At 40.9% G+C, this 243,793-nt stretch overlaps 10 protein-coding genes and 4 non-coding genes across 24 annotated transcripts; 6 read left to right on the forward strand and 8 right to left on the reverse strand.

The window, feature by feature from the left end:
- Window positions 1–10,230: 10,230 nt before the first annotated feature.
- On the forward strand, window positions 10,231–75,686 carry gli2a (GLI family zinc finger 2a). The gene is made up of 14 exons (XM_026376992.1): window positions 10,231–10,718; window positions 24,024–24,163; window positions 47,621–47,726; window positions 55,186–55,391; window positions 56,613–56,822; window positions 62,900–63,101; window positions 63,229–63,427; window positions 64,699–64,809; window positions 65,833–65,973; window positions 67,842–67,991; window positions 69,469–69,633; window positions 70,081–70,362; window positions 71,354–71,720; window positions 71,866–75,686. The coding sequence occupies exons 2-14, from the start codon at window positions 24,049–24,051 to the stop codon at window positions 74,172–74,174; spliced, it is 4,563 nt and encodes a 1,520-aa protein (XP_026232777.1). The 5' UTR covers window positions 10,231–10,718; window positions 24,024–24,048; the 3' UTR covers window positions 74,175–75,686.
- On the forward strand, window positions 29,664–29,737 carry trnan-guu. Its single transcript has one exon. It is a non-coding gene; the product is annotated as a tRNA-Asn (tRNA).
- Window positions 75,687–85,728: 10,042 nt separating the features above from the next.
- LOC113173190 (sterile alpha motif domain-containing protein 9-like) lies at window positions 85,729–94,150 on the reverse strand. The gene is made up of 4 exons (XM_026376570.1): window positions 94,002–94,150; window positions 91,310–91,370; window positions 91,151–91,215; window positions 85,729–90,877 (listed from the first exon to the last, which is right to left on the reverse strand). Exons 3-4 carry the CDS (start codon window positions 91,181–91,183, stop codon window positions 86,378–86,380), a joined length of 4,533 nt encoding a protein of 1,510 aa, XP_026232355.1. The 5' UTR covers window positions 91,184–91,215; window positions 91,310–91,370; window positions 94,002–94,150; the 3' UTR covers window positions 85,729–86,377.
- A 2,912-nt stretch (window positions 94,151–97,062) lies between these two features.
- On the reverse strand, window positions 97,063–103,748 carry LOC113173144 (sterile alpha motif domain-containing protein 9-like). Its single transcript, XM_026376485.1, has 3 exons — window positions 103,615–103,748; window positions 102,164–102,202; window positions 97,063–101,275 (listed from the first exon to the last, which is right to left on the reverse strand). The coding sequence occupies exons 2-3, from the start codon at window positions 102,185–102,187 to the stop codon at window positions 98,474–98,476; spliced, it is 2,826 nt and encodes a 941-aa protein (XP_026232270.1). The 5' UTR covers window positions 102,188–102,202; window positions 103,615–103,748; the 3' UTR covers window positions 97,063–98,473.
- Window positions 103,749–113,457: 9,709 nt separating this feature from the next.
- On the reverse strand, window positions 113,458–173,283 carry clasp1a (cytoplasmic linker associated protein 1a). Of its 8 annotated transcripts, XM_026375636.1 has the most exons (41): window positions 173,148–173,283; window positions 171,733–171,813; window positions 170,770–171,456; window positions 154,085–154,163; window positions 152,329–152,432; window positions 151,988–152,079; window positions 151,631–151,706; window positions 151,218–151,315; window positions 149,978–150,048; window positions 139,746–139,886; window positions 139,470–139,543; window positions 138,721–138,813; window positions 138,454–138,599; window positions 137,441–137,576; window positions 137,265–137,335; window positions 137,012–137,071; window positions 136,429–136,506; window positions 136,149–136,316; window positions 135,648–135,694; window positions 135,062–135,232; window positions 132,752–132,859; window positions 130,182–130,346; window positions 128,657–128,815; window positions 126,840–126,943; window positions 126,242–126,265; window positions 125,386–125,630; window positions 125,105–125,168; window positions 124,917–124,919; window positions 124,634–124,797; window positions 124,394–124,472; window positions 124,152–124,295; window positions 122,114–122,263; window positions 121,849–121,955; window positions 119,515–119,662; window positions 119,151–119,397; window positions 118,605–118,661; window positions 117,984–118,174; window positions 117,634–117,762; window positions 117,105–117,311; window positions 116,737–116,853; window positions 113,458–115,719 (listed from the first exon to the last, which is right to left on the reverse strand). In XM_026375636.1, the coding sequence occupies exons 3-41, from the start codon at window positions 170,965–170,967 to the stop codon at window positions 115,633–115,635; spliced, it is 4,602 nt and encodes a 1,533-aa protein (XP_026231421.1). In that variant the 5' UTR covers window positions 170,968–171,456; window positions 171,733–171,813; window positions 173,148–173,283; the 3' UTR covers window positions 113,458–115,632. The 8 variants fall into 8 exon arrangements, with proteins under 8 accessions (XP_026231421.1, XP_026231424.1, XP_026231420.1 ...); XM_026375639.1 differs by lacking the exon at window positions 171,733–171,813 and having other exon boundaries at window positions 128,657–128,761; XM_026375635.1 differs by lacking the exon at window positions 171,733–171,813.
- On the forward strand, window positions 154,564–154,690 carry LOC113173870. The gene has a single exon (XR_003299852.1). It is a non-coding gene; the product is annotated as a U4atac minor spliceosomal RNA (small nuclear RNA).
- Window positions 173,284–175,568: 2,285 nt separating the features above from the next.
- On the reverse strand, window positions 175,569–179,441 carry nifk (nucleolar protein interacting with the FHA domain of MKI67). The gene is made up of 6 exons (XM_026377384.1): window positions 179,227–179,441; window positions 178,715–178,843; window positions 177,360–177,468; window positions 176,917–177,128; window positions 176,397–176,459; window positions 175,569–176,145 (listed from the first exon to the last, which is right to left on the reverse strand). Exons 1-6 carry the CDS (start codon window positions 179,347–179,349, stop codon window positions 175,963–175,965), a joined length of 819 nt encoding a protein of 272 aa, XP_026233169.1. The 5' UTR covers window positions 179,350–179,441; the 3' UTR covers window positions 175,569–175,962.
- On the reverse strand, window positions 176,231–176,361 carry LOC113173871. The gene has a single exon (XR_003299853.1). It is a non-coding gene; the product is annotated as a small nucleolar RNA ACA64 (small nucleolar RNA).
- Window positions 177,561–177,691, reverse strand: LOC113173867. Its single transcript, XR_003299849.1, has one exon. It is a non-coding gene; the product is annotated as a small nucleolar RNA ACA64 (small nucleolar RNA).
- A 1,967-nt stretch (window positions 179,442–181,408) lies between the features above and the next one.
- LOC113172848 (high affinity cGMP-specific 3',5'-cyclic phosphodiesterase 9A) lies at window positions 181,409–188,273 on the forward strand. The gene is made up of 14 exons (XM_026375877.1): window positions 181,409–181,496; window positions 182,400–182,561; window positions 182,647–182,698; window positions 182,870–182,972; window positions 183,080–183,222; window positions 183,341–183,400; window positions 184,129–184,306; window positions 186,469–186,591; window positions 186,803–186,895; window positions 187,030–187,097; window positions 187,192–187,294; window positions 187,527–187,631; window positions 187,812–187,958; window positions 188,079–188,273. Exons 1-14 carry the CDS (start codon window positions 181,409–181,411, stop codon window positions 188,271–188,273), a joined length of 1,620 nt encoding a protein of 539 aa, XP_026231662.1.
- Window positions 188,274–191,781: 3,508 nt separating this feature from the next.
- On the forward strand, window positions 191,782–206,513 carry LOC113172943 (glycerol kinase-like). 4 transcript variants are annotated; one of them, XM_026376052.1, is made up of 20 exons: window positions 191,782–191,986; window positions 194,592–194,665; window positions 195,508–195,614; window positions 195,806–195,883; window positions 196,733–196,812; window positions 197,568–197,705; window positions 197,790–197,899; window positions 198,212–198,278; window positions 199,894–199,929; window positions 200,622–200,689; window positions 201,759–201,801; window positions 201,890–201,970; window positions 202,098–202,176; window positions 202,379–202,475; window positions 202,695–202,779; window positions 202,918–203,038; window positions 203,490–203,633; window positions 203,803–203,889; window positions 204,023–204,097; window positions 205,515–206,513. In XM_026376052.1, the coding sequence occupies exons 1-19, from the start codon at window positions 191,933–191,935 to the stop codon at window positions 204,094–204,096; spliced, it is 1,623 nt and encodes a 540-aa protein (XP_026231837.1). In that variant the 5' UTR covers window positions 191,782–191,932; the 3' UTR covers window position 204,097; window positions 205,515–206,513. The 4 variants fall into 4 exon arrangements, with proteins under 4 accessions (XP_026231837.1, XP_026231839.1, XP_026231834.1 ...); XM_026376049.1 differs by having other exon boundaries at window positions 191,783–191,986; window positions 204,023–206,513; XM_026376053.1 differs by lacking the exon at window positions 204,023–204,097 and having other exon boundaries at window positions 191,783–191,986.
- Window positions 206,236–211,867, reverse strand: ddx18 (DEAD (Asp-Glu-Ala-Asp) box polypeptide 18). Its single transcript, XM_026376055.1, has 14 exons — window positions 211,705–211,867; window positions 211,127–211,306; window positions 210,843–210,914; window positions 210,495–210,630; window positions 210,270–210,370; window positions 209,938–210,137; window positions 209,120–209,234; window positions 208,735–208,874; window positions 208,483–208,644; window positions 208,236–208,388; window positions 208,004–208,117; window positions 207,811–207,867; window positions 207,478–207,655; window positions 206,236–207,157 (listed from the first exon to the last, which is right to left on the reverse strand). The coding sequence occupies exons 1-14, from the start codon at window positions 211,817–211,819 to the stop codon at window positions 207,012–207,014; spliced, it is 1,869 nt and encodes a 622-aa protein (XP_026231840.1). The 5' UTR covers window positions 211,820–211,867; the 3' UTR covers window positions 206,236–207,011.
- Window positions 211,868–212,360: 493 nt separating this feature from the next.
- LOC113173009 lies at window positions 212,361–217,741 on the reverse strand. Its single transcript, XM_026376223.1, has 4 exons — window positions 216,417–217,741; window positions 214,264–214,594; window positions 213,890–214,047; window positions 212,361–213,811 (listed from the first exon to the last, which is right to left on the reverse strand). Exons 2-4 carry the CDS (start codon window positions 214,439–214,441, stop codon window positions 213,089–213,091), a joined length of 1,059 nt encoding a protein of 352 aa, XP_026232008.1. The 5' UTR covers window positions 214,442–214,594; window positions 216,417–217,741; the 3' UTR covers window positions 212,361–213,088.
- Window positions 215,185–227,501, forward strand: LOC113173008 (actin-related protein 3-like). Its single transcript, XM_026376222.1, has 12 exons — window positions 215,185–215,379; window positions 219,485–219,540; window positions 219,802–219,926; window positions 220,433–220,543; window positions 220,683–220,778; window positions 221,022–221,129; window positions 222,497–222,640; window positions 224,307–224,480; window positions 224,950–225,042; window positions 225,573–225,698; window positions 226,243–226,326; window positions 226,439–227,501. The coding sequence occupies exons 1-12, from the start codon at window positions 215,336–215,338 to the stop codon at window positions 226,532–226,534; spliced, it is 1,257 nt and encodes a 418-aa protein (XP_026232007.1). The 5' UTR covers window positions 215,185–215,335; the 3' UTR covers window positions 226,535–227,501.
- Window positions 227,502–243,793: the final 16,292 nt, after the last annotated feature.

Raw genomic sequence — 243,793 nt, forward strand, 5'->3', positions numbered from 1 at the left:
ATCAAAGCATTTCTACTGAGGCATACTTTAGACATTTTTAGGATAACTCCTGACACTTTTTTGGCCTCAGGTCAAAAAGTAATGATTTTCACCTGCTGTGTACTTAAAGTGAACAGGATACATAGACAACTAACAAGGTCATTAGCAGGAGCCCACAGCTCATTTAAGCCCTGGACCTCTGCGCAGGTGCATCCAGCTCAGGTAGTTGACACACCTTTCATTAGCAAAGCATTGGACGAAGAGTAGTTCTTGTTCTTGTGTCATATTACACAGTTTGTACTGTTAAACTATGCTCCTACATGAGTACTGTATTACATGGCCTGCGCTCCAATATGAAACTGAACACCAATATTGCTGGTTTGAACCCACCTAGGGCTGTTACATGTCATATCTTTTTTCTAACTGAAGGAATGTTGTAAATTTGAGATGTCTTTTCCTGTATTGGCGTGAAAAAAAAAATAATAATGAGAATATCAAATCAAAAATTCCCACAAAGAGTTTCAGTGAAAAGCTGTGATGCAGAAGCACTAGTAAAAACAGGTTACTGGTACCTTCTAGTGTTCACTCCAAGTATTGCACCTGACACTTGCACTCAAACCTCAGTGAGAAACTGCAGTGAGCACACGCAGAGAAAGCATATTTATTACTTCTATAAAAAAACACTGGCTCCAGCTGTAAACCTTTCTCTAATGTGTGACTGTGTTGCTCCTCTTTACCGTAACAGCAGTGAAACTTTTTACTGGATCATTTGCCAACATCACAGAGGTCTCTTGCTGATTCCTTCCCTTGAGAGAGACTGTTAGCGTGTCATTAGCGGTCGGGGTGTGTGTTGACGTCTGATGGTCTTCCACTGGCTTCTGCGCCGCACGCTACCGTGACTCCGAGAGCCAGACTGATCCATGAGTCAGAGGAGGCCGTGGGCAACTTGTGGCCTGCTGTACTGCCAGCTCACTCAGCCAGCTTTTGACTGCTGTGGTGACAGCTCCTGTATCTGCTGCAATCTGCGGTCACCGTTGTGGACTTCAAGTGACCAGAGGTACATTCTCATGGTCCTGAGAGGGTAGAGGGAGGAAAGTCCCAGACAAAGTCACATCCGAGGGGAGCAGCTTCTCGGATGTGATAACTAAGTTGGGGATGTGACGTCTAGAAACTTGAAATGAGCTGTTCCCACCTGCCTAAAGCCTCAACAAGGACTTCTTGACTACTTGATAGTTAAGCAAACAAAATGCCTGTACTGGATGTTATAGGCTGGATCCTTTGAGGTTGACCGTGAGTCGCAGAAAGGGTACAAAAACCTCCCTGCCCCCCTATTTCGGCCCGCTCCCAAAGCTTTGAAGTGGTGGCAGATTGTGCACAAACAACATAAACCTCCCTGTGACAAACACTGTGATTTACCACCCAAGGCAAGGAAATTGCCACTAAGAGAGTTCTATTGAGTTTATAGGGCTGTTTTGTACCTTTCGTACCTCCGGACGGACGCTCTTTTGTGATGGCCACTTTGAGAATGCTGAAAATGAGGATTCCCAAAGTGGAGCCAGAACAAATGCCTGAACTGAGGCTAACAGACAGGTTTGTCACTGCTGTGGTGAGGATTTTCAGTGGCCAAATGTTGCTGAATTCAACTGTAAAACTGTATGATTTGTAGGTTTGTAGACATATATTGAACATTTTGTCATTATAGTCCACTAGAGCTAGGAACTGATTTATCCCAGTCCAGCTGAGACAACAAATAATTATACTGTTGTTTAAAAACTAACTATTAAATGTAATGTCTTACGTCATTAAAAAGCTAATATAGTGCTGGCCAAAGGATAAAATAAAGACTGAATCTGTATCATTTTTCTATCCCTGCCTCAACTTTAAAAGAGCATCAGGTCTTTGACTCACATTTCTCCCACTTAGTCAGGGACTAGACTGGGAGCTGGTTTCAGCAACTCACACTGTAATTAGTTCATTAGTTAATAAATTAACAGACAAAATCAAAAGATCATAGGTTAAATAAGAACATTTGCCTGTCAAGTGGAATGTCATGAAGAACTTCAAGTAGAATTATGTGGTGTGTGAAATTCACTTGAGTACTTCTATTGCTACTGCATTCCAGAGGGAGTACTTTGTACAGTACATTATAATTGCAAGCAAAATGTATGTGATCAAAAAACACTGATAACATGTTTATAATGTAACCCTCATAGCAAGGGTAGATCTACAGGGTGGGAAGCAGGGGCAGCTGCTGTCAGCCCCACCACTGACAAACAGCAGACGGCTGAAGTGTTTCATTATAAATTACTTCTAAAACAATACTGCCTCTTAAAATTCATTTCCTATGCAACTAAACAGCAAACATAATTACGTATTTTCCAGTAAACATAATCAGGTTATAATTATGTTGTAATGTTATGTATTTGTTGTATGAATGAAGGGTTACATCTATCCATCTAAGTATGTGGTTGGCTCCAGAGTCCTGTGTCAGGTAGAGTTTGGGCAAGAAAAGCACTGTGAGCAGGGTCAGAGAAAGATCACAGTTTTGAGTCATTTACTAAAGACATTGAGTATGAAGCGAACTTATCCTCATCGTGTTTATCGAAAATGGAATCTGGTTGAAATTATGCTCCTCACAATAAAGTATTTGTTTATTTGTATGTGTTATTCCAAAATAATTCATGCCAAAAATGAAGCACATTTTATTCAGTTCATATGTGAACAGATGACATGTGTTTTCTTTGTAGGTTTTTTTTTATGTATCAGTATATACAGAGGCCAATGCACAGTGTCACGTATGTTGTATTGTTGTATTAGGGTGTCTTATTTGATACTTACCTGCTGAGGATTTTTGTTGTTGTTTTTTTTTTTTAAGTTATGAAGACAAACGTGTAGCTGTTATTTAAGGCAACAGGTATGAAAATAGATATTTGTATAAAAATGTGCATCAGTTACGGTCCCTTTGGTATTGTGCAATACAGGCAGGTCATCATTCAAACATTGACTACAAATTACAAATAACCGTGTATATATACATACACACACACAATCTACCTGTCTATTCCTTCCTCAACAGAGGAATAGATCTGTTGGTTGTTGTTTATGTGCTTATATTTACAACTGCATTGAAAACGCATTGTGCACATGGATGGTTGCCTTTGATTTGTCTCTTCCAAATTTGAACCAAATGGCTGCCTCAGCTTCAAAAGTAAATTTCCCATCAAATTTAAACTGACAGACATGTCTTTAGTATTACTATCACTGTAAGGTCCAATATACTAATGCTTAGAGTGTGGGAGAAAACCAAATGAATGTTGGAGTCCACGTTCATGCCAATCAAGCTGCAATACTTAAAATGATCATTAGAGGGAAGCATTTTCTAAGAAATACGTGACACAGTTTCCTTCAGACTGACTGAACGCTTCAATTTCCCCAGCTGAGAAAGAATTCATGCAAAGTTAAGAAGAAAACTGAGCTTTTCTCTCCAATTTGAGCGTTTTGTGAAAAAAATCTGTAAAAATTTTTACGTCTCCAATAAGGCCATAATCTTCTGTGTGAGGGCTCATATCTTGACTTTAAGAGGTTAAATACCAGAAAGAATGGAGCAATGAAATCTCAAGACTTTTAAGGTATTCTGGAGTAAAACGTGCTGCCCCGTGTCAGAAAACTTGTCTTAGTCACAGGTAATAATCCTCCAACAGGAACACAACTAAAAACACCCAAGAATGGCTAGGAACAAATAACTGGACTATTCTGAAGTGGCCTTCTATGAGTCCTGATGTAAATCATGATGAACATCTGTGGAAAGAGCTATAGCATGCAGTCTGGAGTAGACACCCTTCAAACCTGAGACAGCTGGAGAAGTTTGCTCATGAGGAATGGGTCAAAATACCTTTTGACAGGTACAGAAGTCTCATTGAGAGTTAAAGAAATCGTTTCATTGCAGTGATTGGTTCAAAAGGTTGTGCAGCCAAATATTAAGTTAAGGGTACCATCATTTCTGTCCAGGCCTGTGTCATTAGTTTGTTTTTTAAAATGATTCTGCTGAGCCACAACTCAAAAGCAATGTCTGATTTTCATGAGGTAATTTTTATTTATCATTACTTTAGTTGGTTTCAAGTTATATCTATCTATCTATAGATAGATTGTTTGTTTGTTTGTTTGTTTGTTTGTTTGTTTGTTTTCTACATGGTCATTTTGCTCTTTTTTTCCCCCACTTGAAACTCATGTCCTGACACTAGCATATAAATGTTTTTACAACCTGCACCTATTTTTTCTGAATCTGTGAGGCAAAGGTGAAGCTTGACCGGGCTGCTGAGAAAACGCTGCAGAGCTGTCAAGAACCCAGACAGCGTGGTTGAATGGACTGTCAGGAGCTCAGCGATGGCAAGATAAGCGAACAAAGTGACTACTGTACTCCAGCAGAGGGACGCCTCGCTTACCTCATCCACTCTACGGGTATCTCATTGAAGTGAATCTAATGTTACTGAGGGTCTGATGACAGAGGGAGGCTGTATGTTATGTACATACATACCTTCTGAGGCAAGTTTAGGGCTATTAAAAAAAATCTAACTTGACTCTGGACAATGCACAATCAACACTCCAATATGATGCTGAGTGTCCTCTCAGTAAGGAAGAAGCCTATGGCCAAAACATATGAACACGTGTATTTAACCACTGAATGCTTTTATATTGTTACCGCTCATTTAGCTGATAGATGATATGTTCTGTATTTGTTCAGTAAGAGGAAAAAAAAATCACTTACCAAATGCTGCACGTGATTTTTTTTTTATGGGAGCTTGATCATAAACCCTAATGACGTGTTGTTTTATTTTGTATTTAGATCATATTTAAACACAGTCGCTCAAAATGCAGGTAAAAAAGTAATTTACCAAAATGAAACAATTAAATATAATTAAATTAATTTGCAGATACATTATTATCATATTAACTCAATTATATGTTTTACAATGATCATTACTGCACCAACAAATCAGTGCAAAGAGGACATTAATCTTGAGGAGATCTTGACCACAGTTTCACTTTTGAATTCGTTTTTGATTGCCCACTAGATGATGAGGTCATTCAAACAACACAACATGAAGCCCATAAACACATGAGTTGTGCTATCACAGGCTGACGTCCTGCAGATGTAATCACAAAAGAATGCATGAGGCAATCAAAGTATTATCTTATGATCTTCATATCAAACTTCAAATAACTGCGCCTCTCCTCCCACCTCTTCACCTTTATTCCTTTTCCTCCTCGCTCCCTCTTTGATTCTCCGTCCAGCAGCTTTACTGTCCGCGTTTAGCAGTTACATTCTTGCTTTCTGATCAAAAAAAGCCCAATGAGCTCATTAAAATTCCTGCTTGGGAGACTCTAGCAGCATGGGAGAGAAGGCCTGTGAGCCTGACACTGGCATTCAGCCTCTTTTGAGGCTGCGAGCAGGCACAGAGGCGCAGCGAGCTGCAGAGGCCACTCACGTGCACAGGAGTGTAGAGAGCAGCCTCACTGAGAGAGACAATGGGTGGAAGCACCTCAATCTCTGAAAGCAACCAGACCTGGCAACCTCTCTGTGACTCTATCTCCATCTTCTCCTTCGGTGCAGCTCTTTATGGCTCATCTCTAAAGTTTGAAATGCTCCTTCGACAACAAATGACCAGTGCCTGTGGAGTGCGCAAATACAAATGCCAGAGAACTCTGGGTTGTCAAAGAAAAAATGCAGCTGGGAAAGTGAGTTTTTACTAATTCCCTACCTGAAACAGGTTTCGCATGTACATCACGGTCAGCTTAGTCTGGGATAACAGCTGTAGCTGAGTTACTGTGCACTTGAACGCAGTTTCTTTTTAGCTCTATTTCCTATTTGTGGTAAGTAAATAAACTGTTTACTCAATTACTTACACTTCACTTTACTTCATGGTATTTCCCTTTATGCTGCTGTCTCACAACATTTTATAAGGACATATTGTAGTTTCTATTACTTTCTATTACATTCACCAAACTAAAGTACAACTTTAAATAAGATGGTCTTTTCCAGTTGCCCATAAATTATATGAAATGCACTCAATCGTTTTCTATTAGATCTTTCTTTAGAAAGAAAACTAATTTAATGAAGAGATACTAAAGCATGTTCTACACATTCACTCTGGTTACTCACTCAGGTACGTCTTGTCCTTTATTGTTATGTATCGTGCTGTCGTGTGCAGCAGAGATTTGTCTGCAGTCTTTGCTGTTGGCATGGCCGGATTAAAGGTCTAAATTCACTGTGAAACCCCTTGTTATTAATGTTTCATGCTTGATTTTGCATATTACTGATCAGATCACTCAACAGCAAATCTTAGGTCAGGGAGTATTCCAGTGTAGAAATATGTCCACTATGCATAGAAAGTGCTAAGTGGCTCAGTTTGGACCCATCTGGTTGTGAGTATTTCATTTACTTTAGTAAAAGCGGCAATACCACATTGCTAGACTGTGTTAGTCTAGCATTCATTAGGATATATAAGTAAAAGTACAAAAGTATTACCTTAAAAAAAGGTTGAAGTACCAAAAGTAAAAGCACTCCTGATGAAGACTGGCTCATTTTACATTAATTAATATGTTTGTTTTTATTTTTAATTATAATTACTAAGGTACGACTGCAGAAACATTACTAATGTTGCAGGTAGTAGCTAAAGGTGGGACTAATATTATCCATGAGTATAGCATGGTGGGGGCGGCAGTGGCTTAGTTGATAAAGAGGTTGCCTATCAACTCATGGCCTCGGGGTTTGTCGCCCGACTTCTCCTGACTGTAAAGCGAAGTGAAGTTGTCCCTGAACAAGGCACTGAAACCTCACACATTCCAAAGACTCCAGCCACAGAGGCTGCACAAGCCCGGTGACAGTCTGTATGAAACCTAAATGTGCACACACTATGGTGATTACCCCCATGATAATAAGCAGAAAAAAGAAAATGTACAAATGTACAGTCAGCTGGCTTGTCCATTATAATCTCATCAATCTCAATCATTTACTAGCTGATTAGATTTGGCATTAAGATGCTGCATCTTCAAAAACTAAAACTAAAACCAAATTTTTGGAAGTAAAAAGTGCAAAATTTCCCTCTGAATTGTAGTGAAGTAAAAGTAACATATACAATACATAAAAAATTAATTATAATACTCAAGTAAGGTACAAGTAAACAACTAAAAAACTGTACTCGGGTACAGTACTTGAGTAAATGGAAGGAAGTGTGCTGCCTAACACCAGTTACACAGCTGGATGTGCACTTAGCTGCTGTCTAAGTGCACATGTTGAGGTGATTAATAATTCAAATAACAAACTGCACGGACACCACAGTGCAAACAAGCACTCGATTAAGTGACAGAGAACTCAGTGGTGCCACAATCCTGCAGTCCTCTACAGTCAGGAAGCATTCAGACATCAGTCTGTTGATCTTCACCTCTTTCATTTAAAATAACATAGGGAATAGTTGCTTTAGTAAAACAAATCTGTGTGAGATACGTCCCTGTTAATGCGTCAAAAAGCAGATTAAAGATGTTGTTAATGAGTCATATATGTAAAATATATAGCAACATAACATATAGCAAAGCCCTCAAATAGCTGCTCAGGTGAAAAGGTGGAACCTTAACTGGCTCCAACTGTTTGCTGAAAACCAGACTGAAGGCAGAGAGAACAATAAACAGGGGCTAACGCTGGACGCAGTGGAAGTCTGAGAGAGCCTCATCATGAGCAAAGAGTCACAACCCTAGGCAGGATGATTTTCCACAAATGGTTTTGTTTGACCTCATATAAATCCATCCAACCACCTCTGAACTCCTAAACGTTTGACACACTGTGTTAAAAGAGCGATGGCTCCTGCACAGCTCTTCATTCATTTATTTTACTTACTTTACATATTCCGTATATATATTGAGTTTTTTTGTATTGATGTTATTGGTTATGTGTTTTTATGTTAGTGTTGGATCTTTCCTGGTTGTGGTTCCCTTTCTTTCTATCTGTGTTGGGAACAACTGTAATGAGGCAAAACAATTTACCTCTGGGATTAATAAAGGTTTTTTGAATCTTGAATTCTCTACAGATATAAAGCTGCTCAAATGTATTTTCATATTTCAAAAAGTGTGTTTAAAGGGCGAGTTCACTGATTTGGGACTTGCTTCCTCTTGTTTGATTTGGGGGAAATACATGTGTATGAGTGGTATTAAATGTCTGTCTACCTCCCCTACATTAAGCAATTTCCCTGCTTCTGTGATGATGTCATCTGGGGGAGTTTTTCAATCCAGACTGGTTCACTGTGTTCCTGATACTACTGCAATTGTAGTATTGGGCAATTGTAGTGTTGGTTGAGCTGCTCCCAACAAATACAAAGAAAACACCATATATGTTCTGGCCATTACATAGATTTGTCAGTTGCATGTGCAAATTGTCCAAACATCTTGTTGCACCATATTTTCTTGTACAGTAGAACATCAGAAGTATTTGTTCCTTAATGGAGCATTCCCATTTTTAATTTCCATTTCCAATTTTATTGAACAGCAGGGTGTAAACAAGGTGCTAGCCTAAAAAAGTACTCCACTACAAGTACAAGTACCACTTCAAATGTTGCACTCAAGCAGAAGCATGCTTTAAAATGTACTGCAACTACAAGTACAAGAGGTACATTAAGAAAACAATGAATTGAAACAACACTGAATTTAAAGCTGTTGATAACACAAATACAAGTTTTATCCAGATTATTTAAAAAGCTCTCAAAATTAATAATTACAGCAAAGAAACTGTGTAGTAACTAATCAAAGATATAGCCCAAAGATATGTGTTACCTCGAGACTTAGTGTGAAACCAAAGTGGCACAGTGAGTGATGGTGCTGATTGTAATTACTTGTAATCCAGAGTAATACCTGATACTTTATGAGTTCATTTATTTTGTAAGAATCTGAAAAGTGTAACTACTAACTAAAGCTAAAGTAGAGCAGCCTGATAGTGTAATGGTAACATCACCCCCCTCCATGCAGGAGACCTACCTCCTGTAGGGGTCCTTATGCAAGACTTCCTTATGCTTACCCTGTCTTTTAAGTTGCCTGTTACCTTGTAAGTCGCTTTGAATAAAAGCATCTGCCAAATGACCAAATTGTAATTGAATGCAGCGGAGTAGAAGTGCAATATTTCTCTCTGAACTGAAATGCAGTAAAAGCACAAGAAACACTCAAGTAAAGTTCAAGTAATCAACAATCTAATTACTTAAGTCTTAAGTACTTAAGTACTTAGTTACCTACCACCTCTCTTGCACAGTTTGCTCCACTGCAAAAGGCCTGTAGTTAGTGGTTACTTTGCAGATTGGGCTTTTACATTCAAATTGTCCTTAACTACATGATATTAAAACAAACAGCACTTAAAGTTTTCAACGTGACCTGCAAGAGCACCCCTGTCCTGAGGCATCAACACCAATAATTAATATAATGACTAAAGATGTGACCTCAATAGAGGTTTGCATGACGAGAATTTCCACTTTTGATACTTTGAGTATATTTTGCTGATAATACTTCTAATGCAACTTATATTTTCATTTTTAACCCAGAATTCATTACATTGCTAATTTGACTTAATTTTGCGAAGCGTATGCATCCACCGCTTTCTTTCTTTTCTTTGTTCCCTCAAACATCACTGAATGGGCATTGAAATGCAAGGACAGGGTAGGTTTGCGTTATTTACATGAATCATGTAACTAATGTTACCTGCTGCAGTGCTGAATACAAGGTTGGAGCTAAGATCAAAAAGCCTGCATGGGAATAAACAAGCATGAAGGATGAAAACTGTTTGCTGTGTCCCTTTTTTTAAATCAACACTTTAACTACAGGGTTTGGTTTGGGTGTATTTGTTGGTGAATATGAGTTGGGTTTGTTCAAGATCAGAGAGAGCCTTGATGATCCTTCCACCCACTTCTCCTCAAGAGAGAAAATTCAATTAGAGCTCCAAAAACGCATTGATTTCTCGGACAATACATGTGTAACTGGTTTTTATTTGATCATTCCAACTGTGGTAACTGCTGTAAACTGTAAAGCTGTAGCTGCAAAGCCGGTGAAAAATCGAACAATAAATGAAACTTTATCTAACTTTTCCCCGTCTGCAACTGCTGGATTGAGTTAGCCCGGCCCATCTGGTGCAGCAAATGGCCCAACTCGCCAGGGAGCGAGGGGAGTGAGAAAGGAGGAGATGGTAAAGGGAAGGGGTGTGGGGCGGGGGGGTCGGATTGAAAACAGATCAGCAGCCTGGAGATCTCAACACCACCGCATGTCTCTGCAACTACTGCCGAGTGCAGCCAAACCCTCTCTGAGTCACAAGCCTATCCTAGGAGAAAGAAAAAAAAAAAAAAACAAGCTTTCACAAATCATGTTAGTTTTCTGAAGGAGCGCGCAAAGTACGCACACGAGAGCGCACCAGGAGGAGATGGATTGTAAGAAAAAGTTAGACGCTCCTCCGCTCTGAATCGCTGTCCGGGACAGAGGAGGAGGAGGAGGTGGAGGAGGAGAGCCTCGTAATGCCGAGCAAACTTCGCGTGTTTCCAAACTTTTCTTAACTCGGTTCATGGAAGTTTCGCGTCAAGTCCGGAGAGGCTTGTTTGCGCGTTTTGGCGTTCAGTGCCAGCGTAGTGCTGAGTTTACGGGAATCCGACTTCACATTTAAGTTTTCCTCGGACAAAAAAAAGAAGAGAGACTTCAACGGGAAGACAGACGCAGCGGGGGTAAGGAAGCTGTTGTATTAGTGAGTGTATGTGTGTGTGTTTGTTTTAAATCCACACTACAGTGATGTAAAAAAAAAACTGATTTACTGCCGAGTTTCTTCCCCTTTCGTCGCCTCTTTTTCTGTTCCCTTTGCGTGTCAGCGGCAGATGAGGCTTGTAGGGCAGCTTCACATCTCATTTGCACTTTGAACTTATCTGACAGAAGAATCCAAAAAATGTCTTTTTGTCCTGCAACTTGATCCATATGGGAAGAGATGTGATCAGAAAGCTCGGCGCCAAGCCCTCTCCATAGCTTTTAATAGTTGATCACAGGCTTTTTTTTTTTCTTTTTCTTTTTTGGTGGTGGTTGCCACTGCAGTCTCCAAACATTGTAGCTGATGGAAATGTTTTATGCTTAATTCAGAGATGAAATCAACTTAAAATACTTATGATCTATTTAAGAGAAATCCCACTTATTCTGCTTTGTGTGGTTAAAATAAAATGCATAAAAACAATCAGTTTAGAGTGTTGGACTAACGCAACCACTCAACTTTCCTTTTCTCACTTTTAGAGCACTTGTAGAATTAAGAGATTAAAAAATGCAAAAGGCACCAGACATCACGCACAAAGTGTGAGGAATGCAGTAGCAGCGTGGACATATTGCTGCCTATGACAGGCCTGTGGGAGATGTGTACTTATTGTTGAAAGATTCAAAGTTTACTGTTTGTTCTGCAGGCTGAGTAGTCAACAAACACTTGACGCCTTTGTGGGGCCCTTAAGCAGCTATATTTGCTCTTGGCTTTTACCCCTATCTAATAGGCGCTGCTAATGATCTCCAAACTCTCATGCGTGGATTCATAAGTCCCACTTTTTTTTTGTTGGTTGTTGTGGCCTACATATAAGTGTGTTTGTTTTTTTTCATAGAAGTCACATTTGAAAATCAAATGGGTGCTTGGATATTTTATTTTCCTGCATGCTGATGAGACACAAACCCAGAAAAAAGTTGGAAAAGAGGCTTTATGGAATAATGAGAGCAAAGGTAAAAGAAATAAAAAAAAAACACTCAAAATAAACGTGTAAAAGCATAAATGATATGATTTTTTGAGATCTTCTTGAGCCGAGTGCATGTGTGTGTTTTTGCCGCTTCACATGATGACAAACCTGTTCAGAGCTGAGGTGATTTGCATGAGAAAAAACTAAAAAAAAGTTTTAGTGCATTTGCCCATTGTGAAGAATGAAGAGTTCCAACAGTTAGGGCCTGCACACAGTGAAAGGAGTAAAGAATGGATGAGCCTATTCAGCTCATTCAGCTTCAGTTTGGGGGCACCGCTCTGCTGTGTTCAGAGACCCATAGTAGCCATGTCACTTTCATCTCCTCAGCCCCAGCCCCTGTGCGCTGGATTTTGCTCCCCCATTTTCACACATCGCCTCTGTGCACAGGCCCCACTTTATTGATCCAGTTTTTTTTTTTTTTCAGCTTTTTTTTGGAAGAAAATTTAATGAACCAAATACTGGAAAAGGAGTGACCGCATAGTGTGTGTCTGTGTTTGTGTGTTGGAGGGGTCCAGGCTAAGGAGGAGGAGGAGAAGGTGGAATAGGAGGAGGTGGAGGAGGGGGGTACAGCGTTTTTTGAAAGCAAATACCGATGAAGTCTAGCGTACAGCGACCGAGAGGAGGGTTGGAGGAGAGGGTGAAGTCTGAGTGACTCTGAGGAGGAGGGGGAGGAGCACCCCACCACCACCACCACCTCCTCCTCCTGCTAGACCACAGTCCTGCTGAGTAAACTCCTTCAACCCCAACTCATCCCACTGTGACCCTCATTTCACTGAGCTAAGGCACTGTACTGTGCCAATGAAGCCATTCAGCAGCCTGTCACCTCATGATGGCAGCAGTAAGAAAAGGAAGCCCACGCGGGGAGGTGTTAGGTGTGGTGGGCCGGAGGGAGGCTTTTGGGGCCTCGGTGGTTCGGCTGAAAAATGTTTGCACTGGAATTTAGTGGCTGGGGATGAAAGGTAGCTGCTGGTTTTTTCCCCTTAGCACTGTGTAAACGTCTGAGCTGCCGCAGAACACACTGTAGGTAGTAGAACATATAACTGATCATTTATATCAACTGTTTTATAAGATGAATTGGCCTAAGACAGCTCTCCGCATTCCTCATTCAAATTAGTTAGTGAAGTCCTACATTTCCTGTGATCCATTAACTTTACACAAGCACTACAGAATAAGGATGAGGCCTAATGCAAGTCTGAGAGTGTGGTTTCCAAACCCAATAGGAACCTAATGCAATTGAGTTTGTCATTTTGGTTGTAATATAATTTAACTTTAAATTAGACAAAAGAAGAAGCATGAAATAATATTGTGCATTACAAAAAATGTTAGAATACAAGTGCAACTACACCCAATTAGTTTAGTTTGACCTAGGAACCTGAACCCTACCCGAATCCCAACATGATGTCTAAACCCGATCTAAACTCTTAGGTACCGATGGGTCCAGGCACACATTGTTTCTGCTTAACAACTCTTCGTGGCCATGAATATGATCCTAACATCAGTGTTTCCAAATTGGACTTTTGTCCCTGCAGAGGCCCTGTGAGACCTGGAGCCTGCAGACGGGTGCGCCGTTGTGGATTCAAATGTCCTCATGCGCAGGCATGAATTGATGAGACTTTAATGGCCATTTAGGAGGCTGTAAGAGGTGATGCCATTGCGATCTTTCACAATCAGCCTGCACTTCAGATGGAGGGAAGAGTGGCAGAGCAACATAGAGAGAGAGATGGCTGCTCACATTGATGTGTAGAGCCCTTCACTGAGTTCCCTGGCTAGTGAGGATGGCACAGGACAATCCTCTCTTGTTTTAACGGCTGTTGTTTCGCTCCCCTCAAGGCATCCTGTTCATTCTCACTCAAGTGTGCGAGGTTAAATAGGCTAACATCATATCCGGATTTGATGGGGGGAAAAAGGGGTGGGTTGCACATTTCACTCCATCCCTTCCCCTCCCCCTCCTCCTGCTTCGCCCTCTTTATACTAGAGCAGCTACGAGTGGGCACTCCATTCCCAAGCACAGAGAGTAGGGTCATGCTGGATTGTAGCGCTGCTCTCAAAGGAACACATTCACAGCATATGGCACCTGAAAACACATGATGCTAAAAAACGGGGTGGAGGCTGATGTATGTTTAACAAGCCGTTTAAAGGGCTGTAGGGTAAAATAACCGACAAGCTCATTACAGGGTGATTGACCTCATCAATCACTGGAGGCACTCCTCTTCATCTAAAGTGGGAATGCACAATTGCAGCAGAACAAGAAAAAACTGATCTCTAAGTCATATGCCTAACGACTCGCTTCCTATTCCTGTGCCTGTGTGTTGTAAATGTTAAACTATAAAAAGATGAAGATAGCCAGCTTCATTATCTCCAAAAAGGGAGGAAAACCTGAATAGATTTAGTGCTGTATACAGTGATCCCTGTGTGGTGTATCTTGTGTCATCGCCAGCCCAGGCTAGAGATCTCCCCATCAGGTCTTGGCCAAACTCTTCACACACTCCTTAAATCACATGCTGAGTCATCGGAAACCCAATTTCCCAAACGCATTTTTAGCAGTAACATCATCATTGTCTATCAGCCTACAAAAGAACAATGGTGGTCCTAGCTCAGGGGTCTTCTGGGAAGCCCTGCCCAGGTCACAGGAGGTCACTTAATTTGTGGGGGGGGGGGGGGGGGGGGGATGGTGAGACTGATTTTATTATCTCAACACAAGATAAACTCACGGGACAATCAAAAGTGGCAAGACGCAATATCATTGTGTAATACAGAGGTCTAACAAACAGTCTGTTAACTAGAAAGAATGTATGAAATTAAAACACAAAAATACAACTCTGGTCCTGTTGCACCCATCTCAGGCTTTTGTGACTCCAACAATGTTACAGGCCTGCTGCATGCTTGTTGACACAAAAAAAGGCAGCAAAGAAGAAGAGGAGGTCACACATGAGCCTCCTCAGGAAGCATTATTTTTGCCTTATTAGTTCAATGCTAAACTGGTGAAAATCTGCTGCCAATCGGTGCTTCCACTGGTGGCCATTTTGATATGGCATAATGTCAGGTACCTAGGAAGATTTCCTGCCATGCTGTGAGTTCATACTGTCCACATCCTTCAAAAACTTTTTGACTGGCTATCTTTCAAATTCAAATTTAAGAAAAAGTAAATTTTGGATCCATGGGATTCATACTATAATCAGAACAAAGCATTGGTTGACCAAAACATGACATTTTATGACATCACATTGGACTGTTTAAATAATGATGGGAATTCATTTTAAGTAATTGTTTCCGTTCTCCTATTGTGGTTCATTTATTTCTTCCTGGTTCCTAAATAAACGAGAAGATGTAACTCCCATTAGGCCTGTGAATAGAAGAAGGGAAAGGATCCTGGTTTTCCTCTACATTTCTTTATCAAACACCCTGGAAGACTTTCTATGTGAAAGATGGCTATCAAGATGGTTTAGACAATGGTGTGTTGTCTGTGATGTTTGCCATGGCCCTAATCTGATGTAGAGGCGACAAAAAGCAGCCAGCACACAGAGCAAGAAAGAGGAGGGGGAGCGGAAAGTGTTTGTGCTCCTAACTCTGGTGTTTGTGTTGGAAGTTATGATTTACACCAGGCCCTCCCATAGCTACAAAGTCGACGCAGCCTCAAGGGCAGGGCGGTTGGCCTCCTTTTCTTACGTTTCCATATAACGGGAGATATTAGATTCCAAATCGCACTGATTGAGCGCCAAGCCACAGTCTCCTCACAGATAGAAGCCGGAGACAAGAGATGGAAAGACGGGGAGAGTCAAGAGTTGAGCGCGGATATAGAGACATGTGGTTGTCTTTAGCAACCAGCTCCGTAACCCCCTCCTCAAAAGCGCGTCTGTTGCTGCCATCATCTCCTCGCTCTGTCTCTCTCTCTCTTGTCTCTCGCTCGGGCTCTGGGCCAAACTGGGGTTTGCTCGTGTTTTGTAATCAGCTCATTAGAGAGAAAGTGGGATGAAAACCACATTGATTATGTGCGGGGTCGTCGTTGCGTTCGGCTCTTTCACATGCGAGGTTTCACAATGTCAGGCTGCTCTAAGGGTGAACTCGGCGGTGTCGGTGTGTAGCATAGCATTCCAGGGAAGAAGAAGGTGGTGAAACAGCAGAAAATCTACATATAGTGTCATTTTCTGTGTGGGAAATGTAGAATACAGTGTATTTGTCTTCTCTCAGCTTGTTTAACATACTTACTTTTCTTAAGCGTGCTACAGTTTTTCACCTTATAAATTACCTCTACACAAAATAAATGCAGGTTAAACAGAACGCATTGGTTCTTTACAACATTACTGCTTTATATCCCCTCCACCTGTCTGAGCAGGCTTATATGATGCATTTCATAAAAAGGTAATTTTTCCATGAAACATAATCCTTTCTAAAAGCTGGCCCAGGCCAAAAAAGTAGTTACACCTAACACTAAAAGGTCTCACCTGTTGACACGCTACTGACAGCTGCTACTGATGTGTCCGCAGCCCACGCAAAAGCACACGGTCACTAACATCCCCCAAACTTCAAGGGGAGTCCCCCATGCTGTCTGTCTGTGGAGCTGGACTGAGATCTGACTTGGAAGTAACAGCAGCTGCACACAAGGAATCTTTGGTGTACGGGCCAGGAAAGCACAACCACAAACACACTCAGACTGTAACACAGTATCACGATCCCTTCTACCGGAGAGACGAATTCACCGCAACAATGTCGAAGTTGCAACACAGTGAAACCTGAGTGTTGCAAATTGCTATTTTGATTTGGTTAACTCTCACACGCACGCACACACGAAGCCAGTTTTGCCGAGGTTATTGACAGCTGAAGCAGTCGAGAGTGAGTGCTAACAACACATTTAGGATGAATGACCGGGGCCAAATGCTTCAGAGAGGAAGCTGGCTCAACTCAGCGGTGTGTAACGTGGCACCGGTGACAGCTGTGACTTTTACACACAGACACACCTACTTCTATCGCCTGTTTACAGGGTCACTTAGTGTTCATTTAGCTGTGACATGTTGCAATAAAAATATTACAGACACCCATGAAGTCATGCTTATTTGTTATCAATGAATGTGACCGTGACAACATTTTGAGACAAGCAGCAAACCCTCACATTTGGTATTCTTAGCCACATCAGCAGCCTGAATCACAGAATGGTGATTCCAGGTGGCTGACTAAAGCTTGATTTATGCTTCTGCATCAAATGTATACCATACCTATGGCATAGGCATGGACCAGACGGTAATTGGTCCACTTCAGCATGGAGTTTCAGTCACCATTGTTTGTAGTCACCACCCTAGTGCCGAAAAAATTCATCTTTGCTCATCAGCTATCCTGCATTTTATCAGTTTGATGATGTCATACATGTGTAGTGCTACATTGGTGGGATACACCATAAGTTAATTTGGTACCCTTGCATGTTCATTTACTGTATTTACTTGATACTTTCTCAAGACAAAGACAAAAACACAAAGTGGATCCATGTAGATTCCTCCCTGCTGCGGAATCTATGTAAGGCCATGAGCTCCACATCTGTTTTTTGTTGGTTGAGGGAGTCGAGGAGATCATCCACAGGATATTGCTGTTACTAGAAGGAAAGGTCAGGTTCAGGGGTGGGGTAAGAACTCATCCATAGGGCTTTTCGCTGCTGTTTTAGATTCCTTTTATATTAGATCACTCGTTAGATACTGATTACTTCTGCAATCCACTGGATGGTTTTGGTAATGGATTTGAATCCTCCATGTGCAGTCCGGAGATAGTTTGTAATCAAAGATTAACAAAAACTGGAATGTGTTAGAGATTTTTTTTAAAGCCTCAATTTACATGAGTGCATAATTTAAAAAAATATCTTATAGATTGTACATGTAGCCATCTAGGTTAGCCCCCATCCCCCCCACAGAAAACCCTGTGCCCTGCTTTGAGAAAACATATTGTGGCAATACTCTCCTTCCTGCTTGAATGACCTGGATCTATACATGTGTGACAGCCTAATGATGATGTTTCAACCTCTGAATCAGACTCATGTGTTGCTGTCAGACCTTTCACAGTCTTCTTCATGGTCCTTCTTTCCTGCTCCTTCTTTTTGACTCATCTTTCTCCTAAGCAAGGTGATTCACCCGTGGAGAATGTGTCCGAGTCTAAACTTGTCTTCTCTCAGAGGTCTTAGAAGCTTGTCGTCCACTTAAGTGAATGATTTGTCAACGAAAAAACATTGTTTCAAAAAACTTGAAAAATTAATAGATTTTTAATAAATCCCATATGTCTTTGAAAGTAGGAACCACAAACCACAAAAGAAACGGTCAAACTTGACACAGAAATATTCAGTAAAATTATTATTTTAGATTTTAGTGTCACATATGGTTGGTGTGACCAGCAGTCTTTGGACAGAGGTGTTGTTGCTCTTAAGAGTTTAGTATTTGTTTCAGAAGTCTTGGAAGATGCAATAACATGTTTTTTGGCCCCGTAGGGGAAGCAGAAAACTTCTATGAGATATTGCTATTTTAAGTTGACATTGAAAACATATGGTTAGCATACAGTTAAGTCGCACATCCAGCAGGCACAGAGCAGGGGTGTAACGGTTATGAAACCAAGGACTTGACGTGTCATGGTATGGGAACCGCCCCACCACCGGCCGACCAAATGTTATCTGCATTGCAGTTCCTTTGTGTTAATAGTTGCTAACTAATTCAATTTACTAGCCTGGAAATCTGACATTTCTTGTTGTAAAAGTCCATGTGTGCAGAACTTATGTTAAGTAAAGTCACTGTGGATGAATAAAAGACTCTCTATGAGCTTCAGTTCTGGTCAGGCATTCAGTGTAGGTTGTCTGTATTTAACTGTAGACCAGTTCAATCCTACTGTAATGAAGTTTTAAAAATGCACAGATGATCAAGTGTAAGTTGGCAGTTTTGAATGTGAAAAACCATAGGTGAAAGTTTTAGAATGCGGTTTTAAAAATGAATACCTTGCGACTGTAAGGTGCTGCTGCAGCCAGGACTAAAAATGAGCTCTGTTGTCTCAGGAAGGAAGTATTTTGTAAGCGAAAAGAGCTCCCATGGAGGGAACATTTGGTAAGTTAAATTAAAGGCTTCTTGTGAAGAGTACCAGAGAAAGTCCGGCCAAGGTGGTTAGGGCTGGCCATGTGCGGTGAAAGGCAGCTGTTTTTGTCTGAATTATGTGACGAGCTCTGTAGATCCCGATATAGTGAAGGTACAACACAGTGTGCACAGTGAAAGAAGATGCCTGTGTGGACCCATTCGCCACTGCTTGTCATTATCCTTACACCTGTCTACCTGTAAATTAGGTCTGATAGTTGCAGCATTCTTTTGAGTATGGCGGATAGCTTTTAGCCCACTTCAATGTAACTGAAGAAAATGTTATGAGCAGCACCAGTGCATAAACAGAATGGTTTTTCGTATAAGAGCATAAGTGACAGGTTCTTATTATGATGGTGAAAAAGAAGTTATTTACTGCTAATCAGCTATGTTCTTCTTTAATGATTGTTCTAAACATTGCATCAGAGCTGAGAATATAAGATAGCACATTTAAAATCTGCATGGTTTAATGCAACTTGGCATTTTTTGTATTCCGTATTTGCTCTCCTGCTACTTCAAATTACTTTTTTATAGGAATTTCAATAGCAATCATTAACCTTGAAGCTGTTGTTTGCAAAATCAAAACAGTGTCCAGAGAGAAACCAAATGCTGGAGGCTGATAAATCATTTGGGTTTCAAGTTACACTTAGTCATTTGATCTAATATTAATATCAAAATCTTAATAATAGTAGCTTAAAACTCTAGACTCTCTTTGTTTTTTAAGAAAATAGTACATTACTAGACAATTATATCAATTAACTTCCATGCACTCAACACATACATACTATAGCAATGCATCACTTAGCAATGATCCAAACATTGTAGTCAGATGAACTTATATTAACTCTAAAATAAAGCACATCTCACCGCTGTTTACTAACCATCACTGGAAGTTCTGAAGCAAGAGGTGCAAAAGCTTAAATCTCAACAAGTTCTGAAAAACAATGATGTCGATGTCGAAAACATCTGAAATGAAGAGACAAAATTATGGAAAACTAAACTATATTGGTGGCTTCTGGTGGTTGTTATGTTAACCTGCATGAGTGTCACCGTCAGAAACCTGAGCACAGAGGTCTGCAGGTGGTATAGGGGCAGGGGACCACCTATCCATCTTTCTTGTGTTTGCCAAGTGAGCAGAGTGTGGGACAGCAGTTGGTGAGCCTCTCCTTGTGTACCCGCGCGCGCTCGCGCGTGTGTGTGTGTGTATGCAAATTCGCCATACACACTGGTGTGTATGTGTCGGTTTGTATGTCTCGCTGCCGGGGGAAAAAAAAAAACATACCAGGATACGGATCGCACTGACTGAAAGATAGGAAGGAAGAAAGTAAGAAGAGCAAAGCCTGGAAATCTTCAAACTGAGAGGGTCTCTTTTGATGTGTGTTTGCATTCCTTTCAGTGTTGGTGAAAGGGGAGCTGTTGAACGGTAGTGGAGGAGAGGAACACTTGAAACTGAACGAGGCGCTAAGAAAAACACACACATCGAGTCCCATAACAAAAAGTCCCTGCGAGTCAGGAGGTGGAGGGAGCAGAAGAAGAAAGAAGAAAAGATGAGGCGGGGAATGGACAAATGGAGCAACACATAGCACTTACTGACCTGGCTGTAAATAAATTATTCTGAACCTTACGTTGAGGTAGTTATTTGTTTGTTTGTTTTTCCAGAAACAAGTGCAGTTATCTGACCATAGCAAAAGAAAACATAAAAGCGACTCTCTCCATTTCCTTTCTGGATGCTCCATCAGATTGAGAGCTGGTGGAGGAAACACTGCTAAAAACTGTTCTCTTCTGCTATTAAACATAACAGTATGATATTCATCTAGGATGTATTCATAGTCTTCCCAGCGTAGGCGGCTCGACTGTGGAATTTGCTGAATTCATCAAATAGGCAAAATGTTTCTTTACATCGGTGTTCACTTCCAGAGCAGCTACACCAAAAAAAAAAAAAAAAGAAAGAAAAAACAAAAGAACACTAATGTGCAAATATAATTTCTTTACTAAAACATCACTTTGAATGCTGGTAAGATAATTCACAAAAAGCTAAGAGATTTCTCAGTTTTAAAAAAAACCTCCAGTTTTGTGGTTGTGTGGCAGGAAGGAACAAGAACAAAGCACCCGCGCTGTAAAACCTGGGGTTAAGGCTTCGGATATGGTTACTCCAGCCTTACCCATGAATAAAAGTATTTGAAATCAAACAAATAAATCATGTAGAGCTGTGATCTGCAAGATGCGTGTTTTTGGATTTTGCTGGTTTCCTGTTTTTGACTGTGGTGTTTTTTTTTTGTTTTTTTTTGCTCTGTGCTTCCCAGAAGTCACTTGGCAAAGCTGATACTGGAGCATCTTTTAGTGGAGGTGGTTGTTCAGCATCACTTCCTGTGATAGAACCAGAAGTAGATGTTTTTACTGACACTAAAGTAACTAAAGAGGTGCAACATACACTGGAGGATGCAGCCATGTCTGTGTTTTTCTGCCCCACTCTGTGAAGTCCCCTCTGAAGACTGGGTAGAGGAAGGGGGTCTGTTTGTGATCTGTTCGTGCAGCCAACCAGAAGATGAGAAAAGAAGTGCACCCTTGTTGTTTGTTCGCCTTTGGCCCCTGCCATCTGTCCCACGGTTCCTGACACCTGTACCAGCCCATCAGAGCTGGGCTTCCCTGTCATCTGGGGCAATGTAGGTCTGGCCTTTAGGGAGACTCCCAGTTAGGTAATGTAACAGCGCCACAGAGTGAAAGGAAAGAGGTCGGAGGGTGTCAGGGTTAAATCTGGGCACTATTTGACAAATAAATTCATATTCAGCAATTTGCACTTAGGTTTTTTTTCCGGATCTAACAGTCCTCTAAGCTGTTTTTTTATTTAAATTGAAGGTAACTGACTTTTACAGGTGCTTGTACCCCAAACATTGGCTTGACGTTCAGAGGTAATCGGAAAGCAAATAGTTGGCACGCTGTAAAAGCATGGAAATGGCTATTAATGCGGTGCCAGATGTTCATCAGACGGTCATGTTAGGAGAGAATTCACAGGCTTGAAAGGCAAACACTGTTGCTGTGAGTACTGGGCACAACTCATCCGAGCCAAGAGGGTTCACTCCCAGAAAAAAAAAAAAAGGACCAGCTTTCTGGCCAAATGTGAATACGATAAAGGCCCCGATGAAAGAGCACTTTAATTTCTATCACTAAGTTGATGTCAGAGCGACGGGAGTTCTCAGAGGCGAGACAGCTCGCTTGGCTATCTCTTGGTCTCTCTGGCAGCAGAAAAATAAAAGAAACAGATGCAGCCTAAACCTGTTAGTTGCCCACCTCTAATCGGCTTACGTTGGCTCGGTGACAGGCGACTGGCACTTCTGAGGGGTCACAGACATGGCTGCTAGCACACACACCTCACAATAAAGCATGACATGTTGGATATCCACGTGAAACCAAAAACCAGCACTTCACACATTTGCTTAACCAGATCACCAGAACAGGTACATTGTAATTTTAATGGCGATATCGTTCTCTGCCCTCATACCTACAGTATCTGTTAGCGTTTAGATTCTCCTATCACACTGTATCTTTTAATATGTTCCTTTGATCTTTTAGAAAAGTCTTTTTTGTGGTCTTTCTTGAAGCAAGAAATCACATTTGTTTCCTGACTGGAGTGAAATATTATATCCGGCGTTTCTGTTTCATGGTGTTGTTTGCATCCTTTGGGCACAAGTACTCGTAAACACTTTTGTTTTATAAGAAAATGCCAAATGATTTCTTTGAGTTCATTAGTACAAAGTCTTAATGAAGTGACAGCTGCCAACAGGTGCGAGGAGGGAACCTGAGTTTTCCTACATGGAAAGATTTCCCTTTCTCTTGCACTTGCGCCAGTTGAGTTACACGCACTTGCTTTGTCTTGCTACTATGTTGTCTCGGCATCATATCAAAGTGCACAGACATTTGTCCGCAAGCAGGTGGAATGGCAGTGACCATGAGCTACAGCCACAGAGTGTGGAATGACTTCTCCCTCCCAGGCTGGGAGCGGGTCGTGTTTGCTTTCAGCAGTGGATGATCTTGTAGCTCCCTCCAAGTCAAACAAGGGGCACGTTGCCGAGTCGTGGAGCCTTTAACACAGGCATGAGGAGGTTTTGACACAGTGTGTGTGGCTAAAACCTCAGGGCCACTTGTGTTTACAGTTGGTCATTACAGCAAACTGAGAAACCTGTGTGAGTGTGTGTTTAAAGACTGACTGGACATTAGTTGCGCTGACAGAGTAAATACATTATACACACACACTTGGAAAAATTCAAACATTAACACACACATCTATTTTCTTTTTCTTTTGGGGGGGGCGGGAGGAATTTAAAGGGAAATTAAATCGAGAAGGGAAATAAAATCTCTTGCTTTGCGGATGGCATTTTTGCAACAAAAACATAAGGGTTAAAAGTCAGATTTGGTCACTTACATGTCAGAAGAGCTCGATCAAAAGTCGGTAATACTGCAAAAGCCTGCATTTTAAAGTCTCACTACAAACCCCTGATGAGCATTTCTTTCAGTTAAAGTGAAAATGAAATCTAAATTAAAAGTTAAGAAGTATGGCTTCATGTAAATAGTTTACAAAACCTTATAGCATTTTTTTCTAAAAATAAATAAAGAAAAAAATATATATATATGCAGTGTCCTAAAAATAACTGAATAAAAAAATTTGAAATAAAAGTGGTGATAAAAAACATGACAAAGATCAAAGCTGTCTTTTATTTTAAATACACAAATATAATTTAAAGAATAAAATAAATAAGTAATCAATTTAAGCTGTCATAAAAGTACAGAAATAGAAATGTATAAATATACATAAAAAATGTCTGAAAATCTTACTAAAAATCAAAAGACACAAATAACGTCTCTAAAGCAATTGTTTAAAAAACAATATCACACTGATGAAAGTAATGCAATATCAGGACAAGACTGAGTAGCTAAATAACTTTCAAATGCAATTCAGTAATATGCATTATAACAAATCCTAGTGATTTTAAATTACCCTTATCCACTACAGAGTGTTCAGCCTTGTTGACTGCAGTACTCTTGCTGATAAATAAACTGCTGCTTTTGCTGCTTGAAATTGAAAATGAAGGACTTCATTTAAACCACTGGATTTTTTTTTTTTCCTGTTGTTTGGATCGTCGCATAAAACACATTCATCCTAACTGTAGCGTTTCTCTTGTCTCTGCAGATTGCGACAGAAATTGAAGAGCAGCATGGAGACTTCTGCTGCAACAGCCACAGAGAAGAAGGAGTGTAAGAGTTCTGGTCTGGATGGAAGCAGCTTCTCAGAGCTCCCAAAAAAGCCCTCACCCACCACTCTGACGAGAGGTACAGCTACTTTCCAATTCCCTTTACTCATATATCCTTTATACTAGATATTTCCCAGAGTGCACACATAGTTGGCCTTACACATTATACACCAATAGTTAACACACTCATTTGATAATTTGCAAAAAAACAGACAAATCTAGTTTAATACTATACTCTTGCAATGAGATATTTTTCTGTAGGGTCATGTGTTCAACAGTGAAACTGAACTGAAACATGCCTACTCACATAAGTAGCAGGGTGGCACATGAAAAGCGTTAGAGATCCAGGGATGGGGGATGCATGTTTCAGAGATGTCAGAGAATGGGTGATGAAAAAATGTTATAATGAGGTTGAAAGACCTTGTTCTCACCTCCTGAGTGTAAATTTCATGAATTACTAAAAATGGCTGGCATAGCAGTGGACGACACGGTGTAGCAGAGGCCTCCAATAAAGGCCGGGTGGAGGCAAGCACCTTTGAAATGCTAACAAGATGTCGTATGACATTGTGGTGGTATTTCTTTTCTTAATGATGGGCTTGGTGGCCTGCCACGAAGAGCAGCCATGAGCATTAATTGTTTAGAGATGCAGGGTGAGAAACTAGGACGTTTCAGTGCGCCCTCGCTGGCACCTCCACAAAGAGCCCACAAGTTTTTCAAACCAGCCAGAGGAGAAAAAAAAAAAGAAATACTGCACTTGCAACAGCATAAATAATTTAGTCACACTTATGACCATTGTGTCATGTAGGCTGTGGGGATTGAATTTTCATAACCTTGCACCAATCAAGGGTTATTTGCGCTTGTGCTGCAACATGCGTGTGTAAAGATTCTCTTTATAAAGGAGTCATAATTAAAATATGAGAGCTCATGTTTTCATTAGGGAATGTGTGATGAAAACTCCTCCTAACGAGGTTGGAGGAACTTCGGACTTCTGAGGTACCAGCGTTATAAATTACTAACGCCTGCTGGTGGACACTGAAACCCCTTAGGAAGACGCGCTGGCATCATCTGAGGGGGGCCACTGCATGAACATATGACTGGAGTAGTTTTACGGTTTAATGAAGGGCCTGGTGGCCTGCCATCACAAAGCTCACTTTGTCACACTGGGGGAACAGTAAAAAAATAGGACGTTTCTATACAGTTGGATAGTTTTAAAGGTTTGCATTTGTTTTCAATTTGATTGGCCCTTTTTCTTTATATTTGAACTGGTTCTCAGCTTGCATGTGCAACCAACAATATGGGGCAAATGTGAATAAATCAGGTAGTTTAAAAACATTCTTTGTAAGATGTCACTAACTGGCTTATTTAAATGTCCTCATTTATTCAGCGTATGTGTATTTGAAGCAGAACTGTAAAGTACTACAAACCATGCAGTCTACATTATAGCTCTTTGAGTATGAACATGAAACCACATTCTAAGGACGTTGTTCACTCTAATCCATTGTGTCAGCTGGCCAAGAATCTCATAACTTGTTTCATTGGATCTCAGTTTGCTTGTGTTTCATGGAGACAAGCCTTACCCTGTTGAACTTCACTGTGTCTCTGGCAGTGAAGAGATAAAAGAAGTGCATCCGACTGTGTGTGTCTGGGTTTTAAGGGAGTCTAGGGATGCTGGCACAAAGGTACAGGTCGTGTTCAGCCTATATGATTCTCATGGCCTTGTTAATGGTTTTAAATGGGCACCCACATTTGTGTGTGACAGCCTGCATATGTTTCGCAGATACAGGGCGTGCTTCCACAGGCTCGACCCTTGCAACCTGACTCCCTTGCTCCTGGGATTTATGAGTCTGTGCCGGCTTGTGCTTTACCATGTCAGAGTAACGTGTTCAGATTGGGTGCCCGCTTCCAAGACCGTTAAACATCTCACAGTTTCAAAGGAATACCTGTGATTGATGCGCCCCCCTCTCACCCTCTCTTACTCCGAGCATATAGATGCTGCTTTCCCCTGGCCCCATGCGAGAAAGAGTGACAGCTTCAAACATAGATCTGCCAACTTGTTGTTTTACGGCCCTTATTATATGTTGGGAAAGTTCGCCAAAGAGAATTTTTCCATCATCCTTCACTTTGGTGTTGACTGTACGAGGCCAGTGGAGCAGACCAGCTCAGTAGCACCCTGATTATTTCTGCCTAACCAAAGTGTTGCATTCATCTGTCTTGCTTGGCCACAGTCTGTTGGCCATTGCGTGTGAGCTCCTAGCAAGGATTGATGTTCTTTTGCATATAAAACACATTGTCCACAATTGTTTATTCACAGCTTTGATGTATCTAAGGAGGCTGCCAATGAGAGATGCCACAGATATGTCCTCACTTTTGTCAACACTTTGTCTCTAAATTAGAATACAGCATTAAATCACCTCTGGTGAAATCTTTACTGATGATAATGGATGAGCCATAAGTCTTACCAGTTTACCTCGGAGCAGACATTGTAGCATAGATGGATGAAGAAGAGTGTAGTATAATTAGTCTTGCTGGGAGTAGAACATGGCTTTGTGATAAGAAACTGGGTGCTGGCCATCATGGGTGAGTCTCAGGTGTAACTAGAGTGTGAAGGTGCTCCACTAGGGTATCCACACTGAAAGGTGCTCTGGGTCAAAACCTCCACCCCCACAGAATAGAGGAAAGCACTCCTCTTGTCACCCCCACCTCCCTCTCCGTCCACAAGCCTACTCCGAGGGGACAGACACTAATCTTCCTGAGAACGGGATTTCTGCCTTTCTTTCTATGCTCCTAAATGAGGCTCTTACGCTTCTGTGCTTCCACAGACTTGGAGGAGAGGTGGAGGAAGGGGGCAAAGGAAGGGAAGCTCAGTGGCCAGGGTTATGTAGGGGATGACCATATTCATGCCAGACCCCTATGCCCCTACTAGGTTTAACTCTTTGGCCCCTCCAACTTGAATCACAGATTGTATCTCCTGACTTTTGAAGCATTCTCCTCAGCTAAAAAAGAACAACGTAGCTCTTCTCACTGTCCTTGCGTCTCCATTTCATAACATAATATTTTTTCACCAATGCTTGAAACCTTGTGAGCCACAATGTTGCCTTTCTTGTAGAAATGGATGCTGTAGATCAAGTTATGTGGCTGTGCATCCAAGAAACACTTCCCCCAGCTCCTAAAGCCACCAAATATGTCATGGATTTCACTTTTAACACTACATATTTGTGTCCCCAGTGTTTAGAGAGAATGGGCTCTATCAGGTGTCATCTACAGTAAAATTTTGTAACTGCATATCAGTAATGCCTTTCCTGATATTTGAGAAGACCTACAAGCAACAAGCTTACAGGAAGACCTATTGACCAGTGATGTTTATTTTCCTGTCAGAGTCTATAGCCACACACTATCAGGAACTCACTGCTATCCTCCAAGAGTGATTTCAACACAGAGCGATACTGTTTCTGTCCCGGAATGACTTTCACTTTATGGCCTTCTATTTGCAAACTCTTCATCATTTGGAGTTTCAGTTTATTCTTTTTATACCTCATATGTTCCCTACATTAGGGCTGGACACATTTTGTTGCAGAGGTTGGTGCTTATATTAATTCATGTGGCTGTTGTAAACTGTTAACTTGGTTGCTTTCCAAGCCACCCCTAAACTCCCCTCTCAGCCTACATCCTTGCATTTCTTTCTCTGTCTTATCTAGTGTTTCACTTTTGGACACTGGCCAGCCAAGAGTGAATTTAGAGAGTAGATATGCTAAGTGAAAACATAAGAACATATCTTGTTTTTTTGGCCTTGCTGATTACTGTATTAAAAACCCAAAACACAGATTTTTGAGCCTTGAGTAGTTGCTGAAGTTGCTACTTTTATCATTGCTCATTGATAAAACGATGTGACAGTTCTTATCACGGAAGTTCTGGCCTGCATACTAAGAGAAGGAAACCAAATCAGGAGGCAGTGTGGTTCTCCCCCAGAGACTGAGAGCAATTGGTCACATTGCAGCTTAACATACTGTATATGCCTATACTGTAAATGTTACAAGATTTGATTTATAATTCTACTTGAAATAAATAAGCAAACAAACCCTAAGCTCAATCCATGACGGCTGACTTCCTATAATTCAAAAAGAAAGCAACTTTTATTTTAGTGACTCTAATCTTCTATTGGTTCTCTATTGCTAATATTAAGCAGCCGGGTCTTCAAATCATCTTTCCTGAACTAATTCCTATAGTATGTTGACTCGATGGCGGACTGACAGCCTTTGGCAGGTCTCTAATGTGGTTATGAAACATAAATCAGGCTCAAATGAGAGGACATTTCTGATATTGGTTTTTTCTTTGGAACGCTCTGCCTCTGCTTCAAAGCCTCCAGAGTTAAAAAAGCAACATGGTATGCTTTGGGCAATGTCTGTGAATATAAATCTCCCTGTACCAGAGGCGTTGACACACATGGGGGCCCAAAGACAACATGTTAAATTCCTCACTGTTTACAAGCAGTTGGAGAGGAGGTGGAGGCAATATATGGATGCTTTAGGGGATTAACCAACACCCCGTCCACCAGCTTTCTCTCCCTATCCCTTGAGTCTCTCCCTTCTCCCTGCCTTGTACTTCCTTTTCTCTTTTTGTGCTTCATCCTCTCTTAAACTGAAAGCTTTTTCCCCAGCATGCAGAGTGTAATCCATGCCCCTGCCTCTAAGACGCTTCCTGCCTGTTTTGTTTGTTGGACTGATGGGAATAAGCCCAATACGGTGCCTAGCTCTCTCCTCTTCTCGAAAGTGTCGCCCCAGGCAACCACTTTCTTTTGACAGGAAGACACCGCATGTTATTAAAGAACTTGTTGAAAGTCCATACCCGTTCACTTCTATGCTGTAACTCTCCACTGTATCGCCCAGATTCGAGCCACCAGTCTGCCAGTCCCAGCTACTTTCATCTGTTAATGTATCCCTAACACTCACAGTTCAAGTGAAGCAAAATAAACCGAGTTCAGACTCAGTAAAACAAAAATGTGTCCTAGCTGTAAACATGGGCAGGAGGCGCTTGTGTAAACAGGTCTGGTTCATATGGCTGTGTTGGTCTAGAGGCGGACAGCTTGTGGTCAGACTCTTCCGGATTGTAACCCCCCACCCTCCCACCCCACCCCCGCCTACACACACAGTTGTGGTCCACGCTCGTAAAAACGCTGCTGGAGGAAAGTAATCGCTCACAGCACCACACAGAGCAACAAAAGCCCACTCACCCATGATTGTGCTGCTACCAGTTACTCTCACATTAGAAATGAAGTTTGCATTAGTAGTTCTAGTTCATGTCTATGTTCCAATCTGCCGACTGGCTTGGACCTTCTGTGTAAAGTTGGCATTTTCTCTCTGTGTCTATGAAGATTTCTCTGAGTTCACAGTTTCTGAGGCTCGGGTCTTTCTCAGAGGGCAAAGACATTAACATTTTATTGATTAGTAGCTCTTAATTTCTCTATGCTGACTGGCTACCTGTCCTGGGTTTACTCCCATCTTTTTGCAAGTGTCAGCTGGACAACCCTGCAGCTAATAGATGGTTGGATGGAAAGACTGCATCATCACAGTAGCACAGGTGTAGTCTCTGTGGTGCAATCGGTTAGCACATTCGGCTGTTAACTGAAAGGTTGGTGGTTCGAGCCCACCCAAGGACGAAGTTTTATAGTGTCTCCCATGTGGGAGACTGGGGTTCGAATTCCAGCTGTAGCCTACCTCCAGTAGGGGTCCTTAGGCAAGACTTCAGCTTTTATCTGAAGTTGCTTCAGATAAAAGCATTTGCCAAATGACTGAATATATATATATTTATATAATGTAATATGTGTAAATTACATGTAATAAAATATAATGTATTTACATTTAGTGATCTCATCTTCATCTAAGTCAAAAGTATTAACACATATGTGCCTAAAATAATAACACAAAAGTGATCTTTCATGTGCCCATTCAGAAAAACCATAAAAACCCCATAGTGCTAGTGGAAAAAGTATGCTTTTTCTTACCACTGTACTTACAGCATGTCTCTATGGAAAATGTTAGTGAATTTAGAAAATGTTCCAGACTTCTACTCTGCTACTCTCAATAGTTGTGTCTCAGGAGTTTTTGAGTAAGCCAGTGAACTGTAGGACTATACAATTAATACCTGGCGTAAGTGTGTTACAGCCACCCCACAAAGCAGAGGAGGAAATTGATTTTTGCCATCTGTGAAATTCTTCCTGAGGGAAACGCCGGTTCTTGTAATTACAGATCTAAGGTTTCACTGCTAATGCTCTCCAGCCTCTGTTAGCATTTAGCAATTAGTCTAATCACTGAGAGCTCTGAGGCAGAGTCAAATAGAACCGGACTTGTTTGTACAGATTACCTGCCAGCCTGTGAGTGAACTAAGTGAAATGAGTTGGTTTCAAAGTTTTCTACAAAATGGTTCTGGCTTGAAACAATAATCCTGCCAAGTCAGCAGCTGGCTTTGTTGCAGATGTGGAGGAATTCCATTAACATTTCAGAAAAAATCCACTTTTACAATACATTTAATGGTCATCCTGGTTGACTCTTTCTCCAGACACAGCATTAAAGAGCACTAACACCTACTGGCCTTAATCCAAGGATAGGTCACAGACGAGTAAACTGTGCATTCAGCCAAATAAGCAGATGAGGTTGCCTGAGTAAATATAACAAACAAAAGCTTACACTTCACTGGCTCTCGGGTCGTGTCCTAAAAAGAGAATTGGAGAGGAAAGATTGAAAAGCCTCTCAAACAAATATTTAGGAATATTGTTATTGAAATAGCAGTTTTAGGTGTTTTTATCTCTAAAGGTAATGGTGTATTGGAAGTTTCAACTAGAGGGTGGATACCTGAATCAAAGCCAACATGACCCGCTGGTTCCTGATTTCGAAATCACATTTAGAGAGTATGGTTAAGGAAAATTGGCAATTAGGTCTTCCTCAGCGTCAAGAACGAGACATGTATGACCACACAAACAGAGCTGTGTCAGGCTTGGGCTGGGTTTGTACATGAAATACAATGTGCTTGTGAGGTTCAGGTCGGTTCAGCCACCATAGTCCATAGCTTTCCTGCACAGTTCTTCTTGTACAATTCTAGAAAAAAGCTGTAATTTGGAAAGACATTCTGCTAGTCATAAGCGTGCATGTGCTAGAGTGTCATATTGTTTGAAAGTGCTTTGGGACTGCACTACAATTAGTTACACTGCTTTGTAATCACAGCAAAGCCTATTATAAGGTCCCTGCTATGGTTTTCAAGGTCCTTGAGAAGAAAGCAAACAAAATGCTGCCATATGGAAAACTGATTTGTAATGTCATTTATCATACAGCTGCAGAAAAGATGCTGGAATAAATAAGGTCACTCTGTAACAGCTAGGTAGCAACAGATGATTGAGTGGTGTCCCTAGCGGTAGACAGGGTAGTTTATTTTATTTTAAGGAATCCTTTTCTAGAAATAGGATGTCTCATATTTAAAATTTAAATTCTGCTCAAACTCATCATTTAGTGATTAGATGCACAGAGTTCACTGCTTTGCTTTAGTTTCATTAACTAAGCTGAAGGTGCTGTCTAAGCACTGGAGCGTTTTTAAAAAGGGTTTGTGGAATGAAGGCAAGTGTAAGTGCAGTGTGTAAAGCCTGTTGTGTTTTGTTTGCCAGGTGATTTCCCCGACGGTGTTAGCTAAGCCTGAGAATTCCTGGCTCTGGCTTCAAAGAGCAGCAGGGTGACCCCCTGATAGCAGCAAATCCAGGCATGTCCATGGCAGACATGGTTCTGACACGTGCACACTACGAGCGGAACATTTATCAGCTAGATCGCTGTCATCGTTTAGTTTGTTAGTGGTATAGTTTCATTCACCGTAAGATGTATTACTAGTTGTGCCTTCCAGCCGCACCAGACTCCACTGAGAGCTCTGAGGCAGAGTCACACGTTGTATATCCATGTGTGCACAGTCTCACAATCATCTCTTGACCCTTACCTGCCTCCTGCCTGCCTTTTCAAGATTGGATGGCAGGTTGGCTTCAACCGTCATGGTAAAAGATTGGACCATGTGTTGTGTTCTGGCACGGCTCTTCCAGAAGTAGCTGATAAACTTTTCCCTGGGGTACTTTTTCCAAAACTTGTACACTTCAGAACAAGAAATGCAAAGGTAGTGGAGCTGCATCTGTTGCTCATGTAAAACCTGCAAAAGACAAATTTTGCCAGCATGTGGACTGGCAAGACTGTGTGTGTGTGTGTGTGTGTGTGTGTGTGTGTGTGTGTGTGTGTGTGTGTGTGTGTTCATTGTCTTTGCAATGAGTGTAGTGCAAATTCTCTGAGTGTTAGCTTTGGCAAAACAGGAGATGTTTAAGTGATAAAGGTGCCGTAAATCCTCTTTATTTTGCAGAGTTGTAGTCTTAAAGAGAATCTGGCCCATCTGAAATTCCCATGGAACAAAGAGGGAGGTGGTCGGAGGAGGGGGGGGGGGGGTGGAGTAGAAGAAGAGAGAGAGAGAGAGGCTAGTCAGCTAAAGAGCGGGTATTGTTTACATATCAAGACGCTTCCTCTAACTCCCAGGAAAAGCAGTAATTTGCCTTGCAAGCTTTTACAGTTTTAATTTCTCCATTGTGCGGGGGGATACCCCTTAATTATAGGAAAGGAAGTAGTCCTAAGCCCAGGACAGAGGGTGAGTGCTCACACAGAGCCTCGTGAGTTCTGGACTCCCTTTTCCTTCTCCCTCACTCTTTCTTTTCTGTGGCTGTTTTATCCATCCATCAGGACTCGCACAGTGTCAGGGCACTTACCAATTAGCACTTCTACTCCAGGTAATATATATTTCCTTCTTTGAGGCCCGACCAGCTCTACTGGTGGAGACCTGTAGGTGTCTGGGCCCGGAGGATGTGCTTCGAGGCAGGGTTGGTGATTGGCACAAGTAGCTGAAACCACTGGAAACTCTTACCCACTACAGACTGGCAATCACTTCATAAAATCGTCCAAACTTTTGGAACGTTGAATGCAAAAGCCATCTCATGACAAGTTCAGCAATTAACATCCAGAACGGCTACTTGCACAGTAAGCCATAATGACAGACATGAGCAAATATTGACCCAAGTTACTGTATAAATGTCCCAACAAGTATATAGGGTGAAATATATGGATACTGCAAAGCTATCAATCAACATGTCATTAAGTTGTGTGTTCAGTCTGGAGAAATGTGTCGAGGGTTTTGGTTTTTCACTTCTTTTAAAATGCAGTTTAACTTGAAGTGACAAGTGCCTCAATCCAAAAGTTCATTTGTCTCAAGGCAATTTCAAGAAAATTAAAGAGAAATAAGTTGAAAATAAGCTGTGTTTTAAGGCATCTCTAAAACATCTAATATCTCAAAGCCTTCAAGACACATTTTTGCTTTTATTTGCATGTGAAAAGGTAAAAAAAAGTTGCGTGTCGTGTAAATATTGTTACTGACTAAGTCATGCAGGTTAGGCAACTCAAAAGAGTTGTTTTTGCAGGTGTGCATTAACTTCACTTAATACCAGGCGGCTGGTGATTTTGTGAAAACAGGCCTTGTGTGACTGTTTGGGTACTTTATCTCTACCAGCTTGTCACAGCTGTAGAGACAGTGTAATTGCCTCAGAATGTGGCTGTGACTTAGTTGGAGTAACAACTGTAATGTAAGGTTTTCATTTTGGGCTCATGAAGCCATAACAGTTTACAAAACCTGCCTAGGTATGAATATTTATTCATTCTTTATTTCCATATGTTCTGTCTACCTATGTGGTAGAGGGTTTATGAAACGCTATGTTTGTGTTCGAGCCTGACTGTTGCCTTTGTTACACACTGGTAACTCTAAACTTTTTACACACTGGTAATTTGTGTTGCCCTTGCCGCTCTCAAGAGTGTGTGCTCAGAGGAGGAACAGGAGGGTTTCTGTAGGCTCGTGCTCACGGGAACGTCCTGAGAAATATTTTCCTTCATAAAATTATTGCTGAAGCAAACACTTCAGATTGCCAAGTTTTACTATTCCCTACCACAAGTTTAAGAATATAATTTAACCTCTGTCATTCAATCTTATTATTTGACTATTTTCATTCAAATAAAATATTCCAAAAGGTTTAATGCTAATAATTCAGCTACTAATGTAACACTGTGCCTCTCATGCCTAATATACAAAAATCTGATCTTTTACTCAGTACTGGGCAAATGACAGATTGTATTCACATGCACCTCCATCTTTCTCTTCTAGTCTCCCACTTTCTGTCTTCCCCTCCACTGCCCTTTCCACACAGTTACTAGCACAGTTACCATTCGACTGTCATAACACAGTCATACATGCAATATAACCTGAGGTGATCCCCAGACTGACTGAACCAGGCTTCCTCAGGGGCAAGGAGCTGCAGCAGCCACACAGGATTGCTACCTCCTCGTCTAGGGTGATGGGTACCACATGTAAGCGGAGGTGACCGCTGGCCCTAATAAGAGCTGACAAGTAGCGGTCTGACAGGGGAGATCGGATGACATGTGCTGGCCTATTGCTATAGAAACAGAGCTCTGTCTCTCTTGGCCCTATGGCTGCGTGGTTTGTTTTAAATAGAGTCTTTGTACAGAAGAAACAGTCAGCAGCTGTGTTAAATATGATAAACTGCCTCAAGTGATGTCACTTGAGTCAGTGTTGATTGAAACAGTTTAAAAATGAATATACGCAGGTGTGGGTTTAGAAAGGAGTCAGCTAACCAGGCGTCTGCAGGCCCTTCTGCATTTCCGCTTGAGGGTAGCGTATCAGTGCTGTGTTAGTTACTAAATCTCCAACTTGTCTGATGGCACTGGTAAGTGATGTGGTTTGATACAAAAGATGGATGTGTAGTATGAAAAAAGAGCAAATCTGCTGCATCGATTTTGTTTCTCTTTTTATTCTTACTTCCCATCATCTGCTGTTTGCTTCCTGGTATGTACAGTGTGATACTGCACTTACAGTATATGTCTATGGCATTATAAAGTGTGAAGATAGAGGAGTTCTGACCTTTATTCCTGTTTTGTGTGTTATTTCTAACAGGCTTGCCAAACTAAATAAATAATTACACATACAGTAAAACACTGATCTTGGTTAAAATGGTTTAATCGTGACCAGATCTCCACATTTCTGGGACAGATTCTAGTGCTATCGCCAATGCACAGACGAATGTGAGAGCTTTTCCAGAGTTTCCTCACACATCTCATGAATGTTGGCCTCAACACCACTGGTGTGTGGGTTTATGAATACATGTCATGTGGAGCTGGTGTGCTTCGCCCCCAAAGAAGTACAGTATAAACTACACTTTGCTGCTACATTCTTTGAATGACAGAAAAGATCTTAGGGACTGAGATCTTCAGTGTAGGGTGAACCACAGTATTGAGGTGTCGGTGGGTTGGAGGAGATGGGTGGAACTCGTGGGTGCATACTGGTAATTCCATGTCTCCACTGGAAAGACACTCTCTAATGCTAAAGCTGTCAAAACTATCTTTACAACCTTTGCTGGAGTCATTATTTATCCCTCCTCCCCTCTCTCTCAAACCACAGACTAGAGCGCAACTTCACACGATGTTCATAGCAAGCGCTTAAATGTGGTGCATTTAGAGAAGATTAAGAATAATACAGTGGCAGCATGTGGCACCCTTTCTCCACAGAAAGAAGAGTAGCGTTTGTGCATGAACATCAGAACAGTACCACATGTGGATCACTATCGAGAGCCAGACGGGAACTGTTAAAACTTCAATGCACTCTTAGGCTGGGGTTTTGAAGGAGGACAAAAAAGCAGTCTAATCAAGGCCCTGCAGAAACAAAAGCCACAATTCACAAACTCTAGAAAGACCAACTTCAACATCAGGAGCCAGATGGTTTTTGTTTGTTTGTTTCTGTTGAACTAAATAGTGAAAGAATTATATGATAAGTCAGACTGTAGTTATATGTTCGCTGAGCTAAAGCTCCCTTTGGGGATTCTTTAAGAGGTATAAAACGCCATTCTCTAGGTTTAATAAATGGAATTTTGCTCTGGAGGCAGACTGTAAAGCAAATTTACAGTGTTTTTTTTTTTTTTCTTACTACTTGGATGGAATCATGATAAGCGTACAAGACTTTACCCTGGATTTGGTCTGGAGCCTGGAGTTTGGCACAGGTCCACACTGTAATTGTTTCACCATGCTGCCGCTCAATTGTGTCGTCACTAAGACTGAGACAGCATGTGGAACTCTCTCCTACATTCGGGAAGTCTTTTTTTACTCTCCAAAACGTCAAGATTGGATGACACTACTGTTATCATTGCTGTTCTAATCCAACTAAGTAATACTGAACAGACAGACCATTCAATTTGTTCCCTACACTTTTCATTTTGCGTGTTGATGGAAGCTCTCTAGCAGAGGTTCAGTCTAAATGTGGACTCAGTGGCAGACTACACTTATACTGCGTTTCCTCTGCCCAGCTCTGTAGACATAAGTCTTATGAAATTACAGTCAGTTTGAATAAAGCCTTTCTGCCCACACATGCCTACTTTTTACACTATTTGCCCACACTTTGTTCTGCTCCCTTTCTTACATAATTCATTCAGTTTAATCACATCAAAGCCCGAGATGATCATGATGATTGCTATGACATCATTTGGGTTAGGTTTTCTCACTTGTCAAAGCTTCTAGAGACTCACAGAAAACATTGTCCAACACAGAATGAGCAGTTTTTACAGCTGCTAAGAAACTGACCCCGGTGTGTATCATCAGTGTAGTGGCCCTTTAAGAAAAGAAAAAAAAATCATTTCTTTGATCTTTTTACTGAAAATAAGACGTCTGTCACTATGAGATCAATTTTCCATGAATGACAACCCTGCTAAAATTGTGCTTCCAACCTTTTTTTTTTTTACAAACGAGGCCTTCATCTGTACAATCACTGACTTCTCCTGCAGTGTCAGGTTACACGGAGACCAGGTTACAGAGACTTCTGGCCTTAATCAGAACCTGCATGCTTTACCTACATTTTCAACTATGTGATTGTGCCCTTGTCATCACCATCCCCCCCTTGCTGCCACACAGCGAGGGGGCTCACGTACAACCAAAGACAGCCTTTCACTTTTTGATTATATAGCTCAAGGTGGATTTAGGATGTTTTGACATATTTGCTGTAAGAGTATACTGTATCAGTGTAGTTTAGACAATTTACAGACAATACAATCCAGATGCAATCCAGTGAATTAATATAAAAGTCGGTTCCTTTTTACTTGTTCCATATAAACACTAGAAAAAGTAAAGGCAGACATAATCCTTTTGTTTTACGTGCCCCATGACATATTCAGAGGAGTAATTTCACCTGTCTTTTTAAGTTAAAGTCTAAGGTATATGATAGATCTCCTGTAATCACAGTCCTTGCTTAGATTAGACAGATCTTACTGTGTCACGGACAGTCTATATTCTCTATACAATCTTCTTCCTCTTCACAAACTTTACATAAGCCATGCTTTGTCTACATTGTGTCAGTTGCACAATGAAACACTGGTGTGATTTATTTTTGGTTTCGTTATATACTTTTACAGAGAAACTCTGTGAGCGTTAATAATCTCATATACTGGATTTTATCCCAATTCTTTGTGTTTTGACAGCCAAATAACTTTCTATGGGCTGAGAAAGCTGGTTTCAGACTGGCACCTAGTCTTTGTTGGTTTAGAACCAACAAAGAAGCTCGTCAGGGTCCAGGGACGAGATTATAATGACCAACAAATATAACTTTGTTGTAAAGACAAAAGTAAATGTTTTATTTTTAGTTTAGGTAAAGACTAAGGCTAACAAAGATGTGTTAGGTAATGATATTTCTTGTTGAACGAAATCACTGTGCATAGCAATTATGATGGGTAGCACAAGAGCACTGAAGCAGTCAGGTTTGAATGCCAGTGTAGGCTCACAAAGCTGGGAGCAAACCAGTAAAGACACATTGTATGCTTCTGGTTGTGCTTTATTAGTGTCACTAGGAAAGCAGAGACCTGTACAAACCTATACAATCATGTAATGAAATGGCTCTATGGTGGTTCTCCAGCCTGTGGAAAAGCAAACTGGTTCTTGGAAGGTTTTCAAATGAACCCAACTCTGAAACAGCACTAGTGCCAGCCTTGAATTCAGTCAACTGAATTAGTCTTTTCAATCAGTGCAAATTGGTAAACTATAAACAGAGCATGTGTGAAAACAGGGTTGACGTACTCACAAACTGGACAAGGAACAAAACTGAAATGACGAGATTCACGTGTTAAACCGACATTCATACAGGAGTTTATTATATTTCACTATAGCTGTAGTTATATATTGAAGCAGGATCATTATTATCCAGCATGGAGCAAAACCTCAATGAATAAAAGTTACATTTCAAAACTGCGAAGCACTTCCATATGATTCAGAGCCCCCTCCTGAGCATTTCTATAAAAATGTTTGTCAAGTAGAAGAGATTCCCCCACAGGCTTACCCTGAGGTGACTCATCTCTCTCGGTGTCACACAGGGGAAGCAGTATGTTAGCTAATTTTATCGCACAATACACGCTGTTTGTCAGTGCGGCTCCAGTGACAAATGATTCCTTATCTTGAGGGCTGTTGTTTGTTGTTGCTGAGTAATGTCCTGGCCACTCACTCTCGTCTCTGGAGCCTTCGTGAGTTTCAGCTACTCTGCTGTCAATTGTCAGGAGCCGCGTTCACACTACAGTCATCTGTGTGGGTGTGTGTGTGTGTGTGTGCACATCTGGGTACTCACAAAGATACACACAATTTCCACCACAGCTGTGCAGAAAAAAAACGTACTTTCTATGATTTGTACACAAACTCAGATGTGATTTATACTTTGGGCTACCTGTTTCCTGTGTTTGCAATTTCCTCTTCAACTTAAGCCTTCAACCACTGTGCCTCAAAAAGCCCTTTCCTTTTACCTGCATATACGGTAATCTAATGAAGACAGGCATGTAGACTAACACATTGCAAGCTCTTTTTCTCATTCAGCATCACAAATCCCCCTCCCTTATATGAAAGTGACGTGTTACTCATAGGGCCCCTTGTTTATTTGACTTTCATAACTGCATTAAGCCCAGGGCCACAACTGCAAAATGTAACTCTTCATGTATGGAATAAAATACTTTTTCAGAAGTGATCCTGCAATGAAGAAACAATGCAAGGTTTAGGAGAATTCATTATGTTTCATGCAGGAACTACCTGAGATCACATTGTGTCTCTTTCCCAGGGTCTTTCACAAATATCAGCCATCCCAAGGTAGAGAAGCATTAATAGCACATGTTCTGTGACCTTGCAGATCCCAAAGGTTGCAGCCCTAATAATTCATGCCATTGTTGACTCAGTGCCCTCCACTTCTTCCTATTTCCTTTCCTGTTGGCTTATCTCTGCATCAAATACCACTTCTCACTTCTCTCATTCTAGCCTCAAGCTAGAGAGCCTTCTTTAGTGTTTGTAGTGATAACACTACATATGCCAGTCCCCAAGGAGAATGAAAAATGCTGTATTATTTGCTTCACTTTGTGGGGTCATTGTCACTGGAATTTGATATTTTCAGCGTTATACTGACCAGATGAGAGTTAAAATGTCTTCAGGAACAGAAAATCAGGCTTGAACACTGGTTGCAACCGAGCAGCACCTTTTGGAAATACATTTGCATTTTAAACAAAGAGGACTTATGGACTTATGACAGTAGTTTTAGATGCTGGTACAAGCATTGCCAGCCTTGGGTTGACTGTTTCTCCACAGCTGACCAACTCTATGAGTTATAGTCCTTACAGCAGCTGGATAGTGTAGTGGTAACATGGCTGTCCTCCATGGGCTGGTGTTCAAGTCCTGGCTGTAACTTACTTACTTGTATGTTGCTTTGGATAAAAAGCCTCTGTCAAATGAGTAAATGTGAATGGTACAAGCAGCAACTTTTTCTGTTAGCTGGGCAACAAGAATACGGGGTGAGCAGCAGTGGAACTGGTTGAGTAAATAACGTATTCAAGAAATGGATTGCAGGCTGGATCTGTGTTGACTTATTGTAGTCGTAGTTATCTGCTTTTGAATGCTCAGCCAACCCCAGAGGCTGCTTAAAAATGTAAGTAATCACATGACATCCACTATCAACTGCATCTTTTCACTGTAAAACATAGGCCTTAATTGAGAGTCATTTCACACAAAAAAAAGAGAAAGAGCAGGGCAATATTTTTGGACTGAACAGGGGAAAGAAATCACCTGAGAGCCAATCCAGTTGGTCAGAGGCCCCCTGACCTGCTTCACAGCTGTTTCTTGTTAGTGTTGTAAAACAAATTCCCAGAGTGAGATGGTTTCCAACGCTGAATCCTGCCCCGAAGAAAGAGGCCAGACAGGACGGGTGGGGGTGGGGGTTATAAGGCCGCGCTGCTGCTGTGTGTGTGTGTGTGTGTGTGTGTGTGTGTGTCTATATGCATGTATATAAACGGCACAGTCTTAACGTTTTATCTTATCGGGATAGATGACCTGAGAGCACGGGGGCCTGCACTTAAGATGCTCTGTCCTGTGTTACAAACGCCACTAACAGTCAGCTGAGTTGGTCTTGATTTCTTCAAGATCTTTGTGTAAAAGCATCAAGGTTTCAATAACAGACATTTTAGTGAGAGTCGACCTTTGATTCAACTGTTGCCAGGAATAAACAAGTGTAAGTAAGCCTTTATCTTAAATGGTACCGTGTGCTGATGCAGAGAGGCCGGTTTGGAAGAAAACTGAATAAAAAATGCACTCGCTCACTCATAGATTCATGTCTTAACACAAGAGTGTGGTAGACCAAATGGTTTTGACAGTTTATTCTCACCTGTCACAAGACTTTTAAAATAAGAATCTGTGAGTGTTGTAATGCAAACACAGATCAAGGGAGAGTAGAAGGATGTTGCAGTGTCCTACAGTTTAGTCTGAAACGGGCCACATGGATCTAGAGCTGTTGTAAACTTTGCTGCTATTAATGTCCCACTGAAACTATAAAGATATCAGTCGTTTATTTAATAAAAAACCCCGTGCTGATAGATGGGGATGTATAAACCTTTTAGTAACATAAATGATTTTAAATAGGATTCTGAAGGTCCTTCAAGAGGAGTTTACCTCCATGTGCAGATTGACTAAGATGTCTTCACTGTTCATTCTAAAACACCACAGACAGATCTAAGGGATTCAGAGTGGCAGTTTGATGGAGGCCATGGTCTGTCCAGGAGATACTCCCCAGCCTCCCTCTTGAGTCTGGAGAGCAGTCTTCCCGGGGGTGGTGCTTCACCTCATGGTGACCCCAGCTGAGACGGCTGTAGATTGATGTGCCTCCTTCTCCAGCACACTGAACGCTTTTTTTGGGGTATTTCCTCTGCCTTTCCCTTCTTTTCTTAAAACAAGCCCTGTTTACGGATTGATGGGGGAGGTGGGGGTTGGGAAGAGTGCTGAGCTTGTGCTGACGATGCCGTCATAGGGCTCTGAGGACACTCTTTGTGTGAACTGGCAGCTTCTCCGTCAGCTGTGTCTCGGAGGTTAAAGGGCTCACGGAAGGAGAGCTCTCAGTTCCCGCCATTTGAAGTGACTGCGCTTCATTGGTGCCTTTGCCTTTGCCAGACACTGGCAAGCAAATCCTGCTTGCACATAATAGATGAAGTCATACAGAAACTAAATTTATAATGTGTTGCTTTGAGAAATAGAAAAACATCCATAATAGAGAGAGACAAGTACAACTCAGTTTGACACCTTTACAACATGATGAAAACATGTCTACGTGGGACCAAACTTTTAATTCATTCTTTGCCTCCTCCTAAATTAGCCACCAGTTTATTTTGATCATCACTGCAACAATAACAAATTAATTATCTGCAAGCCTACACCTATTTCGTAAAGTAGCCAGCTGACTATGCAAGCTGACTATGCTGACATCTCATGAGTCTTCACAGAAAACCCCACTTCCTGCTGCAAGGAGAGCCTTTATAACCAAAGCTTACCTGTATGCTCATATCGCGCACGTTACACCCTTTTCTGCGCAACACTCTGGGCGATGCATGGCGGTCGTTAGACAATGATCCCAAGGTGCTACTGATGAACACCGGTGATTAAGTATATCGTCCCAGCAGGATGAAAACCTTTCGACTGATTTTTGCTTTGGACTCTCAGTGGATTGAGGTCATAGCATGTTGCTTAGAAACCTTTTGAAAAAACTATATAGCTTTTAAAATTTTAAGACACAATCTATAAGTAATACAGTATTGTTGACATATTTGGAAATCAAGCGTCTAGCAAAAGCAGCAGCCTCCTCAGGTCTTCATGTTTCCCTTGGTACCAATTTTACACTCAACAGTATCACTAGCTAATGGCAACCCAGGTGACATAAGGTCTTTGTAGTGAACAATTAAGTGAGGCATTCCAGCACCGTGTACCCCCAAGTAATGGATCATACTAGTACAGGGTTTGCCAAGGTTGACACTAAAAAGGAGTGATTGGCTGCGGCAGGTGTGCAAATTTGACAGAGACCGATCACAGAGGAGAGAATCCAGCTGGAACTGAGTGGGATCTGTAGACACGCTAGAACAGAACCGGAGACAGTGGAGGCAACAGAGGTGTAAGTAGTTACACAGCAGGCAAGACTGATCAGAAAGATGATACACATCTGGGGGTAGTGGAGCAGGAGGGATGAGGGCGTCATAGCAACAAACTATAAACATAGATTCAAGGCCCCAACTTCTTAGATTTTAATCACACACCTATTCATAGGCACATCAAAAACACAATAAAGACTAAAGTATAGCATTTGAAATATTTGTAGGGCTTAGTTAGTTAGTTTTACATTAACACATTTATTCAAATGAAATTGAAATAATCTGAAAATCGGGCCTGAATAATTACGTTTGTAGAGCTGCTGCAAAACCTTCTTGCTGCTACTGGGCGTACCTTGTAAGTCGTTTTGGATAAAAGTATCTGCCAAATGACTAAATGTAAATGCTTGCACAGATACAGCATTTTCAGTATTTGCAGTTTTTATATGATGCACATTTGTAAACAAGTGGTTAATCAAGAAATCAAGAAAAGTCGGTGTCAGCACGTTGGGCATGTTTTAGTACTGTATTCAGAAATCAGCCTAGCCCTGGCTACAATTACCGACTTGTGCACACAGTTATATTTGAAAAATAAACATCTGATTTCCTAATGCACTAACAACAAACACTAAAAAAAAAGGTACAGGCTTTAAGTACCATGCACTTCATACTGAAAACCTCTGGAAAACAACTGTGCTAGTTTTCCCAGGGAGTGATTGTTTGATGTGTTCACCATAACATACAGACTTTGCACGAGTTCAAATGGACTAATGAGTTTCCGCTCCAACCATCTCATGTCATTACGGAGAGCATCGGCCTAATCCACTTACCTTCTGCCAAAAATCCCACTATCAATAAAAAAGGTATCATTTTACCCTCCCAGAGGGCTGTTAAAAGTAAAGAGTCACCCTGTTAAGACTTCCTTTCATAGAAGGCAGTGGTTTCGTGCTCTCCTGTAAGCCGCTAATCCCCCTGTCGCCATCGCTCGCCCATGTACTGCCCTAGAGGAAGCAACGTCTTGCAAACTAAACCTGCAGGTTTTCATGTTGTATGTGTACAGCAGGATTCCCAGATTAAGCTAAATACACACTTTTTATTAACTTCGGGCATGACACTTGCTGTAGTGTGACTTTGTGAGCATCTTGAGGGCGAATTCATGTGTGTGTGTGTGTGCATGTGTGCTTGTGTGTGTGTGTGTGTTTAGGAAAATCATTTCTGTTCAGACTTAAAGTTTGTGTTAGTCTCAGTTACTGGAGAACTGGAGAACAAATCAATGTCTGTGTGTGTGTGTGTGTGTGAGTGTGTGTGTGTGTAATTTTGAGTGTGTATGCATGCACATTTGTGAGCATTTGTGTATAGCCGTTGGCACGGAGCTGTGTAGTTAGGACCCAGGCCAACTTTTTCTGCTGGAATTTCCTGTCTGAATCGAGCACCCCCACCTATCCTTCTCCTCTGCTCTTCACTTCTCGCTTTCTTTCTGCCCTCTCTCTCTCTCTCTCTCTCTCACACACACACACACACACACACACACACACACACACCGCCTATTTCTCTCAAAGCACAACAAAGGCTTTTTTTCTGAAAATTATTCCTGGCCTGGCCTCTTAGGGCATTATTATTATCGTTGAGTACTTCCTTGAAGACATGAGCCCACTCCACTCTCCACTTCAGCATGGTCCTGATCTGGGGCTTCATTTGGGCATAATGAGAGACTGCTTTTCCTTCTCTTTCTCTGAGTCATGAGACTCGAAGGGGCCTTTGTTAACATCGAACACCTGGCATTGTCTTTAGTGAGAGATCAAACTAAGGGCTTTAAGATGCTAGCTAAAAAGGAGAAGATGTGGGGATCCTCCTGCTGCTTGACAGGATGTTTGGCAGGTCTGGAGCCTCATTATGGGGGCTAGGGGCCAAAGATAGATTCAGTGTTAAAACAAACAACTAATAGGAAATCAGAATGAATATGGTGTCTAAAAACAACAGGCAGTCAAACATTGCTGTGGGCTGGATTGATTCATGCTATACACAAATCCTCCAGTGCACTATAAGAAACGAAAGCCAGACATCAAGCTTTCCCCCGTTAATTTGTCTGTGCAAGTTAAGCTTGTGTTCAGTTTGGAAATAGCAGTGTGCTAAAAATACCACCCTATTGGTGAAGGCATGTTGTTTCAGGTACCAGTGAGATAATAAAATAGGATTGAAATATGAAATATGGAACTCCAGTTTGAGTAACAGCTTACTAGATGCCAAAACACTTCCCAAACGTCCATAGTGCTATAAGACGAGATTTTATGACTCCTAGAAGGTTATCACAGTGACAATTTTATCTTTCGTCTCAATGTCACATTGTGTTGTTTCAAAACTGGAGACAAATTGTGCTAATGTTGAAGTCCTCTGTTCTGTTTTGGATGTATGAGGCACAGGGTGGAGCAACCCCACATGCCAAAGCACCCAAAGGGGACAGATAGGCAGTAAATCAAGAAACAGGAGCATGAATTGTTCCAAACATATACCTGTTGGTAGCTGTCCCTGCAGCCCAGGAAACAATGGAGCTGTCTGGGTGATTGAAGGGGCTGTTCAGGCTTTATCTCCACAACATCCAGGAGCCCTGAGCTGGGAGCAGATGAAGAGGAATCCTTCTCTTAGAGGATTCTTCTTAGCTATCTTTACACATAAACTAATTAGTATCTAGAATTAAAAACTGAATTAAAGAAGAATACAGTAGACCAGGGTCTTGCATTTTGACAGGTTAATGGCCAACTCTCTAATGCGAAAGAATAACTTCTAGCACTCCCTTGCTGTGTGTGTGTGTGTGTGTGTGTGTGTATGTGTCAACGTCTAGTCCTCATGTCCCATCCTCTCCACCAGAAATCTGCCAGACAGCAAAGCACAGGGCACCTCTCAGACAAAGCCCGAACTCCTGGCTCCACTTGTGAAACAAAGCTCAAACTCCTTTTCCCAGCTCGCTCCCTCTCACCCATTTACTGGGTGCCTCTTTTGGCTGCTCAACACACAAGTTGACTCGGAATTGGCCGCCTGTCTTGCACACAAAAGCGATGGAGGGTCACTGGCCGAGATCCAGAAGCATAGATCTTGATAAAAACACACAGCCCTTGGCCTTCTGAGCAACAACAAGGAACACAGGGCACCAGATGGATTTTTACAACTCGCTTTGGGTTCACAGACAAAGTTCTTCATTGTGGCTGTGTTTGCAGTGAAACGTTTTGACTTTGAGACTTACTTCACCTGGAGACATCCACTCATTTGTAAAACTTTTAGGGTAGTCATTTGTTTTATTGCAGTGAAAATGTGCTATGTCTGTAATTTCCTCTAAGTACAAATTCAAGTACAAAGTGATCCCAGTCTTTAAAGACATACTGTAGGTCCTTTGGCAATAATAATCATGTTTTGAGTTCAACTTCAAAAATCTGTGTTTTAAAGGCTGGGACCATTCAAACTGAGATTTCAAAGGGAAAACAATCACTGGCTGCTTCTTAAACACATTCCACACCAGTCAAACGTTTCACAGTTCCGAGCTGCCTTAAGGGGAACTCTCCACTTCTAGTCATGTGTAATCCCTTCAGAATTAACTAAGAACAAGATGGTACAACGTCACCATGATTGGCTCAGTCACAATAACAAAAGACTCAATCAGGCTTAAGAAGCAATAATGTCAGTCTTTGTAACTGGCATCACCCAAAAACAACATCCAGCATTCTGCTGTAGCCTACAGGCACAGAGTCCTGTTACACCTTGTTTTCACAGTGATGTTTAGAGCGAGGTAGGTGCCCTAAGGCACATCTCAAATAGGAAGGAGTTTCAAAAATGCAAACTTTGAAAGGAAAATCCATATAATTGCTTTTATTACAATGGCAAACGCTTCACTTAAAATGCACATTCTATCATTTTTAATGCAGTAAAACAGCAAGCATATGGAAAAATAACGTACCTTAATAACAGAGAATGAGGAATTCTAATTTCAAAATCAAATTTTGTTGCCTTGGTGAAGATAAAATGAGTATACTAAGTACAATAGAATTTGTGTTTTAATGACTATATTTTTTTTTTTTTTGTTTGTTTTACATTGCAGTTATATTGTTGTGTTTAAAAAAACTTGTATTTTTATGAGTTCTGTGCCAATATCAAAATACAGCAGCTTAAAAAGCTATCCTTTAGCATTCTGCCATTACAGTGGTGTGGAAATGCACTAATTTCCTTTTTTACTCAGACTCAGCACCAGATAGAGATAATGATGAGTGACCTTTAACCTCAGTGGTGTATGTTGCCACATTATCCCAGGTTTACTGGAACATGTACAGCCAAAAAATCCTAATAGCAACCCAGGGGGGCTGAATCACTTTATCACTACAATCACACACTTGCACATTTGCTCTCAAGATGCTTGCAAAGTCATTCTGAGTAGCTGCTTTTGGTTTATTTTCTACATAAAACATGTGACACTTCAACATATGTAGCAGGAGGAAATTAGTAGGACGTTGGTCTATGATTAGAGCTCCCCTCCTCCTTCAGTCAAGACAACAATGTGCCCTACTCAGCCATTGTAAAGACAGCAATTAATGAAGATCAGTGGTGCTGTTGGAATGAGACTTCCCTCAAGCGAGCAGACCATTTATGGCAGGAAATGGTGGATTCATGCATTCTTTGTCTGACACATAAAAACACATTCATTGTTGTGTAAAACCTGCTTTGGTCTTACTGGATAGAGAGAGCCATTAATGAACATACAGTTTTCAGAGCAAAAGAAGAGAAGGTTTCAATTACTGGTGGATTACGGGAACTGTAAAATGGTACAGTTGCATGTCATGCTGCGTCATTGGTGCTGCTCAAGAGCTGGGGTTTTCAGTCTAAACATTTGTCTGTTTTCTTCCACATTATATCAGTCCTTTAAGTCAGCTTTAAGAAATGTGCCATCATTATCGTTCATCGTAGTTGTTAGAGTTTTTCATTATGTTTAGTTCATGACCTTTGTTCTCTTTTCGGTACCCGCAGGTTCCCACCACCTCTTCCCTACGTTTCACACGCCCATCCCAATCGACATGAGGCACCACGAGGGCCGGTACCATTATGACCCACATCCACTCCACGCTATGCATGGGTAAGCATCACCACTCATTCTTAGATTAATTGCTTGTGGTGACTGAGAGTGAAATACTAGTGGCCTGGAAATTGCCCAAATAGAATAATAGACAAACACAACATGTTTGATTTGTATGATCGAGGCTAAGTAAAGCCAGTAAGTATAGATCTGAAAAGGGTAATGCAACATACTGTATAAATATGCTAAGTATAAAAAAAGAAGAAGAAGAACACATGGCATCTCTTTACTATTACCTTCCAATAAAAGTTAACACTTCTGCTGAAAGAAAACCCAAGTAAAAATGACAGCACTAATTGTAAAAGTACTATTATCAACCATTAAAGTGGAAATGTATAAAAATTATACCATCATTTCATATATTTCCCTTTTATAAATCATTCCATTTTAAAAGCAATAACTTATATTGGTTAGCATAAATAGGTTGACAGTCCAGTTGTGCGTATCCCATCCTGACCTAAAAAGAAACAATGATTTATTCTCTGACTTTATTAATGTGGCATTACCATAGAAGTGCAGCCTTCTTAACATTGCTGGGCCTGTGCTTATCTAACATATTCGAATCCAGAAAGGGAACCCAGGAGTAAGATCAATAGAGCTTTTTTGCGAGAACTGCGCTGTTACATTTAAATTCAGCAAGATCAGGTGATACACAGTGCAGGCAGAGCTATTCATCACCTGCAAAGCGAGGGGGAAGGAAGGTGAAAATGTGTGGCTGCGCACACAGTTTGTTTTGATTAATGTGATGTGGCTCTGACTAAGCACTCCCGCTAATTCATCAAGACCTTGATCTAGCTGTCTTTTCTCCAGCATGCGCCAAATTCACCTAATTACTGTGTGTCGTTCTGGTGAAGTGGGGCAAGATGTCAGTGCAGGGCGCTTGGCGGCAGCACTTCTTCAATGGCTGGTTGCTACATGTCAGAGTTGCACCTGTTTGAAAGATTGTGCCATGTTCGCGTGGAGCTCCCATCATCAGGTCGTTCTATCACAGTTTCATAATTCAGATCCTGCAGTACTCAATGCTTTGTTTCCTGCCGTACTCCCCTGGCTGACATTACACAGAGGGTTTGACTTTACAATATATAAATCACCAGTGGTTAGGAAATGAGAAGTAGCACTGTGAAGCTCTTTCCAACATGTAGTAAGTGCATGCATGTAGTGCATGCCTAAAGGATGGGGTGGCTGTGGGTCAGTAGGATGCTGGTGGTTCGATTCCCAGCTCCTTCTGTCACATGCAAGATACTGAACCCCAAGTTGCCCCGGTGAGTCAGATCAGCTGCATAGCAGCTCGGTCATCAGTGTGTGTGTGTGTGCGAATGGGTGAATGCAATGCAGTGTAAAAGTGCTTAGAGTACCAATTAGGTAGAAAAAAGCCCTACATAAGTGCAGACCATTTACCATAAAGAGTCACCTGACAATAATAATAATGTTTTTTTTTCTAAGACAGATGTGGTTTTCCACTGAGTTATACCAACAAAAAGCAACAGTGAACAATTAAAAAGAGAGCTCAGCGGATTTAAATATCCAGGCAAATGTGAATGTGATTTCTGGGTTCCAATTCCAGTAAGACTTGTCGTACACAGATCGATGCTGGAAAGAATGTAATACATGGTTTGATCATGATCATGAGTAAGGCGTTTTCAGATGCTGGTAGGTAATCTGACAAACACTTTTAAATGCATTAGTTAGAGTTGGAGTGTCAGAAGGTTCAGTCTTTTTGCATATCCATTATTCAGCACATTTGTAAATGTTCAAGCCAGAATTTAAAAGTAGCAACCTTCCGTCTGTGGTTTCCCATATTTTCATGGACTGCGCATTCCAGACACAGAAAACATGCCATAGCTGCACTGCCTCTGGAATACATTAGGAAGAGCCTCTCATGAGATGACAGAAGAACTTGGATTTAGACACAGTATTTATGCTCTGTTGGATGCATACTGTGGAGTCGGGCATCTTCTGTAGGAACCCACAAGCCAGAAAAGCCTGCCACAGTGCCAACATGTTTGACCGGGTAATTAGTATCCAAAATCCAGCCTTCCATTCCCAGAACCTCAACAACAATACAACAGATGAGAAAAACATATCCCTCGTTCATTCCACAGCTTGTATTTGTGCTTTTTGGGAAGCAGTTGGGGGGCAAATTGCAGCACTGAAAAGTTGAAATATACCCAAGGTTTTTGTGTGGCAGATCTGTGGCCTACACCACCCCTGTATACAAACAGATGTGGTCCCATCATCAGCCTGTTCAAGACCCACAGCCCCACATCACGGGATGTGTTGATTAAATGCAGTTTACAGATCAGTCGTTTAGATTGTTTTTTTCCTTTCATTGTTTTGGTTTGGTTAACATGGAAAGGAGAAGGGTGGGGAGAAGGGTGTTTGGTAATGGGAGAGGGCGAAGATTTTGGAGTCTGGCGATTGGTTGTCGGTGGTTTTGACAGACATGTTGTTGTCTTACGTTCCTGCTTGTTGGCTCCACCTCCAGCTCGTCGTCACGGTTAATATTTGAATGCGGATGCTCCCCTGAGTTACAGCCAGGAATGTTGTGCTGAAAAGACAAATGGACCCATCAATCAAAGGACTGTGAAGTTGCAAATCAATGGTCTAAGATTTTCACGGTTTATCGCACGGCCTCAACATAATTTTCCCGCACTCAGAAAAGACCAAATGGTATGTGACAGCAGTGGAGCCGAATAATAGATAATTACCCTGTATATAATCCCATCTCATTTAAGTGTATTATCCCTTCGCCTGACATAGTTCTACTGGGCCCCTCCTTTGTACACAGTACTAGCTTGACAGCGAATACAGTATCAAGTTGTGTTCCTCAGCATCCTGATCAGGCCTGAAAAACAACTGAGGCGGGATTTTAACATGTCCGCTGTGGGGCAGCATGGTGATTTATCTTGATCGCCTCAGCTGCCCAGAAGTACAGAAGGGAGTGTGTCACATCATAAGTCATCCCACCCTGAGCCAGTAGGGAAAATATCAGAGAGGCAAGTAACCAACTGTTTGGTCAGCTATGAGGGCAGAGAGGCAGGCAGACACATAGAAAGAGAACTTGAAGAGCGTGGCCATAGCTCCTTGTGTTACTTGGGCAAAATCTTGTATAGTAGTAATCACTAAAATGGATATAACAGTGCACAATTTCATTCAGACATTTTGCAGTCAAAGAAGAATCTCTTCATTTCTTACCTCTGGACTCCAGGTCAATCGGGGCAAAAGGTTTGTGGAAACTGTACACACTTCATTTGAATGGTGCAGACCTCATTCTCTTCTATACACCAGCTTATAAAGGTAATAATATTTGCAAATGTGCATTTGCAAGCTGAAAGTATAAGTCAAATAGCAAATAAAAACTGAAACTCTTTTCTAAAACACATACATTTTACTAATTTATGCTAAAACATGTGAAACACATTTAGAAAGACTGGAAAGAGTTTTACTGTGACATTTTAGCACTTATCATGCCGCAGTGTGCCTCTGCCAGCAGTCTAATGTACATGCACTGTGGTATGCTCTTACTCACAGGCTTACTCATATGCTCAACAAGCTGTACCATGTCCAAATCACTTTTTCTCACAGCAGAGTTTTAACAATGGAACAACAGACAGCATGTAATCACACAGTACAGAACACAGAGACAAACAGCAATTACCCTCGGGAGAGCATGTCTCACATTGGCTTCCTATCCCTGTATTTCTCCTCAGGGGAAGAATAATTCTGATTTGAAAGTACTGTTTCCCTATTCTTCATCTGTTTCCAACAGAGCAGCCACCCATAGTGTCCAGGTATGATGGAAGTGTTTTTAAAATGGCAGTTGCTGATTAAGAGACAAGGCTGTCCCAGGGATCTGAGGCCCTCACAGAGCTTCCCTTTCGACCTCTCTGACTGAAGCCTCTGGAAAACATACAGACTTCAAGTAATTTCTTGTCAGAGAAAGGGTGGATCGACACGGCTTCAAAAAGGGTACCTGCCAGACAGGACTATTATTTGCAGTCTCCTGACAGGCAAAGGCAGTAAATTTCAACTTATTATCAAAGGCTTCATATACACTTATGGTTGCTTGAGTGATATACTGCAGCTTGAGTGGTGTGTGCCAACATGCTGGTTAGCTATCAGCCAAGAAACAAATAACTGCTGTTGATGGATGAAGCTCTAAAGTAAAATGTTACAAAATGGTTTTGGGAGGTGGAGCACGTTGATTATAATGGAAATTAAATTTCTTAAATAGAAATTTCGCATTTTCACACATTTCGTATTTTATTTACTGTCATAAAATTATAATATTGTGTTATTAGTTATTAGTTATTATAATAACTGTGATTCTACATAACTCCATTGTCAAAAAAGAACAACTGAAACAAAATTAATGAGACACAGTCGCACTAGGTGATATGTTTCTCCATTATCACAAACACGCACAGTGTAATTTATTCAAATTCAATCCCACAAACTGCAGCCAGCTGTCAAAATACTCACTAGTAGTGTATCACTCCGCCACTAGAAATAGTCCATAATAAATCTGAATGAAGTTTGTTTGAGAGAATTTCGCCTTTTTTTAAAGGGTAAACCTCTATAAAATGTATGCTTGTGCCCAGTTAACATTAAGATGAAAATTATGCAATAAAAACATCACTTTTATAACTATAGTAAAAATGAGAACTGTGCGCATTTAAATGACATTTTGCATCAATTTTCCACTGATCCACTACACCAGGGATGTGCAACTAGCTTTCAAAGGAGTCCATAATTTGTGCCATCAATATGCACAAGGGTGAGCTGCACCTGCGGACAAACCATTGGTTTCGTAGCAAGCCTTAAAGAAACAGACCAGTTGGCATTCACTGCACTACGAGTTGAATCATCAGCATCAATCTGACATGGACATACACATGTTGACCACTTTTTCTGAAAGCAAATACGAACCATGCTAAATAGATTCCTCCTTACATTAAGACGGTTTTCTTAATGTTTGGTCCACTGAGGAGTTTTACTCTATACAAAATGATTTTCTATAATGGCTGAATGCTGGGAATCCCAGTATGCGATTACTTGGATGAGCTTTGAGTCACCCGGTTTGATAAGAAAGAGAAACAGCAGCAGTGCCAGTTTACCCAGGTAGTCCTTCAGTGAAGCATCCAAGCACTAATCTGAGGAGGCACTGCCAAGCTCCTTGTATGCTACTTAGAAGTGTACGGAGAGAAGCATGTTTTTGTGTATGGAGCGTCTGTTTCTTCTCACTTCTCCCCTCCCGCCCAGAACAGAGGGCTCTTTATGGTTGTTTGTAGGGGAAGAGTGGGCCTGACGGCAGAAAGTTGGCCCTCAGACAAGGCCGACAGTCTGCAGGCGCTTACTGGAAATGGAGCGAGGGCCGAGGCTCTGGGTTGGTTGGCCTGGTCTGAGCTGGGCAGGGCCGGGCTAGGTGCAGTTTGGCATCTGCACAGAAGCAGCGAAAGAGAGACTGAGTAAGCAAACTGAAGGAAGGATGGGGAGCAGAGGTCCTGCCAAGCATGCTCGCTAGGTCTTCAGCCCACCTTTCGTAGACACAGTCACTAGCTTCAACCTGATTTCTTTCACATGCACACTGAAAACATTGATTTTTAGTATTTCCAGATTCAATGTATCTATTTTCAGTATTATTCTTGATTTGCAGACAAATACAAACTTTAGATTTGAACCGGCAACTAGTATCGTGTTCCATTTCTTACACATACACACAGACACATACTCTATACCCAACTTGCAGTAAGTGCCGCCAAGAATCAAAACCACACATATAAACACTCATTTGTTCACAGCAGCCATCGAGCTGCTAAAGTGTCAGCCGAAACAGCATTTGTTCTCAGGGACTCGTAAAGACAGCTATGTATGCTTTTTTTATATTGCGTTGTTGTTTGCGAGTGTCACTGTGGTCGTGTTGTCTAAAAAAGATTGGCTACCACTAACTGAAGCGAAACAAACAGAGACAAAAGAAAAGGATGAGGCTCTTTTTTCCTAATTCACAACACGAAGTGTGGCCAGATATGGCATCAAAGTGAAAAACAATTAAACTGTTTTTTAATTAAATAAAACTGTTGTGTTTGAACTGACCTCAAACATGACTTCAGAAATAGAAAAAGGACATAATGTTCTATATTACAGTGAGTCATTCGTCTGATCATCTGTGTTAAGAGGACATGTTTGCCTTTATATCTGTGTCAAGGTTTATCACCCTCATCTGCCTCCTTTATCTCGCTTTCCTTTTTCTTTAGAGAGAGTGAATGATGACTTATGGCTGCTATACGTATGACCTGTCTTGTGTCTTTTAGCTCATTCCAACATCTAGTAATCCAGATTCATAAAGACCGGGCTTATGGGGTCTTTGTTAGTTCTTTGCAGCAACTAATATTTGCATTTATAAATCATTCCTTACTTGAAAGTGTCGCCCTGTGCTTTCCTTGCCTTGGGTCAAGTTGAAAGCCAGGTACACCTCTCTATCATACCTCTCTATTCAGCAGAGGTATGAAAAAAAAGCCACATATATCTGAATGATTGCAGCAGTCCTGATTTTGTGAGTTACTGTTAGAGTTGGGGTTAGGGGATCTAACCACACTCTCTCTTAGTCACCCTTTCTCCTGTGCCTCTCTGATGGCTGAATTTTCTACCAGGTGTTCTTACCACACACTGAGGGAACGACCGGCTGCTTATCAGAGCTAAAGTGCACTGGGTCGACGTAAATAGTGGTGCCCTTTCAAAGGGTTGTGGCACCGCTAGCGGACAAGAGACGTTTTTTATCTTAAGTTCAGCCCCTGAGGGCTGTCGAGAATTACAACACCCACATGTCTGTGTTTCTGCAAGCAGAGCTGCCTGTTACCTCCCAGAGATGACAAATTTATTGTATAGGCTGATATGACTGTCAGGCTGTCTGAGAGCTCCATATAACACGTCTTGCTAAAGGTGGCCACAGGCAGTGACTTTTGAGCATCCAGTTGCACTCTCTTATCAGACACCGTGTAATGACTAAAGTGAGACCCTGTAGTTTTCCCCTAACAAACAGGCAGAACGTAAGCTTTCCTGTAGCCTGGCAGTTCAAAGCCCTTGGTCTCGACATGTCTGTATAGCTGTAGGCCTCAATAGAAGAAGGCAAGGACAAAAAGGGATTATTATGTATTAGCTGTGGGACTGGGGAGGGGAAAGGGTGTAAGTAGATTGAAACAGCAGACAATTTTGTGAAGTAACAGAAGTTAAGGCTTGTCTGTGAACATACCAATGACGATCACTCATGATGATAATTAAATGCTGTACAGTTAATCAAATAAACACCGTCTTCACCTCCTGCATGGTCCTCTATCTGTTTTTCTCTTTGCATTGAGCTATGACCCTCACTTCTTCCTTTTTCTGTCTCTACAGACTCATTACCTCTCTACCTTCCTTTTTGGGATCACTTGTTTCAATTTGTCACTCCCTCTCTCCACAGACCTCCGGGACTTACAGGCAGCCCTGTCATCTCAGATATATCCCTGATCCGTCTATCCCCGCATGCAGCGGCCGGGACGGGTGAGTCACCGTTCAGCCCACCGCATCCTTACGTCAGTCCCCACATGGAGCACTACCTGCGAACAGTGCACGGCAGCCCCACCCTCTCCATGATCTCAGCTGCCCGAGGACTGAGCCCCGCTGAAGGTGAGTTTTATCCCAAACACCATCATCATAGATGCTGATTAAATTGCACACTTTTTATAAAACATATCGTGGTTTTCAGGCAACTTTCTGTGTATATTAATGTACAGTATGTTTGAGGCGGGGAGATTCCATGGAAATTAGCACAGAGGGAAAAAGACAGAGCCCAAGAAACACTGAGTTCACACACAGGCCTGTCCCCACTACCTCTGTTCGTACAACAGGTCTGAGATGCAAGGTGGCGCCACAAGCCCGCACGAGGACCAATAAATCACCAAGCACATGCTGCTGGCAAAGCAGTATCTTCCCGCCTTTCAAGGGAAGCATTGCAAAAGAGATGATGTCACTGATAAAGTGGCAGGGAAGTACAGTACAGGCACCAAATAGAGGGCACAACATAAATAAAGTCTGTGGAAGCATGGAGCTCAGTGAAGCATGTATAAACCTCTGATAGGGAAACCTGAGTGCCAGAAACATGTAACAGGTAGTCAGAACTCTGCACACTCTTGTACCCTCCAGTGTGTGGAGGGAGAAAGAGCAGGAAATGGAGAAAAGGGGGACACAGTGAAACGTAGGAGAGAGGAAAGCAATCCATCTCTCACTCTTATAGTTTCTGACACGTTTAAATGTGGCTTTACTGGGTGCAGGTGTTAACACGTTGTACGTCAATATTACCTTTGCACATGCAGCATTTAGGGCTTCCTCAGCATTATGAGTTTATGTGTGCGTGTGCACCTGCACTCTGCGTATGACTTTAGCCTGTCAGACGTAATGCACAACAGTGGAGAAGTGCAGGAATACGGTATTCCTTCACACTGTAACACCCCCATCCCCCTGCCTTGCTCCTTCTCTCCTTATGCTTCCTTTACTCCCTGGAGATATTTTCCCATAACCCAGCAAACCTCAAAGACATCAGACATCTTATATCAAAAGCCTCATACCCCGGGGCATGCACACAAGCAAAAATCTTCAAATCTGAAAAGCAGGGCACTCGTCCCCTCTGTTCAGCCCATCTCACAACCTTTCTGCACTTATCTTTGTTTTTGGCTTTCTGTCAAGGGCTGTACTGAATATATTACTTCATTACAGGAATAATACAAAGGCTCATTGATTTCATTTCTCTAGAATTTCATTATATGACATTTATTTTTATTTTTATTTATTTAGTTTTATTTTGCTTCAAATAAAAACTTTGTCTCTCTCTTCTCCTCTTTTCTGCTTCAGTGACCCATGAGCACTTAAAGGACCGTGCCCTGTTCAGTCTTCCCCCTCCTCCGCCGGGAGCCAACCCCACAGAGTACTACCACCTGATGGCCAATGCCAGCCAGCGTAGCCCCTACGGCGACCTGCTTATGCAGAGCGGTGCGGCAGCTGCGGCCGCTGCAGCAGCCGCGGCTGCAGCTCACCTACCTGATTACATCAGCCCTGTGGATGGTAAGGAGAAGAATTCTGTTAACAGGGTCACAAGTTCAACCCTATCCCTTTACTTCAAGCAGAAGCACAATCGTTTTCTGTCTGTCCATTTAAAGTGCTTTTGATTTCCCTTAATAAATGTATGTATCATTAATTCAATGCAAATATGTTGCATAAGTACATAATCATGAGATAATTATATACATAGAATTATATAATTATATTAATTACAATACATTTTCTACAAAAAACTAAATCAGATTTGCATTTCAGTTGCATGAGAAGATCATTTTTAGGAAACATGGTTTCTCATGTCACTGTAATATTTTAATGTCACAACATTTTTAAACACTAATGTGTAAATCCATGCACATGTACGTCTTTCATCCATGGTACAGAAGTAACAGCCGTCTTACTCTTTGTTCTCAACAGGAGACATGTTCACACTATCCCTCTAGTCTTTCTCTTGATGTTTTGTCATGGAAGAGTTCCTCACATCAAAGATAGTGGAGCTTTTTAGGTATACACAAGGCATGGGGGCCACAGTTAGCTGAGGGCTAAGGATGTGTAAACTCTAGAAGTCTTAGGCCAGGAGGTCATAAATACATGTGACCTTAGCAGTTCTTGTTCTGGTGGTGTGTTTGTACTGACATTATGAGTAATATCCTACAAAATAAATCCAGCGTGGAGAGAATATGACTGTATGAAGCACAGGAAGTGAACCCTGACTGTTAAGGTAGGGGTTAATGTGGTGCGCTGCTTGTACTGTCCATCTTCTGGCAGGGATGAGACAGCTTAATGCTAACACACATGCACACACACAAATGCACACAAAGCTCAAACAGCAAGGCAAATAGGCAGGCAAATGCCCACAAACTCGTACATGTGTTTGCACACTAACTCACAGAGACCCGCCTGTTCTTTCATGCCATTTCAAATCTCGGCCTTCTATCAAAATGACGGTCAGGCTCTAGAACAGACGTTTGATTTCAGCAGCGAAACACATCCAAGAAACCTTCAGTCCTCATGAATGGGGAATAGAAAGTGCACAGAGTGGAAAACTGTCCGTGAAAGTCTGCCCTTTTTGATGCCTGATAATCAAATACTCCCCTTGGCACTGAAGCCCACTCCGCTTCGCTCTGCTCCGGGAGCCTTCACACTTTTCTTTCATCCATCCGTACTTGGTGTCCAACCACCCACACAGAAAAAAAGACAAGAAAGAAACTGCCCCCTGCATGACACTAATGCAAGCATAATCAACAGAGATGGACAATCAGATACAGGTCTGTGTGGCAAATTATGTTTTAAAATACCTCAATCACTCAGTAAATCACTGGCAAGGCTAAGGTAGGCTGAGGGCGCCCTGCAGAAACTGTAGACCACCTTTCTCTCCTCCCTCCTCCTCTCCCTTTTCCTTAGTGACCGCCACTGTGATGCCTTACCCACACTTGTTTTGAGAAGTTGTTTGCTCAAATAGCCGCACACACACACACACACACACACACACACACACACACACTTGCTGCCACCATACCAGCAGCTTTTATTTCATGTTTTACCATGCTGGGAGTTATGTGGTCAGGTTTGAGCCACTCTGCCAGTCTGGACGCTCTTCCACTGTGGCCTCCAGACACAGGGCCCATATTGACCAAGTCGGCCAGCTAATGGCCATCGCGGGCAACCTCTGCCTGAATCAAAGACCTTATTTACTGCCACAGCTTGGGTGAGGAGTAGTGGCAGAGGTGGCAGAAATGTGCTTCATCTCTTAATGTTAGTTTTGGATGGCAGTGATGATAAAACCCATAATAAAAATCAATTTATGCACTAATATTCATAGGGCCAACTGCAAGAACTGGAAGCTTTCAGTGCGCCCATAGTATGGCTTCTCATCCACCTCCCTCTCCTGCTCCTGTTTTCCCCTCTGGGTAAGAGGGCTGCATGCTTTACAGTTGAACCGTGAAACACAGAGATCTGCTGTGAGAGGTTCACTGGTGGAAAAGTTGTGGACACATGCATCAGCAAAGGTCTCTTGACAGAGTTGTAGGTGTTACCGGTCCACTTAAGAATTTTAAGATATACTGTTGAGCAGACTTCACTTAAAAATTTAAAATGTACGGACATAGAAGGAAAACAAACCAATAGAGCTAAATGTAGGATTGAGATTCAAATGCTGTTTGCTGGGCTTTTCCTTCCACATTGCCATATGACCGTGTGACGGCCAGGACTGCTGGACAAGTGTGATGTCACTAGCAGCTGTGAAGACTTCGCTGAAACACATAGAGTACTGTTGCTTTAGGTTGTTGTGTTGGTATCTACATGTGTCCACAGTCTCATGAACCCCAACATACTGTCACCCTGTTGCTGACATCCCACCTCTCCTGGAAGATCAAGGAGTCTCCCACATATTAATATCATCTCTCTGATGCCCACGTATTAATTACAATATGCTGCACATGATAGTTCCTCTCTTCTGGTTGTGAGAGGATTTTCCTATCACTAGACTTTACATTATATCTATGCACATAGTTCTTTCAGTTGCAGGTGGTGGTGTGCTGCGTTCTATGCATTCAAGGACAGTACAGACTATATGTCATCGATGTTTCTAGTGAGCTCAGAGCCCAATAGCTTTCAGTGTTCCAAATTGTTGGTGGTATAATAACCAACGCCCACAAAGTCACATTGGTCAGTGGTTAAGCGTTATTTCAGTGTTCAAAAGATGGTTCAAGTCTTCTAGAAAGCCTCTGAAATTTCTGACTATCTCTATGTGAAGAACATAGAACATAAACAGACTTGCATAATTGTGTTGTCAGGACTAGCCATTTCCAGAAAGTCTTAGGATAATGAAGATCATCAGGATCACATGATGTTTTTCATTTCAATGTGCTCACTGTGTCAGATTAGGTAAATATTAGTTATTACAATCAGTTATTTCAAATGCCTTTTTAAGACCATTTGTCTCAGGGGAAAGCTCCAAATCTCCCACTACAAAAGCAGCCAAAGTAAATACCTGCCATCCCAAGGAAAAATAGATGTTAGTGATGATGCAGCAGAGGGAAAGACGGAGCTCAACTTGTTTACCAATGTGGTGGTGAGGAGAGACAGATTTGGGAGAGCAGGTTAGGTCCCCTCAGACAGCTTACACAAACACTTAACTATACGTTTGCGAGCATATGGGTGGAAGTGTGTGCATAAACACACTGACAAACACAACTGCAGCTTTGGGATGTACAGGGGGGGGGCTCAAAGAGGGTTCAGTACAAGCTCCCTCGCTAATAAAATTCACAGTGTTAGTATTAGCAGGGAAAATAAACATTTTCCCACTCTGGCTGGACCTGGGCACAAACACAAGTTGTGGTGTGTGGTGTTGGTGGGGTGACCATCATAGAGGAGCTCCCACTACACTCTACACAAGGTCAAGGTAGACAAGTCAAAGATTATACGCAGGCCAACAGAGGCCAACTGCTCAGGAGATGGAGTTTTTGCTGACTAAATTTGTTTCCCAAGTAAACAAACACAGTACACTAGAGTATAAGATTTTGAAAATCCTGGCGACCATTTTTTGGAAGGAGACTGAAAAAAGCCAGATAAAAGCTAGATTCAACTAAACTCTAATTTCTCTTATGAAATCTGGATTTTTCCTGGCAGCTGGTGCCATTTTGAAACAGTAGCTCCGCTGCTTGGAAGACGGCACTACTCTTAAAGTCTCATGCACGGTGCTGAAGCTGGCTGGAGCTTTTCTCTGCAAGATGAACAATGACAACACATAAAAGTCAGGCATACACTACACATTTGCATAGTATTGCCATTGAAATATGTGATGGGGTTTGCATTTTTGACTACAGGTTGGAGAAGGTATTGGCACAGATTGAAGGTGATTTAACGCTATCTGGATTTAATTCATTGGATTCAACTCTCCAAATCAGGCTGCTCCTTCAACTGTTGGTGGTGTACCTCTACTGTCTTTTGTCATATAAGCTCTCATCAATACGTATTTCAAAAAAGAATTAATAAGAAGAAACCATTTTATACTTAAAAAAAATATATATGGCATCTTAAGAATCCTCTAACTAAAACCACAAAGCCCATGCTAAACAACCATATAAGAACCATCATTTTTCTGAGAGTACATTCATATATGTACTGTATATGATTTGTTTTGTCTTTTTACAGGATAAGTGTGCACTGATGTGCCTGTAATTATGATTCTTATGAATATCCACAGTTCCAAACAGCCCACGATGCAGTCCCACAGGGCAATGGCACACACACACACATTTACTGTACAACTACCCAAACTTTAGCTAGCTTTAGAAACTCGAAGGTTCTGGATGTTCAAGCCTTGTTGCTGGAGGCAGAATTCTCATGAGCTGAGGTAGATGTACGGATTGAAAGGTTGTGTTAAAGACAGAGGTAGGGAGCAGTATTATGGGCACAGTGCCCAGAAGAGCAAAGCAGGCGCCAGGCTACCAGGCCACCAGGTTGCGAGGCCTGTTTCCTGCTTTATAAAGGGGGATATTAATACACTTATCTGCCATTAAATCTGCTGGCAAGGCAGCAAGCTTACCTCACTGCAAAAATAACAAATCCTAGCAGCTGCACAAGCGTCAAGAAGCAATACACAGCTTATCAGAATGAAGTCCTCGTTAGTGGCGATCCATGTTTCCAAGAAGTGGGTTGCTTGCCTCTGTATTTTCCTGACTCTTCCTTCTTTACTCTATTCGCAGTCCTGTTTGTGGATAAGGAAAGATGCACATTTATGCACATTTATTATTTAGCCCTGTAGAAGCACATTCCTGAGGACCATTTGTTTTTTGTTTTTTTTGCCAGCTCTTTCATATATGTTTCTCTCATCTCTACCACTGTTTTTTTCCCTTCAGGCCCCCAACTACTGTTGTCTGTCGTCTGAAGGGGGCCTTTTAACTAAGTGCATATGTCTGTGCTTTACGACTCGCCACCTCCAAGCATAATAGTTTTGGAAGTTAAGACCCTGCTTTATGGTTGTAGGTCTGGCATAGACATTATGGCAGTGCCCGGATTCATTTGGAGTGAGAGGTTGTGAGTTCTACCAGCATAGACTCCACGATTGCCAACATATTGGCAGCAGTGAAGCTGACATGCAGCGTGTGAGTGTGTGTGTTAGGTTAATGTGCATGTGCTTAGGTGAGTTGTGATGGGCCTATTATGAGTTTCCGGTCTCTCGCACCTCTGATGATGTCTGCTGTTAGACCTAATTACATGTGTGAACAAACACACACCAGCTCTGCTCTTTGTCCGTTCACACAGCAAAGCACCTGTTCATCCCATCTAGTGGTCTGTCTCTGTCTCTGTGGGAGTTGGAGCTACATGCCTGTTAAAGCTTAAAGGGAATAAATAGACATTGAAGATGGACTGGGCCATCAGTACATAAGGAAAAATAAATAGCTTTCTTTTTAAGTTCATGGGAAAGTAGTCTCCTGCGTGATTTTCTTTTCTCCAAATAAAGTAAATAGTGCAACAACCAGGTCTAGCAGGAGGCCATGAACCCTACCTTTGTGAGTCAGCCTTGTTCTTTTTTAATGGTATTCTGAGATCAATTTGTTTAAATTGCCTCCATTTAACTTGCCGAAGTACGGCAGTCTGAAAGAGATTGGTATCAGAGTAATTACTGAGAATGATTGGGGGTAATTCATTATGCATAAAAGGATACGAATGTTAAATAGAGGAGCTGTGTGTGTGTGTGTGACTGTGTGTGTGTGTGTGTGCGTGTGTGTTTGTGTGTGAGAGAGAGAAAGATGCAGGAGATAGTGTGTAGCTAAGCATGGCTATGACCTCCACTAGAATGCTTGAGGCTGAATGTTGGTTCTAACATGGTCCAGGATAAATGCTGGTTTCTGTTGAGACCATATAGAGATTTAATGGAAATACAAGGAATTTGCACATTGGCTCTCCAGTCTAGTTGATATAAGGTACGAGAGAAGTGTCTCGGACAAATATACATCTGTTTAAAAGCAGCCGGTTTCTTTTGAAATTGTTTTTCAGAAGAAACCGGCTGCTCCCTTGTTTTTTCAGGTAGCAATGCCAAAATTAATGATGTTGCTATTGTGTGTCTCTGTGTCCAGTTTCACGTTTTTCCAGCCCGCGTTTGACACCCCGACTGAGCAGGAAGAGGGCACTGTCCATCTCGCCACTGTCAGATGCTAGCATTGACTTGCAGACCATGATCCGCACCTCACCCAACTCCCTAGTGGCTTACATCAACAACTCCCGCTCCAGCTCAGCTGCTAGCAGCTCCTACGGGCATCTTTCCGTCGGAGGGATCAGGTATATAGTCATAACTCGAGCACACATCTAGCAAAAGTTTGCACACAAACATTCACACATTTATAGAATGCACATCTCCATTCACATTTTCCCACAAGGTAACTGTTTCCTTTTCCCTGTTGTCCAGCCCCTCGTTCAGCTTCCCACATCCCATCAATCCAGTGGCGTACCAGCAGCTGTTGTCCCAGCAGAGGGGTCTCAATGCTTTCGGCCACACGCCTCCTCTTGTTCAGCCATCGCCGTCCTCTTTTTCCGCTCGCCAACACCCCCTCACTGCCTCATCTATGTCCACCTCCCACAACAGCTCCAACTCTGAGGCAAATCAGGTACAGTGGAGGATTTCAGTACTTTAAAACTGCATTTGTACACTACAGTTAAAACACTTTGGGTTGTAGATTCTATTGTAATGACCAACTAATTGTTTTAGCACTATTTCAGACCTGAGGCTGAAGCAGTAAATGTAGCCTAAATAAAGATATCACGAATTGGGTATTTATTGTAAATTGTGTCTCAGGTCAGAAATATGCAGGAGGCCGCCCGACCAGTTCCATCTGTCTTACTTCCTTCTGTCTTCTCTGTCTCTATGTATCAGCCCAGTATATACAGTCTGTCGTAATGTAAACTTCCCAGTCAGTGAATCACTCCAGTTCACACAGCAATCAGCTGCATTTAGTTTAGTTTCAGCACAACTTCATGCAGAATTCTACTGTATATTTCTATCTTACACATCCAGAATCCAAAATCATTCCACTTCACACATGCACACATTCCACTTAGTTTCATCAGTGATCTGAACCATATTTCCATTTTGGTTTCCATCCACCGAATGAATCACCAAGGCCCCCCCACAAATTCTACAACACTGTAGCGTCTGGATGGGATTAGGAGACCCCCCTCCAATGTTGGACCAGTTCCAGTTAACTTTGGCATAAACACACACGAGCTCTTTCCTTTCTTTTCATCTCCATTAGAGTTTTAACAGGCATTCAGAGTCTTTGTCTTTATGTCGCATTCAGAATCTGTTGGTACATGAAAGCCCCCAACCTCCCCAACCCCTGACCCTCCTCCTCAGTCTATACCAAGGGTAATAACTCCTGTTCTTTCATATTTCTTTGTGGCTTTGGCGATCATAAAGCAGTCTAAACTGTTTAGTCTCGGTGGCAGGTCCTAGTCTAACTTATGGGCTATGCCTGGTGGGAGCAAGACTCCTCCTTGCAGCTGACTGATGAACTAAAAACTATAGCATGGTATCTTTGTGACTGGATTCCCATGCTGCTGCTGCTCGCTGTAATGACTGGGCCGAAAGCAGTAATAGCTGACTGAGTGGAATCTGGCGGTTTAATAAACTGAATGAATGGTTAAATTAATAACTGGAGGAGTGGGAGGGCTAATGAGTAGATGAATGGGTTGGCTGGTGTGTGTTAGGATTCATGGGCCGATTGACTGATGAATGAGTGGGTTGGCAACAAACGCATGAATGGAAAAAGCAGCACAGTTAAGAACCATGTTATTCTGCCTCCTTTTCAGAAGATTATAAGAGATACAGGACAAAATATGTGTCTTTTCAACCTTACTACTTGTTTTATCTGTGTTTTAGAATGCCAGTGGCGACCCAGCAGTGAGCAGCACGGTAAACCCACTAACAACCAAGAGGTCAAAGGTTAAGACCGAAGCTGAAGGTCCGCTGCCCATCTCACCAACATCTCAGGTTAGAAAAATGTCAACTAGTGTGGTGATAGTATAAACAAAAGTACAGTGGCAAGAAAAATATGTGAACCTTGTGGAATTTTATAGTTTTCCACATTAATTTCTCATAAAATCTGATCTGATCTTCATCTAAGTCAAGAGTATTAACAAATATAATGTGCCTAAAATAATAATAGAAAAAAATTCTGATCTTTCTTGTCTTTATTGGAAACAACCATAAAAACCTCACAGTGAGTAATGACCTCAAAAAAGCTCATTAGAGTCAGGTGTTAGCAAAAGTTAAGAAAATTCGTTTAGAGGTGTGGACTAGAGCTAGTTCAACTGACAAAAAACACTCTGCACAAGAAGAATACGCTGATGAGGATCTAAACATCATGATTTGGGCCTGCTTTTGCTGCATCAGGGCCTGGCCAGTTTGCAGTGATTGGGGGGAAGATGAATTTCCAAATGTATCAAAAAATTCTTCAGTATAATGTGTATGTGTAAATATGTGTATCTGTATGTATGTGTAGCTGAAACTCTGTGAAATTTGGGCGATGCAACAGGACAATGACCCAAATCACACAACAGCTTCAGAAAAAGAAAATCCTGCAAAACTGCAGTTTTTTAGATGATTCTTAGATTCTTAGATGAATATCAGATCACACATTATCACCATTCACATACTTCTTCTTGCCACTGTAAGTTCAACATGTTATTACATTCTATTCTGAACTTCTTGTAGCTCAGCTCACAGCTTCAGCTTTGCACAGTGGCAGCACAGCCCCTGCTTTAACTGCACTTGCTAATTTGTATTTAATTGATTACTGGTAACAAATTAAAATGCAGCTTTAATTAATGACAAGAGATGTTGTCACACATTCGGATCAAGCAGCAACTCATTAGGATAAAGAAACAGATAAGAGATATGCAAACTTATCCAAAACCCTTCTCTAAAATATTGACCACACTTTCTATAATGGATGCACACATCTGAACTGTTTAATACCACTGTTCTGACAAAGTGCTGTCTGCCACTCTCCAGGACCACAGTGGAGGGATCTTAGACTTAAGTGAGGATCTGGATAAAGATGAATGCAAACAGGAGCCTGAGGCCATATATGAAACCAACTGCCACTGGGAGGGCTGCACCAAGGAGTACGACACCCAGGAACAACTCGTCCTTGTATGTATCTGGCCTGGTTTCCTGTTGTGATGATTTATTGAATGAAAAATCTGTGTTTGCAGAGCTATTTCTGCAAAAATATTTTTAATTTAGACATAAACTCACTCAAGAGATGCAAAACAGCCACAATTACTCTACAAACAAAATGACCAAGAAAAGGTGTAGAATGACCACAGGGACTCTCCTGTATAGGAATCTCACTAATGTGAATAATTCCTGTCATTAATAAAAATGTGTTTCTGTCCAATGTAAATCTAAAGTCGTTGTGAACGGTTGTGTAAGTTCAAACACTTCCTATGCTGCTCATTAAATCCATACTGATTGAGTCCAGTCAGAAAACCATCCAGTAACTGATCCTTTCCTGTTGGGTTGCCACGTGCAATGTTAATGAGCTAGCCGGCTCTCGCCAAATTCAATCCCAAGCTCTGCAGCTGTGCCCCACCAACCCCTCAGCCCCGTGACCCCTAACCCCTAACCTCTCGCTCCCAGCAACACCCCAACCTCTGAAGCCCAGAGGGCTGGCCATAAATCCATCGTCATGCCAGCAGCTCTGGAGTTATGGGACCTCATTTTTGGGGGGGCAGCTTCTCTTCTTAGTTTCTGACTGGATGTCACTCATCTCAGAGGAGGGGTGTGTGTCAGGTCCACAGTTCCAGAGACTGATGGAACTGGCGGACAGGTCACTATAGGCTACTACAAGTCAAGACCAGAGTTACCTTTAAGAACTTTTGCCTCAGCTCCAGCTCCCTAGCCACAAACTCTGTGAAAGCTTGCCAGCACTAGTAAGTCACCCAGCAGTGGATCAGTGGTTTGATCTTGTGTGTGCATGGATATTGTGAGGCCAACACATTCTCCTTCCCCTCCAACCCCACCTGACCACAGGGTTTTTAAAAAGTTTTAGTAATAACTTCAACCCATTGAGGATTTCACCCAAAGTTCTCACATTATCATCAAATAAACTGACACCTGCAGGTTTTTCCAGCCTTTCCTTAACCAAAGCAACCCAGAGCCCCAAATTATGGATAGTATGTTACCTGAAAATAGAGGCCTGCACATGGGCCACACTCATGTTTCCATTCCTCCTCCTTCACCTAAAATAGATCTCAGCAGAATCATCAACCACTGAGCTTTTTCTCTGGTGAACTAGTGGCCACATAAGCGGTGCACTGTGGGGCTTGATGTCCTCGGGAAATGAAGCGGTTCCTCTGGGTGTGTGGATATTTTCATGTGGTCCAAGGGATAAGAGGTTTGAAATGTGTGTCTTTTTTAAGAAACACAGTGTGCGCACAGTAAAAGTGTGTTTGTCTGGAATATAGATTTGACAGAAACTGTTGTGTCTTAGGGCATAACAGTCATGGGAGTGTGGGTAAAATGCCACTCTGTCTCATGTCTACAGTAGTAGTATGAGTAAGGAAATGCCTCTTTAGGCAACAGTCACTGACTTCCTGTTGCATTCAACCTACGAAGAATGGCAGAGAATCCCAAGGAAGTTTTGGTCACTTTAACTGGGATCTGAGGAAGTTCCTCTTCCTTGAGAAACTGACAGACGCAGACACACAGCACACAACCTGAAAAAACAGACAGTGCTTTTAAAGTGTCTGTCTCCTGCTGACAGACACATAAAAGCTGTCAGCCACAATGGATGACACCATCAGTCACAAAGTGTTTGTGTGTGCGGATCTTCTGGTGAGAAAAAAGAGGAGAATTTGCTGAACCCATACATAAACACACACATGCTCATACATCACACATTTGATGTCAAGTCACTGTTAAAACATTTATGTCCCTATATCACACAGTATATACTGTATGTTGTGCTACATTCTGATAATTGAACTTAAATTGAATTGGATTTCCTGTCTCCTTAGCACATCAACAACGATCACATCCATGGTGAGAAGAAGGAGTTTGTGTGCCGCTGGGAGGAGTGCTCTCGGGAGCAGAAGCCCTTTAAGGCTCAGTACATGCTGGTGGTCCACATGAGGCGGCACACAGGGGAGAAGCCACATAAGTGCACAGTAAGGACCCTAATGTCACTGTGAAACACTCTACAGCTAAAACTTTATCCAGAGACCAGGAACCCTTTGAAGTTGAACTTAGTTCATCGATCTCTATCTCCACTGGAGAAACTACAGTCTATACGCAGTGCCAGGGCCACCATTTTTTAAAACCAGCAACTCACAGGCTAATTTGCTTATTCTTTGGCTCAAGGACCTTTACACCATGGAAAAGTAATAGACTTTAGTTACTGGGAAATAAACATTAGGAATGTTTTGATGCCAATAAGCCTTAAACTAAGTACAAGATCAGATGACCCTGTGCATGACTGACTGTTTTTAAAGAGCACATTACACTTTGATGATGGTAGGGGTTTTGTAATGGACATATTTTAAAAAGAATTAGTAAAATTGAATGTGGGAAAAAAGTATTGACTGTAATTATCCAGCATTGGGTCCTACATTTCCCATGATGCAATCCTTGCTTCCTAATGCAACTCCATGCCTCCAGTTTGTAACACACATTAAACAGGCCTTTTGTTCTAATTTAAAGTCTCAAACTGATATAGACGGATAATATAACCATCATTATGGTTGGTGACCCTTCAACCGGTTAACTAGAGATTAAACTTGGATGTTACACATCATGCCGCATTAGCACCCATGCAGTGCCTAGCCCCTCCCTTTGCCTCAAAGTTATAAACTTAAGTTCATGTGATTTCCTTTGTACTTACAACCAGTGATATTTTCCATGTTGATAAATTGTGGGGGGGTGGGGGGGTTCATTTGCTGTGTGAAGATCAAATTGAGCGCCTGTTTGCTTGGCTTCAAAGCTCTCTCACTGGCTCTTGAATGCATTAAAACAGACGACTTGTGAAGTAGAGAGTTAAGAAAGCTGACTGACAACGTGTGTGTGTGTGTGTGTGTGTGTGTGTGTGTAATTAAAATTTGCAGACAAGCAGGGAGCCATAGGTCCTTATTAGAACCATGCCGTATATTCTCCCCACAAATCCCATGTGCATCTTCTCATAACACTCTAACTCCTCTTTAGACTCATCTTTTAAGGAGAAATCTTTTGACTTGTATACCCCATTTCTGAGCTGGTCTAATTTAATTCTCTTTTAATTTCAAAGCCAATTATGCTCACAATGACTGCTCAGAAGGAATAGCAAATTATAGCTTGTACAGTACAAGTGAATACAAAGGCAAAACACAGACTTCTCTTTGTCTCAGCAAAGCACACCAGACAAAGAGCTCTACCACACCTCACACTTAGTTTAGATATTTCACATAATAGCCCTTTTACCAAAGCATAGCAGGGCTTTGCTTTTGTGTGGCACGCCACAGTAGGTGGGCAAGAGTCCAAGAGTAGATCACATTTGAAAACTGAAACACACAGAGCTTTTTTTTCTGCCCAGCTCTTGTTTCTAACCAGCTGCAAACAAAAAATGACAGCACTATCAGCATTCGGTCTGACTTTCTATCTGTCTGTCTCCAGTTTGAGGGCTGCTCCAAAGCTTACTCTCGCCTGGAGAACCTCAAGACCCACCTCAGGTCCCACACTGGAGAGAAGCCATATGTGTGTGAACATGAAGGCTGCAACAAGGCCTTCTCCAATGCTTCAGACCGGGCCAAGCACCAGAACCGCACTCACTCAAACGAGGTATGTTCACAAACACAAGCGTACATACCGTGTGAGCGATCAGCTGACTTGCTTTGTGTTATTTCATAGTAAACATGCTGTATATGAGGTACTTAGTGATGGTGTTATATTTGCGCTTTACATTATATCAGGGCAAAAAACCCTAACCTTAACCTTTGACCATTAAGATTTGAGCTTTGCTTTGAATCAAATCTCCTTTTATCTGGACTATTGTGGCAGGACAGTAAGAGGATAATGTCCAAATTTGTGATAGGGAAATCAACGTGAAACCGTATAAGTATAAAGTATGAGACTTTAAAAAGGTGAAGGGGATGACCTCCCCTTCCCTGGTATAAACTCCAACAGCATCTGCTCTATAAGCTATAAGAAAGTCTTATATCTACACTTGAGGTTGATTTGCTCTCCCTTCCTTCCACAATAACAATTGCGTTAAATCCCTCTTGGCAGAAACCATACGTGTGTAAAATCCCAGGCTGTACAAAGCGGTACACGGACCCCAGTTCTCTCAGGAAGCACGTCAAGACAGTCCATGGACCCGAAGCCCACGTCACCAAGAAACAACGAAGCGATGTTCCACCAAGACTGCAGCCACCAAAAGGCAACGGGGAGAATGAGGCGAATTCCAAGCACAGTTCGAGAGGTGTGGACAGCAAGATAGAGGCTAACAGCACCTCTAGAGGAGTGGAAGACTGCCTGCAAGTCCAGTCTATCAAAACAGAGAATTCTATGGTGAGTTTTGACCAGTTCTGTGCTTGGATTGAATCGGGATTTGACTGACTCTACATAATTCCCACACTTTCAGCACTAATTGCATGTCTTTGTATGTTTCTGAACAGAGAGAAACACTGATTTCATTTTCCACTTTACTAACATTTTTCAGAGGTTAAATGTTTATTGCCAGTAGTGACTTCATCCTTGTTAACTCCCTCCTCTGGTTTTTGCCTGAACGTGCTTCTCTCTTTCTCTTATAACCTTCCTTTTGGATAGACTTCACTGAGGTGAGCACTGAAACTGTCTCTGTTTTTGCATCTTGGGAGATGTGTATATGTGTCCTCACGTTTTGTGCTACATTACTGCATTTGTGTATGACGAATATGTGAAGCACACATATGCACATATGGAGACATGCACCCACACATGCTGGCATTAAACTGGGTTTTTTGTATCCACAAGATCACAGGCAGTAGCCAGTCGGCCAATGATAAAAGTCATGGTCACATTAATATTCAAAGGCTAGGACTGGTTTAGTGTGTGTGCTGAACAAATAAGGCCAGAATCAAGCTGTGATCGAGACTTTATTTCATTTTGGGTCAGTTTGAATTACTGTCACCACTGAATTGTTGTGCACAGAACTCATCTATTATCCACTCGACTTTTTCTTGTAAATAAATCAAGCTCATCTATAATTAATAAGGTTATGGAACTATAGGCCTACATTAGTTATTACAAAACACCATTACATTCAGAATTTTTTAACTGTGGTAATTATTTAATATTGAAGAATACATAATGGACTTTAAGATTGGTGTGAGGTTTTAGCTTTTATTGTTATGTTTTTTATTTTTAAATTTCACTTGCTTTTTAAACATTTTGTGTTTCTTTGTTATCACTGTTGTAATTTTCCGCCAAATCAAAGATTGGCAGAATATTATTTTACTAGTAGAAAACAAAATGGTGTACTATTGCCATTTATAATAAAGCTTCTATTGTCCTCCTGTAGATGTATCAGTCCAGTCCTGGCGGCCACTCGTCATGTAGCAGTGAGCCGTCGCCTCTCGGCAGTACCAACAACAACGACAGTGGGGTAGAGATGGCCATGCACAGTGGGGGCAGCTTCGGGGACCTCAGTGCACAGGATGAGTGCCCCATGGTTGACTCCACTGTTCACACTGGGGGACAGCAGGCTGGATTGGGGCTTCAGTTAAGGAAAGCCATGGGTCATGGTGTTGGGGTTACCATCAAGCTGGAGAATATCAAGAAGGAAAGGCTGAAGACAGTGAGGGATTCCTGCCCCTGGGTTAATTCGGCACCACAGCCACCACAGGGCCAACGCAACAACATGAAGCTGCCCCCCATCCCTGCTGTTGGTAAGTGTGGAAGGTTGAGGGAAAGTGTCCAACTGTGTAATGGAAGTGTAAGATTGCTAATGTAATTATGTCTTACTACAGTGAGACATTGTAAATTTCTCCTTAGTTATTGTCATTATGTAATAATACCTTTTGTTTCTTCCAGGTTCCCTGCTGGAGAACTCCAACATGATGAATGCCTTAAGTGGTTCATACCCCAACCAACGCATAGGGGAACTATCTTCATGTGAAGTAACACTGTTGAACCAGTTGAATGAACGACGTGACAGCACCTCCAGCACCATCAGCTCAGCGTTCACCTTGAGTCGGCGCTCCTCTGGAATTTCACCCTGTTACTCCAGCCGTCGCTCCAGCGAGGCATCCCACTTTGGCACCAGCCGTCACAACAACATCAGTTCAGCTGACTCATATGACCCAATCTCCACTGATCTGTCTCGCCGCTCCAGTGAGGCCAGCCAGTGTGGAGGTGGTGGTGTCAGTGGGGTTGGCGCAGGGGGTCTCCCTAGCCTCCTTAGTCTAACACCGGCTCAGCATTACCGGCTCAAGGCAAAGTATGCTGCTGCCATTGGTGGAGCTCCACCTACGCCTCTGCCCAACATGGATCGAATGAGCCTCAGGACACGCATGGCACTATACAGTGACTCCCAGGAAGGTTCGCATCTGTTCCATCAGCCACTCTCTGGAACTCAGCCACGGCGATGCAGTGATATTGCATATGGCACCCAGAGCATGATGCCCCATGAGGTACCCACCAACCTTCCACGGCGTGCCAGTGACCCAGTGCGTCGCCCCACACTTGAACCGCTCTCTTATCCAAGGGTTCAGCGCTACAACAGCACGAATAGCATGAACCCCATGAATGGTCCAGCAGCTACAGAATGCCACCAGGCACTGGCTATGCAGGGCTACACTCGCTCTGATGGCAACCTGCAACGTTACCCATTTGCTCCCAGACCACCTAGCATTTCTGAGAATGTAGCCATGGAGAACATGGCAGTAGATGGGATCATGACTGGAGGTGAGCAGAGTGGGGAGGATGATATGGTGCTTCCAGATGATGTGGTGCAGTACCTCAGGTCTCAAAATTCTGCCCCCCTAGGTCAAAACTCTGGGCAAGTGGACTATCATTCCAACAATCAGACTCAGGGCTACCAGTCAGGCATGGCCCCACCAGCATCATTTTATGCGCAGAGGAGGATGGCAATGGTGGATGCAACCATGGGTCATTCTAGTCAGGAAAAGCAATCCTGCCAAATGTCCCAGAGTCCCGGTGACTCCCAACAGCCCTTCTCAGAAAATATGAACAAAAATAACATGCCCGTGCAGTGGAATGAGGTGAGTTCAGGGACTGTGGACACTAAAACCAAGCTCTCCAAACAACAGCAGCATCCTTTTAAGGGGAACTTAGCTGTTGTTCAGCAGAGGCACAATTTCGGTTCATTTCAGGCACATGGTCAGGGCTTGAGTGGCAACCATCAGGTAGTGCCTATGAGTCAAAATATGTCCATGCAGGGGTATGTAAACCACAACAGCCAGAGGCCTACAAACATCACCCACCCACAGCATCAGCAACAGAGGCAATGCAGCAGTGTGAACTTTAGTGAACAAATGAGTCCTCAGCAAGGGTTTGGCCAAGAGGCAGTCCCAAATTCTATGTCTGGGAGCACCAGCATGAGATCTACTCACAACAATATGACACATCCAGAACTGCAAAGTTACAGAGGAAGGACCCAGTCTGATGGGTATTCTCATGTGAACCCAGTGGATCAGCAGCAAAATTACAACATTCTCCCTCAACAGCTCCATATCCATAATGGAGGCAGGGGGATGCTACAGCCCCGGCCTCCCATAGAGCCCAAGTCAACCAGACAACAGACAGGGTCTAGCATGATGCAGTCAAACCGGTTACCCAAGTCAACTGATTTGAGCCCTAGTCACAGTAATGAGACCTCAGAAGCTAGCCCTAAGAGGCCCACTGGGTCAGTGGCCCACAACAGCAACTCTGAGAATTCAAACTCTGCTGTGTTCTACACAGGTCAGATTCACATGTTTGAGCCAACTTCTGTCAGTTTTGATACCCCCATGTCCCCCTGTGCTAGCCAGGCTCCTGCCAGCAACAGTGCTGCAGCAGCCAATATGGCCTCACCAGGGGTCAACCAGGTCTCCAGCAGTACAGTGGATTCTTCCACTGGCAGCTCTGGTGGCACCGAGCATGCCCAGATTGACTTTGATACCATGCTAGATGATGGAGACCACTCCAGCCTAATGTCAGGGACGCTGAGTCCTGGCCTTCTGCAGAGCCTTTCTCAGAGTTCCTCCCGTCTGACCACCCCTCGCAACTCTGTCACACTTGCGTCTGTACCAACAGGGATTGGCAACATGGCTATTGGTGACATGAACTCCATGCTCACAGCCTTGGCTGAAGAAAGCAAGTTCCTCAACATGATAAGCTGAGAGCAATGAAACACCTCATCATCCATCCATTTTATAATTTCTACATCAGGAATATATGGACTACACAAGAAAGCACTGATTGAACAATGCACAACTGGCTATTTCATGAAATATTTCTTCATTGTCCATAGTAATATGCTTATCTTGTATTACTTTCTTCACATTATAATATGTAACATAAAAATGTAATAGTAAGTATAGCTAAGGTTAAGGACAGGTGTTCTATCATCATTTCTTAAAAGCCATACTTTTTAGCTACAAATATATGATAGCCAAGGGTATATAAATGCATCTACAAACAACTGCCATTCAGTATTTGCTGGTGTAAATGCCCTTTACAAAGTGGTGCACTGAAAGGAGTTCACATAGTGCCTTGGTTGAGCATCTGGGTATAGCATTAAAACAGAGTTACCATGAAATGGACATGATATGTAGATATCAGACACTATTTTCTCATGAAGACCTTTATGTGTATAGATTATACTGTGTGGTACTTGCTTTAAATTATGCTATAGACTTTTGATGTTTAAACTAGGGCTGTCAAAGGTGCAGTACACCTACTGGTAATTAGATTTTTATAATGACATCATTTTAAGCAATTTACTGGACCTTCTATGTGAGCAATTCATTGTGTTACTGCAATGTTGTGAAATTTGTATGCAACATTTTGCAGGCAAATTATGACACAACTACAATGTCTTTAGCACAGAGGCTAATGATGATGGTCAGAACCCATAAACAAACCATGCATATAGAAAGTGATACAAACCTTTAATATAAAAAAACTGAAAACAATGAATAAAATGAACTGCTGTTATAGTTTATATTGTATATGCACTTACTTCAGCTTTTTTTGTGGCATAAGAACTAAACAGTGCAGTGTTGTTGTAGCAACCTATGCAAATCATATTATGATAAAATGAGTAATTTGACAGCCCTAGTTTAAACACAGTTGTACAAAATTATGGCCCATAGATATTAAGTGCTTTTTGATCATGAGCCTAGCTCCTGGGGATGGAACTGTAAAATCAGATTTCCTTCTGGATCAGAGGCACCCTCCATGGCTCCATCTCACAAGGGTAAATGATTGAAAAGGACAAGGACATGCCTCTGTGTTAGTCATCAGGGCATATGAACCCCTGTGTCTGATGAAGAGCATTCTCTAAAAGAATATACAAGTACCTCTGTGTGTTCTCAGTTGAGATCCAAGGCTAATTAACACATTCATAACATCCCCCTTTCCTTGCACCCCATACCTCCCCTGGGTTCTGGTTGAACTGCAGAGAGTCCAGGAAGGGACTTTGACTTTGATAATATGATCCTGTTTCAGACAGGACCGGTGAACTAGCCCTCCTAAGTCCTCCGTTATATTATGTTGTTATGCTGAATTTCTAAGTAGCCTTTCAAATGTATGTGTGTATGCTACCATTCATTCTTACTATGCTATGAGTGTGTGGGTTTGTATGAGTGTGTATATAGATTTTGTACATTTCAAATAAACTATCTCCTTTTTTTCTGTTCAAATCCCATTGTAGTGTCTTCTTTAATAATCATGCTTCATGGCCCTCATAACACACATCAAAGTAAGACTAGCATTTTACAAGTGAAATTATTTTATTATTATTAATAATATGTTAATATGTACCACACAAATGAGGTTTCTGCAGAAATCTAAGAGGCCATGCACATTAAAACCCATGTGCAAACTCTTCACAACTTAGCAAACAGTTACTTTACACAAGCAGGACTTACAGAGCATCAGTAGCATTCATGTGGAATTGTGTTCCTGGCCTCTTGATGAACTCAAGTTCATGATTCTCTTTTAATTCTATGTTTTGTCTCTAACAACACATAAGGGAAAAAGGTGATTATTATTGTATGTGTATTATTATATCTACAACTACTTTTCTTATATCTACAACCTTTATTTTTATTTTCATAATACAGTTAGATTGAGTGAAAAAATCCATACTACTCTCAAATCTGAAGAAAGCCTAGCTTTGTTCAAATATGAAACACCTACTAGCAACAATAAAGATGTTACATGTCATTTGCAAAATTTGTACAAAAAAAAAAAGTATAAAAGCCTGTTGTGGTTTAAGTGTTTCTTTTTTTTTTTTTTTTTTTTTGTGGTTTTCTAGTTTAATAAGGTCCATACAGGGAGAAAATTGTTGGTTGCCTTCCATTAAAGAAAAAAATAAAAAAATAATGGTCACTGACTCAACTTGAAGCTAACTGAAAGTAAAAAATAAATTTAAAAAATTACAAAAAATTAATTCATGAAAATTCATGACATTGCTTTTGAGTTGTAGTTGAACAGAGGCGTTTTAAAAAAAATAAACTGATGAAACTGACCTGGACAAAAGTTATGGTAACTTTGTTGCACAACCTTTTGAAAGAATCACTGCAAGTGATTTCTATAACTCCAAATGAGGCTTCTGCACCTGTCAACAAGTATTTTGGCCCACTCCTCACAAGCAAACTGCTCCAGCTGTCTCAAGAAGGGTGCCTTCTCCAGACTGCATGTTTCAATATAATTTAGATCAGGACTCATAGAAGGCCACTTCAGAATTGTCCAATGATTTGTTCTTAACCATTCTTGGTTGTTTTTAGCTGTATGTTATTATTCTGTTCTGCGGATCCATGACCTGCGACTGAAATTAAGCTTTGCGACACTGGGCAGCATGTTTTGCTCCAGAAAGCCTTGATATTCTTGAGATGTCATTAAACCCTCCACAGATTCAAGACACCCTGTGCCAAAGTAGCCCCAGAACACAACCAAGCCTCCTCCATCTCGCAACAGAGGTGCGGTGTTCTTCTCTTTGTATTCATTTGCCTTTTTTGCCTTTGCCTTTGTGGCTTTGTGGCCAGATGCTTTCTGGCTTGTCAATATGCATTTTGGCAAATTCCAGTCCTGCATTTTTATGATTTGCTTTGAACAGTGAAGTCTTCCTTAGTTGTCAGCACAGTGACCACCTTTCAGCCTTTAAATAGACAAACTGACAAACTTATAAGTTTGAAGACACCTATGATGCTAATTACAGGACACAGCCTAACATGTCTCTAATGTCAAATTATTTACCATCTTTCCTCATTTCTGTTTGTTGTTTGCTTTGTTGTGTTTTTTTTTATATTTCTGTTGAACCACAACTCAAAAGCAGTCAGAATTTCACGAGTTAATTTTTAGTATAAAAGAAAGAAGTACAATTGCTTCCACTAATTGTCTTTAAATGCCACTTTTTGAAGAGCTATGTTTAGATTTCACTGAGTGCCAGTGAAATAAATCAGGTTTTTTCACACTCCTATCTTATAGAGTCAGGTCTCTTTAAATTACTATATGATAATGGGAACAGCATATGCATCAATAATAGAGGAGCATCATTTGATTTGCTTTGAGGCCCCATCTTTCAGCAGCTGTGCTTTGTAGTCATGGTTCTTCACCCTACATGTTTAAGCATAAGGGGAGAAAAAAACTACAGGCCGAGAAGCCAGGTGAAAAAGAATACTCTACATGAACAAAATGCATACAGTGCAGTTTCTAAAGATAGATGGTATGATGTCCAAAATTAACAGTGGCAGGGCAGCTCTGAAGACGCCGGTCTGAGAGCAACATAAACCAAGAGAGAAGAGAGAGGGAGCAATGGTGGTGAAGGGAAAAAGAGACAGAAAGGAAAATCAGCCGAGAAATGGAGAGTTGCTGTAGAGAAAGCAGCAAAGAACAAGTTGACGTATGTAAAAGGGGATGGAGGTAAAAGAAAACATGTAGAGTACTAAAAAGAGAACAAATCACTTTTAATTTGACAGCTTATTCAGCAGGGGACTGGTTGGAGGTGAAGCCCACTGATTGTTTTTGCCACCGGAATTCCTTATTCTCTTAGAGAGGCGATGGAAGGAAAAATAGCCCCGGGGAAACTTCTCACCAGAGAAGAGAGAGGTTATTGAGGCAGAAGTGGAAGATTGGACTGAGCACATAGATAAGGAGAAACAGTGTGCTGTGAAATATAACTCTAAACAGGTCACAGACATACACACCAGTGCAATGCATCCATATGTGAAGTAGCAAAGGGATGTTTAGCACGAAAAATATAACGCAACAAAGACTAAGGCAGTTTTTAAAGCTAACATCTTAGCAAATCATAACATATTCACGTAAATTAGTTTTTCTGAACCTGTCTTTCTGTTTTGGTCTCCATTGACACGTATATCCGGTACTTAGGCTGTTACAAAGATTTTAACATTCACATTATGTACATATTACATATTGTAGATCAAAGAAAGAACATTAGGAGGAAGAAACTGAATCATAAAGTCTGATTTACTTCAGAAAAAAAGCATTGTCTAGCATTGTTATGATGATATGGTCCCTGTTCTGCATAGCTTCTAAACAGTACTGATCAGGGGTCAGTATAGGAAGCTCAAGCTGACCTCTGTCCATTACATGAAAACCTCCAGGTGTTATTAATGTTTGGGATGATTTGTGTGTATCAGAGCAATAAATGAATTGTAGTACGACGTAACAAAATATATTTACTGCAGTCCAACCTAGTTCAACCAATGAACTGATGTTTCAGCCTAATTGCATTATGAATTGGTCCAAGGGAGGATCAAAGTAGAAATCCTATCTCCATCAGTGGTATCTCTTTCCTCTCTGCCCAGCTGTCCTTTTAAGTTGGCCAAAATCTCAATGGACAGTTCTGAAGCACCCGTTAAGCATTAAGAAGGAGTCAGCTGTCAGTCGGTGAAATCGGTCCCGGGTTATGGCTGTTACCAGACAAAACAACATGCATCAGTGGGGCAGAGGGTCAAGTGGATGAAAAATTGCTGTCTTCAGCTGACCCATGTGGAGCAAATGCAATCTGTAGAGCTTGAAAATAGCTCCTCATGGTAGGTACAGTGACGTTCTCACAGATTTAAAGTGCATGTTGAAGAATTCAACAGCAAGAGACATCCTAGGCTAGTCTGGAACATACTATCGGAATCCTGCAAGAAAGTTCTGGATGAATACCCACTTAATAAAGTAACAATACCACAGGGTAGAAAGCTTTTGTTACAAGTCAAAATATTAGTTGAATTGCTAAAAGTGAAAGAACTAGAAATTTAGCACAGATATTTCTGTTGGGCCTACAGACACTGATTTACTGCCACCCTTTGAAACTTCATCTTCCTCTAGTTGTATCTTCCATCCATGAGATGGAAGAGACAACTCCCTTCTGCAAGTCCTGTTTTCCACTTGAGGGAGAATTTTTAAACTTTGTAAGATTAGATTGACTATCAACCAGTAAGTACTAATTATACTGTAATAAAATACGTCAATCTTCCATTTGAACTGTATCCTCGATGAGAATACAGTTGAGTAAGTATCAGAGAAGACCTATTGGAGTGTGTCACAATTTGCTCTTTGACCTCTGAGGGCAGGTCATCATAATAAAGCGATTCACTAGCTTGGGCTGTTGGGCATTTCTCCCCAGGCTTGTCTCAGTTTTTCATCAAAGGCTTCCTGCATTGAGCTCTGTGCCTACTGAGATCAGAGGGACGTGACCCATTTCTCAGTTGAGGTTACCTACTGCTCCAGTACAGCTTTGGCTCATCCTGCTGCTGCTGGCCTGGAGGCAGAACGTGCCCTGCTAAACTCTGGAAGTGCAAGAATTACGATCAACTCATACAGGGGGATGTCTGTGATGAAGGCCAGCACTGTGGCCTTCATAGAGGGTGTAAGAGTCCAGGGTCAGACCCTAACTGGGATCGTGACCTTTTCTAGGTTATCCTTTATTGCCAGCCAGACTGAAGGTCAGATTCTCCGAGAGCTCCGTCATGAGTAGGCTGTTAAGGAATGCAATTGTTTGATTGAAGTCAGAGGGATCTTCTGATTAAAGGCTTATGTGAGTGAGAGTGAGTTCAGGGAGTGTATGACCTTGTCTTAGCTTGTGGTCAGCAATGTTATGAGCTCCTCTTTTATGCTTTTTAGATTTTTTCTGTTGTAACTGGCACAAAAACTGTACACCCACTCATCTCTCTTACTCGCTGCACTTTCCCTTTGAAGCCACAAGTCTTTGTGACAACTGAAGCGCAGTAGTTCAGTTTCCCACTGAAATTCAACAGGTTTTTAAATTATTTAATATTCCCTTATACTTAAAAGTTAAAAATAGATCTGTTATTGTGGCAAAGAAAAATGTACCAGCAAAAGACCACAGGGAGTATGGGCAGTTCCGTCTTCGCTAATGTTCCTGTGGTTTGGCTGGCTCACATTTTCTCTGGGCCACACTGACCTGAGGTCCTGCCCAACACTGTGAAAACCTTCTCATTGCAGCATATTTGCTTCTTCTGAACACGATAATAGTCCAAAGGCGTTTTCCCACCCTAAAACTGAACGTTTGACCTTATTTGGTGGTTGGGAGATCAGAGTTCTAGCTAATGTAGATGGACTAGTATTTTTTACATCCACTGTAATTTTGTAGTAGGAATACCAAACAGGGCTACAGTCTGAATAGCTGTGCGTAGTTGGAACACAGTAGAATGTCTGCAAACATTTTATATTATTTCCACGAATATTTGCCACAATCACACTGGTCTAGAATCCCTTGATGGAGCTCAGTGCTGATTTAATCTTAACATCACCATAACCCAGTGGAACAAAGAGCATGTTGGTGCCATGCGGCCTTATGGAGAACCCAACCACAGCATAAGTCTCTGGGGACATTTGCCTTTAAGTCCCAGCTGGTGACTTCAGCTTAATGTGACTCTTGACAATACCAGAAGTATCATATATTCCTCAGGGTCGGGGAATGAAAGAATTTGTGATACATCAAAAACACAAAAGAGGGACTAACTCAGACAAAACACTGATTGTTTCCTTCCATATAGTACACAGTGGTCTACTTACTGAGTAAAGTTCCTGTTTTTAGCATAAAGAGTAGGTCTGCATAGAATGGTAAACCACTGCAGCTGTAGTCAAAAGAAAGGAACGAGTGTTGCATGTGTCCTGGACGTGGTGCCAACACGTGGGGTGTTTAGAGGAAATACTGTTTTCCTCTTCCAATTGCTGATTGCTTGATATAAGATATTCCTCTGTGCTTTGGTGCACCATGGTTGTCCAAATTCAAAATCAGTCTTGATAAGCTACATTGTTGGTTACATGTCAGTGCAAGAACACAAACACTGGATGTTCTTGACATGTTTATTACCTTTAACACACATTTACTAGCTTACTTTGATTCAGTCTACTCACTACAGCAGGAAATGTGAATTAAATGTCAAATGATAACAGACAATAACAAATTGACTATTTTCTCCTATTTGAGGATCATTCAGGTAACAGTTATCTCAAAGGTGCTTGGAGCACAATGGAGGTTCAAATGAAAATGTTATGTGAATGGAAAGTTTGCCTTCTGTAAAAGATACAACTAAAGACAACAGCCACTGGTGTATGATATACCAATATCAAGTACATTTCAAGAATCTGCTCATTGGCTACAGAAAAAGTGATCAGAATTTAATGCACCATCATTACAAGCTGATAAAGATTTATCTGCATGCCATAATTTGATAAAAAAAATTTCAAAGAACTATTTGAAACATTATACAATACATACAATTACGATTCAGCAAGACAAAGGTATTCCCATAATTTTGTCCACCACCTGTACAATCCTACTTTTCATTTAATGTGAAACTAAACATAGGATTTAATTCACCACAGATGAATGTGCCACATTTTCTTCATAACTGCATCTTTACAGCTTGCCTTTTAGTGAAGCTCAGGTACTGTGCTAAAGTCCTCACTGATATCACAGCTTTTAGCACTCTGAAGTGTCAAAATGTCCCATTTTAGGTGGCAAAGCATTATCACACGTCTACATGGGTGGGGGGCGGCTAAGAGCATCATTTTGACTATCAACAGAACACTCCTGCTAAACACTCAAATATCCAAAATATTCCACACAGCTGTTCAGCCAACAACCACCACTGATAGACTTACCATTAGACATTACTATTATTCTATGATATGGTTATCTGCATATCACTAATTCAGAAAAAAATTAATTGTCTACAAGTGTAGATCGGCATCTCAGATAAATCCATTATAAGTGAGAATGTCAGTCACAGTAGGTAGTGTTGGTCTTCAGCTTTGTCAATGAATGTCCTGACAAAGATAGTTGTACAAATACTGTATATGTGTGTACAGACATTCATCATGGAGGTAAAGAAGCAAAACCATTTGTAAGATTGCAGATTATATAGAGTTTTGCATCTTTACAGTACTCCCCTGAAATCCTCCATTGTTCCTGTGTAAGTCGCATTAAAGATGATCACAATTTAATGTGGCATCATTATGATGACCAGCTACACTGAGCGGGTTCTGTTGCTACAGTGATAATTGAAGTACCTGGTACCAAAAGCAAGAGGAGTAGCAAGATAGTGGAGATGGAAAAATGCTATAGCAATTAACATTCAAGCGAACTAGAGTAAGATAAAGCATTTATCTGGACTACGTGGTCAGTGGCTCACCTCCCAGCTCCTACTGGTTATGTCCTTGGACAAAACTATAAATCACCATGGTAGCACCCTCTACTGTCTGGCATTGGTCCAGCAACAATTTCAGTAAAGTATGTCATTATTATTATTTAACGGGGTAATTATGACACACACTAAATCAGCATGTTAACATTGTTAACGGAACGTGTTAGCATGTTGATGTTGATTTTTTTTTTTATGTGACGTTGGGTCTGTTCAAAACAGCCACAAAGCAGCCTTACGAATGACTATGAGGCAGATCTTGTTCTGACCTTTGCCTGTTTGAACTAAGTCTCAAAGGAAGGAAGGGTTATTTTGTGCTAAGCCAGTTATCCAGGGGAAAAATGAGCAGGGGCTCAATGGGGATGATAGTCTTTTAAATGCATAAGATTGTTAGGAGTGTTGTGTATACATAACAAACAACTCTTTGTAAGAGCACAATTTTCTAGAACATTGTCATTTTTTTTGTAAATCAACAGATTATGGACAGTGTACCAGGTACCCGTGTTCCACTCCATGTAGTGATTAACCTTATTTATCAGACTTTTAAACAAGTAAACCCAATCTAACCACTAATAAGAATGAGTGCCTATTCTTTTAGCAGATTATCCCTGTACATAAATCCGTGCTGCCACCAGGGCATGAAAGCCACTGACTGACAGTCTTGATGGAGACATCATGTGAGCTGGCAGCAGTACAGGGCCCCTGAGTGCGAAAGCTGTTCCCTGTGTTCAGAGTTAAAAACCTGCTTTGTGCTAAATCAAAAAGCCCAAGCTGGTTTTCCTATTCTCCTCTGGTTGCATATCTCTGTGACAGCGATTCCAGGAGCCAGACCCTCGCCACCGCCACCACGCTTCCCATCCATAAAACCTTCCAGACTACCCCCTCTCATTTCTGTCCATTAGCAATCCAAAGGGGGAGGTTTTGCTGAAAACAAACAACAACAAACAAAAGACCAAAGTGGGGCGATGGGTGCGGAAGGGGGAGTGTGCAGAGGGAGAACTTCTGTGTGCAATAATTGCGAGGAACAATTTCAAACAGATGTCTGTTTGGACTTGGCCCTGGGCTCGTGTCCCCGTTAAATATAGTGATTTGATTGGAAAACAAGCAGTGTGAGATGGGCTGGCAGCCAGCCGGACCATTCGGGGGCTCTCTAATGACCCCCAAGGGTCGAGGGGTCATTGGAGTAAAAGCAGATCAGAGAGGATGTGGGGCCGGCGTCCAGGACAGGGCCCATAAATCTAGCCCATTCTCAGAGGAAGCTATCTTTTTTCACTTCGCCAATCAGAATTAAAATACAATCACAGTCGTCACATTGTGCTCCCGCCTGTGTGCAAAGGTTATAATTCAAAGCTTGCAGGCAGAGTTGGGAGGTTGGGTCGGGTGGTAGTGGACTTTTGGGAGGAAGGTCAGCAGGGTCATGTATTTTAGGCTTGATGAGAACTGCTTCTTAAGGGGTTGTGGGAAACTGTCTTACAAATCCATATATTAAAAGATGTGATTATTATGACTTAGCTGAAAATACTTTTAACATTTTATAAAGAGGCAATTTCTTCTATTGTTTACTATTCTGAAATTCCCATAAAAGTTTATTCCAATCCTCTAAATCCAGTTTCTGATCACTGCAATAATGTATCAGGAATGTGTCACTTTACTGCAGTGGGAACAGCATTTGTAAAGCTAGAATCTCTAATGGCATAACTGGCCGTGAGTTTTTCTTCCAATTTTCAGCCGGCTCAGCTTTTCACAGATGTGTTAATGTAGGATAGACAGCTGCACTTTATGGTGGAACAGTGCAAGATGATCAGGATCATTTTCATTCCCGCTGACCACTGAAGGAACACACATGCTTTGCAGTTTATGAAAAATAAAAGCTTCATCAGGTTGCCAAAGAAAAAGAGAGAGTGAAGAGATTATTTTCCCACAAGAAAAAATATAGTGAGACTGGACTGAGCTTCACACAGTTCTGATACGCTCTCTACAGGGGAGGAACTAAAGTGTCAAAATCACTCTGAATCACACCCATATGCTATAAAACTAGCAGACAAACAAAAATAACTCCCACACTTGTATTTAAACTCAATCCTTTACTAACACGTGGTGTCATCTGGTTTGTAAATTCCTCTAAAGATTGAAGATGTTGGCCCAAACAGATAATACACCACATGTAAATATATGAGTAGTGTCTTATGATTATTTTATATCTCAATATTATCAAATGGTTCAATTATAATTCATCGCTGTTTGTGTGATAATTCTTTTACTGTCTTCAAGTGTAAAGCTGGTAATAATGAATATTTTTATTGTCAACAAATCCTATGAAAATAACCATAACCAATAAGTGACCACCAAGAGCTCAGTACTTTTCACCTAGTGAAATGGTAGATTTGTCAAACTCTGCTAAGGTTTTTAGAGTGACTGTTACTAGAAATGTAAAACAAAAGCTGAATCCGTTCATTTGTTTCTCCTGTGTCTCAAGTTATGTCAGCTGAGTCATCGTCGGTTGTAGCTGAGGACAAAATGAAAACAGTCTGGTGGTGTTGAGTTAGTAAGGAGCCAGTATACCACACCTCTAGTCTGTAAAGTTACGGTCAGAACTTAAAATGCACTGTGGTTAATGTGTCTCCCAGTGATTCCAAGAAGAATGCACAGAAAAATAAATGATATCTGTGATAGCATCAGAAAATAGAACTGTTGGTAATCAAACCTCCACAATATGTCTCATTTCTCACTGACGAAAGTTAATCACCTATTGTGGAACAGCAACAGATTCAGTGTGATATGTATATTGTTTCTGTATTATTGTGTATTCATCTATCTACCTATTCAAATGTTGGCCCATCACAGACTCATCAGTTGAATGCGTAAACTAAAGGTTTTCTTGTGTGTGAGCTTGTGGTGCCCTCTTGTGTGTCATATTGGTTAAACATCCTGAACTGCAACGTGACTATTTACACACATTACGGTATCTTTCAACAGCTTTACGCTAAAAGTCATTAGTGATTAAAGTGGTTTTAAGGATTTTGACATGTTTTGACTAGTAACAGCTTGTCATCTTTATTAGAAAGTCCTGGAAATGCAATACAACATTCAAGATCCATCCTTTCTTTTCATGGGATGTAAAAATGTTTGTTGAACAAAGTCACTAAATAAATGAAAAACATAATGACAAAAGGTAACAGCTATTGTATAATAGTAAAATAATTCCAATAATAAACAAAAAAAAATAATTAAAATTTCAATATGTAGCATTTAAATATAAAACAATAGGTTAAGTTCATATTTTATGCAAGTAAAAACATTGTTGTCAAGGGTAAATAGAGTATAGTTATACCAATGATAGAACATGCAGCATTAAATATAGCAAAATGTAAAATATTGCAAGTACATTATTCAAATTCAGAAGGATTATTTCATATTATTTTCAACACATTTAGTTAGTATGATCAAAAGCAACACTTTTCAAATGTCTGATCATTTTGTTATGAAAAAACAATTTTTTTTAATGAGTTCAATTAATGAGTTCTATTAACAATGGCAGAAGACATTTTTTAATATAAGACAGTTTTTAGGCATTTGATCTTTTAATATGTGGGGGATGCTTCCCTTAGCAAAATCATATCAACAATGTAATTCACTATACAGAGCACAAAGGTCAACACAATAACAGCATCACAACTGAACAGTTAGGTTTAGTTAATGTCAAAAGCAAGGGGGCCATTCATTGTAAAACCGATAAAGAATGACACTTTGGACCCCACAGTAAGGCTGCTGAGCTGACTTCGAAACATTGGTGTGACTTCAATCTTCATACCTGGGACACAGGTATCTGCCAATATCAAGTTATCCTTCACCTCACCTCTGACCCTGAGGAGGAGCTCCTCCACCTTCTTCTCTTTCCAGATTTTCCCATTTTCCCACACTGAAGCAACCTGTTCCTCGCCAGCTTGAATGCACTTTTTGATTTCCCCAATGGGTACCAGTCGTTGATAGCCCTGCTTCTTCCCTAAGAAGAAATGGACAATTGGCCTCTTGCCATTGTACATTTCCTTCATCGCTGTGTGATAAGAGGTCTTGATCTGTGAGATGTACTTCCCCAGATTTCTACACTCTGGATAGTCCTGCTGAGGCCACAGCAACATAACTGCAATGAAGTGCAGTGGCAAATTTTCACTCAGTGGAATTTGTTCACGCAGAACTTGGCAAAGGAAATCAAGGAGTGTCTTATATGGCCGAATGAGACGTGAGCCCAGTTTGATACAACTCAACACGACATTGATGAAGATACAGTTGATTTTCTCCTTCACAGTTGGGTTATAGTCACAAACAAACTCATACTGTTTGGCAATCTTCTCCATTATTTCAGCTGATATGTTATTTGAGAGAATATTCAGAATCCCCGAGTACGTGTCAGCTTTATGCTTCTCTAGGAACTGTCGGGAGTAGTGCAGCTTCAGCATCTTGTCCATTGTTTTATTCTTCAGCAGAGCTGCAGAGTCCGTCTTGCAGAAAAGCTCAGCATACCTTCTGTAGCATCTGAAAAGCTCGTTTTGAGCTATCTGCTCACGACTGTCTTTCATTCCAAATCTAGAGTCCAAGTTGACAAAGAAATTGTCAAGGAGGTCAAAGTTCACTTTCATCCTGTATCTAAGATTGTAAAGTAGATCATCAAACTGTCTGAGAATGAAGTAGTAGGGTTTGTGTTTGTGACGGTGGTCCATTATCTCTACATTCTGAAGTTTAATATCTCCAGATAGGACCTGACTCATTATGTCACGGCGGACACTGTCAGATGAAAAGACAGGGGTCCTTGCAAGGACTTCAATGATAAGTAGTCCAACCTGAATTTCTCCCAGGCACCCTGAAGTATTGAAAGCGCAGTTGTCTCTTCTGATTTTTAATCGCTGTAATGACTCCTTCTTTGCGAGACTTTGTGTTTCCTTGAATGCATCTATTGCTGACTGAGCCATTTGGAGAAACTCTCTTAATTTATCCGAACTGATAGGGTCTTCCTTGTACTTTGCAATGGCACTCTTCAACTCATGCTTAATGACTTGTGCTGATGTGTCTGCCATGTATGAGCTGTCTTTGCACAAGTCTCTTGCCTTGCATGACCAAATTTTTGCCTCTGAGAAATCGTCCTTCTTAAGGTAATAGTATCGGGCAAGCAGCTGTGCGATGACGGCATCTTTCTCAAATCTTTTTGATGCACTTACTAGCACCATCTCCTCCAGTCCTTGAGTGTCTTTTGCAATGTCTTGAATTAGTGGAGAGAAATGTGATTCCTCCTCAGATGAATGATGTCTCTTCACCAAAATGTGGTGAATGTCTTCCAGGAGTTTGTCTTTGCCTTGTGTGCTCTCATAAAGCTCGTTTGTGGTCAAAAGAAGGTCAGTAATATCAGCTTTGCTCACGTTGTGTGTTGTTTTAAGTTCTTCCAAACATTGCTTTGCAATACTTGAATGGATCATTTTCACAGCTGTGAACACTACCTTCCCCTCAACTGAACATCTGGCAATTAAAGTGGAAAATTTCCCAAATCCTTCTTCAACCTTCACGGTACCACAAACAGGTTTTGGTTGAAGACCAAGAAATTCCTCACACAGAGAGATGGAGAGAGAAGCGCCCTTACAATATACATTCAAAAGCACTAAAACAGCCAAAAGTTTTGCATGTTTCTGATTCATATTGAAGCTCTTCAGTGTGTTGCGGACCACACCCTGAACATACTCTGGCTTAAAGTTCTTCTTCATGATCATGAATCCATAGAATGTCTCAGCATTCTTGTGTGTTTTCTCTATTTCTACCAGTTTTTCCTCAAATAGTTTCTGCTCCTTCTCAGAGAGATTGTTTCCAATGAAAACTGTATCTGGAGTCGATTCAATCAGTTCAGGGGACTCTGATCTCATGCAGTTCAGGAGAATTACCTGTGCAGACTTAGACTGAATGTCTTTCTTTATACATTCTTTTTCAATGACCTGCTGCAAGTCAAATACTTTCTCCATATCATCAAAATCGTCTATCATCAGCAAAACAGGAACCCGTGGTAATTGCTCTTCGTGGTCATATGTTAAAAGTCTGACCACCTGATTAGCTACTTCAGAGAATTCTGCATTTCTGTCTTTAAGGACCGCACAACGAAATCTGTTCTGAAGAGCCCATAAAGTATGCATGGCCAAAGTTGTCCCACCACATCCAGGTACGTGCATTAGGTTGAGCAGCACACAGGCTTTTCTCAGGGACTCCAAATCTGGTATGACTGTGGTCATGATGAAGTCAAACTTGTCTCGTTTGATGAATGGTGTAGATCCAGGTTCCTCTGAGAAATAGAAATTCCACCAGGACACTTTACCTCCTTTGTAGAAGTTTTCCTCTATGGCAATTTTGTCTTCATTTCCTCCTTCACACTGGTTCACACACAGGACATCTAGCGTATTCAGACTACGCTCCACTTTCTTCTCAAGAAGCACTTTGCTCCCCCCACCACAAGGTAAGAAACGACTGGCTCTACGGTTTTTAGAGAAAAGACTAAGTATAGTACCATTGACTTCAGCAAAACTTAGCTCATATATGCATCTGCCAGAGATGTCGATTCCACACCGAGCCTCTATTAGATCCTTCCAGGAGGTAAAAGCATTTTCATTGTCACATACACAAAGGATTTGATCTGTGCCTCTGAGTTCCTGCCAGAATGTACTGAAAGTCTCAACAAGTGGGTCCATCTTCTCACTGACTGTTGACAAAAGTAAGAAAATCACAAGGAATCTCTTGTTTGACAGCACAACTTTCCGACACAAAAAAGAAATCACATCTCGAACTGAGGCCCCCTTTTCCATCAACCACTGCTGTATGTCTGAAGGAGCCTCATTCTCAATTCCTCCATTGCAGAAAACCCAACTGGTGTTTCGAGTTAATTTCAGCTTATTTGCTATTTCTTCAACTCCTTCTGTGATTTTATATTGTCCCGGTAAATGAGCATTTATTGTACTCTTGACGTCAAAGTGACGCTGTAATCCTTGTTTAGCTGATTCCGGATCAAAATCCAAAACGGCTGTTGGGTTGAGTTCAACAAGAAATCCAAGTAATTCAAACTGGCTTGAATGGGATTTGTTAGTTACGATCACGTACTGTTCAAAGTGGGACTTATCCAGAGAGAGAGTTCCACCAGTTATCATCTGACTTAATCTGGAACCTTGAGTACTGCTTTTGATCACACTCAGGTGCTTCTCTTCAGACTGTTTTCGAAGTTGTGATCGTTGGGGCATGCTTTCAACAAACTTATTGTGCTCTACCATCGGTTTTGTAGATGTGTTTGGGGCAAGAAGATCCCTGCTGCTACTCCCATCTCGAACAAAGAATTGTTTTGATGGTTGTGTTTCAGGTTCTTTGCCTTTTGGTTTCTTCTTAGCTTTTTTTATGTTCGTGTTGAAGGTATGGTAGATGTTATCTTCACATATTGTAGAATCAGGAACTACGTCCACTTCTATAACACATTTGTCAGATGATGTCATATTTTTATTGAGAACCCCAACAAATCGAGGAGGTTTGATGCAAATTTCAGCAGCCTGTCTGTGTTTAAACTCAAAATAACCCTCAATGGCAGATTTTATTTCATTTGTGTATGCCTCTTTGTCCTCAACAACCACTCCCAGCACTTGACCATGGGTGAAGTCTGGCTTGTCCCCTACTCCAAAATGTATGGTGCCGTTGGTGCGGCTATTCATGCAGGCTGCTGCAAAACGTACAACCTCAGCTGTGAACTTGTTCATTTTAGTTTCATCTGTTGTATTTATAAAAGCTTTATACTCATGGCAGGGTTCAATGAAGTCTGAGGCACCAGATTCTATAACATCAAGAATGCTGCTCTCCACGTATCTATATGTATCATGGTACCTACAAAATGGATAGGGTTTGCAAGGTCTTCCAGGTTGGTCGTTAGAGGCTGATGGCTCTTCTTTCTTTAAGTTCACTACCTGATCTCTGGCATGAATGAGAAGTTTTGCAGGTCCAAAAGTCACTCCCATGTCTTTCAGGTCTGATGTATCTAAAAGCAAAAGACTAGACCCACAAATGTCCTGTTGATACAGTATTTCTGCAACTGTGTCATCCACATGATCCAACTTGAGAGCCCATTGTCTTACTTCTTGTTTCGTCCAATCTTTGATGTCAGATGACAGATCTTCTTCCAGACACTAAAATAAAAATGTATGTTATTTTTGTCATTTTTAAATCACATTATTCCACACTTTTATTTATTGATCATATTTAGTTTTGTATAAATATATGTTATCTTGTATCAATGCAAAATAACTCAATGTATATTAATAAAGAGATAAACAAGTTGACAATCCAATTGTGTTTATTTTCAAATGCATTAGCATCTCATGTAAAACCTCTTTTATTTTAGTTTAAATATTTTAGGATATAAATGTTTTTAACTGATTATTTTAACTGTTGTTATGTACCTTCATATTGTCTTGACTTGGCTGTTGGCTCATTCTTCACAGTCTTCACAGCTTGTTCATTAATGCTACAAACATGAAGATAAAAAAATAAATAAATAATAACAATAAAGGACTGCATTGAATAAATAAATATATGTGATATATTTACTTTAGAGTTACCTTTATTTATCCCGATACCATTGATATTTGGGTCATTTCTCACGAATCTTCACCATTATTACTGAAAGACAAAGTATACATATTCATTTACTAGAAGACGAGCGATCAACTGAATTTAAGACAAAAGTTCAGATTTCCAGCATTTTTCTATGGTAATTTTTTCTATTCCTGATATAGATACATAGAACATAGCACCTTTTCAGCTAGAAGTCCCACATTTAAAGTGAGCAAATGTATTGCATTAGATAGTAAATACTTTAATGTAGTAAATCGCTGTTGCTGTGTATTTCTCCTTTCAGTCACCTCTTCAGTAATACACTCAGTTTATTTTGTATGTTTGCCAGTACATTAGTTTCTATCTGTAGCGTGCACTTTTAGTTATCTTCAGCACAGTCATACTTCTGTTTGTTTAATATTTCTTGCCTCTGTTAATACAGTACAAATATATTTTATATATCTTCAAGTTACCAGTGTGGAGGCTGCCACTGATAGTCACTGCTGGACAGTCATCTTCTCAGAGCTGTGTTATACAGGAAGAGGCTCATCAGACTGTACCATTGTCTAGATAGGAATGTTGGGGATTAAGGCCAACTGTATCATATTTGATACACAAAAATCTTTTGATTAAATAATTATCATAAACTTCTGATGTAACATAAAAAACAAACATTAAACATGAAAAATCTTACATTTTGAAATAATGTCTTAAAATGTTTTTTCAACAAAGTGTGCAATACACACTCCATTTAAAAATATAGAATGTTGTAACTACTATTTATTGGACTGGGCTTTAAAGGGTTAATTTATATAAACATTATTCTTTTGGATGGAGTTGTTCTGGATTAATAGTTTTATTGTGTTGTGTTACTTACAATTTATAAGACTGACTGTTTGTTTTGCTGTTTTGAAGAACCAAAACCAGGTTCAGGAGGCAGACACCCTCTAAAACTACTGTAGCCCTAAAACCTTCCTTTGATGATAAAGCTGATAGTCAGACTGCTTGCAGTATAGACTCTGAACTAATTCGTAGTTTGTCAAGATGACTTGGCACTTAAATATATATATATATTTGAACAGAGTTGATGTTTCTGGGTTTTTATTGACAGCTCTGTTTCGCTTTTGCTTAACTGACCTGTTTATACAGTACACCAGTGGTTTATTAACCACATAAGAAGTGAAATGTTAAAGTCATATGGAGGTTAAACCATGACCACACCATTACTTGCATACCTGTTACTACACAGCCCATAAAAAAAAAAAAAGTCACCACCAGGAATTAAAATAGGGAAGGATCCTTCCATCGGATATGATTATGTTTCAGCTGGCAACAGGTTATTTAATCCTAACAGATGCAGTGAGTAGCTTCTAATTTTTTTAAACAACCACAGCCTGACACATCCTGTGGTTGTAGAAAAGATGTTAGTATGTTTCAGAAAGAAAACTTCTAAGATGATTGTTGAAACTACTGAAACTGGGTTAAGAACTGTGAAACAAATTAATAAAAACTGGAAAGATAGTGGGGAACCATCATCAAAATCTTGAATGATCATGATTGGCAATCACAAAATGTTTGGTAAAATCAAATCGAACTCACAGCTATGTTTAATAGTGAAAATAAGAGCATTTCCACACACACACACAATGTGAGGAGAACTTAAAGGATTGGGACCAAACAGCTGTGTAGCCCTAAGAAATACTAGACTAGGTTATTTTATTAATGGAATGAAATCACTTGGTCAAAATAAAATGAAATAGTAAATGAGTGGATCAGGAAACATGATGCATCCTTTTCACACATGGATTGTTCCACCGTACGAGTCCAGACCTAAACCCCATTGACAATCTTTGGGACGTGCTGGAGAAGACTCTGCAGGGAGGTCTGACTCCCCCATCGTGAATACAATATCATGGTGAAAAATTCATGCAACTCTGGATGGTAATAAAATGTGCGTGTGTCTTATTGGAACAGCACTGTATCCAAAGGTTGTGTGATAAGCACTGTTATCTCTCTGGTGTGAAGACTTACGTCCTACTGATGATGTCACTAGCTAGAATCCTTACTAATTTGGGTCACAGTTACTTTTTCAGGAAAACACGTACTGTAGACTACCATAGATAACTGAGTAATCTGGAAGAACCTGTTTGTTTTATTTTTAACTCTACACAGCAGACAACAAAAATATTAAAGAAAGTCAGGAAATACCATGAACCAGCCCCAGAGCCTTATCAAGTCTAGTCCAGGCTACAACTGAATTTACGACATGTTCATGTGCTGGTAAATGTGTCACATTACACAACATGAATACTTTAGTGTTTAACATCAACAGTTCCTTAACTAATTCTAGTTTTCTGGAGCAGTGGGATGAACTCTGGTGCCAGTTGTGCTCAAAGAGAACCAGGAAGAGTGTTTTGCTCAACACACAGTAGCAATATATGAGAACAGTTATTATACCAAACTCATATTTTATCATGTGCTACTGATGTAACGTGGAAACAGTTGTTGTGTCACACAAACAGTGCAGAGACACCAGGCTGAGGACATGGTGTAGTGTCCCACAGGTCCAGGCTGTGACACAGGTGAATGGTGAAACTGTGACACAGCTCTGTCCCTCGTCTGTTTTCGATGTTTCCTCTCTGTCACTTCACGATCTGCTCTCATGATGAAGACATAACGAAAAGATAACGCACTTACCGATCACGGACAACGTAGCCGGTGCACCGTCCTCGTCGTTTGCTGCTGTCTCTGACAGGGTTGATGTGATAACGGCTTCAATCAAAGTGAGGTTAAATGAAATGCAGCCTGATGTTCCTGTTTGCAAAGAGGAAGAGGAATGAGGAAGAGTGATGCGGAAGACCGGCTTATATCATCAGGGAGGTCGGTGCTGAGAAAACGAAACCTAAGGCCAACATGCAGTTAACCCTCAGTAACCCAGCTGGGTCCTAGTGGACTCCCATCCTCCAGCCTGCAGGCCCACATCAGAGGTGGACAGGGTTTACATGAAAGCTAGCTGCTAAATATTTCACAGATTTAAAATATTCTTACAATACAATAATAGAGACAAAATAATAATACAGCTGTGGAACTGAACGTTCATCCCTGCGATCCCCCTCCTTGCACCATACTAGAAGTACACTGAAAAAAGTATCATCTATCTGAATCTGAAGTTTCTGCAAATAAAACAATTATATATTTTTTTTAAGAAATTACTAAAATGATTGAAACTAAATTGAGACTGAATGTGATTTGAATTCAATAGCAGGACTGAGTCTGCAAGAAGGTCACCCTCCCTGCTGCTGTATTCAAATGAGCTTTTCAGCTGTAATTCATACTGTCTTTCTTTCTTTCTTTCTTTTTTATTGCAGCAAGCTAAACAAACAACACACTAATCTACCTCTGACTAGGAATAAGTTGTGCTCTTCTAAGTTTCTATTTCCAGGGAAAAGGAACTAAAGGCAGATCCAGATCCAGACTAGAAATGAATCATGGATCCAGACAGGTCTCAGCACAGACCCCACCACAACCTGTTAAAATGAAGTGGGATCCACTACAAATTTGGTTTGGATCAGTTAATGTGGTGGCTCAGCTGTGTCTGGATCTGGTTTAATGTGTTCATAGCTCATCTACCAATATCAAAATGACTAATGGTCAAAACCAGTTCTAGTTGTATCTGTACTCTTGTGGCTTAAAAGGTGTGCAACACCCAGTTCTGAACGCTGCATAATTACGCTACTGAGACTTTTAGAGGTACAATACACAATATACGAGGAGAATAAAACACTCAAACCTTCCAATGGGAGCTATTAATAAACTCAGTGCAGGGACACTGGATGATCAGACAACAACAGTGTAGAAGAAGGTAGTGACAGTAACAGTCAGTATTACTTCTTGAGGTAACTTCATAGTAACTATGAGGTAGCCTTACATATAAAAGAGGACATATATCAGAAGAGTGGAGTCTTGCTTTATTAGAGAAGCATTAGTGTCTCTCCACTGGCTCCCTTTAATATCCAGAATTGAATTCAAAATTCTTCTCCTCACTTATAAATCATTTAATAATCAAGCTGTATCTTATCTTAAAGACCTCATTGTACCACGTTTTTAAGCAGAACTCTCCATTCTCAGGCTGCAGGTTCACTTGTGGTTCCTAGAGTTTCCAAATGTAGAATGGGAGGCAGAGCCTTTAGCTATCAAGCTCTGTGGAACCAGCTCCCAGTTCAGGTTCAGGAGGCAGACACCCTCTCTACATTTAAGACTAGACTTAAAACTTAAATAAATTAACCTGCTGGTGTACCTCACTTGATACACTGAGCTCCTCTCCTCTCTCCTTTCTCCTCTATTCATTCAAATGCCGCTATTGGATGTCATTAACTTTGTGTCTTCTCTGTCCTGTAGTTGTGCTTCCTCCTCTCTGGCACCCTCTCTCTGTACTTTTCTGCAGGTGTCCTCGGCCTTGGAGCTGTACATCTCCACAGTCCAGTTTCGATGTTTTTGCTGCTTGTTGTTGTCGTTTTTTGTTGTGATTTGGTGCTATACAGACACAATTTAATTGAAATTGAATTGCTGAATGTAATACATGAAATACAGATTTTCACAAACTTGCAGGAGCAATTTATTTACACATATTAACGGGGAACATGAGTTTGCAAAGCTTGCCTGTCATCTGATTGAAAAGCATCCATGTTGGAAGATGAGTTTAAAATTTAAATTGTGTTATTACCACCAAAAATTGTTGAGGCATCAAAAAGCCAGAAACAGCGTCAATTAATTACATTACAGATTACCCCAATGGACAAAATTAAACTCATTTGTACAAGGAGAAATTCCACCTTGTTAAGGAAATGAAAAGAATAAACATGAACATGAAACCTGAAAATGGACCACACTGTTATGAAAATGGACCACATTAAAAGAAGAAGATGCACCACATGTGTTTCAGATCAAAATGAATGACGTGATTTCAACAAGTGAGCAAAACTTGTTGTCTCTAAATTAAACATCTGCACAGTAGGTTAAAGATCAACCTTCAAATGTTATTAATCCACTGTGTAAAATAAAATGTTTTCCATCTAGTGACTACCCACCCTACCCTCCTAATTTATCACTTTGGGTAAATGATTCCTTTTGAAATTGCTCTCTATGTACAGTACAGTAATTTATATTCAAGACAGTAACACCGTTGAAAACATCCTGCTATACTTACTGTACGCTAAAAACACTGTTAAATTCGTCACTGGAAGCAGGTTGTCTAAATGTGACAAGATGCTCAGCTGTGTTGCTGTTTGCGAATAATCATAACTGGACTATTGAAGCTGTTTGCTATCTGAACTGAAGTGACAACGGAAATGTGCTATTTACCCTTTATAAAAGGAAAACTTGCATTGTTTTTGTGCTTCTTTTATAGTTGTTAAGACATTAAAGAAAAATTTACACCATTCAAAGTATCATGTTGTTGACGTTTAGGAATTTGAAATAAAAATCTTTTAACTTTAATGTCAATTGCAGCAGTCTTTGCTCTTTTGATAATCTTTGGTTTTATGTCAATAAAATTGCAATTACCTGCTTCTATGGACACAGATGCAAATTCTGTACTGTCATTCTACTCTATTACAGTACAGCTGTACTGTTATTCAGATTATGTCACTGTTCATAACACACAGAGATCTAGCAGATGATATGGAGGGCAACAGGGAAACATTAATTAATTTCCCATCTTTTGCTCTTTTCTTCGTTTGCTGGCAGTGATTTAGCACAATTTTCGATTGAATTAAATTTTATTTGTATAGCTTTTACAGTTGACATTGTCAGAAAGCAGCTCCATACAACCAAAGAAACTATGGAAGTTTACATGAACAGTGAATGTGTATGAATCATAATAATCAGATTGTCCCTGATGAGCAAGCCGAGGGCGACGGTGGCAAGGAAAAACTCCCTGAGAAGGCAACAGGAAGAAACCTTGAGAGGAACCAGACTCAACAGGGAACCCATCCTCATATGGGTGATTACATGCTATGTGTTTGGCCGCAGGCAGTTCAGAATAAAAGTTGATGTCTTTAAGTTAATGTGGAGTCCAATTAGTTATTGGAGGCTCTGGTAGACTTGTAGAAAATTCCAGTCCTGGACTATCAAGTGACTATCGTTGAGTCGAAACCTCAGAGAAACAGCTGTCCACATCAGCTGAGGCCAGGACCGTCTTCATGGAAGAGTGGAACCAGCCCCAGTCACCACACGCATCCCACAGACACCACACGGGGCATCCAAGCGACGAGATCTCCAACCAAAAGGGGGCTCCACAACGAGTCAGACAGGTCCAGAGGGTGAGCTCGAAAGAGAGACAGGAAGAGGGAAAGAGAGACAGGAAGAGGGAAAGAGAGAGGGGGGGAGAGCAGAAAAGGAGAGATAACAGTTAGGTATGGTCACAGTAACATAATGTATGAGGTGAATGTATATTTTTATATATATACAAAAAGATTTAGTCAGATTATCACTGAACAATCTATTGGATCCACTAGGATGCAGGACAACAACAAATCACATACCATTAATCTAAAAAAGACCACACACACACTGTCTTTGTTAATTTAAATCAACTGCTTTATTCTGTGTCATGGATACAGACAGAGAGAGAGATCTTATTAACATGGGTATGAGAAATACTTTACATGCAGTATCTGCAAATTGTTACAAAGTACATGTAAATTTGGTATACATTTCTCTATATGTAAGTGGGGTCGGTGAATATTTTGCTGTAAGGACATGTGCTGGGACTGATTGCAGTATCAGATGAGGGAAAGCGACCACAAAAACAGAGACCATCCCCAGCCCTATCTACCCAACTTAAGACTAACTAACTAACTCAACCCTAGTCTTCGTGCCACTACATGTGGGGGGTACTTATGCACTGAAAACCACTGGGGCAGTTAAGCAACTGGAAAACCAATTACCCTCTGCAGCCAGGGATGTGCTCCCGAGACAACTGCTCTACCCACGTTTGCAGCCACATTAAATATTTACATGACTTATCCCCTATTGGGAAAAAGCCATCTAAACCTAACTGGGGATTAACGGGTCTATAACAAACATGGCTATTGTAACTCATTGGTAGCATCAGATTTTGTCCAACGTATACATTGATTTAAAGTTGAAGTTAATGTCTTGGTTGCTATTCACCTCAAAGGCCTTGTCCTAGTCTCGTTCCAGTTATTACACACCTTACATAAATTTTGCAGCCTAGTAAAAGCTTGGAATAAATGTAAGGGAAATCCTTCCTCTACTGAATGTTTCAAAGTATGGTCTTCTTGAGAGAGTTTGCGTTTGTTTTCTGTGCGCTCGTAAAGCTCATCTGCTATCTGATGTAGTAGATCAGCAATTTCATCTTCTGTTGTTTTGTGACTTCTAAGTTCCTGCAAACAACACTTTGCAATGTTTGGATGGATCATTTTTACCTCTTCGTATTGTCCATCACTCTTAACTGTGATGGAGCAAATTAAATTTGAAAACTTGCCAAAAAGTTCTTCGGGTCTGTCAGTTCCACAGATAGGTTTAGGGCTTGGACTGAGAAACTTCTCACACAGAGAGAAGGGGAGAGCCGCGTCCTTGGAGTATACATTCAAAAGAGTTAAAATAGCCAGGAGTTGGGATTGTTTCTGATTTATACTGAAGCTCCTTAGGGTGTTGCGAACCACATCCTGAAAATATTCTGGCTTTAAGTTATTCTTTGTTATCATGAATTCATAGAATGTTTTAGCAATCTTGGATGTTTTCTCTACTTCTACTAATTTATTCTCAAACTGTATCTGCTCCTTCTCAGAGATATCGTTTCCAAGGAAAAAAGCATGTTCAGTTATCTCAGTCTGTTCAGGGGACTCAGATCTCATGCAGTTTAGAAGAATAACCTGTGTAGACTTGATGTTTGTCTTGCATTCTTTTTCAATGACCTGCTGCAAGTCAAATACTTTCTCCATATCATCAAAATCATCTATCATGAGCAAAACAGGAACCCGTGGTAATTGCTCTTCGTGGTCGTATGTTAAAAGTCTGACCACCTGATTAGCTACTTCAGAGAATTCTGCATTTCTGTCTTTAAGGACCGCACAACGAAATCTGTCCCGGAGATTCCATAAAGTATGCATGGCCAAAGTTGTCCCACCACATCCAGGTACGTGCATTAGGTTGAGCAACACACAGGGTCTTGTTTGGAAGCGTATATCTAGTATGGTATTACTGATTAAGATAATTATGTATCGCCTGATAAGCTGTGAGGATCCAGGTTCCTCTGAGAAATAGAAATTCCACCATGAGGGTTTACCTCCTTTGTAGAAGTTTTCCTCTATGGCAATTTTGTCTTCATTTCCTCCTTCACACTGGTTCACACACAGGACATCTAGCGTATTCAGACTACGCTCCACTTCTTTCTCAAGAAGCACTCTGCTCCCCCCACCACAAGGTAAGAAACGACTGGCTCTTCGGTTTTTAGAGAAAAGACTAAGTATAGTACCATTGACTTCAGCAAAACTTAGCTCATATATGCATCTGCCAGAGATATCGATTCCACACCGAGCCTCTATTAGATCCTTCCAGGAGGTAAAAGCATTTTCATTGTCACATACACAAAGGATTTGATCTGTGCCTCTGAGTTCCTGCCAGAATGTACTGAAAGTCTCAACAAGTGGGTCCATCTTGTCACTGACTGTTGACAAAAGTAAGAAAATCACAAGGAATCTCTTGTTTGGAAGGACATCTTTCCGACACAAAAAAGAAATCACATCTCGAACTGAGGCCCCCTTTTCCATCAACCACTGCTGTATGTCTGAAGGAACCTCATTCTCAATTCCTCCATTGCAGAAAACCCAACTGGTGTTTCGAGTTAATTTCAGCTTATTTGCTATTTCTTCAACTCCTTCTGTGATTTTATATTGTCCCGGTAAATGAGCATTTATTGTACTCTTGACGTCAAGGTGACGCTGTAATCCTTGTTTAGCTGATTCCGGATCAAAATCCAAAACGGCTGTTGGGTTGAGTTCAACAAGAAATCCAAGTGATTCAAACTGGCTTGAATGGGACTTGTTAGTTACGATCACGTACTGTTCAAAGTGGGACTTGTCCAGAGAGATAGTTCTACCAGTTATCATCTGACTTAATCTGGAACCTTGAGTACTGCTTTTGATCACACTCAGGTGCTTCTCTTCAGACTGTTTTCGAAGTTGTAATTGTTTGGGCATGTTTTCAACAAACCTCATGTACTCTACCATCGGTTTTGTAAATGTGTTTGGCGCAAGAAGATCCCTGCTGCTACTCCCGTCTCGGATAAAAAATTGTTTTGATGATTTTGTTTTCTTTTTGACTGGTTCTATTATATGGTAAATATTTTCTTCACATATAGTAGAGGAAGGAACTATGTCCACTTCAATCACGCATTTGTCAGATGATGTTTCATTATTATTAAGAACCGTAACAAATCGAGGAGGTTTGATGCACATTTGAGCAGCCTGTTTGTATTTATGCTCAAAACTACGATTAATGGCAAATTTTAGTCCATCTCCATAAATTTCTTTGTCCTCAACAATCACTCCCAGCACTTGACCATGGGTGAAGTTTGGCTTGTCCCCTACTCCAAAATGTATGGTGCCGTTGGTGCGGCTATTCATGCAGGCTGCTGCAAAACGTACAACCTCAGCTGTGAACTTGTCCATTTTAGTTTCAGCTGTTGTATTTATAAAAGCTTTATACTCATGGCAGGGTTCAATTAAGTTTAAGGGGCCTGATTCTGGGATATCAAGAATATTGTTTATAATGTATCTATATGAATTATGGTACTGTTCAAATGGATAGGGTTTACATACTCGTGGTTGGTTATCAGAGTTTGTTTGTTTGTCCTTTTTCATTTGGTGGTCTCTGTCGTTGTCATGCACATTTTCTCCCTCATGTGGCCATGGTTTCATCCTGAGCAAAGTGTTCTCCTCTTCATGCTAGAACAAAAGGTTGCATTTCATTATTTCATTTTATTTTATTCATTTTTCATTTTATTTGTATAGCGCCAAATCACAACAAAAAATCCCAGTATAACTGTACACAGAAATATATAGAAAACCCAACCCAGCAGCACTAGGTGACAGTGAAGAGGAAAAACTCCCTTTAGAGGAAGAAACCTCCAACAGCACTAGGCTCAGGGTGGGCGGCCATTTGCCTCGACCGGTTGGGGTGAGTGCGAGTGAGTACAATTTCTTTAAATGAAGCTACATCACAGTACTGATTTTGTGACAGTTTCTGGTGTCTGGTATTATTCCCTCTGTCTACAGCTTTGAAACAATATCTACCCAACTTGCACTCCATTGTACTGTTAATTTTCTTTTATTTAAGGTCAATTTCAAATCAAGAGATTTTGATTATTTAACTGTGATGTAAATAAAGTCTAAGGGATTTGGCAAGTACAGTATGCTTACACTGTGCTGATTAGGTGGCACAGTGCTCATTTTACCATAAAAGTCCAGTTGTGTTTTACCTATGATTGTTTTGTCTATAGACCTTCATTCTGTCTTAAAGATCTGTTTCTGTTACAAAGTAAATGACTGAATAAGGTTTATAATATGAAATTGTGTTTTTATTAAAACGTACTCCGCATCCTATCACAACACACATTGCTCCCTGATGACTTAATCAACACAGCAGTACTGGAACACTACCTTGTCCCCCATCACATAAGGGGAATAGCCACCTGCTTTTTTGGAAGATACATATATATGTGTATGTATGTCAGAAAAGAGAAAATCAGAGAATCCTGCAGAAGAACAATGGAGTAAGCATTATATAGAACAGGTCTACACTTGAAAAACTCGATGTCAATTTCAATTATATACCTTAATCGGACCTTGGTCAGCCATGGCAGCTTCAGTTCACTGTGAATGTACCGTGGGAAAAAATAAATTAAAAAATACAGGGATTACACACTCATGCACAGTGTAAACCACATTTTAATTGTATTGATCAATCATTTGAAAACTGAAAGTAAAATTCATTGTTATATTTTCCTGGAGAGATCTGTCCTCAAACCTGCTCACTACAAGTTGCATCATGAAAACTATTAAATAATATAATCTATTGTATAAATACAATAGCAACATTGGTCTTCATTTACAATTTACCAAAGTCCTATGAACATTCTACGTCGAAGTTGCCTGTTTTTAAACTGCAGATTCATTCATAACTTAGTTTCTATGGCAAATCTTACTGTTCTCACAAGTTGAAAGCACAATCTAGTTGTTTCGATCTAACATAGTCAGCAATCTCACGTTTGTGTAGTTGAGAACGGCCAAATGACAAAAAGACAGTGAGGCACTGAACTCCAAATTAATTTTTTTTTTTTAAATGATGACCAACATATGTACAGTCCTGTGTAAAAGTCTTTATATTTAGTGTTCGGGCAATGCTATAATGACCATATTTAACCTTCATTTCTCAGTTTCTTTATTAGAATATAACTAGAAAATATCGAAAAGATGTACACAGAAATAAAACACAACAATATTAGAGAAAACTGCTTCTGTAGGCTAAAGCGGCAAATACTGGGGAATATAGAGACCTCTGTAAAACATATAGAAGTCTGGGACAAAAATAGGAATGGAAGCCCTGATGAGAAGTTTCTCAGAGTTTCTTCTTTGAGACACTGGATAAAGTCCAGCACAGACCGGGCTCGGAATCTGGCAGTTTCATCTGTATTGTAAGTTAAACTCTCCATAATCTAAAGAAGCTTGATCACACTTAGTGTTTTTTGAAGGAGAGGTGGCAAGAAACCAGTTTGTGTTTCTAGTTGTTATAATGCCAAAAAAAGCTAAATAAATTTTTATGTACAGCCATTATAGCACTGTTATTTTGCCCAAACAAATCAGTACTGAAATACATTCTGTTGTTAGCTACGAACAAAAGTTGTTAAATGTTCATGAAGACTGTGTTGGGGGGTTTTAGTAAAATTTTCTCCTTTGGAACGGTCGGTAAGTTATGTGGTGAATGCTGAGGATAAACCTAGAGGGCCAACCTTTCTCCTCCTCACCACTGTAATAGAGACCTCCATTCCTACCGATTCTTTGATTAACATTTCCACTGCAATTGGCCACAATCATTTAAAATTACAGATGAGCCCCGTGCTGTCTAATACTGAGGTATACAAATTAAAACAAAAACCTTCTCTATAGTCCGTAATAGTAAAAAAGAACAAACCCGGAAACATAACAATGGCTTGAACTTTTCTCTCAGTTTAATTAGGCTCAAAGAAATAACCAGTTACCCGTCATTACTAAATATTAGAACTTACCTTAACTCTTTTTTCAGTCTTCATTCGTTTCATCCGTTTCTTATTAGATGCAACTTGGTGACTGGAAGAGACAAACCCGAAGAACCGTCAAAGTGACTTTTCTCCTTGTATTAAACGGAAGCCAGCATGCACAGGCTACTTTCAGCTGTGACGTGGGCTGCAGCGGAAATCTGCTGCTGTGGTTTGTGGTGAAGCTGCGCCCATGTTGCACAGGTCTCTCTCAAAACTCTGAGGACAGATGTAAAGGTGCTCCCCCCCCCAGTCTGGCCAAGGCACATTTGCAAATGAATGAACTCAATTCTGCAGAGGTGGTAAGTCACTGAGTGAAATTCTACTAACTGTTTAATTAACTTTCTTCTTTAACTATCACAGGAATTCAGAGGACATGGTGTTTATTTTACAGCTTCACTAACTTTTTGCTGATGATATGATGATGATATTATTCCATGAACTAATAAATGATGATTATAATGGATCAACCACCTGGCGGGTCAAAACGTAGTTTAGTAATCAGGGTGAAACTTCATATAAACCCATGAAGTACCACTGATCTTTGACCTTTAAGTATACCAAGTATATTTGGTAAGCCTGTGTTCCATCTTGTCACGCGCCTAGGATCCAACTCCATAGCCAGAGACCACACAGGACCAGAGAACTGAGATAAGAAATGTGTTATTGACAATAATGCAGCGGATGAGAGTCGGGACTTGCGTCCGAACAGAGCTGTGGTCAGGTGAGTATGGTGTTTGAAGTCCTGATGAGCTGTGGCTGAGAAGCGGGGAGGAGTGAACCAGAGAGAAGACTGAAGAGTTGTAGATTCCAAAATGGTCAACAGTAGAGTGAGGCATATGTTGACTGGGAGCAGAGGAGGAATGATATGCAGAACAGGCTAAATGGCAAAAGCACAGTGGGTTAGTGAACAAAACAGTGACACATTTCCAGAAAGACGAGGCGCACAGTAAAAGACAAATCCAGGGTCACACACACAAGAAACAGTCCAAGCACTAAAGTCCGTGAGGCAAGATCCAAGGTCCAAACAATCCAGGTCAGTACTGAGAGGTAATATAGAAACAGAGATCCGATAGACTGATAACGATGTCAGGGGACGGTCCAAGTCATACACGAAGGAATCCAACTTAGAGACAGAACAGGGACACAGGCAGAGGGGAGCAGGAACAGGTCAGGCAGAAAACACTCACGCTGTGGAAGAGCAGAGCAGAGGCAGGTCAAAACAGAAGGCAGGTCCGGTTAGGGGGGAGTCAGGCAGAGACAGGTTTCAGGTCGGGCAGGGTTCGTTTCCAAAAAAGCAATCTAAAGATAATGCTGGATAGTGCTGTTCACAGGTTGAAGTACAACTATCTGGCAAAGAGGAAGCTGACTGACCTGCTAATAAAGGGACAGGGGAAGCCCAGGTGCAGACAATCGTAATTAGCAGGTCACCTGCCAGGGAGAAAACAAGGAAAGCAGGGACAGACAGGGAGGCGGAGCTGGAATCATGACAGTACCCCCCCCCACCCCCCACCGAAGGCCAACTCACGGCGGCCGACCAGGCTCGGCCGGATGGTCACGGCGGGACTGAGATCAGGATCCAAAACAAAGCGGGAGGGAACCCAAGACCGCTCCTCAGGGCCATAGCCCTCCCAGTCCACCAGATACTGCAAACCCCGACCCCGACGACGGGACCGGAGGAGACGGCGCACCGTGAAAGCGGGACCGCCGCCAATGGATCCGAAGAGGTCTGGGAAGACGCAGGCGGACTGCCACAGGGTTCACAACCTTGGTGATAGGAAAGGGGCCGATGAACCTGGGGGCCAACTTCCGATTCTCCACACGCAACGGGATGTCCGCAGAGGAGAGCCAAACCCGCTGACCGACCCTGTAAGGCGGAGCAGGCCTGCGCCACCAGTTGGCCTGATCTTCGTAGGAGCGAACAGACTGGATGAGGGAGGCAGGCGCCCTTCTCCAGGCCAAGTGGCAGCGCCGAACCGAAGCCCTTGCAGAGGGGACTGAGGACTCCTGCTCCTGGACATCAAACAGCGGCGGCTGATAACCATAGACTACCTGGAAGGGAGTCAACCCTGTGGCTGAAGACGGCAAGGAGTTGTGAGCGTACTCCACCCAAACCACCTTCGTCGACCAAGTTGTAGGTTCCCGGGAGCACAGAAGACGGAGGCCAGTCTCCAGCTCCTGATTCAAACGCTCTGTCTGCCCATTGGATTGGGGATGGACACCAGAAGACAGGCTGACAGAGATCCCCAGCAAACGACAGAACTCCAGAAGTGGGTAATGAACTGGGGTCCTCTGTCTGACACAATGTCCCTGGGAAGGCCATGGAGACGGAACACATGTTGCACCAGCAGGTCCGCTGTCTCCTTAGCTGATGGGAGTCCGGCCAAAGGGATGAAGTGAACCATTTTGGAAAAGCGGTCTACGACAGTCAGGACAGTGTTTAAGCCGTTCGACACAGGTCCAGTAACAAAGTCCACCGATATGTGGGACCATGGGCGACGAGGGATGGAGAGAGGATGCAGGTACCCTGCAGGTGCACGGTGGAGGGGTTTAGCCTGAGCACAGACAGGACAAGCAGATACAAATGTTCGCACATCAGCAGACAGGGTGGGCCACCAGAACCTCTGTTTGACAACAAAGAGGGTACGAGCTGTGCCTGGGTGACAGGTGAGGCGAGAGGAGTGGCACCAGTCTAAAACCTTAGAACGGAGATGGTCCGGAACATACAGTTTGTTAGGAGGACAGGCGGAGGGTGAAGGAGTGTGTGCATTGAGTACCTCATTCTCTATGTCCAGATGGGTGACTCCCAGTCGTGTAGCTGCGGGAAGAATGAAGTCGGGCGACTCAGGGGATTCCATGTGTTCGAACTGTCGTGACAGAGTGTCCGCTTTGGTGTTATGGTTACCTGGACGATAAGAAAGGGAGAAGTTGAAGCGATTGAAGAATAAGGCCCACCTGGCTTGCCGAGAGTTGAGGCGTTTGGCGGAACGAAGGTACTCGAGGTGTTTGTGGTCTGTCCACACCAGAAAAGGCTGCTCTGTACCCTCTAACCAATGACGCCACTCCTCCAGAGCTAGTTTGACCGCCAGCAATTCCTTATCTCCTATACTGTAATTCCGCTCTGCCTGCGACATCCGCCTAGAAAAGAAAGCACAAGGGTGTATCTTGTTGTCATTACTGGAACGCTGAGAAAGTACCGCACCTACTCCCTGGTCTGAGGCGTCCACCTCGACCACGAACTGGTGAGCGGGATCAGGTATGATCAGAATGGGAGCTGTGGTGAACTTTCCTTTCAGGTGCTCAAAGGCCTTTTGTGCCTCAGGAGTCCAGGTGAAGCAAGTCTTAGTGGACGTGAGGGCATGAAGCGGGCTAGCTATCTGACTGTAACCCCTGATGAATCGTCTGTAGAAGTTGGCAAAACCTAGGAAGCGTTGCAGAGCCTTTCGGGACTCAGGAGGGGGCCAGTCCTTGACCGCTTAGATCTTGACTGGGTCCATCTGAATCTGGCCGGGGATACAATGAACCCCAAAAATGAAACCTTCTGGGAATGGAATAGGCATTTCTCAGCTTTCACGTAGAGGCGATTCTGCAATAGACGTTGCAAAACCCTGCGCACGTGTTCCACATGTTCGGTTTCAGACTTGGAGAACATAAGGATGTCGTCAAGGTAAACAAAGATAAATTTATTCAACATATCTCCCAATACATCATTAACCAAATTTTGGAACACGGCGGGGGCATTGGTCAGTCCAAAAGGCATTACCAGATATCCATAATGTCCCGAGGGGGTATTGAACGCCGTCTTCCATTCATCACCTTGTCGAATGCGAACTAGGTGATAGGCATTGCGTAGGTCGAGTTTGGTGAAGATGGTGGCATTCTGTAAAAGTTCAAAAGCAGAGGAGATTAGCGGGAGAGGGTAGCGGTTCTTGATGGTGATGTCATTCAGGGACTCGGAAATCGATGCACGGCCGGAGGCCCCCGTCCTTCTTGCCTAAAAAAAAGAAACCGCCCCCCGCCGGAGAGGATGAGGGTCGAATAAGGCCCGCTGCTAATGCCTCATCCAGATATTTTTGCATAGCGACCCTCTCAGGAGCAGACAGGGAGTACAGGCGCCCCCTCGGGGGAGATGTTCCAGGCAGCAAATCTATGGCACAATCATAGGGTCTATGTGGCGGCAACGATGTGGCCCTCACCTTGTTAAATACCTGCTTAAGGTCCAGATAAACGGAGGGAACAGAAGAAAGATCAGGTAACTCTTCTACTTGGTTTGATACCTGAGGTGTGGAAACCGGGTGAGCTACCTGGAGACAGGTTGTGGAGCAGCCTGGACCCCATCCGAGCACTCGGCCAGAGGACCAGTCAATGTGAGGATTGTGACGTCTGAGCCATGAGGCGCCTAGAACCAAGGGCAGACTGGGGGAATGAATAATATGAAACTGCAAAACTTCAAAGTGGTTGTCAACAGACAGATGAACAGGATCAGTGAGAGCTGAACAGGGATGAATGATGTGGCCGTCAAGTGCTTTTACCTGCATAGGTTGTGGAAGTGGATGGAGTTGCAAACCTAGGTTGGCTGCCAGTCGTTGGTCCATGAACTCAGAATCCGCCCCAGAGTCAATGAAGGCCGGGATGGTGATAACTTTGTCTTGAAACCGTACTTGAACGTCTGTGAGGGGGCGAGCATCAGAGGAATGTTTCAGGGTGCGGCTCAGCAGCGGCCCTCGTTCAGCTGCTGAGCCCTGGCTTTTACTGGACACAAGGCTACGCGATGTGATGAGCCACCGCAATACAGACACAGGTTGTTCCTTAGGTGTCGCTGCCACTCCTCTGTACTAAGCCGGGTCCGTCCAATCTGCATCGGTTTGGAGGAGTTGGCTGTTGCTGGTGAAACTGGTGGAGGGATGGTTGGCCTGCGAGCACCAGGTTCACGAGGCGGTGACTACGAGGAGGAGGGCGCGTCTTGAAACGCTCTCTGGCTCGTTCTTTAATCCTACGATCAATGCAAATAGAGACATCTATTAATCCGTCTAGATTCTCTGGAAAATCTCGGGCTGCCAGCTCATCCTTACCGTTCACTCAGTCCCTTGTAGAACATGGTGAACAACGCAGAGTCATTCAGTCACAAAGAGCTGGCAAGTGGTCCTGAATCTATAGAGTATTCTGCCACTGACCTCGCTGCCCTGGTTTATTTATCTCTTCCAGCTGGATTCGAGGCCTTCCTTGTCTGGTTTGGTGGGATCCGAAATCTTGATTAGTTTCGTTTGAAAAGGTTCTGAAAGAATAACAGGGTGGCTGCGAGCACGGGCTCCACTCCGCAGTTGCACAGGCTCTCGCGGGTCCAGTGAGAAGTGAGATCACAAAACCCACATTGGCCTGCTCTGACTGAAAGACAGAAGGCTGAAAACTGAAGTATATTGTACATTGAGTGAGAAAGGGTCTGCAGTTCTCAGGATCCCCGTTATATGGTGGAGGTTTGTTGATGACAAGTTCACGAGAAGGGGAGGAAGACGTCACAGGCTCTGGGGCTGGAGAGGGTTGGGATTCCCGGGAAGTCAGGTGGCGGTAATTCTCTCCTAAACCCTGAATAGCCACAGACAAAGTTTCCAAACGACTACCAATATCTGCCAGTGCTCCCTCTACCTGGCCTTTCCATGTCTGATCTCTGGCGGAGTCGGGGTTTTGGCCAGATAGTTCTGTCACGCGCCTAGGATCCGACTCCATAGCCAGAGACCACACAGGACCAGAGAACTGAGATAAGAAATGTGTTATTGACAATAATGCAGCGGATGAGAGTCGGGACTTGCGGCCGAACAGAGCTGTCGTCAGGCGAGTATGGTGTTTGAAGTCCTGATGAGCTGTGGCTGAGAAGCGGGGAGGAGTGAACCAGAGAGAAGACTGAAGAGTTGTAGATTCCAAAATGGCCAACAGTAGAGTGAGGCATATGTTGACTGGGAGCAGAGGAGGAATGATATGCAGAACAGGCTAAATGGCAAAAGCACAGTGGGTTAGTGAACAAAACAGTGACACATTTCCAGAAAGACGAGGTGCAGAGTAAGAGACAAATCCAGGGTCACACACACAAGAAGCAGTCCAAGCACTAAAGTCCGTGAGGCAAGATCCGAGGTCCAAACAACAATCCAGGTCAGTACTGAGAGGTAATATAGAAACAGAGATCCGATAGACTGATAACGATGTCAGGGGACGGTCCAGGTCATACACGAGGGAATCCAACTTAGAGACAGAACAGGGACACAGGCAGAGGGGAGCAGGAACAGGCCAGGCAGAAAACACTCACGCTGTCGAAGAGCAGGTCAAAACAGAAGGCAGGTCCGGTTAGGGGGGAGTCAGGCAGAGACAGGTTTCAGGTCGGGCAGGGTTCATTTGCTAAAAAGCAATCTAAAGATAATGCTGGATAGTGCTGTTCACAGGTTGAAGTACAACTATCTGGCAAAGAGGAAGCTGGCTGACCTGCTAATAAAGGAACAGGGGAAGCCCAGGTGCAGACAATCGTAATTAGCAGGTCACCTGCCAGGGAGAAAACAAGGAAAGCAGGGACAGACAGGGAGGCGGAGCTGGAATCATGACACATCTCTGCAGCTCTGTAACTACAGTATTAGTATTACATTTCTAATGCGTGTGTGTATTGCAGAAGTGACTGCATCACTTCCCCGTCGTGTCCTGTTTTTTCAAACTACATCACACACACTACAGATATGTCCAGATTACTGTTCACCGCTGCCAAAGTGATGCTGCCTTTGTACAGCAGCATCGCAGCAGCATGAGCTGCTTACAGACATGCACTGGAACTCTGGCAAGAAAAAGTATGTAAACCTTTTGGAATTTTTGCATTAATTTATCATAAAATGTGATTTGATCTTCATTTAAGTCAAGAGTATAAACAAATATAATGTATCTAAAATAATAACAAAACAAATTCTAATCTTTCACATCTTTATTAAGAACAACCATAAAAACCTCACAGTGCAAGTGGAAAAAGCATGTGAACCCCTGAAATAATGACCTCAAAAAGCTAATTGGAGTGTCAATATTATGTCAACACTCAAACTTTTGAGTTTGCTTAGCACAAGATCCACAATCAAGAATTGATTATTTAACATGAAGCTGGAATGAGTTAAAAAGTGTTTTTAAAGACTATAGAAAGTCACCAGTCTGCAGTTAGGCAAACAATATACAAATGGAAACACTCGTCATCAAGTGATCAGATAGAGACCTCTATCATCTCCCATTATAACTTAATTTCATAGAAAATGTTAATTACGGGACCTTGATGAACATACAGTAGTAATATGATTCATAACAGTAGAGAATACAGCAAATCCTGCATGTTATTGTGTCAGACAGCCTACAGAAAATGGAGGTACAGTAAAATAACTTAATTGTTAGTTACTGTAGGTCTCTGGACGTGAAGTCATTGTTCACCATTTTTGGTGAAAAATGTTCTACTTCAACATACAGTATCTGGTCTTTGTACAGGAAGGGGCTCAGCCACACCAGGAAGATGTCAACCTGAAATGATTTAACTCCACATCACAGTTTCTGATTCTCTCATGGAGCCAAAGTCAAAATTCATGTGGGGTTTTCACAGACTTTAACTCTTTAGTTAGAACAACTGAAACTAGCCCATGAAGGCATATAAGAGGCTTGGTGTATAATAGAAAGCTGACGTGGCATCAAGGCTGACTCACCCTTCTGGGAAACTACAGGAAGTTGTTGAGCTGTGTTAAAGTGGTGATGCAAGATTTACCTTCTAACCCTAACCCTAACCCTTTCTTGTTAAAAATGAGCAAATTAAATATTTCTTAACCCAAGATGTACAAGAATAAACCTGTACATAAAGAAATAAACAGATTGGTATTAAAGCTGTAGCAATCAATTTTTTTACATTAACAGTTACTATAGTGTTTGTAGTGTGTTGGTTCAATATCTATAAATCCTATATCAATTATTTTAATAACAAGACCTCCTACTAAAGCACAAAATTTAAGTACACCTTGCACAAAACATATATAAAACTATGCCATGCATCAAAAATGTGTTTTGAATTTGAGTACAAATTAATACAGAATACACTGCCCATTGCAAGAAGGTTTCCTGTGTCTCCCAGCACAGTCAAGAGCATGGAGGAGATTCCAGGAGACAGACAGTTACTCTGGGAGAACTGGACAGGGCCGTAGAAGGTCCTTAAGTGTACAGACACACCTCCTCCTCTACTAACGACTGATGCATTAATAACACCTTCACGTCAACAGACGTTGACAGTGACAACAGGTTCTGAGGCCCTAAAACTCAACTTTTAACTAGTTCACTCTAAATGATGTTAGGACGTTCATTTCAGAAAATGATCTTAATGGACTGGAGTAAATCTGTCATTACAGGTCTGGAAACTAACAGTAGTTACCCGTAATTTTCATTTTCATGGCAGGTGGCAGCTACCACACTAATAAATGTTAGTCTAGTCATTCTAGTTGGTACTGCAGTGGACCAATACACTGGATTATTACCTGAATACATTCAGAATGGGTCATTGTCCTGTAACATCATCCAGCTTCTATAGAGTTTCAGCTGAAGTACAGACATTCTCACATTAACCTAAAAGATGTTTTGATACACTGGGATGTTTTGATACATTGGGAATTCATCTCCCCCCCCAATCACTGCAAGCTGGACAGGCCCAAATCATGATGTTCCCTCCACCATACTTTCCGATTGGTTCGATTGATCTTTTCATAATGATACACTTTGCCCTTTTTACACCAGATGTAGCGCTGTGTGTTCTTTCCAAATAGTTCAATTTAATTGTCATCAGGCCACAAAACATTTTGCCAATACTGCTGTGGAGTGTCAATGTGCTCTGAACACAGATGTTAACCAGTTCCAATGAAGCCTTCAAATCTTCTTTACCTCATTAATGAGTGTTTGTTGTGCTCTTGGGTTAATTTTGACTGGCCCCCCACTTCTTGGGGAGTCTCCATTTGTAGATTGTTTGTTCTACTGTAAACTAGAGATTTCTAAAGTCTTTGACTTCACTCTGTAAACCTTTCCAGCTTTATGTAAATCAAAAAGTCTTGGTCGTAGATTCTCCGAAAGCTCCTTTGGCCATGCATGGCTCACATAAGTGGATTCTTCTTATACAGAGTATTTCTTTGTCAGGCGAAGTAGCTCTAGTCTACATTACAAACTAATTTTCTTAACAAGACTCCAGGTATGATAATATGTGACTCCAATTAGCTCTTTTAAGGTCATCATTCCAAGGGTTCACATATTTTTTTCCACTAGCACTATAAAGTTTTTATGGTTGTTCTTAATAAAGATGTGAGATATTAAACAATAACAATTCAAACAATAGCTACAAGAAAAAATAAATACAGTAAAATTTCTAGTACATTTTTTGGGACTGGAATAGAATATAGAATAGTATGAATAATGAAATTCACATAAAAACTATATATAAACTATAAAAAAAAATATTTTTGGTGCAAGGTAGGTGATATCTAGAGAGATTTAGACGTTTCTCTGGATCTGCAGTTTCACTTAACAAATGTTATATCTGCAAGTTGAAAAAAATGAGGAAAAGATGTAAACTTTAAATCTAAAGGTGCAGACAAAAATCCTCTCAGCAAAGTTTAGCAGCATGACGTGACCCACAGCAGGATGGTATAGGAGTGTGTCTTGAGCTTTAATAGCTGAGTGAGCTAGTGAAGCTAGCGGGCTAGCAGCAGCTCACAAAGTACTAAATGAAACAACTTTCACTGTGACTAACCTCGAGCCTTTACACGTGCCTGAGCAGGGATGAATGAGTGGAAAATGTCATTGTTGGTTCTTAGTCTGTTTATTTCTACAGCAAACTATTTTTTACATTGTTGCAAATTGACCACAGGTGGGTGTTAACAAAAAAAAAAAGCATTATGTACAGTTTATGACAAGAGAACAAAATAAAGATAAAATAAAATATATAAATACAGGTATGAATTTTACATGACGCACCGAGACAAAAGAACATGCAGCAGTTTGCAAGAAATACTCATCTTGTCAGTTTCTAAGACCAGCAATGTGAGAACAGACGCTACAGGAGCTGGTGAACTTTGCCCTTCAACTACAGATTTGCTTTAACTGTAACCCCCTCACCCCAAAAAATATCAGTTGATTCAATGTTTGAAACCAGTGGAGGAAAGAAGGAGAAAGAAAAGTACCAACAGGCATGTAACAGCATAAACTTGAAATCATTCTCAGTACCAGTATTTAAAAGGCTAATAATAACACATGAAAAGTCTGTACATTCATTTACTTAAATAGTCAGAATTGGCCCAATCCACTGTGGATTTCCTACATGAAAACGCCACTCAACAAAAAAAAAGAAAAGAAAAAGAAAGTGAAATCAGTAATACTTACATCTCCTTATTATAACCTTATTATCTTTATAACAGAATTTAAAAAATTGCCTTTCTACAGTAGATTCACTGTACTGTACCACAACAAACCAGATGATATCCCATAATAAAAATAGGATCAGATGCTCCCATTTAGCAGGCTGTTGCACAACTCAACATTTTAAAGCTTCTCGATAACTCAAACATGATATCTCACTACCACGTCTCTGCAGGCTTCTGCCTCGTTATAGTCCTCGGGCTGTTTTCTACCTGCTTTACTGAAACATTAGGAAATCAGAGATGAGCGACTGCATGTTGTTACAAGTGCACTTTAACAGTCAAGGAACCTGGGCCCTGCAAAGACAGCACAAAGCCGACGTGTGCTGCAGATTTCATGCAAGCTATTTGTTAATGTGAAAAAAAAGTGACTGTCGACGTGTTTTACTTCAATATTATGTAAAACTTTGCAGAGCAGTGGTCAAAATGTGTGTACAAAATCTGTTTGTTTGTGAGTGTGTGGTTATTGGCGAAGCTGCGGTTACGTGAAGGGGAGCTGAAGAAGGTGGAAGGGAGCAGACTAATACTGGATTTGCATCATCCACGCACACAGGTCCATTTTCCTGCAGATTCACATTTTCTTTTTTGTTAAAGAGAGTCACGAGTTACAGTGCTGCACAGCTCATCTGCTCCTCCACAGTCTCATTCAACAAACAGTGTGTAAAGTGAATAAGGCCTGATGAAGTCTCTCCTAACGTCTCTCTCCCGACTCCAAGCGGGGGAATGTCTTTAGTATTTACAAAGGACGCGGCTCTTCAGATGACAGTCACTCAGCACGCTGAAGACTGAGCAGCATCCGTGCAGGTATGATGCCACAAACAGACGTCACCTTCTGTTTGTGAAAGCACATTCAAAAAAGAAAGAGAAAAAAAAAAGGACGTCTCCATAGCTGAATGATTCTGAACTGTTCAGTTTAACAGTAATTTCTTCTTCTCACAGATTTTGAAGGATTGTCGTGTTGTTTGAATCAGCTTGTTTTACCAGGTAGAGTTTTCTGTTTTAATGAAAGAGGGAATTAATCTATTCACACACTCGTGACACTACTATCAATGCGCAGGCTTCTATAAAAAAGATCCGTAAACTTAAAATATGAACTCAAAATGCTCATAAGTTACTTCCCCTCACTCATTTACTTATTTTCTTACAATATTTACTTTGTATGCTTATTTCCATCACTGGGCCAGCCAAATGACATTTTATTCTAACCTGTAGGTGATTTGACGGTTTCTTTTTTTTTTACTTCACAGCATCATGTATGAGATATACATGATCATTCTGGGGCTCGAGCACAATCTGGCTTCCACTGACGAAGGGTGACGGGTGGAAGTTGTTGGAACTGTGGCAGAACAGCGTTTCCAAAATCCAAACAATGTGCAGAATTACTCCCCTCCAGTGTAAAAACCAATCCAGTTACATTCGAATGATTCTGAAGGGAGGATTTAAATAATGAGATAGGAGGAAAAGCGCAGTGCAGGCCAAGTAGTGACAAGGAGGCCCTCGTCCTGGAAATCCCCCGCGATGTGGCTCCATCCACTGGGTTTCCAAACACAAGCTGGATCCATTAACTGTGAGAGGAGACGTCTGAGGAACTGCTGCTATTGCTGTTCGTCGTCTGGGCCCGTTTGATGTACAGGTTCAGCAGTTTCATCTGCAAACAGACAAAGGCGTGAGACAATAATTTTGACCTCAGCACAACAGCAACTTGCATGCTGAGGAACTGTATGACTGGTTAAATTCTTTGTGATCACTTTGTGTAAAATGTGCTTGATAATGAACATCAGGACCTAAAAGCATCCCCTTTAAAATCAGCAAGAGAGAGACTGAGTTGACTGAGACTGACACTGACAGGAATGACAGGAAATTCCAAAATTGAAATAAGTACATAACTAATATAAATCAACATAAATGGCACATTCTCAAAATAGAATGTACCAGGCAGCTGATCTACACTGCTGCAGCAGCTGCTGGTGTTACTGTGTGATCAGTGAGGTAACAGACAAGTGAGTTTGCTCCTCTACTGCACTGCATGTAAAACCAGCTGTTTCTGTCACTAGTATTTAATAAGCATGTGAGTGGGAATGTATAATATCAATATAATGTCTTGATTTATAGATCAAATATTAAAAATTGAACTTACACTTATTTGTTTCTGCCTCACTATCACCGTATTTTAATGTATTTTATAATTTATATTTATGATTAATTATCTCATATTGTCACGTGTCCTGACAATATCCTGAGCTTTATTCTTAACTGCCCAGCAGCAACTCTGAGCATGTATTTAGTTATGAGTGAGGTCTTTTAGTAACAGTTTAAAGAGAGCTGGGATTGATTTAGAGATAATTGTAGCTAATACATCAGTTCATGCAGAGATTTGCAGGTCCACGCAGGGACAGTTCTGCAAACTGGATCCAAGTAAAATTCTGCGTCAGACTAAAAAGGTTTTCTTTATCAGTACCTGCACATATTTTTAAACATGCCTGCGAAAAGAAAAAAAAAAAAAAAGACCTGGAAGTGCAGGAATACGGGTCCCTGACTAACACTTTAACCAAGTAACTGGTTGAAACCTGCTAGAAATAACAGAAATACACAGGAAGATGATGAGGCTGTGCACCTGTTTTGGGTGTGTGTGTGTGTATGTTCATGCGCAGACTGCAGTCAGTACCTTGCTGCCCGTTAGCTGTGCCAGGTGAGGTTTGAGTTCCTCACCAATCACAGAGTAGATGGCCACCAGACAGAACACGCTGGCCTTTCGAACGCTGCTCTCTGTGTTGTCATAGCCCTGCAAAGATACAAGGAATCATTAGTTACCACACACACACACACACACACACACACACACACACACACACACACACACACACACGTACACGTACATGTACATGTACACAGGGGCTAAACAGGAACATGGGAAAGGTTGATGGGTACTGTTTCTGTACAATCTGATGAATGACATCAGGTTTTTTTAGACGTGAAAATAACATAATTAGCCATGTGTTAACTATCAGCTGGCGACTTGTTTTAGATGCAGACCTGCAGGAGTCCAGGGATGATGTCCGGCAGCAGCTGCAGTAGTGACTCCTTGGCGATGCGTTCAATGACTTTGGTTTGCATCTTTATGGCAGCCAGGTTGATGGGGTAGTCGGCGGTCTGCACAATGGGGCACAGCACTTTGATGCACTGCTCTGGGTGGATGGAGCCGGCCAGGGTGGATGCCGCCTCCTCGGCTGCACGCACCACCTAGAAGCACATGGACACCCACATTAGGACTGATAATATAATGTGTGGAACAAAGGAATATTAGGAATGACCTTTGGGATTTCTGTTACTCTTGAATTTTATACAGTACTTCTTAGGCCAGTGAGTGGTGCTAGACATATTTTATAACACATTTCAAAATAAAAATAAAGACTTATTATCATTTGAAAGTTTGGTTTGTTCAACACAAAGGTTTTATTGAAGCTTTTTGAATTGAGGACAGAGTTCGGAAGTAGCTGTGTGGAGCACACGAGCATTTCGCAGAAAACATGCACTGTAGATTATTCTCCATTTTTATGTTTACCTCCTTGTGAGAGTCTTTGTGAGCCTCCAGTGTCTTCATGATGGTAAGCTCAGCGTAGTTTTTGAAGCGGGCTGGCTGGTTTCTTAGGATTTCTTTCAGCACACGCAGAGCTAGGGCTCGGATGGTGTGCTATGGAGAAACATCGGCATGGCAAAACAGTTAGAAGCAGAAATATTCTATTTTATAATGATATCAAACCTACACTAGACCCTCTAGGTGCTGAGATTATCGATGAAGTTGGATTGTAATGGCTACTTAGCTATTTTTGCAAACTGGTGGTTTCTAAAGTTTCACTGCATCTATACCTACAGTAAAAACACAGAAACATGCAGGGGCATTAGAAACCGTACATCTTTGTCACCAAGTGTCTCCAGCAGGAGGAGGAGGATGGTTTTGAAGTGTTCGTCCCACACAGCCATGCTGTCTTCTCGCGTGATCTTCAGCAGCTCCACCAGGGCGCCTTTACGCTCCTCAGAACGCTCGTTGTGATTGGACAGTTCCTTAAGCAGGTCAGCTACCAGGTCTGAGTGATCCTGACCGACTGCTCAACAAGGAAGGACAGGAAGAAGTTACACACGAGCAATTTAACTAAAGACACTCTGCCTTGACCCAAAAAATCTAATCTTAATGTCAAAAGAAACAATTGCCCTTTATAACTGTGCTAGTATTAGGCTAATACATCTGTAAATATGTATTAGTTTGACTAAGAGACAAACAGAGAGGTCATTACAGAGAAGGCCACAGCCATTAGTAGAAGAATCAAGCAGGACAGGCTGTGAACACACATGTACAAGGCAGAGTGAGAAGAAGTAACACCACGATAAAGTAGTAATCAGAATTGAGAGAGCTGAGTGAATAATGCAGACACAAACAAAGGGTGAGTGGAGTGAGGGTACAGTCAGTAAAAAAGTCAGGCAGTTGTTCGGTCATCGAGTCTGACAGCCAGGCAGGGGAGGGCGAGGGATGTTTACCAGGAGCAAAGACTTTGGGCAGCATCATCTTGTTTTCACCACTTTCCTGACGCCGGCCTAGAGAGGAAGGGGGCGTGGACAAAGGATGAACGTGGAGGTGGGAGAAAGAGGGGAGACAGGAGGGTGCAGAGCAGAGGATGTGATGACAACACCAACAACTGATGAACAGACTGGCATGTGTTTTACAACGGAGGAGCTGCAGACTCAGATACCTGCATTTGTGGCAAACAATACAGAGCAGGCTTCACCACTTTGTTCTATAACCTCTGTCAACAGGTATGAATATGTTTGTTGAATTAACCAAGCAATGCAATGCAGACAACAAGTATGTTTTGCTGCATTTGTGACTGCAATGTCTTGTTTCAAGTCTCAACACTCAACAGCAGTAGCTTTCTGTTATACTAAAAAATAAAAGGACTTGCTAATATAGAAAGTAGAACATTACAAAATACTTCGTGCTAGGACAAACTCACATTGTGATGTTGATTTCAATGATGAACAACTACAACAAGACTTTTTCTCAGCTTTCTTAGGTCATGAACTCACAGTCGCGGAACTGCTCCACGTCATCGTCAAAGACGGCTTCTTTCAGGGCGCTCTTATCGTATGTGCAGATGGTTTCACCATATCCATAAGGAGCAAACTCACGACTGCGTGGTCCGGCGAAGGAGCGTGGCGATGGCGTGTTGAGTAGTGAGGTCTTGTTGTCCAAGGCAGTGCGACCACCTTCCACCATGTCTAAGCCCAAGCGGGCGTCAGAGCCCGGGGATGATGCTATGCCTTCTCTTCCAGCCTGTAGAACAACAAGGTTAGAAGGTTTTCCTACTTCTTCATTGTTTGATAATGTTGGACATAGAATTAAAATCTAATATTCAGGATAACCCTAATAGATGAAAAGTTTATGACTCACTGCATCATCCCTCTTGCCCTCCCGTCTGATTGGCTCATTCAGGTCCTCCTGGCTCCGATAGCTGAAGCTCTGGATGGCTTCAGTGACACCACGGAGAGAGCTGTAGATCTCTTCCGAGTTCATGTTCTCTGTGTCATACTCCATCATGCTATCAGACACACAAACACAAAGAAATTCACACAAGATTGATAGGACATACGTATCTGAATAACATACATAAGCATGCTTTTGTTTGCCACCATGCCAAGTGCTTTAGCATCGCATCTGAAATCCAAAAGAGTCATCTTTAATTGTGAATATAAAGGGGATTTTTACAAAACAGTTAACCTCATCAGTGAAGCAACTGGTAGACAATGTATCCATTTGACGTCAGTCAGGTGAAGAAATCATAAGCATTCAGCAAGAAAGGGACACACATGAATATTAGAATATAGTTGCTGGTTTGGGAAAAGGGAATTTGGACAAGATCAGGGTCTGGCGTGGTTGAAGGAACAATCCTCTGTGTGTCTAAGTCCACCTTATTACCTGGGTGAATATGCTCTGCGCAGGACCCTTAAGGAGGGGGCAGCAGGGCTGGTGTGAGGTGGAGGAGGAGGAGGAGGAGGGGCAGGGGGGTGCTTTGACAGTCCGTCGACACCCCAACCCCATAACCGACTGTTGTCACAGCGCGGCCGGGAGGGAAGGATGGACAGACAGAAGTGAGAGAGAGGGATAAAGTGGATGGAAACAAACAACAAGAGGAGAATACAAGACAGGAGGAGGGGGAGGAAAACAACACATGTGCAGAAAGAGAAAAGACAAAAAGAAACTAGTCTGAGCTTTAAGGTTATGGGAAGAGTTTCCAGAAAAAGCAGAATCCCACAAACCAGGTTTCACTGGAAATATTTTTCTATTACAGGAGTAGAGCCTTCTTCCTCCTCACAGTTTGGCCAGAAGAGTCTCAACACTTCAGATTCAGGTACAGTAATCACAACCAGGAAATACAACATGTCCATTATCAGGGTTTATGGGTTTCTGCTTGCACACAAGACGGTACAGTGCCTCAGTTATATGAGCTGCTCAGTCAAAATTAAACTGTAAGTAAAAAGCCAAAAATTACAATAATGCTCCCTTATTTTTATTTTAGAAACCTTATACAGTGGCAGAGGTTTATGAACCATTAGAATTGAATTGAATAAATATGACATAAAACAAACCGTAACTCACCAGATTTGTCCTAGAACTAAATAAAACAAGATTTATTTTGTGCCCACCCAGCCAACTTCCTGTAGACCCTTGTTTAAAGACTATTACGTATGTGACAATCACTACACTGTTATTACATTTGTCAGGAAAGCAGATAGTAGAGTCTTGGTAAAAAGTTGATTTCAAAATAGTCAATTATTTCTCTAGATGATAGCTTTGAGTTACCTATGGTATCTTTCTACCATTCCCTGGCATCTCCTACCCTGTCAATTTGTCTGTCAGGTAACGCTAGCTGCCGTTACCTCTTGAGCCGCTGGCCTGCCACAACTGTAGCTCTTCTCAGCACAGCCATTAAATATTTTGGATGGAACAGATCAGAGAGAGGTGTGTTTTAAATACTTCTGTGTGGACTCAAGTTTGCAAACTTGTGCTGGTGAAAAAATGGTGCAACCTTCTGTTGCAATAATGTCTTCAACTAAATGTTTTCAAAGACTTCCTCCTCCAACTCAGGGATGTTGGTGTGCTTCCTTGTGTGAACTAATAATACTGCCACCACAGTTGGTATAAGATTGGCAAACATTTTACTTCTCATTTAAGCCCAAAAGGTTCTGCTTTGAACGTTACCCTGTGGTTCCGTCCTGAACTATTACACCCTTGCTTTTGATGTGATCTTTCTTGGTCGATCATTCCTGTGTTCTCCATGTAGTCTATGGCTAAACTTGCAAAATACTGTGTCTTTTGAAACCCTTTCCAGTCTGGTAAGCTTCAACAAGGTCTTTAAAAAATGTTCTTTGTTCAAGCAATAAGAAATTTCACCTAAATAAGCCAAGGCCTCTAAGACTCACATTTTGCCATCTTGTTAACTGAAACGTAACATAAACATGTAAAATAAACTGATAATCCAAGAGGTTCACAAACTTTCAAGTTCCACTGTATATTACAGCTGTAAGTTCTTTTGGATTTCTGGTAAAACTATGATTGCATATGTGCTGTAACCTCTGAGCAGCTCACTCAGTATCATGCTCCTGCCAACCCGTCAGTTAGATTGTGTGTTAGTTTGACTACAGATGATTAGTAAAACCTCATCCATGCATTAGAAAAGAAGGTGTGCTACATAACAGCTTAATTTCAGATTCATGATCAACTAACCTTGGAGACAGTCCTCCATGGGAACAGTTTGTTGGAGACGTGAGGGGGCTGGTTCTACTGGGCGTGTGACGTGTTGGTGTCCTGCCAATGGTGTTGCTCGGAGACCCCTGCAAGGCAAGAAAACAAATATGAAATCTGAAATTGGCAACCATATAGTCTAATGTTTCTGCCTGCCTAGCATGGTCCTGACTGCTTTCATAATCAATTTTTCATCTGAGCTTCTGTATGAATGTCAGCAAAATCAACAGTGTTTCATTTGACATACCACACTGCTGCTGGTATTGCTGGAGTTCTTCAAGTGATTATGCAGCAGTTTGGTCGCTCCATCCTGGAAAGTTTTGGGCAGAGCTCCCAGCAGCATGGTAAATTCTGGGGTGTTGAGCTCAAACAGAGCAATTAGCACCACCTGGGCCGCCTGAAGGAAGTGTTGTACAACGGGTTAGAAAGGACAAAAGGCCAGAGTGGAAAGGCCACATAGTATCCTTGGTTCCAGAAATTGACCACCAACATAGCAATTCTGTACAGGTATTTTCAAAATATAAAGACAACAGCACAGATACTGCAGTATAGGTTGTAACCAAAACATAAAATGCTCTAATTGGATCTTTTTTTTTTCTGCAAGGTCAAAAGGTCAAAACTATTCTGAAACCATGACAACAGCTCTCCAGCATACTTTGTAGAAGAGTAACATGCACATACACACCTGTGGAAAAAAACAATAAAAGGTGAGTGTTGCATTCAGTGGAAAATTAATAACGTATCCAACTATTCAAGAACATTTCTGTAATCTCGATGTTGCAACATGCAAGTGAGTACAGATCAAACTTGAAGGGGCTGGAAAAAGCACTAGTGTACGATTACTGTTGGGGAAATGATGCAAGATGGCAGTTAGGTAGCTTTTTGCCTAAGCCAGGACATAGAGGCAAAATTGGTCTGGGCCAACAGTCAGAGATGTGTGATTAATCTACCATAACTTTCTAACCCTGGATGCTTTTCTTGATTCTAAAACCTAAACTAAAAGTCTTCTAAATCTTTATTACTGTACAAAACAAAAATGTTAACAACATGCAGATATGCAGGTGAATGAGACAAAAAGACAAAATGTGTTAGGCACACAGTAGTAACAAAACAGTATTCTTATTGTTGTTTAGAAAGAAAATCAGTTTAAAAGTCCAGTCAAGTCTTTCCTGTAAGTAGAAATCAACAAAAATAAGTTGTTTGTGGTTGCACAACAAGCTCAGTTGAGTAGTGAGTGGTACTTTGCAAGACAGACTATTTCTAGGTTGTTACAGCAAAACAGCTGGAGCGTAAATGGTAGAGGTGAGTGAAAGATGCCACAATAAAGTTTTCACAGTCTTGTAGACTGGTGGTTAGGCACCAGGCAGGCGGGGCATTCCGTGCTTGTTGTGTGGTGATTGGTTTCTAGAGCGGGTTCTACCTGCTTACACCTTTCTTCCTGGTTACCCTCAGTGGACAGTAAGGCTGCAGTGCTGGACCTGCCAGCTAGCTCCTCGCTCACCCAGTTATGAAGGGTCTGGGGCACAGTGGCAAGGCAGAATGTTCATTACGGCATGATACTCCTAACAACCTTGCACAGACTAACAGGTTGTTTTTTTTCTTTTGTACTCATGCAAACAAAACTCAGGTGAAGATTGCTTGGAGCAGCAGACACATCTGTTCTATATTCATAGATTTATTTTCAGCTTTCCTGGGAGGTGATGCTCTGATTTCAAACTAAATAAGGATTTCACCTGGAAAAATAGCATTGGAAAAACACCAAGGCATGCACAGGGAGAACATGTGACGCACACCAAACAAGGAGAAGATAAATAGCCAACCACATGGATTGATTATTATTATTTTTTAAGCACAGCTAAACAAACAGGCCGAGGAATTCAACTTCATGTACAATGGATCTGCTCTGTAAATAATTATTCTGAAATCAATTAACACATACGTAGTTCCACACTACTGTACAGAAGCCCATCATAAAATCTAAATCCTTCAAGCTATTCGTGTCACAATCACCTACTTGCTGTGTTATAACGAGTTTAGTATAGGACTTCTAATGTAGATTAGATGCCCATGCTAAAAAATAAAAGCGTTTTATCAACATTAAACCTGGAATAAGTGAATTGTGACACCTTTCTGCACAATAATGAATAAAGCCCCCACAATGATCACAACTGCAAAAAGCGAAAAGTCAAAGCACAGAAACACTTGCTTAAGCAAACATGGGGAGAAGTTGCTCTGAGATCTTTGTCCTACTAGTAGACCAGATTTGACAAAGACAGCTGATTTACCTTTCTGACATCAGAGCTTTTGGGTTCGGTGGTCCAGGTTATGATGCGGGATACGGCCAAACGTGTCTCGCTAGAGTTGACAAAGTCTGTTGGATCCATCTGTCGTGCCAGGGACTCTATGTACTTTAAAATGGCCACCTTTACCTGAAGAGTTAATAAGCATCCAGTCAAGTATCTGAGTAAAAGCGCTGACTAATGTCATTAACTCACTATAAAGAAGAATAAAGTGTTTCTCACTTTACCTTGAGGTTTGGAGTCTGAGTCTGATCAACGATAAACCTCATCAGAATGTTGAACTGTTGGTCAAATGGAAATGACTCTCTAGCACAGACAAAAAAAAACAAAAGTTAGGTTTCTCTCTGATATAATATATATTTATTCTACCATTCATCAATTCATTTCCAACACTGTAAACTATCCCCTTATCCACAGCTGGTTATCTTAGTTATGGCTCACATGCACGCCTAGCTAACGTTTCACACCTTGTGATATCCAGTGCCTTCTGCACTTTGGCCTGGACAGAGCCCAGCAAGTCTGCCCCCATCTTCTTGAGCAACTGGGTGAGCAGGACAAACAGCCAGTCCTGCAGGTCCTCTCTGTGCACTGTGATGAAGTCCACAAGAGTCTCCAGAAACATGCTGAACACCTGAGAACATGCAGACAGTGTTGCTTGCTTTAATAAATAAACCATATTAAAGTTGTCTTTCTAGTCAGATTTATGTTCATGCCAGCATGTATAGTAATATGGGCTGAAAACAAACTTACTCTCTGTTGTTAAAGTCACAGCAAGACAGGCCATGCAACAAGAGACACTCCATTAGTATCAAATGAGTCACAGCATACAAATACTGTACATTATATTTACACGAGTCATCCTGGTGTTATGGATTCAATGTATTCAAAGTTACAACTGTGCTGTTCTAGCTTTAGTTAGTAAAACGTATCTTCTGTACCTTGCTGTGTGGATCTGCAAACATCCTTGTGAAGATTTCACAAAGTCTCTTGAGCTCTACTCGGCTGTAGTGACCAAAAATACAAAAAACAAATCAGGGCCACAAAAGGAGGATTAGTAGTTGACATTTACATTATTTAAATCTCTAAAAAGCTAAAAAGGATGTTAAAATTTAATATTATTACTATTGTATTTACTCCTTTCTTTTTGTTAAAGCTTTGATAATAACAAAGGCCACAGTGATTTAGCTTCTCTTTAGTTCTGTCTCAGCCTCAACCCCACCTCAGTATTCTTTGGCTCTTGAGGAGATTCTGCAGGCCTAGCAGACCTTCCTTCCTCTCTGACCAGTTGGAGCTGGCACAGTGGTTCAGGACCTCCGCCACATCCTCTGTCTGGCGCAGGTAGTGGGGGATGCCTCCATTCCGTGAGCCGTATGAGCGTTCTGAGCAGGCGCTGGATGCGTCACTGTTGGCATCGTCATCAGAGTACATGCCTGGTGATTCGTACCTCCGTCTCAAAGGCTTCCTCTGTGGAGGAAAAAATAACATTGTAAAATGCTAAGCATAATGACTACAATTCATAAATGCCAAACTCTGCAGAGAAATACATTCAGCAGTGAGGAAGAATCTTTAAAAGGTTGCCAGTAGCATCAAGTAGGCATGCAGTTCTCTGTACTGTTTCATAAAACTGATATGTTGTTCTGTGGATGTGTTTTTACATTTTAATTCCCCTGGTATAAAATGTAACAAATATGTTTTATTTTAACATGGAAAGCCAGTCAAGCAGTGCCACATGTAAAGATCTACATATACACTTACACAGTAAACTTAAACAGTACATCATAAGAAATTATTAATATGGACTGTTGGCAAAAGAAACACATATGAATAATGTCAAACAATGAGGTTCAACACATATCACGATGTGAATAAAAGATTTTTGCCTTCATCTTTTGACATGTGATGGACATAAACATCCAGGGTAAAATGAAATTGAAAGAAATAAATCTATAAAAGGGGACTGGGGTCAAGGGGTGTTATAATGCATATATAATGAGCCATGCTGCATAATTGTTTTCTGAACTTAATTAGTGCATGACAGTAGGAATGTATGAACAACATGTAAAATGACCAACTACCTTATTCCTGGAGTCTCCTAATAGCTGAAAGGGTAACAAAAAACCAAGAGGGAAAGAGGAGAGAGGGGAGATTTAAAGGAGGAGCAACGACCAAGCACAGTTCTTCTTGCTATAAAAGACAATACCGAACATTTTAAATTTCTACCGGCTCAGACTAAAGGAAAACATCAACATTGTGAGGAGCCCCTGGGTTTGACAATACTGAAGCTAGTGCAATGTACAAACATATCCTTTTTACTTTACCATTTGTAAACCATTAATTTAAATGAATTCTCTATTTGTAAACACTGATAAAATCTTGTGTGTAAATTTGAAGTTTAACACTGTAAAGATACAAAACTAGATTCTGTGCACCTTTCCAGGATTAAAAGTTTCAAAACATCCACTCAACATATATGTAATACTGGCAAAGCACCACTACCACTGTGTAAAGCTGCCTCGAGTTATGTGGTGTCACATAGCAGGGATGAGGCACTTGTACTACCACCCAACCTGGAGAATGTAGTTGACTAATTTTACCATATGTACTAACTTTAAGATGGCCTTTTCATTCATAACAGCTAACAACTTAATGATAGTTGTTTTAGTAATAACTTACCAGAGCATCAGCTACTGCTGCCTCCACTTCAGTACCAGTGTTGAGCACCCTCATGGCGTTGACTGATGCAGAGATTCTTGCTTGGTGAATCAAACCATATCGGTCTAGACAGGAAGTGGGACAAAAAAAAAGGTTAAGGAGGAAAGAAAGGAACATGGTGGCAACTGTAACTTACCTGAATAATCAAAAGCTAAGGTTATTATTCTACATGGCATAATGGGAAATTTAATTAACCAACCAACCAACAAACAAAAGCTAAATTAAAAGAATGTTTGGGAAAAAATAAATACAAATAAACGGGAATCAGGCTGCTTTGGCAGAAAGCACAGGCATACAGATTGCTGCTATGCTGTGTCCCTGGGTGATAATGCCAATGATGCACCAAAGAGACAAAAACGCAAATACTTTATAAACTAAAAAATAAATACAACAAAGCAAACAAGAAAACAACAACAACAAAACCAGATGACAGCATGTAAACCATAATGTATAAATACTGTACAAATGTAATGAAACTGGCTCCTCCTGGGCAAAAAAACCCTTAAAGCTTTTAAATGGAAATCTGTTATAAGTAACTAAAAGCACAGCCGGCTGCTAATGAGACATAACTGGAAAATAAAAAAGGCAATTAAAGTGGCAACAGAGTCAGAGACAGCAAGTCAAAGTCACGAATAACAATTTTACAAAAATCACAGCTAAAATGAAAAAAACTGTCTATAAGGCACTAAAATGCACTGAAAAGTGATTAACAGACAAGCAGATCAAAAAAACATGACGTTTTCCTTTTCATGCTAAACGAATATGCCTCCTCTGTTTTTACCTTTCCTTTCCTTAAATATTGAGGAAGGAAAATAAAGTTATGGATTGATGGATGCTGCCTACAGTCACATCAATGAACACAATCACAGAAGCATGCAGATATAGTACAATATAGCCTCTAAAGTAGGACGCTTTCGGGGGGGTTTGAGGGCTCGGGAGGTCTGAGCATGCAGGTCACCTGACTGGCCGTGGGGGTCAGCTGTGGAGAGAGCGCTGGTTGAACGAGAGTGACGTCGGGAGGCTGCAAGGTACAGGACAGGTGGGCAACATCCAGACCGAGGGGTTAGTGACACACGCAACATGTTTAACATCAACCTCTAATCTAATCTGACTGCACAGACCACCACACATGTATTTTGAATAAATGTCTTAATGGTTACTTTGATAGGCACGCTTGACATTCTCAGTTTCTATGACAGGACTGAAAAAGTCCCACTTACAGTAGATTCATTATATTTATATATGTATTAGAGTAATACAAGGCATGGTAATTATTCATGACCTCTGCCAGTGCACAGCATATGACGTGAGGGGGACAGTCTGTTCTCACAGCCAACTGGTTAGATGAGGTAGAAACAAGCAGGTTTGTCTCTGAGAGGGGCCAAATAAACCAGTGACTCCTTGATGCTTTTGCTGCTTTGCTTTTTCCTCTATGTCAAACCCTGATGTCATGATGTAGTGATCATTTAGAATTCAAACCAACACTGAGATTGACTGAGACACAATTTAAGAAACTGCATTTAAAAAAGTACTAGTATCAAATTATCAACATTTGCCATCCATGCCATTTTAAAGAAAAGAAAGCCAAAGTTCAATCCAGCACAAAGAATCTTCCCCAAACCCAGAAAGACACAGTTAGACCATGCACAGAAGACAGGCTGAGGTAGAATGAGAACACGACAACAGACAGTGCACAGATTGGGAGACTGGTGTAAACCTCTGGATTGTCCAGCTGGGACTCTTTGGGCTGAAACAGCTACTAGCTCAGCGATACTCACCCAGAGGAGCAAAGCCCCGAGCAGGGCTGGTGTCGCGGCTGCTCTCGCGACTAGTGTCACGACTGCAACCTTGACTCATGCTGGGACGGGGAATGCGGCTCCGGGCTAGCGTGCGGTAAGGAAGAGCAGCAGGAAGAAGAGCTTTACCACACAGGCTGGCTGTCAGGACAACATGTTAGGCGGGCATGTCAGTGTGTATTCATGGTGAGAATGGAGGGGTGACATTTACAGATGAGAAAAAGAAGAACAGAGGTTGCAAGAGAAGAAGACGACTTGAAAGTGTAAAGCCTGGCAGGCAAAATGCAGGGCAACAATGAGGCAGTTCTGGAGTGAACAAACAAAAAACTAGTGCCTGTGCTCCTCTGACAGATCTGTTTATGATGTTGCTAAAATTAGACTGGTCTTAAGAGGAGAGATAATAGAGTCATTAATATTAAAAACATTATCACTGTTATTATTCCCTTGAACACATCATCAACAACATTAACTTTAATGACAATTTGTCCTTTAGTTTGAGACATCTTGGGTAGTCATTTAGGTGATAAGGTTGAAAGGTTTCATACTCTAAGGAGAACAAATATCCACAGAAATCACATTTGTATGTTTCTTTCAAATATCTGCACAATTTGTCCTGATGATGCTACTATACAGGACTTTAGGCAGTTATCAAATTTATTAGAAATTATCTGCTGGTGATCTGGATAGCAGGAACTATCTTCAACTATCCTACTGAACTTCCATGTTCTAAACAAAAGACAGTACAGAGAAGGGACTGCCAAACCAAATCACTAATACAGTCATCCTAGGACTGTGCCACTAGCAGAGCTAAAAGAAAAAGAAACACAATTAAAAGTAATGGCCCAAGGGATAAAGGAAAAACAAAGTGAGCAGTGAAAGAGGAAAAAGAGAACTGTCACACAGAGTAAGAAGCAGTTACAGAGTGCTAGTGAGTGAGCTGATCAAACAGCACAACGCTAGTAAACGTTAGACATACTGAAGTCTTCACAGAACAACTCAACCTTGTAACTGTTATGACAAATCAAATCAATATAAAATGAATGTTTGTTGTAGAAGTTAGAGAGAACAAAAGTGACACATTGAGACAAATGAATGCATGTTACAAACAAGAGGAACAAAAGGAATGTGAACAGTACCTCCTACTATCAGACACACCTACTGTATATGACTACAAATTCAAATAGAGCTGAGGGAACTGCAACATTCACCATATCCTGTTACTGGAAATATGAATAAATGATGTTTAGCAGTCAGCAGCCAAAGGAAAAAAAAAATCCAGCCCAGATATATATGTAAGGCCTGGATTACAGACATAAGACAAGTTTCAATTAAATTAGGCTGTCTACGCCAATCAATGCCCACAAAGAGCATGTACAGGACATTTCTAGTCACTGTCTGACTGATAATAATGCATGAGCTAGCAAGTTAACATACAAATAATGCAGGAGTAAGCTGCTTTTGAAAGAGAATGACTTGTGGGAATTGTGTGCCTGAGTCTTGGACTTACCGAGGCCCAATCGGTTGGGGCTGGTCTCACGGCTGCAGCCTTGACTGCGAGGGATCCTGCTGCGCTTGTCAGCTGGTGTGGTGGAGGCAGACGCAGTGGCTCTAGGGATCCGACCGTAGCTGCTGTGGCCGAGCAGCTTGCCTGGGGAGCTGGAGCGACTGCCAGCTGTTGGGTAGGGGAAAAAAAATAGAAAAAATATGTATGGTAGTTAGACAATAGTCAGAGGGTGTAATATACACACTGGAAAAAGGCACAACACCTCTGTCAGTAGATCCAATGCTGTGAGGATAGTGTAGCAACATAAAAGACAATGTCATATATTGTCCAACATATTCTTCTATACTTATAAACCTCTGTAGATCTATGTGTTTCAGAGTTTTAGCTACATGCCCATCCAAAAGAATTGGAACAGTGAGGCAAAATTCCTTTATTTTTGCTGTAGACTGAAAACATCTGGATTTGATATCAAAAGATCAAAAGATGAGACAAAAGATCAACATTACAGCTTTTATTTCCAAAATAAAGGAACTGGTCTCACTATTCCAATACTTTTGGTGGGAGTGCGTATTTCTGAAGGTGAATGAAAACTATTTTAGTGCAAACCCAGAAACAGGAAACAGAACTTGATATCAAAACATTTTATGATCTCTAAAAAAACAGGAGCCTAGACGCACACAGTGGGAGGTTAGAGCTGCTTTGTAGATAACTGTGCTGTGAGGGAGACATTTACTGTGGCACTAGTTACCAGTGAGGACATCCAATACTTCAACAGTGAAAACAAAGACAACAAAATGGCTGACAGCTGACATTTCCAACTCCAAAGTGCTTCTCAAACTGTGAGGGGAAAAAGTAATCACAAAACAAACTGTGGATGTAACAAGTGGAGCATGCTTCTACTGTACGTGGTGACACTAATGAAAAAGCACACAGAATGGAATGACGTGCAAAGCTCTGGGCACTAGGGGACAGTGCTAAGTGCATGAGGCTTCTGGCTTGTAACTGCATGAAGCTGAGGCCTTACCACTGATGGGATTGGCTGATCTGGATCCTGGGTGATGGAAGCAATAGGCAGGACAGGGTGGAGATCGAGAACAGTCAAAATGGGACAGAAGAGGGTTATGTTTATTGATTTTACCCAGCATGCACTTTGGAAGACCGTGAACATGTTAGCTGTGCACTGATCAGTCACAGATCTCTTCACTATACAGCCACACCCCTAAGTATTTGGACCATTAGTAGTAGTTAGACAATTGGCTGTGGGGTGTTTTCTTCTCTTGTTAGTCGACTTACAACTAGGCAGATAATGTTAAAGTTAATGGTCAAAATAAAGTTTAAAGACGTTGTAAAGAAAACACTGCTGAGTTTAGGAAAGTCAAAAGGACAGAAAACAACTGCAGTAGATGACGGAAGAATTCTTTCCCTGTTGAAGAAACACCCCTTTTATAACAGTTGGTAGCACAACAACAAACAGAACACAGCTATAAAGAGGGTTAAAGATGAACCTGCACCAAAAATATGTAAAAAGAAGAGTGAAGAGAGCAAAGAAACAGTTAATGAAGCATTCAACATCATCTGTAAAGCATAGTGGGGGTAATGAAATGGCAAAACGTGTAGGACCATATTATCAGTTCAACCCCACCGAAAGCAGTGCAGATGGACAAGAATCTTGGAACCTAAGTGAATTCAACCCCAAAAACAAGCAGGAACTGAAGACAGTTGCGTTTAGAGCCTGACAGAGCATCACGCGGGAAGAAACGTTTAGTTTGATTCAGGTAGTCACTGACTACCTCAAAAACGGTAAGTATTAAAACTGACAGTTTGATTTGTGTAAATAATAACTTAATAATATGTTGTGTATTTATTTATTTTATTATTATTAAAAAAAGAAAAAAGCTTTTCTTGTTTTTGAACATGTATGCTTTTTCCGATGCTCAAAATAAAATGTCTTCTAAAAGGCCATCAGGCCCATTCTTATCTGTGTGCTTGAAGTTAGAAACGTGCATTTCACACCACTTCAAGTTCACACACACACATTTCTTCAAGTTTTAAGTAGAGTTCATAGAAACATTTCTTGTGTCAAACTCTGTACACATATCATACTGACCACAACTTAGAGGACAGTAAAGGAAATATAAGCTGACAGTCTACACTTAGCACATCTTGATTGTTTCATTTCAAACCCATTGTGGTTACATACACAGCCAAAATGAACTCTTTCAGTGTCCAAATACTTAGCAGTCCGACTGTATAGAGCTACCAAAACACATAACATGTACAGTAAACATCAAACCACATACTGCCCATGCATAGTGGCTGACACACAAACGTACAAGATTTGTGAATGACTGAATGAACAGTTTTCATGGTGCTGTAGTGCATAAGAAACAGGGAACAGCAAGACATCTAGTATGATCTCAAAGCCAAATGAATGCAAAGATCATAACTTGTTATGCACATACATATTGTAGTACAGTGTAGAGCTAGTAGGATAAGATCGAAGTGATTTTGACTTATTATGATTTCAAATTAATTTCACTGTATGAGAGCACGTGTGGTGTGAGTTTACATACGCTGGGACTGGGAGACCACTTTGGCTCGGCTGCGACCCCTACTGTCCACCACAGAAGTACTGGCCCCGCCCACGCTGCCTGAACTTTGTCTCCTAGTACGAACACGACCTGGACAACAATAGAAAGTAGAAGACAGGGGAGGGGAGAGAGAGTTTAATTCACTTGCATTACTCACACATTTTCATCTCAACCCTGGACAGAGATGCTAGGGAGACAGAGTGAAGAAGACCTGGATGTGAGGATAAAGTCCCTCTGAAAAGACAAAGGGGAAAAACAGACAAACCTGGGTCCACTAATATTTGCAAATAAATCTCAATGTTCACTGAGGCATATTTTGACTTTTGAGTTCAGCGTGGCTGGGGTCTCACCTGCAACCTCAGGGCCAGCATAGACATGAACCACAGAATAGCACAGAAGTAAAGCGACATAAGTTTTTGTATCATGTCCAATTTTTGTGCCTGTAAGTGCTAAAAGACACAACAAGAAATATTGGCAAACTTTCTGACCCAGGTCTGGAGAAAGACAGTCAAACGCTAAACATTATTATATAACAGGACGCCAACATCTTCACACTTCTTATAACGAGGAGGAAAATATTCGATATGGAAACACATCTATCAGCTTTTTTAGCCTTCCTAAGTCAAACCAACCTGCATGCTACAACAGTAGCAGTAAATTTAACTTAACATACGTATTTTACGTAGTCTGTAGTTCCGCATTTGTTATATAGAACACTTTCATCAGCATGAGCCCACACATCTTGATCCTAAAATATATTTCATAAAACAACCCAACCCACACTTGCGAAAGAAAAACTAAAATGGTTTTCAGTTCTAACTTCATATTCTGTAACTAAATATTCAGAACAAAAATTAAAGCAATGTGTACTAAAAGAGTCCCAACTTGATGCTATTTACGCATTCACACAACAGCGACATAACTGCATTAGAGAGAACCCGTACTAGTGCACTGAATATGGCTGAAAATAAAAGATTTTATATGTTTTTATACTAAAAAGTGATAAAAATGCGGCCATCTCACGTAGAACCTTGAAGGTCCTCTAAGACTGTTACACAATCTGCCAAGAATGGTGCCTGGAAAGTTTTAACTGCAATAACAAGAAGTTCTCAGTGAGGCAAAAATAAAACTCTCACTGAGGTGGAAAAAAGCATTACTCTGATCAGACAGTGTGAAATGACCTCTGAAGACATTTATCAAGATTGTGTCAAAGTATGCATGATTTTCTACAGTATCTTTTACACTGACTCCATGACAAGTGTCTCTTGTTCAGATCATAAAAATGGACCACTGGCTGACTTAAGGTGTGGGTGGCTAAATTACCATAAAGATTCTATCTACTAAAAAAATCTTCATTCAAAACAATCCAACAAATCGGGTCGCAGTGTAAGTATCAGAGCTGATGGATACAGTTGTTAGGGTTACAGTTAGAAGAGGAAATCCATGCAGACAGTCCATGCAAAGTTCCACATAAATGACGATCACTTAGGTAGGATCAAGAGAGGAGAAGAGGGCACAGATGGAGAGAGAAAGGATGTAAACACGTAGCCTGTGACAGAAAAGACAAACTTGTACGTCAACACTTTCTTGCATTTGCACACAGACACATAAATCTTACCATCACTTTTACCAGGAGTACCATCTTTTGGGCATTTAAGAAAGGCAGTGCAGCAGCGAGTGGGGGAAGAGGTATAGAGGAAGATATTAGTAGCAATTGAAGCAGGAACAGGAGTGAGTGGGTAAGCAAAGGGCCTCATCATCATTAGCAATGGTCATTATTGAGCTTTTGGGACTCACTGGTGGATAAAGGAAGGGCAACGTTTCTGCCTGAGAAAAAGATGACTGTAAATTTCATATTTATTGGCGGGGGACGGTTTAAGCATCCCCCATTGCCTTGAAAATGTGTCAGGGATTTTCTTCACACTTGTGTGATTTTCAGCCTCATCACATCAATTTTGTCAAAGAGTAAGGATTTAAACAGTTCCTGCTGACAGAGCAGTCTAATGACAGCCTCTGTAGTCATTAATAATCTCTGTCAGGTCCATAAAAGCCAGTGACTACAGCAAAAATGTTTCAATACTTTATGGTGACAGGACTTTGAAGAATAATCACCTGAGTGGGTGTCTAAAGGAAGACTCTGTTAGCTAAGACAGATAACACTTATAGTGGCTCATTTCTGACTAATCTCCTCCTCCACCTATTCTGAGGGTTTCTGTCATTTCCCAAATTAGTAAATCCACTTTGTATTAAAAGTGAGAAAGTGAGAATGAGGTAACTTTAGGTATAAATTACCTAAAGAGGCATAGGACCCTGGAGGAAGGGCGGCTGCAGAGCTGAACGGTGATGAGGCAGGAACAGTGGACAGACGTGACTTGGCGTTGGAAGCGGCATTTACATCAATGTCGCTACGGGAGCGCTGAAGGGAACCTGGTGTAGTAGGCACCCTGGTGCTCACCAGCTTACCTGAAACAGAAAATAGATGTGCAGTTGAATATTTAGTGCAAAACAAAGCTTTTATGCCCACTATCGTCACACTGTACAATAGAAACTGTACAACAAAAGCCAGATGTGAAGATGTAAACGTATTAGACTCATTATTTTAATTTAGCATTCTTTTTGTATAGTACATATATGTACATAGTACATACAGTATATTATAAATACCCCAAATCTAGAAGGTATGTAGCTCATCATTTCCATCTCATCTTACCCACTAAGCTACTAGAGTGCTTTTGGGGGCAGTATGAATATTAGCTGGGTCACTGAAATGGGAACTTCAGTCTCGATTAACTACTTTCTCCTTACTTCCTTCACCACACTTTAGACTAGGTTTACACAAATCCCCACAGAATAGAAAGAGACTTAGAAAGTAACTTACTTCTTGTTATGCTCCCTCCAATCACACTTTTCACAGACAATGGACGGCTGAAAAAAGGGGAGAATAGCACAATTTTTGACTTTGTATTAATTCTTTTTTTATTTTAAATGACATGTTCTGTTTGTTCCTTAAGGGTCCCAACTGACACATACAGATGACAATTATTAGTTCACATGCTCTTTAAGGAATCTATAAACTGGGTAAATGATGACACTGAATCCAAGTGTGTGTGCATGTGACTCCCCATTTGCTGGCCATCTGACAAATTTTACCAGTGTTTTTAGTCACATTCATTAAATCCACCTGTATGCATTGAGGTTTTCCTCCAGCAGAAAATAGATACTTAAAAGCCTAAAGCACAGAGGAAAAGGTGGAAAGTGGGACAAAGACCATACTGTGAACAAGAGAGTAATATGGAACAAATGGCATAGGTATGGGAACCTAACAGGAAAGAGTAAGATTTAAAAAAAAGGAAACTTAAAAGAGCTGCGCGGTTCTTACTTTAGACTCTCCTGGGATGATGATGAAGAACGGTCAGACTGGGGTAGAGACACAATGCTATCAGAGCTCTTCAGGTGAGACTGGAGGGCCTTCTGATAGGTGGACTCCAGCGCTTGGAACAGATGCTCTGCCTCTCGACTGTAGTGACCATGGAAACCCCAATAGCACCTACAGGTAAGGATGAAAATAATGAGGTGAAGACAGACATCAACAGAACAAAAATATACCAGGACACTAAAACTTTTTCAGCTGGAGACTAAACCCCTAAGGGGACACTTACTTTCTTGCAATAGATCTGGCCTCAGAGTCAGCATCATGTATCCCTTTCTTGATAGTCTCAGTCAGAACAGCCACATGTCTGGGATAGTATGGGAACATGGTGATAGTTAACTTACAGGTGCATTACCTCTGTGTCCTTAAACTTCAAACTGCTACAGAGCTAAATCTCTCAAACTATTTCCTTCTCCTTTCCCCTTCCTGTTTCTTCCAGTTTCATCCCTTTGCTTGTCCACAGGGAATGTGGCCACCCACAAGGTTTCTCACACGCTTTTTAAAGTCTCCGTAGTGGTTGTCATGGTTACAGAGATGGAAAGTTGCCTTATTGCTCTCTGATGATGACAACTCTCAGGACTCATCAATTTAATGGGCCTTATCAGTGGCGTGCCGAGCCATTGGTTAGCCAACTCAAATGTTAGCAAACTCAATCATCATGTGGGAGGAGGTAGGAGAGGAACAAGATGCATCTATCCCAGCTATGTAATGCCCACGTATGCGTGTGGACCCTGTTTCCACACACACACAAAGTGCTTTGGATGTTTTGGAAGGAATCAGCTAATTTGTTCTACATGAGACAAGCAACTTACCTTTCCAGTGTATTGGTGTGCCACTCCTGTAACATGAGTTCTAGGAACTCATAACAGCGTCTGGAGATGAAACAAAGGTATGGTTCTCTAGTGTGCAACTCTGATGTGATATAGCAATAGCAAATGCACAAAACTCTGGACAACAAATCAGCACTTGAAATGAATTAAAGAGTAAAAAACTTTATCATGTAGCATTTTACTTAAGAACACATGCAGGTCTTTTTCTGTTGTAGCAGTATTAAGGTCGTCTTACCGTCTGACTGCTACTGATTTGGAGGTGCAGTTACTGGTGATGATGGGGATGAGACGTGGGTAGTGTGTGTGCTGGAGAAGAAAAGCAAAATACACAAGGAGTGTATTTCCATAGTTTCCTTTTTTTTTTTTACTGAATTCTGAATTAACTGCCAATGAAAACGTATACCATCTTACCCTGAGGATGAGGCGGATAGTAGCCACTCCAGATGTGGCCATGACTTTGGCACTGTTGGGCACAAGGTTCAGCAGTATGGGCATGACACTCTCTGCTCCATGGTCAAACTTGTTACCCAGAATTGATGACAAATGTCTGACAGATGGACAAAGAAGGAAGGAAGACAATATGTTAAAGATTAAGCTTAAACATCATTGAGTTTGAAGAATCCATTTATGATAGTGTTGAAAGGGAATACATACATCTTGGTTGTAACTGTCTACGAAACTGAAGAAAACATTAATGTCTGATCTACCTCAGGCACATAATGTTTGCACTGAGAGGTAAGATGGGATGGTTTCAAGTGATGACAGAGTCCATGTAGCTCTCATCTATTCATCAAACTACTGCTCTTTCAGTGCATCTCCATTCTGTTCCACCTCATCAGGACTGTATTAAAATTTGGATGACAAATATTTTTTACTCAAGCAAGACTCCTTTTCATTAGCTTAAGTATGTGGAAAGAAAGTGTTTTAGCATGGTATTTTCCTGGTGTAGTGTAATCAGTTCCAGAGTCTGGTCAATATCACAGCTGCCAATCTCAGCCAATATAGCCTCTTAGCAGAGCCACTGACACCGATCCATTGATAAAAAATGAACGACTCTTTAATTAATTCACAAATAATCAGAATTTCGTTAGATTTCATAATTTATCACTATGCGAACTTGTGTTTTAGGGTTGTGCAGATTTTAAATGAGTCAATCCTAAAGTGGAACAAACGCACTTAAGTACCCTGGTTCCTCTTATTCATTACTATCATAATTTAGCTTCTCACTGCCAGTTTTTCTTGAATGATTAATGCAAATCAAACACTGTGCACTTAGGGATAATGATATTCATTTCCAAATGATAATATTACTTGAGAAATTGAAGTAATAGAGGGTTAGATATCAGAGTAAACTTCATATTAAAGATTTTATAAATGAACTATCCCTAAATATTTAAAATCTTGGTGACCGCTTAGGATCTTACCCCAGTGTGATACAGGCCTCGCGGACCACCTGAGAGCGCAGATCTTTAGCAGACAGTTTAAAGGCAGCCTCAAGGTGACGCAGCTGCTGAGGGAAACCTTCGTAGTCAGTGGCTCCAGCCAACATAAGGGAACGGACCTTCTTCAGCTGGAGAGGAAGAAAGACAGAAGGAGAGTGAGACAAATTCATATTTTGCCACAGTATCTCAAAATTGATGCTGTACTGCATGTAGTCTATGAGTGGGAGAGAGTTGTTTTCTGAGACTTACTGCTACCACTCGGTGCTCCCAGTCATGTTTGTCATCAGACAACACTTCTCTGATCTTGGTCATCTGGTCCTCTAGCTCTCTGTTTGAATAAATCTGGACACAGAAAGACATTTCTTTATCATGACCTACTTGTGCTGATGTTGCAAAGTAATGCTATGGATCCTGTCTCTCTTTGTGCTGAAATTTACAGTTTGTAATAAGAGGCAACATCAATTCCAGCTGCTTTGTGTGAGGCTGTACTAAGGCACATTGGTGTTCTGAACTAAATGCTAATGCCTCCATGCTAACATTCTAGGACTGACAATGGCTGTTCAAGTAGGTTGTCTACTGTGTTCCCTCTTTTACCTTAGGGTGTACTAATGGATGCTAATTGTAGCTCATGGATATTTAATTAATTTAGTTAGCATTTGGTTAAAAAAGTAAAACTAAAATGATTACAGTGAACCCTAAGAATATCTGGAGGACAGTACCTTGTACCTAGTACACCTAAAGATGACATGGAAACACTGCACACTAGTGGTTGGTCTGAGAAAAGTTTTACTCCTGCAACACCATTCACCTCATCTCAATTCTGAAACTAAATCTGTCTCCTTGCTGTGTCAAAAAGCTACATACAGACAATGAACAGTATTCCTTCAATATCCTCCGCTGTTCCTGTGTGTGTTGGCAGTTTCACATTAGTTCACATCAGTGTTAGGCAACACTGCTATGACAATCTGAAGATATACTAATTTCTGCACTTGGCGTACCTGGACTGAGGGCACGTCTTCAAAGGCTTTAATGAAATCCTCTTCATCAACAGCGCCTGCTCCTGCTTCTTTAGCTTTTAAATATGAACAAGAAATTGCAGAATGGATTAAACACAATATTTTTAAAGAGTTATGTCAGCAGCAGAAAAGGGCATCACTTCAGCATGCAGTATCAAGACACAGCTAAACAGTTTACTGTTAATATCTACTAATATCAAAAGTACTGTGAAGTAAACAGAGTTGTGTTCATCTGTGTAGACTGGACCGCTTCTCTACCTGGAGCTTTAGCTGCGTTGGCTGAGCTGGGTCTTCTGACGGAGCTCATTACGGTCCTTCTGCCACTAGGGGGTGCTTTGGAGGACGAAGAGGAGGAGGACCGGCCTCCATCCACAGAATCTTCATCTTCAAAGTTCTTATCTGCAACAACAGGAGAAGGAGAATAAAATTAATCAGGTTATAATTTATTTAATCCAGACAAAAAGCTCAGAAGGATGTAAGGAAATGTAAATGTTTTTCACATGATGGCTACTACTTCCAGTAAGGATCAATAAATCAAAACTGACTCATCATTCTCAGATACATCGTCACTATTTTTCCTAGTAGGTATAGGACCAATGGCAAAATGCATGATCATTCTCTTCTCATTAATCTGCCTTCAGTAGGACATGAGTCAACTCTGCATTGTATGCACTGTGACTGCCTCAGGGGAGATTGGAAAGCAGTCATTCTGTCAGGTTGTGTGTTTGCATCCATTCACCCATTATCTGTCCATGCATCTGACTTTAATCTGGGGTGGCAGCGAAGCATAGATACATGGTCCCTGTCACCTGTCCAATGTGACCATTTATATGAAGGATTAGCCTGGAGCTCAAAGGATGATGTTGGAGGAGGCATAGCGACAACAGGAATGTTTGCATGGACAGTGTTCGAGGCCATGTAATAAAAAATAATGCATTTTAAAAAAATATTCCCTAACCCTTTTATCAGAAAGAATATGCTCCTGTACATAGATTTATAATAAGCTGTGGGTTAAGTCAAGAAGCTTAGCCCTTTTAGCTACACATTAACACAGCACACATCAGTGGAGCCAGTTCATATTAATTTATATATGTAGGAAACATGCTATGATCAAGCTCATCCACAAAACACAGCCCTGCTGAAAAGATCATCGCCATGACAATGCATCTCTGGCAGACAGAAAAACAGTGGAAGACAGAGAGAATAGGCAACAGGTTGAGAAGAGAGGAAAAGGGGGAGAGAGGAAAGCTAAAATAGACAGGCAGAAAAAGACAAGAAAGACTAAATACTAATAAAGACAGGAAGCAATGTCGAGCAAGAAGAAAAGGGAGCAGAAAAAAGGGAGAGTGAAAAGGGATTAGTCTTACGAGCGCAGATTTTCTTGCACACCAGCTTCCTCAGCATGTCTCTGCTGTACCCTCTAACAGGCTCTCTCTTTGTCGCCAGGCATTCTCTGTCCACTGGGTGTGTGCGTGTCGTACTCTGTGCCCCTGACAAAGTGCCTAAATAGCCATCCCTCAAGCCTTTCTTAGTTGTTATCTGTGTGTGTGTGTGTGTGTGTGTGTGTGTGTGTGTGTGTGTGTGTGTGTGTGTGTGTGTGTGTGTGTGTGCGTGCGTGTGTGTGTGAGATGCTGTCGGTGTTCGGAGATACTAATGATGAAGCGAGGGAGGGGTCTTTTGCTGTGAGATCACTAATCTATATTTACTGAGCACATTTCCCACAAAACACCACAATAAAAAACAGAATTTTATGTTTAAATATCAACAATGCTTCTCAGTATTAACTAAACAAAGGAAGATAATACTGAGTACAATAGAAGCACAAACTGTTTCACTCTAAACTGGGGTTTTCAATCATGACATGACCAGTGAAAACATGGCGGCAGGCAGTGACAGAGGTCTGGAGACTTCTGATGTGTGGTTGTATTTGCTGAGGGAAAGTTAATTGAAGATGGTTACCCTGTCTGAAGAATTTGCAGAAGGAAAATTGCTGCATTAGCTATGCAGCATTCAATGGACGATGTGGGGATTTTGTACATGATAACACATTGCTTAATTTAGCCATGCTAAAATCCAGCAATCCAACTCAAACAGCATGTACTTGTTGAATGATTTCAGTTTGACTATCAGTACTTTTCAAACATTTTACCAATAATGTGGCTGTAATAATAACTGTGATCATTGTGGTCACTATAATGTTAATATTACATTTTCTTATTATTTAATCTCTAGTGTAATATATACTTATAATACGTTACATAAACTATATATACATATAATGTGTAGCTACAAATATTGCATTTTAAAAATTGTCAGTACAAAAGTAGTTAGTTTTAGAATAATTTTTAGTTTCTAAATGCTGTTATCAGCCCTTCGAGGTATGCTCTTAACATTCAGTAAAAACACGGTCATGATGACTTGATATGTGGCTATCCAGCAAACAGCCCTGAACTTGTGCTACAGAGCAGCAGAACAGCAAGAACTACATAAAAAAAAAACTTAAATGTATGAGTTTAAGGGGTTTTAAGTGTCTGACTACACACCCACAGTATAGGTACTTTCGATTACACTGGCTTAATGACTTCTTGTCAAGTTGGTGATTGGAGGTGATATACAATAATAATAATGGTGGGCTCTAAAATCTGACTGGCAGATTGCTGGTTTTACCCATTAACAACACAAACCACTTATGTTGGCTTGAACCAGCAGTTCTGTCCTAAAAACTGTAAATATTAACACAAACTGATAAACCCATATTTCACAAGTTCATAACCGTCATAACCAATCAAGTACCTACAACATAAATTAACAATGTTGCACCTGGGGTTCCTCTTTTGGTTGTTACTGTTTAACTCATATCTGATTTGTTGTTGAGCCATTTCCAAATGGCAGAGGAAGCTGCTTGTTCTGTTTGTAAGCATGTGTGAGATGCCTGTATTACAGCATACTGTATATGTGAACAGGCAGCCTGACCTCCACCTTTACAGCTACAGCCTAACAGAAAGCACCACCCAGCCACACTTAAAAAACTAATGATTACATCTGTCTGTTCTCACTGATTCAGACACGAATGCCAAAATGATTGATTTTTGTCTGGGAAGCAATTTAAGCTTTGGTAACATGTAGTGATCGATTCAAACACAGACACACAAACCTGACACAAATACATACTTCTACACAGAACACATTGAAGAAGTGGGCCATTAGTGCTGTCTGAAGGGAAGGAAAGTAGTGACGGTCCTGCTGACATCACCACTGCCTTACTAAAAAGGTTAAATCCCTGACAGCTTGTCAACAAAAAGGGGTGTGGGTGAAGTCTATTATAACTGCTATACATATTTTGGTTGTGTGCAAGTAAAAATTTATCACAAAGTTTGGTTTCTTAAAACACATTCCTGCATGTCACATGAGCACTTCTGACCTTTTGGCTACTACGTCCTCATGTTGTCAATTAAGTGTAATAGAAAAATGAAGAAGTAGCCACCAACAGGCAACAAAAACTGTTGAGAGAAATAAAAAAAAGAATGAAAAATTATTCTGGAAACAAAACTTATGGACATATTAATTTATAATTTGGTGAACTGTTCCCAGTTAAAGCAGCGATAGATCAGAGTAATTTAACCACAAAAGTATACCGTCTGTTTGTGGAGTCAAGAATGTTGTACCTTTTCTGCCCACTAGGTGTCACGATATACTGTGAACATACCACAACACACTGAAGCACTTCAAGTTGCTGAAGCTGCATTAGAACTGCAGAGTCACCAGTAATCTGTCTGTAAACCACAGATTTATATAATAGGGAGGATTTTGTTTCCCCTCACTCTGCTCTTTAGAAAAAGAATAAGCCCAAAATCACTGAGTATTCAGAGAACGTTCTAGAAAGTCTATTTCTTAGAATAGTTATAAGGGTGTGACAGAGAAAGGGGGGTCTCACTCAAACAGTCTCCCTTTGTCAATATTTCTCTATTTTGCTCTCTCTTCAGTCTCATTATTTTCTCTTTCATTTTCTTTCCTGTCACTGCCTCACTCTGCTTTTCTGCCTCCTCTTGTTTTTCCCAGCCACCCAGGGGAAGCTAAAGGGGTTTCCCATCAGGCCCTGGGTTTAATCTGTCACACAGGCCACAGTTTAGTCAGCAGTCTGTGGTGTTACATAACACGCAGATGACTAGTGATCAGCGTTATGTCATAACAACAAAGATGTCTTGTTTTGCTGACAAGCCAGAGATGGGCTGCTGACCTCTGTTGAAAATTCACCTTGTAGCTACAAATCTGGATTAACAAAACCAAACATTTACCAGCAACTGATACTGTCTCTTATTCTGTTTGCTCCTGCAATATATGAGCTATGTGAGTTGTGCTGCCTGACAAATCTTGCCCCAACCTGTGAAATGTCAGAACTCAGGAAACACATGCACACAGTAGGAGAACCATTTTGCTGACGTGAGTCAACTGATGACAAATTGACTTATAAAATGTTCTTTCTTTTGTCTTTGGTTTTATGAGACAGGTAATAATGTGTAATGTGACTCTTCTGATCTCAGTCGCGAAATGTTTTTGCTCATTCCACATAAGGGTCAAAAGGACAGGGGGGAGTTGTAGCAGTCTTGAAAGCACTGTGTTATTCTTTGTTTTGTAGTCCAAAATAACTGAAAAACAGGAAAAGATGTCAGAGGGCAGGCTTTCATGTGTTCACCTTTGTCAGAAAACGCTGAGTGCTCATGTAAGGTCCAACATGTGCAGACAAGTGCTGCTCCGAAGCCTTAAAAGAAACTGTGTGTTTGACTTAGAAAAAGAGACAACCAAGACCAGACTTAACAAGTCCTGAGTGCCAGGCAGAGCATCTGTACTTATTAAAAGTATCAATAGAAAACCTTATGTATTCCCTTCTTGTGCAGTGAATCACTAAGCTGAACAGTCAATCAGAGTGGTCTATCTCACCGATGGGTCTGCTGCCAATTAAACGCGCTGAACTGGCTGTAGGAACACTAATGGGGATCCTGACTAGTGCAGCCACACCACCACAACTAGTGCAACAGATGCTCACCTATGGCCCAATGGATAACCATTAGTGCTGTGGTGAATAGTTGTCAGCGTGATGAGCCTAACCCTAACCCTAACCCTAACCTTGCATAGTCATAGACCGGCAAAAATGCCCATGCTGAGCCTTGTCCATCACAACATTAACATCGACAGGTGGTGTTAGTGTTGTGGTGGATCAGTGTCCTTTGAAGCAGCTTATAACCCCTGCTCAGCTTCATATCTTCATTGTATCTCTCTATGCTAAACTGTTTGACTGACTGGCTGCACTGGGTTGAAAGTCAGCTTCATTTGACCGCTACAGGCCACTGAGTAGTTTAGCTGTTATTCCTACTTAAAGAATCTAGCTAAACAACTCCTCCTTGTGGCTACCAGTGATTTCAGAAGAATGTCACACTCTGAACTACTGCACAGTTAAATTGTGTCCTCAGTTGTCCAACCAGCAATAGATGAAAACCACAGCTGTTCCATTGTTCTAGCAGGACCACAAAAACTACCAATATCAGGTTTCCACCAACCATCTTTGTCATAATTTCAGCTTGTGTATGAAAAATGGGAGAATTATTTGAAAAAATGTGATGTTTCAGACATACAAGTGAAGAGAAAAGGCCATTCAATGTGGCAGTGATAGCACACAGACTGAAAATAAATGCACTGTAGTCCAGCTTGTTCTTAGCAAGTTGTCTCACTCATTAGAATCAACTGAAGAAATCAAGAAGAAGAAAGCAGAGAACTGACTTGATTTTTCTGTGAGCCTGTAAGTCTACCAGTCTCTTCTTGACACCAGCTAACTCACTGCTTTAGTGAGCTTGAACCAGCCTTGTACATTTACATTACATTTAGTAGATATTTTTATCCAAAGTGACTTACAAAAGGCAGGGTAAACATAAAGAGGTCTTGTCTAAGAACCCCCATTGAAGATGGGCCACAGCTGGGATTTAAACCCCACTTTACCACAGAGGGTAGCAATTTTACTACTACACTATCCAGCTGCTTGTACATGAACTGTTACAGCCAACACTAATGATTTGAATGTCTACTATTCTGCTTTTTGTGGCTGCGTTGGAATTATGTTTTATATTTAAAACTGCTAGGTAAATTCAGAAAGGAAAATATCAGCGACTCAAAATTCCTGAACACAAGCTGAACTGTCAGCTTTCGTCAGCAGACAACATGCCTCACCCTATTCATACTAAACAATATCAGGATGTATGATGGATGGAGGAGTGGATGGATAAAATGATATGCAAAGCAATACAACAGCTACATCTGCCTCAATATCATGGAATGTGTTCACTGCAAAACAAGGCAGCATTGTACACAAATAATTGTCCTGGTGGTTATTTTTCTTCCACCAGTACCACAGGTGCTGATGTTGGGCTTGTCAGAGCCATTTATGTAAATCTGTCACTCTGTGCCAGTCACCTGCTGTCAAACAGCTTTTCTGATTAGCAACAAAGTCCCATACACATTTTTAGCACTGCCACGAAACATTGTAACTCACGCAATAACAGTTCTCTTTCAATTTCTCTTTAATGTCTTTAGTCAATGCAACGAAATTCACATTATGTTGTTATGTCAATTTTAAGGATTTGAATAAACCTTCCTAGACAGTTGGACTGAAACAGAGCTAACAAGATAGAGACTGGGACGTTTGTGTAAATTAAAATCTGTGAACTTAAACCTGCTCACCCCAGCTCCCAACCAGTGGGGCTACTTGTTGAATGCAACTTGTACATATATTCAGAGTAGTTGGTATAGATAACCCATTGGGCTGTGTACTGGCAGGGAGTCTGCTACTGCGGTCATTGTGCCTATCAAAGACTCGCGCAGAGAGCCGCAAAGTCATAGTGACTGAGGTCTGCTTGCCCGTTTTTTTTGCAGCGACAAAAGGAAAACAATAACATCATTCAGAGGACTGGCCGCAGTTGATACTCTACTCTTGTCTCGCTCCATCAACTCTCTGTGTTTGCTGTATGTCCACCCCTCCCCACCCCCAACCCTCCAGTGAGCTGAAACTCACTCCAACTAAAAGAAATCCTGAATGCATCACAATCAGTGCACAGTAAAAAACACCAAGTATGTCTTCTTTTTTTAAAGCTAGAGCTTCCTCCACGCTGTGCACCAGCCAATAGTGGCGAATACACAAGTCTGTGTATTTGCCACCCACACACACACATGCATTAGAAAACACGCTAAGCTCAATGCCAAGCTGCGCGCGCTTTTCTTTTTGTCTGTGTGTGTTGATCAAAGGGCTTTTCACAGCTCTCAGAAGCACGTCACTTCACCTTTTATACTTTTTGTAAAATGATTGGACAGGTGTGCCGATGTAAATACTGAAACCTACTGACATGATGGGGCTTAAGATGACCACCTTAGATCTGCTTGCTGTTTGCAGCTCATCACAGCTCAACTCTAGAGAAATGACAGTCTTGCAGTGTAGGCAATGTTTATGTAACAGCAAGGAACTGAAAGCAGATAGAGCACACACCATGGATTCAGCCAATTACAAAGGCAATGTGTGACCACGGTAAACAAACTGTGAACTCATTGGTTGGTGTACAATAGTTAAAGAATCCAGCCAAGATTCACAGTTTTCTCTTTTTTAAGAAGGGCCTGCTAACTTGGGCCAATTGCCTTGTCTGTCTTGGTTATAAATACTGCCTCTATTTGAAGCTTCAGTTTGCATTATGCATTGATTTGCTATTAACGGGCTTATACAGAACCAAACCCAGCCACAGAAACATGAAGACACAGCAACAGACACTTGAACATACAAGTAAGACACAAAGAAGTCACTTGCAATATTAAGAATTCCAAGACTTAATAGAAACCACTAAAATGTATATGTTTCACCTAACTCTGTTATTAATGGTCAAACTGACTGAAACTTGGTCTGAAACTATCCGAACACAAACAAAACAGAAAGAAGTGCAGAATGACTGTTGTTATTGGTTAAGCTATCTGAAACTTCATTTGAAACTGCCGGACACTTGGTCTAAACCTGTAAAACCTGGTCTGAAACTGAGCCTGAAACTTGAAATGGTTCTGAAAATGGTTCAAAGCCAACATTTGAAAACGTCATTGTGAACCCTGAGACAGGCTTTTATAGATTTTCTAAAATATCTTCAACAGACTAAAAGATTCATTGAGACAATAATCTGTAGGTTAACTGAAAATGCTGGCTTGCCCTAACTAGAACTGCAAACCTTTTAAATTGTCAGTACTGGATCCTACATGCTGATCAATCACTTATCACTGACACAGTTTCAGAGATACTCCTTACTGCCCAGAGTTCTATTTCAGATTCCATATTCAGAACTGCTGTGTCGTGTTATTGATCGCGAGACAACTCTTTACAGTCAGTAAAGATTATGAAAATGCAGAATCCACATATCACGTATAGATAAGCTGACGCTCGAGGTGCTGAGAGGAGACTGAGGGTCAGACTGCCTCCACAGAAAAGACAAACATGGAGCATGAAATGTAGCATTTCACTGCTGTGCTGGAAAGGCTGCTGCTGCACCACAGCAAAAACAACCACCATTCTTTCAGTTCACTTGGAGTCAATACAGTATCCTGTGACTTAACATATAAATGATAAAGTACAGAAGGTTCATTATTAACGTGACTGAGTCAAAATATGGTTTGCTGCAGAACACACTGTGTGAAAAACAGATTACATAAGAGAGTTAGAACTGTTTTCTCTTTAACAAATAGTGCTCTGTCATCACGTCACTTGCATAAACACACAAGCCTTAAAAAGAATAAAATGATAATCTCCTGTATGATGCATAAATGTGATCAGACCTTAGTAAAGATTAAACCTTACCCTGTTCAGCAGTCATGATGCACGTCCACCTTCAGCACTGAAGACACAGAGGAATGCTGCTGCTCAGCTGATAGCGTCTCTCTTTCTCCTGCTCCCCTCTCTCTCTCTCTCTCTCTCTCTTCCCTCTATCTCTCGCCCACTGTTTACCTCTCGGCCATACAACAGAAATAGCAGCTTTGTTTTGCTCTGTATCCTCCTCTTCTATCTTTCCCTCTACAGTCTCCTACCCCCTCCCTTGTTTTATCCTCTCTGCCTAATGTTTTTGACAACACCATAGCAAAGCCGCTCCCTCTGTTTCCATCTCTCTCATAAGTAGATCTCACATATTACAAGTATGACTAGGAATTTCATGTCTTATCGAAATCTTCACAATTTAAATCAAGAGCAAAAAAAGTTCAGTGTTCAGTTCAGTTTATTCCTGATACTATCTGAATATTGATTGTCTACATTACTGTTGCTATATAGTTTAATTTTCAACTCTACTTCATAATCTTTACTACATTCAACCTCTATTTCTTTGCCAGTACTTGACTCTCTTTTGGACGCTCAGTTTATTTGGAAGCTGTTAGCACAACTGTCAAACTAAAGTGGAAGCGTGGCAGCTCATTCCCTGTCCACATTAGCACCTCACATTCTTCTCAGCTCTGAGGCAAACAGACTGAAATGCTGTAACAGAGAGATGTCGAGCCAGGCAAAAAAAAGTTGATGAACACAATGCTTGACTAGCTGGATATGCCTCTCAGCTTTCTAAATTAACTTTGTCATTTGTTTGCTTTGTGTGTCTGCTTAGCTGTTTAATAATTCTGTAGGTCTAGGTACATATTCAGTGCTGCACTTCCACAAAGTTGGGTTCGGTAGGGTCTAGGGCAAGCTAGAAGGACTGCAGACTGTTTTTGAAACGCTGAGCCCTGTCTAACTGCTTTCTTCCCAGCTCAGCTGTTCTCCCTGTAAATGACCAGTGGATGCTGTCAGCCGTAAAGGGACAGAGTCAGCAGTAAGGTGGGTGTCAGAGCAACACCACCTGCATGCACAGAGGCCACAATTCTACTGACACTCGGGAGTGAATTAACTTGAATTGTAGTTATTTCTCTTTTCTGTTTTCTTCTGTCTATTTTAATATATTTGGTTTAGCAGGCTGCATTTTGGAAGGCTGTTTTGGTCTTTGGCTCCAAAGATGGACATATGAAAACTCCAGTGGAGTCCCACGTCCTGTGGAGAAAACTCATCCCCTCTAGCCCCAGGCTGTATGTCTGGCGTGCAACCCATCCTTCATTATCCACAGACACAAACAACAATACACACTCACAACACAACATGGAAAATACAGTCTAAAAGTAGTTGACACATCCAACTGTTGTGTGACTGCAAGACAAGTGCAATACAGAAGAGAAACAGCCCACTAAATGATGAAGCCTGGAACTTCTTTTTCAACCACTGAGATTATACTGAACCCTGATTTTCATAGAGCATATGCTCATCATCCTCTCTAAAACAGTTCACTTAAAGACTACTTGTGAAGGAGATCAACTGCTGCTTCTTTACTGTAGATAAGCTGTATGTTGTACATACATTGCATATCAAAGAGCCATCAGAAATGTCAATAGAATAGCGCACTTCTTACCTGAGCCAGAGGATGAGATCATGTTGCCGGATCTTTGGACTTCATCGAATTTGCTGAAGATTACATTCAATCTATAAAAGCACACGCAGAGTAGAACAAAATGTTAACAACTGCACACAGGTGGACACAAAGTAAAGAGACGAGACGAGTCTGAAAAACTGAAGCAGAGACATGGACTCTGGACCTACTGACTGCACCATCCAGCACTTCACAGGTGACAAGCACTCCCTCTGCTTTGTGCAGCAGGGACAGCCAAGACTAAAATAGATGTCCAAAACTGCCACATTGATGACTAACTGGCAATAAGCCCCAGAGAGAGAGAGACAGAGAGGGAGAGGTGATGGGGGAATGCATAGACGTGGTGCAAGAAAAAGAGGAAATAATAAAAACTTGAGGAACTGTAGCGTTTGATTTCAGACTATATTTTATTTGAAAACAGATGATCCAGTTAGGGCTGGGCGATAAAATGATATTATTTATCATAAAATAACTTTCCGTCAATATAACTTCTAGACTGGTTGATATGACTTCAATAGAACTTCCATGTTTCAACATGAAAAGCCAAAAGCCTTATTGCTGCAGAAACCAATTATGTGGCTGGAAAAGTTACAGCTAGGTTGATGAGCATGGCCCAGGCCATATTATCAGCTGTTAGCAGCAACACATGCTAATGTTTTGGCTTCTGCAGCTGTACACAAAGAATAATAAAGTCAGAGAGGTTCAGTAGTGAGGAGATATTCTGGCTAATTTAAGTCTGATAGAGAAGTGGTGTGCACTGCAAACTGTGTCAAAGCCACGTTTCTACAAAAACAAGTAATACCATCAAATGTTTTTACCATCTGAAGCAGAAAAATCGTTTAAAGAATGTCCAATGCAAGATTTAAAGTCCCATACCCAAGTGCTGGCAGTTAAAAAGGTCAACTTTCCAGCACAGTTTTGACTGATATGAAAACAATATTGTGATAGAATTTATTTTCCATATCGGTTAGCCCGCCATACAGTTAATCTCTGATGCATCTCTGTATTCTATTCTACAATACTTCAGATTGCCACCAGGGGGAGAAGCAAGTGTGGAGTACTGGAGTCTGATGCCCCAGAAAATCACTGGTATCAAAGCCTCTGGCCAGTGTATAACAAAATATGAAAACAGAAAAATTGAAGAGGATGAACACACACACACACACACACACACACACACACACACACACACACAGAGGTTGGTGGGCTCCTGCTCTCGTACCGTGATTGTGGCAGGCCCTTTTTGCTGAGGTCCATCCTCACCCTCTCACCCACGTGTCTATAGATCTCCACAAGGCAGCTCATGGCCCCGTCACGTACCTGATGTACACGGTAACAGAAACGAAATCAGCTTAAATCAATGTCTGTTTCTCTTTTGATCTTTGCTTTACTCCCTTTTACTTTGACTTATTAAGATTTAATCATTTCATTTATTCCAGCAGTTGAGTGTTGAAGCCTGATGCTTTGTTGTGTGTAAACATGGATGATATCTCAAATATTGCAACTCTCCCCCATATTCAATATATGCAAGACAACAAGCTAATTGTTTGATATACACATTGTCTGTTTGTGAAATTAATTTCATACTATATTACATATAGTGGCATAAAAGAAAGGAAACACAAAATGACATACCTGACTTGTGGGGTCCCCCAAGAGGTTACATATGTGGGGAACGATTTTACTGAGGGTTAGACCTTGAGCTCCATATCTGGAAGATAGAATTAAAAGAATTCAACCATGTGATCAGATCAACTCAAGGAGACACACACGGAAACACTTACCGTCATGGTAGTGAAATAAAATTACACTGCAAAACACCAGTATGTAGTAATGTAATAAGATGTTACATGTTCACTACCAAATTATCCCACAAGGACAGAAAATGTGTTGATTCTTGAACAGACCGTTACCCATTTATAGATGAAATCCAGATCAAATTATACTACACTACCTTTACAGCTGAAATAGGGATGGAGGAATTTGACTCACGTGTTCAGCGTGGCAATGAGGCAAAGGCACACTCCTTCTCTGGTCCTGTTGTTCTTGTGTTTGAAGCCTCCTAGCATCCTGTCCCATACATACTGTAACAACACAAAGCAAACATGTTATAGGCCTTGCTGTGGTGAATGTTTGAGCTCAAACTCAAACATTGACTGACTTAACGATCTTCACATAGAACATCGAAATTTGTCTTTTTTGTTAAAGAATAGTGACCAAAATATTCAGCAGAACATTTTACAATTACTAATTATGTAAACCGCGTCAAGTAAAACAAGCTTAAACTTAAATCCTAGAAAAAAACAACATCCCTCATGTCTGTGTGTTGGTACCTGTGGGGTGGCAGCTTGTTCCATGATCTTTAGCAGCAGTGTTTGGTCTTGGTCTCGCACTTGGTCTTTGGCATCTCCCAGTCGATCAATAAGGCTGGGCAGAACTGAGGGAAGAAGACAGTAGAAGGAAACATTTTAGTATCACTGGACAGCAGTGGTGGATCTAGAAGAATTTACATGGGCTGGCAAACAGGTGCCATACTGTATTAATTCATTTTTAAGCTAGACCTATTCTAGATGGCTGCAATCCAATATGAAACACACTTACATACAATGCTAAAAGCAGTCAATAAAGACTTAAGCTTAGGTTAAGCTATGGAAAACATGTTTGTCATTTATAATGACTGACTTGTTTGTTTCTATTATTTTGTTGTCCAGTTACAGCTTTAAGAACTGAACATCTGGGGTGAGAATGATATGGAGTAGAGGAGCAGTTGTAGGGCAAACCCCACAATAGGGGACAAGCTACTCTAGCAACGCTCCCCTATAGATCCACCCCTGCTTGACAGCATGAAAAATAAAACATGCTAGAACAGAGCTAGAATTAAAGATGTGAAAACATCTTAGGTGTTAAACACTATTAAGTGTTTGGTCAAAGGCTTTGTGTTGTTAATTAGCTGACAAATTATTTGCTTTCTGTTCTTAATTTGACACAGACCCTTTTTGTGTGTTTTTGCTATATAAATGTATTCAATTTTGAAATTTAGAAAGTATAACATTAATTCCTGAAAGCGGTCTATGGGCAACTAAACTTTCAGTCATCTCAACCATGCTCCATACCATACCTGTTCATTAATACTCAGTCATTTATACTAAACTAAGTACAGACACATGTATGTGTAGAGAGTGGCCAGCAATCAAAAAGGGGGGAAGGATTTACCAGTCAGTGTGTTTACAAGCACGCATGCTACCTGGTCACTGAGAGAAACCAGCTTTTTTCCTCTATTTCCTGCTTTTTTTAATTATTTATTTTTAGATATGTGTCGGGGGGTGACTTACAGTGCTGTGAGAAAGACGTAGACAAACAAAACACTCCTATTTACAGCGCAAACTGTCTAAATAAATAAAATAAAAAAAAAATCACTGTAAAAAAGATTTAAAGTTACATTGCTCCTAATGATCTTTGCTTTCATTCAGCTGCTCCTCTCAGCTGATAGTAGTAGAGTGGTAAGTGTCAGCAGCCTTTGTTATGCACATGTACTCTTGTAAAAAGCCGATAAGAAACTTGGTTTACATGGCAGAGTAATCTAAGCTCTCTGGGAGAAATCTACCTCTGGAAATCAGGTTTCTCTAATCCCCTACCTCGATTACAGTAACCAGGTTTCCTGTTTATGTGACACTTAGGAAATCAGCTTTCTAGAGAAAACAGACTGTAACCTGGTTTCTTGTGTGCATGTAAATGCAGTGTCACATCAACAAAACACCCACTACAACACAATCTAATTGTCCAGCTATTCAAATTTAAAGAAAGAGAATGCAAGTAGTGAGGGGAGTGTGGGGGTTCACCTGAGCCCACCTGAGAGGCTAATGCCATTTCACCATAACAGACAGAATAGAATACAAATGTGATTGATGTAAAATTTAAGCTGATAAAAAGTAACACTAAAATCCATAAAAGACAAAAAGGTAGTGCAATCTATAATGATCAATGGCATTTATAAAAATATGAGGTCAGAAGGTTAGCTACATTAAAAACATTAGTATAATACACAGTGCAACTTATCAAAACACAATTATTAAATTATCTGAAGCTTACCTGTTCCCACCTGAGCCCGAAACCGGTCCTGCAACCTTGTTACTAAGGCAGATAAGAGGTCCAATCCAAGCAGAGCCACCTAGTGGAGATACAATTAAAAAATGTATATGGAAATGCAATTTTGAAAGAACATTTCATTATTATAAACACATACAGATATTCACTGACGTTGCTGATTAGATATGACTGATAATCACATATGAATGGAAAAATCAGTGCAACAGCTCTGAACAAGTCCAGTCTGAAGGAAGTATTCATTAGCCTCTGTTGCAAAGCATCATGGGTAGCCCACCTAATGTTATGTTTTGAGCTTCTTTTTTGTGTTTATGAATTACAGCTCCTCATACAACCTAAACAATATCAAATGACAACACAATTGGGTCTCAGGCAACAAGCAAAATGCAATTTTACTTCTGCACCATGACTGTACCTACTCGGTCTAAACATTGATATAAACACACAAACTCCCCACCCCCTCAACTTTCCTTGTCATGGGGTGTGAGAGCTGCTTAATGAACGAATAGTGAGAGTAGCCCTGCTAACACCATAACAACACATGAGCATCACCTGGACTTCTGTCCAGATCCTGGTGCAATTTTTGGATCCTCTAAACATGTAAATGTTAAACATATTATTACTTACAGATACTACTATAATGTTGTACTATGGTCCCTGAAATATTTGCATTGAGTGATATGTTTATATTTTATTGCACTATGATTATTTAGTACTAATTTCCAACATGTTGAGAAAGTCATGTGGAATTCTGTTTCATGAACTTAATCCTGCTCTGTGTTGGACCCTGCTCATGAGTCTACTGTCATCTGTTCAGTTTGATTTGAGTTCTCCCTCTGAAAGGGGGGTAGTGCTACTGCGTGACCCAGCAGGAAGGCCTGGTGTCGACAGGCCTAATACTCAGATCATGCCCTTTGTTCTCCAACTGGGAGGAATTACAGTAATTAGACTGATGGCAGGGCTCAAACAAAGACTTGATGAGAGCACTGAGAGGGATCAGAGAAGTTTTAGCAGTTTGTAAACCTGCATAGAAACAAATCTGTGTTTCAGCTCTTTTATGGTGCAGGAGGTCTTAGTTTGTCAGCTGCAAGCAAAACACTCCTCTTGTTGTTCAGAGAGTTGTCTCGGAAATCAGGGAATTTGAGTCTCAAAGGGGTTATGGCAACAACTGCCCCCCTGACTTTGAGAGTTCAACATCAGAGACAGTCCAGTGTAGATGGACTCACAGACATTAGCTCTTCTAAATTCCCAAATCCTCCTACCTGACATGTTAGGTCACATTTTTACTCCTCCTCTTAGCAACAGTATTTTTATTCTCTTCAGCAGAGCTCATGACTCTTTGTCAGCAGATACTAGGGAAAACTCAGAACCTGGTATCTCCACATAAACCATCATAACCTTTAGAAATAAATAATGTGGTGCGAAGTAATAATAATGTATTGGACAAACATAAACAGTTGAACAGCTGCCAGACTGATTCAGTGCTACTACGGGATTTCGGTGTCTTGTCCAAGGACACCTCAGCAAGTAGCCAGGAGGACCCGGGAATCGAACCACTCACCATGGGGTTCGTAGGTGACTGCCGCCCCTCTACAGGGATAGCATAGACGAAGGTGTAATCTAGAGGACATTTGTCTGAGATATGTGATGTTTCCCTAGAGGTAGATAAAGATACACAACTAGTAAATCCCAGCCTCTCACCTACAACATAGTTTAATCACTGAAAAACACAAGTTTCAGCTTTGAAACCGTACCACATGTTCAGACCAATTGAAAAACAGGCAGACTCCCTCTTGTCTTTGTCTCAGTCTGTAGCAGTTGGGCGTGTATTTAGTTAGCATTTCATCTACAATTTACAAGAAATCACACAGCAGTTTGATTCACATCAGTATTTGATTAAATATATGATTTAGGGGACTTGCAGGATCTCAGGGAACAGCCTCTGATCAAACTAACCCACTAACATCAATCCCAGTTTACTGAAACCTGTGTGTGTGTGTGTGTGTGTGTGTGTGTGTGTGTGTGTGTGTGTGTGTGTGTGTGTGTGTGTGTGTGTGTGTGTGTGTGTGTGTGTGTGTGTGTGTGTTCATCCTAAGAACTGCTGGAAGCAGCAGCTAAACCACAGCCTCCATCTGCCTCTGATGTGGAGAAGCCTGTAAATCAAATCAAGGATTTCTCTCTCGTCTCTTCCCTAACTGTCATCTCATTACCAGTGGAAACGCCCACACACACACACGCACGCACACACACACGCAGAAAGAAAGCGTACAAAGAGCTGGACATGTTGTCCTCTGCACACACACACATAATTAAAAAATTAAGCTAGCAAAAACACAACCAAAACTGTTGTGATATTTAAAAGCAAATGCAAAAGCAGAAAGGCCACTTGAAACTGTGCAAGACAACTAGCCTCTTTCTAAACAAAAACAGAAAGCTGTAGTTTGCTCCTGAGTGCTTTGTAATTATGTAGCATACCTACACTAGGCCTCCCTCTCTTCCTGCCTGCCTACTGCTGCACAATACTAACTGGATACTCACGTCTCAGACATTTAGATAAATATACATCTATGTTTGGAGGAAGTCCAACTGAAATTACACTGTAGCTGTGGCACATATTCTAACAATGTATGCATGCAGACACATTGCTAATAATTTGGTGTGTGCACTGACAGTTCCTGTGGTCCTTGCACTGTCATGGCATACAGTATAAAAGAACAATGAGTGTTGCTGTTTTATGCAAATGCAGTTTGAAATGACAAGCTCTGATTGTCTGCCTGTATGCAAAAAAAAAAAAAACTCTGTGTAAGTAGACAGAGAGCTGCATGCTGACCAGTTCACACACAGACAGGTGACTGACTCATGAAACTAAAACCTATAAACTTAACTAATGTCCTAGTCCTCCACAGTCATGGTGGCAAGCACAGATATAATTAATACATCATACAACAACAGCATTAAGTGAGCAAAAACAGGGTGTTTTGTATTGTGAATGTTGCCTCACTAGCAGGACACTTAGTCAGGCGTAGTTCAACTATTATTAATTTACTTTCACCTGTAAAGACAAGCCCTAATGTCAGCTGTGAAAAAGCACAAACATCTGCAGTAACTAAAAATCTTGGTATGCTTTGTCAAAAGCCAAAACACAGTTAGCGGTTGACTTAAAGGTTTATATTAAACTTTTTTTCAGCAAGTAAAAGCAGTTATCAGTTAATCACTATGCCTCAGGCTCTAAGAAGACCTGTTTGACATACTTGTGTAAAAAGGCCACAAACAAGTTCCAGATTTCACTTTTTGAGGTACTTTTAAGTTATTTCTCCTACGTATGTGCAGCTCACATTTTGTTGGCCTTGCTTAATATGATAACCCAGTTACAAGTAGAAATACCAAAATGTACAATACGGCCTCTTTAATAATTTCTCACTGACAGCACCGTTTAAAGAAAAATTACATCCATCAGCAAAGTCTGTGGTTTTTCTGCTGATTTTCACTTAATACTTCAAGTTAGCAGTTCTTCTTATGATGGTAACTAATAGCAACAATTCTACAGGAAGACTACTACAACACTATACCCCATTCACATACCCAGCCTGACACAGACTGGCCTGGGCACATCCAAGCAATTTCTAACACATACTCGATCCATCAACAGTAACAGGATGAATAATCGGGATGTTATTACAGCGCTTGGAGACAGCAGCAATGCTGTTATCATATTTCTAAAGTGTGATTAGCCGGCAGTGACCACACAGTGACTCAGCTTCATTCAGCAGAACTTAGGACCCCGGGTATGGTGGCAACTAAATGCTGGAATGTACAATAGACCCATATAATGGAAAAAGACCCAACAGCACTAACAGAGACCACGGACCGCATACATATACACACAAGCACGCATGCACACACAAATACACAAATAGCCTTTTCCAGTTCACTTCCTCCAGAGGATAGGCTTCATGCTTGACTTCACAAAGTGAAAACACTGACGCGAGAGCATCCTCCTCCAGACACATTGCTACTGATACTAATACATGTCTGTCTGTCTCCTGTTTAAGCTCAAATGTCATTATTAGCCTCAACGTAGAGATCAACTAAAGAGAAAAGAAGTGAGGGTGAAGATTCTAAGTCATCAAGGTGAAGTCGTCTGGAAGTTGAGTCATGGCAACTGGACTTCCTTATTGTTAGGTCGAAACGTTTCACTACTCATCCAAGTAGGTTGTTCAGTTTAAAGATAGCTCGTTAGACACCACAAATTTATGCTTCAGGTTTGGTTTCACTCCGCCCCTTGGCCTGAATAGGCTCGTTAGGTAAAACAATAGAAGGTAAGGTTGTGAAGGATGTAATAGTCACACTTTTGCTAACCCCTGCTGTTGTTAGGTGTCTGAAGAAGCTCCTTGGATGAGTAGTGAAATGTTTCGACCTAACAAGAAGGAAGTTCAGTTGCCATGACTCAACTTCCAGAGAAAAGAAGGGAGGTGTTTGGCCACCAGCAGCTTGTCCAAGACATCTCAAAGGCTTCTTATAATACATTCCCCTATCTAACCATGTGGAACTGTGTCTCAAGTGTTTAATTGACTCCCAATCAACCAGTGGGTTAAATGTTTTTTCTATAGTAAAAAATCTCAAATTGGCCCCAAAAGGCTGTACAACCTAGGATATCCTGTGCATTATCCTAAATCACTTAATCTTAAACACCTTAGGCGATTTCTCAGACAGCTTAGCCCCCGTAACTAGGCACAGCAGGTCTGTAGAGCTTTGGAATTCTCATCAAGATGAAGTGGTCTGCATGCAGCTAGAAATAATTCTGCTCCTTGGTATCCACATCATAATGGTGATTTTTAGCTTTAGAAAGATAGGATTAGAAAAGCCTCAGAGCTACAAGAGTTACAAACCCAATTCCATAGAAGTTTAAAGGCTTTATAAAATGAACATTTAACCAGAATGCCATGATTTGCACATCTCATAAAGCCACATTTTAGCCACAATAGAACAAAAAAACATGTATCAAACTAAACTGAGTAAATTAAACTGTAATTTCTGTAAGAAAGAAATAAACCTTTAACACATCTGCAGTCAAATAGCATGTGCAAATAGGGTGATGACTAATGGCAGGTCACAAATTGGCTGGTAGTTAATAATAGATTGGCAACCTCAGTGTGTAGTAACACTTTAAAAACACTATTTAAAACAGAAGGAGACAAAAAAAAAGCATCTGAATAGATCCTCATGTTGTAGAGACATCAAAATACATGGTAACCCATTTGGAGTAATGTTCCAAATAACCACTCAAAATCTCAGTTATGACAGTAACTTGCTATTCAGAACTTTGCCAGCACGTTCTGGAGTTAATTTCTCACCATGCCGTTTACTCATTTTTCAGATGTTGAAGCCTTTTCTCTGTCCATATCTCACTAGAGTTTGCACCAAGGCCAACAGATTCCAGTCAGATTCTAATATATTTACATGAATTCTAAAACATTTATGTTTCTAGATATGAGACAAGAAAATTAAGCTGGAATGCAATGAGCAATATAAACGAGAGAGCAGAAGGGAGGCAAATGTAACAGAAATAAAAGTTTCTCTACCCTGATCTCAGCACAACTAAAAACAGAGTTAGAATGTGTTTATTTTGAAACCATCTCAGTGCAGCTGACTCCAACTCTGTCCTAGAGGTAGAGATGAGGCCTATCACGGGTCAGGCAGTGACATGAGTGGAGGTGCTCATGAGCCCTGTTTGCCTTGAGCAGGTGTCTAAAAACAGCAGCAGCAAATCAGACAATAGCTGACCAATCTCACAGAAAAACACACAGATACACTTCAGAGTCAGTTATTATAGGAGAAATTAACATATTCTAACTTAAATTGGCAGACTGCCGGTGAAAATGTTACACAAACTGAACTGAATTAGATATTGGCATTTCTGGACTAAATTGCATTATTTAAATCTTAGAGTCATACATACAGCGCCCTGGCACCTGCCAGACAGAATAGACGAGATACCCTCTGTAGGCAGACAACAGTTGGAATCAAAGTGGCAGCAAAAACAACTGGACATGGAGGCAGAGTGACAGCTAAGTCATGATGTCACAGCAAAACTGCTTACACACAACAACACAGGAGGTGAGGGTGCTTGTTTGCTTGGGACTGATAAAGGTTACAAGTCATTTACAGGAACAAAGGCACGCGGAACACAACATGTACACAGATCAGTTGGAAAGGCTTATGACACATACGACAGGTCTGGAAGAAAAAGTTAATGTAAATTGGTGAATGCCAGTAAGTCTCTTACTACACTTGTACATGTCACTTAAGAACAAATTAATTTTGTCAATGAGGCCCGCTGTGCGTTGGGAAAGTCATAGGCATACCAGACTGGGCAGTGTTGACACTGTATTGGGTCATTTTCTTTGAATGTGCTTATGAGCTTACATGTTCTGTCACATATTTGCAACCAGCCACAAACACAAACTTTTTTTTTTATTCATAAGGGAAATACAGACATGCTTATCACTCAGTAGGTCACTAAGGTTTAGCTGTTCAAACTAAACTACAGGATCAAGCTGGAATAGTTTTAATTAATGCAGAAACCAGGTGATTCTAAACATTACCATTGTACATATGTTACATTGCAATGCTCTTTCTGACACTGTGCGTCTGCCTCAGCATTTTCCCTGTGATATGAAGACAGCCCGGCCATGATTTTCATGTTGTACACAGTCAGTGCAGTTCCACAGTGCCAACTGTGGACCATGACAGAGCACATTAGCTGTACAGTCCACTTGGGGGCCCTCTCCATCCTGGGCTCTGCTGAGTCAGCAGAAGAAATAGCCAGACTGATAACATGGCACACATGTTAGAGCTCCACTGGGCTGATACAGAAAACAGTGGAGAAAGAAAAAAGTCCTTAAAATGAGTGTAAACTTAGGATTTGTGAAGGCTTGTTTCATCACATGTTCCTCTGAGGGTGGTATGCATTATACAGGCCTTAGGAGGAGAAACCATGAACATCAGGATTCATCACCAACAAGCAGGTTAGAGTCACAGAAAAACATACTCACTGATGCACAAGTATGTGTGGAGAACATGGATCCTGTACATGTGTGGATCATCTCAATATATTATATTGAGATGATCATATTATTCATATTATTCATAGATATCATGTACACCACATACAAAGAAAATGATGTATGCTATTATTGCACTGCAACCACACTAAATTTTATTTAGCATTGCTGTTATTAATTATAAAAACTTTAATGGCATTTGGGCTTTTGTTTACAACCAGCTTTGACCTTTGAAAAGCCCCACAAATGTATTAATTACTCAAACAGGCTTTCTCCAACTGCATTTCATCATCCCACTGGTGCTTAAAGTGATACGCCTACTACATGCACACCCATGTTCAGTCAACAAACCAGGTAAGTCACCTTATCCTCTAGTGTGAGGGGACACTGGACACTTTGCTCCTCCACACCAATTAGAAAACAGCACAGTTTATGTTGGTTTAGTCTGCTTAGCAATGGTTTATTATTGGTATATTATTGACACAAGCATTTACCATTTCATTAATAAACTACTACAAACAGGTTTTTCGCTGTGTGTGTGTTGGCCCACTTCCAAGTATTACAGTACAGTCTAACAGGTAATAAGCAGATCACAGAGGTGAACGAGTCATTGTTGTGTTAAAGAGTTGACTGTCAACTTCATTGCTCAGCAAGGGACAAAAGGTAGGTGCCGCCTCAGTGAGGGCAGGGCTAGCTGATTGACGCACTACTCATGGTGTAATGTAGTTATCTGTAGTTTACCTGCCATAAAGGACAATGCCACGTGCCAGGATGCAACACAAATATACAGGACGGGGAGGCAGGATTCTCTGCTCACTGACAGGTTGCTGATACAACACATCATGTATAGTATAAGAAGCACGTCTCGTAGGATAGAGGGATAGCTATGAGGATACAGACCTATTCCTGTATTCAGTAATAATTTAGTGCAGTGGATGTAATGGGTCAAACATGGGTTTAAACTGGAATAAACATGTTGCTGAACTTATGCACTTGGTTTCCTATTTTCAAGTGGATGCTGGTAAATCCTTGATTACAACAAGTCATTCACATTCAATCAGCTCTTTTACTGGACATGTCTGGTAACATATGCCATTAGATATTACATTAGCTGGGGAAACGGAGTCTGACATCTTTGCCATTATGTACTATTGCATATGGATATTAGTCTAGACTGTGGTTTTTTCCTCGCTTCATTTTTTTATTTTTTTTTGCTAGGATGGAAAACGTAGTCGAAGTCATGATTATCAGATGTTCACCATGAATTTCCATGTACCCAGGATCTCTTGTATTTTGTCTCTGAAAGACCAGCCGAAAAAAAAGTAACCTTGTATTTTGCTAAATTATTTCTCTTGGATGTAACAACAAAACCCCAGTCAGTGAAGTGTCCTAAATATTATTATTATTATTACTATACATTTGCACAAATGTTTGCCACTTTATAAGTAAGTTTTATGTTTAACTCTGCAACTCTGTCTACATTTAGGCATTAAATTCAAGTTATTGTTATATGTCCAGTTCAGTGGCTGGTAGTCTAATGAACATGAACATATAAGTCTAATAAAATATATAACTGCAAAATCATTCTTTAAATTTGTAGTTTAATACCTTTGTAGGTCATCATAGAGACAAGAAATGAAGATAGAAGTGTAGTAATTGAGGGTGAAATAAACAAGGTTAGTGAAATAAATAAATTGGGTGTTACCTCTCACTTGTATTAGATTAGATTGGACTTCTGTTACTACCCCCATTAAAAAGGTTCATTATCTGTAATTCTATTCACATACTAGCTGTCAGTTTAGTAGATCAAAACAGTAGTTCCTGTTTGGTCTCTGTTCAGCTTAACAGACTGATTGACACAGTGGGCAGGAATAACTCAACTAACTAATGAAGACTGATTTGGGTTCAATCACTGTTTGTAAGTTATTTTCTCACATTAAGGTGCAGAATGTCCATTGACTGTTGTCTTTGCGGTTATTGTTCAAGTGCCACTTCTTGGTTGAGATGTAGGGAATGTGAAGCAACACATCAGTAAGAAGCTGTCAGTGCTAGTTCTTTGACTATTAACTGACTTAGTCTGTCAGTCATAAGAAAACCCTCAGAGGATTTCAAAATCAGTCAGCACAACAAATTCATCAGTCAGTATATGATACTACATTGTGGATCCCAGTGTAGCGCTGATAACAGTTACTGCCCCCTCATTCATCTCTCAGCATGTTGTAATGAGATTCAACTAGCAGAGGCAGACTAACCACCTTTAAAACACTCAGCAGCCTATCCCCTCACTCCATCTGCCAGAAAAGTTGCATTCACATAGAAAAACTAAAAAGATGCAACAACAAAACAACAAATCACATGCAATGTGTGACTGATACACATGAAAATACTAGCTTAACTCAGAAAACTGGAAAAAAAAAACCTTGAGCTGAGCAGATTAAATAAGAGAGCAGATTATGACCATGGTTCCGTGCCACAAAGGGGCGCACTACTGAACAGATTTCTACTGGCAGTGATGAGGGAAGATCATCAGGACACAGGGATTTACTGCTGCTGCTGCTGCTGTTGGTGGTGACACACAAAGGAAATGTACTTTACACAGTGCCCTCCCTAAATGGCAGTAGAGTCTGCATTCAGTGAGGGAAATGACAAAGGAATTGGGGAATTGAGGTTTCACAGTGATAAAAATCAGGTGGGACATGAAGGAGAGTAGTAGAGTGCGAGAAGAAAAGAGGGAAAGCAGAGATCTGCATTCGTGTGCAAAAGAATCAGTATGTAGCATAGACAGAAAGAGCAAAACAGGACAGCAAACAGAGAAATGTCAGTTGGTCTGGATCCAGGTATTGCCTGCTTTACCACCAGCTGTCCAAGAAACAGCTGTAGGTTCATCACTCACTCCTCCTCTCTGCTCCTCCCTATGTCTGTTGCTGCATCATTTATACAATGGCGCAGCCCTGCTACCAAGCTGGATCCACGATACAAATAGGCAGTAATAAACCAACTTCTTCTTTTTAACCAAATACCATAATAGTCACATGTAATGTGACAATATCAATGACAGAAATAATCTATTATACTATATTTTAAACCAAAAAGATTGTTATACCTCTAAGTCGTTGAAAACTAAATTATCTATAATATAATACTGATTCTGCTTATCAATGGTTAGGAACTATTCAGAGATACATTTGACAAAGCAAAAGTACACTTTCACATTTAAGTAGTCTTCAAAACAAATACTCTAAGAACTAAAAGTCACGTAAATGACTACATATTATTAGATAAAAGACCTGACTGTTTTGTACATTGCACTTTGTGTAACGTATTACTGTCTAGACAATAGTTTGAATTAGTTTCACATTGTCAGACAAATGTATTATTATATCATCCAGCTCTACACAGCTACAACCACTCAACAAATTTTCCCGTGAACCCACATTCAGAGTTTACTGCAAAGAAACCTTTCAACTTTACCCTTCACCTGTAAACTCTTACCGGTACTATACCACTGACACCCCCAACGCATTTCTGACAGACACACCCTTCACAATTTGGTAACACAGAGGCCAGATCTCATAGCAAACATGCTGGTGCTATCTTGAACACTTTCTGTCATCGGAGAGTAGCACACTGTGTGTTGTAGCTTTAACTCTCCACAAATTTCAACACGAAAAGTCTGCCTGTAAGTTTAAATGTCCAGGTAAGTGTTAGACATCCTCTAACTTCGCCAAACCAGTAGTATTCTGTGAACTGTTGTGCTACAGTCCAAGTTTGATTAACCCAAAGCGTAAGTGTAAGCGAAAGCTTTGGACAAAGGTTACACTGTCTTCTATGGTTCTGCTGGTGTTGGTCAAACTAACTACAGACATATATACACACTCGATTTCCTCTTTACAAACATCATGATGCAGTAAATGAACTAGCACTAGACATCTTTATGGGACCATAAACATCAGTATACAATATTCACATAATTTGAGCCTGAGCATGGCCCCATTCTATTCCCACAGGTCTGGGTCTTTTGTGTGTCAACAATGGAGTGGACCTAAGAAGACTCACTGGTGTGTTAAAATTATTTAGGGTTGACTGCATTTTAGATCCGTTCAAATATTACTGGGTCTTGGACACATTATACATCATGTATAATTTATGCATATAATTTTTAGATCAAAGACCACTATATGAGCACTGCAAACAACCAGCCCCAGGTATTGCCAATAACTAAACTAATCATACAGTAAATCCAATCTTCAAATGAAATTCCAGTTCTTTCTTCACTGCATTCCAGTGTTTTGTCCACCTCAGCCTGCTAGTGCCGCAGTCAGCCTCTACAGTGCAAAGTATCACTCCACAGAAGAGACCATGCAACATTATTTGAGTCCAGAGAGCAGAGTAAAAAACACTCTGGTGACATTTGTTATCGGTCGTTAATTAAGTTAACTCTGTGAGTAAGTTGATGACAGGCCAGAATTACACAGGTCTACAGAATGGTGAAAGGGCGCTCTGCAAGCGTTTACACCGGGGCATAGATTGTTTAGGATGGAAGAACCTCCACTCACTGTAAGACACAAGCAGTTGTCTTCAATCTAGTCGTTTGCATCACAGTCAGTTCAAGAAGCTGTATACGTTCATTTATGTGATTACAGTGAATCAAATGTATAAGCCTAATGTTTCTAAAGTAGAACCTTCGGAATTTGGATCAGTACATAGTATGTATTAAAATGTTGTGTCAGACAGGTAGACAGCTGTTATTTGTGTGCTGTATGTGTTAAAAACATGTTTAACCAGCACTTTAGTAAATAAAAGTATTAAAAATATTCAATGTTAAAGGACTCAGTTTGGCATCTGTGTAAATAAATCTTGAACAAGACATTATTTATTCTCATACTGGTTGCAGATACCAGTCAAAATGGTAATATTGCTTCACATAACATTACTCTTGTTATGTCACATTTAGAAGTGTTGTTTACTGAAAATAAAGCCAATGAATGTAAGCACCTAAAATACTGCCGTGGGGAAATAGGTGTCTTGCCTTAATAGACCACATTACAGTATATGTTATCCTGTTGACACATTAGAGTCCCCTGCAGGGAGACATAAACGTCTTTTGTGAGGACGTTAATGACGTTCTACAGCTGCACCCTCAAGCGTTTAGCTGCTTCAGCGTTTGAGTACATTTCAACTAATCGGTTTGGTCTTTGATGATGTCAGCTGGTCAGTCATAGCCCTAAGCCACACAAACTGTACTACAGGCTGAAACAACCAAGAGGCTACAACTCTTCTGTCCATTTCCTTTTTTATGCCATTGTTTTCTTCTAAATTGTTTAATGTGAAATTATTGGCATCAAAATTTCCATCATAACATCTTGTTTCATTTGGCCAGATATGAACATACCTACAAATATTTAGCTTTCAATGATCGACGTGTACAATATAGAAAGGCAGAATATCCTCTCAACCAAGAAGATAAAACCAGAGTGTATCAGTCACTGTGTCACTAAATTTGCTTCAAAAATAACTGAAATATGTCATATATATTATAAAATAAAATAGTGATATCAACTAGTCATTTCAGAAAACTGTGATTTGTTTATGACAAAGAAAGAAAACAGTGACAACCAGAAATTGATAGAATCACCATCATGTAAAAATTCAAAAGTACAAGTACTTTTTTATACCAGGTGATAAACCCAGGAACACCGCACTCAGTGGCTCCACAAAAGACAAAACACATGCTGAGAAAGCCCAGAACAGTTCAGGAGAGGCAGGGGTGCTCATACTTGGTTCTTAAAGCATCTCAAATGACTGAACTCAACAGTTTACTGAGAAGAATGAATATACAATAACGGACTAGCTGATGGTCAGTACCAGAGTACTTCTTTTGGCTTGTTTCATGGGCTTCAACAAACCTGGACCATCTGAACGATCGCACACAGTACACAACATCATTTGTTGAAACTATCCCTACAGCTGGCAGTAAGGTATGCAGTGTAACAGAATATCTGTTCTATTGACAGCCTGTAAGACAAAACCTAAATCAGCATTGATCCTGTAAACGCATTGTCTGTGGGCTGCTCGGCCCACACAGCACAGACGTGGCTGAACAACATCACAGGTGGCACCAACTTGTCTGAGAGATCTCTCTTAGGCTTGTCAACCCCGGAAACCAGTCCTGTCAGCCTGATTTGATTTAGTCAGTATACCGGCTCGGCTCACTCACAGACAGAGGTACAGAAGAAAATAAGGTGACAAGAGGGATAGGTACTGACAAGAGCCTAACTAGTCTCCTGGAGGCAGGAAAGGTGAAAAAACACAACAATGTGCAAATCACTCCATTGTTTACAGTTTGCTGTTTTATTGTCCTGCAGCACTGTGAGCTTAACACGGCACTAAATCTGTCGATGCTAATTCCCACTGAAGCACCTAAAATCTATATATTTGTCAGACAGGGTTGTGGCCAAATGAAAATGTCCATCAAATATAACATGAATAACATATTCTTTCTGAGTATGAACCTCTCCTGAGACTTATTAATTGAAATTCTCTGCTCCAGTTATGTACTGTTTAACACAAATTATAAACTCAAATGAGTGTAAGAGAAAGACGGAATTTTGCTGCGTTCATTAACTACTGACTGAACACCTGAATGTATGGCTCGAGGAGAAGTTCTTTCATTTTATCAGAATTCTTTCACTCTTTCATGCATGCAAAGTACGTCAAAGTAAGATTATTTTGTTAAGTCATGTCAAGCCCTGGCAGTGACTCAGTGTAGATGGTTTGCCAATTTAGACTAATTTTAGAGTTGTGCTTTCTGTTAACGCCACATGATGACATGTAACTTGAATAGATAAAAGACCTGACCTAGAAGGGGTCTTAATGTGATCTTGCTATTGGGAGACAGCAACGACGTGAATCGACGTAGTGTCTGCATGACATAGTAAAAGATGAAGCACCATAAATGTGGCACATACTGAACACTTCTCGTATTAAGCACTCAGAAAACCCCATAAACAAACTAAGACACCTGTCAGACTAAATCTAACTTTATCCACATTTGGACAGATTCTGTGAAACATACAACTTTTCTCTCTGTATCGCTTCGTCCACAGCACCACACCTCTGTTTTGTACTATTCATTAGGCATTTGCAGATTTGTTTTGAGTTGATTTAGCAGCTGAAACCACGGGTGGGAGGTGGACACTGACCTGACACGCCCTGAGATGATGGATGGGGAGAAAGAGATCTCTCTGGAAAACGACAACTGCATGAAGTGGTGTCTGCGTACCACGCACATGACTCTCATCATATGAAATGCATGAATCATTAAATTGCTCTTTTTAGAAAGAGCCTGGCAACAGGCACAATCAGTGACATTCATACACTGCTGATCACATCTCACAAAAACACAAGTAAGTTTACCAACTGTCACCATGGTCAGTCCGATTAATTCCTATCAATATGGACATTAGGGAAAAAACAAAGATCAACTATAAGTGTCAATGCTAACCCCTGTCCACCACTTTATTTAAACCACCACATGGTGTTAGTGTTGTGGCTAATGTATTAACTGCTAGATCAACTAAGGGTGTAAGAAAAAAGCAATACACTTGAGTAGCGTGATATTATCTTTTGTGATACTGTATTCATTTTCCAAAACACTAATTAGGATTAGGGTCAGAGAGTTTTTAGGTTGTGTTCAAACCCCTGACTGCTTCCAGATTTTTTTTTTTTTTTTTTTTTTACTGAAATGTTATGCAGATGATAGTGTGAGTTTTACACTCTGACGGTTTTCCTAAAATTATGAAAAACAGCATAATGAAAATGGGAAAATGCCGTTTCTATGCACTCATGCTTGACACTGTAAAAAGAAACAAATGTATTATTTTTATCTTTCTGAAACCTTGCCTTGCCTTGGTAGGCACTTCTCTTGTCTAGTACGGTAACCTCTCAGATACCCTACCAAAGGAGCTGTAGTCTAACCAGTAAGGCAGTACGACAATGAGATATTTGTTATCATAACACAAAATATGGGTGCAGAAAAGACAACAAGCTGAATGACGTTTAGGTCAGCAAAGTATAAAACACTGTAAAGCTCTTCCTTTAAATCAGCTGCTTGGCATTAGACACATCCCCCCAAAACTCCATTTATGGTGAATGAATCCTTCTCTCTCTCTCAAACTAAATAGTTTCCACATTCGCTGCCAAGTGATTGGCTTGGCCTGAGCTTAGTGCCTCTGCTGGGCTAGTTAACGACATGAGTGCTGTGTAAAATAGAGATGTGTTTTTGTATCAGAGCTTAGATTTACTCATTTAGGTCAATGCTTATAATTAGGAAAACTGACTTGATACATTTTAAGAGCATTTTAAATAAAAACATCAAATTGTAATTTGGCACAATGTTTGGGAGGTTTGTCTGTGACCAAATGTATCGATTCCCTTTTGTGAAGCCAATCATCTGCCTGCTCTGGCCTCACAGCACCCCTTCATCTAAACTCTAGCCAGGCCAGATCCAATTAAACCCTTACTTGCTCCACGTCCATGACCTCACATTTCAAACTCTCCCTGGCCTCTCACCACAATTTCTATCAAGCATGTGCCAGCTCTCCAAGACAAAAACAAAACATAACAGCACAATAAATGTAGTCAGGTGCTGCACACATAGTACCATGGAGGCACAATTTGAGACAATGGGAGAAGAAAAAAACAACTAAAAGCCTTCAACACAGTCAGAGAGATAAAGTATTGTATGTAGGGAATCAGGGGCAAGCCTGGCTTTATTCAGGCGGAGACTGCCAACATTTTTAGGCCCACAGTGCAAAAGGACATATCCTGACATGAAATTGGAGCTTTGGCTGGACACTGAACAAACTGCTGATGTAATCACCAATCAGGGTGAGATAAAAGTGTGCCCAGGACTGTACTCCAAAATGTAGCACAATCAACCTCACAAGAACAAGAATGTGAGTAATGTTGAAGTGAAACAATATAACATTATGTGCCTTTGCCTGCCCGAGAATGCTTTGCTTTGCTGCACAGCAAACAGACAGAAACTGTAAAACTGGAAATTCCTTTTTAATCAAACCTGAGATATGTCATTATTTGGCTGCATAATGAAATGGAGTGCAGTCTAAACACAGACAACACTGCATTCTCCAACAGGCTTATACTGCAACATAGCTTTTTTCCAGTTTATATTTTTTTTTCAGTTCTATTTGACTCAAGGAAAACTGTCAATGTTCAGCCCTGTCTGGGTATTTGATAACACACCTTTTCTAAGTGACAGTTTTTACTTCAGAGATTGAAGCCATAACGTTTCTATGAACCCTATTTCTCAAAGCAGTACTCACAGCTCTACAGCAGAGGAAGGCAAATCAACACTATGCAAAGCTGTAAACAAAACTCTGCCTTCCTGAGAGGAGTCAGTCAGAAAATTTCAGTTGTTCACGGGGGATAAAAAGTACACACACAGATGCTTAAGTGCTGTAATAAACTTCTAAAACACAAAGCAGATATAATAATACATTGGTATTTATTTGAAGCAAAGCCTCAAACTGTGTGGGTGACACTGTCCTGTGATGCCGTGTTAGCTGCTTTGTAAGTGGCATTTACCTTAAAGTTGCTGGAGTTGACCCAGGAACTAGCGATGCCGTCAACCATCTTGTCCAGTGCCGTCTGATCTTGCTCCAGGTCATGAGACTTCTCCTTATCCAAAATATAATCAATGATCTCCTGCCCCACTTGGAGCCGTCGGCCCACGTCCTTCTGAAGGACCTGAGCCAGGCAGTTCTCCATGCTGGGCTCCATCATCCTGGTCTCTGATAAATGCCCCCTCTTGGGATCTTCAGTCTGCCCAGCTGACTGACTGACTTGCTTCTAGCAATCCTCCACTGCTCAAAGTAGCAGGAATGACAGCTAAACAAAAGAAGCCCCACTTGGTGCGTATGTGGCTGGTTGACCAGGAAAAGGGAGAACAAAGTGAGTGCACACAGTCTGCTTGTATTTTTATCCTTGAGGATAGGCCTTCGTTTTGTGCCAAGTGCTAGCTCGCTAGCAAGCTAGTGGCTGTGCCGGAGGGATGGATGGAGAAAAGCTTGGGGAATGGCAGCAATGCAGCATATGTGTGTCTGGACAGCAGCTGGGGGAAGTTTACTACTCCCTCCCACTTGTGTGAGCCAAACCACTATAACAGGGGTATAAGAGGTTGTTTTGGCGAGCAGGGAAGGCAACAAATGGATATGGATGGAGAGGGCTACCTTAGAGCTCCATGTCTTGTCCTGGGATCTGCCCTGGAGAGCCCTGAAGGGAAAGAAGGACAAACATGCCATTCAAAGTCAATTATAAACAGATCTTTTCATCTTAAGTAGAATCATCATTATTTGTTAAAGTCTGCAGGTAAACAAACAACCCTTTAATACTGTTCAGAATAAATGTCAGGATTTTTTACTTTTTAGCAAGGACAGTGACTTATGTAGTAAAAAAACAAATGCTTCAGAGCCAAAAGTATGTGGACATCTCTTTTGGCATAAATGATCAATGTGGGAAGACAATTTCCTGTTTTAACATGACACTGACCCTGTGCACAAATCCAGGGCCATGAACAGGTCAAATTGGTTTAATTCCATTCAGCACCTCTGGGATGAACTGGACCACCGTCTGTGAACGAGACCCTGCCACTCATCAATGATGACAAACCTTACTAATACTCTTGTAGACAGAAGGGAGAAAATCCCTGCAGCCAACATCTGCTGGAAGCTCTGAACTAGAGTGGAGGCTGGTCTTTTAGCAGCAAACTAATCACTATGGTTTTTGAGGGATATGCACCAATTACATATGGACGTAATGTCTGTGTGTCCACATACCTTTAAATAAGCAAGAGTGTTAATTAGGTTAATATTGCTGAGCACCAGGGCTGAAGGGTTGAGTTTCACAAGGAGCTACAAATGAATAAGACATTGCTTATTTGTCCCAGTTCAAACTGGTTGACCCTATGCTGGTTTTGCTTCTTCCCTTCAAATAACCTCAGGTTTTGTTGTGTGACAAGATATCTGGCAGAGAGGAATGTTTAAACAACGTCCCTCAGATGAAGGCCTTTGTTCTGGGAGGTGAAAATCAAACCTGCAGGTCTTGAAGCCTTGTCTTGAAGATATGGCTCTCATTCAGTGGACTATGACCTGTTTTACACTGCCGTAATGTGTGAACTACTTTCTCCTTATTAATGCAATCACACTGTCAAAACAGTACATGTAGTTAGCACTTTCAAGTTTTTATATAGCAAAGAGAATTAGCTGAGATTGTATTGATAAAATTCAGCATAAAGACGAACAGAATGTGTGCATGTGTATAGTTTACGACTGTAAACATTAAAGTCTAAAGGTGTGTGAGTGTATGATTGTAAGTACACGTTGAAGAAGCTGAACTGCAACGCAGTTTAGTAATAACACATTAGGTCCATTATAGTGAGGCTGTTTCCAATCACATATAAGACATAAACATGTAAATAGTGTTAATATCACTTTGGCTTGTTACGGACTCATCTGACTAAATTATTTCACCTACCTTTCTGCACGTTAACCACACCTGAGCTCCTCTCACCTTTGACAAGTCACCCAGCCTTTCCTTTATGCTAGCTAGGAGCCTGACCATCACTGTTGCTAGCGCTGCCGACGCAGGAGCGCCTTGACAGCTTCCAGACACCGCTGACGTGAGACAAAAGCCTCCCGTCTATTTTACCCCAGTGGCCACGAAATCCAGTTTCCTTCTCTTCTCCCTCTGTCTACCTCAAACAGCTCGGCTACCCGGTCCGCTGTGCCAGACAAAAGTAGCTAGAGTAGGTGTTTGTGTGGGGGGGGATAAACGCTCAAGCTAGCCCCTACTAGCGAAGCCCTTCCTTTCAATGAACGTCAGCCCGCAGACAGGCAGCACAAAGAGAAGAAAAGGTGACACGGAGGCGAGGAGGGGTATTTTACATCATTCAGCTTTCTACTCACCATATCCTGCTCACACGCCGCAGCTGGTTTGGGCATACAGCTCGTATATCTTGTGGTAAATATACAGTGTGCGGCCTCAAATCTCTTCTGTCTTTCTCTCTCTCACTCTCCACCCGGAATGCTGCCTGCAGGACAAGAATGGGATCGTCGTGCGCAGGCGCAGTGGGTCCGTGGATGATGTTGGCACTTGGAAATCTGTCGCATGGCACTGAAAAAAAAAAAAGAGCTGCTGCTGTGTGGGGTAGCGCCATCTACTGGACACACTCAGAAGGCAAAGGTGATTCATGATTCATGAAATACTTCATTTCTTTATTTATAATACTACATTGAAATACTGTACTTTTTACTTCACTACATTTATTTAGAATCCTAAAAATGCATAATCATAGTACGTAATATTTAAATTTGTGTCCTTCTACCACAGTTTTTACTTTACTTTTCACTCAGAATGCTGCAAAATGCAAAAATGCAAACACCGACTGACAAGAGTCGGTAAAACATCAATCAAAAAAACGCCCATCAAAAACATTAGCAGCAATGTTTTTTTCACAGAAATGATTTTGTCTGGAGCCAGACACCAAACCTTTTTATGTAAACAGAGGAGATGTCCTGGTTCCCAAAACAACACAGCTGACATTACTGTACATGAAGGTTAGATTTATTTTAAGACTTTTTTTCTAAGCAAATCTGCATTTATTTAACATTAGAGTGAAGAAAAGAGAGAAAACAGTCCCCAGAATACATCCTTATCTCCATTATGTAAATGATGTCATATTTCATAATAGTGTATTAATGCCTTATACTGTCTCTAATTTGTAAAAGCATCAAATGCTAAACTAATACTATTCATTTTAATTAATCACCCACTTCGTCTCTGGTGATAGGAGGGTTACTTTATATATATTTATATTTTATACATATTTTGCACCAAATGCAAAATCCCCTTTTTGTACACATTTTTGCTATAGTGCATGTAGACACAAGTATGACAGACGTGCACTCCCTCCATTTTTTTTATTTTCCTGATTTGTGGAAACAGTTCATTCAAAGTTCATGGTGGTTCTCGGTCCAAAACTTGCAGTCCACCATTGTTTTTCCTCACTACAGCAGACGGACTCTGCAGAACAGACAGTGCTCACTTGTTGGATGTGTGCATGAACACAGACTATTCTTCCTACCACAAACTGGGTTTATTTGTTTTTGACAGCGGGTTGTGCGTGTGAGTTTGTGAAGTTCAGATTGATTCGCGGCTGTTGGATTAATTTCAGGTCTAACGTTCAAACATAGACTGATTCTGACTGTCTGTGACCTAAACCTGGGTCTTATTCAAAGTTTAAAGCTGCAAGTGTTACGATTTAAACGATTTAAAAGTGTTTTGTCTTGTTTTGTTTTTTGAGTCCTGTGCAATGCTGGGCTAATTACACAACGGTGCTGTCAGGATGTCCTGGAGACACCGTGAGAAACTTTTAAAATTATTTTTACAGCAGTAGTGGATTGTTTATCTGACGCTGACATTATACCTTGCCGGGCTGGGGAAGAGGAAGCTCCAACTTTAAAAAGACGTTTTTGAGATGGTCTGTTCACACACATTTTGAAACTGCACAGGTATATTTTGGGGGACTTCAGAGGCCATTTTTTTAATTTAAAAAAATATGGGCTCTTTAAAGTGTGAGACTGATGATGTTCTACGTTGTTTTTGTTAACAAAATCCTACAAGACTAAAAATAACCATGGATTGTGTCTACTCACTGTCATGTCTGAAATAAACAACCAGATTTTAGGATATTTTTGCCAGAGCTCCATTGTTCAAAAACTATTAGACATCAGTTAAATACACAGCTGCATTGCGTGACATATTTCTTCCTCACTAACAATTGTTTTATTTTTTTTAATAGCTTCAAAGACTTCTAATTATCACATTTGTACACTCTCTGAAGTGCATTTCCTCTGGTGCTCTTTAACCATTTTTAAAGATGCAAGTTATAGTTGCTTTTTATAGGATTTGTTGCCATCAAAAATATAGAAATAATAATTTGTTGTTGGTTATAAGGAAGCCATTTTAAAGAGAAAAATAAGACACTGCACATACAAACAATATAATTTTTCCTGAAGCAAAAAAAAACAACAAAAAAAAACCACTCTGCAACAAACACAGCAAAGTGTGGGACAAGGAAAATCTCAAAACAGTGAAATCCACAACCTCCACAGAGCAGGGTGTCACAATTCACAAGCAGTGTTACCCTCGTCATTGTGCTTCTACTGCCATGACAAGTAAAAATGGCTGTTCTGAAAAGTGTCCACATGTAATCCAGCCATCATTAATTAATTATTCACACTGAAAAAGCACCAGCAGTGTGATTATCGTTTACACTTGCTTATTCTGCTGAATAAACTCATTGAATTAAAATGACAGCTCGAGAGTAAATTCTCCTATTTATTTTTGAAGATTGTAGTTTAGAAAGTACAATTTTATCACACAGACAAGTGTTATGAATCAATAGACAATGCTGTAGCATGTTTCGTGTCAATACTACGGCCCATAATAGCCAAGTTAATAGTTTGCTCTAGGACTCAAACAGCAAACATCCTCTGTCATCTAAGTCCCATACTCTGGGCTCATTGTGATGATTATGTGTGCACCATCCATGGTACTCACAGTAATATCCACAATTACAGTGGAATCCTTTGTAAAAGTCACTTCTGAATGCAGTTCAAAAATGTCCCATCACTTTCAAAGAAAAAGACCACATGGTCCTGATGTGATGTATGCGTCTCTGCTCTCACAGGCATAAGTCCACAATAAAACAGAAGTCTTTCATTCTGCCTCTTCTTCAGAGGGATCTTCACTTTCTGATTCCCCCTCCTCGGACTCCGAGGAGCACTCTTCGTCTTTGTCTGCAGCTGGAAGCTTAACGACAATCTCGTCGTCTGCATCGTCATCGACGACCATAGACTTCCTCCTCTCCAGGAGGGATGGTGTGCACACTGGCGTGGTATCCTTGAGTGGAAGAGAGGAGCTCATTAGTCATAGTTGGTCATTCTGTTACAGAGTGGGGTACTGACATTGACACTAAGTTGATAGAGTTTGTAGGTACATGGGTTTTATCACGCTGCCACCAATAGACACACGCGATAAGCTTTATGCACCACAGTGCTATAGGCACAGTTATCTGACCTCAGATCACAGGCAGACCTGGGGTCATTTTCAGTCTGTGCCCAAGCTAAATAGAACTTGTGTTTTGTGCTTACATCACTACATGAGGACGCATTTATGGAGTCAGACGACGACTTCTTCTGAGGCACCTGGGCAGCCTGGAAAAGTACAACAAGCACTAATGGTGAACATAATGGAAACAAAAGATGTCACTAATAAATACTAAACAGTAGTTACTATAATTATTATTATACTAGGAATCGTTTATAGATTTTGGGTGGAGTTATGCACAGTTTGGATTACAAATAATTTGACTTTATCAGACTTTATTACACTGCAAGTGTTTCCTTAATTCTTAATGTTTACCAACAGCTGTAACAACAACCTATTATATATAATCATAACCACAGAGGACTCAGCACAAGCAAACCCCTGCTAAGCATCAAGAACACAAAGGTTGCAGTTCACTGTCTGCATTGTAGACTAATCTGAAGTTCTGGGCCAACATTCAAAAAGCATATGCAATAATTGAGGTTGAGGTGACAACTTTATAAAGCTCAGATAAACACAGCTAGGTGTTAACTAAAGTTATCATTCCAAACTCCAAACACTTACAAATCCTGGGAAGTCATAGTCAATGCCATGTGCCGCAAGCCTCTTGCGGAGCTTCGATTCTTTGCGCAGGAGTCTCTCCTTCATCTTCTCAACCTGTTCGGCTGTGCGTTTGCTGTTGTAGCGCGCCACAGCGGGAAGCGAGGGCTTTTTAAACTCCCTTTGTGAGCCAACAAAAAGCTTCTCGTGCACTTTCTCTGGTGCAATCACGTGACCTGGGAAATGCAGGGTGCAATGATTACATGAAGGCAAATAATTCATCACTACAGTATTGTCACTACTGGCAATAAAGTAATGGTATTAAGTTTAAAGGGTGGAAAGGATTACATTTGTGATGTTCTCAGACTGATTTAAGCCATGAGCATATCAAGTAATCTCACTTTCAATTTCGAGGAAAACAGGACTCATGCTGATAACTAAAAGACCTTTACATAATCAATACTCACATTTGATGAGTCTCTCTCCCATGAGGTAATTGTTCATGGTTTCTGCAACAATCTTTGCTACTTCATCACAATCAAACTCCACAAATGCATAGCCTTTGCTTCCACCTGTCTGCAAGTAAGAGAAATGACAAGGTTAAAAAAATAATGGTGAATATCATATCTGAATTGTTGCATACCTGCATTTGGTTCCTATTTAATAATTTCTGTTGGTACATGGGTTTTATCATTCCGCAAATCAGGCTAATGGATGATAAGCTAAATGTACCACAATACTTTGGGCTCAGTTATCTGACCACAGATCACTGTTACATCTGAGATCATTTTCAGTCTGAGCCAAAACTAATGATGAATCAAGAATCAGCCGGTTCACCAACACCATGGAATTTATCTGTTGATAGGATGTCAGCTGGTGGGTCAGCATTGTATAGCAGGTCAAACATACAGTTTAAAATAAAGTTATTAGCTCCCAAGGAACTATGGTACATTGGCATTATTTTTGCATACATTTGAATTATTCATAAACATACATAGCAGTTACACAGTAAATGTTATCAATGTTAGTGCCCCTACGTGGTACATTTGGAATGTAAAATACATCTTCAGGTTTGCTTTAAACCAAATGTAATGATAATTGAGGGGGTCACTTTGTTTTGAGTACAGACCTGAGCAATCAAGCAGCATTGAAATTTAATTAAGGGACTCCAATGAACAGGATTAGTGGCACTAACCCTGTCAGAAAAGTGCAAGATTTCAGAAACTTCAAGAGGAAACGTAGTCAGAGATGTCAAAAAGAATTCCCAGAGCTCTCCTCTTGTGGACTTGATTTTATAAGGGAGACTGTCGAGAGCTCTTAACTTCAAGGTCATCATCCAAGAAAAACAAAAGCTCACACAGTAGGGAATCAAAGCCAGACTGAAGTGAACATTTAAGACACGGGGTGAGTTTTGGAAGTCTGTCCTAAACTTTTTGAAGAATGCCAAAATCAAGGTCCGAGAGTGGCCCTATCAGAACCAAGATCTGGGGCAGGAGATTAATGCTGGAAAACAACACAATGTGGACGAGGTGGAACAATATGCTTTGAAAGAAGAGGGGCTAAGATCCCTCAAATGACATGTGCCTAGTCAGGAACTACCATAAGAGGCTGTTCAAGTGTGAGGCAGAAAGTTACACTATGTACAGTGGATAATAATTTCGGTCTTGTCATTTTTGTTTTTCCTTGTTTGAATCCAGAGCATCAGTAAAACATCTTTTTGGTCTTTTCCTTGGAAAGAAAACAGTTCTGACTTCATGAAGATGGCTGATCATTTTGTCTTTAACTGTATTTCTAAAGTTATATATTACGGACTTAGTGTTACCTTTTTACTCCTGGACAGCCTGAGTCTCAGGACCTTCCCAAACTGTTCAAAGTAAGATTTGAGCTCTGGCTCTGACAGTCCCTCCGGCAGGTGGCCCACATAAATCACTCCTGGGGTTAAACGGCTTCCCTGAGAGAAAAGACGGTAACCGAGAACACAATCAATTAATACACACACAAAACGAGGAATCCATTTACTATGCCGGGTTTTACACACGTCTACAAGATGTTGTAGATAAACTAGACAGACACATCTAGTTTATTAGATTCATTCTTTTTATTTGCCATTTTTGTTGCGCTCGGTGCTCTCCCAAATGTAGCTAGAGCTAACTAACTGTGGTTAGTGCTGCACCGGGTTACAATTCAGTCTGTACCACCTGTTAGCTCTGATATTAGACGCAGAAGATAATACTGGTCTGAACTAACATGAACTATGTTTAGTTCATGTTAGTATCACCTCATGAGTTCAAACCCCACATGGTTGAAGGCCAACACCGCTTCTTGTCGACCTACCTTCGCCGACTTCTTTTTCTTCACCTCCTGCACTTTCTTCTTGAACTCCGAATCCTGTTTAGGGTTCAAAGCCAGCAGTTCTTTCGCCGGCTTAGTCGGCGCGTCTGCTTTACTTTCAGTCATTTCAGATGAACTAGTTGATCCAAGACATTAGTTGGAAGCAGCAAACACCGTCGCACAGCTCTCTACAGAACCACGTTGGTGTCTTCTTCCGGTTGTCCATGTGCTGGCGGCCAAAGAGTCGCAGAGGGAAGGTTCGCCTGAGTGGGATCTGCGGCTCTGCGCCCTTCACAGCGCCACCTAAAGGCGCGGAGGAGTAAGTCCTTTAAAGCAGCACTGGATGTAACATTGAAAGGTGTTCTATTTCATGTTTGCTTATTTGGTGTAAAAGTGTGTGACAATGTGAAATATGTCACTCATAGTGACATCTGTCCAGCCTCCTATTCTGTGTTTTGTGTTTTTTTTTCTTCTTAATTATGATGCACAACAGGACATAGTCTCTCATGACATTATTATACTATATATACTATACTATTTCTGCTTAAAATTGTATGAAAACCTTTGACTTATTTTGAATGAAAATCAGTCAATAGTCAAACGAGGTGAAACAATGGAAGGGGAGGATGTCAAGGATGTAATAGTCACACCTCTGCCAACCTCTCTTACCCTCTAAAGTGGGTCCTTAGGTCTGTCCAACCTGGTGCAGATGGATGGAAGGGCAGCATGATAAATTGAAGATAGATTGTGTTTAAGGCCTCCACCTCTGTTGAGTGATTTGACACTCTCAAACCACTTCTCCTGAACGCCACTGTCCTTGAATGAGTCTCCTTTGTCCTTAAGTTGAAGGTCCACAGCTGAGTAAGGTCCTGAGGTGTTACTCCTCCTGTGCTGGGCCATCCTCCTGTGTAGCGGCTGTTTGGTTTCTCCAGTGTACAGCTCAGAGCATTCTGCGTACACTATATTGCTCAAAAATAGACTGCTGTGTTTTCTGAAAATCCTTTTGAGCTTCTCCAAAACCCTAGCCATGTAAGGAATGACCAGGATTTTGCGTTGGACCTTGGACTCCGACTGTTCCCTTGTTCTTTTTCTGGTCCACTTGGAGTATCCACAGGTCTTGAGAGCTGTCTTCAGATACCTGTCTTCTTTCAATTGGGACTGTGGTGGTGGGGATGTTTTGCGCTCTATGGTTCAGACTCTTGATGACTCCTAGTTTGTGTTGGAGTGGATGATGTGAGTCAAACAAAAGTTACTGGTCAGTGTGGGTGGGTTTCCTGTAAATCTCTATTTCCAACCTTTTGTCCGTCCCAATGATGCCTGCACAGTCCGGGAAAGCCAACCAGTTGTCCTTGGTGTCCTCCCTTGTAAATTTGATGTTAGTGTCCACAGCGTTCATGTGGTCTGTAAAGGCCTGTATCTCTTCGATATTGATCTTCAGGTGTCATCAACATATATAAACCAGTGGGTTGGTGTCATTCCAGGAAAGGATTTGAGAGCTTTCTTTTCCACTTCTTTCATAAATAAGTGGGTGATACTGGGGATGTTGGCACGGTCATGTCTCTGTTTGTAAAAGTCACCTCTGTACATAAAGTAGGTGGTGTTAAGCACAGGTCCAGAAGCAAGCCACCTCAGCCATGGGCTGGTGTTGAGGGAACTATCTTTAGACTAAAGACTGAAGAAGAATGTCATCTGTCCACTGCATCGTTCAAGAACGGCTGGTGTAGAGCAGGTTTCTGCATAAGCAGTGCAGCATCACTACTGTGTGTGTCATTTGCTGAAACCTTTGCATGCATATATGAATATACTGTATATGAATATGTAGCTTATATTCTTGTAAATATTTGCACAATGCACATCATGAAAAAAAATGTAATTTATCATGTTAATTTAAATAGTTCTTATGGTTTCTTACTCTTCATGCTGTTCTTATGCTGTTGTGCTGTGTTATTAGAATATAGAATATGATCAAGATGTAATTATAATTCTACCATAAATCAATTCTACTGTTATATGTAAAAAAAATACAGTATTACAGTACAAAGGAAGGGAAGGAGGTGCTGAACAGGGGGTGGAGAGAATAATGATTAGGAGGTGGAGTGTTTACCAGTCAAATAATGAGGTGAGACAGACGTTAGATGCAGATCAGCAGCGCACACAGTAACATCAATGAGTCCCAATTTAAGACATGGCAACAAAAATCATCTACTTCACAGTGAATGGCAGACCAGAGCGAGCTGAGTTCCCAGCGGACTGTCCTGCCCAGGACGTCAAAGGTACGAGCTGAAAATGATGCTGTCGTTTGAAGTTCATGCTAAAATTTTATTTTAGTCAAGGACTAGCTGAGAATTCACATGTTGTTAATTAGAATTAAGTCTCAAATTAAGAAACAAGGAACTAAATATTAACAGAATATGTGATGTGATCCATTTCTATCACTGGTGTTAACAGACTTGTGTCATGATTTTAGGTCATAACAATGTGAATATCTGATATTATCTGATATTATTATCATATCACATAGACAGGGTGCATTTGTGCTTTCCTCACTCAAGAAATCACACCTGGTTACTCTAACTGCAAGGATCATTTCTCAGTCATCACGAAGAGCAGATGAAAACTTGAATTAGTATTATGGAGGATAATGTAGTTGGAGGTGTTGACAGTGGTACAGCTGCCACTGGCAGCTCCTCATTTACAACATGAGGTTGAGTGTAACACTGGCTTCACATGTTTTCTATGGATGTTTTTTGTTGTGTTTCACCTTATTAGAGTATCATGCATGTATTTGCTACATTTAATTAATAATTTTATTAAATAATAAATCATTTTGATTGACATTTATATATTAGTTGTAAGTTGTCATCATGAAAAGATATTTTATCAGCAGACGTTTTCAGATGCACTATTTTAAATTTGTACTTAAATACAAGTGAAGTACACATTACATTTCAACTTTGTCCAGTATTTGTCATTTCAAATTTTCTTTATATTAACATACATTTGTATATTCATATTACACATACACATTTTGATCATCTGTTAATAAATACTCAGCAGCCATTTTCCACAGTGTACAATTTATCAAAGTGATTTTTCACAACCTGACAACCAGTCGTTCTTACTCATTACACGAGGACTACAACTGATCTGAGCATTGTGCGAAATCATCCCTCCAGATCTGTTCCGCTCTGCAGCAGAGGCAGGACCCCATGACATCCTGAAGCTCTACAACCCCAAGGGCAACATCATCAACATCTCCCCAAGACTGGAGCCGAACAGCCCAAACTCCTGCTACAAGCTGGAGGTGGTGGCTGCCGACTGCAACAGTGAGCCACTAGGTATGTGTGACTACACCGTAGGAATCACAGTGCATGGGTTGGTTTAGAGACTGTTGACTGTCTCCATCTTTTCATGTCATTTCAGGTGCGGAGCTCGCCGGTGCGCTTGGATTTGACCTCTCATCCATGGAGAAAAGGTGGGCATGAGAGAAGCACATGCAGTACTTAATGATGTTCTTGAGGAAAAGAAGAATTCAGTGAGGAATTTGAAATATGAAAATGTGTTCTGTTCTGTGAGAAGACACAATCCAAAGTCATAGATGGGACTTGTAGTGACTTTACAGCTCACTGATGGTGTGTGACCTCAGACTTCAGGGCCTGGAGAAGAAAATCCTAATCGAGGCAGGAGAGACTCCTGCAGTTGTGTACGAGATGAATAAGCAGGTGGATTCCTTCCGTGAAAAACTCGAGGTAGAGCCAAAGTACTGTGTGGATTTATAGCTGCTCATATTATTTAAAGAAATAGAAGCTGACACAGTGCTAGGACGCTGATTGGATCTACTTTGATTCTTTTCCAGAGCGTGGAGCATCTGAGCTGGCTCGGATTGTTCAAAGACCTGTCTGAGGCAACGCACAAGCCCTCCCCATTCTACCACAAGAGGACACTGCATAAAACCAGGGAGGAGTGTGAGCACGTGCGGGAAAAGTTCCTTCAAATGAGGCACGTTCACACACAACTAACTAACTAACTAACTAACTAACTAATTAAGTAAGCCAGCTCTGTCTCATATATTCAGTGACTGAATATCTAGTTTACATCAATGCTTGTATGTTGGCAGCTCTCTTGAGGTATCAGAGGAAGTGAGGCAGTACCTAAAGACCCCAACCTTTGATAACTGGTAAGTTTTGATTTGAACAGCAGGAAAATAATGCAGGAGATGGAGCTGTATGTGCTCCTGTGTGATGATGAACAAACAACCAGTGCACCTGTTCCTTCAGCATACAGTGAAGCAGACGGTCGGCTAATGGCAACCGTGGCCAACAAGCACCTCTGATGTGTTTCTGAAGAGGAGAGGAGCCCTCACCCCTTTCTTCTGATCGACACACTAATATCAATATGAATAGGCCTGCAGAGGGCTCACTAATCAAAAGAAGGTCTTTGTGAAAGGCTTAATGAACACCATGTTTGAAGTGGGGCTTCACGGGTAGGAAGAGCGTGATGCGTTCACTGTGGCTTGGTCATCATTTCATTTGTTCCGAAGCTTTTTAAGCAAACCCACGATGACGGAGGTGGACAGAGATATAAGGTCATGCAGCGGCAACGAGAATAAAAGCTGGGGACATCACATAATGATAGTGAATTACAGAATTCCTTTGAAACTGTTATGTGGGCATAAGAGTATTCAAAAGCATTCAACTAGCGTCAATCTGTTTTTTGACACGTATGTACCAATGTAGCTCTACCTGCTTTTCTATCTGGAGTGCTATTTTTATACCTTGCTTCGATTTGGATATGTACTTACTGGGCACCTTTAATCTGAGCTCTGCACTGAAAACCATAGTTTGTAGGAATCTTAACTCTCCCCTTTTACGAGTACTGCATCTTCACATCATTTTGTGTGTGCAGGCAGTGGGAGGACGCAGAGATCATGGTGCTCCTGCAGGTCATGTACACAGATTTAGATTTCATAGCAACCTTCAACATTGAGTCTGACGTACTGCAGCGGTTCCTGTTCGAAGTCTATCGGAGGTACAACAACATCCCTTTCCACAACTTCAAACACTGTTTCTGTGTTACGCAAATGGTAAGTGAGATAAGTGAGTAAGTTTTATCAGGCCAAATTGTGATTGTGAAATTATGAAATCATGCAATTAAGCCATCAACTTTGGTAATTGGTGAAGGACATATAGCAGTCAAGGTAGAGAGGTGATTTACACTGGACACACAGAATCACTCTCATGGCTCTCATGCGGTTAATGGAAACCAAAACAAATCTAAAAGACAGTAAAGTTACATTACATTACAATTACATTTACTGGTCTGCTTTGTCATGTTAGCCTTAACAACTTCATGAGGTGATAGTGTGTCAATGTTTTGTGGATGCCTTGTTTCCCTGCACCCACGTGGACAAAAAAGTCAATGATTGTAGCCCTAATCTTTAAAAGCAGCCATATTACATACAGTGAGGGAAAAAATTATTTGAACCCCAGCTGATTTTGTAAGTTTGCCCACTAACAAAGAAATGATCAGGCTATAATTTCAATGGTAGGTTTATTTGAACAGTGAGACACAACAATGACAAAAAAAATCCAGAAAAATGCGTTTCAAAAAGAGTTATAAATTAATTTGCATTTCCATGAAGGAAATAAGTATTTGATCCCCTATCCGTCAGCAAGATCTCTAGCTCCCAGGTGGATCTTATACAGGTAACGAGCTGACATTGGCAGCCCTCTCAGCTCGTTACCTGTATAAAAGAGACCTGTCCACAGAAGCAATCAATCAATCCAGATTCCAAGCTCTTCACCATGGCCAAGACCAAAGAGCTTTCCAAGGATGTCAGGGACAAGATTGTGGACCTACACAAGCCTGGAATGGGCTACAAGACCATTGCCAAGCAGCTGGGTGAGAAGGTGACAACAGTTGGTGCAATTATTCGCAAATGGAAGAAACATAAATTAACTGCCAATCTCCCTTGGTCTGGAGCTCCATGCAAGATCTCACCTCGTGGAGTTTCAATGATAATGAGAACGGTGAGGAATCAGCCAAGAACCACTGGGGAGGAACTTGTCAATGATCTCAAGGCAGCTGGGACCATAGTCACCAAAAAAACAGTTGGTAACACACTACGCCGTGAAGGACTGAAATCCTGCTGTGCCCGCAAGGTCCCCCTGCTCAAGAAAGCCCATCTACAGGCCCGTTTGAAGTTTGCCACTGAACATCTGACTGATTCAGAGGAAGACTGGGTGAAAGTGTTGTGGTCAGATAAGACCAAAATCGAGCTCTTTGGCATCAACTCAACTCGCTGTGTTTGGAGGAGGAGGAAGGCTGCCTATGACTCCAAAAACACCATCCCCACTGTCAAATATGGAGGTGGAAACATTATGCTTTGGGGGTGTTTTTCTGCCAAGGGGACAGGACAATTGCACCGCATCAAAGGGAGGATGGATGGGGCCATGTACCGTCAAATGTTGGGTGAGAACCTCCTTCCCTCAGTCAGGGCATTGAAAAGGGTCGTGGTTGAGTACTCCAGCATGACAATGATCCAAAACACACGGCTAAGGCAACAAATCACTGGCTCAAGAAGAAGCATATTAAGGTCATGGAGTGGCCTAGTCAGTCACAGACCTTAATCCCATAGAAAATCTGTGGAGGGAGCTGAAGGTTCGAGTTGCCAAACATTGGAGAGGATCTGCAAAGAGGAGTGGGCCAAAATCCCCCCTGAGATGTGTGCAAACCTTGTGGCCAACTACAAGAAACGGCTGACCTCTGTGATTGCCAACAAAGGTTTTGCCACCAAGTACTAAAGCACGTTTTTCGAAGGGATCAAATACTTCTTTCCTTCGTGGAAATGCAAATTAATTTATAACTCTTTTTGAAACGCATTTTTCTGGATTTTTTTTGTCATTGTTGTGTCTCACTGTTCAAATACACCTACCATTGAAATTATAGACTGATCATTTCTTTGTTAGTGGGCAAACTTACAAAATCAGCTGGGGTTCAAATAATTTTTTCCCTCACTGTATAACTTGTTTCACTGTGGTGACGATGGGTCTCCATTATAAACAGTGATCCAGAAAGTAAACAAGTAAATATTTTTGGTTCCTTACACTTATGAAGTACACTTATTACACTTATTCCAACCACTTATAATATGACCTCTTAAAGTATTTAGCCCCCTTCATTTTCTCAAAGATGTACAGCAGCAGCTCCCATTCTGTTCGTCATTGTTGCTCTGTCACTGAACAGATGTATGGCTTGATCTGGCTGACTGACCTGAGGAGTAGGATGGACAGCATTGACCTGCTGATCATGCTGACCTCTGCTGTTTGCCACGACCTCGACCACACAGGATACAACAATGCCTATCAGGTAAATGAAATTCACTCTGTATGCTGCCATTGACCGTTTGAAAATTGAAACATCAATGTACTAAACTATACTATCTATTCTATTAATTATAGTTGAGTTTTTTTGTTGCTGTCCCTACAGTCTGTAGCATCTGTACATATTGAACAGCTTCAGCAACATCTGTTCATAACTGTAATCAGAAACTGCAAAATCATATCCGACCACCTTTCAGATAAATGCTCGGACTGAACTTGCGCTGCGCTACAATGACATCTCTCCACTGGAAAACCATCACTGTGCTGTGGCCTTTGAGATCCTGGAGAAGGTAAAGATGAGTCTTCTTGATCCAAACATGCTGCCATTAAACTAAACCTGCAAAAAAAGGATGCTGTTTCCATATTGCACATCCTGCCCGTTATGCAGTGAGTCAAAATAACATGAGGATGTTCTGTTTTGCAGACAGAGAGCAACATCTTCAGAAATCTGTCCATGGATCAGTACAAACGGATAAGAGAAGGCATCATCAAGTGAGATCCTCTTCCTAATCCTGACTATACGCCTTTCCTCTGTAATGCTATCATAACAACACTACATTGTACCCTGTGGTATCCAAATCTGCAGATGCATCCTGGCCACTGACATGACGAGGCACAACGACATCCTCAACAAGTTCAAGTCCCTCCTGCCTGCTTTCGACTTCACTAATAAGGACCACAAAGATGTGGTAAGACATCCAGCCATGCATATGCTTTAAATTCATCTAACTTCCATCATGGCACTGGTTATTGTAACATGTATGTACTGTAAGTTTTTGTAACTCATGAGTATTAAGATAGGAAACAACTTTAGTTTCATTTTTCAGTAATAGAAACACCTTTTCCCCATAATTCCTCTCTTTCTTTGAAAATTATTGTGCTTCATTTGTTTGTTTGTTTGTTTTTTTCTTGCATATGCAGCTGATGATGATCCTGATCAAAGTGAGTGACATATCCAACGAGGCACGACCCATGGAGGTGGCTGAGCCCTGGTTGGACTGTCTCCTTCAAGAGTTCTACAACCAGGTATTGATTCCCACTGCACATAAACAACGTTTAATGCAATGTTTAATACTGTGGGAATACGTGAATATTGGTATCAGGCCCACAGAAAATCTTTTTTGTTAAACAATTCAACAAACCAGTTCATTAGGATAAAAGTTACCCTATACCCATTCATTCCAGTTGTGCTGATTGTGTCTTCAGAGTGATGTGGAGAAGCTAGAGGGTCTTCCAGTCACCCCCTTCATGGACCGGGACAAAGTAACCAAACCTTCATCTCAAACAGGCTTCATCAGATTTGTCCTTCTCCCTCTCTTCATCGAACTAGCCAACCTCTTCCCCTGCCTGGAGGTAATTCCTGTCAATTCAATTCAAAAAGTATTCTTGGGAGAAATAAAGTTTTTGGGTTTTGACACATTATTCTGAGAGATGTAGGAAATGTAGTTGAATAATTCTTTATTCATTCTCCAGCAACACATTATTGACCCGGTGCGTAAGGCTCTGGACTACTACACAGAGATGGAGAAAGCCCTGGAGAGGGAGAAGCAGAACCGAGCTCAGAGTGAGAACGGTGCAAAGAGCAAGGAGACGACCGTGGGTACACAGAGCACAGCGGAAAGCCATGCGGAGGCTGGGCCTGACACCTCGAAACCAGACACACAGTAATCTGTGGTGATCTGTCTTATTACATTGCAAAGTTGTATTTGTTATATTATGTTAAATTGACATTGTTGCTTTTTTCGAAAGAAACATACTGTGAATAAGTTTGGTTGCAACAGTAGAGAATATGTACTTAATAAAACACTTACCAGGGGCTGAAGTATTTGTGTAACAGCTGTCATATTTGTGTAATTGTTTATTGGGGTTTGATCAGTTGTCTTTGATGAGGTCGGGCTAAGGTTCTGAGTCCTCTTATATAGCCATATATGATGTGAAGGTGCTGCAGACAAGCAGTTCTCCAGTACTCAGTGGTACTCTTCTGCAAAATCAGATGCAAACCTTCCAAATGAAGATCTGCTCTTGTCCAGATGAAGTGACGGGACTGCTGTCACATTACAGGGAGACCAATGATCAGCACCCTGGACGGTGATGTTAATGCAGAGTGTTACATACAATGAAAAGCAATCTACCTGCACCGTAAAGACCTTGACATCAGCTTTCAGTCTGATATGGCAGCCTAGTATTCAACTGATAAAGCCTTAGAGTATAGTGGCTAAAAGATCCTGCTCTGACACTGTTCTGTGCATCATTTAAGCCACTGTCCGCCTCACATTTTACTTGCATATAGAGTCCAATTTCAACTTCAACATTCACTGGGTCTGGTGCATCTCCTTTATATGGAAAAACAGATTTTGGTTTTGCACTAATATGCAAAACAACATGAAGAGTTTTAAAAGCAGAGTTGAAATAATACGTGAAAAGGGAGTCAGAGCAATCGCGGCCTATGACATCATAAATATACAAGATTGTCATGGTTTCAGCAAAAGTGGTACATCAGTGAGTAAAAACTCCTTCTTGTGTTAGTCTCACAGCTTCTCACGCCTAGGATTTCTGCAGTTCATCCTGTTCTTCCAGTCACATCCTCTCAGCCTTCATCAGATTAGATGGGAAGCGCTGGAGAACTGTCATCAAACTGTCCATTTTAAAGGAAATGTGTAGAAGTGGCTTGTGGACTGTAGGTGTCACCAAAAGTGCAGTGATGAGACAGCTGTGACTCTCACTGTTACTGTCAATCACTCCTTCAGTCGGACAGACAGAGTGAGTGACAACAACACAGCAGAAATACTGTGACATGTACAGTGTAATTGTTCAGTACCGTGCTGGTTGGGTTTTAAGGGAATTCTCTGTACAGTTTGACACCGATACAGTATCACATGGCATGCATGATAAGAGATGAGCTGATTGGAAATAAATCCCACAGTAATACATAAATCTTACAGTTTGAGATAGCTCTTAATGTTCCCATGTTAATACACTTTATGAATTGTCACATACCATAAACTGTAATATCCAATTTACTTGTAAGCTGTTTTTCAAAAAGTAGTGTAAATATAAGTATAAGCATAGAAATAATAGTATTATTAAAATTTTTTTATTTAATTATAATTTTATTTTATTTTTTATTTAAAAAAGCCATTTCGAATATACGGCAGTGTGTGGAGGAGGCTCTAGGACAATGGTTCAGCTTTTTCTTCTGAAGAGGCTGCAGCTAAAAAGAGGTGCTGTTGTTTGCTGTTTTGTTGCAGCCTTGTGCAGGGAACTGGCACTCCAGCCTACAGCACTTGCCTGAATACTGAGTACTCTATCCTGAGGAGGGTGAGGGGGTGCATTCTTCTAAAAGAAGCTAGCAGGGAAAATGGAACAAGAAGGTGTGCTGCAGCTGGGCAGATCTCCATTTGGAGGAAACAGTAAGAACCAGCAGCTCACCCTGTGGCCCTCAGGGCCGTGATAATTAGCATTTAGCTTGACAGTTGAGTGGATCATCAGTCTGCCTCCGCAGCTCAGTCCCAGTGTGGTTAACAGAGAGAGAGAGAGACATAGAGAGAGATTCATCACAAAGCCAAATAAAGAACTGTACTATTTTTAGGCTTTAGTCTCTTTTATCAGCATCTGACTGAAAGTTGAGAAGGACCCAAACCCTTTAACCTCACTGCAACAGCTGCTGTGTGGCATGTACGAATGTGTGTGTGTGTGTGTCATGGGTAGACTGGAGGTATTTGTCTGTGCATAATGTAGGTGACACAAACAACCACTGTGTTTTTGCGAATGCTTGTCCTGTCCGGCTGATTTGGTTTTAAAGTTATTACTGGAACTGGGGATTTCTTGTTTCCAATACTACGCAACATACGGAAGGTGTGGGCTCGAGCACAGCTTGACCCTGTAGGTGTATGCTGGCTGCTTGAGTGGATGAACTGTATTGTTATTTTATAGATACAGTGGTGGTTGAAATTTCAAGTATCCTTGAGAATTTTCATTAATCAACATTAATTTAATTTCTTCTGTTAACACATAAAAACAACAAATGCTGGGGACAATGCAGTTGGTGACAACTTTATAAAAGTAGAAAACCTTTATTATGAAATGTTCTAACATCAGTATTATCAACTGCAGTCCTGTTGATATACTACCTGAAAACTAAGCACCTATCTACTTTATTTTGTTTAAGTCAGATGGTCATAGAATAAAATAGTGACTTAAAATTAAATTTAATTTAATTAAGGTAAATTAAACGTAAATTTACCTTGTCAATAGGTTTCACAAAATTGAATCGCGTAAGCAGAACAGAAATAAGTTGAATAATGTTTGCTAATCCTAGAGACGTTTGTTTTGCTTTTGCATGTCTTGGAGCATACTGACTTGAACCTGAGTAAAGACTATGAATTAGGATACATTAGAATACATAAACTCTACTTGCAAGCAGTAGTATCTTTGCTGGAGTATATATATATACTCTACTTGTAGTACCTTTGCTGGTGTATACATATACTCTACTTGTAGTACTTTTGCTGGTGTATACATATACTCTACGTGTAGTACTTTTGCTGGAGTATATAAATACTCTACTTGTAGTACCTTTGCTGGAGTATACATATACTCTACTTGTAGTACTTTTGCTGGTGTATACATATACTCTACTTGTAGTACTTTTGCTGGAGTATATAAATACTCTACTTGTAGTACCTTTGCTGGAGTATACATATACTCTACTTGTAGTACTTTTGCTGGAGTATATGTATACTCTACTTGTAGTACTTTTGCTGTTGTATACATATACTCTACTTGTATTACTTTTGCAGGAGTATATAAATACTCTACTTGTAGTACCTTTGCTGGAGTATACATATACTCTACTTGTAGTACTTTTGCTGGAGTATATGTATACTCTACTTGTAGTACTTTTGCTGTTGTATACATATACTCTACTTGTAGTACTTTGGCTGGAGTATACATATACTCTACTTGTAGTACTTTAACTGGAGTACTGCCCTACAGACCAGCTGTGACCTCTGTTGACCCCAGCCACCGTCTACTGCCGCGCCCTCGGAACGCCTCCTTCCTGAGAGCCCGCCCCCAAACCTGATTCGTCGGCGGGCGGACGACGCCTTCTGACGAGCAGCCAATCAATGAACGAGCACGCACCGGTTCCGGTCCATCCCCTAACGTGATCCAGAGGGTCTGTCCGCCCGGTCCTACCCCCGACGAGCATCCGTCCTGTCCGCGGCGCAGAGAGGAGCCACCTTCACTATCAGCCTCAGAGCGAGCAGCTGGCTGTTTTTACCATCACGTTTGGAGAATTTAAACGGTGACGAGGGAAAAGTGCAGGAATGGAACCGCTGATTGCTGCTATTGACCAGGGCACGAGCTCGACGAGGTTTCTGGTGAGTTGCGTTCGCGCCCACTGCTGAGTGGAAGTGTCGCTAACGAACATTACACAACACTCACACAGGGTTTTACCGTCTTATTTAACATGCATGTGCTTGTTTTACCACACGACTGAAAAAAGTAGAATTCTAATGCTGAAACTAGAAGTAGGAATGGCAACAGGTAGGGTAACATAAATAACGCTAGGTCCATTAACTTCCATAAATGTTAGCTTAAATGCTACATATAGAGAAGACCTGTATGCTATAATACTACAGTCCTGAATTTCCCTTCGGGGATAAATAACATTTATCTCATCTTAACTCACTAGTTGTCGTTCTGTATGAGCTGTCAGCATTTATCATAAACTACAAATAAAATACATCTGCCGAGCATTATAGTTAAGTCATGGCATTGAACCCCTTTTGTCCGAATGCACACACAGATTAAAGTTGCTGTAATTATGTAAACTTTATTGTAAACCGTCAATACAAATGCTGTCACACTTTTAACGCCGAAATTGCAGCTATAATACCTTTCTGTAGTTGTGCAGTAGTAGTGCATACTACAGTTGTTATTCTCGAAGTTATCTCTGTGCTTTGAGGAAATCCATCAGATTTTCCAGTTTGCTCTTCTCCACTCACTGTTGAGTGAAATGAATCCTGTCTGGTGAACACAGAGAGTGAGAGAGTTGAAATTCTGTAGGGATGAAAGTTCAGTTTGCTGTAAGACGTCCAAAAAACAGTCGGGAAGGATTTAGGATGCCTCAGTGGATCTGGGAAATGTTGTTTATCATTTGATTAAGTGAGAAGCCACAGAGACTAATTGCTGGGCCTATCCAAAATTCCGATTTGACTGATGTAGCTATTATGCAAAAGGACTAAGACAAAATAAAAGCTAGATGTAAGCTGTTTTAAAGTCAGACTCTGTCAAGTTTTTTGAAGAAATGCTCAGGAATAGATTTTAAATGTGGTTACTATTTGTGGACGTACACCACAAACAGGTGCTATAACCTTTTTCTGAATGTTACATGTGAAAATGTGTTTAAATACTAACCAGCTCACTACCAAAGGGTCTTTGACCCATTGTGATGCCCCTGGCTGAAGGCTCATCAGATGACACTGAGGTCAAGCACAGGAAAATAACTCTAACCACAAGTTAAACTTTAACCCAAAACGCTGTTTTTTTAAATTAAATTGATTGCAAGGCTCAGGTGAAAGAAAGCTGATGCATGTCCACTCATGGATGGTTGATGATGATTAAGCAATTGTTAGTGTTAATAGAAATCCTCTACAAAACTAAACCTTGACCCATGCATCCTGCAAGAACCCAGACCACAATTTTCTTAATGTGTTGATGACACCTAATCAAAAGAGTATACTACACCCTAATTACATCTGGGTAAAAACACAAACTCCACTTGAAAAAGAAAAACTGTCCAGCACAACAAGGCATAGTACTCCATGTTGCATGCTACGCTGCTGGACAGGAAACTGTTTAAATAAAAACAAAACAAAAGTGTTGGTGACTCCTGTGTCTTCTTATGGGTTAAGACAATTGAGATAATTCTCAACAGTTTCACTGACAAATAAGAAGGTCTGTTTGTCAACAAAACATGAGCATTAAATTTAAACATGTCATATTAGAATTGTATGAACTTTTATAAGGTTGTACTGCACTCATAGAGTTTATTGTGTCATACAATATGCACATTGCCCACAAACTGGTTAGTAAAGTCTGCTCATTGTTAATGCTGGTGACATCAAATATTATTGTTTGAACTTGGAAGGCTTGATGAGGAATCCATAATATTGTTACTTTCCAACAGCACAGAGGTTTGCACATGTGATCTAAATGTGAGAATGACAGAAGTTTGTCCTGTCATTTGTGTATTTAGGTTCCTGGTCATTTTTTAATACAAGTTGATACCCAAACTCATAGGACAAAAACAGGCCTTTAACCAGTACACATATGCGTTCTATGGCTATAATGTAATCTTTTTAAGATTATATTTGTAGTTGAGGTTTGAACTCAAATGATATACAAGTCATATGGCCTGTATGGCCTAGTCCCATGGTCTGCATTCATGTCAGGGAAGCTCATCTACTCTTCCGTTAGTGTCAAAGGGGTCAACTTGTAGGTTTTGTTAATCTGTGTGGACACAGTTTTCTAAACTGGAGAAAGAGATTAATGTTACAGTATAGTTGAAAACTGCTCGTGGGTCACATGCCTGTGGTATTTTGTCTGTCGATGAGCTGTAGGTCTGTACTGTACTGTGTAGACCCAAGAGTAGTGCAACACTGAGGTTCATCCTATTTCTTATTTAGAAGACTTCTGTCAGACTGTAGGTTACAATTAAAATCCTACTGTAGGTAACATAATTCCCACTCTGGAACAGGAAGCCATTGTTTTTCTCTCCTGTCTCTGGCAGCAACCCGGGTTCCACATCCAACCAATCATAATCATCAACTCTGCACTCTCTTCCTCCTCTTTGTTGTCCACCGTGTGCTGAACTTTAACTTTTAGTTAGAAGACGCTCTCTCAAACGTACTTTTGCCACCTGTCTTGATCTATGTAGCTTTATTCTTTCTAATCCTGGCCCCTTATGGACTCTTTTCATAGGTGTTCAATGCAAAAACAGCAGAACTGATCAGCCACCATCAAGTAGAGATCAACCAGAGTTTCCCCAAAGAAGGGTGAGTTCCCTGAGTTTCATCCTGACACACTGTGTGTAGATGCTGGTGAACTGAGAAACTCCTAAAACCTACAGAACCTAATTCTTGTTGAAATACTCACTGTAAAGAACAAATATGGTGTAGATAGATGTGGATAAATGCTTATTTTCAGATTGTGATAGTTCATAGTTGTAATTTCCCATACAAAGAAATATGAAAATAGAAGTGTATAAATCCACTCCAAAAAACAAAGGAATTGGCCTCACTGTTCCAATACTTTTGGAGGGGGGTGTATATTTTAAATCTCTGCAAGTTGCGTATTACATCTCCCAAGTTATTACAGTTATAATTTAACTGCATTTTAGATTAATGTCTTACTTTAGTTGACACATGTAACATAATTGAGTCTAAGGTCCAGATCTTTTTTTATTGTGCACACAAAACCTGGCTTGGTTTGTACATCTTCAGACATTACTGTCTGCTTGATTTAAAATCCAGCTGATCCAGTACAAAGTCCCAGAGGCCATATATTTCTTGTGAGCTGTTGTAGTCCACATCAGAAACACCTAGGCTGTGTAAATAAAAGAAACTGCTTGTAAATGAGGTAAATTATCTTGGATAATGAATGGATAATCCGTGGAAGGATTTGCTGCATGAAAACCCAAAATCTCAATAAAACACAAGAAATAAGAAAATTCAGTTGGAGCACACGCACAGAAAGTAACTAGGCAAATTAATCAGTTTGGTAAAAGTACAACTTCTAAGCGTACTTTAAAAAATGTACACTATATTTTGCTATAGAAACTACTTACCACGACTTACATGGGATTTTGCATGTTTACGTGCTTCTCTGTGTGTTTCAGCTGGGTGGAGGAGGACCCCAAGGAGATAATGCAGTCTGTCTATGAGTGCATGGAGAGGACTTGTGAGAAACTCTGTCAACTCAACATTGACATCTCCAACATAAAAGGTGGGCAACTGCTTGTACACATGCTGCTACAATAGCCAGGATGAAATGCCTTGCTGTGGGTCGAGATGTTAACCACATACACACCTAGCGTAGCTAAATAAGATAACATAAAATTAGCCGTTACCAATCCTCATAGAAAGGAATGGGTGTGAGTGGGTTCAAGGTTGACATTTATGTTGTTGTTTTGTCAGCGGTGGGAGTGACCAATCAGAGAGAGACAACCCTGGTGTGGGACAAAGTGACCGGCGAGCCACTCTACAATGCTATTGGTGGGTACAATATACTATACTGTATGTATGTCTCAGTGAACCATTACTGCCAAATATTTTAATTTAAAATGTACATGATTTAATTATTGCCTTTAAGATCATTTAGACACACTTTACACAAAGTAGTCCACACAGAAAGAGATACACTACAATACATTAAGTTCAACGCTCCCTTGATTCACTTTGTGAGTCTGAGTGTTTTTGTAAAGATTCCCTTTATCACAACTTCTTTTGTTGCAACACTCAAACACTCCATATTAGTTGGCTGTGACGGTAATTGAGCAAGTAAGATGATGATGTCAACTGTGAAACAGCACGGCTCATGACTAGGTTGCATAAGATTGCAGTGTCCTGTGTCATGTCTGTGCCTGCCCCCCACTAACTTGTGACAGTGATTTACTGTAAGGGCTGACATGCAGTCACGTCAGTCAAATACTGTGACGATGTTACTACAGACCTGTTATTGTCCTTTTAGTTTCAGTTTATTTGGCTTATTTATCTGCAAGCTGTTGAGACCATTGCTGTTTAGAAGGAGGGCTGTGGTGGGAGTGGGTTGTCGGTTTGTTATTGTGCACAATCATTTCTCAGGAATTTAAGTTTATATCTGTAAGAAATTAATGTGTATGTATGTAAGAAAGTCCCATCGTTTAGATTTTAAAGGATAATCAATATGGTAAAGAAAGGGAGGAGGAGGTTGGGAGGGACAGATAGATAAAAAATTATCCATAAACCAAGACCACCAACACCACTTTGACTGAATGAACTGATTAGAAACATGCATGTTAACTACACCCTGACTTGTTGGTATAGTCTGTATGTGTCAGCCTTTGTCCTCTGCTTTATCTATAGTTTGGTTGGACCTGCGCACACAGTCAACCGTGGAAAGGCTCATCAACAAAGCTCCAGGAAGAAACAAGAACCACCTCAAGGTGAACGATGGACAAAAAAATCCTTCATTTGTTTTTGTTTGTTTGTTAATTCTGGTGGTAGTAGTTGGTAGGGTTTTAGGTCAACCTAGCTAAAACTCCACTACAACCATCCTGTAAAACAGAGAAATCCACCTTCAGGAAGTTGGTGACGATCAGATTTTGACAGCTTTAGGTGTGGAGTAAAATACTGGAGTCTGGCTGCTGCTGCTTTAAAATGTACTGAATTATACCAAGAGATGTTGATGTTATTTAGGCCACTCTCATTCATAAGATGGATAAAATACTACAAATCCGCCAGCAGGGCCTGACATGAACTATTTCAGTCACAGGCTAAGATGGTAAACAATAAATTACCTTCTTGTATATAATGATTAGTGGCTATATGATCATTTTTTTTCAAACGTTAAAGCTAGCATAAAAGTCAAGGAGTCTTGATCTAAAAGATCTATATAACATTTTTTTCAAGACACAAATGTTGCGTGTATGCTTATGTCAAACTCCCAAACAGACAGAAGCAGAGTGCACTCTCAGAAGAATTGTATTATTATTATAATTATTTTATTTATTTTTTTACAATTTAGCAGCACCGCAAACAACATATTCCAAAATTATCACTGTAATTCACAAAGTGATGGCGTCTCTTTTTGGTAACAAGAATTCTAGAGTTGGAACTTGTTTTCTCTTTTTTTTTGATTAAACCAAAAGAACAAAAGGTCTTTTTACATAAGATATTTTAACCTGTGTTTGTGCTCCAGCACAAGACAGGCCTTCCCATCAGCACCTACTTCAGTGCAGTGAAGCTGCGTTGGCTGCTGGACAATGTGGATGAGGTGCAGCAGGCAGTGCTGAGTGAACGTGCCATGTTTGGCACAGTAGACTCCTGGATCATCTGGGTAAGATCTGTTTAAACCTGCAACCATGCAACATTTGATTTGCAGCATTTGGTGCACACTTAGTCCAGTATTTTGTTTCCTCAGTGCCTGACAGGGGGTAGGAACGGGGGCGTCCACTGCACAGATGTTTCTAATGCCAGTCGCACTATGCTCTTCAACATTCACACCTTGGAATGGGATCCTGAGCTGTGCAGGTAAACAATCATGCACCTTTAATCTTTTGCAGAGTGTGAACAACTGTATTTAAACACAAAATGAGGTTCTGTAAGAAATTCACGTAAGCTTGTTTTCAAAATAACTCTTCAGGGTTTTTGAAATAGTTTCAGCCGCAGTATACCCACCCTCACACTAGCCTAGAGGAATGTTTCTTTTCCAAGTTAAATTAGTTCAAATCATTGTCCAAGACAAACTGTATTGTTGTTATTTAAGACAAAACACCCACTTCTCTTATTTCTTGTTGGTAATTTTCACTGCTAAGTTTTGTTCATGTTTTGTGCTGTTTGTAGGTACTTTGATGTCCCCATGGAAATCCTCCCCAAAGTCAGAAGCTCCTCGGAAATATACGGCTGGATGGTGAGTTCAGTGTTTGTATATGGTCACTTAAGAAAGTATTCAGATACTCACTTCAGATAGGGGGCATAGAGCCCGGAGAAAGCCGGCATAAAGTAACAGCCATAAGGTGTAAATACTTCACATTCGCTTTTAATTTAAGTTGGAAAAACATATCCATCGATGAACACACTAAAAATGTACATTTTTTTCCATTTTAAAATACATTTACGACACAGTAAAGTATGTAGAGGTCGAAAAAGTTTCCATAGCAACTCTATGTCATGTGTACATGATGCTGTTTGTTTTCAGAGATAAGCTCAAAGGCTACAGTCCCATTAAATATCTGAATCACTGTAATGGTCATATAACCTGATAAGAAACACTGTGCAGTTCATCAGAATAAGAGATACTGAATTATAAAAGGATTTTCAAGTAAAATATCCCTTTTTTGTGTTTTGTGAGTGAGAGTTTTATTAAGTTATTTTGTCACTAATGATTTTCTTCTGAAGTTTTAGCTTTTGAAATAGTTTTTGTTGTTTAATTGAGTTTGCGTTAAAGCTAAAGCTTTGGTCTAGATTCATAGATTACTGTGACAGTTAAACCACATAAATGGCCTGATAAGATCCCTTGTTGTTTTGTCACACTGGCAGACACTGTGACTACGTAGAGTAGATAAAGAGATGCTTGATTCCATATAGTAGATCTGCAGGTTTAATATGCAGGAATACACGGGTTCTGCTATCATGTGTCTGTGTTTGTTTGTGCTTGTAGCTTTTCTTTTAACCACAACATGGTCATTGGTGTTAAACCTTTTTTATACAACATACAACAGTCCAGACGGGTTACGCCAGCTTTGTTTGTTTTCCTTTTTTTTCCCAGTCCAGTTTTTCCTTTGGGATACAGGTTTTGTACACATTAAAATTAATCTGCAAAACAAACTGCAACAACCGTTCCAGCCTTTAATAGAAATAGATAAATAATATTAAAAGAGATAGAAGCTCTTTAGCTTTAAACACCTGTACTGGTGTTTAAATGGGCAAAGACACTACAACTGATAATGTGATAACTTACCAAAGACACCATAATCTGTGTGCACCTGATGGCGTCCTTAATCAGTTTCTCATTAAGTAATAAAGACACTGTGTCCTGGCTGATTCTGACTCTATGCAGTATGCATTGCATCATGGGTATTATTGCATTAAACTGGAAATCTGATAATGGATTGACTCATTACTGGTTGGGATTACTACAATAATTCTGTCCTTTTAATCACAGAACATTTATCTAACATTACTTATGGTAGATAAAGTTAACTTGACCGTGGTGAAATTATAAGGCGGCGAGTATTGCTTTTAAACATAAATGAGTGATTAGTTTACAAGTTTACAAGACACAGGACACTACAGTTTGTAAACTGATGGTCATATATGAGTCAATAACATCATGTCTTTCTGCAGCCTGTAATTACCAATGCATGACAGTAAACACCCTCTTGCTTTTAGTTTTCGGTGTAAACACACTTTTGTTGTGTGTTTAGCGGAGGCGTGAGGTAAACCATTACACAAGTCATTGTTAACCTGCGGTTGTTTGTTCAGTATCTCAACACTCTGTTGGTCTGTTTCCTTGCTTTAAACAGAAAGCGGGCTCTCTTGCAGGAGTTCCCATCTCTGGGGTAAGGTCGTTTCCATGTTAAGTACTGTGTTTGTGAAGTCTGTTGATGTAACTTGTTACACATGGCTGCCCTCTAGACATCCACCAACACTAAGGTTGCACAAATGGGTCAGGCCATCCAAACAGATCTGTTGTGTCAATTTATAGGTCAGTTTTGCAGCAGGCTCCAGCCAGACTGTATTGCAAAGAGTTCAAACTCAGTATTGTCACACTCCACTATTTGATCACACACATAGAAAGAGCACTTTCTCACCAGATTGTGAGATTGTCCTTCTATAACTCTGGGTAACAGGAAAAAAGTAATTTCTCTGCATATAAAGTTTCACAGTGCCATGCCAAAGCTTTCTAATTGTCAGTCTCGTTCACTTGTAACAATCTAAGGATTTGTTTTTACACTCTGTACTCACTCAGTGACACTGTACCATTTTACTCACAGTGAGGCACAAAAAGTCACACTGGTCATTTGATTAGGCAATCATCAGTTTTAAGTTCAAACCGATGCTGATATCACTTGCCCTCTGTCACCACTTTTATTACTTCACAATAACGTATTCTAGTTTTTTAAGTTTTATTTTTTATAAATATTGATATTATTCTGATTCGCTGTTGTTTTTTATAGTAACAGTTTATTTTTAACTGCATACATTGACTATCAAAATGAACAGCTCCCAAATAGTCTCTTGTCTCTCTCAGTGTCTTGGCGACCAGTCAGCTGCTCTAGTAGGTCAGATGTGCTTCAAGGAAGGCCAGGCCAAAAACACGTAAGCCATCTGTTGTTTTCTTGATTCTACATCATTTGTACAATAGTAATTACTGGTGAAATGGTTCTATTTTCATCATCCTTCCATGGTGTATAGTTGTATTGCTGAAACCAGACATCACCTCTGCTTTTTACATAATATTGAAGACAGTTTGATGCATGTCAAGCATGATCAGAGATATCAGTCATTTTCAGATGAAAATAACACAATTGTTCTGCATGACACTCACAACAAAGTTTGGCATATATTCAAATGTACGTATGTAGTTATACATGTCCACAGTCATGTGTGACTGTTTGGGAAAATGGGTGTGCTGGCTTTACCTTAAGAAAGTAAGGCCAAGTGTGAAATGTCTGCAGCTGCTTTGGTGCACTTCATTTGAGGCATTTAGAAACAGTACAGAGAGTAGGTCATTCATGTTTTGAAAGAGCCTAGGAGAGAGTGGATTTGAGGGAATTTCTACACTTCCAATAAAAGTTATGAAAACTAAAGAAAGTCTAGCTTCATTATATATACTATGCATCTAAATCTATCACTGTTAAATGTTAAAAATGTTTTATGTGTGTATAGACCGTGTAGAATGACGAGACTCGTCTATAAAACCAGTGTATTTTGAGGAAAAAATAAAACTCATGCTAAAAGTCATGCTAAACAATTTAGAATAATTGATTCAAAATACTGTCTGTGAGTGCATGGGTTTCCTAGTAGGTGCATGACATACAACCACAACGTCTCTGGTTAGAATCCAGCTAGGGACCTTTGTTGCATGTGACACTTTCTCCATCTCCCCATGTTTCCTTTCTGTGTTCTACTGTCAAACTATCAAAATAAAGGCTCAAAATGCCAAAAAAGAGTTTTTTTGACCAAATGTGCTGCTGCTCAACTCCACTCACTGAAAATACAGCCACATGACAGCACATTCATTGAGAAATACAGGCAATGCTGTTCAAGGGAAAGAAGTTTGGGCAAAAGTAAAAAGCCACTGGGAAAAAAAATTGGAGTTGCCAGATGCACAGACAACATGTAGTAGAGATGTTAACATCTTTTTTCCATCCTCATTAATGCAAAGGTATGGGACTGGTTGCTTCCTGCTCAGAAATACAGGCACCAAGGTAAGATTTTGCCAAATTTTTGCTTTAAATGGGAGTAATGTTTAAAATATAATTTATTAACATTGTTTTCTAACTCTTACTCTGTTAGCCTGTGGTGTCAGAGCACGGCCTGCTGACCACTGTTGCCTACAAACTGGGAAAGGATGAGCCTGCCTGCTATGCACTCGAGGTGTGTGAGAGCTTCACATTTTGACTAGTTCCTAAATTCGCTTCCAAACATATAATGTTAAGCTCCTCCAAACTCTTTGTCGTTCACGGCTGAAGTGATTTAACGTTGATGTTTTTCTTTACATTAGGGTTCAGTGGCCATTGCGGGGGCAGTGGTACGGTGGTTGAAGGACAACATGGGCATCGTGCAGTCTTCCTCAGAGATCGGTAAATACAGTGTAGTGTTCGAGAGTATCTTATGAGGTTGTGTAGCATTTATGACTAATTTATATGCAGCCAGGTTTCAGCAGTGAGATTCTTTAAAATCTGAATCTGAATCTAGCATCTGCATTAAATGTATAGAAAGTAGAGAAAATACTACATGAATTAAAAACATGTCCTTCTGTCTTTGTTCATCCTCTCACTTCAGAGAAACTAGCAGCTGCAGCAGGCACGTCTTATGGCTGTTACTTTGTGCCGGCTTTCTCCGGGCTCTATGCCCCCTACTGGGAGCCCAGTGCAAGAGGGTGAGACAGCTGTTAAAACACACTGAACTATCAAATGAGCAAAGAATTAAGATTTCTTTTTAATTATGTAGTACTTCCTTGACTCTAGGAAGTTGATGTTTTTTTACTGATTCTTAGGATCTTGCTCAATTACATAAAAATGCGTGTTAGCTGACTTTTGTTCCACGACGATTCTAGTACAGTTTGTATGAATGATGAGTTTCTCTTTGTATTTTCCAGCATCATCTGTGGGCTCACTCAGTTCACTAACAGGAACCACTTGGCTTTTGCTGCTCTGGAGGCTGTCTGCTTCCAAACCAGAGAGGTAAACAGCTTCTCCTTTAACCTTTTCACCCATTTTTTGGGAGGGGTTGGGTTGGGGTAATCCTACAACAACAGCACTTACTGTTTAGCTTGTTTTACTCATTATAATGGAAAGTGACTGGCACATTGTGTGTATCAGATCCTTGACGCCATGAACCAGGACAGCGGTGTTCCTCTGACGCAGCTGCAGGTGGATGGAGGCATGACGTCCAACAGATTACTGATGCAGCTGCAGGCTGACATCCTCTGCATTCCTGTAGGTAAGTGGCATTGGACATGATCATGCACTGAAACATGGATAAAGAAAAATATGTGCATTTATCAGTGGTATTATTGTTCCACTATTTTTGCAAAAATGCAAATGTGAAATGCAGAGAAAATAAAAGTAGCAAAAAAAGTAGTAGTAAAATAAAGTAAATGAAACCTAATTAAGTTAAATCCTGTAGCTACGTAGCAGCATGAACAGTTGTCTCTTGTGGCTCAAGCAGCAGCTATTAGGTTTTGCAACTTGTTTTGTCAGTATGAGTAACCACTGACATGAGCTTGAACATGGACTTTATACCGTTCTGTCTTCCCTGACTTTTGTCCCATTTCAAATACACACATGAACCTTGACTTCTAAACAACAAGAGTGAGTATTGTATACTTAGATAGTAAGAGTAGAGTACATTTTCTGAATGGGGTTCTGTCCCTCCTCTCATATTGCTCCAGTGAGACCCACTATGTCGGAGACCTCAGCTCTGGGTGCAGCCATGGCAGCGGGGGCTGCAGAGGGGGTGGAAGTGTGGAACCTCAGCCCCGACCACCTTCCACACGTTTCTTCTGAGAAGTATGACCCTCAGATCAACTCTGATGGTGAGACAGCAACACTGAGATACTTGATACCAGTCAGACTTGATTCTCAGCATGTTCTCATTCTCCTGCTGACATGTAGTGAACACCACCGATGACGGTGTCTCTTTAAAATGTTCCCAACAATGTTGTGGACTGAATTTGTTAAGTGTCACTGAAACTCTCTTCACAGAGAGCGAGTTTCGGTTTGCTCGTTGGAAGAAGGCCGTCCAGAAGGCCATGAACTGGGAGACCACAGAGCCTTGCTGCAACACCAACGGTATGAAACCACAGTGTTAGGACGTGTCTGAAGTGAAATAAGATGTTGTCTAAATCAGTGAGATACAGTTCATGATTGATATGATTGTGACTGTGATCCATCTCGGATGCTCTCTCTCCTTTACTGACAACAGGTTTAGGAAAGAAGATGAACGGTTCCCCCTGGGGGGTCCCTCCAACCCCTCCCCCCACCAGAGTGGACCCCTAAGGTCCGACATTTCCTGCTGCATGCCATTTGTGAAGCGCTATGACACTAACGTCTTTGTGACGGGATTGACTTTGGCATGGTCACATTTCTAGGCATCACTGACTAACGCTGTGTTTTGAAGGGTTTGACCGACACAGAGTTTTCTAAACTGCTAGAACTGAATCCTCCTGTTAGATAGAACCAGCCTCACAAAGCAGGGTCCTGATAAAACAGGTCTCGAAGTGAAGTCAAACTGATTGCTTAGAATGCTAATTTAACAATTGATTAATAGTAAATAAAAATAATCCACCAACACTTTTAATGTAGCAGTTATGGCTGGGTGATATAGCCAAAAATTATAGCAGCAGTAAATATATTTTATTTTTATAGACAACTCAGGATTTTAATCAGTGTTTCTCTTTCTACATTAACTTAAAAGAAAAAAAGGAGTTACATTTAAAAACTATTTGTGAAAATGAAAACATACCCTAGTAAGGTCAGGCCTCTTTTTATTAACTCTAAATTACATATACAGTATAACAGTGTACATTCCTATGAAAAGCATTTCTCAAAGCAAAGTAATTGTTAAGTTTTCATAACTGATAGACCTGGAACCCGGGCAATAAAATAGAAGTATATATTTCTATATTCTTACAACTGATGTCAGCAGAGGAAGCACTAATCTCCATTTAGAGATCTTTACAATGTTCAAAAGCAAAAAGTGGTGGAATGAATAATGGATATATCACCCAGATCTAGTAGCAGTGATTGAATGGGTCATAGATAATGCTATATACATCAGCTCTGTGTCGGTTCAGTCCTAGTGTTGTACAGTATGGGTGTCCATGGGGATCCACACTGAACAGCCACATTACAGAACATTAACACCATCTGGTGGTATTAATGTTGTAGCTGTGTAGTTTTACTTTTCTCCACTGTTTTCCTGCTGACAGATGAGAACTGCTGCTCTGTAGTTATCTCAGCTGCAGTTTAACCTTTAACAAGGTTTTACTTCTGCATCCTTTCAGAAAATTCACTGCTCAGAAAGTCAGCATAGCCTTGTCAAAATACACAAACTACTACTGGAAGTAGGACGAGTATATAGACTGTTGTAATTATGTTTCTCTGAAACCCACTGCACATCTGGTTTACTTGGGGTTCAGCTTACAGCGTGTGTATTGATGAAGACATTTAGTCCAGTTTGTCACACTGATACCCTGTTAAACCTTTGCTAGTTAAACAGTAGCTACAGTAGTAAGGTGCTAAGCGACAGAGCAACAACCTCAGCGTTTCTATGATTTCTTGGAATGAACTGCTTTGCCTGTATACTTTGTTTTTTTGTTTTTTCTGGTTGGATACACAGTGGGTGTCAAATCTGTGGATATTAATATTATTACAATGCGTATTATTATAGAAATTGTATGTTTGTCATCGTACAGATCACCAGCACTAACATATCTGTGGTACAAGAGCTTTACTGAGAACATGGAAAACTACTGTGGTGCAAGAGTGGAAGAAGACAAACGTGCTCTCAGTGAACTCGGCGACAGTATGTGCAGCATGCTGTTTGACGTGTGATCTTTACTTTAGTGGTATCTTATTACTTTGACATGACCCTCAACAGTTCATCAACCTCAAGTGCCAACTGCCATCAAGTGAAGAGAAACACTTTCTGAGATGGGAAAGTGCTCCTCCACCGTCCTGTAGAAACTATGCTATTGCCTGGGTTTACAGCAAAGGGAAAATCTGGTGTTCAGTGTGTAAAGAATTGCACTGTTGTACCTCATCACTGTAACAAAAGGCGACGCTACTGTTTTTTTTTTTTTTTTACAATTTGTTCTGTAAATAGTGTTTGTACAGTTTTCTTCCAAACGTCACAGTTGTGAAGCCTGAGATCCAGACACTAAACAGATGTTACACATGTTCAGTTTCTGAAAATGTTTGCTTCACTTGTGTCCTTTGTCAAGAAGTAGGTTGTTTTTGGAAGAACTAAAGAGAAACTCATTTAAATTTTAATTTACTAAATCTGTATAATGACGCTAAAAAAAGCACTTTATAATTTATTGTGTATGATGAATGATTATAGGAGGGTTTATTTTAAAAAAGTGTTTTTAACCTAACTAGGGAAACCCTCATCACACTTGTCCACATATTGTCATATTCTACTTAATGATCTTTATTTGATCAGAACCTCTTCACACACATTAATGAAAACCTGAGATGAAATTTTGTATGTAGCTTTTTAACATTTAAGGGGAACATCTGATGACTGTATTTGTATTAGTGTTGAACTTTAACATCTACATAATGTCCCCAGTTTTATTTATGTGCCTGCCTGTTGCAGGCATCTTTTATAAGATGCATTGCAACAGTTGCTCAGCTCTGTATTCATGTAAATGTTGGATGACTGTCATAATAATAAAAAAAAAAAACAAGTACATCAGCACCTCAGAAGGTTTATAACAAGTGATTTAATTGTTTTAGCCTTATGTTGTCTAAAGTTGTATGCATCTGCTTTTCCTGTTAGAGGTTGTGGGAGCCTATCATTGAATGAGAGAACAGGGTACACCAGGTCGCTGGTCTATCACAAGGCCGACATGTAGAAACAGAACCATTCACATTTGTCAGTATATTCAAAAAAATCAATAGATTTATTTCCTCATATGCAGTGAAGAGATGTTAGAAAGTAATTTACTTGAGAGTGGGACATGTGGAATTCAGCCTTCTTCAACATCCATAATGTTTGAATACATTTACAAAATACTTTAACATACTTATAAGAAGGAACTCTTTAATGGATGTGTGAGGGAGACAGTTTAATATGAGACGTTGCCTACACACACACTCCATGGCACTCTGATTGGATCGAAGCAGATGTTCATGTAAGAAAAGGACAGTTCTTAGATGACACAGTGAAGGAATGAGTCAAAGAAACCTCAGCGAGAAAACTGTCTCTTCTCGCCTCTTCCTTTGTTGACGTGCTTAAAGATCTTGGACTTATTCACGTTCTTGGACTTCTGGTATCCAAAGCCTCCTCCACCACCTCGCTTCTGTAACTTGGTTCCCTTACTGCTGTGGACATCTGTGGAGGAAGAGCTGGGTTAAGGAGAACAACACTTTTCTCTCCCATGGACTCCTGTCTGTTTTTCAGTTTTAAACATTTACCTGTGAAACACTGAGGCTATAAGTGCTATTATTACTGTTTAGTTTAATTAGTAAGTTTGACCTGCGTGACCAACCCTTACCCAAACATGATTGCTAGCTTTATATCCAAACCCAGCCTGCAGCCTCAGGTACCAACAGCTTCCATCTGTTTCATTTCGGGTACCAACCCTCTAACATGAGCGAACCCGACACCCACTGTGCATCATTTTAGTCGGACTGAAACACCACAAAGGATACTCAGATCAACGTATGGGGGAACCTTAAAGCCGAACGACATCGCCACCATCGGCAGGTTGAGTGTGTTGACGCTGTAGATCTGTTTGAGCGAGTGGGAGTCGTAAGCCCTCACGTAGGACTTGTAGGCCTCTTGAGCTGACTTGTGGAGGTAGTAGTTCTTCTCGATCAGCTTCTCCAGCTGTGGAACAGGAGTTCATTTTTTTTAGAGTAAGGTCATCTGCCTGTGTTTGCATTGAATTTTATAATCATTTCAGACATCATGCATTTCTATTTACTCTTATTAGCTGGACTCACTGAGACATTGAATCTAACACTGAGAGGCAGATTCCTTACCTGGGACTGGATATCTGAGATTTTACTCCAGGAAAATTCAAACTCACTCAACGGCACCTGAACAACATAAAAACCAAGGTAAATACAGACCAATTCTCATAAAGACACTGGAGTCAACATATAAAGGTATAGAGGTATATAGGATACATGTGGATGGTAAAAAAAAAAAAGAAAAATAAAAAAGACATGTTACCTTGGCCTGTTTGAGGAAGCGCAGGAAGCCAAGCTCCTCTGGTCGAAGGATGAGGAGTGCATGGCCTCTTCCATTGATTCCTCGGGCTGTCCTACCCACCCTGTGGATGTACTCCTGTGGACAGACAGTAAAGCTTTAATTGACCCTTAGTAGTCCATGGTACATTATAGACCAATACCAAAAAAAGGAACGCACACTAATGGTACCATGAATAAAATTTAAGATTCGTAACCTTGGGGTCATCTGGGGGGTCGTACTGGACGATCCAGTCCACCTCAGGAATGTCCAGTCCTCGAGCTGCCACATCTGTACACAGCAGGATGCCAGAATCGGCGTTGCAGAACTGGAAGAAGGTGGTGGTACGTTTGGTCTGCTTCTGCTTGCCCTAGATGACAGAAAACAAGAGGAAGAGTTTCGCACAACTGCCGAGACATTTTAATACCATCTACGACTTCTTGATGCTGGGAGGTAGGACTCACATGGATGGCCATGACAGGCAGGTCGATGTAGTTTAGCAGCTCGTAGTGGAATTTCACAGACATGCAGGAGGAGAAGAAGACCATCAGCTTCTTCTTCCTGTTCTTCTTCAGGAAAGTGAAGAGCAGCAGGAAGCGCTTCTCTGATGGACACACCACATAACCCTGAAACACAAGAGTCGCTTGGTGTCAGTTTGTCGTGCTGAAGACCTTGAATATCAACACTGATATATTCCAGGTGTAAAGCACAGATACCTGCTCCAGGCCATCAACAGTAGCATTGTCCTTGTTGTCATCCACCCCGACGTACAGAGGCTCTTTCTTCAGGGAGATGCGAGCCAGGTCCTCTACCTTACGGGTCTGGGTGGCCGAAAACAGCATGGTCTGTCTCTTCTCTGGACAAACATTAAACACAGAGCATTCCATCAGTTTCTACCATTACTTTAGTTTATTGGTCACAGGTTTAACAACACAGTCTGTAAAAGGTAACATCTGCTCTAGTAAATGCATCTGCACTATGGGAGAAATAAAACATGTCGCTTACATGTTGCCTTGTTAAATGGAAACAGCCCTTCAACAAAGCTACACAGAAATAATCTGAGTCACACATGAAAGCGGCCTGGTGCAGACAGATACTCACTGGGCAGCAGTTTGATGATCTGCTTCAGCTCCTCCTCAAAACCCACCTCCAAGATGCGGTCGGCCTCGTCAATAATCAGACACTGGAGGTTTTTGTACATGAAACCAGGAGTATTCTGAAGACACACATTTGAAAACACTGAAATGCGTAAACAGACTTACAACAGTACAAAACACAATAATTGTTTCATTAATAATCAGTGTCACTGGACTATACTTGTGGAACAGAACATGCAACTCTCCACTGACAACCAGGAAACAACCAACAAAAACATAGACAGACAGAGGCAAGAAAAAGTATGTGAACCTTTCAGAATTTCATGGTTTTCATCATTAATTTGTCATAAAATGTGATCTGCTCTTCATCCAAGTCAAAAATATTAACAAATATAATGTGTCTAATATATTATTATTATTAGTAATGGCAAAATGTGTGATGAAACTAAGATTGAACTTTTTTGGAAAGAGAAAACAGCACTACATCTGGTGTAAAAAGGGCACAGCATATCATCACGAAAACATCACCCTGGTTGTAAAGGATCATGACAGGGGTCTGCTTTGCTGCATCACGGCCTGGCCAGATCACATTTTTTTTGTGTTACTATTTTAGGCACATTATGTTTTTTAGTGATCAGATCACATTTTATGGTAAATTAATGCAGAGAACCATGAAATCTCAAAAGGTTCACATACTTTTTCTTGCCACTGTATATGTATGGACAGACAGTGTGGGAACTGTCATCTTCCAGTCTACTTAATAAGGCCCCCTGTTCATCGTGCACTGATTGGAGACCAGAACATTTACTCCTGCCAGCTCACCTGCAGGTGGTCCAGTAGACGGCCAGGAGTGGCCACCAGGATGTTGACTCCATTGGCCAGTTTTTGGGCCTCGGCTGAGCGGTTGCTCCCCCCCATGATCAGGCCATAGGTGTGCACATGGTGCGTCATCAGCTCCTTCAGTACACCGTAGGTCTGCATAGCCAACTCACGTGTGGGTGAAAGGATTACTACACCCGTTCCTAAGAAGAAGAGGAGCAGGAGGATTTCAGGCAGCTGCCCAAGCTCTAATTCTACAATGTCTGGTGTATTACATGGTGTTAATGGTATCAAACACTGGGGTGAAATAATACAGATAAGTATATGAGTATTACCGTTCCTGGGCATGAACTTGAGCTTGTAGATGAGCTCTATTGATGGAATGAGGAAGGCCAAGGTTTTACCACTGCCTGTCTTGGCAGCAGCCAGTACGTCCCTGCAGAGCAACAAAACAATCACTGTTAAAGTAGCCACAACAATCAGTTACATCCTGGTCTACACTTTCACTGATGCTCTTTCTGCCCATGTCAAATCTGTGACCCGATTCCCTCCTGACTCACCTTCCTTCCAGCAGGGGACGAATACTTTTGTGCTGGATTTCGGTCATGTGTTCGAAGCCCATCTCCTTCACTCCTTTCAGAGTGTTCTCGCTCACCAAGTCAGCCAGAGAGACAAATGATGTGTCCTCAAACGCTCCTGTACAAATGGTCAATAACAGCTTTAATAACTGACAGGGCTTCCTACAGGAAACATCGACCTGCCTGTCATGTCACCTAGCCTACCATGGTGGCAAACTAGCTTGAATGGAAATGGAGCATTAGACGTGACACTGCCCTAAATGCCGTCTTTGCGCAGCAGTGTTATTCGGCACTTTAATAACCTTCAGATGTAAAGTGAGTGTTTAATACCTGTTAATCCAGATGGTAACTCAGGCTGATCATCTTCATCCTCTTCTTCATCTTGCTCCTCTTCTTTTTCTTCTGGGTTGTCACTAGCCAATTCTCCATCATCGTCTGCTACTGCAGTTTCCTCCTCCTCCTCCTCCTCCTCCTCCTCTCTCTTCTTCTTCTTCTTCTTCAGCTGTTTTCATTGCTTTGGTCTTCTTCTCAGCTACACAAATATTGTTATATTCACTTTTGTGAACCAGCACAAAAATAGTGTCAAGTGACAAGTAGACTGTTCTAACACTTACCAGGTGATTCGGCACTGTCAGTGAGCTTTCTCTTCTTCTTTTTCTTCTTCTTCAGAGGTGTTTGCTGTGTGGGGGTCTTCTCTGCTGGTTGATCATTCTGCTCCTTCTGTTTCCTCTTGACTGCCTTACAAGCTGCTACTGGTTCTTCACAACATTTCTCTTCAAGCCCGTTTGAGTTTACTGTTACACACACATCAGGCAGATGATATAAAAACAATTGCTATCTTTAATTGTACTTCATTGGAATTTGAAATGCTTCTTCACGATTAGGGTAAAACTTTAAAGAAAACTCTGAAACCTGGATATGTTATCAAGCTAGTAAGCTAGCTAAATAGCTAGATATGTGCAAAGCAAGCAATAATTTTAAAAGCTTGTGAAAAATTACTAAGACATGCGCGGCAATCTAACGTTAATGATTCTTCTTAGTCTTCTAACGAAATCCTAAAGTTACAAATCCCCGTTTAACCGCTGTGACAACACTATCTTACATGTCGTGAGGAGCTAACGCGGCTAGCTTAGAGGGTGAAGTTTGTCACCACTTCAAAATCAAAATTAAAAAGATTTGGCTTCATACTTACAGCACGTACTGGTTTCCTCGTCTCCCGTCTGTTTCATCTGCAGTTTGCGGCGTTTGTTTTTTTCATTCCTTTTCTCAATTTTCTTGCGGAGAAGCTTCATCTGTAGATCCGCCATGGTAGCGGTGTACAGCACACGTGTGTATGTGTGTGGTACTCAGGACCCTTCGGGGTACCACTTCGCATTGCCTGATGGAAAATGAAAAGGCCCTCGCATGCACACAGTTTTAAGTTTTCTTTTCTTTATTAGACACAACAAAACACAGTTACCCCAATAATAATTTAAGCGCTTTACATCTTTGATCAGATCTTTTTTTTATCATGTAGCCTTGACAATTTCCATATTTCTTCTGAATTTTTTCTCCCTGAAAAATATGTTATGTTCACCTCAATTATTTTAGCTACAAAACATGAATAAACATTAGTACCGTGGTAAGCAGTTGAAAGGTGAACTGGTTAAATGTTCAATGTTTCTACTGCCATCTGCTGGACAATTGTGGAAACTGACACTATTTTCTTCCCCAGTTTAGTCCACTACTCAGCAGCAGTTACTGTATATACAGCACTGAAAGATAAAATATATTAGATATGGTGCAGGTGGACACACACACACACACACACATAGAGGATACACAGAGGCATAGAAAGTTGTGAACAAAGGTTTCTTTTTAATAAAAGCAGAATATATACATAACATGTCTCACAGTTGGGTCACACAGTGCCCACTATTTAAGCAAAGCCTAGTCTATGACTTAGCTACATGCTGCCCGACCAAAAGTCATGGGTTGCTCCCATGTTCCCAAGTCTAGTGTGTAGTGCAACTAGAAATTAGTCTGAAGCATTTCAGGCATAGAATCACGAGACACTAGGTGTATGCTTACAATGTTTGTTAGATGTGATTGTTGGTATTGTCCTGGGATACACCTTTATCCAAATAATAGTCACATGCCTTTAATCACAATCAGAATCAGGATTATTTCAACAAATAGCCATTCACATATGTTCTCTGCTGTGACCTTTTACTAGTGTTGACTAGGAGATTTAAGTGTTTCAGGTGTTAAAGGGCAACTTTGCTGATTTTAAACTCACTTCCTGTAGTTGTAGTAGGATGTTTGTGTATGTGACATAAAACTTCCTCATATTAAAATATCTCTCTGCTTCTAGCTGAAAAACCGATGACATCATCAGTGTTTGAGATGATGCAAAACTCTTTCAGTTTAAAGCAGAGAGATACTCAAACATGGAGAAGACAGAGGGCAATTTCAAAACAATCACATACATGTACTCTCCAAACTAGAAACATATAGGTCATCCTCTAAGTATCCTTGTAACCCACTGACTGTGCTGACTGTATTACTGAAATGCTATCAGGTCTGTTTCTAAACTTTCAAACCACTGGAGGTACTTCTTCCTCTACCTTGATGATGTGCGGCTCTGCCTCTCTTTTGACCTCAGATGCCTGAATAACAACCTGAGAGCTGTTCTCCCTTATCCCCTCCACTGCTTGGCTTTGCTGGGCGGCCTGCGACCACTGACTCCTGGACACTCTTCTCGTGTGCTTCACCTCCTCCCATCTCTGCATCCTCCTTGCGAGCTCACACCCTCTGTTCTTTCTCTTCAAAAACCTCTGCCTCCAGAAGTTTGTCTGCAGGTATGGCTGCTGAGGCCTGGAGCAGCTCTGCATGCTCTGCCCCAGCACTCGAGCACATCGTCTCTGCGCGTCCTGTTCCGCTGCTTTGAACACCAGGTCGGTGATATCTCTGCGGAGTCTCATAAGCACCATAGGGTCTTTAATCTGCCGCATATCGGCCAACATGACCTCCGCGAACTGGTTTAGTATGTCGTGCCTGGATGTGCTCGGTGCAGCGGTTTGGTCAGGCTGGTCAGTAGGACCCTCATAGTGTGGGTGTGGACAGCTCATAGTGATGACCTCTGTGACTTGCGGCGGAGGGTTTGGACAGTGCAGCGGAGCAGGGTTTGGAGTGGAGGTAACAGACACATCAGCATCCAGCAGGCTGGTGAACGAGCTTCTTAAGTCCTGGTCGAAACCTTCCCCAGTCTCTGGCTCCTCGTCGTCGTTGTCCTCTTCCCGATCATCAAACTGCTCTTCCTGTTAAAAACAGAAACATTAAAACCTACAGACCAGGCGTGCAGCTAAGCAGCCTTTATTGGATGAATTCCCACATACCAGAGTGGAATCACCCCTCCTCCGAACTATGTAGGGCCTCAAGAAATCAAGTTTCTCCCTGAGCATCTTTTGCTGGGCGGTGTTGACCCTCTCCGGATGCCACAAGACCCTCCCGTACTGAGTCCGGAGAGACCTGGATCTCCTCTCAACATCGGATACTGGACGGAAAACATGAAAGAATTTGCAGGTACAGGCAATGCAAAGTACACAAACACACTTTTAGTTTCAAGCATTATACCAATCAATGCATGTGAATATGTTCAATATAAAACAGGAAATCAGCTGCTTCACATCCTCCCAAGAGGTCCTGGAGGACCTGATCAGGACACAGACTTAGACAGACACTGCTGTCTCTTTACACCTCTCTCTCTCACCTGGTTTTCCGATGGACAGCGCGAACTCGGTCCACAGCTTCGTCTTCAAGTCCTTGTCGTAGTAAGAATCAGCCGAGGAGTTAAACAGACACTCGTGTTGGCGCCAGAAATCGATCAGCAGGTTGTCCATCGTAGGGCCCCAGTGTGGCCCCCGGATCTGACCCCGAAAGTGTGTCATGTTCTAGGGAGCATGACTCCACATCCTCTGTGTGAATACTGATCTTCACTCACCGGTGTTGTCCTGTCTCACTCCTTCTTTAGTTTAGCTTCACCCCGGATCACGTCAGCTCACGACCTTTAGTGCCACCGTGTGGTGTGGAGGACTCATGTACTGTCAAAGATCAGTAACATACAAGACGAATAATTATTATGAGCCGTGATGTATTATTGTTATTATATCTGGAGAAAGCTTTATATGACTGCTATTTGTATATTGTTGTAGTATTTTGTAAAAAAGTAGTACTATGGCATTTATATTGTCTACTGTATATTTTAACGAGGTTTAATATGCAAACATTAGAATACGTTAAACGTCCGCATTACTATACACATAATCAGTTTATGTACTTTAATAAATTAGTTATTTTTTAATATTGTATTATATTGTACTTTTTTTTGAAGGCGTGACAATGTTTCCTTGTGTATGAAAGTATTTTAAAGTTTTTAAGGATTTTTTTTTTCTTTATAAAAAATGTACAGACAATTACATTTAAAGACATTTACACCGAATCTATGATTGGACTCTCAGTTTATTTGTATAATAATCGTCCTGAGGAGTTTTATTGATATTATTTTACTACATATTTATTACTACATGTCGTCGACTCGCTGCCGTGTTCTCCCGGTGATTGACAGCTGCCCGGCCCTGTCTGCTGGCTGCCTGCGTCGCTCTACCCGGCCTCCGCCATCTTGCCTCTCCCTGCCTGCCAAAAGCCGAGTGCGGAAGTGGAAACGGTACTGTGCGGACTGAGGGTTCCGCCTGTGGACGGCTTGCCAGATCCTCCCGCCGACCCAGCCTACCTACTAGCCATCAAAATTTAACCGTTTCTAAACAGCAGCGACCCGGGGAGAGATGGCTGCACGGTTACCGGCGTGTGTTGTCGACTGCGGCACAGGGTAGGTTGTTCAAACCGAACCGCCGTGCGGACAGCGGGCTCGGGTGTCATCGATAGGCTTGAGCACGGTCAGGGACTGTCAGTGTCAGCAGCAGCAGCAGCAGCAGCAGCAGCAACAGAAGCAGCGACTGGGTGTGTGTGAGGGAGTGTGTGTCTGTCTATCTCTGTTTATACAGACAGCTAGCCTGTGAGCTAACAAGCTAACGCACAGCTAGCCGTGACATATTATTACTATTTTCGGAGGTGATTCCAGTAAGGTCGTTTGCGTTAGCCTGAAGTGCACACTCGCCTGTGGTCTTTCATGGTCGCTAGCTAGCTCAGCCACTTCATCATTAGCACGGTTTCATCACTGGCTACAGTGTGTTTTCTTCCTGTTGATGAGATTTTAGTTTGCCGTTGCAAGATCGAAACCTCAGTGAGGAAGGATTCCCCCGCAGCTGGCTTCATTCATTTCCACAAACGAGGCTCTTACTGACACACTACCATTGTAACTTTCTGTGTTCATTTGCCACAGTGTCTACACTCAATGCGTGTCCCCGTAGAGGAAACAGCGACTTTCGCCAGTACAGCATACATCTTTCTGCTTGTTAGTGTGGACTGGAGCAGGCGCAGTAGCACTTCCTACACAGCCTACACTTCCTCATTCACGCTTTTTAGTCCATATATGGTCCTTTCTCGGCATCTGAGCATGTTTTTTTGATTAACTTCTCTAATTGCACATCTTCACCGGCGTGCTCATTCTTTTTTGAAGTATTTTCTCTCCGTTGTATTTCAGTAACATTACTCTGCTTTGGCAGTAGATGTGGTTTTATTGGACAGACGTAGTATTGTAAGGCTAGATGTTATCTTGGCTCCTCCTGCAGCACTGTTTGCATTGATCAGTCTGCATTGCTCTTTTCCTGATTTATTAGTAGGTGGATTTTCACTTCAGATTGTTTATTATCTTTAATGTTCAAACTACCTAGTACATTTGAAAGCAATACCACTTGATATGTTGTTTACTGTATCCACATGAACCCACACAGTCATTGTATTTACCTTTTTCCATGAGCGATTCTGTCCTCGGGGAGGAGAATTACCCCTTAACCAACACCAACATGTACTTTTCTCAGCATGCTCAGTAAGATTGGTTACTCTTCTGGGCTAAAAGTGGTTTGCATCGCTTGCAGGTACAGACTTGAACTCCTCGCATACGGCATACCCCACCACTCACCACTCACCCCCAGCCCTCTTCCTCCCTCCAGGCTGTTAACCAGTCTGCAGCTTCTGATCTGTGCAGGGACAGCATAAGAAACTCTGACAATTGGCTTGCCCTGTGCTAGGTTTTTACTCATTGAGCAGATGACTTTTTTCTTTTTCTATTTTCTTTTCTTTTTAGCCACGCATTAAAGTCACACCTTAACCTTAACTTTTAACCTGCATGGAAACTACTTCTAGTTCACCCATAGTTCGAGAACCAGGTTAAGATTAGTGTATTAACGTGACAACTTTGACCTTGCAGCCTAGCTGGAGTTTACCAGCTATTGGCAGATGCCAAACTGAAGAGGGAGTTCAACAGCTGTGTCTGAATCATGCTCATCGTGTCCAAACTGTGACTGCACTTTGCCGTTACACATCAGCCCTTTAAGTGGTCCAGCTGCTATTATTAGAAAATATGTCTTGACCAAACAGTGAAAAAGCCACAGAGACATTGTGATTTGTGCAAAACCGGTCAAGACTTCCTTAGCAGATAAATAACAAACCTCAGGTGTTGCAGCTCAGTGCATTCAAAGGCCTTGGGTGGAGTCGTTTTTCTTCTGTCTTAAGCAAACAGTTGACATTTCATAAGACTACAATCATGTCAGTGTGGGTAAAAATACAATTTTAGAGTAAAATAGTCTAGTCCTACATTAGAGATGGCAGGCTTTTTAGTCTTCACTGAGATAAATATTGTGCAGGATTGTTTGATTGATTTGTCAAGAGTCGAGTGGATCAGTGCTCCGCTCCAGCTGTTCTGTGCAATGATGTCCGTCATGTATGATGTGTTGTAAGCTTGTCGGGGCAGGTTAAAGCAGACAAGTTGGGACTCTTTGTTGGTATGAAGGTGTTCAGAGCCTTTACTTCTACATTATGTTAATCGGAGCCTGTGCTGCTGTTGACACTGTTTATCAGAATTATCAGTTTTCTTCTTCTCTGGTGTAATAATTTAATAACAGTTAAGATGTCAGTGCTGTTAGGATATGGCTGACAATTAAAATAGCTTCTTGTATTGCAATCTGCAGCAAGTCTCCTACTTTGTCCATCTGCTGTTTGAAAACAGCTGCTTGCTAAAAACAAAGTAGATAAGTATGCTGCTGACATTACATTACCCCCTGCATGTTTGTGGTTATAAGCACCTTAATAACATTTGATTAACAGTTAACATAAAATGCTTCCTTAAAATAAGTAATAGTATTTTGATCATGTAACTGCTGGAATCCTCATTTCCCTGTTTGCTCTCATTAGAAGCTTTTTTATCAGGCATTCCTATCTCAAGAGACCTACAATGTGCAGTCTCAGCTGACGGTACTCGTCACCCTAATTTAAACAGCTGGTTAAGATGTTGTGTTATTATGTGTTATTATTATCAGTCAGCCCAGAGAGATGACATTAGCATAAGAATATAGTGTAAGTGACTAGTGGGAGGTTCCGTCATAATACCGTAAAGTTTGCTATTAGAAGTGGCTCAGTGACAAGTGTAAAGAAACTGTGTGCACATATCGGACCTGTTATTTTCTACTGTATGTGAACATGATCTACAGGACTGCACGCTCCCATTGTGGTCTGTCTCCTGTTTGTACCTTGAAAAAGCCCACACTGTTTAGTTTTTCTTTCATGCTCGACAGAGAGGTGAAGTTGCCAGATCAGATTATATAACTTTTGATTCAAACACTACAGCTCCTGACAAATCAAAAGTTACTTAGTAGAAGTTGAAAAGAAAAACAGGTGGTGGTCGTGTGCTTGTTGTCAGCAGCTAGTGAGTGACAGACTGTCATCAGATATTGCCACATGCCTGGCACGTTTGATATTGCAAGTCTTAAACTCTTACAGGAACCATATGTTGTTGTTTTATTCTTAAATGTGGTACCATTATAGTACGCTGTGGTTTTATTTTTCTGCTTCTACTTCCTTTCTGTATTTGTTCAACTGTTGCGTCTTTTGAACCTCATATAAAAAATGCAGCATTTCCTGTGCATCAGATCACAATATCCAGGAAAAAGAAACTCTTTGATTGGTGTTCAGGACAGGAAATGTAACAGCGTTTGTACAGCTGAGTCTACACATTTGTAGATAGGTACAGACAGACCAACCAAACACATAGTCTTTTTTGGAAGTTAAATAAAAATTGAATTTAGGCTGCTGAATTAAATAGTAGCTCCTTTGAGTATGTCCAGGATGCAGCCTGATATGCCCACAGTGCTTTGGCAGTCAGCAGGGTCCTCTATCAGTCCCTTGGGCCCTGTATGCAGGAAGTATGGGAGTTCTGTCTGGGCCTACCCCAGTCAGGACTCAGGGCTACATCTGGGCAGCATGTGTCCTAAAAAATCCAGAGCAGACACACGGAGGAGGCTGTACACTGTCTTTGATCCTAAAGCCGAAGGTCCAAACCAATGAGTGCAAAGCTGGAAAAGCGGCAGTCATAGACATTCGTAAGAAAGATTTCTTACATCACTATTTTGTATTCACACTTCCCCACACCTCTGTGCTTTTGTGCAGAGAAATAGGAAGTACAGTTGAGCAGCCACTGTTGAGGTCACAGCTAGTTTATATTAGGAATATTCAGTGTATACAGAAGTGATCTAACATATCTAAATAGGCCCCAGTCTCCCAGTGTGACTTGAATGGCTCATTTTAATGTCCTCACATTAACTGTGGAGCTGCCGCTGCTTTTGGCACCCAAGCAGTTCACACAGAACAGCCATGGCATTGATCAAAATGAGGATGTCGGACATGGCAGCCAAAAGTATTCTTTCATAAAATAGTGTTTTCATGCATACAAATGTAGTGCAGGAGTTGCACGTGCTTTTGTTACATCCTGAACGTTCACTATGCTCGTCAGTAACGATGTACATCTTTTCCTCTTGCAGTTACACCAAACTGGGGTATGCAGGGAATACAGAGCCACAGTTCATCGTTCCATCATGTGAGTAGTTCACTGTGGGCTGAAGTTGACTCACAACGGCCAAGCTCACCATTAACAGGGACCGTGATGCATAGTTGATGAGACAGATTTCCTGTTTTTATTTCTTCATTAATTTGGGAAATATCGGTTCCAAACAAGACGTTTGACTTCTGAGATTTTCTCGGGAACAGTTAAAAGTCTAAAATGTCTTAAGTTGTTTACATCTTTGTAAGCCAGTTCATCCTCTGGTGTTCCCTGTTGAATTCTCTGTTTTCTTGTCAGGTATCGCCATCAAAGAGTCGGCCAAGGTCGGAGACCAGGCCCAGCGGAGGATGATGAAGGGGGTGGATGACTTGGATTTCTTCATCGGAGATGAAGCAATAGACAAGCCCTCGTATTCCACTAAGGTATACACCCGACTACAGTGACTTTACTCACACACAGAAATTACTTGAAAAACAATTACTTTGTTGTAGTGTTGGTGTTTTTTAGTTCACTGTTCACTTTTCATCATACATTACAGTAAAAATCATGTTGAAGGTAACATTAGCTGATATTAGGTGTAGCTAGTATATGTTCCGATAGGACAGGTTGGATGCACAGTACTAAACAATGTACATAAAGAAACTTTCTCCTGGGCCTGTTGTCCGCTTTCGTTATTTGGAAAGCTGTTTCAAAACCCTGTTTGTCTCTGAGAGGTTGTTAATCAGCTCCTGTGGTTCAGAGTCAAACTTGACATTAGCTTTTAAAAAACACAGGTGCTGTGCAAACATGCAGACAGGAATGTTGTCCAGAGGTCATGCTGAAAGCAGAGAAATGTTTCACAGTTTCTAAATCTTATATTTATTTCTGATTCAACTGTCATACTGTCACACACGCATTGTTCTAATTAACTGAACCTTTGTGCCAACAGTGGCCAATCCGTCACGGGATTGTGGAGGACTGGGACCTAATGGAGCGCTTCATGGAGCAAATCATCTTCAAGTACCTGAGGGCTGAGCCTGAGGACCACTACTTCCTCCTGGTAAGAGGCACCAGCAGTAAACAAAAATAACCCTATTTCCAATTCCTTAAATTTTATCCTGTCTTCTTCTTTTAAGTGTCTAGTTTTCCAAATAATTGTGCTGGCACTGTTGGCTTATGTTTATATGCTCTGTTTGCAGACAGAGCCTCCTCTCAACACACCAGAAAACCGAGAGTACACAGCAGAGATCATGTTTGAGTCCTTCAATGTACCGGGGCTGTACATCGCTGTGCAGGTCAGACTTGTGTGCTGGGAACTCTGTTTGGCTTATGACTAGGAAGTAGGCAGTAGTACTCAATCTGATTTGTAATCCTGTCATGCAACACATACCCAAATGTCAGCCGTAAGGTTTCCATAATATCAGATTTTATTGGACTCTACTTCCTAATGTTTATTATACTAGATGGAGCAAATTTACATGTGAGCATACAGTAGGAACATTATCACATTATGACGTTTCCCTATGTGTGTGTGTCAGGCTGTGCTTGCTCTAGCAGCCTCCTGGACGTCCAGACAGGTGGGAGAGAGGACGCTGACGGGCACTGTCATTGACAGCGGAGACGGTGTCACCCACGTCATTCCTGTGGTGAGTCTACAGATAGAACTTAATAAACGACTTTCTTTTAATTACCCACTCTCTCTCCTTACACACACACATACACAGTCTAGTTCTTGAAGAATCAAACATTCAAGTGTAAATATCGACCATTTAGCTCTGTGTCTGTGCTCATGTCCACTCAGAAACTGAGGTAAGTGATTGTCTTTTGAGATGAGTTTGGAACTTGACTGGAGCCAGCCTGTTGTGAACTGAACTGATTGGACAGAGCTCCATAGTATCATTATGTGGTGAGGCACAGATCAGGACAAGAGTGCAAAACAATTTCTGCAGATTTAATTGTTCTCAATTTCTCAATTGTCTCAATATTTGTGAAATAAAGTGGACTCTTTCTAGAGTTGGCCGTCGATTATAATGAAATGATTGTGTGGTGTGATAACACAAAATTAAACTCTAAGCCCTATGCCTGGTGCTGCTCATCTCCTGCTACCATTATCTCTGTGGTTAAGCATGATGGTGGCAGTGTCATGCAATAGAGGTAAATGTCAGCAGCAGGGAAAGAGAGACTGGTTGAAGTTGTAGAATGTATAATTCATCCACCCGTGAATGCATGGATGGATGCGCATAAGACCTGAGACTGAGACTGGCATGAGACTTAACCTTTCAGCACAACAATGACCTGAAGTGTACAGCCAAGATGACACTGGAGTTTATCCCTGAAGAAATCCTAGTGTCCTAAGCTCAGGCCTAAACCTCATAGATCACTGTGTAGAGACCTGAAGTTCAGATGCTTCCCATCCCATTTTGGTTTTAGAGGAGTGTTAATTGCTATGAATGGTGTGAGAGCGGAGATTTGAGTTATTGATGTAGATTAATGGACAGCAATTGTATCCATTTAAAATTAAGTGTGTAAATAGGTTCAGAATACTTCCTGAAGTTTTAATTTGTGAACACAATAAGTACAGTGTATGGAGAGGATCATTCAGAGGTTTTATACTCCATATGAGAGTGAAGAATGTCCCTTCTTAAAAAAGAATATTTCCACGTCTCCTCATTCTGAAACAGGATAGTGTTGATATTTCAAAGTAGGCCAGAGTCTTTCTGAGGTTGGAGGGAATTAGTCAGTTGTAGGAAATGTGCTTGCAGAATACATTTAGAGGCTGAGTGACTGAATCAGCATATCTGTAGCCGCTGCTGAACATGTGCTTACACAGGAGCCAAACACAACACTGGGGGGAAGCATAAAAGGCCTTACAGATGGAATGAAAAGAAATCGAATTATAACAACTGTACACTCAGTGTCTCTGTATTTGTTTCAAGTGTGCACTACTTTTTATGTTTGTATGGTTTTTATATGACTGCTTTCTCTTCCTTATTTATTCCTCTTTGTCTCTCAGGCTGAAGGCTATGTAATTGGCAGCTGTATAAAGCACATTCCCATCGCAGGGCGAGACATCACCTACTTTACCCAGCAGCTCCTGAGAGAGAGGGAGGTGGGAATCCCACCGGAGCAATCGCTGGAGACGGCCAAAGCAGTTAAGGTAAATCCCTGAGCTCCATTTCCTGTCAGACATCTCCTGAGGTAGTAAAAATCACCCCACATGTGCTGACTGGAGTCACATAGGTTATTGTATCATCAGTGGAAAATAGCACAGGGTCAGGGTCCTGGCTGACTACACTGGTGGTCATGGATGATAACACAGCAGAAGTGTGTGTTCTCACTGGAACATATCCTTAAGAGCATCCATTCCCTGACATATCATACTTGCATTAGTATGACAAAAATCAATCAACAAAAGGCTAAGTTGGATGTAGTCATAATTTCACTGTGCATTAAATACCATACCAATGAAGGACTTGATGATAGAGAGAGCTGCACACCAGCTTTCCAAAATTTCTTGATCTGATGATATAGTATATCAAGTCAGATGCTCATCAGCTTTTTACACACTCGCATCTGACATGCTGATGTCATCAGCAGTCCACACAGGTGCAACCTGCATGAACCTAAAAATCCACTGGTCATTGGTAAAAAAAAAGTAAAAATAAATAGGTGATATTAGAAATCACACAAAAATAGTTAATTAATCAGATAAGTTCTGACATGGATTTAATAAGTATAACAGGACTCTTCATGTCAAACTCCAGCTATAAGGTAGATACCCAAGTGGAACCCAATGAGAGCTGTTTCTGGGTCAGGTCTGAACAGAAATTTAGAAATCATGTTCCAGTCAAGAGGTCTCTCTCAGTGAAGCTCAAGGAACACATGAGGTCGGGTTTGGACAGGCTGGGTTGTCCCTCTGCTCCAAACTCTTCCAATTACCATGCTAGCAGAAATCAAAACAAAATTCAATGGAAAATGTAAACTTTATTTTTCTTTCAGAGGACACCAGAGGGCACTGTTGCCCTGTTTGTTTCATACACCAGGTGTCTGTCAAAAAGCCAATGTGTGGGTAATTTCTCTTCTCCAAAGTGAGATTAACCCAATCTATAGATTATTATTTTTATTTTTATTATAATTAAATTTTTTGGACATGTAGTAGACACCGCAGTATGCGGTTAAGGATTGGGAGATATAGAAGTAACTTATTTGGAGCTTTAGCTCTGTTTGTCCAAACCTGTGTCATCCAAAGTACATGTGATTTCTTTATTGGAAGTCACAAACAGAAATGACTTCATGTTAATGTCTTCCCTTATTATTGCTCACTCTGTCAATCACCACATTTTATTGATTCACCTCAATTCTCCACACCTCCCCTATGTTTATTAAATAGCTTATTATCAAAGACTGCCTTCTTGATGTCAGGGACCGCTCTTCATTACCCTGAGACACAATCAAAAAACAATGAACAGAAATAAATTAGTTTTGAGGGAATGCATGTCATGCATATTGCCAATCATGTTAGGAAATATTAATTCTGCGGATGTCTGCCACTCCCTTGCAAATCAAACTGACGACATCTCTTCTAAATACTGCATGTTTTTATCCTCACTCATACGTTACAGAAGCAAAATCACAAATATCTGTAAGCTTCAAGCACAAAGGGATCAAAATGGCGATTAGAGTAAAGATGGTACTGCAGCCTGGTATTTCCTTCTTTATACAGGAGTTGCCAACATATTGTCACCTATACATGTTATGAGCACTATTGTAGGGTTTTGTTGTAATACGTTGAGCTGATTACACATCCATACTCTCCCCATCAGGAGCGGTTCAGCTACGTGTGCCCAGATCTAGTCAAAGAGTTCAGTAAGTACGACACAGACAGTTCCAAGTGGATCAAGCAGTACACCGGCATCAACGCCATCAGCAAAAAGGAGTTCACCATTGATGTGGGCTACGAGCGCTTCCTGGGACCTGAAATCTTCTTTCACCCAGAGGTTGGTCTGTGCAGTGTGAATTACAGCAGGAAACACAATTTATGATCACTGAAACCTACAAAGTCTATAATGACCACAGCCTTGATAGTCTGATAGGAGCTCATACTGACTGAGTGAGGGACTAGGAGGACAACAGATGCACTGTGATTAGAGCTGTATCGATTTTGTATGTTACATAAACTGACATCCACAAAAGAGTTTGAGTGAACAGTAAACTGAAGCTTCTTGGAACTTCCCATAAAGTGGTCAGTTCCGGTTTCTGGTTTCCCTCTTCTCTTGAGTGGGTGGTTGTTATCACCTGTCACTATGTGTTCTCATACTGTGCTGGGTAACGCTTAAGAGGAGACTATTTAGCATTATACATGTCTATATGTACTGTATGTCAGATGAGTGCACATAGAGCACCTTCCTCTGGTGTGTTTTAGTTTGTGTGAATGACATCTCTTCTTTGTCTCCTAACCCTCCCAAGTTTGCCAACCCCGACTTCACCCAGCCTATCTCTGAGGTCGTGGATGAGGTCATTCAGAACTGCCCTATCGATGTCAGACGTCCTCTCTATAAGGTGAGCTGTCTTAGGACACTGTCATAGGACACTAATAGCAATAGACTAACAACAGGACGTCTGGTAACTGTTTGTCGACCATTTATCAAGGTCTACTTTGACTTTGCTTCAAGTTATTACATAGTCTAGAAGCAGTGATGTCAGTCAGTTTTGATTCATGTCTAAGAAAACAGGCTTGATTACAGAAACCAGTTGTACTGTATTATTAGCAGTGGAAGATATTGTTTTATTTATGCTTGCATCTATGCCGAGCCGTGCATTGTTCTGTCTTTGGTAATCAGCAGCGCTGTCTCTTTGTGTCTGACTTATATGGATTTATTCTGTGATCTTGTTCCAAACTGTGAAGACTGAAGTGGTGAACAGCTGTGAATGACAGTGATATGTCACTGTGCTATTTCCACCCATCACACTTCCACCACAGTGTAGTGGCTGATCAGTAGTCAGTTACAGGTCCCAGGGGTTAAGTGGTGCTTCTTCTACACCTCTGTAATCTCCACTATTGCTTTTCTTTTTTTCTTTTCACTCTACAGAACGTTGTTCTGTCGGGAGGCTCCACCATGTTCAGGGACTTCGGGCGCCGTCTGCAACGAGACTTAAAGAGGACAGTTGATGCCCGACTGAAGATGAGTGAAGAGCTGAGTGGAGGCAAGCTCAAGGTGAGAGTCCACTTTAATTACTACGCAGCATAAATCGATACCGTTCAACACAATGCAATTACTGTGTGAGGACCGAAACTGAGAAAATATAATTCAAGTTGATATCCTTTCCTTCTACAGGTATAGTCAGCACACGCGTACTGAGCGCAGACCAAATGTGTCAGGCATAAATTCAATAGGGTCTTAGAACTGACATGAGAGATGTTTCACCTGCAGGAAAGGAGTGTATATTTAGCTTTTCCTCTCCTGTCTGCTCCTTGGCCATTCATCCTGATGAGATGTTAAATGTCATCGAGCCTGAGGTCGAGCTGACTGGCATGTGTAAATCCACCTCAGACAAAGCAGTCACGCTAATCCAGTAAAAAAAAAACATGCAGCTAGTCTGTTCCATAATTCATTAAAAATCAACTTCAGGGATTTAGGCATGTTTGCACACTGTAAACACACATGTACACCATTTGACATTGCAGCCATTGCTACTACATCTGATCCTCAAACTCCCAAAGTGGGTGAATATAATTGATCCCTGACTTTCTCTCCTCAGCCCAAACCAATCGATGTCCAAGTTATCACTCATCATATGCAGAGATACGCTGTGTGGTTCGGTGGATCAATGTTAGCATCAACTGTAAGTATTTCAAACATGCACACGCTTGAAGTCATCAACAGTTACCATGTTGTAAACACTTTTCATAACAGATAAGATAAACTTTATTAAAAGAAAATATCACTTTCCACAGCCCGAGTTCTACCAGGTCTGCCACACCAAAAAGGACTACGAAGAGATCGGGCCGAGCATCTGTCGCCACAACCCCGTGTTCGGAGTCATGTCTTAACTTTGGACCTCCACAGTCTAACAAGCGGTGGGAGCAAGGAGGGTGGGATGGACTGAGGTGACGTAAAAGATGGGCTCAAGAGGTGGTGGGGGACGGGACAGCGGTGTCTCTGTGTTTTTTTGTTTTAATTTTTTTTTGATTGCTTATTCAGCTTTTGGATCTGTGGGACGAGAAAGGTGATCCAGAATATGAAAAGGAAAAAAAGAAAAGAAAAGAAAAGAGACCAGACCAAACTCAAACTGGCCAGAGAATTTATTGTGAATGTTTCTTTTTTATTATTCTTTTTGTTTCTAAATGAGGGAAAAAACGGTTTGTGAGCCAAAACGATTTTAAGAGCATTTCTGGATCTGTTGAACAACGTGCAGTGAGTGATGATTATGATGATGGTGTTGGTGGAGGCCTAACACATTAACATTGATAATAATTTTGTGACACCAGAGCATATTATTTATGTTTATAGAACTCAAGTGCAGCGACGACCTGACGTCTCTTCTACTAGTTTAGAGCATATTATCTATCGTCTCCTTTTATTTTCTGCAGTTTCTCAGCTTCACATGTCCGTGTATCATGGTAAGAGCTTGTCTATATTTCATACTAAAGTTTTTTTATATGTAAAACTCAAAAAATCTGGAGTAAAAAAAAAAAACAAAACAAAAAAAAGAATGAAGAGGACTGTTCTGTTTTAACCCACGGCGCAGCAGCTTTGATACGCAGTATTTGTTTTGGAGTTTGAGTGCTGTTATTCCTTCTGTCGCTGCGGCCCTTTGATTCTCCATGAATTCACTTTAACTTCAGACACTGTCAGGTTTCCACCTCTGTGATGCAGCGAGAGTAAAGAGAGAGAGAGAGAGAGAGAGAGAAAGAAATCAAACTGAATACGAATGACTGTCAGACCAGTATTGTTAGACTAGAAGTTTTTTATTATTAAATACCAAATGATTAAAAGAATGGGATTTGTGTATTTAACGCCTTGCAACATTCCAATAAAGGCTTAAATTTGTTTCTAAGTCCCGGAGTACCTGTCTTTTCTTCCTTTTAATTCTGCACATTTTAGAAGTTATTTTCTCAAATGGCATTTTTGTGTAACACGGGGTGAACATGTGTCCGATCAGAGCATAGAGATATTTTCATGCCTGCTTATTTAATTTGTTCAAAACCTGGTGAAATTGAATATCCATCAATCCATTATCCTAAAACATCTTTCCTTTTTTCATTCCTGGCTAAAAAACAATGAAACAGATGGATTTTTTTTATTTGCTAAATTTATTGAGTTACCCTAATGTGCTTTTTAATAATTACATTTTCATTTAAAATAATTAAATATTATTATTATTATTATTATTATAAATATAACCTCTTCTCTCTCCATGAAGCCTCTGCTGGTGAAGAAGCCAGGAAACAGCAACAACAGTCTCCTCTTACTACTTTTAGAGACCTGACCAAGTCAGCAACCCAACACAACCTTGAGGTGCTGGTTACAGTGTGGAGTTTATGATGAATTCTGTCCTTGTGTGACGGTTTGAAAACATTTATTTATATATATATTTATATATAGTTATTTAGTTCACATACACGCACAAGGTGATGAGTAAATAAATGTGGGATGAAGATTTAAGAAAACGGTAAATTGTGTCGAAGAAGATGAGAACTGAAGTTAACCTCTGCCCCTGGATGAAAACATTCCCTTAGACAAACACAAACCAAAACTATTTTCCCGGCTAGACATGTCTTCCAGACAGTGTCTTCACTGCCGAGGCCTGATTCTCTCTCATTCTTTCTGCGTCCCTGATCTCCTGTCTGCAGGGGCTGAAGTGCCCTCTTACATCGCAGAGTAGTTGGATGCGGTGCTCCAACAGAAGGACCTGCCACCACAACCACCACAGCTGTCTGCACACAAGACGACCGCTGAAGAGCTTTTAGTCCTCGAGTCCTCTGGGGCGATTTGGACCACAGCTTAACCAGAGATCAGAGAGGTGAAACTGATGGAGACTGATGGAAGAAGGAGGGTTTCTCAAGAGCACCTTTCTTGCTGTGTGTGATGACATAGTGTCTTGGTAAATGGCTTTGTGATATGAAAGATATTGCGCCCATTAATTTAATTTGTGTGGCAGGTTCATTGATCGAATGTCTAATTAAAGCTACAGTTTCATACATATAACATGGGTTTAATGATGGGTTAAAGCTGCACTAATCTGTATTTTATATTGACAGTATGTCAAATAACTGTGTGTACTGTGGGTATGATGAGCCCACAGACATTTATGATGCAATTCTGCAAATAATTTAATAAGTCAATATATTTTTTTCCCTTTGGACTAAAGCAAATTCCATACAAGACAAACGTGTCAATGCAAACACCAGCCTGGATGAAAATAATTGCAGTATTGAAAAAAGGTTAAAGCTTTGAAAGATTTTTAAGCTACATTCACAAAACATAACACACTTGACAGTTACGTTGAAAAAAAAAAACACATCTGGAGCATTTTATTCCAGGAAAAGAAATGACATTGGCGTAGGTAATAGACCCTTTTCTGGCTGTGATTTGAGCCCCCTTAAAATAGTCAACTATCAAACTATCAAATTTTACTGAAAGTATAATTTTTACCTTTTAAGCTAAAAATGAAAATAACAAAGAAATGCAGAAGATGTAGATTTTTAAAAAAATGTAGTTTTTTTTTTTACTCTTTGTTATTCTGCATGTTCTGCCCTCCCTGAATGTGGGCGTCCAGTTTGACAGATAAATAAACCCAAATGAGGGACAAGAGTTGCTGGTTCAGGCTGTTTTTTTTTGCCTCCCAAATGAAAACAGTGTAAAACTGAAAAAACAAAAAACAAAAGAGGAAATATATAAATCGACCATATCATTGACAGTATGATACATTTCCCATCCTAGTCAAACGACAATGAAAGCATGGCATGATGTGTTGTTAGCATGATGCTAATACATAATGGAATTCCCCATTAACACGCTAACATAGATTAACATCAGTAAGAATAAAAACCTGGAACATTTATAAATAGAAGTTATAGAAATCTTTATGAACCTGTGTAAACAAGTAAGTCAGAGCCCGATCTCACTGCAAAGCATTTCCAGTGCAGTTCAGCATCATGAAACATGTGCTACTGCACACTTGTTTATGAGAGTCCGCGTCCTTGTAGTTCAAGGAGAATATCAAATGTGAAAGTGCCCCTGTGCGACAGTGGGTGGCAGAGAGACCAACACATCCCAGACCAGCAACACGCTCAATGAGGACAAGGGAGGTTATAACACTGCAGGAACAGCAAAAGTCCAGCACGAAAGAAGCTCAACAAGTGTACATGCAGCGTGTTCTGCTGACTGAGGCTGCTGTGGCATCACTTTGATGCTCGTGGGTGTAGAATGAAATATTCTTAAATCACACACTGCTGATATTCCTGGGTGCCCACAGATGTAGTGTAGCTGTAAATTGTCCTCACATGTTGAGGAAAATAGGAGAGATCTGTAACACAACTGTTCCTGTTTTGCTGGTAACGTCTTATTAAAGTCTTGTTTTCAATGTTTTTATCTCTTTGGTGGGAATGACAAAAAAAACCTGAAGGCTGTAGCCTCATCTAAATGGAACGGGAGGGGACGGGTGGATGGGGAGCATCCCCTGTTGTGCAGGTAATCTCCTCTTACTGAAAGTCAAACAATGGAGCCCAATGCCAGGTGGAAATCTGCATTTAAATAGTGTTATACTCCTGACAGGAAGTCAGAAGAAAAAAACGCTGCAACGTGGGCGACTGTTTCTGTGCGCTGTTGTTGAGGAACGGATCAAGATTCTGACATCTACATTAGAAACTTGACAGAACCTTTGTTTGCAAACCAGAGCGCACTGGAGACGTATTTGGCTGTGTTTGGGGAAGTGTCGTTCAGGAGCATTAAATGAGCTGCGCTCGAGCTTTGCCGTTCCCTTTTTTTTGGTAGTCATGTAATGTCATCTCGGCGCTGATATTTCCTACATTTCAATATCCCCTTAATCTGTATTCTTCATACAGGAAGTTCTAGGTTTGTCCAACAGATGTCACTCTCTGTGCATCTCTCTCTCTCTCTCTCTCTCTCTCTCTCAGGTGGGTCTATGAGCTACACATTAAGCAGCAAGATGAACCCACAGCTCCGTGTGTGTAAAGATATCCAGTGAGTGTCTTCCCTTCTCCTTCTCTCTCTCTCTCTCTCTCTCTTTTTTTATTTTTTTGCATCATTGTAGGTGAAAGGTCTAAGGAGTGGGAGGAATTAATGTCCAGGCCAGCACCATGTGCAAAATGATGTGCAGGCGCCGTCCAAAGAGACTGCAGGAAGGTTAAATACTACTATGTCACAGCCGGCGGATCAATTTGACAGGGCATTTCCTTTTGGAACCTAAATTGCCACCACTTTCACTTCCACACAGCCAATGTCTTGAATCATTTGAGGTCTAATGATACATACACACACTGCGGCGATCGCTGGATTTCTAGAAGATAAGTAACATCATTTTATCTTCAGTAAGAGGCCAGAAAAGATGTTGGCTCGCTTGGGTGGGTGCCAATCACTGAATGAAGGCTCACACACTTTGTTGGCCTGCTGTAATATCAAGATGGACACGGAGGCTGGCTGCTGTTACATATGCAGTAACACAGACGGTGTGTATCCACTGCAGCTGTTTATGTTCTCACTCTCTGTATGAGTTGAGGTATTTTCATTACACGTGTAACAAAAAGTGAAAAGGCGAGTCCGGAATAGTGAAAAGAAACAAATACACAGTAACACAGTAATACATACACCACATCGTGAGTATAAGCAAAATGGTGTAACACAGCAGCAGCCAATGTGTGACTGGAAGTGACATGTGGGAAAGGTGTTTCTGCACACGTCTGAATTAATTCTGCTGCTACCATCATGAATTACACACGGCTAACGATAAAGGCAATACCCTGAATGCTTGTCCCCTACAGTGATGGAATCAAAACTGTAATCTGGAGCTTCCTGGAACTTCCCTTAAGCTGGACTTGTAGGATAAGGGTCCATTTATGCTTTCTGTGGAAAATGCTGCATAATCCACTGTGTGCCATAAGGACATCATGGTAGCTGGTGCATTTTTTGCGTGGACTTGGGGAAACAAGTCCTCCAACCTTAATGTCTCACACAATCTATATATACAATTTAGTTTGTTAGAGCATGAGAGAGGACCCACCGAGGGAAGCAGGCGTCTGTTGCACACCTCCTGGTGCAATGCACCAAAATGGCAGATGGTACTGACACTTGTTTTTGCTCTAAAAAGTAAAGAATGCTGGGCAACAATTGGTTGTGGTTAGGCTCAAAGACATCTAAATTAGATTTAGGGATTAAATAAACAAGGTGAGGGTTAGTAAAATGTTAAATAATTGCCTAAAAATTACTACGTCCCTACTACGTTTTTAGGGCTAAGTGCTATGTGACTGCGTGATGTTCACATTAGCTGCTAGACAAACAGTATTATGCTTATATAGGTTATTTTTTGTTGTTGTTGTTGGTACAAATAACCTATATAGCATCTTACTCTCTGTCTTACCAACAGACCTGGACTGGGCTGGACCTGGGTATGTACACAGAATAATGTAGTAAAATTACTGTGTAAAATATTTTTAAAGTTTAATAAAAATTCATGAAACCCCTTTCACACAGTTCCTACATTGGGCTATATTTCAGTAGAGATTCAATCATGATGCACCCTAATTGATTTTAGTACAGTGACGAGTTTTATTTTGCTGACTGACTTCTTTTCTAACATTTCTTCTAGGCTGCTTTTCCCAAAATACAGAAATATGAAAAAGCAAAAAGACTGAAATCGTAGTCTTTGTGTCAGATAGAGTGAACAGACATTCAGACATTCAGGGAGCTGCTGTTGCTGCTGCCAGTGGTTGTCACTGTTCTCAGTCTTCAGCTCCCAATATGATGGAATGAATAAATCATTGCAATGAACAGTCAGAATATGGGAAGATTGTTTGTTCACCTTTACTGTCTTTTGAATTTTTCATAGTTATTGTATGTTTTTGCTCTGGCTCTGTCCAAACTCAACTAAACCTGGTAGCTGGGAAAGGTAATGGAAAATATGCCACAATAGAAACAGTGAAGTGTAATTTTTTTAGTTTTAGTTTTATATATGTATATACAGTATATACATATATATGACATGTTAATTTGTGATGTACAGTACAGATATGTGGAATTTCTAACCTTTAGAAAGCTCCTGGGTGGCTGTTTTCCCCACTTCCAGTCTTAATGCTAAACTAATGTAGCATGTGGCCACCCTAATGAGGTAGAGTAACTAGAGGCCCCAATCAAGGGCCTTGTGGAGCAGCATCGACTAACATCTCATGGCAGTGGTGAAGCACAAATGCATGGTTTTATGCCCTGTACAAAACCTGCTACTGATTTTCAACAACTAGGCCCAGACAATCCTTCCTATGCTTTTTCAGACAATTTGGAAATAATGCACACAATCTCAAAAATAGCTGGTTTAAAAAATAACCCAGCCTTAACCCAGCTGCTGGGTCACTATGAGACAGAACACATTTGATTGGACCCAAATACTGGATTTTACTTATTAACCTAGAATGCTGGGTTGTTTGCATGAACCAGCCTAATGAGTCACATTAACTATACTGCTGGGTTAAATATTATATGTATATATATATATATAAATTAATATTAATTAATATATATATGTTAAAATAATATATATACTACTACTACCACCAATACCAATAGTATTTGGGATCCAACGTTTACTGACCAAAACCTGGTTACAATAACTCAATACAATATAACCCAACCACAACCCAACAATTAGTTCACAGTGTCACCCAGAATAATCAACCTAACAACATCTTAACAGAAATAACCAGCACTTTGTTCAGTGCCTTAACGGATAAAAACTACTTCATCACTACTTAAACTGTTAGTTAAAGTATTGCGTAGGTGCTATATTGACCCAACACTAGGTCAGTTTTAGCCAAGGACCTTTTGAAATCTACTTTTAGGAGATTAACCCTCAAATAAAAGCTGCAGTATTGTAGGTTAGTTAATTGTACTATTTAACTCTACTGCCCCGAGAAAAGAAAGGACATTGTATCTATGTATCTGGCTAAATGTTTCATTGCCAAGGCTCTGCCTGTTTACTGTTAATAGCATTTGTTCTGGTAAATTTTGAGGCCATCATTGGAACATTTCCATGTTCCAAACACTAAGATGGAACTGGTGCAGCTTCTTGCTTATAGCTCCACATTTCATTTCCATTAACTACAAACAGCAGAGCCACCTTATCTAGACTTAAAGGGTTTACAGCAGTGGTATTAATGTAAAAGTTGCCACACCACAAAGGCCTCACTGCTGTCTGATCTTACTTGATGTCGATTTTCCTTCAAAAAGTACAAAGAGCTTGGTCAAGCTGGAGAGGACGGAGGACATCAAGGTTGTTGGACTTTTTTTTTAATCATTTGGGGGGCTGAACTTGGACGAGTCAGGAAAGTCAGAGTCAAGGAAGAGTGGAGATAAAAGTGGCTGAAGTCTGAGGGTTGTATAGAAGTGGATAGATAGAGTCTAGGAGGACATATCAAGGAGACAGACAGCGATGTGGAGGTTGATAGGAATTTGAAGGAGGTATGGGTAAACTCCTCTAGCAGCTGAGAGCAATCAGGAGAGGAGAAAGAAAGAGACCAAGCAGAGCATATCTGCCATAAGCTCTTCATCACCTCTTCTTTGTCAAGGTCTTTGTCTCCTTTAAAAAGAAATGCTGATAAGAACGGATTACATATGAACCTTTATGTGACACCAACGTGACTAAGACAAGCACAGAAGCCAAAGTCATACTGTGAATATAAACCAAAGGGTGAATCCAAACCTAGAAATGCTGTAGCTCTATTGTTTGTGTGGAATCTTAAATTATTCTCCACAACTTGTGCAGAATTGCCAAGGTAATATCCTTGGCAGAGAGAAGGTATTTGCAGAAAGATGTTAATATGCCTGACTAGTGATTGTAGTCAGGGCAGAGACAGTTTTTGAATCTCTCCAGGAGGTAGAGTGTCAGCCCTGCTCAGTTGGCAAACACACATATTTATGACATGGTGGAGCAGATGGTCAAACTGACCTAAGTGAGCAATTCCAAACAAAGGGAATTATGGGATGTCACATTTCAACACTATCCCTGCCAGACAAGATTATTTGTCACAGAACTAATCATTAGCCAATATACTGTAGTTACAAGATTAAAGGACAGTGGTTGAGAGTAATTACTATCCTTCTTTAATTTACTTTTCTTTTCTTTGTATTACTATTATTGTTATTAGTAAGAATGTATTACAGGTATTAGTAGTGGTATTTTCCTGCTTCCCTTCATTTTGTGGCACACCCAGGGCTTCCTGTGCAGAATGTACAGTCCACTTGAAATCCTCCATTAATGAACATTTTTTATATTGGCAACATGTAACATTGAATGTGTTGATACAGAGAGCGTTATTTTGAATATCACTCTAAAGCACATGCTTAAGTAGCAAAATGCTGATGCTTACACTTATTATTTGTCACTTTAACCAACATAATGTAAAAACAAACATGTTTATTCTAATATTTTCTGTGTTTCTTTTTAACACTGTGAACATATTTCCTATGTAGACTAGCTGTATTCTAATCAAGTGACTACAACATAAATAGGTATATAGTTATAATAGCACTACCAAACCAAAGAAAAATTTAATGGTGCCTAAGACTTTTGCACAGCACTGTAGGTTTGGAACGTGCCCGTGCAACAAAACGTAGTGGAAAAATCTAAAACATACTGCTAACTCAACAAAGGACTTTAGAGGGAAATCTATACTTTTGGATGGTGTAAGGTTTATATTTTTACTGAGGTTTTACAAAATGTTTAGCAAAGTGATGTTATAATGGGAGTTTAAACAATTTAATGCATTTTACACATTTGGCACTTGGTTTTAAATATGATCATTTCTACTTGTGTTTTTTTTTTGTTCATACCAAAATACCATGTTTAATACACTGCAGTGCAAAATGATGGTTGATTGTATAACAACTGTGTTGTTGAGTTGATTTACTTCTGAAACACAGTAGGTGAAAAAGAAACATGTAAAAACTAGACTAACTTGATTTTTAACTAATTGTTTATTTAAAAAAAATAATTTTCAAAATGAATCAAGATACATAATTAAAAGTTTCTTCTAATTACTAGAAAAACTAAAGACATAATATTTTGAGCAGTCAACTTAAAATGTGTGTTTATTCTGCCAAAAATTAGGTACGTAGTAAATAAAAATGTATTTTATTTTAACAGAAAAGCTAATTCCCCAAAGTGTTGTTTGTTGATTCAACTCAATTTCACCAGATTCATTACACCAGCTTGATGCAAAGAGTTAAACAGTACAAGTGTGTGTCTCTGGTGTAGATATACCTAATATGGATTTGAATGCTAGCTTGCCTGAAGCTAGCCCAGCTTGTGCCTCTCATGTATTGCATACATTTGAGTCACAGTGATACCTCTGTACTATACTATATAAAGCAGAACACAGTGAGGAGACTGTTCAAGGCGGCCAGAGTCAAAAACAGTCCGGTTCAGTCCTGGAAGCATATAATAATAAAGCAGCCAATGGACATAGATGCACTTAAGTTCATATTACAGTTGGGTATGTGTACGTCAACATCAACGCCACACATGATGATGATGAACTCTGACAAGGAGATGAGCTCTTTTGTTTCATGTGTTTGTCTCAACAACACTGTGAAAGGAACACAGTGTCGACAATGTTTAAACAAGCAGTACTTATGTTTGGTCTGCAGTATGCACATACCAAATGTACCCTAGGAGGGTATGCGTAGGCGTGGACAGCATGAATTAGCCATTAAAGAAAAAGAAAGAGTAATGAAAAAGTACCATAATAGTTGTTAAGCTTCCATTGTGCTACAGAGACAAAGTGACATTTACATGTTGGATGTGACCTTGCATTGGGTAAGACTGTGGAACAACAAACAGCAAAAGCTGGTCATATCAGTAATCCATGTGAAGAGGCTCAGCAGTGTACAGTACACACAGTGTGCAGACACACACACACACACACACACACACACACACACACACAATTCCAACTCTTGAACCCCACGATCTACTTGACCACAGAGCAGGACTGGTAGCTCTGGTCCTCAAAGAAGAGCAGATCAGAGCTTCGGCTCAGGCTGACTTGATTCGAGGAGGCGGTCTCCCTGAACAGGAAGCTGAATAAATAATAAAAAAACAAAAAACAACACATAAAGAAACAAAGTACTAAAATAAAAAAAAAGGAGGGGGATGTGCGGTAAGTTGACGTCATATTCGGTCTCTCTGCTGGAGAAACTATTTCAGTGAGTAAGGATCGGGATGAATAAGTGACTTTCTCTCAGTCATGAAACACTGTCGTCTAGATACTGTTGAAACAATGACTATATACAAACTCTGCATCTAATGAACTTTCACTTTACAAAGAAAATAAAAACGATTTCGTCTGCGTTTACCTGTAATATTTGCTTGGTATCGTGTTATGCCATGGTAAACACACACACACACACACACACACACACACACACACACACACACACACACACACACACACACACACACACACACAGATATCTACACACTGATACTGGAAAGAAATCCTCCCTGACAAGCTGTGACACTATCTGGTTATGGTAGAGATCGTGCACCCTGAAAGTCAAATATAGGAACACAGTGTTAAGTTGTCAACACACAAGTGAATCCACTATTATGCCTGATAGCACGCCTGGATTTTGTAATGTAACATCAGACTCTAGGGCATCTGAGACACAAATGCAGATGAAGTTGAAGACATTTTAAACTGGAATGGGTCTGTTTCCTGTTGCACAATTCATTATCATCCTAATGTAACACCTGCAGTATACCTGCTAAGAAATATCAGACACGTTTTCAGGGAAGTTGGCTGACAAAGCCCCATTGAGGCCAGAGAATTTCAGCTGCACACTGTGAAAAGCAGTTTTCCTGTCAGTGACAATGGGCTCAAGGTAATCAGCTTGGAGACTAGAAAAGATGCAGAACTGACAGTGCTGAAAAACACTGTACAATACTAGATGGATGACCTGAGGAGATATCCTCAGAGCACTGTCAGTAATAAATTACATAGTGTTTGAAGGTGAAAAAATGATCATTCCTGCTTCACTACATGCACAGATAGGCCATATGGGCATGACAAATTTAAAACAGAGAGCCTGCGTTATATATGGTTTGACCTAGAATGACCCGTTCACTTGAATACTGAAGACTACACTGTCACAGCTGATGATTCCAGCAGATGCCTTGAATTTGACAAATTGTACAACAATGTTATAAACAAGCTCATAACAATCGTTGCTAGTCACCAACATACCGAGGACTGTCGGATCTGACAGTAGGTTTGCTAAAACCTAAGGCTTCACTCATTCCACGTGCACGTTACATAAACACATGCTCACGGCAAAATCAGCCCTGAAAAGGGGCAAAACACAAATAAATAAGCACATTCAAATGGTGAAGCATGTGCATTTCTGAGTGGTGTTGTATTTACTAGCCTAATGTGTTCTAGGTAAACACATCTGTGCACCGACATCATAGAGAAGCACCGAGGTAACGTTATTTTAATTGTAATTGTGTATTGTAATGTTAATTTGCAGTATTTTCAACAGCGAAGCGACCGTGCGATCAGCACTTTGACATGCCACGCTTTTTAAAGTAACATCAGATGGCGATTAAGCCTCAAATTAGGCCAAATCGTGGAGAAAAAAGAACTGTTAAAGAGGTAAAGAAGAAAGAAAAGTCTCAAAAGTCATGGTGTCATATTCCAGACAGCACAGGCCACAGATACATAGACTTACAAGGTTGTTGTGCGAGTCATGTTTCATTGGACTGTGCAGTCTAATCAAACATAACCATACACTGAAAAAGCATGTTGCAGCTCCTTTGTTGCCAGCAGATCAGAGCCTTTGAGCCAGGTGACAGTTGTGGTAAATAACCCTGTCTGTGACCCTGGAGATTCTTTTGAGGCTGCTACTTACAGTTAATAAGGTGTGAGGCAAACCGTAGTGTTGCTGTCAGGGCAGCAGGAAGAGCAATGTCAAGTTTGGTATTTGGAAGTGGATGTTAAAGCCTGCGCGTCTCGCAGACAGATCTGGGGTGGTGATAGGAGCGTCGATGGTTCAAAGGGTTCTATTGTGACCGGAGAAACGAGAGAGAAAGGCTGCGGGGCTGATGAGCAATCCACTCGGACATGTCTTCAGGAGGAATTGTCAGTGGTTGATGTGTGCTGGTAAGAATAACAAAGTGAGGAACAAGCGCTGTGCAGCTCGGCCTCTGCATTTCATACAGCGAGCCTGTTTAGTACTGAAACCATCAGCAGAAAAAAACACATTGATCAAGGGGAAAAAGATTTTTTTAAACATTTGTTTAAGAGAAGATTCCAAGCATTAACTATCGCTACGTTCTTTAGAGAAGTGTGTATTAAACTGCAGCAGGTTTGGAACTGTTGCTTGATCTAAATATCTCATATCTGTTTAACCTCAACCACAGAGCGGTGTATGTGGGCTCTGACCGCCACCTGATCCACTGATTCATGGGTTCTGCAATGTGCTCCACAGGTTCCTGCTCCACTCCGCCACCTCTATTCTCTAGATTCCATGGGGAAATATTTCTGAACAGCTCACATACATGTACATGTGCTAAGTGCTGAAATCCCATTATAAAAACTTATAAGGATGAGGTCTAAATCATGATCTAAATATGTTTCTTCTATTGTCTCTCCTTATTGAATTGCATCTCTAGATTGATGCCGTGTGTCTGTTTGATTCTAGACATACACTACTTTCCTTGATATAGTACTAGTTTACTCATTCTGTTTTCATATAAAAGGGCAATTTTACTCACTGAAAATGAAAAACAAGCAGCCCGAAAGCATCAATATGCAGATTTCTCGACCGCTGTAAAGCTTTTTGCTTATCTGTCATATCAGTTGCAGGTGTGCGTTTGAGTGGAAGCATTAAGTCTGTGCCTTTGTCCCAATCAGATAACCTTTAACATTGAGAGCCAGATACATTTTATCTGATTGCTGAAGTCCGTAGAAACTTTTCTAGGCAGGATACGTTAATGGAACAACTGCACAGTGGTCAGTCATGATGTCGGACAAGCAGTGATGTGGATGAAGGGTATGTGGCTACACACGTGTTTCTTGTTGCTCCTGTTTTGAAGGTTTGAGACTGGTCAAGTCCATCACCACACCTTAATTCAATGGAACATGTGTTTCTTGTGCTGAAGAGTGTTACGAACACTTGGCAATGTAAAGCAAACACAAATGAACAGGCCTCGAGGTTCCTCTACTTCTGGAGGGAACTGTAGCTGTTGTTGCTTAATTAAGTTAAAATGTCTCTGAAGTTACCCATCTATGAATCTATTCTCAGCCTGTGAGAGGAACCACATGTGGGTTCGCTGATAGAAAGATCAAATGTGTTTGCGCACACAGTGGGACTTTTCCAGCCAGTTTAATCAGAGAAAGCCAATGTAGAGGAACTTGTACACATGCTTACACACATTCATATAACACTAGTAGTTGTGCATGTGTGCCTTCTGGCAAACATGCACACACACGCACACACGCACACACACACACATGCTTGGCATTAATGGAACATGAGCAGTGTGATTGATGTGTTGAATTTGTTACCTGCTGTAACCCATATCTTAAAAGTCATGGGAAATTGGACACAGTTCTTCCGCCTTGTTCCATCAAAACAGGTCAGGCTACACTGCCCTTTTCTCATTCAGCTCTAATCTCAACTTCCCTTGTTGTGCATCGTCTCATGCTGCCTGCAGTGGATGAGAACATTGAACAAGCTTCGAGCAGCAATGATTAGCGTTGAGATAAAAACATTAGATCGCTCACAGTTTGAAGGATTATTTTTTTAGCTGGAAGTGATGCAATTTCAATGCCCGACTTTTAAGAGGCATTGCGGATGTTGTAGAACATTGGAAGGATGTTTGTCACTTCATTTTCTGCGTCCTGCAGCTGTTGCCATCATCTGCGCAACATTGTGTTTCATTTATGCAACCGTCGGCCGAGAGCATGTTCTTTACATATTTAAAATGGAACCACTGAAAAATACTGAAGACAACAGCAACATGGGGTCCTTCCTCAAAAGAGCTCTGTGGACATGCCTGGGTCTGTGTCCAAACCGGCCTCATCCAGTTGCTAACAAGTTAACCATAACAACTTCATAAAGCCATTACATTTCTAAGTTGAATTTACAGCAGTAGCTCCACTGCCCACAAGCGTATAGAAAAATCTTTGAGGACTACTAAAGGTGTTCAGACACTGTATCAGTCTGATTTGATTTTAGTGCAGTGTCAGTCGCACATGGCAAACCCTCGGCTCAAACTGTGTGACAGTGGCTGCAGCGATTTAAACTTTGTTAGAGAACACATGCAGAAGGACACTTTTGAGAAACTTCTTTGGAAATGTCAGCGAACAAAGCCAACCAGAGGGTTCGTACTGACGTTCAGCGTGAGCTTGTCATGATACTGTCTGCCACTTCCTGCTCCATCTTGCCTCTGTTTTTGGAGCATGTGGTCTGTTGGCCTCTGACCTGTATATGCTGAAGTTTCTCCTCTGTTCCTTGCTGGATTGTTTTTGTTCACAGACACTCTCCAGCATTATTATCCCGCCACAGATTTCTGCACCAGCATGTTCACCCAATGGTGCTGTTGAACAACCAATACTAATACTACAGTTCACCTGGCTCACTCATCTGCCCTGTTTTCCTACAAACCCTTGTCTTACAGTAACTAGTGTTATGCTGTACCCGTGGTGTTTCCCTCTCTCTGGGTCCACATCCACATCAGTAACTCGTATATTGTATGCAGACTTGTTGTTGACTCTGGCCGAGCTGGAAGCTTTAAAGTCGATTTCTAAAGGAATAAAACAAAGACTAGAAAAGAAAGTTTGAATAAAGTGTATCTGAAGCAGCTGAAGTAGCATCCCCTCTCCTTCAGTCGGGTCATTATAAAAGCTTGACGATGAGGGCACAATTACACTCAGATCTTTGCCCAAGGATCTAACCTATTGTGTAACGCTGCCATGGTGACTGAAACCTTTCAAATCCCTCCCCTGTACTTATGTCTAGAAGTAATCATCATTCATCTCTTACTTCACATAAAGCACAGGCCTAGATTCACAAGAATCAAACCAACTAATGCTGAATTCTCGACTAAAGCCCAACATCCTGTGTGAAGACCAATAGAGAACAGTATTGTTTTGTAGAGACATCAGCCTTTACATTCTCCTGAGATACAGTACTTTGACTCAAAGGCACATAACATGTCTATTAAATGTGCGGAAAGGGCAAGGCTGATGGTGCCGTAACAGAGGGTGGAGGAATGATTTCCCCACAGCTGCAGTTTCACAGTAATTGATCCTCAGCGGCCTCTGTAATCTTGTTAAAGCTGCTGCTCATTCTGTAGTTTTAACCCCAAAAAAGACAAAGACTCTTCATTGCGCTCCCACTTTTCTCATGGTCAGATGATCTTTCAGTTACAGTACATTTGAATGAACTGCTGTGGGCTGAGGGCCGGATTGAATCCCATCACTAGAGCAGTAAAGGAGCAGTGGGCCAATCAATTGTGGCTTCTTGCCAGAGAAATGGGCTATATATTCAGGGGTGGGGGGATGGGAGGTCAGATAGGTGTTAAGATACGCTGGAAGAGACATAAGAGTCATATTGTATCTGCCTATCCATATCAGGCCCCAGCTCTGACTCTGCAATGGGATTTTCTCATCTTAAATTAATTAAACAAAGGCAGCTTCACAACTGGTTTATGTTCATTTATCATGTTACATGTCAAGCTACAGTACATGAGTCGTTCATTTAGAACAGTTCATTTACTTAAAATTAATAAACATCCGCTATCCAATCATTTAAGGATCTAATGGCCACAGAAGATCTCACATTGAGGCTCTTCATTCAGATGCGTGTGTGTGTGTGTGTGTGAGTTGATTGTGAGAGTTGTGGTCTGCTATACCATGTTGTCTTGCCAGCTCTGCCTGCAAACACCAGCAGGAATCTGGCTCTGATTGCTCAGAGATGCACAAACAAAAATGTCCCACAGGTCTCTAGTGGGGTTTTTATTTCAGTGTTTAGTGGGACCAGCTTCTGATAGTCATGAAGCGTTCTCTCGAAACCCCAGCAGGACGTGGCGGGCTGCCATGTTTACTTGGTCATGTTTGCTTTACAGTTAACTTTACGCCTCAGGCCTTTTACGTGCTTGCATGTCCATGAATTGATATGGATCCCGAGAGGATTAGGCGTAATGCAATTACGTCAGTAAACATGTAAAAGCACACATGTCATTTAATCATGTAAATTAGATTAAACCTGGAGTTTTAATTTCATAAAAGATGAAAATAAACACATAAAAAAAAAGAATAATATAACCTGTGCATGCTCCTGTTTATCACATTTCCACGAGGAAGGAAATTGTCATACACGTGCGATCAGTGATGAAACACGCGGCAGGAAATGAAGAAAATGCCAAAAGAGAATGTGCAGAATTGTTTAAGAGCAAGAGAATTGCTTTGATATTACTAGTGCCGCAGCAGAATTGAAAAATGATGCAAATAAAGACAGCAGGAGTCAATAAAAGTACATATGCAAATACAGCAAGCTTGCAGTCAGGCTATTATTGCCTGTGTGAGATGGTTATTGCTGTGAAAATGAAGATTTTCCTCATTTCTCAGTGTTGTCTCGGCATTTGGTAACTTGCGGGGAAATCAAATGGGAGCGATACAGATATCATGGGAGCTATAAAAGCATCATTTATTACAGGAGGGCCGATATGAGAGAGAGTGATGACAGTATATTTAATCTGTGACCACATCGTGTGGGATTGCGCAAAAAAAAAAGTGGGGAGAAGCATTATTTTCCCACTCACTCATAAACGTCTTCAGTGAAATGTGTCATAATTAGGCTCATTTTCGATATTGCATGTGCAGCGTGTGCTGGAGGTTTTATTCCATCGCTTGAATAAAGTGGCGTCTGTCTTTCTTCTTGCTTCTTCCCTGCACTCGTTTTCCCAGTTTTCTGAATCACACTCTCCAGTCACCTGTTTCCCATCCTCTAATCATTCAGATGAAATAATTCATTCCAAATTTCTTCTGTTCACTTCGGTCAGTCATTTCTCACTC

Source organism: Anabas testudineus, chromosome 21 (assembly GCF_900324465.2).
Source record: "Anabas testudineus chromosome 21, fAnaTes1.2, whole genome shotgun sequence".
Lineage (NCBI taxonomy): Eukaryota > Metazoa > Chordata > Actinopteri > Anabantiformes > Anabantidae > Anabas > Anabas testudineus.

Excerpts from the sequence above, each read along its gene's own strand:
- LOC113173144 (XM_026376485.1), bottom strand. The coding sequence starts at position 102,187 with ATGGCTGACCAAGGTCCGATTAAG. Across the intron at positions 101,276-102,163 it reads CTGACCAAGGTCCGATTAAG|CATGAAGAGGAGAACACTTT; the intron begins GTATATAATTGA and ends CTTTTGTTCTAG.
- nifk (XM_026377384.1), bottom strand. The coding sequence starts at position 179,349 with ATGACTGAAAGTAAAGCAGACGCGCCGACTAAGCCGGCGAAAGAACTG. Across the intron at positions 178,844-179,226 it reads AGAAAAAGAAGTCGGCGAAG|GGAAGCCGTTTAACCCCAGG; the intron begins GTAGGTCGACAA and ends CTTTTCTCTCAG. Across the intron at positions 177,129-177,359 it reads GGGAGAGAGACTCATCAAAT|GTCACGTGATTGCACCAGAG; the intron begins GTGAGTATTGAT and ends TGCATTTCCCAG.
- LOC113172943 (XM_026376052.1), top strand. The coding sequence starts at position 191,933 with ATGGAACCGCTGATTGCTGCTATTGACCAGGGCACGAGCTCGACGAGG. Across the intron at positions 195,615-195,805 it reads TGACATCTCCAACATAAAAG|CGGTGGGAGTGACCAATCAG; the intron begins GTGGGCAACTGC and ends TTGTTTTGTCAG. Across the intron at positions 201,802-201,889 it reads TCAGAAATACAGGCACCAAG|CCTGTGGTGTCAGAGCACGG; the intron begins GTAAGATTTTGC and ends TTACTCTGTTAG.
- LOC113172848 (XM_026375877.1), top strand. The coding sequence starts at position 181,409 with ATGGCAACAAAAATCATCTACTTCACAGTGAATGGCAGACCAGAGCGA. Across the intron at positions 183,401-184,128 it reads ACCCCAACCTTTGATAACTG|GCAGTGGGAGGACGCAGAGA; the intron begins GTAAGTTTTGAT and ends TTGTGTGTGCAG. Across the intron at positions 187,632-187,811 it reads TTCAAGAGTTCTACAACCAG|AGTGATGTGGAGAAGCTAGA; the intron begins GTATTGATTCCC and ends TTGTGTCTTCAG.
- ddx18 (XM_026376055.1), bottom strand. The coding sequence starts at position 211,819 with ATGGCGGATCTACAGATGAAGCTTCTCCGCAAGAAAATTGAGAAAAGG. Across the intron at positions 210,915-211,126 it reads TGACAGTGCCGAATCACCTG|AAGAAAAAGAAGAGGAGCAA; the intron begins GTAAGTGTTAGA and ends GTGACAACCCAG. Across the intron at positions 208,875-209,119 it reads GATCATCAAACTGCTGCCCA|AGAAGAGACAGACCATGCTG; the intron begins GTGAGTATCTGT and ends ATGTTTGTCCAG.
- clasp1a (XM_026375635.1), bottom strand. The coding sequence starts at position 170,967 with ATGATGGAGCCCAGCATGGAGAACTGCCTGGCTCAGGTCCTTCAGAAG. Across the intron at positions 136,317-136,428 it reads GCCAGATCTATTGCAAGAAA|GTGCTATTGGGGTTTCCATG; the intron begins GTAAGTGTCCCC and ends CCTTACCTGTAG. Across the intron at positions 117,763-117,983 it reads AGACACTTGGTGACAAAGAT|CACACCATCCGAGCCCTAGC; the intron begins GTACGGTTTCTA and ends GTTTCTCCATAG.
- gli2a (XM_026376992.1), top strand. The coding sequence starts at position 24,049 with ATGGAGACTTCTGCTGCAACAGCCACAGAGAAGAAGGAGTGTAAGAGT. Across the intron at positions 70,363-71,353 it reads TCAAAACAGAGAATTCTATG|ATGTATCAGTCCAGTCCTGG; the intron begins GTGAGTTTTGAC and ends GTCCTCCTGTAG. Across the intron at positions 71,721-71,865 it reads GCCCCCCATCCCTGCTGTTG|GTTCCCTGCTGGAGAACTCC; the intron begins GTAAGTGTGGAA and ends TGTTTCTTCCAG.
- LOC113173190 (XM_026376570.1), bottom strand. The coding sequence starts at position 91,183 with ATGAGCCAACAGCCAAGTCAAGACAATATGAAG. Across the intron at positions 90,878-91,150 it reads CAAGTCAAGACAATATGAAG|TGTCTGGAAGAAGATCTGTC; the intron begins GTACATAACAAC and ends TTTTTATTTTAG.
- LOC113173009 (XM_026376223.1), bottom strand. The coding sequence starts at position 214,441 with ATGACACACTTTCGGGGTCAGATCCGGGGGCCACACTGGGGCCCTACG. Across the intron at positions 214,048-214,263 it reads GCTGTCCATCGGAAAACCAG|TATCCGATGTTGAGAGGAGA; the intron begins GTGAGAGAGAGA and ends TTTTCCGTCCAG. Across the intron at positions 213,812-213,889 it reads GGAGGGGTGATTCCACTCTG|GAAGAGCAGTTTGATGATCG; the intron begins GTATGTGGGAAT and ends TGTTTTTAACAG.
- LOC113173008 (XM_026376222.1), top strand. The coding sequence starts at position 215,336 with ATGGCTGCACGGTTACCGGCGTGTGTTGTCGACTGCGGCACAGG. Across the intron at positions 215,380-219,484 it reads GTTGTCGACTGCGGCACAGG|TTACACCAAACTGGGGTATG; the intron begins GTAGGTTGTTCA and ends TTCCTCTTGCAG. Across the intron at positions 220,779-221,021 it reads GGCTGTACATCGCTGTGCAG|GCTGTGCTTGCTCTAGCAGC; the intron begins GTCAGACTTGTG and ends TGTGTGTGTCAG.